The 288,358-nt window shown below is 42.3% G+C and overlaps 13 protein-coding genes and 1 long non-coding RNA gene across 18 annotated transcripts; 4 read left to right on the top strand and 10 right to left on the bottom strand.

The window, feature by feature from the left end:
* Positions 1 to 260: 260 nt before the first annotated feature.
* Positions 261 to 7,818, top strand: LOC124999012. Its single transcript, XR_007111123.1, has 4 exons — positions 261 to 373; positions 2,396 to 2,563; positions 5,800 to 5,873; positions 7,258 to 7,818. It is a non-coding gene; the product is annotated as an uncharacterized LOC124999012 (long non-coding RNA).
* On the bottom strand, positions 7,634 to 12,301 carry slc30a1a (solute carrier family 30 member 1a). The gene is made up of 2 exons (XM_047573746.1): positions 11,354 to 12,301; positions 7,634 to 10,272 (listed from the first exon to the last, which is right to left on the bottom strand). The coding sequence occupies exons 1-2, from the start codon at positions 11,925 to 11,927 to the stop codon at positions 9,380 to 9,382; spliced, it is 1,467 nt and encodes a 488-aa protein (XP_047429702.1). The 5' UTR covers positions 11,928 to 12,301; the 3' UTR covers positions 7,634 to 9,379.
* Positions 12,302 to 13,026: 725 nt separating this feature from the next.
* nek2 (NIMA-related kinase 2) lies at positions 13,027 to 17,271 on the bottom strand. Its single transcript, XM_047573747.1, has 9 exons — positions 16,912 to 17,271; positions 15,811 to 16,028; positions 15,462 to 15,702; positions 15,288 to 15,370; positions 15,068 to 15,194; positions 14,756 to 14,990; positions 14,446 to 14,500; positions 14,281 to 14,354; positions 13,027 to 13,983 (listed from the first exon to the last, which is right to left on the bottom strand). The coding sequence occupies exons 1-9, from the start codon at positions 17,005 to 17,007 to the stop codon at positions 13,778 to 13,780; spliced, it is 1,335 nt and encodes a 444-aa protein (XP_047429703.1). The 5' UTR covers positions 17,008 to 17,271; the 3' UTR covers positions 13,027 to 13,777.
* Positions 17,272 to 23,141: 5,870 nt separating this feature from the next.
* On the bottom strand, positions 23,142 to 74,091 carry lpgat1 (lysophosphatidylglycerol acyltransferase 1). The gene is made up of 8 exons (XM_047573807.1): positions 73,194 to 74,091; positions 72,244 to 72,496; positions 53,957 to 54,075; positions 52,514 to 52,609; positions 46,675 to 46,954; positions 41,830 to 41,956; positions 28,792 to 28,898; positions 23,142 to 26,219 (listed from the first exon to the last, which is right to left on the bottom strand). Exons 2-8 carry the CDS (start codon positions 72,479 to 72,481, stop codon positions 26,068 to 26,070), a joined length of 1,119 nt encoding a protein of 372 aa, XP_047429763.1. The 5' UTR covers positions 72,482 to 72,496; positions 73,194 to 74,091; the 3' UTR covers positions 23,142 to 26,067.
* A 1,336-nt stretch (positions 74,092 to 75,427) lies between these two features.
* On the bottom strand, positions 75,428 to 83,445 carry ints7 (integrator complex subunit 7). The gene is made up of 20 exons (XM_047574556.1): positions 83,222 to 83,445; positions 82,929 to 83,058; positions 82,328 to 82,474; positions 82,051 to 82,188; positions 81,906 to 81,952; positions 81,453 to 81,652; positions 81,157 to 81,279; positions 80,953 to 81,070; positions 80,728 to 80,862; positions 80,528 to 80,625; positions 79,909 to 80,148; positions 79,476 to 79,613; positions 79,185 to 79,391; positions 78,769 to 78,963; positions 78,582 to 78,685; positions 78,414 to 78,482; positions 77,842 to 77,974; positions 76,516 to 76,614; positions 75,909 to 76,094; positions 75,428 to 75,825 (listed from the first exon to the last, which is right to left on the bottom strand). The coding sequence occupies exons 1-20, from the start codon at positions 83,313 to 83,315 to the stop codon at positions 75,544 to 75,546; spliced, it is 2,883 nt and encodes a 960-aa protein (XP_047430512.1). The 5' UTR covers positions 83,316 to 83,445; the 3' UTR covers positions 75,428 to 75,543.
* Positions 83,446 to 84,730: 1,285 nt separating this feature from the next.
* LOC124999024 (protein yippee-like 5) lies at positions 84,731 to 87,302 on the top strand. The gene is made up of 3 exons (XM_047573761.1): positions 84,731 to 84,934; positions 85,905 to 86,050; positions 86,276 to 87,302. Exons 2-3 carry the CDS (start codon positions 85,910 to 85,912, stop codon positions 86,495 to 86,497), a joined length of 363 nt encoding a protein of 120 aa, XP_047429717.1. The 5' UTR covers positions 84,731 to 84,934; positions 85,905 to 85,909; the 3' UTR covers positions 86,498 to 87,302.
* A 383-nt stretch (positions 87,303 to 87,685) lies between these two features.
* slc35a1 (solute carrier family 35 member A1) lies at positions 87,686 to 91,494 on the top strand. Its single transcript, XM_047574202.1, has 8 exons — positions 87,686 to 87,870; positions 88,139 to 88,319; positions 88,897 to 89,056; positions 89,325 to 89,477; positions 89,614 to 89,680; positions 89,827 to 90,003; positions 90,085 to 90,219; positions 90,731 to 91,494. The coding sequence occupies exons 1-8, from the start codon at positions 87,864 to 87,866 to the stop codon at positions 90,862 to 90,864; spliced, it is 1,014 nt and encodes a 337-aa protein (XP_047430158.1). The 5' UTR covers positions 87,686 to 87,863; the 3' UTR covers positions 90,865 to 91,494.
* A 16-nt stretch (positions 91,495 to 91,510) lies between these two features.
* On the bottom strand, positions 91,511 to 99,837 carry rars2 (arginyl-tRNA synthetase 2, mitochondrial). Its single transcript, XM_047574201.1, has 20 exons — positions 99,704 to 99,837; positions 99,485 to 99,558; positions 99,280 to 99,382; positions 99,048 to 99,131; positions 98,783 to 98,883; positions 98,633 to 98,688; positions 98,347 to 98,430; positions 98,203 to 98,279; positions 97,910 to 98,068; positions 97,691 to 97,797; positions 96,184 to 96,279; positions 95,998 to 96,058; positions 95,486 to 95,562; positions 95,130 to 95,254; positions 93,421 to 93,488; positions 93,226 to 93,335; positions 92,980 to 93,075; positions 92,822 to 92,896; positions 92,648 to 92,711; positions 91,511 to 91,770 (listed from the first exon to the last, which is right to left on the bottom strand). Exons 1-20 carry the CDS (start codon positions 99,794 to 99,796, stop codon positions 91,684 to 91,686), a joined length of 1,797 nt encoding a protein of 598 aa, XP_047430157.1. The 5' UTR covers positions 99,797 to 99,837; the 3' UTR covers positions 91,511 to 91,683.
* A 978-nt stretch (positions 99,838 to 100,815) lies between these two features.
* akirin2 (akirin 2) lies at positions 100,816 to 103,934 on the bottom strand. The gene is made up of 5 exons (XM_047574352.1): positions 103,399 to 103,934; positions 102,840 to 102,974; positions 102,143 to 102,292; positions 101,955 to 102,026; positions 100,816 to 101,504 (listed from the first exon to the last, which is right to left on the bottom strand). The coding sequence occupies exons 1-5, from the start codon at positions 103,568 to 103,570 to the stop codon at positions 101,494 to 101,496; spliced, it is 540 nt and encodes a 179-aa protein (XP_047430308.1). The 5' UTR covers positions 103,571 to 103,934; the 3' UTR covers positions 100,816 to 101,493.
* Positions 103,935 to 105,482: 1,548 nt separating this feature from the next.
* On the bottom strand, positions 105,483 to 109,596 carry cnr1 (cannabinoid receptor 1). 2 transcript variants are annotated; one of them, XM_047574057.1, is made up of 2 exons: positions 109,247 to 109,596; positions 105,483 to 108,623 (listed from the first exon to the last, which is right to left on the bottom strand). In XM_047574057.1, the coding sequence occupies exon 2, from the start codon at positions 108,576 to 108,578 to the stop codon at positions 107,169 to 107,171; it is 1,410 nt and encodes a 469-aa protein (XP_047430013.1). In that variant the 5' UTR covers positions 108,579 to 108,623; positions 109,247 to 109,596; the 3' UTR covers positions 105,483 to 107,168. The 2 variants fall into 2 exon arrangements, with proteins under 2 accessions (XP_047430013.1, XP_047430012.1); XM_047574056.1 differs by having other exon boundaries at positions 109,242 to 109,594.
* Positions 109,597 to 142,526: 32,930 nt separating this feature from the next.
* On the bottom strand, positions 142,527 to 232,222 carry rngtt (RNA guanylyltransferase and 5'-phosphatase). The gene is made up of 16 exons (XM_047573691.1): positions 231,808 to 232,222; positions 230,455 to 230,564; positions 230,262 to 230,365; positions 230,088 to 230,176; positions 225,371 to 225,446; positions 222,513 to 222,762; positions 219,925 to 220,034; positions 218,612 to 218,713; positions 205,710 to 205,845; positions 201,477 to 201,548; positions 191,930 to 192,094; positions 175,361 to 175,429; positions 163,096 to 163,196; positions 157,747 to 157,813; positions 147,635 to 147,758; positions 142,527 to 143,574 (listed from the first exon to the last, which is right to left on the bottom strand). Exons 1-16 carry the CDS (start codon positions 231,869 to 231,871, stop codon positions 143,408 to 143,410), a joined length of 1,806 nt encoding a protein of 601 aa, XP_047429647.1. The 5' UTR covers positions 231,872 to 232,222; the 3' UTR covers positions 142,527 to 143,407.
* Positions 232,223 to 233,582: 1,360 nt separating this feature from the next.
* Positions 233,583 to 245,055, bottom strand: LOC124998636 (interleukin-6 receptor subunit beta-like). Its single transcript, XM_047573067.1, has 16 exons — positions 244,675 to 245,055; positions 242,035 to 242,304; positions 241,812 to 241,950; positions 241,547 to 241,734; positions 241,343 to 241,455; positions 240,367 to 240,387; positions 239,799 to 239,955; positions 239,352 to 239,434; positions 239,022 to 239,226; positions 238,721 to 238,888; positions 236,923 to 237,024; positions 236,691 to 236,834; positions 236,460 to 236,600; positions 235,225 to 235,309; positions 234,986 to 235,067; positions 233,583 to 234,506 (listed from the first exon to the last, which is right to left on the bottom strand). The coding sequence occupies exons 1-16, from the start codon at positions 244,766 to 244,768 to the stop codon at positions 234,147 to 234,149; spliced, it is 2,352 nt and encodes a 783-aa protein (XP_047429023.1). The 5' UTR covers positions 244,769 to 245,055; the 3' UTR covers positions 233,583 to 234,146.
* Positions 245,056 to 246,349: 1,294 nt separating this feature from the next.
* Positions 246,350 to 249,817, top strand: rdh14b (retinol dehydrogenase 14b). The gene is made up of 2 exons (XM_047574231.1): positions 246,350 to 246,902; positions 248,148 to 249,817. The coding sequence occupies exons 1-2, from the start codon at positions 246,549 to 246,551 to the stop codon at positions 248,763 to 248,765; spliced, it is 972 nt and encodes a 323-aa protein (XP_047430187.1). The 5' UTR covers positions 246,350 to 246,548; the 3' UTR covers positions 248,766 to 249,817.
* Positions 249,818 to 250,744: 927 nt separating this feature from the next.
* Positions 250,745 to 276,465, bottom strand: si:dkey-174m14.3 (uncharacterized protein LOC563117 homolog). Of its 4 annotated transcripts, XM_047574519.1 has the most exons (8): positions 276,342 to 276,374; positions 276,196 to 276,233; positions 265,986 to 266,188; positions 262,782 to 262,943; positions 259,455 to 259,521; positions 257,143 to 257,250; positions 255,679 to 255,759; positions 250,745 to 253,003 (listed from the first exon to the last, which is right to left on the bottom strand). In XM_047574519.1, exons 3-8 carry the CDS (start codon positions 266,081 to 266,083, stop codon positions 251,591 to 251,593), a joined length of 1,929 nt encoding a protein of 642 aa, XP_047430475.1. In that variant the 5' UTR covers positions 266,084 to 266,188; positions 276,196 to 276,233; positions 276,342 to 276,374; the 3' UTR covers positions 250,745 to 251,590. The 4 variants fall into 4 exon arrangements, with proteins under 4 accessions (XP_047430475.1, XP_047430474.1, XP_047430477.1 ...); XM_047574518.1 differs by lacking the exons at positions 276,196 to 276,233; positions 276,342 to 276,374 and adding an exon at positions 275,679 to 275,818; XM_047574521.1 differs by lacking the exon at positions 255,679 to 255,759 and having other exon boundaries at positions 276,196 to 276,465.
* Between the last annotated feature and the right edge of the window lie 11,893 nt (positions 276,466 to 288,358).

Genomic DNA, 288,358 nt, shown 5'->3' with positions numbered 1-288,358 from the left:
CACGACCACATCACGGCAGCCCCGAGGTATTTCATGAGAGAACTGGATGAACTAGCTCTCGAACTTGTTGTTTATCTTGTTTCAGTGGAGCAGCCTGTGTCAAAGCAGAGTTCAGATGTTTTTTTTTTTGGTTAATAGGAGGAAATGTTACAGTGGGAGAATGCAAAGTGTTTTACATCATTGAGTACAGCAGAGGCGAATGTCATGTTTCATATTTACTCTTAAGCCAAAGTATTAAATCACATGTATTTGTTTCCAGGTGATGGCACAATAAAAAAAAAAAAAAAAAAGCATGACTGAAGATGTTACAAGTCGTTCTGATGAGAGCGTGATAGCAGATGTCCTCCTGCCCGTGGCGCCAGATTAAATAAAGGTAGATGAGTCACTATTCATCCTCCTGGGACAATGAATGTCTGTAAAAAAAAAATAAAATAATAAAAATTAAAAGGCAGCTCAGTTAATGCATTACAGGCCGCACTAATGTGGTGGAGATTTGTGAACATAAATCAACCCTGCTGGGATTTCCCAGAGAAACAGAAAATAAGAGTGAGGGTGATTTTTTTTTTAATTCTATGTTATCAGGCAGATGTATCTGGGTGTGTGTAGGAGTAGATCGCATCGAAACCAAATTAGTCATTTATGCGCTGCCTTGTGCTGTTACTGTTGTCAGTTACTGCGCACATCCTCGTGATAACATGTGTGTTTTACTGTGTGTGTGGGTGGGTGGGGTGATGGGGTTGGTGGTGGTGGTGGGGGGGGGTGACATGTACTGTACTCTTCAACAGCAGCGCTCGACTGTATGTTTGTTTCCAAAGATAATTCTGAGCTGGAGGAGGAGGAGGACATCAGGAGGAAGGGAAAGCAGCAAACGTTGTGTAACGGCAAAAAAAAAAAAAATAAAAAAATGGAAAAAATGCAGCTTCATCGTGACGTGTGCAGAAGGAAGAAATCACTAAACAGTTACACGATGTATATATCAGGATGTATAGCTCAGGAAACCAGTTATAAGGGCTGATGTAGTTAAAGTACAGGGAAAAAATGTAATTACATGGTATAATATTATTATAGTTGGCTTGACTTTTATTGTATTTTATTGTTTTTATTTAATTGTAGGTGCTGTTTTTGTATTTTTCTGCTTCATTTGTGTCACTTACTAATGTGAATACTTGAATAATAATATTCTGAGACACTTTTTTGTGTGTTTTTCTAGCCAACTTATAATTAACATAAGTCAAAATTATAGGTAACCTTGTGAATTCCATACAACATGAGATGAGCACAGTTAAAAAAAAAAAAGTTCTAAAAAAAGAAATTTAACAATCGAATGAGCCTTATGATGCAGAACACCTCGTGCTAATGTTTAACCGTCCTCCGCCTTTAGATCATTCGTGGCGTGCTGAGCTTTCTTCCAAAAACACTGTTGTGTGTTTCCACCTGCACTGGAAACCATTTATCTCACCTGTGCGCAGATTACATAATTGTAGGAGGCGAGACAGAGAGAGTGAATGTTTGGTGTTGATCTCCTCTTGTCTCTTCCCACAGTTGTTAGCGCTCTGTTTATCAGTGTGGAATTTATTATTGCGGGTTGAACCCAGTCAACCCTGTGATCAAAGTCTGCGAGATGGGCGAGGGAAGTCTGACCAGTACAGTACAGGCAGCCGGTGAAATATTAACTCAGTCATCCTTCACAGCACTGAGAAGCCACAAACACCTGTTTTAGTGTTTTTTTTTTTTGTGTGTGTTGAAACTGTTCTACCTGTCCTCCTCCACACCTGGACATTTTTTTCCCCCCAGACTGACGTCCATAAATACACAAAACGAAATAATATAAAACATAAAAAAATCTGTTTTTATATGAACATTTCAGCCACTTCACCCTCAGACTGGACACAAGTACCATCATGATAACATTCCCAGATTCCTCCAGTCGTTGCATAAATTTAAACATTAAATTTCTTAACCATTATTTCTGATCAGTATCGATCACTGATTCATTAAATTAGGTTGTTCTAGTACCTCCGTAGGGCCTCAAATGAAATCTAACCACAATAATAACAGCCTTTAAATATTTTTGCTTTAATAAATCAATGTGTCTTTATTTTGTTCAATAGTTTATTGTCCTTATCACTGTAACATTAGCTTTGTAACATCAGCGATGTACATCTACTTATCAGCGCTATACGTTGCAGATAACGTTCAGTGATAAAGAGGTTCTTGACTTCTTGAAATGGCACAAAAGAAAAAAATTAACTCCTATAAACACAGCTTTTAGTTTAGTTTAGACCAAGTATCTCCAAATCTTATTTTACTGTTGTATTTTCAACATTTTCTACCATGTATGGTGTCCTGATGATTGAGGAGGTCTTGATGGCAGCGTTTATTTTTTGTATTGCAGGTTCCCGTCTTGAATTGCTCCGTTGTGGTTGTTCGGTTTTACTTACGGAGAGCATCTGAAGGCTCCTTCCCCTGCTGATCGTCGTCATCGTCATCCTCACCTCCGCCGCCAGTGAGCTGGTTAACATTCCAGTCCTCCTAATCTCTCTTTAAGACTGACAGGGCTTTTGTGAGTACAAACCTGCCATGTGGTCAGATTAACGTGATGAGTGTGGGAGAGGACAGTCCTTGGAGATTCTTAAGTGATTCCCTTTGTTTTCGCTCTCAGAGCCAAAAGTTTGGATCTCCCAGGTAAACGCATCATGCTAATCTACTGCAATCTTTCTCATGTGGACGGAGCATCACTGGTGGTCGTGAAAACCCAATTATTATACAATTTGATTTTGACCTAGTCGCTTTGGACCTACACTCCTGCCCAACTGTGCTTAGGGTTAAATGCTAATATTAGCATGCTAACATGCACAGTTAGTGGTATGGAAATAGCTTACTAGCTTATATTGGTTCAAACTTCATTTCAAGTTTGGGAAATTGTTAAACTTCGCCAGAAGGATTATTATTCTTGATTTAAAGAAAGTTAAATGCTAATATTAGCATGCTAACATGCACAGTTAGTGGTATGGAAATAGCTTACTAGCTTATAGTGGTTCAAACTTCATTTTACCAAGTTTGGTAGATTGTTAAACTTCGCCAGAAGGATTATTATTCTTCATTTAAAGAAAGTTAAGTGCTAATATTAGCATGCTAACATGCTTCCATAACCAGAATCAGAATCACATTCAGTTTTATTGTATGTGTGCACATACAAGGAATCTGACTCTGGTCACTTTGCTCATTGGCACAAAAACAAAGCACTTAAATAAGCGTAAAAATATAAGCGTAAAAAGTAGAAAACTGCACAACGTAAATTAAACTAGTCGGGAGCAGATATATACAACGGACTATATGCAGTTAATATTATTGTTAGTGAGGATGGTCACTTACGTTTAAATTTGCAGTATAGAAAATTGTCTGAATTTGCTATGTTGGTTTAGCATGTTAGCATGCTAATGTTTTATAATTTTAGACTCGTGCTGCCTTCGAATTGAACTAGTAAGCTTGTGGCTGCGACACAGAAAGTCGTGAAGCGTTCGACCTACCAGGTAGCAGGCTTATTGAAAAAATGAAGGAATATCATCATATTCCTTCTTTTCCTTGCATCTTAGTCATTTCTAACACCGACAGCAAAACACGACACAACTTGTCCACTCTGAGCTTACTCTGTGAATAACTCAAAAGGGTGTGGTTTCACATGGAGTTTACTTGTGAAATGGAAGTTAGAGAAAGTACAGTTAAATAAGGTGAGATCAAGTGGGTGAAGAATGAGCAGGGAAGGGGGAATAATTGGCTGGGACAAGGTGGGAAAATAGTTTATTTATATGTAGTAATTGAGGATGGACTCATTTTGACAGCATGGGAAAGTGGAAGAAATAGAGTGAGAGCTCACATTCACAACAGACCATTAGGCGACAGATCTTCCTCATTAAAACTGTTTTGGTTTGGTCTTAAAAACCAAACTGTGTCAAATGTCAGGGGATCACCAGAGTAATTACATTTTGTCCTGAGTGGAGCGTGAATATCTGAGCAAAATGTCACGACAGCCCGTCGTCGAGCTGCGAAGATATGAACCGCCTGTCGTGGGAAGATAAGCGATATGGTTGGAGCAAAATAAAAGTGTCCTCGAGAAATTACAGAACAGAGGAAAATAAACTTCCCTTAAATCTATCCCAGTCTGAGTCATCGTCTTGTCTTTATAGCCTACGCACACTGACTGGCTGACGTATGCAAAATCCATGCTGATCAGTAGCACTTATTGCATTTTAACTGGGTCAAAGTTCTGCTTTTTCACATGTCAGAATTTCACTTCAGGATTCTTTACAACCTGAAACTGAAGACAAGCAGTGAAATCATTTTTGAAGCATCATTCAGTCCAGACTACCAAAGCAAATTTGTAAGCGATACTGAGGCAATATATGTCAACATTCGCGTTTAAGTGAGCAAATCTAACGGAGAATCTATCCTGACAGGAGTCTGGACAACAGTCCTCAGCTGAGAGTGACTCGATCCTGGCGGCAGAAAAATCCCACTGTCTGTAAATGTGTCACAGTGATTTCTGTGCCACTGGTCACAACAGTAACTTTCACTGTCAGTTTCATTCCCCCTCACCCCCTTTTGTCTTTTAACAAGACAGAGGACAAACTGTGGCTGCGTCCAAAATAGTTTTTGCTTTGTTTTGTTTCCTGTTACTGGCAAGGTGTCAGTCCATGCTCATCCTGTGGGTTTCACAGAAATAATTTATTTTAAGAGTTAAATGTTTTATAGTTTTCATTTACAGTTTGTAGCAGCCAGTTCTTTGAGGAAGAGATGGACATAAGAAAATAAGCAACTACTCTTATGTTTAATTAAAATGCAATTAGATAACTTAGCATGCACCCTGTAAACAGAGTGAAACAGCTAGCCTAGCGCTGTCAAAAGGTGACAACAACCGTCTCTAAAACTCAATAACTATATTCTTATAATCATTATGGCTTTTCAACGTTATTTCATATTACTACTAACATTTATTTTGATTCATGGCATCTGACCTGTATTTATGGACCTGTATTTCTGCTAAGCTCCAGTCTGAGTTAAATGATAATATCAGCATGCTAACACGCTAATGTGTCATATATGTAGCCCAAAGTTTTACAATTTCACCATCTCAGTTCAGCACGTTAGCACGCTAATATCATATAACTGAAAGTAAGATTCAATTGATGACATTGTTTGTTTGTTTGTTTGTAAAATGAACACCCCTCTCATATCTGTCCACTCAATAAAAAGCCAGTTAGCTTAGTTTAGCATAAGCTAGTGGAAGCCAGGTGAGCCACTGAGTCTGTCTCATCTACCGGTGATGACAGGCCTCTTTAAAGCTCACTAATTAAAATGTGATACGTATTAATAGAACCCTAGAGGCCTTCAAAGGTTATTTTAAATAACTTTGCTCTGATATGACGGTGATAAATCAGAGGACATCAGGGTGACTTTATGGGGTCACTGTGTCCCGCTGCATCCTCTGATGAATGACTCCAGAGTTTTAGCTTACGCTGCTGCCCCCACAAATGCTCGGTGGACAAAGGTGAATCCTTTTTACCCTCAGAGTGACCTCGTGCCCTCAGATCAATCCAGTGTTAACCTCCCGTCCCTCCTGTCTGGACACTGCTTCAGGTCCACCTCACACATTTCAAAAAATACACACACAATTAACCGTAGGAATTAATTTATTGGTTTGTTACAGGACCTAAAACATGGTCAGCTGTGTGATGTTTTACCATTCTGAATGTTTTTGCCTGTTCAGATATCAAAAAATGTTTTTTTCTTTTCTTTCAGCGCACAAATGAAAGAGCAAGCTAAGCATAAAGAAAATTAGCGAGCCGTAGTGATGATGTTCTGAAAAAAACTGGGTAAGCATCAAGTTCATAAGCAGACGTCAAAGCTAGCTGACATAACACGGTATTGGTTGAAGATCGTCCAATATATAAAATATAAAACATATAACAGCATAAAAACATTGTTGACTACTTTTGTAGGAGTTTAGCGGCTCTGGTTGTGTTGGTAATTGTTTTTTGTTGTTGTTGTTGTTGTTGTTGTTGGGAAGTGCTAGCTGCTACTTACCTTGCTACAGTAGTTATGCTAAGCTACGCTAACCAACAGTTGTCGATTTAAATGTGACGTACAACCATGAGAATGGCGTCAATCTTCTCCTTTTCTCAGCAGAAATCTAATAAGTCTATTTCCCAACATGTGTAACTGCTCCTTTAAGCGTCTTTGACAACTCAACAGTTTAATCCGAGTGTATTCAAAAAACTCAGGCAGTAAATGGAAAAACTCTTTAACCACACGTTTAATTCAGGTTTGTCCAAGGTGCGTCTATGTTTCCCACAGATTGCTGAGTAATCACGTCTCAGGCCCCCCGCCCTCCCTCTGCTGATTTTTGGACCTTTGTGCCCTAAAGTGGAAGCATGCAGGCCCCACTTTACTGCTGGGTACAACGGTTCTGCAGAAAAGAGAAAAAAAAAAAAAAAAAAAAGAGTGCAAAGAACACCTGACTTGAACAAAAAGCACAAAAAGAGAACGGTTCTGTGCGTGAACCTTTCTGTCCATGTGAAAAGGGGGACGGGGAGTGAGGAGCGAGGGCCAGCAGCCCCGGCTGAGGAATGCTGGGTAGAGCCACATGCTTGTTGCCTTTGGAATGCCCCGGGGCCTCTTATGTAAGGCCCCTCCGGTCAGCAGCCACTAAACCTCGGCCGCGGCACCGTGGCCAGCGCTGACTCCTTCACACCGCCGAGGCGGAGTTGTGAAACGCTGCAATTACGGACTTATGCAATTTCAGCGAGGCTCACCACAACACACCAGCCCGTGACCATTATTACTGTTTTAGGTTTACGGAGGTTTTGACGCTGGAAGACGACATAAGCCACAAAAAGCCTTTCAGACCAGAACCAACGTGAAATTAGCTTTATTTGCGACATGCTTCCTGACCCACCTGTTACACAAGATTAAATTTCAATTGCAAGTTTAGAGGTATTCAAATCTTTAAGCTGTTTGACGGCTTAGCTATGTTTCCCTGTCAGTGATGTCATTTTTCGTTTCTAAAGCTCAGCAAGACACACACACATGTGCTGTTTGTGGTCATTATGTGCCTTTTAGTGAATGTTTTGCCCACCTTGGCATTTTGCGTCTCTTTGTGGCCTTTGTGTCTCTGGTTGGATGCTTTTGTTTCGTTCCTTTCTGAAGATCATGCAGCTCTCAGCACTTTTTTCTTCTAACGTTTTGTGGTCATTTCAGACTCTCTGTGGCTCCACTTCCTGGTTGTTTTATTGACAAGAGAAAGCTCTGCACACCGTTGGCCCCTCCAGTAACCGTGATACCAGTAAGCCAACTACTCTGCGACTGGTGAAAGAGGACAATCCCAGACTGGCATGCCGTCCCTCTGCACCAAGGTCAGGCTCAAAGTGAAAGGCGATCGCGGTTTCACTCTCATTGTTCAGGCTCCAGCAAAGCTAAATCGTATAAAGAACACCCTGAAACTACTTTCTTTCTTTGGCTTCTACTTATTTTCAGATAATTCTAGCCTCAGTCGACCTCCTCTTCATCCTTTAGCCCCTGGTAAAAATGTAATCTGACTAAAAGCGTAAGAGAAAAATACAACAAAAGACAGATCTGTGTTCTCCAGCTGAACCAACCAGCCATTTTTTTTTGTTTTTATTTCACAACGACACATTGGACAGGTCCTGTAGATATATATATGAATATATCAAAAACACATCAGCTGACGTGTCATATCTAAAATAATAATAAAAAAAAAACACTTGTTTTCAATTTGCACATAGAGCTCAAGTCATAAAAGACAGAATAAAAGTGACCAAACATTACAAACAAACAAAAAATACATTTCCCAGAACATATTTCTATTTTGCATACACATGTAATCGAGAGTGGGAATCTGGAAAAAAAAGCGTCGATAGATCAGCTTTAGGCAATATTTGTTCTGATGAGGGAAAAAGTCACACAATTTCAAAGGCCACCATAAGGACTTAAATTCAGCAAACAGCCTGCTGAGCCGTCCAAAGCAGAGGACAAATGAGCTATACGATGAGTCATTCCCTACACAGTTATGAGTAATATTGGAGGATACCAGCAGGCGCTGGTAAGCAGCAACTGGAGCTCTTGGAGGAGCAGTTTGAAAAAGTCGAACACCGGGTCTCAGTTTGGTCATGCAAACATAGTAGAGCATCTTGGAAATATAAAAAAACTCCCTCAGCATGGATTGTGACGAGGTGCCGAACATATTCACGAGGGCATTTAAAGACAAAAGTCAACCAACAACCATCAAAAGAAAGCTCCCCAGTACAGGTTCATACGAGAAAATAGTGTTTCACTAATGCAGACAGTTGTCGTGTCCTCGCCACAGGCCCCACGTCCTGACTTGCGAGGCAGCAAATTCATGAACCTTCATTGTGGGGTGAGTGTGTTGTCGTGAGAAGTTCTGTCGCACTGTGTCTACTGTACTGAGTGCTATACCACAGCAGTTTAAAAGGCAAGGTGAGAGAGGTGTCGACGCGGCGTTTTGTACCCAAATGATGACTGCAATTAAAACTGAGTCAAGGCCCAAGAGAAATCTGTCTGAAAAAACAATTTCTTTATAAAAACGTCACATTTGAAAAAACTTGACTACAGCATAGATGGTCCATCAAAAAATCCCACAACAGGAAAATTGCAAAAAAAAAAGAAAAAAAGAAGAAGAAGAATCTATGGTCCAAACTAAATATTCTAAACAGCATCTAGAAAGAGTAAAAGATAATTTCTAATAACTTAAATACTTAAATTATTATGCAGTATAATACTATTCCACTTGGTGCCAGAAGGTAAGAAAATAGATCAGCTCAAAGCCTACACACAAAAAAAAGGTAGACTCTTTGCCGACAAGGTCCTTAGGCGACTAATTAACCAAGTGATGTGTGCTCTGCATGTGTTGTGTGTGTCCGTTTCGAGGAAAGGACGTCTCTCGGATCCCTTCAGTCCTGCAGTGAGAAGCTTTGGCACAGAAACACCATGGGACGAGATGACACATCACAACACGGCGCTAATGAGGGACACTCATGCGGGCCTCGCTCCAGTCCTGGAGGAGACGGGGTCGGTGAACCCCAACATGCATTGCGACCAGACGAGAGAGGTTTCTGAGTGGCAGAGAAGAGGCTGGAACCAAGGTATGTGGAGAGAGATGAAAGGAGCCAAGGCTGAAATACATGGACATTTGAAGGGCAAAAACAGAGAATAAAAGGCTAAGGAAAATGATTTCCTTATCAGGGGAAAGTCAGGTCGGAAAAAACTTCCTTTCTGCGAACGACGTGGATGTTTTCGCTGTACTTTTCCTGCTTCTCCTCTGCTTCTCTCCGTCCCCTCCATCTCACAGAGACGACTCCACCTCTCTGGTGATGATGACCTCGGCCTCAGACCGAGGACGCACCTGAATATCCGCGGCCTGCTCCGGGGTCTCGCTGATCACCTCCAGGGCTTCGGCGTCGGCGGCCTTGCAGTCGGCGCCGGCCTTCTTGTCGGAACCCGGTTTGTCCGCGGAGCCGCAGCACAGCTTGGGAGCGCACTGAGTCCGACAGGAGAGCTCGCACAGGGAGTCTCGGGACTCCGAGTTGAACGTGACGAACTCGGGCTGGATGGTGGTGGCGTGGATGCCCTCGTCGTGGAAGAAGTCCTTGATGCGCTTGGCCACGTCCATGTACGACGTGGGGTCGTGGCACTTGATGTGCGCCGTGGCGATGATGCGGCTGCCGGCCAGCTGCCAGATGTGCAGCTCGTGGATGGCCAGGACGCCGTCGAGGCCCAGCAGCCGTTCGTTGAGCACCGGTATGTTGATCTGCTTGGGCACAGTCTGCAGCAGGATGAGCGCCGACTCCTTTAACAGCGGGTAGGTGGTGTACAGCAGGATGCACACCATGATGATGCAGAGCGTGGGGTCCAGGTAGAGGACCCAGCAGGGGCCGGCGGTCGCCACGGGCGGACCATCCCGCAGGTCGACGAGGGTGTGGTTGTCGTGGTGGTGGTCCGTGGCGTGGCTGTTGATGCACGGGTTCACACACTTTTCGCCGTCTATGCACGGCTGCCACACGAAGGTGAATATGATGGCGTTGACCACCACGATGACGGAGCCCAGGGCGTCGCCCAGCACGTGCAGGAAGACCCCGCGCATGTTGAGCTGCGACGACGAGTCGTGGTCGTGGTCCATCTCGTCGAAGTGGGTGTTGCCGTTCATCTGCACCTCTGTGTTGTCTTTACAGCTGACGTCTGAAGATAAAAATATCATGAGGTAAGTTTAGATTGCCGCAGCCGACGGACTTTGACACGGCGACGCTAACGGAGCGTTCAGGAGAGACTGAACATGGCACGTAACAAAAATAGAGATGTTATTAAGATCCAATCAGTGGCAACCAATGGTTAAATTGTTGGGTTACATCACTTAGGGCTGAAGCACAAGTCCACTTCAAATTTGAGACAAAGGCGCTTGTGTTGTTCTCAGTCATGCTACCCTACTCAGAGACAAGAGGTCATTTTACATCCAGTCATATTTGACATACTTTTGTTTCTCTTATCGCCGTGGAAGACATTTTACAGCTTTGCAAACAGCCTGGGTGGATTAAATGAGAAAACAAAACAAACACCCGGCATGTGGGATCCTAAATGCAGCCTAGTAATTCACGTTGATTTAGCCAGTGTGGCAAACGCTGAGGGGAACAGCAGTGGCAGCTTGCCTCCAACCCAGGACACGGCTCTGGCCATTCATCACCGGTTAATGGTGTGTCTGGGGCTGTCGGCTCCACGGTTACACTGATGTACGACTCAGTAACAGCAATCAGTGGACATAGGAGGGAGGATATAGACCCATTTATTGAAACTGGCAGGGCCAAACATTGTAGGGGAGAAATGTCCTTCTATACGGATTTAACCCTTCGCTGGGCGGATGGGAGGGGATAGGGGGGGATGGGAGGTGGGAACTTTGGCAGTAAGAGTGGAAATTCAAACATCTCGCCAAAAACCATCCCATTCACTGACAGGAACACTATCGCTTTGTTTACCAGCCAGCGGATAGTGGTGATTCTTTTCAAAGAATGAAACCTGAGGACCCCGTCGTCTCGCACAGTGGCCACGTTTCCAAGGATAGAATGACCCAACAAATATTAAATACCAAACACACTTCTCAACACAGGAGGCAATGGGGACAATGGTCTCTTTAGCAGACCTCAGATATATATGATGCTGTGCAATCTGGACTGCCAACAGTGAAGATAAAGGCAGATTTTAATGGTGGTGTCAACAAAGGGGACATAAATAAGCTGAGAATAAGAACAGCGAGAAGCTCCATACTAACCATTTCTTAGCCTCACATCTCCAGGGCTGTTGTGATTCGCCACCAAGTTGTTGGTCTCCTCTCCCGAAGATCCGTTCTCGGTTTTCTGCGACTTGCCGATCTTACCCCTCTTGCCTTTGCCGCCGTGAGAGTGGCCGCCGTGGGAGTGCCCGTGGCCGCCGCCGGCGTGTCCGTGGAACAGGCAGAGCCCGAGCAGGTTGATCAGGAGCCCCGCGGCCCCGACCCCGGCGACCACGATCGGACTCTCGATCTCGTGGGGCTCCGTGAAGCGCTCCACCGCCTCCAGGACGATGGTGAAGCACAGCGCCGTGAGGAAGACGGCGTTGACCAGAGCCCCCATCACCTCAGCCCGGATCCAGCCGAAGGTGTTTTTGTTGGTCGCGTGCGTTTTCTCGGCGAACCGCACCGCGACGAGAGCGACCACCAGCGCGATGACATCCGACAGCATATGGAAGGAGTCCGACAGCATGGATAGGGATGAGGTCATCCGGCTGACCACCACTTCCACAATGAAAAACCCAAAAGTCAATGACAGCATACATAGTAGCCGGACACGGTTGGGCTCACACGCCATTTTTTTTTCTTTCTTCTCAGACGATTTAAATCAGGAGTAAACGTTAAGTGAGATACGTCCAGGACATCAGCGAGCTAGCGACCTGGTTTAACTTCAAGCTAACGACTCGCGACAAGCTAGCTGGCTCCCTGAGACAATACGATCAATGCTAACACCCTAACACCGACCTCATTCACAACTCTTATCCGGCCGCGGCAGCATCCCTCCACTGGCTCTGACCTGGTTAATTTAATCTAAGATACTTGAGTCTAGTAACCGTACGCCCGTTGTTGTCTCCAGCATATTCCAGATTCATTTGCCGACGAGCTCCTCTTTGCAGACGGCTGAAACTTTGCACCCGAGCCGGTAAACTTTCCACACGGAACACGGCAGCGGGGAAACACGCCCACGACGGCTCCTATTGGTGGATGGGACCCGAGGGGCAAGCTGATTGGTTGGAAAATCCAGGTCTCGCAAGTAGGCGGAGCAAATGAACCAGACAACATTGGTTGCTACGCACGCTAAAGGGCAATCGTAATCTCGCGATAACATCGTAAATTGATCTGTAAATCCAGGGGTTTCGGTGCTTCACATATTCAACCAAAAAACACCCTAAAATAGAGAAATACGAGCCCATTAATCAGCTTTTATTTTTCTTTAATCACTATGGATGAGGCAACCAAAAAGGAATCCGACTCTACATTGCCTCTAATTTAAATATTTTTTTTTGTTTGTTTTATTGTTCAAAAGTTCACACATTTTCTTCACTTGTTTTCAGTTAAATGTAACTAAACGTAGTTTCATTCTCAAAGGTGCAAATAATCAGGACTAGAACTAATAAACTATAAAAAAACACTAATAAAAACACACAATTCAAATGTCTCTCTTAATTATAACCACTAATGTGCTATTATTCAAACCATATCACTAGAGGCTTGTTTCTGCTGCCTGTAATCAGGGCAACAGTGGAAACCTCTTCAAGTGATGGCTGATTTTTCCCGGTAAACTGATGACCCCTTGTGGGAACTATCAGCCTTGATTAATTGGGGTCTGTAGTTTAATTGTAATGTAAATTAAATCTTATTTCCAGTTAAAGTTTTGATTGAAACAGTCTCAGATATATTTTTTTGTAATTAACACATTTATTTTGAATCCTTTAAAATATAATAAATTCACTTGAAATAATTTACATGTTCATTGTCGTCACAAGTTGAGGACTGACTCCTCATACACTCACTTGTCAATTCATTGTACACTAGAGAAAACATGTGCATTATAACATAACAGGTGTGGACTGAGCCCGTTCATGTTGAAACTGGGCAAGAAATGTGGCTATTCAACTGTGCATCTGTTATTCAGCCTAGCCCCCTGCCTACAATGGAGCAATCACAGTAATATAAAGATGTAAATATAGCTCTACAAAATCCAATTGAATCAGCCCTCACAGTTATAATAAACTAGGGTTAAGTATCATAAACTTCATGGAGCTAAGATTTAGTGGAGGACTTCTATTAAAATACATTTGTTTTCCCTGCATTTGTACCTAATGACCTGGCAAGTGAGTGTTTATGCTATAAACTCTTATAGATCATCAGGATCTATGTCTGCTGCCATTTGTTACAGGGACTCACATAAATATAACACAAATACACACATTAACTGAGCTGCCTGCAATATCAACCCATCCACACGTCACACTGTGCAACTAAAGAAACCTACCACACTACACAGCTTGTAGTAACATACACATGACAGCAAGTGGTCATTTGGCTTGTCACAGCTACTGGGTTATTATAAATAAATCTTAATTTACATCCAGTTCTTTGACTCTTAGCTTCACATTCAGTCATAAATCAGTGGTGTGTGTGTGTTCAGCGGATGCCAAGGATCTGCCTGCTTCTGAACTGACATATCTTCTCCACTTCGTTCAGTGTTTGAGTTCGCAGATTGGCTTCCTGCAGCCTCCTCAACACCAGCTCCTGGGACGTCGCACTCCGACGACCGTCGGGCCGCTTGTTCTCTTTGCTCTCGGCGGCAAAGTGGACCTTCTTCTTGCCAGGGGACATGTTCTCCACATCTACAACCAGATGGCAAGGAGATTAACAGGGATCAGACTAAACTTGATATCATGAGGCGGGCTTAACTACCATCTTAAAGGATAGAATTCACATTGTGTAGTGTGTGTGTTGCACCATTTAAATGCAATTTACTACTTTATTTGTGTATAAAAAACTTTATTTACATGATATAAAAAGTAATAAATAAGCATGATTTAATTCATTCATTCATTAACATAAATATATAAAAAAAAAAAACACTTCTCATCTCTCATTTCGGTTCAGTAAACCCAGATGTCTTCGCTGGATTCCCATACCTATGTCTTTGCCATAAAACAGCGGGTCTCTGTGCTGCTGTAGACGACTGTAATTCCTCAGTAAGCTCTCGGCTCTGAAACGGTAGAATATAAAGTGAAGCAATCAGCTGGATACGCGGCGAGAAAACTACAATATATGAATTGGTTCTTTAAGAAAAGTCTTACTGTGCAAGCTTCTCATTTGACAGTCGCTCACGAACACAGAGCTCCTGCTCCCTTTCTGTGATTTAACATCAAAATAAGACCATTTTAGTGCTGGACATCACACACAAAAATGTATTTACACTGTTTTCGTCATTGTCAGCCAGGAGGTGTGTGAGATGTGTCAAAGTAGGTCAATATTTGAACAGGTTAGACAGGTTTCAAACAATGAGCAAATTTTTGAAGAGGTTTGTCCGAGGTTTATCTGTACAATGCAACATACATAAAACTAAAGTCAGAGGTGCACGAAGAGAGCTAAGAATAAAAGCCTTACTCTCAAGTCTCTCCTCACGTTCCTTCAGTGCGTGTTCTCTGTCCCGCAGTGCCTGTTCCCTGAGTCGGAGCTCTGCAGCAGGAGCAGGCGCCGGCTCATTCGGCTTCTGGACAGGACAGACAGAGTCTGCCGACTTCCGCCTGGGCCTCACCTGTGCCCTCCTCTGCTCCTCTGCAACCGCATCGCTCAGTAGGCTGCTCTGGAGAATGGACTCCACAGAGGGCCTCAGGTAGTCCTACAAACCAAAATCAATAAATATACAAAGAATACACAAGTAGTGTGACTGGCGAAATTAATTGCCAGTATACACACCTTTAAGTTGAGCATTTTGCTGAGTAAGGTGTTCAGTTCTTCCGAGTAGCGATACGGGATTCTTCTGAACTTCCCCTCTCTGATCTTCTCTGCCAGCTGTTTTTGGTTGTAAGCAGTAAACGGAGGCCTGGACAGGACAAATGTAGGAAAACCTTCAGATCTGCAGTCAAACGGTTTGTTGGGGAAATCAGTTGAGAGCAGTACATTCGGGAAAACTTACGATAATGCACAAAGTTCATACAGCAAACATCCCAGTGACCAAATATCTGACTTCTCATTGTAAGACATCCTGTTGATTTGTTCCTGAAAGAAAAAAAAAAAAGGTTCACTAAAGAATCCAGGCTAAGTAAAAAGTGAAGAAAACCATCAGACACAGCAGTATCAGACGACTCACCGGAGACATGTAGTATGGCGTCCCGACAAACGTCTTTGCAAAGCTGGTGTCATGGTTCAGGATCCTCGCTAGGCCGAAGTCGCCGAGCTTGACGTTCTGTTTGATGTCGAGGAAGATGTTGGCTGGTTTCAAGTCTCGGTGAAGAACTGTGGCCCGGCCATCACTCCTCCTGTGACACTCCAACAGGGCTAACGTGAGCTGCGCCATGACGCGCAGGACAAACTGTTCCTCCAAATAACGCCTGTTGAGGTGAGAGTACACTCACGATTAACTCTGCAGACGTAGCCCGGGTGGAGACACGATGATACCACCAGCAGTATGCTGTCATTTATTTATTTTTTTTATTTACCTTTCCTTGATGCACCGACTGATGAGGCTGGACAGATCTCCCCCTTCGCAGTACTCCATGACGATGTACAGCGTGGTGTTAGTCCGGTCTATGATGCGGTCGTAGTACCTCACTATGTTCGGGTGCTTGAGCTCCCTCAGGAGGTTCACCTCCGACACCAGCATCTGCTTCTCGCTCTCTGCCATGGTACCGTAGTCCAGCTCCTTCCACACAAGTATCTACAGAACATAAATAATGATAATAACCAACATAAGTTAAACAGTTAAAAGCATACGTGTGAAATTAAAATTATCTGTGCCAGGAATAGACATTTTAAGCACTAATAAATCTAAATTAAGCTTCCCCCACTAACCTAGAGGGAATCTGTAATGTGCCTTCACTTAGTCCAAGGACCTTGTTGTGAATGTCTCTGGCCTGGAGATGTATGTTTCTGATCTGTGGTCCTGATCCCACCAAACTATCTTGTTAACCTCATGCCTAAATCTTTTTTTTTTCTGTCCAGCCTCAATGGATCATGCTCAAGTCTTTTCCCCTTTTCCCATAACCTCAGTGCTTGCTCTGGGGATCTCAGGCTCCATTTTCTGCAAAAGCATCTTGAACAATTTCGATAAACTTTGATGCCACAAATAAAACTTCTGCTTTCTCCTACCCTTACACGTGCATTCTCCAATAAGAGGCGTCCACACATAAACCCAAAACCATCAAAAATATCACTAGACAAACATATTTGAAAGGACAGAGACATGTTAAACTTCATTTTATTAACTTAAATAAAGTAAATGTGCAAAACTACATATAAAAAGTGGCAGAATTTAAAAATATGCAACAGCTGCAGCAAACATGAGACTTTTTCTAATGGCGACCACTTTAAACTTATATTTACTCCTGCAATAACCCTTCCACATTTTATATTAGTTACACATGCAGGAAATAAAATAAATGAGGAATAACACGCTTTAGGCTGCTTTGTCTCTTCTGCTGAGGCCTGAAACCCAATGTGTTTGTAATAATGACAAACATCGTCATGGTGGTTGCAGCAACAAAACTTCGTCTGCAGATGTCTGCGTGTTCCGGGGTTAACAAATGTGTCGTGTTACTCACTTTCCCGTCAGTTTTTCGTCTTATTTTCTGGCATTTTCCGTACGAGCCGGAGCCTATGGTGTACAACACCTCGTAGTCCTCGACACGGGACGGCATCTTGTTTTATGTCAACGGCTTCTAACGTAAAAAGTTACCAAACTTAACGTTAGCGTCGACGTCAGATGAGGCTCGGTTAAAAATAACCGACTTAAAAAGAAATCGCTTCACTTCAGTACTGGCAATGATTTAAAGGACCAAATATATATTTTTTGCTTCCTTTCTTCAACAATTAACTCGTGTTCGTTGCTGTTAACAAAACAGGAAGCGAACCGCTTCGGTTTTAAATTGGTGCCGAAATCCTTGATCGTGATTGGTCCGTTCTCCCAGCATGCTGTTTCCTGATTGGTCAATGTGAGGATACAAGTTGTAAGGTTGCTAAGCGCCTGAATACCGCGAGAGTAGGGCGGGTAAATGTTATGAACGGGAGCTTCCACAGGGTGGCGCCAAAAACACACGAACAGCGTGTGGTCACAGGGGTAAACAAAAGGTGAGGATGTTAGATTAAATAGCACTTCGCACATTCATTGCAGATAATTCCAAATTTGTTTAGTGAGAAAAGTTGTGTCATGTTTTAGATAACTGGGTTATGATATTGTGAATTGTTTTTACTGACAATAATGCAAAATTTTAATATTAATACATAACTGACGTAATGCATAGTTTCATTTATACAGCAAAAAGAGCTGCTGGTGTGCAAATAAATTCCTAATAAAATAAATAAATACATAAAAGAAATGACTCAAATCCCACCTCCTCACAATTATCAGATGATTTGTATTTAAATCAAAAAAATCAAAACGGTTGAATATAATGCACACATGTGAATATATTTAGGCTTGGTTGTCTATTGCTGTTGTGGGTAATGTACTGTGTTGGGACTTTATGTGTGTGTTTCAGGATCAGTGCAAGTAGCCATCCAAAAAACAAGTCACACAAGGTAAGAATAGTTTACTAAAAAATATCTGTGCAGCATAAAAATATCAGTGCTTGATGGACCAAATTTCCAAAAGTAGCAGCAAATTCTCTGAAAAGAAGGGAAGCACAAACAAAAACACGGCGTGCATCTGAAATCTTAAACAGATTTATTTATTTATTTATTTTTTTCAAACAAATATTCTCAATCTGACAGTGACTGACAGGATGCTCCGGGCTCTCATCAAGACGTCCCAGTTATTCCTGAATGCACAAAAAGGTCGATGGCTGTCATCGGAGCAGTTTCCATGGCTGCATATGTGTGTGTGTGTGTGTGTGTGTGTGTGAGAGAGGGAGGGAGGGAGGAGGTGGGGGAGGCTGATCGACGTCTTATTGTCACTGGACATTTGATGTGGCCATCGGGACCACCTGAAGAGTCGCCATCTGAGAGGAGCAGACATGCAGCGACCTCTCACTCTGCTCCTATATCTGGGACTCGCATATGGCTTCTACATATGTCCTAGTGTAAACAGTCTGCTCTGGATGAACCGGCGTAAACACTGCAGATTACAATAGAAATATATCACATTCAATTCAAGCTCAGGATTAAGGAGGAAACATTTTTTCTTAAAGGAGTTATTTATGGCGCAATTTGAAATATAAAAAGGTGCAGAGACACCTGTAGTACAGGGATAATTAGATGAACATGATTTTGGTTTGTGGCCTTCATTGGGGTCAAAGACTGAGAAATAATTGCCAAATTTGTTCATTAAAAATAATTGGTTGTGGCGACCCAATTCCAGCCATTATACATGTGTGTGTGTGTCTCTTTTCTAGACGCACAAAGCCTCTTCAGCTCAGATTAAAGTTTTATAAATACCTATATATCAGTCTATATCCTGTTTTCTTAAGTACAAAGCCGATCCCCGCGCACACCACACACAACCTTAACGCCGGTTTCACATTTAATCCTTCATCCATCTGCGTCGCTTCAGATTTCTACATAAGGATCTTATCATCGACACACGCCAAGATTAACCGATTAGATCTGGTTATTTACTTCCACATTACGCGTCGCCTCATCTCACTTTTGGGGGCCAAATAAAGGCAAACAAAAAAAAACTGCTAAAGCGTGCGTGCGTGGTGACCCATGGGTAAATCCTCCAGGTGATAGTTTCTGGGATTTCCAGTCGTCTCAGCCGCAGCAGCAGCAGCAGCAGCAGCAGCAACAGTTCAAATCCTCCTTTCCAGCAACCACACACTGACACACACCACCAGCAGCGTGAGCGCACGATCCGGTCTGTCAGTCAGTCTGCCTCTGCAAAGGTCACTCCTACAAAGAGCTGGAGGAGTTTGGACATCAGCCAGGAACAGTGTGTGTGTGTGTGTGTGTGTGTGTGTGTGTGTGTGAGTGCGGTGGGGGTGAGTGGAAAACTGACGGCTAAAAACAACAGAGACAGTCGGGTGCCCGAGGCCGCTCAGACGTCAGCTGCCCCTGTTAAAGGCCAGGAGCAGAGAGGACAGGCAGCTCCATCCCATCATAACCTCCTCACCTCTGACGGGGGGGTCACGACGGGTCAGTAAAGCCGGATTACGGCTCACCTCTCGATCTATTCATCTGGACGTCGTTACAATCGAAGATTTTCTTCAAGACACAAATGTGACAAATATCCTGCAGTCCCCTGGGATCTCGTCTCTGCAGAATGACATGCTATAATAGGAATAAAAGATGAATTAAAATACATTATATACAGAGTTCCTACACATTTGAAATTTCCAAATTCCACTTAACAAACGAAATAAAATCAATAAAATCATGGCATTTGAGTAAATAGTTGTGTATCATGAAAATTATGGAATGAATTGTTTGTTTGCATTATTCTGAATATATATGCAGATATGTCACCAAATACTTTCTGGAAGATTATTGTTAGCTCATATAGATAAGTTAAAGATAAATTAAGTGCACGCTTTCTTTCTTTCTTTTTTTAAATTGTAAGTTGCACATGAACAACTAAACTACCTGATGTTACAAAAGACTTGGCCTCACTGACATTCGTAAACATCAAATAAGTCCTCAAATACTTTGAACAAGTAACTAAATTAAGTAAAATGCAAAAATAAATAGATCATAAATTAAACCAATAAAAGACATTTAGAATCGCTCGTTCATTAGGTTTGAAGGCGTCTACAAAAAAAAACAGATCAATCCATTTATTTTTTTATATATATTCAAAATTTTATGTTTTAGAAAATTGAACAGTGGTAACAGTCTTTGAAACATCAACATTTTTCCACACACTTGTTTTCATTTTCCGTACTTAGGTACCCTGTCTATTAAAAAGGAACACGTTTCACATTATGGACTTCTTGTTGGACGTACAATAAAAAAACAACTTTGTTTATACTGGTTTCATATCTTAAGCTAGTTTAGCTTAGCATAAAGAAACAAGGGGACACAGCTAATCTGACACAAAGTTTTATCTTTTCCTTTTTTGAATTGCTTTCAGTAGGTGGAACAGTAAATCTCTTATTTAAAGGTGTATTTAACACTGAAATGTTAAACCTGTGGCCTTTTAGTGTCATGTAACAGCAGCAAGTAGAGAACATTAGCTAACATTAACCGCTACAGGGTACTGCTCAAACCAGTCCAAACTAAAATGATTTGCTCATTTCAAATGCACTCACCTGGTCTTGGTGACAAGACACCAGTTCCCTTTTATGCTAATAACAACCTCAAGTTAAAATATGCAGAAAATTGCATCTTTATATGTTTTCCTTAGAAAGTAAAGGATATGTTCACAAGTAACTTAGAGCAGGTGGAATGGGACTAGAAACAGAAAAATAATATATATATCTATTCTTTTAAGGTGTATTGAGCGTTGAAATGTTATTTTTTTGCATGACACAGCATCAGGTAGAGAATAAATCTAAATATTTTCATGTACACACAGACATCTTGAGTTAGCATAGCTGCTAACATTAGCTGCCGCAGACCAGTCCACACTAAGGTGTTTTTCAAATGCAGTTCAAGTCCAAGTTCACAAGTCGTGAACTTCTGCTAGGAAGCGACTATTTGTTTCTCAAGGGATTTAAGGGTTGGATTTTGTTAACCAAGAATTACAAGCAGGACAAAAACACGAATCAAACCAGCGTGCACGTATTAAACCTAAAACACATTTATCAGGCAGCCATCACGGTGCCTTATCACGCAGTTTCTTTCCCATGCGCAGCCGTTTATTTTCGAGCAGCACAAACGAAACGGGTTCACCTTTAGAGATTGATATCGTAAACACACTGTCACACTGATCTGACACCGTGTACGTGACCTCCCCAGAAACTGACAATGCATTACTTGGGATTAAGTGACGGCATTACTCTCATGTCACCCTTCCTCTTTGTTGTACTAGTGAGACACATAATCTCCAGTAGGATGTGTTGACAGGTATTTGTGCGAGACACCCGATCCTGACAAACAAGAGGGCTGGATCAGCGTGACTGCGGGAGGAGGGGGAGGAGTGGGGTGGGTGGGTGGGTGCAGGGAGTCTCTGTGATGCCCACGGCTGCTGCAGTGACATTCAACCCAACCCTCCCCTCCACAGCTGGATGTTTTAGTGCCTGCTGACTCAAGGGGACGCTGCCATCGCCGGAGCAATCACGGAGGAGCGGGCATCAAAGCGTGACATTGAGGACCTTGGGGAGCGGCGCCCGTGAAATAGTTCGTTGCAGGTGTCCGAGAGGGAAACGCCGGTGCCTCTGCAGAGGACACAAAAGTTCCTCTGGAGACGATCTATAAGTATAATGTGGGTGACCTTGTGAGGAGCTCTGGTGAGGAGCAGGGCTCTCAAAGCAGGGTGATGAAGCTCCTCCTCCTCTTCCACTCGGGCCCCATCCTCTTTAGGCCTTTGGTGCGTTGGTGAGGCTTGGTGCATATTTAATCCCATTTTCCAGATCACTTCCCGCTGTTTCCAACCCTCCAGACCTCCACCCATCGCTCCAGCCGCCGTGGGAATGCGCTCGACTGCACGGCCAGCTGACCTCGGGTTCACGTTTACTGCGAATATTAAAAGGTGGCACATCGATTTCTATAAAAGCAGCTGATTCTGGGACAGGCGAGATGATTTGTCCTTCAAATTAGCTAATGTGCTGCTGGATGTCAGTTTGTGAGACGTGTACAAAGCCAGCTTACACTTTCAAAACAACATTTCCTTACAATACAGATTCATACAAAGTACTGTAAGATGAGGAATCAGTCAAGCAGGGCATGATATATTTATATATATATGAAAAACACATTCAACTGCCTTCATTTTAGATTTGTTTTTGAGGATAAATACTGAAAAACGCCTCCAATCAGCACAAATATCATCCTTAAAGTCCAAGTGCAATGCTACTTTTATCCCCATGGTTCTCTTAAAGGGCCCCGCTGCCTCTGCATTCGGCTCAAAACGCACCCAAATAAAAGCAGTACAGCAGATTACAGCACATTTTATACCAAAATCAGCAGACATTTCAGAGCCACAATCAGGTGCAGCTGCAGCCCTCCAGCCAAGATAAGGAGATCCCCCGTCCCGAGCGCGCCGCCCTCAGCTCGCCGTACGCGGGCGGCTTGAAATCAGAGCGGTGTAACACAAACCAGTTACTTTCAACAGCCAGCGACCGACTCCACGGTTAAACAACGGGCGCAGCACTGAGCAAACACGAGCTTCGGTTACCCAGAGACCGTCCTCTGAGGAGGAGGCCGAGGAGAGGACGGCGGCGTTACCAGGAAAAATACAGCAACAGACAACAGAGAGATGGTTTTTATATCTGGTGACATCCTGAATAATAAACTACAACTTAAAAGAAAGCGAAAGAAGAAGCTTACTGTGTTGCATTGGTCAAATTCCTAAAAAAAAAAAAGTTCATCTTTACAATTTTTACAATTATTATTTTTACAAAAAAAACAAACATAACATTATGACCACCTCCCTAATGTTGGGACATGGTCCTTCTGAGGGTGTCCTGAGGTGCTCATTTAGTTTTTCTTGTTCCTAAACCTTTTTTTTCTGTGTGTGTGTGTCACATGCAGGCTGCATCTTGCAGAGGGGGTGTCGTTGCTATAGGGTGGGGGTGTCTGGCCTGGTCTGCAATCCACATGAACGCTAAAAGATTCTCAGTAATACACTTAAGTGTCAAGCTGGTCACCGTTATTCACTTCTCCTGTGAGTGGTCTTAATGTTGTGGCTCGATCAGTGCACACCACCAGGAATTTTAATGTAGTGAAGAGAAACACACCGTTAGGATCTTTATGATGTTTTATTCCAGCACAAGTATTTTTGTGTTGTAAAATGGCTGTGTAGCTAGGAATTAAAGGAGAAGTACAAAATGGAAAAATTACAGACAGTTCTAGTATAATTTGTTTAAATCCCTATTGTGTTTATTTCCTAAAACCACATCTAGGAAAACATTATTTCCCTGCCTTCTTTGGAAACATGGTCAAAAAAAAAAAAAAAAAGAAAATATTAATAATATAAAAAAAAAATAAATGGTGAAAAAAAAAAGAAAAACGATGAAGCTTCATTTCAAGTCACTCTCACGATGAGGGAGGGGTCGGGGGTCTGAAAGGGCTGCGGGATGAAACACATTTACAGCCTGATTCGAAACGTTTTCGACCTACCTAGTCAGGTAGCCCTTTTTTTTCCTTCTGTTTTCTTTTTTTTTTGCATTTTTTTTTTGCATTTCACACAGTTTATTTCAGCCGACAGTGGCACAGAGAGAGAGAGAGAGAGAGAGGGCAGCGACTACTACAATGCACCTTTTTTATGCATTGGTTCATGACAATGATAATTACTGCTGCTCTATAACTGTCATAATTAAAGCAGGCTAAGCAAATTACATATAACCGACCTCAAAACCACGACACGAGTACATTCGAGATTGAACGTTGAAGTGATTTCTTCCTCCTCCTCCTCCTCCTCCTCCTCCTGCTCCTCGCTGGCCCAGTTTTAGCTCGACACCCTGAAACTTTCCTCAGAAACAGCATTGTATTTGAGATTGTAGTCAACCAGGACGTCCAGTAAGGCTTGATAGATTTTTTTTTTACTAAATCCCGTTGATTTAAAAAGGTTTGAAACTGGGCCCGTGTGTCTCTGTGCATGCGGACGTACAGTAGCTATGTTAAATAATAATAATAAAAAAAAAACGACAACAACAACACAAAAAAAAAAAAAAAACTGGGTAACACTGAGAAGTGAAAGGAAAATCCTTGCTTTCTAATTCCTTTTTTTTTTGTTTTTCATTAAAACATTCATATTTTAAAATAAAGTTCTTTGAAATTATCACGGACCAAAAAAGAGAAAGACAGACAGAGAGAGACGCTTCAGTCATTTCCAGCAGCTCTTCCTCAGCTTCGTTATGTACAAGGTTTAAACATACCATGACATGAGGACGAGAACAGCTGATCTAAAATGAAATAAAAATCCGACCACTGGAGGTGAAGTTGCCGCCGTCGCGCTCTGACGTCACGGAGCGACATGAATTGTAAATATCAAAAATGGGGAGGAAGGGAAGGGGACGGGGACGGGGGACAAAGGACAAACCACACACACTCACTTAGGCAGGTTATGCTGTAAATTTACAGTAATGACACCTATACTTCTGTAAAGCCAAAATCTCTATTTGTAGAATGCTGAAGGGTAGCTTTCTATAAAACCTTTTTTTTTTTTTTTTTTCTGCCCCACCCCGACGACACTAAGCGTTATGGCTTAAATATTTGTAAAACTATGTAGTCCAATGGGGGCGGCGAGGGGGGGCGGGTTAAGAGTCTCTGCCTTCCTCAGTCTGCCTCCCCCCCCCACGAAATGATCCTGGAGTCAGACTCATGTGTGTCGTGGAGAGCGCGGGGTGAAAAAGGGGGAAAGTTACTTTTAAAGGTGATCAGACTTCAGATCCTGCCCTGTGTTACCACCTTTAATTATTATTATTATTTCTTTTTTTTTTTTTTTTAAACAAGTTTTTCCTCCCTTCACGGATCCTTCATCAAAGCATCAAAACCACCATCCCTTTAGGCTTTCAGCAGGGCCACCAGTGTAAACATGATCCCCCCCCCTCCCCTTATTTTTCCTCTCACAATACTGCCTCGACAAAAAAAAAACAACAAAAAAACCAAAAAAAAACAGGAGGGGAAAAAAGTCCAGACGACGTCGACAAAAAGAAAAAACAAAAAAACGCATCGACAACAAATACAATGGCCATTGTTGTGAAGATATGCGGGAAGAAAAAATAAAAAAGGAGAAATGAAAACAGCTACCGTTGAGGAGTATTTCCAGGGAGCAGTTAGGGCAGTATGGATCCTTAGTGCAATGAAGGCCAGAGGAGCGGCCGCGCCGCAACGTCCATACGGCCGCTCGCTCTGAAAGGTGTAGCCGGCTGACTCGGGCCAGCGGGCTGAAAAAAGAGAGGTCCAGTGGGCTTCATCGACTCTCGCCAGGAAGAAGAAGAAGAAGAAGAAGAAGAAGAAGAAGAAGAACCAGGGCAGACATTATGCTTCTAGTCACAAATATTCGCTCACACGCACGTCCAGACATACTTTTATATTCTGTAAAACTACTACGGCTAAAGCCTAGGATAGGAGGGAGGGAGGGAGGGAGGGAGGGGGGGGGGGGGGGGGGGGGGGGGGGGAAGAGGGGGGGTGGGCAGAGACAGAAAGACAGAGAGAGAGAGAGAGAGTCCGGTCCAGAGCATCATCATCATCTGGAGGAGTCCTGAGCCTCGTTAGCTTCGAATAAAAAGTCATGTACGTGTGAGTGTCTACGAGTATGAGGACGTGTAAACATCAAAATGTGAGTCGTGATGAGTGACAGATTATTCTCGCTAGGCCGCTGGAGCGCGTGTTGTGTGGCGTTTGGGGGTTGTGTGCGATTTAACTATACCTGTGACCAAGTTTAATAACGGATGGTTGGTTGGTTGGTTGGTTTTTGGAATCTGTTTGTTTGTGTACTTGTCTTCATATGTTATTTTTATTTATTTATCTTTTTTTTTTTTTTGTTTAGTTTCCTGTTGAGTCTCTCCACTGTTGCAAATGTACATTCATCCATCGTAAAGGGGGGAGGGGGGGGAGGGCGGAGGGCGGGGGGGGGGGCTAGTATGACGCTGGGCCACACACCAACTGATCCTGAGGCTTTTCCAGTGGTCCGATAAAGACTCTCGGCCTCATCAGCGCGCTCAAAATAAACAGCAGTAGAGGTACTGGAGGACGTTGTACCACATGTAGCCGGAGGCGAACGCGAACGACTGGATGATGCACAGCCACACGGGGTCGAGGGTCATCTGCCGGGAAGCCGCCTCCTTCTGCCCGTCTAGAGGAGGGAATGATCCTGTCGAAGGACAAAAAAGAGACGGACTCAGTATGTTACAGGATGCGGGAGCTCGGGGGGGAAATCAGAATCAGAATGTGATGTCACAGGAAGCGGAAGTCTCCATGGTTACGGCCACTGAGCCGCATTAGTTTGAATCATAGGCTTGAATAGCGTCTAAACTGTAAAACCAATTAAAAAAAAAAAAAAAAAAATGGGGAAGAGCTGATGTGCGATTTGAAAAGCAGATATATATTTTTTTTTTAGGCTGCTGAAAGTCAAAGAAAAGAGAAGTAAATGGATCATTAGCATTTTGACGACCGAGCTGGAATTCAGACACAGAAACCTGGTGTCGTGGTTCATATTTAGTGTCAGGTAATATTAATTTATATAAATTAATAAACAACAACAACAAAAGGGAATATTTGTGATCACTCCTCATCTTAACATCCGGTCGGATGCTACAGTATTATATGGCCAAACTTACTTCTCAGTAAAGCTCTTAGCGTTAGCATCTTTTATTTAGCTACATTTACCATAACTAAGATGACCTAAAACTAACTGAAACTGCACGCGCTGAAATCAGGTCCATATTAATATCAGGAGAACTGATTTCTGGCCACATGTCATGGTGTTCATGGGCCATTTGTTATTTGGTCGTTCATATGGATCATTGTCGAGTCCAGTTGTCCTTAATTTGATCCACATTTTTCCTGGTCTCGCTGTATTTACTGATACATTTCACCATGTTTTTGCCACTCAGGGGGCGTGGCCTCAGGCGGCAGTGAAGCTGATGCACACACTCTCTATTGATCCCAAGGGGAAATCAGTTTTCATTACAACAGCTCCTACTCAAAGTGTATCAGTGTGCAGAACAAAGAGCAATGCAGGCAATAAGAATATGTAAGAAATATAGAGAAATATGTACAAGTGAACATGCTTTCTGAGTTGTTGCTCTATAGTAACACTATAATGGCACAGCGGGAAATTATTGCATAAGTTGAGTCCAGAGTCCATTAAATATATAAAAGGTGGAAAATATTCCAGTGAGTGTCACAGAGTTTATAAGTAATAAATAATCAGACCATTTCTGGAGCAAAGAACACGACTCTTGATCGTCTGTTGGAACTTCTGGAGTCAAAGTGCAGCTACGCCCTCCGTGTTAAATTAGCACTGATAACTCTATTTATCGAACTTAATACAGTCACACGTGATCCAGGATAATACAAGAAAGTAAGATAAGAAAAGAATTTATGAATCTCCGTTTATTTATTTATTCTCTCTGTTTATTTACGGAGACATCACTTGTGAGCTTGTGGTCACGTACACAAAATGTTTGTAGTTTCAGCCGTAAGTCATGACAACACCGGTGCTAGGCAACCGTTGCCATAGAAGCTACAGACTCGGTTCTTAATGGAAAATTAATCTGATATGGATTTTTCTATGTGGGTTTCAACTGTTTCGCCATCATAAAGGAGGGCTAAACAATCTGACTGGTCCGACACACGTTTGTTCACAAGTTGACGACTCCAGACCAACAATCCACTGAAAAACGTTTGTGATTTAGTAAATTAAAGACGAGGTAACTTAATGAAGGACAACTTTAGATATTAACAAGAGTCCTGAGTGATCAGATCACAAGCAGCCGGCTCTAAGTAGTTTATGTGGGTTCAAGACAAACACTGAAATGCATCTTGAACCATCGTTAAAGAACTGATCACAGTTTCATTCTCTTTACTGCTGTTTCAGAACCAAGAACACAACCGTTTGTTGTGTGTACGTGGTGACATGATACAAATCGTGGAACAAAATGAGCTGTCTTTTACTTTTTTGCTCATGCAGAGTGTTTATTTATTCATTTAAGACGCCCACACTAAGCTACGAAGGTTTCCACATGGCATCTACTCTCATTAAATGATATTATTTGTTAATTTAATTTATAATTACTTATTATGCAGATAGTTAACGGCTACACAGACACAATATTTAAAAAATCTAATCTAATAAACTTGTTTTTGTTTTTCTGGAGTCGACTCATTATAGCAGCTGTTTTTATCTATTTTTTTATTTTTTTATGTGTTACATGGCTACAACACATATGTATTCACATACACACAGGTCTTAATACAAGGACAGTGGATGCATGAAGCCTTGGTTGCTGAAATTGTCCACTGATTACCACAATAAGAGGGGACTTTTCTCATGAACACAGTTAACAGTCCCGTTCCAAAGAATTTTCCTGTTTATTTCGTCTTCCTCTGAATTTTAAACAGGACCATCGGGATGTTTTTTCTGACGCGATGCACTTTAAAAGTCAATGTTATCACCTAAACGTTTATGTACACAAGCTTGTACCATTCTCATTTCACAAAATAAACACAACGCTGTAATAAATCACCGGGACTGACAGCTGAACCGGGAGAGTTTCACGCTCATCCAAACCATAAAGGAGGTCGAAATTGTGATTCATGGAGCAGTTTTTTACGAGAAAGCCCGAAGCTTCCCCCCCTGCTTTGCATCTCAATGCGTTCTCAATCAAACACCTTTGGAAAACTGAAAAATGTTACTTCAGTGCGACTGTGATGAGACGGACCTGTGTCGTAGAAGTGGGCCAGCAACCTTTCTTTCTCCACGAACCTCTGGTACAGCCAGTCAGTCAGGGGCTCTGCCTCCACAGGAACCTCTTTTATTGGGTACATCCTGAAGAAGAAGAAGAAGAAGAAGAAGAAGAAGGAGAAAACAGAGAGAGAAGAGATGAAACACACACACACACACACAAAAAAAAAAGGATTACTGAAGTCTCACTCGGCAAAAACTGTCTGCATTGATCTGTCGTCGAAGCTGCAGCCCAAACCCAGGGAGCCGGCCGTGGTCTCTGAGCAGAGCAGTCTATTTCCAGCCGGGAGTCGATTACAGGAGTGTGTGTGTCTGTGTGTGTGTGTGTGTGTGTGTGTGTGTGTGTGTGTGTGTGTGTGTGTGTGTGTGTTTGCTGTAGCTTCAGCTTGTTTTGGGGGATTCATTAGCTGGCGGGCTCATCAGAGTGTCACAGGGAGACAGAAGTGCTGAGGGGAGCCCTGACACCAGACAGACGAGTCATGAAGCTTCACAAAACGGTTCGGTTAGAAGTCAGAGGGACTTAAATCAGCTCGGCTGTCACAATTTTTCAGAGACGAGCAGCACCATTAAAACCTGGAAACTCAGCTTCGAGCCGGCGAACTCTTCACTTTATCTACGGAAAGTCAGCAAGCTGTAAAAAAATTATCAGTTTGCAAATATGTTTTGCACACAGGTTTTTAAAATTAGGACGAGAGGAAAGACGAATGTTCGACTTGTTAAATTACTGATGGAAACTATTCTGAAATTAAACAACCGAATACTGTCATTAGAAATGAGGTTAATATGACAATGATTAACTCAAAATCTGCTCCAGCTTTATGATGATATGATATTATGGTTTCCTATCATCCTGCAATATATTCAGCTTCATTCATTTATATGGCCCCTTTAAAACAGTATTCATTAAGAATAATTATATTTGTGTATTCTCTGTATCTGTTGGAAAAAAATCAACCACTGAATAATAGATTATTTGTCATACTGACAGAAAAGAACATCCCTACCAGAAAAAAAACTAACAAATATTCTATATTTCTAGCTTCCCCAGTCTGATTAGTAGCTGTTGTATATTCATTTATATTCACCCTTCTGGACCATCGGTTGGACAAAACGGGTCTTTTAATAATTTGTAGGAAAAATATATTTTTTAAACCTATGACGATGATGATGATTAGGGGTGGGTAAAAAATACCCATATGGCAATATATTGTGATATAATATTGAATTTCTTAATATCAGTTTTAAAAGATAAAAGAAAAAGTTGTGTTTTGGACCAATCGTGAATGACTTCCACACCTCCTCCACCATCACTTCTTCTGCACAAATGCAATAAAATGGAAATGCATCACTTGGATTAACAGAACAGAGTTCACGTGACCGCAGCTTCTCTGTCCCCACCTGTAGTAAAAGGTGGGATGTGGACAGAGTTTGACACTCAGATCTTAGCATCGCACAGTTGAAACTGATGCCGTTATTGAAATTCGTCAGTACTCAGAAGAGAAGACAATTACACAGGATGCAGACCCATGTCTGAGCAATTTTTATATTTACTATTACTTTCTTGCCTTTGTTTACATTGTTATATCTATATTTTATGACGTTGTTACATTATTTTTTCCCCCAAACAATTGTGTGTAGTAAAAGGGGAATTATTTAATTTTTATACTGTTAAAATCATTTTATATTGTAATTAGTTAAAAGGTTTATTTACCTAAAATATGTGCCCTGTGTTCATAATCATAATCAACTAAAAGCAAAATTACTAATAAAGTAAAAGTAAAAAGTCGGTATCGGCGATACTTGCCCTCTATTTAGTTGGTATCGGGTCGATACCAAAATCCCCCCCCCCCCCCAAAAAAAAAACAACCCAATATTTTCACTACCACAGAAAAAAAACAAAACAAAAAGTCTAAAAAATATGTTGATTTCTTTATTAATACTTAACGCTAATTAATAGTTCTACAGATTAACTACCCGCACCTCCTTCCAAATGTCTAAAATAAGCACGAATGAGGACGTACATCTTAAAACAAACCACTGACTCAGCGGCTGATGCTGCAGAAACAGTAGGTGGCTGATGGGAAAGGGTCACTTTTACGAGCCGTAATGAGAGTCGCTGATGAAATCTTGTCTCTAGCCAGAAGGGGTCTCTGGTAGGCCGCACTCCCACACAGCCGGCTCCTGGTCACCTTCAAATAGAGGTTACAGTCTCCTCCCTCAGACAACAAGCGTTTTCCTCTGCACTCAACGTTTGTTCAACTCCCCCCCCCCCCCCATACCGGATAATATCCTCAGTCAAAGTACATCTGTGCCAATGAGAGAAGCTACTGTATGAGGGGAGTAATAAGTAGTGGAATATTGATTGTTAAAGTGATCAATAGATATTAAAAAGCAATCCGAGGAGAGGCTCTGCTGTCAGGATGGAGTTGAGTCTTATAGATCAAGCCTGAGAAAACGGGAGTCAGAATCAGAATGATGACATGTAAATATAAACACTATAAAAGCAGGAAGTAACTATTTATCTGTTCTGATCAAACTGAGCTAAAAGGACTAGTTTGGACCGAATATTAATCAGTAACTAATGTGATAACTCGTTAGCCGTCAGTTCTCAAGAAGAACAGAAAACAAGTCTCCTGAGTGGAAGGATTTACTTTTACTTTACTTTTACTTTACGTCTACGTCAAATGAGACTCGAACAGAAGCTCTGACGTCCAAGAGTCGACTTCATTTTATTGACAAAAGAACCAAGTGATGAACTGATGTGTTATCATATTATTATATGTGTTATATATTAAACTCTGCCTAAATATAAATATATTATTATTATAATTTTGCATTCAATATTAAGCTATTCAGATAATACACAGGTTCAAATATTCATGTTTTAATTTCAAAAACAGTAGAGTTTTTGAGGGGGGAAATTAAAACTATATATATATATATATATATATATAAAAAAAGTCCAATCAACCAAAGGTTTTGCGACCCTCCTGCAGTATCTCTGCACCCCTAGGGGTCACGGACCCACTGTTGAAGCCCTATGCACGTTTTTTTTTTTAACATGTTGATTATTATTATTATTATTATTTCTTATTCTGGAGTACGAGTCTAAAAGCCTCTGTGGAAAAGACCAAAGCAGGAAAAGAAAGACAGAAGCTGGTGATTCAACACACGACTTCCGTTGGGTTCAAACATTTTAAGTGTGTATCTGTGGACACTTGTGCTCATTATCCAGCAGTTCACAGTGCGAGCGTTCCTCTGTAGAAAGTCTGAGCGAGGCCATGTCCAAGAACTTCTATGTGCCAGCACCTCAAGATGAATCAGCCTAAAATCAACCCGTTAAAGGTTCTTAAATAAATAAAAATAAATAAGTTTTGAAGATGAAGCCGCTTTTGACCGGGACCAACACCGGTCCTCAGCGTGCCCAAAAACCCGGAGTTAAGCCGCCCTGCCACCTGATAGGGTGACGAGAGGCCGAAGTAAGACGCCCCACAAAGCTTCTCCTCCTGTGTCCGAGGAGATCAGGTGTCTTTCTTGTTACGAAGCACTGATGCGTTGAAGAAGCTCCAAGAAAGAAGAAATCAAGTCCGGAAAGAGGTTTGGAATAACAGACACATCCGTGCCTCTTAATAATAAGACTGATGCAATAATGTGGACAGAGAGTAGCAATTAAAGAGAAGGGAAAATCAACCACTATAACAATGAAAGCAGTGTTTTCCCAGTCTAGGTGGTAATCTTTTGTTAAGAGTCTATTTCTGTGCAGATGTTTTGATCAGTGAGTGTGGTGTGACTAAAAATCGATTAAAAACCTACGATCTAATGAAACGCACGTGAGAAGAGAGAGGGTTTGACACCTGCTCCTCTAAAGGATGTCTTCCAACAACCCTCCCTGCCACCAAAATGTAAACCGATAGTGCTGTAGCTCCGCCAGAGGAAAACAGACGCCGTCTCTGGCCACTTATCGGAGAGTTTGAGCATTTATGGCGTCGGGTAGCAGGTGGCCGCCACAGTGCTTTCCTGCAGCTGAAATATTCATGCAGAAATCAGGATCTTTTTGGGTTTTCCAGGGCAGCTGCACAGGCTGCTGAGGACAGCTGAGGTTTTAGAGGAGGTGCTGCTGCTGACTCGGACGCAGGGAGTCGGTATCAGCTGGTTTGTTTGGGAGGGTTCGTTTGGAGAACAATGTCTGCATTCACATCTGCAAATGTGGTTTTCTCTTTCAGTCACTAACTGGACAGAAAATCAAACCAGCGAAAGTTCACCGGGCTTGTTTCCTGAAAACACCAGACTCACATTTCAGGAAACTCCCAATCACGTTATCCCAATCCATGTTCACAGGCAATTTTCTGACTGTGGCTGCAACTAACAGGGATGTTCTTGTTTCATTTTCATCAAATGAAAGCGATTTATTTTCCATCTGCATGTCTGGCTTTTACCTTTTGAACTCTGAAGGACGAAGGAAGGAAGGAAGGAAGGATGCTTGCCCGAAACTGAAATTATCTATTAAAGTTTACCTACAACTGTGTGTAAAACATTGTGAAGAGGATTTTTAACAAGGACACACGAGAAAAACTCTAAACTGAAGCAAGAACCTACAGGTTTGCAGCCTTTTTCTGACCTCAGTTGTCTATGAAAAACATACCAGTGAATGAACAGCACAATCTCAGATCATTGTTGCGAGCTTGATAAAAATATTAGAAGGAACATTTGCGTCCTTTGTGTTGCGTTTCTTGACCGAATCCACTGCGCTGATAGTGGGCTCGGAGCAACAGGTGACCCCCTCCCCCCCGACGATGGTATTTTCTTCTACAAATAGAAAGCAGTGGTGGGTAGAACAGCTAGCACCATCCACACGCTAGCAATGTTTTGATTCATGTCCTCGTTTCACTTGGGAACATTTCTACGAGAGGGTTGCCTAGGCAACCAGAGGCAGCAACGCCTTCTATCGACCTACTACGTTTTTAAATCTAAACTTAAAACTCATCTATTTTTTCTTATTTTATTTCACTCTTTTATCTTCTCTTTGTTTAGTTTTATTGCTTTTATATTTTTAAACATACTTTTACTCATTTACTTGTTTTCTGGTGTTTTTTAATTGTTCGTTTCACCCTCAGGTTGTAAGTATTTACATTTACATCTAAGTAAATGAACGTGTAGTGAGTTGCTTTATATGTTGACAAAGCTTTTAATTTTTATTTTACTTTTTGTCCGAATGTGCATAAAATTGGCATAAAGCTACAGACTCTATAAGCTATGAGCGGTTTAGGCCTAAAAGTGTAGGTGAGAAGAACGTGTAGATCCCCTGGAGAGGAGCCAGTGATCTATTACTGTACTACTGTTGGCTGCTGATGTGCAGCAGGTTGGACTAAAGTTCAAGCTGTGGCCGACATCAGTGGTCTCGTTTTGGCTCGCAGGAAGAAAAAAAAGAAAAAACGAAAAAGAAAAATACATCTCGCCTCGTAACGCTACAGTGGCTGAGAGGCGAGGATGAGCCGAGCTGTCTGCAACAATGCTGCTGGCTGTAGTGTGAAAAATGGAAACAATGCTGCGCTGTGTCAATCCCGCGCCTTGCGAAAAGAAACAAGAGGATGGTGGTTATTGCTCGTTCCGGTGTCACGGTGTACAGTAGCGGCGTGGTGGTGGTGGCGAGGAACTGGCGGTGATGTGCTGGCGCGGGGCCACGGCTGCGCTCTCATTTCCACCCTAACCCACTTGGCACCGCCGCGCTTGTTAACCTGACACCCCGGAGAACAGACAGCTGGGGGAAGAGCAGCAGTTTCTCCTGTCAATAACCTTCAGCGTCAGGCTTCTGCCATGTGCTGACCGGTGCCGCACGCAACAGATGACATGCATCTTTACTTACAAGCGACGCCCAAATCTCTGTGGCTAGAAGACACAGAAATCAGGCTTCGGTGGTTATTTCTCCATCTCCAGAGCTGGTGTTTATTCATTAAACGGATAATAAATGGTGTAAATAAGCTTTGTGTATTCATGATTCATATTTACCGCCTTGCTTGGACCACTTAGCTTCTGTTCAGCTCTTATTCTTGACATATTGTTTCCACTCTGAACCGGACTAGGAAGCTAATTAAATTTGTAAAAGTCTGTCTGCCGAACAAGACTCTTTGGAGGGAGGCCAGTCATTGTTTGGGGACTCTATTAGGCCGTAAATCTCTGCCTGCGAAATCTTGAGAAACAAAGACGCGTCCTGAGAGGCCTGCTCTCAGCCGCAAAGTTGCACAGGTGAATATTGAGATTAGTGACCAGTGTGGCTCCGGGACCAGACGACGTCTACTGTCCTGCCTCCTCCTCAGCCACAGTCTCTTCCTAGTCAAGATAACGAGGAACTGGTGAATCCCAATCTCCCAATCCTCCTGTGGAGAGCAATCAGCTGTACAAAATGAAGCTACAACTAAAAGAATAAGCGTGTTCAAATTACGCATACACCGTATATTTTAATTTTTGCTATTGTGCGTGAAGTGATTGGACTGTCCTGAGTTTGATGGAGGGCCTCAAACAAACCGCACCCTCGACAGGACTCTTAAGGGCGTTTGCTTTTGCAGAAGGCAAAAAGGTCTTTATCTACGATCCAGGAATAGTTGAGAGTCCGCTCGTTAATTGGTGCATTTAGTCCTTAATCTGCTTCCTCTCAGCTTCACGGCGGTCAACGTTCCAGGAAATAGTCTGGTGCAGGAACTAAGACGTGGCACATGGAAAAAGGACGGGGATCGGCCAGAGGAAGGGAAGTTAAGAAAACTCCCAACATGCTGATAAAGAAGAATGTTGTTTTTTAGACCACAAATACTTTTAATACTTACTCCTACCTTCCTGCTTTAATACTAGTACTATATTCCTGTACCAGACATTTTGAACAGCTTTGGTGAGTTTATAAAGCTGCAAAAATTGGATTCAAAAAATTTAATTTTAAGAGAAACATTCTTACATTTTTTATTATTTTTATTTTTTTTTTTTACCTTAGACTGGATCAAATATACTAAAAAAAATAATAATTTCACTGTGACTTGTACTGGATTGGGCAGAAAACACGTAATGTTTGTGTGTACAAGCAGCAAACATTCATGTGTCGAACAGAGTGTACAGGTTAACAACTCACTAGCCAAGGAGCATCGACCTGTTATCGGTACAGAGGTTAGAAGTGAGGGGCAATAAAACCACTGTCACAGGAAGAGACGAACTACGTGACCTGAACAGACCCGGTGGTCACACAGAAGTCAGAACAACCCGCCTTTTTCTGAGGCTTCGTGTTTCAACATGAGGTCAGTTTAGCTGGAAACAAATATGACGCATGTTTTAGGACTAGTCTATGTTGTTGTGCTACTTTTTGGATCAACTCCATTACATTACAAAGGCAAATGTTGAACATTTTAATCAAAAATCTTGTTTGTTAGTCATAAAAGCAAACAAAGAGACTCATTCAATGAAAGAAATCTGTGTGATTACGCAACAAATCCACCTTTCTGATTCAGACATCTTATCTCATGCTATCAGCTGATGCAGTTTACTAGACAGATGGAAGTCTACTCCTTTTCCTGAGTTTACAGTGTTGATTAGATTCACAAGAAACTCACTGGAATAGAGTTAATCTGGAGACACATGTGTGTATATATGAAATGACTGATGGTAATAAATAAAGGACATCGTCAATTATCACACCGACATTCAAAAAAGTCGCAGTTTGTAATATGTCCGTGTCTTGACAGGTTATTAGGATGACGCCTGATTCGCTTCACGCCTTTTGCTATTTGGGTCCAATACGCTGACCTGAACAGACTGGACGGTCGATGTCAGTACAACCTGCCATTTGTGAAGGTTCATGTTAGAGGTTGTTTCAACAAAAAAAAAAACAACAAACAAACAAACAAAGTTTTAGCTTGGAAGTGAGCGACAACAGCCTCCATAAATATGTATGCACCCGTCCACCTCTCTTGAGTTATCTCAATTCATTCTCAACAGATTAGATAAATGTGCGCTCCTTCGCCTAGATTTACAACTTGCACTACACTCAGTAGAAACTCTTTTGAAATATTATCTTTTGAGGGACTGTGGTGACATCAAAAAAAAAAAAAAAAAAAAGAAGCTGGAGTGGTTTGAATTTTTATGCCGATATTAACAAAGCCCTGTATTTAATAAGGACAGGCTTTGGCAGATTATCAAGTGAACACTTGAGTTATTTAATAACGTTGCTACCGGGCCCAACACTGGTTCAGCGCATCGGATCAGTGCTTTTCTACGGAGCAGGAGAAGTTTACATCGTAAATAACCCAAAACGCAACAACTTCTACAATTAAAAACCTGTCTCGTCTGTGAATGCGTAATAAAATTCTAATGTTTTTTCTCCTCAGTCCATTTAAATTTTTTTGCCTATTTTAAACTTAAATGTATGTATTTCTATGTCTTTTATGCCTATTATTATTATTATTGTTATTATTAAACCCTGTGCACATTGACCTCCAGGTTGTTGTTGAACGTTGTTAACAGGTGAATTGACTTTAAACACATTTGGCTGATTCTGCTGATGAGCTTTGAACTCTGATGAAGGGTTCTCCATCAGACGATGTGAACATGGCAGAGGGTGGGGGTGAGTCCTATAATGTGTTTCTATGACAACATCTGTCCTCTGAAACAAACAAACAAAACAAAAGCCTTCATGCAATTCCTCTCTAATCACCACGACGCTCATTACAACCGCAGGTAGACGACGAGGAGAGATATTGATCCTGGGTGAAACGTTGGGGGCATCAATTAGCACCAAGGTAGAAAATGTATAGTTACATTTCTTCTTGTGCTCACAGGAACAATAAATAAATAAATAAATAAATAAAATAAACCACCAGGTATGGCTGCAAGCTCAACATTTTGTTTGTGTGCTTGAGAGAAAGCCAGGTGTGCAGCTAAAAGGCGTGATGTGATGACCAGGCAGACTCCATAAAGCCGCTTTCAGATATTTTCAAGCAGCATATTTTTTGAAATGCACACAGCACTAAAAAAAATAAATAAAAAAAAAAAGTAGAGAAGGAAGGTGCATTTAGGAGGAAAAGATTTCAATGTATTTAACTCCCACTACTGCCCTCACTCGGCCTCTTTACACCCACCCAGCTCTCCCCGTGTGCCATTCATAGAGGGACTTATGATGCCGTGATCTAAGTGGCTGAGATTATATGAAGAGAGGGCAGGAGACACAGCGAGGGAGGGAGGAGCTGAGGAGGGAAGGATTTAAAAAAAAAAAAAGTAGTAGTAGAAGAAGAACAGAGCGAGTGCAGAGCGCTTCATCTAGAATATTACTCAAGCTCACTGCCGCCTGTTGTGAAGCTGGGGCTCGGACACAGTCATAATCTATACAGCCCTGTAAAATGATAACGCGGGAGTAGGACGCCAGTTTACTATCGAGGTCGGTTTACACAGAAACCGTCGATGCAGATCCCCCTCACACAACACAACAGCCTTCTGTTACGGCCGGTCCTGGACGCGGCCGTCATCGAGCATGACAAGCGAGGGGTGGAAGCAGCTAGTCAGCAGACTGTGGTAATCATCAAACAGGACAAACAGAAGGACCAGAGGAGAATACTTTAATGGTGCTGTAAATCTGGTTAATGGATCTTATTGTGTAGGATGAGAAAAGACAATATTGAAACACAAGTATTAATGACTAATCCTGGGGAGCCGGTGATCTCTCAATAACTAACAGGCTGCCTCCGTCTATAGATCACAGATACGGTCTCTGGGTAATGTCTGGGGACTGTCCTTTTCTGATGGATTTTAAACACACTGAAATAAAAACTGAAACGGAGGACAAGCATTTAGTGTTTCAGCTTAAAGACACAGTAGAGAGACATCTCTGCTCACATATACAAGGTTTCTCTCTCATTAACTTTTTATGCTGTACAGGGTTAATAGTGTAAAGATTTACAAAAGAAGGTAGAGATCAAAGTTTTTTGTGTAACTTATTGTTATTTATGTGACGCCCACTGGGATGGTCGTTAGTGGAGGGTCCATTTCTACCACCCCGAGTGTTTCAAAGGGAGAAAACATAAAAAATATTACTAGTTAATGAACAGAGCTAGCTCTTCCTGCTGCCAGTCCATCCGGGTTCACACGTTGCTCTCACCACGGTGAATTTATTTAGAAACCAAAGTTGTGAAATGTGTTTTCCTGTAACAAATGTTCTGGGTTTCAATCAACTGTATCCCCCACTCCCATTGATCGCCATCTTTAAAGGGTTACGCTACCTCTATGTGAAATTTAATCACTCACTGTTTTTCCCCAGAGTTGGACAGGTGAGAAAAAGTATCTTTAAAATCAGTCCTAATCCGGTAGCGCAGCTGTTAGCTTTAGCTTAGCATAGGCGCCGTAATGTAGTGTTGCCAATCGTTCGCAAAAGTGATAAATAAACTCAAGAATTTTCCCTAATTACTTCTTGTGAGCTGTACATTCACATCCGAGTACAAATGTCAATGCAATTAACGCGGAGGGATTGCCTAGAAAACCCCCAACTTCCGTCCACACACCGGCGCGACTGGTTTTCAGGTTCCCCTTTAAGCTGAGACAAGTTAAATGTCTGACTGTTCCTCACCAAATAACAGTTAAAAAATACAAACTATGACATAAAGGAAGTACCGTCATCTAATATTTAAACTAAACAGTCAATCACAAAGAATTTCTTCTGTGTTATCAATGTTTTGTCGTCACTGTTGACGTCTGAATGACTCTTTGGTCTGAATAACTTAATTCTCACTCAAACAAGGATTACTGATTTGTAATGCCCTTTTATTTATTTATTTATTTATTTTAGAAATACAGTCTACTATCACGGTTAAAAATTGAACGCTAAGCCTTAAAGTTTTATTAATCCTGAGGACGCTGCACTCACTGTAAGAACTGTCCTCGGCTGACAGAAAAGAAACGGAGGGTAGAGCGGCGCACTACTCTCGCCACCTTTGTCTGCGTCACCAAAGTGCAACGCATCGCTCACTCCCCCACAGTTGTTCCCTGATCAGCAGGCATATTAATCCTCTTGTTGACTCTGCACCTGTACCAGCATGATGCCTAACTTCTCCATGTTCAGCACTGTTACGCCCCTGGAACTGAGTGTGCGCGCTCGTAACAGCTGTGGGTCGGGTGTCTCCACCTCCCTCCCTCCCTCCCCAGGCCACGGAGCTGCTGACCAAGCGAGGGAAGCTGATTGTATCGATGGCTGATTAGAGAGTCCCGGAGGTGGGGTGGGACAAGAGCATCCTCTGTTCGTCTAATTACAGACTTAATGAGTCCTCAGCTTTAGTCCAAGTGGGCGGAGAGGCCTCCAGAGGGAGAGGACGGTGGTTCGCGAATCACCTTTTACTTTGCCGTATCCCACCCTGAACACAGAGGTGTGAACGCACACAGGAGCTGTGTCAGGAGGTTATGGGGGGGGAGTTAAGGGTCATGATGACGTCTTCTACCTGAGGACTACAGCTTGAGCCCTGGACACAACCTTTCCGATCCAGAAGACAATGCACAGAGGATTACATTCATCACGGTCTACAGAAAACCTCATTCCGGCACACCTCCACTATTATCCTCGAGTGGACAGATAAGCAAGAGGAGGAGGAGGAGAATGTTCGAGGGCAAACGAAGGAGGACAAAACGGAGAAACAACAATATGGTGTTGTGCACAGACTGCAGGGTGGGAACGTGTGCTGTAGCTTAGTGAGATATCAGCGATTAAAACTTCTTGACCTGCGCAAATACGACAACCTGTCCCATTAACAGGAGCCAGAGCCTGATTGTTAAATACACAATAACAGTGGCTTAAAATGAAACAAATAAAACACTGTATGGCCGCAACTAACAATTATTTTCATCACAGATTAATCTGTTTGTTTACCATTAATCACACTGTGTTGTCACAGTCAGATTGACTGGGGTTTTTTTCCCTGATTAACAGTCTAGTAATATTTAGTTTGCCATAGAGGTGGGTCTGACGATACTTGACGATACTATACATTACTGTGATATTTTGATGTTGTGATATAGTGCAACATTATACAAAGTTCACTGAGAAATGTCACATGGAGCTTAAAATACGTGTATATATGTAGATCAGATGACAGTGATAATTCATAGGACAAATTGAGTCAAAAAACAATATTAATCCCAATGATCACAGAAAAAGTGGTGGAGGTGAGGAATTCATTCACTATCGGCCCAAAACACGATTTCTTTTAAAATCGATGTTAAGACATTCAAACTCGATACTGTATCGGAAGAAAAAATATTGCGATATATTGCCATATCGATATTCTTTCTCACCCCTAATTTGCCGTTATTCAAACAGTATGATCTACTTTGTGATGACCATGTCACTTCCACTATAAACGCCACGACAAACCATTTTTCAACAAGTCTGTAGTTGGCAGTTCAGATTAGCAAACAAAGCATAAGAAGAAAGGTTACTTAATGCATTTTGAGGGGAGGGACCTCCGTGTATCATCTCACAGATACTTGATCAGTTTGGGATCTAGTGAATTTGGAGGCCAGGTCAACACCTTGTGCTGTTTTTCATCTTTTTTTTGAGTTGTTCCTAAAGCATCACTATGGTGTGGGGGTGCCTGGTTTAGTCTAGGTGTGTGCTACATGTCTAAGTAACATCCACACGAATGAATGCCAGGTCCAAGAGTTTCCCAACAGAAGACTGAACTGTCACGAGATGATCAATGTTACTCACTTCAGTGGTGAACACATATAGTCACTTGTATCCGTCAGTGTGAGGTGTGGTCTATTGACTCACTACAAAGCTGTGTGGGGAGAGACTGTGTTTTCAAAGGGTGGACAAAAAATTTCTCAAGACACCTAGTCTAAATATATATAAACAGGCTGAGCCGACCGACAGTGTTTGAACGCGTTTCATCAAGTGTTGCGGCTCCTTGTTTGCATGTTTGCTGCATGGGACATTTGCATAGTAAACCCGCTCATGTGGACAAAGGTGAGGAGGAGAAAAGAGGATGATCGACACTCTTACCTGTAATGTACATGTGTGATTGTAGGAGGCCTGTAGCCAAAGATCCAAGTCTGGATGTCCATGGGTCTCGCTTTGGGGTACGCTATGGTCACGTCTATTACCCACTGCAGGCCTTTACGTTTATTAGCTGTCGGGGACAAATCAGAGTGAGTTGGTGTCAAAGATGAAATAATAAACGGCTAAAAAAAAATACACAAACTTTGTAGTGAGTATATTCTCCTTTATGTTTGATGACTATCAGAGATTGAGTGACACCTCAGTAGATCAAAGCGTTCAGGTTTAGGACGGCGCCTGTGTCCCTGGAGGACTTTATATAACAGCAAAGCAGGCAAATGAAGGCTGGTCAGCAGCTGAAGTCCCAACCTGACACAAGTCGGCCAGTAGCTACATTTTTGAGTCACCTAAAACCAACAATTAACCGCACTGGAACATGGCCTTTAATTTGACAGAAGAAGAGGAGGCAATAAATAGAGTTTAAAAAAAAAAAAAAAAGTGGAGACACGAAGGCGAGCGGTGGCAGATGGGAGAGGGACTGCCAGACGTGTGATTAAATTTGGGAGTCAGCTGCACGGTGCATGTGTGTCGAGTATTTAGTTGCATTAAACGGGGGCAGCTCTGGAATCACCTGCACATAATCACAGTGAAATAAGTGAAGAGAGCCGTGTGATGCGGATGATTTAACACACGTCCACATTCAACGTTTTGCTTGGACTGAATTCCCCTCTTACCCAAGAATGTCTTTTGTGACTTCTGGGAACGGTGGGCCGGCCTCAACACGTCCTCAACCTGTCTCCTTCCTGCATACCCAGAGGTGATAACAACCTTAACCATCCAACTGTGGGCTTTACCTAAAAAAGCTGGACTCTCCCTTTAAGCTCTCGTCTCACAAACCTAAAAGGAAGCACCGACAGCCTCCGTCAGCAGAGACACTAACTCTAAAAATGAGTCCTGGTGTGAAGCAGAGCAGCATATTTGACTGCCCGGCTAATGTCACAGCCCGGTCTGACATTACGGCGACGCAAGCACTTCCCTTTTTGAGCACAGTGGCTCCTTTATCTGAAGGAAACACGCCACACCGTGTGACAAACTGGAGCTAAACTTCACAAGAGGTGTGGCAACGTTACATCACATCACTGTCAGGAGGCTGCAGGCGGTAAAACGGGGGAATGTTGTTAACAAGTTACAATAGCATCCCCGTCACAGAAACGGGCGCAGGGTGTCAGCAACATGAACTTCATAGTAGAGGTGAATAGAAAGTTATGGTTCACAAACCAAGTTCCTCTGGTTTAGGTGCCACGTGTCGGTTCGTGCAGGTCGATAAGGTCACGTTGTCGGCCTCGGTTCCTCTCAAAACAAACCATGTCACACAACATAGCCGACACAATTCAGGTCATTTTGATCCTTTCTGTTTACTTTGAACAGGGCTCACTCATGCTGCAAATGTTTTCTGACACTATCCGCTCATACGACAGGCGGTTCTGCCGTGCTCTAAATTCACTTTTTTTTTGTTTTCAAGACAAGTCTGCTGGACATAATAAATGTGAAACTGATGGACATCTAACGAGTAGAGAGGATTTGATGATGTAATCTAATAATCAGCTAATAATCTGAATAAAAATGTCTTGTGTATCCACCTCAGTCGGAACAAACCGAGAGGCATTTTCAATTAGACTGAAAGAGGATGTGTAAACCATTTGTTAATGTGCTGTAACCATTTCTCTGGTTGGAATAAAAACATTCTTTCAACATATGTTTATCCCACGAGGGGTAAGCGTCAGGTGATGGGATGAGTTTCCAGAAAAAATGGAAACCAGTCGCTGTATATGCTATGGACGTCACCCATTGGATTCTGAACATCGAAAATGAAGCCCCCAAGTGGGCGGAGCCTGTGGTTGCTATGTTGGATGAGCTTTACTCCGCCCACACTCGCACACACTGGATATTCCAAATATGGACTTAGGGTCGGATGCTGAGACACGAACCCCCCAACTCTCTTTTACCTGGTAGCTCAGAATTATGCGCTCAGGCTACTGCCGGTCATTTCAAACGGGAACGGCCTTAATTATGCAGAATTTTAAACCTTCATAAAAAATAAACGAATGAGTTAGAAAAAAACTGACCCCCCGTACAGTTGTCGTGAATAGTGAAATAAAGTGTTGAGATCAAAATGTTAAATACTGCTGTAAAGTTTGGATTTTTAACATGGGGGTCTATGAAGATTTGTTCCCTTTTGGAGCCTCAAGTGGCCACTTGATGAACTGCAGTTTTTTTGCACTTCCGCATGAGCTTCATTGCTCAGACTCGGAGGTTACCGCTTGATGAAAACATGGCAGTTTTGTTTGAAAAGATGAATAAAGCAAGTTGCCAATAAAGTTGAGGAAAAAAAATTCTGTCAGAATTAACGCTGCAGAATCGCTTTCCACATAACAAAATTATATCGTGACCGATGCTGTATCTAAATTGCATATAATCTCAATCAAGTTGACAAAATATTATCCACGCAAACGCATGCATGTGACAAATCAAAGGTCAACTTGACCTCATCCTTCATTGGAAAAATGTTTAGCCAGCGCACAGTGAACCTGTCCAACAAACTGGCTAATTTATGCCAATGTTACAGTGGCTTCATAGACATCCTTGGTATTCAAACGCTACAGTGGTCCTAGTGTGGGTAACTGGATCCAGCTCTCTTCCTAAGCGTGCTGAAAGGCAGCCACCTGTGAGTCAGCGGCCAAAGATCGAGGCGCTGAGCCAAGGCGTTGCGAGTGCCCTATATGTCACGACAAACAATACTGTAATCGAAGCAGCCGGCGTAATTTAAAAACACATCAGATAGGCTGTGTCATTCTGCAAACATTTAAGAGGAAGGAAATAAACTGGCAGTCAGGCGACTCCGAGGGGCCAATTATAACACTTGAAACCCACACCTGTCCCCTCTTACCGACTTAAATGCGGTTAAAACGTGGCTGCTGATTGGTCGGCGTTATCAAACGTGCTTTCCGGTGGTTTCACCGGAGCTCCATTCCCACCTTCAATGACTAACAGCAGTGCCCTTTGCCTTCCCGCCGGCTGTAAATATGGTTTTACAACACATGAGCCTTATCAGTCTTGAGCTGAGTCTTTCTGCGGGCTGTTGGCTACACTACACCGACTAGTGACCCGTGCGCTTTGTGTTTGCACCGAGCGGTGTGTTTAACCCAGGTGACATTGCATGGCTGATACACAGAGCGACACACACATTTACATCAAATCCTATCTTCTCCAAGTGGCCCATTTGTCTCTGAGTGAGTCAGCAGGCTCTGGGCACCGCTGCAGAGCATCAGGGAGGGTCACAGGGAGACAGAGTTGTGTCTTTGATCACCCACACATGCACGCACACACACACACACACAGCACAGGATAGTGAGGGACATAGTGCTCTTCTGGGTATGTGTGCTTTCTTGCCCTAGGTTTTAATGCCATTAGCTAGATTCAAATGGAAGGACAAGCCCTACTGCAGCAACCCGCTTCCCCTCCTCCTGAGCTGCTGCACAGGAAGAAAGGACATGAAGCAAGGCCGGGATATGAACTAGCAGCACAGTACAAAGGCAAGGACAAACATGATGTGCAATTAGACATGAATAAGAATGACCTGTCTAACTTAAGAGGTTTTTTTAAAAAATCCACTACTTGCCAGGAGCTACAGGAAAAGACACAGCACTGTACGTATGTATATAAAAGTGTCTGGTTAAGTACTTTGCTAAATTAGTACAAAACCTTAAAAAAAACCTGCACATAAAGCACCTTATTTAATACATAAACAGAGTTCATCTAATTTTACTACAGCCAATTAAGAGACACGTTTCCTTTTGGTTTGACAGTCTGTCCTGCAGAATGACAAACAGATGGCATCTCGCCGTTAGTGCTGAGGCCGTAGGACTCGGAGCTGTGTTAGCAAACGGGAGGAGGGCTAAAGACTCTCAATAATGCTGGACCCAGAGTCTCTCCACTCTACTATTAACACAGCACACCCTTAAAATGGATTTTGAACGAAAGCCAGGAGAGTCCGCTGGGTAAACGGGGAGAGCGGAGTGCGTCCGGGCGTAGGGGAGCCACCGAATCTCTGTGGCTGTTTTTAACTTCGCACGTTTTGCCGAGGATTGTTTTAAAGGTTTACTGAGTTAATAAAAACATAAACATATATTTGAACCTTGGCCCATAACTTGATGTTTACGGCGTTACTAATACTCATCTTGTAATAAAGCTGTTAAGTAATAATTTTATGCTCCACAAACAACAACAACAACACAGTCCATTTTTAAAATAAATCAACGCAAATTTCTCCACATTTTGTATTATTTTCACAACAAAACGAATTCATTGTGCTCACAGGATGTATTTAGGGCTCGTCTCAAGACAGAAAAAAAAAAAAAATGACTTTCCTGCAAATCACCGCTGGGGTTTTCAGGAACACTGATGCAATTTCTAGCACCTCTGCGCATGTCACCCCTTTCCTCTCCCAGCAATCTTTCACCACCAGTCGCTTTTCATTTAAAACACAACTCCCAAAGGACAATGGGACACGGAGGCGATGATTTAATGTTTGATGTTTGAGGCACGCTTCGTCTCTGGACTTCTACCCGACATAAAACCGGAGGAGAGATCTTGCAGAGATAAATAAAGGGGAACTTGTCCTCTACCAAAAAAAGATTCTTTCCGAGAACCGGAAACATCAATAAGAAAAAAAAAAACGCTACATCCTCAAAGAACACTATAAAATTCAGTGACAACTTCATTTATGTTTAATGGTCCAAACACAAAGCTTAAAACCCGTTTTAACACGAAGGACTGGAGTCGTGCGGTTACCTGTCTGGTTCAGGGTCACGGTGTCGCTGCCCACGCTGCCGTTCTCCTGCTGGGCCGCCAGGGTTTTCAGGATAATGTGTGTGGCCCCGAGACGAGGCAACGTGACGTGGGTCAGGTGGGGGAGAGAGTTCTTCTTGGCAAACAACTGACTGGTTTCTCGCCTCTTGCGAAGGAAGCCGCCCTCGGGGAACAGCACTATCCACTTCCTGTCACGGCTGTGGTAGTATTTGTCTAGGTGATCTTTCAGGTAGACCAGCTGCTTGTCTCGGTGGGCTTTACCCTGAAGAAAAACGGAAAGGACGCAAGTTAAAGCAAACAACCGACAAGAGCCAACAGTATTTAAAACAAGAAATTTGGTCTCAGACGACAAAATGGCTCGGGCTGAATTAATTAACATCATAAAACAGAATTTTTGAGAGCGTCGGACCAACCCAAACAAATGAAAACCATCAATCAAACCCAAATCATAAGTTGCATTCACAGTGTGCAGCACTCGTGGCGCATTAATGTCATTAATGGCGCCACTGAAATGGACGCAAAAACACGATGGGCTTGGCATCACAGCGCATTAGCAGGATGAAGAGCAGCCGGATTGATTTTTAGTTAGGCCTGGTCAGAAGTCATTTTAAATGTATTAGCCTGACTCGTCTGCGTGCGTGTGAAACTGCTTGCTACACCACCAAGTTAAAATGTCAAATATCAGTGAAGAATTATTCACAGCTGGAGCTACGAAGCCAATGAATTCGCCGGCTTTAGGAGGATCAGAACCTATACATGACCTTGACACCGTTACCGTGGTTTTTTTACTGCGGATTCACATGAAGCAAAGAAAGTGCACTCCAATGTCCTGGTTTATCGTCACACTGTGTGTGCGGTGGGAAGAAAGAGAGCATTCAGAGGACAACTCTCTGTGAAAAATTAATAGAATAAAGAAGCATTTAAACTTGGATCATTGAATTTGACTGAATCATCCAGAGCTGAAGGTCTAAAATAGTGTAGTAAGAAACCAGGGGCTTCAACTTTTTTCAGGTCAAGGACCCCAAACTGATGCCGAGATTAAGTAGGGACCCCCTACCTACCTACTATATGTGTTCTATATTAAATGCAGCCTAGTGCTATTTATAAATATTTTGTTATCATCACTTTGCATTCAATATTAAGATATTAAAATATATATATATTTTGAAAAAATTGAAAACGTGCAACAGTAAGTTGGCCGTGCAACTGCCATAAATATACCTGACACACACACATATATATTAAAACATAAACTGTCAAACATAAACATACCTGACACATAAAGAAATTTAAAAATTAAATATATACATATATATATATATAAAAAAGGTTGAATCAATCAAAGATTTCTGCAGTACCACCTGTTGAACACTTGTAGTAGACGACATGTCTCTTAATGTGAACAACCTCCTCTCACATACTTTAACACAAACATTCCTGCAGCAATCCTACAATCATGAAGGCTGTAATGTTCAGTTTCCGAACTTAAAGGTTGATAATGTGGTGTTGGAGGTATGTTTCAGTGAACACGTAAAGCCCTGTCCACGTATAGGACACAACTCTTAAGCTCCCTCCACACAGATGTTGCCCATTGCTTTGTAGCTTGCCTCATTGAGTCATTGCCTACCTACATTTTTAGGTTCAAAGCTTGTAGCACACATTGTTTATGAAGGAAGGTAGAGTTCAAAGTTTATGTATAACTTATTGTTTATTAGAATACATAAGAGTAAAGGCATTCATTGGTTGCCCATCACTTTGCAGCTGGTCGCCAATGGACGCTCTAGGCTCTGGTTGCCCAGGTAACCCTATCAACTCAAAAAGTATTTCTATTGTATTCACAGCTCTTCTTGCCATCACCTCTCTTAACTTGAAAGAAAACCTGCTAACCAACATCTGGGTTCACCTGACGTTCTGAGCTTGGTGACTTGACGGTTAAAACAAAGTTGACCGTGTGTCCGTGCGGTAAACATTCATTTGACGTCACACCAACACAAGGCTTTTCATTGCTAAAGCTACAAATTGCTGAATTTCATCTAAGATTGTGTTCTTGTCACCACATGGCTGCTAATTTTGTCCTTTGTGTCGTTCAACATGTATTATCTCCAACACCAACATGAGCAGCTCTGCTCCGATCGTCGACGCTTGAATCACACAGAGAAACTCAACACAGCTGACTAACGTTTTAGTCATTACAGAACGGAGGATGACACACCGGCTCACAATTATAAACGCTCACGACGACGTAGACCACTCAAGTAGGTTACAACACAGGCTCCGAATAGATCCACTGCAGAACTATGCACCAAGCTTAAGAAATGTCAGAAAGCGAAAGGAAAACTACTCAACCATCTCGTAAAAGATCATAAAGTTCACTTTTAGCAAAAAGGTGCTTCAGCAGTATGAAGGTCTGCTGTACTAGACTGCATTAGCTTCAGCACCTGTGAAATTGTGAATAGTTTGCTCAGTGTACCTCAGTAATATTCAAAGGAAGGTGCCCAATTTGACAAGCAAATGACACGACTTTGCTCGACTGTAAAAGTTCCCAACATATACATTTGTAGAGGTATGTCTATGATAAACCATCTGGATGTAACTTCATTTAAATGAAGAACAAGCATAGTCAACACTTTCTTTATGTGGTTTAGCCAGATGCTACGCTAGGTTCCTATAGACAGTCATTTCTGAGACCTTTTTTCCAGAATCACTTGATTAACACACACATTAAGAGCTGTTTATGTGCATTATATGTGTATTCAGTGTAAAAACCTTTCAGACGTGGTGAAGTGAAGGCGAGACAATAAAACGAAGGTAACTGTGGTAACTCCAGCCATAAAACAGGCCGTGTGTGTGGTGCATAATGATGTTTTGGAGACATGTCCGTCAGCCTGAGTGGACAGCACATGCCGGGGCGGCCGGGGCGTCTGCACGCTGCGCCGTGTGGATGTGAGAAGTATTCTGAGGAAGGATGTCGAGAATGCACACACAAGGGTGCCAGAGGGTATCGCGGGGAGGCGAAGGGGATGGCAGAAATCACCGGGCCCGCTCAGACTTTCCACTACAGCCCCGTCTGGCTGTTAGCAGGCTCGGGGTGCTTCACCCTCGGCACAGTGCCTGATGAGAAATTCCACGGCAAAGCATTTCCGTGACCTAAAAAATTTAATTCCCTCTCGCCGTTGCTGTTTCTGCAGCTCTAAAAAAAAGTGAGAGATGAGTGTGTAGGCTTTTTTTTTTTTTTTTTCATTATTCATTTTCCAGACAAAACAAATGTAGACAAACAGGGTTTGGCATCAACAGAGACGAGCCACTGTTGTTCTCGTTTCAATTGAAAACTCTGTTTAGCGTCATGGGGAAAATGCGACCAATGGGGGGAAAAACAATGAAGCAAACAAATATATGTAAACAATTTATACAAGAGTATGACGGATGGGTCGTAGAATAAATAATGCTTTTCTATTTTTATTCCCGGTTAAAAATAATTCTGATGACACGTCGCTGCGTTCGCTGCCTGGAGTCACGACAGACTCCTAAACTGAGACGTGAATAGATATGCTACGCGTGCACCTGCCGCTGCTTTGACTCCAGGTGTTTCCTGGCTCCAGATGGCGCGGTGCACGCCGTCCTTACGCCTCTCCCTCCTTTGTGTTCACCAACTTCCCTCCGGACATGTGTGCGCTGCGTGTTTTAAGGTTGTGTGTCTCGTGTGATACGTCTTTCAAAAACCTTAAAGCTGTTGAGGCTTCTCAACATCATATTCTTTATATTTATTATTGTGTTGTCTTCTATGTCTACATATAACATCTCATTTTTTGTTTTCATATGTTTTCTTGTGCTACCTACAAACTTTAGCTTTTCCCACCTTCATTTATGAGGCTGCAGTTTCAACATAGGATGTCCCGCACACACAACATTTTAGCATTTAGCTTTGACCGTTGGCGTCTAGAAGTCAAGACACTAACAATTTAAAGGAAATTTCAAATAGGAAACGCAAAAGGAGGCTGTTGGGAATATCAACACTTCCTTCTCACATATGGGCTTTCCTCATAGACCAAATAAACTCAGTTTGAAGGCAGCATTTATTTGAATCGAGGACAGAAAGACTTGTGTGCATTAAATATTAAAAAGTCCATAGAGACATATTTGTAATAATAGGCTATATAAGTAAAACTGACTTGACTCACAGTCCATAATACCACAATACAAAAAGAGATAACCCATCAGAGTCTTCCGAGTGAATCCTCCCAATCTTAGGACAGTCTGTAATGAATCTGTGCTCCTGGCCTCAAATTAACCTCTAGGACTGACATTCCAGGAATTCCCTGACCAGGAGGCCGTTGACTCCAAGCCTGCTTCAACTCCTCCTTCCCGCCCCACACACACACACACACACACACACACACACACACACACACACACACACACACACACACACACACACACACACACACACACACACACACACAACAAAGGGTCTCATAGTTTGACCCAGCTGGAATCAGTAGCTCTCCCACACCGTTGTTCACTGACACTCTCCTTCTAGGGACACCACGGCCGTAAGACGCTGTGGCTTCATTTTACACTTGACATACTGAAGTCTTTGTTTTGTGTTTTCTTTTTTTTCTTTTTTTTTTTTACATGACGATCCCTGTAATCAGCTCACGGGTCCATTTGACTTTGGTTTGCAAAAGACGATAAGCACACAAATCCGACCTTGTAAAAGAACATTGGCTTCTTTGGTAGACAAAGGTGAGCAACCATCCGGCGTAGCTCTTTGTCTATGTCACTTTCTGTCTTTTTAGAGTCCTCTATGCACACAAAAGTATTACTGCTGTAAATATCTCTGAAAGACTAATGCTCTTTTTAATTTTACTTTTTTATTAAAGGTGTTGATGCACACCACATGGACTGATGTTGAGATTAGAGATCGGCTGATACATTGGCAGTGCAGCCCATACATCGCCGATCCCCCACTAACAGAGTGCGTGCAGCTGGAAGCTGGAAAATGCTTAGCACTATTAAAAATAAGAGTTTTTGGTTATTAATTTATCTGACTTTAGAATGGCCCCTACTTGTGACCTACATCCTTTTACCTGTTTATTTTTTTATTTTGTAAGCAAAAGAATGTTCTTTGAGTTCAATAAATGTTCATGTTTTTGGTTAAACTGAGACTTTATCATGTAAATGGGGGGATAAAAAGCAGCATTAGCTCCAAATTAGCTCATCTGCCAATGCAATGCTGGAAAAAAATAAAAAATAAAAGGTGGCATCAGCCCTAGAAATCCATATCTAGTGGAGATGAAGACAAAAACGACAAATAAAGACGCTGATAATCTGCACGAGTATCAACAGTACAGGACATACTAGAATACGGGGAGGAGCTGTGTACTAGTGATTAGAGAAGCAGCTTTGGTCCCGGTGACATAACTGGTTTGAATACAAACATATAAACAAGGCAAACAGAGCTGATACGATGGAAACTACCAGGACTTTAAACACTCCAACGTCCACGCAACAACAAACAGCCGACTGCCGTCTTGCTGCGTGGGCCACTAGTAGCCGAGGTTGAATGAGTTGGGTTCAGACCTAAAGTTTTGTGCTTTTTGTCTTCAGACCCTCGGGGGAAAAATAACAAAAGTGTTGACGAGTGGGAGAAAACAGTCCTCTATTTCTCAGCGATGAGTGTAGCTGCAGCCCTTGAGGCTGTAATGTAATGACATGTTTAAAAACGCGATGCAGAAACTCTTAATGCGATGATTATGTGTCATTAAACGTTGGGCGTGACGATAAAACAAGAGTAAACATGCTAAATGCTTTGGTCTCTTACCTGTCTAATGAAGAAGTCCCCATGGATGAGGGACACTAGGCCGAAGTTGGTGTATTTGAACACATGGTCCATCAACCACATCATTTTTTGTACCACCTAAAAAAAAAAAGGAAACTTCAATTAACATTCGACTTGGAGGAGCCAGTACTACACTGATACGGCCCCATCTGAGCACTTCCGCCCTCGTGACGTGCAGCGCTGCAGATTTGGCTTACTGTCCTTTCAGTGCTAAGAGGATAAACTGGGCCAGGGAAGCAGTTGTTGAGGCAGATCATGTCATCATGTTTGAGCACTGCGGCGTCAGCCTCAGCCCAAAAACAAAACAACAACAACAACAAAAATAAACACAATAAACACAAAACAACACAGCAGCACCTTATCTGTATTTATTTATACTACGTGAGATGTGCCGGGGTTTAACCGACTGTTGATCTCTAGTGATCAACGTGAAAAATAAAATGCAAATCACCTCTTGACTCTTGGCACGTTTGTTATTAGTTACCTGAGAACTCAGCTGCTGAACAGTCAAACTCACACTTTTAATTTGAATGCAGCAAACCACAGCACTGTTTTCTGCTGCCGTCATTCTCCACTACTACGTGGGTTGTTTTGAAGAGCGCAGTGTCATCTGATGGCAACAACACTTTCCTGAACTGCACAAAATCCATCCATTCAAGGCCGTCAACAAGCCAGTATGTGAAACAGTCAAAATCCATCAATCAAGTACAAAATAAATTAATTAGAACGCATTCAACTCTGGTATTTTCTAGTTTTCAAATAGGACTTTTCCTTTAACTCAACTGTCAAACACGCTTTTCTTTGCACGGCCGTCATTTGGCTAAACAAACTGACGGCTGAAATGCTGACCAACCTTTCACAATGAGTTTTAAAGGACAATTCCATGACACATGTTTCCCTCTGACGAAGCTACCGTGGCTCCACGGCTCATGCTAACATTGGACTCAGCACGTTCGTTGTCGAGATGAGAATGATGAGTCGCACAAAACGGCTTACAGCGTAGTGACTAGTGTGCGATCTCTGCAGCAGCGATTCTCCGAATAAATTCTCAAATAAATTAATGAGTTAACTTCGGGTCAGATGCAACAAATGTTTAAAATCATTTAATAAAGTTTGGGAAGCTGCACTTTATCCAACTTTACCCTAATCTCTGAAAAGTAAAGGTCGCAAAGTTAGCATGACCCACACAAGCTAATACACAAGGTTTAAATAAACTTGAATCAAAGCTTTAAACTAGTTTTTAACCCTATTTTTTGGGTTTGCAGTAACAAAGGAACTCCTTATTCGCATAAAGCAGAATACAGAATATGCAGAGCAGCCTGCACGTTCAGACTTCCACATTTCTTTTCATTTACGCTGACATCACGTGTGGCAGATTTCCTAACGGAGGCCCACATAAAGTCGCACGTGTCTGTCTTTTCTTACCGTGCCCTTGTCTTGTAGGCACATCATGAGAGTGCACACGTCTCCTGTGGACTGGTGGTTGACGATGACCATGGCTTCTTCCTCGGAGATCGGCCGCACGTCATCACCCCACTCCGTTACTGCCGGGCGAAACGAAAACAGACACAATCTGATCAAACGTGTAGTGCGAAGACTAACCAACTAGTGTGTTGCCGCGAGGGTTTTTCGTGGAAAAACTTCTGTTTACGTTCAATATTTCTCCTTAATATTTGAAATGCTTATGTTCCGGGTCTAACAAACAAAAGGACGAGGTTTCACAATAGCTCTTTATACTTTATTTTATGTGCTATTTCAAACTCAGAAGGGCATTGATTCCACTCTGATCACAATCTCTCAGTGATAATAGTCTAAAATCAACAGGAATCTTTTTTTTTTTTGGGCCAAAACTATTACAACCAAAAAAAAAAAAAAACATCTCATGTGTATATCTGTCAAGAATACACACATTTCTGTCTAGATGTGTTTAAAAGTACATATTTCCCACGCTTTTTCCAAAACTAAGTGAAGATATTATGCTAAGAACTGGGTTAAGGCAACATCTTTGCTTTTAACATTAAACATAATTCAGTCAACACAATTATGGAGAGAGCTCAGGCTAGTGTACACAAAGAAATCCACTTCATCCCCGTCAGCCGTTATTGTTTAAAACTGACAGCGTGTCCCTTACTGCTCCCAATTCCACGAGTGTCCTGACGACAAACTCCTGGACGTCCTGAATGGGTCCTGCAAATATTTACACTTTGCTGTAAAATGTGGTCGAGCGAGACCGAAACTTCAGGGGTAGTTTAGATGATAACCACAAGTCCGGTGGGATTTTGTGCTTTTTGCTGTCCTGGATCACTCATTACAGAACATTTATATTGATTCATGCAGTGACTGAATTACAAAATGTAAGTTTTTGGTTTAAAATAAGAAAGGAGAAGTGAGTAGGAAATTATCTCGCAATCACTTTCTCCATTAGCCACTTGGACCCGAGCACAGGAAACCACCCGAGACTTTCAAAACCTGTGGCACACTCAGCAGTCAACACGTGTTTCATGGCGACGCTATGAGATTCACTCACACTGGCAAAGAAACGAAAACCATTCATGGTTTGAAAAGGATTCAAAATCAACTTATTTATAGACATTTTACAGGTTTCTGCCAAATTAAACACACCGTCGTTTCATTACCTGCTCCTATAGAGTCACACATGTCACGTGGAGACAGGAGACACTTGAATGTAAATTAAATTCAGCAAACTATAGCGAGGATATGTGAAAAAAAAAAAGAACTCCGGCCACGTGAACTGGGCCGGTTCCAAGATGAAGTAATCTCAACTATGAGGTGACAACCAATGAGAGAAACTGATACAGTTGATATATGATGCAATCACTAGAGTTACACAAACATTTACCGCAAGGAAACACTTGTCCCAGGCTTCCTCGGAGGGTTCGGTGAACCCAGATGGACAATTAGTGTTTCTGATAGTATTTTCTTTTCCCGTCTAGAGTGGAGACGGCGAGAGGAGCCAAAACGCTCGGCCCATACACAAGCAATATATTTATGTTCTGCATTTGAAACATTAGCGGTGGGAAACTAACGAGAGAGTTACCCAGGCAACCAGATGCTGGAGCACTGTCAGATCCAAAGTGATCGGAGATGAGTAAATCAATTTATACTTGGTATAATACACCAATCAGCCACAACATTACGACCCCTGACAGGAGACGTAAATAACAGTGACCATCTTGTGATAATTAAATGTTCTGCTGGGAAACTTGTGGACCTGGCATGTGGATGTTACTTATGGTGCATTTCCACTAGCACGTTACGGCACTGCACGGCATGGCAAGGCACGTACTATATACCATATAGTACCTCCTCGACACAGGCGGAGTCGTCATAACACGGCTGCGCGAAACTGCTGTGACGTCACGACCAGAACAACAACAGACGACAAAACACGAGATGCAAAAAGACGACATTTGAGGGTAAGCTAATGGTTGCTAACGCTAGCTTGGTAGTCTTTACATTGGGGTAAGAGTCTTGTGTTTATTTACAGTCTGGTCGGTCGTTAGCGCTTATGACGCTTCCAGTGACGACACCCGTTTGCCAATCAGTGGAAGGCAGACGGCTGACGTTATGTTTTAGTGTCGCTTTGGCTCGTTTCGAACCAGGGCTGAGACGATACCAAAATAGTACCCGATGCAGGTACTACATGCTAGTGGAAACACGCAAATGCCGTGCCGTGCCGGTGGAAATGCACCATTAGACATGTACCACCCACCTAGACCAGACCAGACACCCCCACCACATATCAATGAAGCTCCTTGATGACGGCAGCCATAGCCAGCAGGATGCACCCAGACACAGACACACACAAAACAACACAGGGTGTTGACCTGGCCTCCAAATTCACTAAATCCCAAACTGATCCAAGTATCTGTGGGATGATCCACACAAGACCCAAAGGCCCCCCTTCACTAACACCACCACAGGACATCCTCAGGAGCAGCCGTCAGTGTATACAAGGCTGCATAGCTTCAAAGTATTAGCATATTGATGTCTACTTGGCATTAGTCGAACTTGTGGATCTTTTCTTAATGTGAGATTACTTTAATTTTCAGTGTATAATTCAGCGGGCCCTCAAACACCACAGTCTGAGTATTCTCAGTTTAGAGACGTAATCATGAGGCTCTGTGTCAACACACAGCGTTATTAGTAGACGTGTGAGTGAGGGAGCTCCCTGACTGAAATAACATTTCTCATTTGCATGAGCACCATGTTCAGTCTACGTCGCGCTACAACGCGAGTTGATGCCCAATCGCAAGCCAGTACATACATTACACATTAATACAACGCAAAATGTAGCATTGTATGATCTGACAAAATGATGTCGAGATGTGACTCATTTTCTGGTTTATAACTCTGTAGCCGGCTTCATGTGAATGTCACAGGCAGAGAGTTTGGATTAATAAAACTAAGGTGAAATGGCGATGACACCAAATCAACGATGAACCAGCTATTGTTCAGTCACGTCAATCAAAACTTAAGATATAATGCACATAGCTTAAAGCTGGAATCATGGACCTTTTAAAGAGTGAACTGACGATGCAACCACAGCGTAATGATAAGTGTTGTACTCTTGTAACTGAGGCAGAATCTGTCTCAATATCAGTAACGACAGACATTTTAACACACCTCATGTAAATAATACAGATCAAATCGACACCTAACCTTTTCCCAAACAACAAATTCAAGTTTTATGTACAGTGTACAAGGCTGAGTGAAAATCAGCATCAATCAATCAGCCGTGACAGAAAATAATTTTCCAGGAAATGTTTTGTGTGTCTGCTCCTGTCACCAATCACACATATCGGATTTCATCAGGCTGCTTTGTTCTCACACCAAGGACAGTTCTGGTTTTATCATTGGGCGCGTTTCAACCGATATATAGAGGAAAAGTAACGCTGCATACAACTGAACAGTCCTGGTATTTTGTTAGGAACAGATAAAACATTTACTGGCGCTCAGTTTGCATACACAACAACGTCACTGTTGCTCTTCTGTCCGTGACTCGATGAAGCGAACCCAAGCGTTGTGAAAGGTCGAGCAGATCTTTCCTGGAGCATAATCAGCTCCCAACAGAGAAACTGAAACCTTTTCTTGCCACAGCGGGTGCCGCTGTCAGGAATGCCAAACTCTAATGTCAAAAGTGTGGGAATTTCTTAAACACAGTCCAATTTAAGTTGCACACTCACTAAAAATGAAACAGCCCACAATCAAGAGAGAGAGAGGACCCGTCAGCTTTTTGACTCAGTCAGTATTTTAACTATTGGTTAAACTATTGGTGTTGGTAGGGATGAGCATCAAGAACCGGTTCCTTTAAAATAACTGGTTACCAGCGGTTCAGTTCATCAGTCTTCATGCTTATCGATTCTTTTCACACCAAATCTTTAAGTTGAAGCTTGTCATTCACACCACGTGACGACAAAGAAGACGCTGGAGAGACTGAAAGAGTCGAAAGTGTGGCTTCGCTTCACTAAATGGGACAGTAACACAGTAACAACACCACCAACATGCTGAAGCATTTGTCGATGACGCAAGGCATTAAATACATGTCCTCAATCTCAATCTCTGCTCTCTTAACAATTTCCTGTTTGTTCACTTACACAAGCTCTTATCTCTAGTTTAGAAACTCAATAAAATTTCTTTTGTTTACATGAAACCATGAACGCCTACTTTTTTCTAAACCAAAAGTTCACAGTAGAAATTGATGAGGCAATGGATGAAGAGTTGGATCGAAGAGAATCGATGATGGCATCGGTGTCGCTATAATCATATCAGTGCCCGTCCCTAGTTGTTGGTTGAGCGTTTGGGAGTTGTAGTTGTGAGTTAAATCAAACACTAAATCTACACTAAACCTGTTCATAGCCATCATGTTAAAACATGTCATGACTATGCTTCAATAAAAGTTTAATAGGTTTAATCCTCTTTATTATTTCGTGTTTATGCAAATGACTAATACTACTCAGAAAATAATTGATTGTTTAAATAAACAGTTTGCATTTACGATAAGACACTGAATCGTTTCCAAGAAGGAGTTACACAGTCTCCTTTACTACGTGGGAAGTTAACAGACCCTCACTTCCTTTTCTTCTCGACAAATGGTCCCAACCCAACAATGACCAGTGTGTATCGGTTCCAACACGAGTGGATCCCCCCATGCTTTCTTTCCCTTGATTTACACCATCAGGACTCCATTCAGAAAACACACGCCACTTCACTCCCCATTCACCGGTATCCAATTGTTGACAGGATACACATGGGAGCTGCAACAAAGGAGGAAATACAGCTCATGTGAGATGAGGGGTGACAACAAAAGCCCTCAAGGAGAGCATGTTGTGAGCTTCCTTTGCAAATTAAACGCACTTCAGTAGCTTTGCATATTAACAGAGAACCAAGGAACCGAAAAGGTTCAGCTGGGCTGCAGTTTTCTGTTCTCTGTGTTATTTTTTTTTGTTTTTTTTAAACTGGTGATCTCCACAGTTTAGGGTGTGTCTGACCAGTTCCAGTTCTGTGTAATGCAAATGTTGCATCAGATGGGCCTCAGGGTGCAGAGCGAGTGTGTGCTTTCCCTCTCGAGGGGAGTTAGCATTAGCTTTGCTGGCAGATAAGCGTTCACTTTTTTTTGGGCAGCCACAAAATAGTATTTTCATGAAGCAAGAACATGACAGAAATGGAATTCAACACAGCTGCAAGATACAGAGCAGACATATTTGGTGCATGACAGAATAGTTTCCCATTACACAAGTGGTCTTGCAGATTTTCTTCCAGGAAGAAAGAAACTTGCAAAACCAAATGTGACTTTTGGTTGTATATCTTTCACATCGAGGCTGTTTTTGTTATTTGACGGATGTTTTTATATGAAATGGCATTGTATTGTAATAACAGCGCATAAATGTCAGGATTTGATGTAGAGATAACGGTCAGAAGAAGAAAAATGAAACATAGCAGAGACTGAAAACCATCTTGCTCTTACTGTACGACAGCACTGTCTTTACACACAGATGCACCAAGGTCACACACTCCTCGGGGTTAGTAAAAAAGCCACGGTAGAAAGTGAAGAAAGCATAACGTCAAACTGTTACACTCATCTAAGATGTGATTTATTTCCCCTAAGAACAGCGCCTCTGGTAGAGTTGTTGACACCAACGTTAAGTGAAGTGCATGTTTAGTTTTGAAGTCGTCCAAAGAGCCAAACGCTCTCAATCATGAGGCTAAACACAACACGTTTGGCTTCAAAATGAATTAAAGGACACGGCATCAAAATAAAGTGAACAACAGAAAAATGGGTCAACAATATTCTATGTAAATACACCTGATGTAATAATGTAAATACAGCCATAGCGCAATATTAATGCAGTAGAAATCACAATGAAGCAGACAACTTCGCTTTCACACAAAAACCTCAAACATAGGAAGATAGAACATGATCACATGTTGTCGTGCAACAACCGAAAGGTTGGTGGTTCGAATCCGCCCTATCCCTAGACCAAGACTGTTCGTTGTGTCCTTGTGTGCAAGACGGTTAACTCATTGTGCTCCCAGCGTGTACCCTACTGGTGTATGATTGCGAGTGAGTGATATTTGGTGGTGGTGGGATAGGTCGTTTGTGCGTCCGCCCCAGGGCAGCTGTGACCACTGAGGTAGTCTAACACCACCATGGTGTGACTGTATGATGTTATCCATTATAGTCAGTAATGGCCCTAGAGCACAGGTCTTCAACAGGGGGAGTCACAAAATCCTTGATTGATTACACATTTTTATATATTTTTATTTTTTTTCCCCCCTTAGATTTACTTAAATACACATTAACATGAATCCAACACATTTTAATAAAGGGATAAATGGAGGCAGAAGATGTTATCTTTCAGTTTGATATAGATCACGTATAGTAGGTAGGGGGGATCCATATTTAATCTCTCCATCAGTTTGGGGGTCCTTGGCCTGAAAAATGCTGAAGACTCCTGCCCTAGAGTAACACAACTTTTATCTGAATATCATTGACTGAGCAGATTCGCTCCAATTTCCCAATAATACTAAGAGGTAATTATAAGAGATACAATAACGAAAGAGTAAAGTGTAGTGAGATTATATTAGCTACATTTCAGCTCTTTAAAATTTTCCTGCCAATTGTTGAGTTAAGCTGGACACTTGTATTGTGCTCGTAATGTAAATGACAAAGCCATTAAAGACGGACTGACCCGATGTGGACCGGTATCATCGAACCAGTTAGAGACGGTTGATTTAAACCTCTTCTTAATCCGCTCAAAGGTGAAATATTCGTGCTTAATAATACCATGTAAAGGCACGCGCCGATTGTTTCTCTGCGGTTGGAATAAATACATTCCTTCTGCGCATGTTTTGCAGCGCGTAGTGTAAACATTATGTAATGCGTCGAGTTTCTAAAGGAAACATAAACATGGAGGCAGCAAAACAACGAGTTGTGCAAACACCAGATGGAACAGATGGAACGAAGCCAGAATCAATTTCGACAGCAACGTTAAGAAAAAAAAAAAAAAAAAAAAGGTAGCCCCACCTTGGTCATCTTTATCTTCTGAATGAATTCAAACTATGCTGGGGAAAAAATGTTTTGTTTGTTTTAATCTTGGCAGTTTTGATGCTCCACAGCTGCAGAACCACTTTGCATGATGTTAAATTCTGATTGATGTCTTGGTGCATGTCAGCGCATACACCTCATCAGATCATTTTGTTTGAACTCTCTAATCAGAAGGATTTAATTCGGGTTAAAGAAACACTGTGGCGGTAGTCGGTACCTAATGGGTTTTTGGAGAGAGTTCAGTTTCACCAGCTGTGATGTGCACCTTCAAATAAGCCGACGCCGATTGTTCCACTCAAACAAAAATATCAACAGGAATTCAAAAAATAACTTGTGTTCATAATTAGTTTCATTCAGAGAAGTGAACAAAAAACAACAAGGGGACCAGGACTAGGACTAGAACCTGGACTAAACAGACCAGGACTAGAACCTGGGGCAGGCCCAGAACCAGGACCAGGACTAGAACCAGGACTAGGACTAGAACCAGGAGCAGGACTAAACAGACCAGGACTAGATCCAGGAGCAGGACTAGAACCTGGACTAGAACCTGGACTAGACCCAGGACCAGGACTAGATCCAGGACCAGGAATAGAACCAGGACCAGGACCAACCAGCAACCAACGGTTACTGAAATAAACTTACATACGTTCACTGTGTCAATTATACACCAGTCAAGTATAAAGAAAAGCTCTTTTAGGTGAAGTCATTGTCAGCGCACACTGCACTGAATGAGGTGTAAGATCGTCTGTCATGACCCAGAGGAGAAAGGCGTTCAAGCAACCCATCATTGAACGACTCCTGCGTGAGTCACGGTAAAAGGCTAAATGGAATCGTTTATGATACAGGTTGTAAGATGGTGTCATTCCACCTTGAAATTCAACCCCTCTGTGCTCTACGCTGGCTATTCAGCATGTTCACAATGAGATTTAGTCACGTAATGGTAATGCACAACTTACTCATGCAGCAGATCATTAGCAGATATCGGAGGCCACACACACACAGCGGCCACAAGCAGAAGCGGCAGCTGCAGCTGCTCAGTGCAGGGCGCTGTTATTATATTTTATTGCATTATATTATGGTGACATTTCAGACGGGCCACTTAGACTTTTGTACTTGGTAATCTATGGTGTATATATAAAGCAACAACAGGTCTGTCATTGCTCATTATCCGTTCTTTAGTAGTATCGTCCAATATCGTGGATATCAAGTGTTATTGGCGTGTTCAATTCAGGCCTTTGTTTCACCTCCCGTCCTCTGAAGAATAAGACCAATCCTCACGAGAGCGGGAATTGAGAGCATACTTCGAGAAAAATGACACATCTGTGACACTCGGGACAGGGGTGGGCCGGGTGTGCGCCCCCCCCCCCCCCCCCCCCCCGAAGGCAATGTCATTTCATAAGGAGCGTGCCTTCGACGCCCCGATGAAGTCCCCCATTGTTGCGGGAGAAGAGCATAAATGATATCACAGAGATGGGTCATCTGTCAGATAGAATACATTAGGGAAATTGTCTTTGAGAGATGACACAGTTAGCGCGGCAGGATGACAGCCACGCTGCAGGCGCAGTGTCTAATCCGGTATCTGTGGTCAGCTAAACGGTGTAGCGCTGACCTTGCCGCCCGTCCCCGTCCCCGTCCCCCTCTTCTCTCTAAAGGAGAATTGGCAAGGCATCACAACATCTCCGTCACAAAGGGCGGCTGCCCACCTGAGTGTGGCCAAAGAGGACGGAGGCTCACAGAAGAGGGGGTAAATGTTTCATTCATGTTCAGGCTTTTTGTTGACAGTATCAACTCGGTGAAGAGCGACCATTCGCAGGAAAGTAAACCACGTTTGGCCGGCAGCTAAATCTGTCAACTGACACATTTATGAACTTTAGAAATATTAGGAGTTATAATGTGGAGCGCTGAAGCAGCTGTGGCTGCTACAAGCAATATTTTTTCAATCCATTAATGTATGGATTTCTTTAGAGTAGACAACTAATCCTTTAACAATAATAATAATGTACACCGATAAGCCACAACATTAAAACCACTGACAGGGGAAGTTAATAACATTCACCATCTGACGATTCAATGTTCTACTGGGAAACTTTTGGACCTGGTATTCATGTAGATGTTACTTAGTGTATGTAGGACCCATCTAGACCAGACCTGTCAACCCCGTCCCAGAGCAATGATGACACGTCTTTATGGCATCCCCGGCAGGATGCAGCCTGACTCAGACCCACACACACAAAAAACAAACGGTTGAGGAACAACTGAAACTGAAAACATGAAAAACAGCACAAGGTTTTGACGTGGCCTCCAAATTAACTAGATCCCGGAGCGATACACATATATTGTCAGCTGCAGAAGACAACTGTGACCTACACGATATTAGGAAGGTGGTCATAATGTTATGCTTGATCGGGCACCGTGAGAACAGCGAAATGTCAGGACTCAACATTAATCGATCTAACGGTTTTTCAGAAAATTCATCAAAAATCAACCTGCTTTACTTGAGGTAAAGTCGTAAAAACACAGAATGCAGGTGTCATGTGACCAACCAATTTATGTCACAGAAACAGAATTTATAAATGAAATGAAATAACCGACACGCTGCTGGTGCTGGTGGTGGTTTATGAAAAAGCGCGGGGTCACTAGAGTCAGTGGGATTCATTCTCTGGAAACCACACGTTTGCCTAAAGTAAAAACAGCGCTGACGTCATCTTAATATCAAACAATCTGTAAACATCTGAAGGTCGAGTGATAAAATAAGATTAAACGGGCTCAAAGGGACAAGATGTTCTGTTAAATGTTTACCAGGTATGTAAAGCACTTATCTCCCTGACTTGATAGGCCAGTTTCATGACGGTGACATAAGGTCCAATCTTTGTCGTCCACGTCTCCTCGTGGCCTGATTTGCCTTTAATTTCTTACCCCCATCGAAAGCTAAAAGCCAATTTGACCCCGTCCATTTGTTCCGCCACTTTTCGTTGTATCAATTACATCACAACGCATCAACATTAAAATATGGATTTACCACATAATGTGCTGTTCATCCACATCAATACCACACAGTCCCTTTGCTCACACGGGAATTAAACATCAGCCTCCGCTTATGCAAACATGTTTCAGGACCTCAGAACAAAAGGGATGTTAATTCCTCCCTCTTAACTGAACCTGAGCTGCAGGGCTATTATTCCTCCCCGTTTCACCGCTTCACTTTGTGGTATAAGACATGACTGCGAGTCTGTCTCAACCAACAGTGTGTTTTGATGCAGTACGCACATTAAACTTTTACCAAAGTCTGTTGGCAAGACACTAAAACTGTCCTTACCCTCAGTAAAAGTGCAAGTAAAAGTGCACACAGCTGTTGCTTTTAGGCGATACATGTTTCCATCTTCTTGAATTGCTTTGGGTAGGTGTCGTCATTTCTTTTTCTTTGATTACACCATCACAAATGGGACAGAAATCTGGACGAGGACGGCGCTAAGAAGCCACGGCCGCCGACGAAAAAGAATCAGAGCTGTAAATAAATGGTCTCACCCCCAACAGGTGCAACGAAGATAATTCAGGACAGTCAAGGGAAACGTCAATCAAAGATGATCTGCGAACGCCCACACAGTCCAGAGAACAAGTGTAATCAGCCAAGTAACTGCTAACACTTCTGTGGGTGTGCGGCGGGAGGCCTTATCAAATGACACGCAGTTTCTGTTACAGCTCCTCTGCAGCCCTTCATTAACTACTGTTCTCCGTCCAGTGTGAAATCTGATCATTCTCGTGCCACAACATTTTCAGGAAGATTGAAATCGAGGGTATGACACGGCTCAAAAAGGAGGCACCTCGTGCAGGTTTCTTTAAAATACTCTGATTTATGCAGTAGTTATTGAGAAAACTAATATGACACTAGAGTATCACGTTTCTCTTAAAAACTTCGCCAGAGGTCAGGTTGAATTTTAAACAACCACAACACCTAAATATTCTTTACTATCAAGGAAAACTCAATATATTCACATTTCAAAAGCTAAAAACTTAATTTTAACGTACATACATATAATTTATTCACTTACATATTTATTCCAATTTCTATTTCATTTATCTTTTTATATTTTTAACGTTGAATAATTGATGTCTGCACTGGTTATTGTTGTTGCGTATTGTTTGTCTTTTATGTAATGGCGCTTTAAGGTTTTAGCTTTAAATTCGTTGTACTGCTGCACAACGACAAATAAATTCTGATTCTTATTCTTTAGCCTTGAAATCTCTGTTAATGATTAAGTTTCTGTTGATAAACTGATCAGTATATAAAAGTAAATAACCACTGAATATACAGCGCTTCTGAGGAAACCATTAATCATTATAGTCTAAGTCTAATAATAACGATATAAGAGTAATAATGGTAATAATAATAATAATAATAATAATAACACACACTGACAGCGAGATAGAGCTGCAAGAAAAAAAAACATTGGTCAAGAAACGCAAGGGAATAAAACTTAGCGTAGCATAACTGAGTTGGTTAACTGGTAATGTGACTGTAATCTGAGCAACAGTGATAAACGTCTCTAAACACAAAATAGTTTGATGCATTGTACATTAGCACCAAAACAAAACACTAAATTGTCTCATATAGAGACGTTTAAATTTTGGGTATTTTTGTTTCGGTATTCAATATTAACCTATTCAAATAACACATAGGTTCAAATATTCTTTTTTTTATTTCAAACAGTAGAGCCGTACAGCCGTGCACCTGACGTAAACATAAACATACCTGACTGGTATGTGTGTGTCTGTATAACTGACAGATTCAAATTTTAACTTTAAACATAACTAAACGGAGAAGGGACGGTGAATCACCGAGCCATGTGATGACACACGTACTTAGTGAGATGTATTGACCCTGAGGAGCAGCACACGACTTATCTAACCGTGAATGAATGGATGTTGATGGGAGCGAGCTGCACCGTTAGCTTCTCTTTTACTAACGCTGCAGCGTGTCTGGGATTTCACCCGGGGACTGAACGGGCTCTCGGACAATTGCGGGGAACCTGACAGAGTCAGCGCGTAATATGCGGCCTTGTGATTGGATCAGCAGCCTTGGGGGGCGGGGCCTACTGGGTACAGGAGGCTTAGATTGACAGGTCTAGTGTGAAACTGTGCACTGTTGAGACAGCTCCTGTATCGCTGAATGAGTGAAGTGTTGACTGATAGATGACGTCTTCAGCCTCCATTTATCCCTTTACTAAAACATGTTGGATTCGTGTTAATGTGTCCTTAAAGAAAGTAGTACCTCTAACAGCTGATTATCAAGCAGCTTATAAATCAGTTTAATAGCATAAAGCAGAAAGTAAACTTGGGGGGGAAACAAAGGCGTTCCAGCGCAGACTGCAGACAGATCAGACGACTGGATGAAATTACATTCATCCATAACCGAGTTACCGAGTGTTTCACGTAAACAAAACATTCCCAATACCACCAGAGGCTGGGAAATGACACTCATCACCAGGAAACCGGCGTACAGCGTCTGCATGTTCGGTGACCACCCTCTTTGATCTCCTCACAGCACTGACAGACCACCCACTCACGCAACATGCAATGAAAACTTAATCCCGCCGGCTTCAGAGCACCTGTTAGTGTCCACTGTTGTGAGTGTGACAGTCTCATCAGACCAAATAGAGTTGCAGCGCTTTAGACGAGGGGGGGGGGGGGGTAAAAACGGGTCAGGCTCGGGAAGACAATACAAATAACAGTAACTCCACGAAATACTGCCTCCTGTAAAACGCTCCCGCTCGGGTGGATTTCTGGTGTAATATATCAGCGGTATGGATTTCACATAATCGAGATAAATCCCGCAGAGTGGATTAATGAATTATAATTACCATTTTTATGTTGCGCCAACGACACAGTGAATCTGTGTTGCGCTTCTGCTGACACAAGCTGAATCCACACGCAAATAAAAAAAAAAAAGAAGTGCTTGAGCGCTGCATTTGAGTCAAAGTGTTGTTAAAGAAAAAAAATAAAAAATGAAAGGAGGATAGGGCAGATAGACCCAAATGAGCCATCTTGATAAACACGGCTTCTCTCCTGCTGATGGAATGAAGCTTCGATAAACACGCGTGAGTATCAGTTAGCTGACATTACAACACCGTTAGCTTGTGTAATGAAATAAAACATGAGGGCTTGGAACCGGGTTAATGCTGCACCGCTAAGTGAAGCCATTAATCTAACGCGCTAGCTTGGCCAGGATCTTCAAGTGTAGAAGGTCTATTGTCAAACAGAAGACATCTCCAAACCCTAATAGTAGATATTTTTTTGTAGAAATCAAGAATTCTGTCTGTTATATGAATACTGTTAATTATTTCCCACATGCTTGGACACCTTCGCGTTAATTAAATATTATAGTCTGTCTTCCATGATAATCAGCGGCAAAAGAAGACGGCTCATCTCTTTGGTGCAATGAAAACTATGTGACAAAATACAGGATGTTTAAGTTTCGAGTTCAAGAAACATTTACTGATAAACACCAGGCACCGAGAGCGTGTGTTCACCTCACACTAACACAGCGACTCTAACCTCGGACCTTCACTTAATGACTGAAACTAAGCCGCTGCGCGAAGCTCGAGAAGATCTCCAGAATTCATGTGACATTTTGCAGAAGCTGTCCCAACGACAAAGAATATTATGGCAGTGTTTGGTACGGATAACATGATCTACGGTGTCTACAAAGCACCGCTGTTCTGCCTCTCCGGTGGGGGCGATCCGATATCATTCATGTCTGACAGTTAAAGCTCAGCTTCCAGACTGCAGCGCATCAAGCTGTGAGTGAGTGTTTCCTGACACACATCGGGAAGCCTGAGCAGAACGGCACAATAAAACAACGGCCAAGCAGTAACGCTTAACGCATTAAAAGACAAGGAGGAGGAGCTGGAAGCTGCACTTCCTGAAATGACCACTTGAGGCTGGTTTCAAACACGAATCAAACCCATAGCTTTACGGTATAAATAAACGTTCATAGCCTGATACAGAACACTGGTTTGGTCTCTATGGTCAATTTCCCCATTCTTGACAACTGTACTGTAGCAATTTTTTTTAAACTTTTAATTAATTCATTTGGAGTTTGCATGTTCTCCCCGTCTCTGCGTGGTTTTTCTCCCGGTACTCCGACTTCCTCACACCATCCAAAGACATGCTCGTTAGGTTAATTGGTGATTCTAAATTGGTCGTAGGTGTGAGTGTGAATGTTTGTGAATGGTTGTCCCTCTCTCTGTGTGTTAGCCCTGAGACAGACTGGCGACCTGTCCAGGGTGTATGTACCCTGCCTCTTGGATAGGGTCCAGCCCCCCGCCCCCCCCGCGACCCTCCAGAGGACGAGATGTTATAGAAAATGAGAATGTGAATTCATCCATTTAAATTGCATTTAGGTGTCCAGTGTGATAAATAACGCCAAGGCCGCTTTGAGTTATAGGTGGGAGTCATTCTAACTTCCTGGCTGTCCATCATCTATCTTCGCTCTTTAGCATAGCTTTGGGTGTATTCTTCTTCTTCTTCATGTATTTTATAGATGAAACGTTCAAGAACAGTGGTGTAGTCGGTTAATATTAAAAGAATTTTGAGCTGAAAAACAGTTTGTTTTTGAGTAGCCAAAAAGCTTAAAATATTTAGTTTAACATTACAGACCTCAATAAAGGAGAAAACACAAACCTAATCAATATTTGCTAGTTAATTTCAAGGGGAACTAATCGAAGAGCAAACTCAGGGAAGTTTTTCCAAACTTGAAAAGTCCACCAACATTGCTGATTATTACGAGACTTGGCTTTATAGGATACGATCAACAAAGAGTCTCAGTGCAAGAAAGGGAAAGCGGAAATCTATGCATGATGGGGATCTGATTTACAACAAATGTTCGGATGAGATTAAAAAAAAAAAATGCTGCTGCTACTTGAAAACTCCAGAGAAATATGTTTTTTAAGAATCCCAATGAAAGCTGTGACCTTGGACGAAAACTGGATAATTTAGATTCTATGTGTTGTCCACGCTGAAAGGTCCTTCAAACAAAGCAAACAAGCAACTAATGCATGGGTGGGTCTGCATTGTGATAGAGGTAGCAGGTTTAAATTGACCCATTCTTTTACCAGCACCTCTGAGCACAGGTCACAGCGCTAACGCTCACACTGCCCTGTCCATTAAACCAGGTTTTTCCTAGTGGAATACTAAGACATTCAGTATTTACTGCTAATGAAAATATATGTCAATCAATTTACCTGTCTGAGCTGTCAAACTATACAAGACTTAAGATCCTGCACACTTTTGTGGAACAAGTACACTGCATCATTGCTGGGCTCAACACGTACACTCGTGTGCATTATTATAAAATGACACGTTTTCAACCAGCCAAACGACAACATCCCAACTGTGAAGCACGGGGGTGGCAGCATCATGTTGCTGGTGATGCTTCGCTGCAAGACGGACGGGGGAACTCCAGTAAATAGGTGGAAACATGAGCAGCAACATCACAAGACATTGGACCGGGATGTTAAAGCAAATAATAATCCCAAGAATACTTCTAAAGTTGTGGCAATATGCAGTTGAGATAGAAAGCTACAAGTAAATGTCTGAAAAGAAGATTTAATAAATATGTCTCTCTACATTAGTTCAGACATTTGAAATTTTTAAAAAGAAAAGAAATGATCCTAGTTGACAGGGAATACTTACTAGAATTAAATTTCCCCACTGGACGGACTGTGGTCTATTACTGTACGGCTCCTTAACAGCCGGATAAGCTTATGACATAACTATCCATGCTCCTACCAGACGAACTCAAATCTGATTTGTTTTTAAGTGAGGAGCACCTATGGGACATCTCAATTTTATTTTTTAATTCACACAGAAAAGAGAGAAAAAAGATTTGAACCACTAGCCAAATTCGATTGAACCTATATTTGTGCACCTTTAGAAACCGAATATAAGAAGTACTACAAACTTTTTTAAAAGACTGTTTATGTTGAATTTGACTGTCTCAATTTACCTGATGCAGCTGCATGGAATCTCACTTCTGAACACTGTCAATCAAAGTCCACAACGCATAATGCTCAAGGCATGACCAGGTGTTCTATAGGCTGAAAGCTTTGCATTATTAATCAGCGCGTCTTGTTGCTCCCCATGTTCACCACTTAGCAATTTGTAAGCATTTTGCTCTGTGCAACCAAACACCACTGTAGCCTGAGTCACTTAAAGATATGCAACCAGCCAGCTGAGAGGAACCACCTAACACTATAGGATATCCTACTGTTCTTCCACCGTGTGTCGGGCAGCGAGGTTTGTTATGCAGTCACTGTCCCGTTGTAACATTAGAGCATATCCTGTGGCGTAAATGACTTAATTAGGGATGCCACTAACAATTAACTTCATTATTGATTCACCTGTCCATTATATTCTGAGTTAACCAATTTATCACTTGATGCGGGAAATTTCAAAATGATTGAAAAATGTCCATCACAATCTTTAACAGGCTCATGGTGACGTTTCCAAAGTTTCTAATTAAAAATCCAAACCGAATTCATTTTGTGTCACATGTCAAAGAGAAAAGCAGCAGAAAGCAGCAAATGTCTGGTGTTTCTTTTTCAAGAGAAATGGCTCAAACGATAACTCGCTCATCAAATAATCAACTTGGCGTTTTAGCCCTGCAAATAAAGTCTCTAGTCCAGACACCAATATCTATCCATCCATCCATTCATCCATCACCAAGAATTTGTGGTCATTTGGAAGTTTTTAACAGAAAGTGGAACAAAGAGCAGCTGTGCAACTTAAAATTCAAAACCAATATTTGCTTTTTATTAATTTCTCCCTAAACTATCTCATTCTTATTCAACCATCTGTCCAGCCGCTGTCAGAGACTAATTTCCAATTCAATAGGGAACTACACGCTGGTTAGTGGTCATCATCGGGGGTTACACTAACCACAGTTTGCGCCTCCGGTCTATTTACATTTGAGTGTCACATGTAAGCATTAGCTTCTCTGGAGAATGTAGGGATGTCAGAGTTAACACAAAAATAAGTTACTGCTGTTATATGCATGAATAGTAAGCATAAGCAAACCTCCTTTAGAAGAAACTGATAAAGAAAATGGTCTTTTGAACAGCAAGTTAAGGCAAGAACAAAAGTTATCTGCATTCACTGTGAATGTGAAATGAGTTACCACCGGATACGTTGACTCTCAAATACCGCTGTGTGGCCACGCACACAGTCAACCAACTAAAGATACACCACGCCAAACAGTTTGCAATGTACACACGGCATATTTTTTTGAGCATGTAGTATCTTTGAGGTTATTCTCGAGAATATTCTGGCCAGAAGTTGCCATTGTTGTCATAACAACAACAGCCATTTGCAAGTTAGTACGAGTCTTAAATACTTATGGAAGCCCTGAGCAGCCATGCATTCATACAAATTACTTCCTTTCGTTTTCCCAATGATAACAAGTTAATCTCTTGTTTTCTCGAGATTTCAAATTATTTATCTTGTGGGAAAACAAAGTTTTGTTTTCTCCAGAAACTTTATTGTTATGTAGCAAACGTTAAAGCACAAAACAAACGGCTCACCTTAGAGTGGCTTTATTACATTAGGGTTTTATTATTATTGTTATTACTACGTTATTAGTCTTAAGTCAGTATGGCAGGTCATGTGTGACGAAACGCTCTCGAATTAAAGAAAACAAAGAGGAAATTAGCTCATTATCAAGGGAAAACGGAGGAAATAATGTAATAATACATGACAACGTAGGGATTGGGTAAGAAATACAACTTTATGCTACGTTGAGAAGAAAGAAGAAATGTGTAACTAATGATCAGACACTTTAAATGACTGACAGTGTAAGATGTATAGATTAAACAAAAGGCTGTCATCTTTGTTCAGATTTGGAAACCGAGTCAGAACCAAAATCTTTCATATCGTGCAGCAAATTATTGTACGTTTAGATTCTGAGAAGAGGGGTTTTAGGATTTGGGAGCAATACTTTCAAAGATCCGGCCCATGTCTTATTCATTCATTCATTCATTCATTCCATTGATGGAGCACAAACTCGCCCGCCTGAGAAAGCAATGCCATTCGTCCACACGCAAGGCAGCACAAGAAGCATTGGCAAAACGTGGATGAGGAACTATCTTACCTGTGTAACCTGCAACCCAGCCCCACGAAGACACCATGGACAGCAACCATTTAAACATGACCCCTTCAATGTGCCAGAAAGTGGAGCTGTCCCATATTCTCAGGGGCTGAAGGAGCAGCAGGTACAAGCAGTAGGATGGGATGGCTACACAGTTGTTGAGGAACATAAACACGAAACGGACCACAGCCTTGAGGAGAACCCAGCCCAGTTTGCCGGCCCCGTCCAAGAGCTGTGCCATCCTGATACGCACCGTCTGCAAGGGACACAACAGCAGCAGTTAGCACCTTCGCGAAACATGTGTGCAACTTACGTAACCCGGCACGGTACGAATCCGCAAAATTACTCCGGGTTACAACAAACATAAACACACACACATACACAGAGAGGAAACCAGGAGGAGGAGGAGGAGGAGTGCCGCTAACCGGCTCGGGGTGAGGCTATTCCACGGAGCGTCTGCGTACCACGGGCGCAGCGGAGGCTTTTTTATGTCTCAATATTTCTGCTCAAGATTTATCCAGGAATGTGTCTGCTTATTATTATGCAAGGTAGCCGACGGGCCGTGACAGTAATACACGCAAAAAAAAAAGAGAGAAGGAGAGCACCATAAAAGGACCACTCGACCGGGTCCTGGTCGAGGACTTCTAAGCTAGCTAGCGGTGGAGTGAGTTAGCATTAACCATAGGGGGGGAAAAAATAAATAAATAAGCGACGTGACAACCCGTGGACTGTGACTTTGCTGCGAAAAACACGCAGACGTGGATGGACCCAACACAGCAGCAGAGGCTAAAACAGCTTAAGCAGCCTGGGTGAATTTTATGAGACGACACCAAATGGTTGAGTCGGACGCTTGTGTGTGTTAGTGTCTGCAGCGAAGCCTCCTCCAGAGCATAGTCGGACCCTCCGAACAACACGACTTTAAACTCTTGTTTAAAGGCTCGTGTTTTACTCACCCAATTAATGTCACTGAAGCATCCACGGACGGACAGGGGGAGAGGGGGGGGGGGGGGTGGTAGTGGTGGGAGCGAGATAAACTGTGTCACGTGTAGCCGCTAAGTTAGCAGTGTCTGCTAGTAGGCATGGTGAAGGTCTCAAATCTGAGGAGGACAGAGGTGCAAGCGTCCGATAATAATGGTGCAAAACAAACTGGGGGAGATAAAAGTGCCGCTGCACCCATTTAGATATCCCAAGTCCACGTCTGCTCGGCTGCAGTGAATCCCGCTAGCTAGCTAGCAAGCTACTCCACTTGAGAGTCGCTGGCTCCATCTCAGACGAAGACACCGGGATAATAATTCCTCTGATGCATCATCATCATCATCACCACCACCACCACCGCCACTACCACCACCAACGAGCTCCCATTAGTAGCGAGTAACGGGCTCGGGGCTCAACGAGGCTCGGTCCAGACGAACGCTGCTCGAAATATACTCGACATGTGAGAGTGAAATGCGACGCGCAGCGCAAAAAAAATTCGTTTCTCCTCGGCCAGGACCCGTTATCTTTCTCCAGAAACGCGATTCACTGGGCGTCAATGTACACAAGAGATCACGCGAGAAGACCGGAAACGGGTCCGCCGTCCCCTACAAAATAAAACCACCACGAGACGCGGTCAAGATCATTTATTTTATTTTATTTATTTTTTTTTTTACCTGAGTTATTTATTAACAAACACGTATTAGGATTTAAACAAACTATACGATTATTTATTTAAATATGTTATTTATATTTATTTTGAAAATAAGATACGTTTTAATAATATAATTAATGCCGTAATTTTCTTTAAGTAGATTTATTTACTAATGTGTTTGTTTATTATTCTGCTGGCTAAGATACTGGAAGTGACAGTAATATTTTTTAATAAATTAACTAACAGAATAAAATATTAAAACTTATTTAAATAAACTTTATATGTAAATAATAGGAATTACTTAATGTGTTTAAAATATGTTATTCATATTTATTTTTTAAGATTCAAGTCATTTTCAACAGTTTTTTTCCTCTACACTTTTGTATGTTGTAAATGTTGGACTCGGCTGATAATAAAAATTTAATTGTTTAGCGAAACTGTAAATAATTACCAAAAACACAATGCAACACTGCAAACCTGCTATTTATGAGGGGCCTGATCAATTTCGCCCAGCTAGCAATTCGATTTAAATCACTTTATTTGTCCCTACGGGGCAATTTAAACGGACCAAACAAGATTTAAACGGATTAAACTTTATAAACATTACATTATAACTAATATAATGGTAGACAGTACGAGTTTTCATTCTTGTCAGAGTTAGGAAAGTAAGTTTATGGGCCGGATTCCTAAATAGGATTTAAATTGGATTTCCTGGTGATAATGTGGTTATTGCATCTTTTTTAATTGATTTTGAAAGTCAAAGGCGGAACTTTATTTAGTAAATTCCTCACTTTACGCACTTGTGTTCAGCTTCCAGCCTCTGAGTGCGCAGACTCTGATGTCAAGAGACGATCGTTTCATTTCACTTGTCTATCAGCGAGAAACGTCTCTTTATTTATATTTGTATATATCCAAATACATTTTCTGGCCCGATCTGATGTCTTCATCCTAAACGCTCTGGACTTATTTCCGTGTGCAAGTTATTTTCAGATTACATCATCAGCACCGTTAAAATAAATGCATTCATGACGGAAACAGTGTAGTCTTATTTGTTCAAAGCTGCAGTCTATGTAAAAGTTAAATAAAATAGCTCACATTACACGGTATTTTCATATTTAAGGCGTCTTAAGTGCTGCGTAATGATCTATTTCGAGTGGAAACGTAATGGGGGAAAAATGCAGATAATTAAACAATTAAAAGATAAAAATCACGGTTCCAGTCTGGAGTTGACACCAGTGAGATATATGAGCTGCTCAGTGATGTCCAGTTAATGACTACGGTCCGCCCCCTGATGGCTCTTTGTGTTATTGCATTTGTGTAGACAAAACAACGTGGTAAATCCAAGGACATTCAGTACTTCCCTGTCGTAGACATTACTGCATCCATGGATGATGAGTAAAAGCAGATAATTAAAAACTATTTTTTATTTTTTTGGTTCCTGACCTTCAAGCTGAAAAAAAAAAAAAAAAGATTACACAAACAGCGTGGCCTTTCTTTGATGTGATGCTCATTATGATGCCTACGTTAATGTGAGAATTGATTACACCAAGGGAATCGTGATAAAATGAAATATTGTCTTTTAATTGTTGAAAAAATATTTACATATTCAGTGTCTACAGGGCAAAAAAACACACAAAAAAAACAAAAACAGATCAAGTACACAAGCTGTAAAGCGCTTAGAAGCGAGCGTATGCACCCCTCTGTGGGGCAGGCTGAGCTCCGCTCTGCTGCAGCTGATGGCGGAGCTGCTGGGAGTAAGGGTCCTCCAGAGACTTGACCGAGACGGTCGTCTTGGGTCCCGTCTTCCACTCGGTGCCGCTCTCGTCCACCACGGAGGCCTCCACAGTGACGGTGTGGGTGCCCAGGATGGAGAAATTCAGCACGAACTGGGTGCTGAAGTAGTCGTTGTGAGGTTCCACGCGCTGCTCGATCTCATTCGTTTTGGTATCAAGAGGAATCTGTAAGATAAAGGATGTGCTCAGAAAGGGTGATCTTTAAATAAAAACAAACCAAAAAAAAAACTAAGATGGCTGCAAAATACCTTGTAGTCAGGTCCCGTCTTGCTCTGGAGAACTGAGGTGACGTTGAGACACACAGACTGGATCTTCCTGAACAGACCTGGGGTTGAGCCGTGTTGTACCACACCCTCCACCTTCAGGGTCAGCTGCTGACTGTTCTGCACTGGGATCGGCTCAGTCGGCGTTCGTGGGGATGGAGAGAGGGCGAGCTGTGAAAATAAAAAAAAAAATACACAAACCAGGATAAACCCCACTTAAAGTTTTACCTTTAAATCTGAAAACTGCACAGCCAAGTGAAACAGATATTAAAAGGTATATTTGCCAAGCTTTATCTGATCTCTGTTTGCCCACGTTGAGACTGATGTGCCTGAAATAACACATATTGTGCTAAAACACCTCGCTGAGAGTCACCAGTCTGATTGCATTTATTTTACAGCTGACTACTTCTTGGCCAGGCACGCCGACTCCCTGGAAACTCAGCCAAGATACAGTCCAGAACGAAATCCCCATAAAACCACGCTCAGTTTTACATAACCGGTTGCTTGCTCTCCGCCACCGATTCAACATGCTGAATTGGCAGAAGAGCTGGTGACTGAATGCCAACACTGGGAACATTTTCTTGAGAATTACCTTAATGCTGGTCGACTGGAGCTTTTGGAAGAAGTACCTCTGTAGAGACAGAGGCACCTTCAGCAAAGCTATGACGGCATCACAGAGACAACTCGTATGCTGAAAAACAAACAGCAAAAAAAAAATTGCTTTACTGACATTTTTATTTTTTTTTTTTGGGGTCATTTGAACTTCTTTAACCAGCGTCTTTTGTTGGAGTTTAAATCTATTCTCAGAGGGACCTGGCCCAGAGGGTAACAGTGTTACACAAATAAGTGTAACGATTCAAAAGAGTACAGATAATATTCAGTTAAAGCAAACATGTGAGAGAACAATCTATCTGAATGCAATTCTTGTCACTGCAAGAAAGATATGCAACAGAATTTGTATGTATGTATGTATCTATGTATGTATGTATCTATCTATCTATGTATCTCTCTATGTATCTATGTATGTATCTGTCTATGTATCTATCTATCTATGTATGGATCTATCTATGTATGTATCTGTCTATGTATCTATGTATGTATGTATCTATGTATCTATCTATCTATGTATGTATGTATCTATCTATGTATGTATGTATGTATCTATCTATGTATGTATCTGTCTATGTATCTACGTATGTATCTATCTATCTATGTATCTATCTATGTATGTATCTGTCTATCTGTCTATGTATCTCTGTATCTATCTATCTATGTATGTATGTATCTATGTATCTATCTATGCATGTATGTATGTATCTATGTATGTATCTATCTATGTATGTATGTATGTATCTATGTATGTATCTATCTATGTATGTATCTGTCTATGTATCTACGTATGTATCTGTCTATCTATCTATCTATCTATCTATGGCGTTGCCAGCTACACTGTGGGCAAAGCGTCACTCAAGTGTTGCTCAAGAGCCTGCAGATGAGTGAACCAGTGACTGGTTGACGAGTCACTGGAGCGAAGTTGAAGCCAGCTCAGCTTTGTTATTTAGCATGTCCTTGTCCATCATAGTGCAACAAGTGTCAGGTGTCAGTTTGGCGCTTTCATAACGCTGGCCTCTAATCAAAGTAAACTGTGGCCTGTTATTCTTTTGCTAATATTGTTGCAAGGATGGGCCCTGACACAGACACACACAAAAAAGAGTTTAGGAACAACCAGGAATACAACAGAGGCCTCTCCCCTCAACCAGCTAACAACATTCAGGACAACCTCAGAAGACCCATGTCCATTCTCTCATGAGTCACAATTGTTTCAGATGCACAATATTAGAAAGGTGGTCATAATGTTATGGCTGATCACTGTATTTGATGCCTTTACAACACTACTCGGCAGTATCTTTAGTCTCACCAGGTGTGAAACAGGAGGGTGTTTCTTGGTGAGGCCTTCCACTTCCTCCAGCACGTGGTTGAAGACTGACATCATCCGTCGCTCATACCCGCTCTCCGTCTGGACCGAGCCCAGAGTGCCGTACTCCTGAAAACTAGATTAGAGAAACGCGGAGAGACGGCACGTTATAGACGTCTGCCAGGAGATCGTCTCCGGGGGGATGTGCGTTATAGCAAAGGACTTTGAATACAAAACAATCACGGGCACGGCACAGTGGAGAGCCCCTTTTATCAAATCAAATAAGGCACATTTGTTTTCATTACACTGTCATATATCTCAAGTGTGCAGCTTACAAAAAGCGATAGCCATGCCTCACGTCGTAGCTGGACAAAGCATTACTGCATCGCGAACTTAATACGATGCAAACACACTTGACTGATATCCTGCCACAGCCTCTTCTTATGAAAAAAAGAAATGGCCTCATCGCTGTTTGCAGTTTTCCACGATGTTTAGAAATGAAGCACAAATAAATCTAACATGAATTTATTTATTTACCCGACGGAAGATAGACTGGAAGAAAGAGGAGCTGTTACCTGGCTGCCTGGGGGTCCAGGATCAAAGCTTCAATTACATGGGAGACGAGCAAACAGCTCTGTTGTTGTCTGGACAAGACAGTTCAAGAAAAACCGAACCCCAGCAGAGAACACGAGACTGTCAAGAAGACCGAAACTGAGACGTGACGGAGGCGTTTTTAAGGATACAACTCCACGTTGCGTAGGGTGGCGTAATCGGCGTCGAACGAGGACTGGTGTAAATCAGCGTAGCGAGCGGCGAGACTTCGGAACTCGTCCATGCACACCTTCATCTGGATAAAGACAGACGTCCGTGAGCGTGGTGCGACTAGACGCAATAACAGAAAGCCGCTCCTGGACTCGTGAATGCGTTTACCTGCATTGCGATGCGGCCGCAGCGTTGCAGGTCGTTTCCTGAGGTGAGGGCGATGGAGGTGGCGATGGCCGGTGGAGGGCTGGTTTTCAGGCTGTTGCAGGTACAAATGAGCTGCGACAGGGCTTGCAGGGTGTCGATCCGCAGCTTAATGAACTCGCACTGGAAAGTAAGTGGGCTCAGAGGAGTGCTGGCCGCCTGCAGGAAGGGATTAATTAGATAAATGTACATAGACGGTGCGGCTAAATAGCTACACAGGCCTTGTTGAGTCAAGTCATTAGTAGCATGAGATGCTGTGGATGCAGCTCCGATAGCGGCGCTCTCCAGACTGAGTGTGAGCAGCTCTGAGCGCCCTGTCAATGTCAAAGAGGAGCTGTATTAATGTTTTTTGACAGGCAGATGCCCGGAAGTTAACTCACTGTGAGGGAGGCGATGCCCTTTTGGTAGGAGCGCAGGGCCTCGGCGATGGCGCTCATAGCTCCGCTGTAGTCTTTGTCCTCCACGTGACTCAGGCACTGCTCGGCCTGGGAGAACTCCTTCAGGCTGTTCAGCCAGAAGTAGAAGTGCTCCGACGCCACGCGAGTCCGCAGACACTGGTACAGCTCGCTGGAGAACTCGTGGCAACCCTGCAGATCGGTGATGAAAGATTTTAATTATCTTGGCTTCCGTAGCTGCTCCTCGCAACCCTTTTAATTCAAAAATCTACTCACCATGCGAGAGGCTTGCCGCGCGATGCGGTACACCGTCCAGCCGTTAGCAACGTTCTCCAGCTGCTGTTTGATGACCGTCTTCACTTCGGCTGACAGAGACGACTGGCTGGCAACGAAAATGACCGTCGCCAGGGAAACCTGAGGCAACGACAGCGGGAGTGATGAGTGAGAAACTCACAAAACCCAGGGATATACGAGGGCAATGAAACGTATAAAAACCACAAATCATTTGAACGGAACAAAGTTTCTACTCGAAAAGAGTTTTGCAGGTCGGTTTCTCAGGAGAAACTAGACACAATTACTATTCGACATAATCTAAATGCTTTTTTTCTCACATTTAAATCATAAAAAGCTCCATTTAACCACAGCACGCCTCAGTTACTACCTGAACACCAACTGATGTGCGTCTCTCAAATACACTCTAAACTCTCACCAGGAGCTCTTGCTGCTTGTCAGTGGAAGAGTGACTGGCCACCCTGTAGAGATCCACCAGGTCTCCGAGCATACCGTCCCCCAGCACGGGCAGGTGGGTGGCAATGGCCGCCAGAGCGTGGCACATGAGGACTCGGGAGGAGTCGCAGGATAAGTGGAGCTGCCCCAGCAGGAACTCCACGGCTGACTGACTGAGATGGGGCCGACTCTTCAGCAGCTTAACCAACGAGGTGAGGGCCGTCTGCAGTCAAAATAAAAGAAGAGCTGTGTGATTCAAATATGCAACTTTTTGATGAGCAACGCCACCTCAGTAATTTTGAGGTTTGATTTTAAAGAACACAACATGGTTATTTCTTTTAAAGTCAAAACCAGACATTTTGGATGGAACTCTTTCTTGTCTTTGCAGATGAAGTCTTAGACAATGGGCTTTTTTATTGACTTATATCAGGAACTGAACAAAAAATAAGTAAACAGGAGTAAAATCTCTAAGGCCGACTACATGAAGCTAAGATAAATCATTGCCACCAAATAATACTTAAGGTTGCATACTCCACTCTCCCTATTTTTGATATATTCCTCTAACCTATGCAATCTGTCTAGTGATTATTCTGTTGTCTTACTTTGAGTGTGGCCTGTGAACCGGAGCTGCTGTCTTGACTGCAGAGCATCAGAAGAGACTCCACTCCCAAAACTGTGTCCTGCTCCAACTGAACTATATCTGAGTAGAGGGGAAATACAAAGAGTGGCACTAAGCAACAACAGACAAGAGCGAACGGCACCGAGATGAACCTTAAACAGGATATTTCCTGACGTAACAAACCTTTCTCTGGACAGGAAATGGCAATGTTCGAGAGCACTACGACCCCGTGTGCAGCCACTGCCAGGTTGCTGTGGTAACAGCATTCTTGTGCCAGTTTAACCAGGTCAGTGAGGCGAGGGGGAACCGAAGAGCCAGCTGAGGAGAACGTTTACACAATCCACATCAATTTAGGCTGAAGCCTGGCTGGAATAATTAAATGCTAAAAGAAACAGATTTTAACTTTACCTGCCACGTTACTGAAATACTGTTTTATTGCTATTGTTCCAGAGAGGGTGGACAGGACGGACAACATCCCCAGCTTTAAACTGTCGTAAGGGATGGTCAAAGCACACTCGCACAGAGTCTGCAGAGATGAAGCGAACAAAAAGACAACTTTAGATTACATCCAGGTTTTTAACAATCCTGCATTGCATCTATCAGCACCACTACCTGAGTGTTTTCTCTGATCCACAGGTGAGGAGCCTTTTTAGCCAGGAGCTTCAAATCATTAATTGCAAGTCTCTTCACAGCTTTTCTTGGATCATCTCTGAGATACTGAAGAAGGAGCTGCAACTGTGTGGAAAAAAGAAACGTGTGTCAAACATTTTTCTGTGAAGGTCCTCAGTCATTCACTTCGTAGCATATCCAAAAAAACTGAAAACACAGGCAACTGGACGTCAGGATGCAATGCTACAGCAAGTGTTTATCACAATGAGGCACCGTGCTTTCAGTGACGTGGGTAATACCTGCTTGGGGATATCGATGAGGGAAGAGGCAGCCAGCTGGGTGAAGGTGTGCAGTGAGACGATGACCATGGGGGTGGAGGGGTAAGAGTTGACCAGGTGCTGTAGAAGTTCTCTGCTGCTGGATGCCAAGCTGGCATCGTGATGCATGTGCTGCAGCATGGGGATCAACTTCAGCTTCAGCTCCACTGGAGTGTCTAAACCTGGGATGGAAGTAGAGATGATAGATGATGATAGGTGAAATAAGGTGAAATATGTGCATACAGATTATTCTTTTCTTCATCTTGATTTTGAACAGGAACAATGTAGAGATTGATTCACTGAACTACAGGATTGGGCAACTACTGCATAGTTGTGTTTGGTTAATTGTAAATATTGTACAGATAATGAAAATTGACCAGTTATAACATGCTGTTAATTACAGTTGATTTTAAACCAAGCATAAAGATTTTTTACCTTGAATCATTTCACTGACTTTATTGCAAATTCCAGCAGCAAAGTCTCTGAAAAAAACAACAACATATTTACATCATATAAAACATTCTCTCACATTTGTATACACTGTCACAGACATCACAGTTTTAATAATGAGTTTCCGTACTTTGACTGTGCAGAGAAGCTCGCAGCAGCAAAAATGGCAGCCTCCACCTCCACATTGTCATGAGAGTCCAGGCTCTGGCGAATACTGTGGTGGGCGTTCTTCCTCTCTGGGATGATGGAGGCCAAACTGCCAAGCATCCTGAACACAACACGGAAAAAACACAACAGCTTCTTTTAAATCTTAAAAATTTTATAGGTTGAAAAATTTATTTAATCATTACGTCTGTTCAAGCCGACCTAGAATAAAACTCATTTCCACTTTCACTGCCCGTCATTACCTCAGGGTGATGGCTCTGGCCACTGGATCGTTGCTGTGGATGACTGAAAACACCCTTTTAACAAATTCATCCACGTTGAGAATCTTTTCCAGATGTTTCTCGCTCTGTTGTGTTACTTTCAGCACACAGAGGCGCAGAAAGTTGTTGCTGAAAAAAAAAGAAAGTTTTCTATAAATATAGATGTTTGCTGCACAGTAAAACTGTTTCATCCTAAAAACTATGCATGAACAATTACATAAAACGCACAAAAGCAAACAGCTTTGACTAATCAGTGTCTGTTTATTAATTTCTCTTGTGTATTAGTATCAGATTTAATTACATATGTATAATTAACAACTTGCCAAGAACCTACAAAGCACTTTGCAAGACAATATCTTGTACTGACGTTGTTATACAGATAAATATTCAGGGAGATTTTGAAGACTGAAGTTAGTGATGCTGTTGAATTGGATTGTGAGGTTTATGAGCGTATTGCATGGATGTTGTTGCCTAGTAACAGGCCACATTAGTTTCAGCTGTATACGTCCCTACTGGATGTGAAACTACTGTAACTAAAGCAATTATTAAACATCAAAACTGACTAATTTATCAGACCCCATACCCGAGTCTGAAGATGTCCGCTAGTTTCAGAAACGCCGAGTTGATGAGGATGGGGAATGGGTATTTCTGGAAGAGTTTGGGGAACAACACCACAGCCTCACACTGCTCCCCGAGCTTCCCCGACCGCAGCCCTGAAATTAAAACGCATTTCACAGGTCACCACGATGCGGGGGAAACTTTTCACGTGGTTAGCCAAATTTATCAAAAACCGACACACGTAGAACAAGACAAACACAGGAACAGAAAGCAACCAATGAGACGTGTGCTAGCTGGTTAGCATGCGAGCTAACGCACCTTTATCCAGCTCCATGAGAGCGGAGTTAGCGTCGAGCTCCTGTTCTCCATAGCAGGCCTCAGATAGGAATGAACGTGCGGTTGAAAGCGACATTATTGTTTAGTTTTTAATTAGCAAAAAGGGCCTGACAGCGCACAGGAGCTGCTAGCACACCATCACCTGCCGCTTCCTTCTTCTTCTTCTTTGGTTCCAGCAGTCGAGACTCATCGGAGGCGTGTTGCTGCCCTCTACTGTTTCTGTTGATGGGGTGCAGATACTGCAGCAGCAGTTCTTTATTTTGTTCCAGTCTTCCAGGATTCAGCAGTGTGTACATGTTAAATACTGTCTCTCCAGCTACTCTCGGATCTCTTAAAAATTTTCTCCTTTGAGATGAGTATCCTTTGCATTATAAAATTACACGTGTAACACTCTCTCTGACTTTCCACACTCATATTGTCCATCAGGATGATTCCCAATTAAAGCAAACCCACTTCAACAGCTTCATTCTTATTCTGGTGATAACTACAGCACCACTCCTGCTGCAACCAAAACAGTTTTTCCCTATTCTTTTTTTTTTCTATATTATAAAATATCCTGGTTTTGTTTCCCTTATCCCATGCATTCTGCCACATTTCCTTTGATGCCTGGTTTATTACAGGCCAGTATTCTGGTGGTGCAAAATCCAATTTCAATTTCATCTTTTCCTGCTTTACTGCATTTTTAGCCACAATGTCTGCTTCCTCATTTGGCTATATTTGGCTCACTTTTATCACTAGAGGGCGAAATTGTGCTGTTCAACATGATCACAATGGTGATAATGACTAATTTAAAGAGATGCATTAGACCTTGTTTATGTGATGTTACCAGGTTGTCGCTGTCAAGGGGAACCAGTCCTCCACCAGAATGTGTTTTAGTCCTTCAGTGATAAGCTGACACTGATTCACATTCAGCCTCTAACCCTCATTGTCAAATTGTCTACATGTCTGTAATGTAATAAAGTGAAGTCACACACATTAAGGGTCTTCCAGTTATTTATTGCAACAATCCTGACAGATTTATCCATGACTCAGCAAGACAGAGAGGTGGAGAAAAAGAGTTACACTCAACAGTTATCAGTCTTTTATTTTACCCTAGTAAAGAGAGACAACCAAGAAATCAATGATTGATGTGATGCAAAGTAATATCTTTATCGTTATATATTTATTAACATAAAGTACTTAGAGCAAAATCTATTAATAAGCTAGATTTGTAATGTGGTGTATGCTACTGCTCCTCAGTGGTCATGACCTCCCCATTGTTTTCCATGATCACATGGAAAACAATGGGGAATGCTGGATTTCAAAATAAAAGCGCAGACTCTGTAAGACGGGTTGTTAACAAGGAATATGTATAGACAGTGATAATTCAGATAACCGTTTTATTGTATATAACTCAAAATTCAGTAATCTCGGACAAAAGTATCCGACTATTTCAGGTATATTCGTAAGTGTTATATTTGTTTTGAAAGTCTAAAACGGAAGTTGCGGTTCCCAGTCTGACTGGCTTGATTAACATTAAAACGCCACAATTACATCAATCGTTCCCCTCTCTGCTCTGCCGAGTTTGACGACTAAAACTATAGAGAGAACGCAAAATTATACCTTAATTGGACATTTAAGGTGACTTAAAACATCTCGACGAGGAATACGACGGTCTTTATATCTTTATAAAGGTCTTTGTCCTTCTGCTACGAGGTGAGACTCAACGGTTGTTTGGCCTGTAAACGTTACTTCGCTAATGTTTGGGTCGAAATGATCGTCTCAGACAGCTTTAGGTTCTTTTTTATTTTATTCATCCTATTTTATTAAACCTGCAGCTCGCTTGTTTATAACGAGGAAGCTGAGCGACTGTTTGTTTTCCTCAAACGCGTTGTTGACATACCAGGCCCGGTGATGCTTTCAGGTGACTTTCAAAAAATTCAGAAATCCGAATATCGACTACGTAAATAGTATTTTTTTGTTTTTTCTTTACACGGTGGGTCTTGCTGCTTATACACCCAACATATTTTAGTTGGAATTAAGCTGGCAGTTATTTTCTTTCTTGATTTGTCAGAAAATGATGAAATACGCATCAATTTCTCAGAAACTAGCTCTTAGTGAGTGAATCTTCTGCCTGAATAACAAACCAAAACATGATCAGATCAGAGTATATAGATAATACAATACAAATCCTGTTGTCATTTTGTTTGTTTATTAAAAAAAAAAAAAAAGACCAAACTGGAATGTTTTTGGCAAATCCATCCAAAATCAGTCCATGGCTGATTTGCAGCATTACCCAGAATACATCAGTGCAACTAGACATATTGTGGATTTTCTCCACATTATAGAGAGTGTAATAAAATCTCCGAACCCGGGAGATGTTTATTCTGTCACTATCACAAAGCATCTGTGGTGTATTTACTTGTTTGAGTCTTTCATTTGCTCTTTTTCCAACATTTGTCCAGTTTAAAGGAAGTTCTTGCACATTATAAAGAGTTAGTCAGAGACATCTGGGACTAGAAGAACACCAACACAATATCCATCATTTGGAGTGCATTCAGTAACTCTCTGAGCCCAAATATTTTTTGCAGCAATGAAAGGCATCATTTGTGTTTGTGAGAGACATAGATGGGGCCATATAACACGGCTGCTTTCTTTACTATATGCTGTGTTTACATAATGGCAGACAAAATGGGGCGTATCTTCCTGGATCACATCGGAGGGACTCGCCTCTTCTCTTGCGCCAACTGTGACACCATCCTGACCAACCGAGCTGAACTCATCTCCACACGCTTCACCGGAGCCACCGGCCGAGCTTTCCTGTTCAACAAGGTCAGACGAGGTTCACTAACCTCACATGAGTAGCCATAGGATAAAAGCCATATTGTAATTTGACTGAAAAATGGTAAAAAATACTTTGTGTGTTGAAAATCCTCATAACACAGTGCAAACCACCACCAAATATGCCTGAAGATAATGATGTTAATTGTGCTTTTAACCTATAAATATAAATCAAGCATGATTGCTACTGACTGACATGCGATCGCTTGCCTCCAGGTTGTGAATCTGCAACACAGCGAGGTGCAGGACAGAGTCATGCTGACGGGGAGACACATGGTGCGGGACGTCAGCTGCAAGAACTGCAACAGCAAGCTCGGCTGGATGTACGAGTTCGCCACGGAGGAAAGCCAGCGCTACAAGGAGGGCCGAGTCATCCTGGAGAGGGCGCTGGTGAGGGAGAGCGAAGGCTTCGAGCACGTTCCCTCCGACGCCTCCTGATTTCGCTTCCGTTGTCGCCACGATGCTCAATCAGTGCATAGTACAGCTTTCCCTCCAGCAGCAGCAGTGCATGGACTTGCATGGGCAGTGTTCCATTTGTGAGTAGAGCTACACCAAAATAATATCACTAGCAGGGTGTTTTGTGGGAAAAGTTGCAGGACAAGTGATGGATATTTCTCCAAATTGCAAACATCTGGGGATTTCTCCTGAGAAGGGAAATACCATTGATTCACTGCTCATTTAAAATCACCTACAGTTTCAGTGTGTGCCCAACAGGCTGTGGTGTTTTTGATGGGATGTTGGCTGCTGTCAGATGAAGAGGATTTGCTCCTGTAGCCGTACAAGAGGCTTCGACAGATAGGGCTTGAAATGTGGAAACTTAACTGGACCAGTTGAGACTATTGATGCTGTCTGATTTAGTGAAATGTTTTTGCTTTAAGAGTTAGTTACTAAGCTACAAGATATTCCTTTCCTCGCAAGTGGTACGAGCAGTTATTTATGTATCCATCCAGCATTATCTGTAATACAATAAATATAGACAAAAAAAAAGCCAAAACTGTAATAATTTATTATATTGTTGATGTTACTTTCTTTGAAACTTTTTTTCTTTTCAACATATGCATTTCAGTAATATGTGTCCATTCTGTTCTAGCCATGTGTGTTCCTCATTTGTACAGCATTTGAATTATATTTCATTTAAAAACAAAAAAGCAAAAAAAAAAAAGAAAAAGTTTTAAAATGTTTGTATTCACTTGTGGCATTTCTTCTTCCTTTGTGAAAAATAAAACATCGTTCATGGTTTAAATCTGTGTCTTATTGTGTGTTGTCATTAGTAGACACATCTTTAGAGCCCTGACTGGACTAGAATTTTATTTGTGTTCATTAATGATGAATTTATTGTGTTGACAAGATTCTCACCTTCTGCTGTATGGCACATGTTAGCACACTGTTAGCCTACATATTTGCTACTACTAGCATTATTTTTTCATTAATTATTGCAGGCAGACTATGTTTATCTTTGGAATAACGTAAAAATAGTAAAATATTTTACATATAGATACGAACTAAAACAATTGTTTGAATTTACTTCTTAAGGCGCCAATCTAACGTGAAGGAACAGCGGGTTACAAAAGTACATAAATCAAACGCACACATCTAACGTCTCTCCGGCCAACGAGTTGCATTCTGGGAGATTGAGTTAAAGTATGAGTCCGGCCAGGAGGCTCCACCACAGGCTCATTATTTGAAGTGTTACTGGTCGGGCAGCATTCCTGCCTCTTGTCGCGGGTTGTCGATTTTATGCCATGTAACGTGTTCGGGATCATTTTAATACCTTCGAGTCAAACGGACACAAAGAAGATCAACGATGGCCGGTGAGTTTTCGCGTTTGAGCGCAGGCTAGCACCACAGGCTAATGTTAGCCGTGTGAGGCAGAAGCAGCCACTATTTACCACTGTAAAATGAGGATAACTGGTTATGTGTCAACGAAATAATGTTGTACGAATGTGTATGAATGAATACGACTGTTAAACGAGTAATATAGTTTCACATGTATGCTATCATATCGCTGTACATGACATGTAGCTGAGACAGTAAGTGCTAGCTACAGTTGAAATTAATTAATTTTCCTTCTGTCCTCAGAAAAGGTGAGCGTGGTCTTCAAGGTGTACTGCCTGACGGTGATGACACTGGTGGCGGCTACGTACACAGTGGCACTACGGTACACAAGGACCATATCTACAGGGGATATGTACTTCTCCACGACAGCAGTGTGCATCACCGAGGTCATTAAATTAATACTCAGTCTGGGGATGCTCACCAAGTAAGTGTTTGCCACCATCATGCGCTCAGTTTATTGGTGACTGTGGACACGACGAAACAGTATTTAATTTCACAAGTAGATGTAAAAGTGTGTGGATGTGTTGGAGGTGATACCTTTTGAGGTGAATGGATATAGAGCAGATAAAGGACTGATTTCTCCGGCTGGACACACCTTTATGTAAATCTTGTTCATGCAGAACAAGATTTACATAAACGTAAATACATTTATAAAAACATTTACATAACCTTATTTACTGTCAGACATTTTCTTAAATCAGTGATAAACAGTTGAATAAAATATCCAAAACCAATGCACATTACAGTTTGTAAATCTTCCTATTGCTCATTTTGCCTGGATTTGTATTAAACTTAATAGCTCATAATTAACCAGCATTGAGACTAAGTTTGTGTAAAATAACTGAGAGAGCCTTTGATTTTTTTGATGTAGTACTATTGAATAGTATTGTCGTAACCCTATTTTGGTCAGTGGTCGTGGCTAAATAACAGAAATATATATATATATAAAAATGAAAATACTCTAAAGAGTAATCGGTTTATTTTTGCCTTTACTCCCTCAGAGAAAGCGGAAGCCTCCTCAGACTGAAGAACACCATAGCGGAGAACATCATCTTCAGCCCCAAAGAGCTGCTGAAGCTGAGCGTGCCCTCCATCGTGTACGCCATTCAGAACAACATGGCCTTTGTGGCCCTGAGTAACCTCGACGCAGCTGTTTATCAGGTACGGCTACACCCTCATTTTACTGAGGTTAGAGATAAAGGGCGCTGGAATAATGTAATATAACAGAATAAACCCATTTTATTGGGCCTGCGCTGCCGCTGACTTGCGACCAATAAATGCGACTGCCATTTCTAATTTAATTCAGCGTTACAAGACGCGCTTCAGAAAGTATTTAGATCCCTTCCAGGCTGCTGTGTTGCCAACCCTTTTCATGTGTGACCACAAATCCAGTAGTTGTTAGACCTGACTTGTGTTTTTTCCCGTGTAGGTGACGTACCAGCTGAAGATCCCCTGCACCGCCTTGTGCACAGTCCTCATGCTGAACCGCTCTCTCAGCCGGCTGCAGTGGTTCTCCGTCTTCATGCTCTGTGCAGGCGTTACTCTTGTCCAGTGGAAGCCTGCAGAGGCCACCAAAGTTCAGGTACAGGTGGAACTAGTTAAAACACAGATGTTGCACCCGCTCTGGTTACTCGTATAGTCCCAATCTCCTCTTTTTCTCCTCAAGGTACAGACTGTTTTTACAATCTGCAATTACTACATTTTTTGTTTTTTCTTAGGTTGAACAGGATCCCATTGTTGGATTTATTGCCATTGCTATTGCTGTTCTTTGCTCTGGATTTGCAGGTAAAATAGGCACTGGATTTTGTGCTAAAACTGATAAATACTTGATTAACGCAACAAGATGTTTTAAGGAGATTTATCGTTGTACTTACATTAAATATCCCGAGGAAAATGTACCCAACAGTTTCGTATCTTCCTCTCTGATTTAGGCGTGTACTTTGAGAAAGTGTTGAAGAGCTCAGACACGTCCCTTTGGGTGAGAAACATCCAGATGTACCTGTCTGGCATCGTCATCACCCTCATCGGCGTTTACATCACCGACGGAGAGGCCGTCCTAGTGAAGGGGTTCTTCTTCGGTTACACGCCCTGGGTGTGCTTCGTGATATGTAAGTACGACAAAAACTTCGAGTGGGTCCCCTATCATGTCTCACGTTTTGGCTGACGCTGGTTTCTCTGCCTGCTTCCAGTCCTGGCCAGCGTGGGAGGTCTGTACACGTCGGTGGTGGTGAAGTACACGGACAATATTATGAAGGGCTTCTCTGCTGCGGCAGCCATCGTTCTGTCAACGGTGGCGTCCGTCTTCTTGTTTGGACTTAAGATAAGTACGTTCGATTTTTATATTACCGCTGTGTTTTACACTAAGAACTGAAAAGTACACATGATTAGCCACAACATTATGACCACACTGATTACTTAGACATGTAGCACCCACCTAAACCAGACTAGGCTGTTTTGGAGGCACAAGGGAGACCTACAGCTGGTCATAATTTTATGCCTGATCAGTTTAGATTTTTGAGAATATTGCACCTGTGGTGTTTGTCACTACACTCAGGATCAGGAAACCTGATACGTGATTGGTATCAGGGTTCAATCCAGGCATGTGGTCGTTATTTGTTTTAGGTTTGCCATAAACCAAAACCACATCAAACATCATCTAGTTTAGTGGCGTCAAAGCTGCCAAAAATAGAACAACCAGAATCACGTGACTAAACACTGTGTGAACTTTACTCTGGAACATTAGTCAGAGAACAACTGGTAGAACTAGAATGAAATCTTTGCTGCAGGGGCTACACCGCGTAATACTGACTAACAGACATTTTCCCTCTGGCGCAGCGATCACGTTCGCCTCTGGAGCCCTCCTCGTGTGCGTCTCCATCTACCTGTACGGGCTTCCCAAGCAGGACACGACCAAGCTGGACCCGAAGGACAAAGACCGGGAACTGAAGCAGAAACTGATCGCCGTGTGAGTTACTGGACTCGGCGGCGTCTTACGTCGGCGTCCGCTTTGGGGTTCGCGTTTCCTGAGGAGGTCGAAGCGGTGCCAACGCCGAGCCGTCTGGCTCTGCCTTCCGTTCATCGCAGAGGTGACTGCTTCACCACTTTAATGTAGGTCCTACCTTCACCGCTATGGGACCGCCGACGGCACTATGACCTTCCCAATAATCTGAATGAATCTTAATGTTTTGATGCCAAGCAATCTTTTAGAGCTAGAAAAAGTCTGTAAATAATCTGGAGTCGGTCAGTGAAATCTTGGGATTAACTTCAGTGATGCTGGAGTGCTAATTAGGAGGACTCTCTGAAGCCTCTCTCTCTCTCTATATATATATATATATATATATATATCTCTGTTAGAAGGGCCGTGTAAAGATCACAACTCCTCCTCATGGAGATGTGGTTCAACTGTCGTCTGTTTTTAAAATGCAGTGTGAGTGTCTTCAATCAGAATCACAGGAGAAGGTGATCGAGTGGGCGACGACTGCATGTGGGATTATATGGTGATTTAATCCTCTCTTTATTGTCTTGTATCTTTTTTTGTACCACTTCTGTGTTAAATGTTATTTTAAAAGGAGCTTTTATTAAAACCGAACGAGAAAGGAGCAGTTTGCATTTCTGAATCGTGCCTCAGAATAAACCTCCTTCAGTGGACTTTCAAATAAAATCTTTTTTTTTTTTTTTTTATTCTGAAAACGTAAGGCTCTGTATTTACAGTACAAATTTACAACAACAGTATTGTCACCTTCTGCTGCAGTGAAATAGCATTGACAAAGAAGTCAGAGACTTCAGTTTCACATCTTATCGACCGGCGTGATGCCCAGGATCTTCATCCCGTTGGCGAGGACTGAGCAGGCGCCACTGAACAGACGTAACCTTGCCTGTTAGAATAAAATGAAGGAGAGAGCACTTTAAAACATCTTACAAACAAACATCAGTAACACATTAAAGCAAAGCTCTTCAACAGGGGCTCCTGGTCCTCCAACGCTGAGAGACTTTTTAAGTATAACTGGTCCTGGTTTTAAACCAACAGGTTCAACCTGATTATTGTATCACTGCAGAGCTGCTACTGCTGCGTGCTATCGTTCAATAAATGCAAACAAAAGGCTGAATTGTGCTCATCACACACTTCCACAGATGCAGACTATCGATACAAAAGTACAATAGTATCGTTTAATTTGCTGCATTTCCACGTTATAATCGGCAAATAACTGTATATTACAATATAGTAAACAACATTTTTGCTCATTAGGTCAAATAGCATCATCAGGTAAAAGTTCCTCATTCATACAGTTCATGAAAACTAAAAGTTAAATGGTGGAAGTTGTGTGTTTTTTTAGTGGTAATTTAACAGAATGATAATACTGAGAGTATTAATACTGATGGTATAATTCATAGAAAGAATAATGGCTCATAGCGGCCTTTGTGTGTCCAGTATAATAGTACAATAGGACGTTTAATATGAAAGAAGTTGGTTTTGTTTATGGAAAAAAAAAAACTGACAAAAATAAGTGCTGCTTTTTTTGGATAAATGAAAAAACATAACTAAACATAAAACAAGACTAATTGTTACTAACTAAGAAAAAGGTGACACTCTTGAGGTCCAAAATTTAAAAAGCCTTTATTAAAAGAGGGTAATTTCTTGGTCATCTTTTTCTTAGTTTGCTACAGTTTATGTTTTATTCTACGTTTTCTGGGAGACACGAAGTCATTGATTCACTGTGATATTTGTGTATTTAATTGAATTTTTCTTTGTACCTGTGCAACATCCTGGGGGCTTCCTTTCACCGGCAGCTCTCTGTGCGCCGAGGCGATCAGGTGGCTGGGAAAGCATCAAGACGGAGAGAGTTAACACCCACCCACCGAGAGTAACGTCACCGTTCCCGCTAGCAGATAAACATTCAGCGACAGGGATCACATCCTGGTCCGTACCACAGCTTCAGTAAAAAGTTGACAAGGTGTTTGGGTTGCAGATCCTGGGCCGACTGGTAGAGCACCTCGTCATAACTGCGAGCAAACATAAAAGATTTGGTGAAGGTGGAGCAACGCTGGGAAACTTTTTTAAGGATTGCAGGTTTCATTTTGTTTACCGAAGGAGGTGCTGCAGGATGGTGACACTCGTCCGCTCGGGGAGAAGCGACGGGTCGAACGTGGCTGCCTCCAAGCCTTCATTCCTCCGCTTTAAACTGCAGCGACAACATGTCTGAGTTAGGTCCTTAACTCTTTGTGATACGTGTAATGAAGTTATAGATGTGCACTGATTTTTGGCTTAATAATGGAGGTAAACGGAATTGGTTGCACGGACAAATATTTTCATAAAGCCGACGGTTGCAGACCTGCAGAGTCGAGCGTGCGTGTACTGCAGGAAGACGCCCGTGTCGCCCTGAGCCTGCAGCATCCGATCCCAGTCGAACTTGTAGTCGGACTGCAGGGGACCTTTAAAGTCCTGAACCAAAGACAAGAAGACAGGAGAAAACGGGTCAGTCCTGATCAATACACAGACAAACTCAATATCGGACCTAAAAACCCACCTGGACGATGAGTGCACTGATTCCCACTTTCTCTGCCGTGTCCTCTGGGTCGTCCATTTCCTTCGTTGCTGTGGAAAAAGCCAATCAGCAGTTAGTTTTAGCCTCGAAACCGGACTGCTGTGACAACCTCATTTCCCTTCGGGGATGAATAAAGAAAGTAAGAAAGTAAGTAAGAAAGAAAGTGAGAAAGTAAGAAAGAAAGTAAGTAAGAAAGTAAGTTATCTATCTATCTGTCTATCTATCTATATGCATGTTTTCCCACTTTAAAGAGAAACAGATGGGTGATGCTGGTGACACAACAGCTTGTGCGTTCCCCACATTCGTTCCTTCTGACATCGTGACCACAGCGGTTTAAATGAGGGGCCGTGCTTCTCCCAAAAACTTCTTTTAAATCACAGCCTGGTTACTCGTCATTAGTAAAGGATGGGAAATTAATGGACTTTCAGTCTGTGTCTGGAAAATACGGTCGAGTAAGACGAGATTTGTATAGACACACACAAATACAACACTATTATCAAAAGGAGGTGAAAGGTCAGGGTACAGAAGAACAATCTGGGGTTATACAAATGTTCATAAGAGCTTATAACTCAAAGTCCTCCCGACGAATTATTGGGAATCTGTACTCAAGTATATTATCAACAGATTGTATGAAACAAAAATGGGAAAGAGAAATTGCAGTCTTCCCACACTCAGATGTCGACCACAAACCCACAGTGTTGGAGAAGCTTTTGTTGGAAGAACTTGGTGAGGTTTTTCATAACCACCCAAAATAAAATCAAAATAAACAGGCCATCAAACCCAATGTTGGAGACAATGTGGCCGACTAATGGCAGACCATGCTCATATTTTTTGGACCTTGCAACTTTTCTGGACCCAAATAAAAGCTACAACAAAGAGGATTCTGGGATTTGATATTGACTTCGCACTTGTGTCTCATTTTATTTGGGGAACATAACAAAGGATCTACATAACAGGGACAGATATTTATTAAAGATCCTCAGCAAGTAAAAAAGCAATAACCAGATGCTGTTCTTCTTAGAGAACCCCACCCTGAACTAAATGGGTCACATACATACCTAGTGTGACATGTAGACATGTAGATTGTGAAGTTTATCACCCTTATGTGTATTACTCAATGTGACTGAATGTTTATACATGACCTCCTGTTTGTGTTATGAAAAGAATAAAAAATAAAGGTTAATCTGAACAGCATCCTCCGATTCTGTCGAGTATTGTGTCATTTACAGGCCACAGTTTCATGAGGGCACCACCCACAGATGTTCCATATGAAAACCTCAACTCCCCACCAGTTATTTTGAACCGAACAATTTTTTAAATATATTGCAACCTAGACAACATGTCACTTTCATTTCCCGCTAAGTGCCCGCTAGGGGGGCAACGGGCAACGCCTGAGGCTCCAGTGATTTAACAGTACTTTATTTTGGCACACAAGTAGCAGTTTTGTATTTGCGTCAGAGTTAACACCTGGAAAATCGCCAACATCTTGTCATGAGAAGTGAAGACTTCACATCAATTAAAACTGAATGCGGCACAAACAAATGCAACGTAGAGACTTACTGTGACCGTGCAGCAGCTTTAAACTGTCACATACTCACACTGAAAGTGTCAGTTTCTTGAGCACAGCTGGACTGTACATTTTACCTTATTTATCCTTTATATCTACGCCTCGTTCATATTCGTTTACTTACTGTTGGACTGGCTCATGTTGTGGAGCATCCTGGTCCGAGCTTCGTCCAGCACGTCCTCCAGAAACACCACGTCACCGGTCCTGGTCTTCATGCCCTGCACCAGCCCGAAGGACACGTGCCGACACCTGGCAACCAGCAAAGATGAAAATACTGAGTTACAACTAAAACCGCTAAATGTGCCACAATGACAAGAGGAGGTGGTAGTTTTAATTTATTCTATTTTGTTTTGTTTAATAAGGAATCTGTTATCTATAACCACCAACAAAGCCCATTTTTCTCCTCTGTGAAAGGTGACTCAACCAATTACTAGATACCATTGACACAGCGGTGGGTGGTGTAGGTGTGTTACATGTTACCTGTCAGCCCAGGAATGTCCCATGGCAAGTAGGATCTGGAAAAGCTGGTAGAAGTGATTCTGTTGACTTTTGTCTGTCTGCGCAAACGAAGAGAGAAAACAAACAGAAAAATTTTGACTGAACAAAGGCAAAAATGTAAAAAAAGGCGGTGAAACAGGAAAGTGGGCCAACGACTCTCAAGCTGTTAGTTACAAGGTTTATCTTCGCAGTTTCACAGATTTGTAATTACCATACTTGTTTTAAAAAAATATGATTTTGTTCAATTTTATTTGCAACTAACAAACACACCGATCAGCCACAACATTATAACCGCAGAAGTTAATGACATTGACCACCTTGTGACAATTCAACGCTACGCTGGGAAACTTGATCAAGTATCGTAGACCCCTCCCCCCAACCCACATGACCCAGAGCTGATTAATTCAGCTTAATTAACCTGATAATTGTACAGCAGATGAGTGCATAAAAACCAGACTACAGGAGGTAAAGAGAGCATCACCCTAACCACTTACCACGTAAATCATCTCATCAAAGCTGTACTTCTCCTTGCGGTCAACAGCTGCAGCGATATCTCTGTGAAACACAAGGCAGGCAAAACAAGCCACAGTCAGTCCAATATTTTCGTACTTCATTTCACGTAAACTTCCCCACCACAGGCGTAAACATCGTGTGATGGTTTAACCGTAGCTAGCACAGACCGGGTGATGTAGAGAGTGGTGCCGTCGCTGCGGAGCAACGTAGAGACGCTGCTCATGTCTCCGTCCGCGGAAAGATCCACCACACCGGTCCCGTTCCTGTCACACAAAGACACACAAACAAAAATAAATCCCCATCAAGTCCAGTCCTTGTTGCCTCAAGCTGGGATGGAAATGAATTTAAGCACATTAATAAAACTAATCCAAAAGGCGTTGAATAAAGGCAACTGGACTTGCAGAGTTTTCCTGAAGATGTCACTCATCCGAGCAGCTTCTTCAATTCTGAGGTTTAAATAGTAAAAAACTCTGTGGGTAAACTTGCTTGACCAGAAAATGGTGCCACTTTTAAATAGATGGCAGATTAAATCTTGAGATTTAATCAAGCAAGTACTGGTGGGTGTTACCCACAGAGTTTTCCTATTTAAACCTCAACTTCCCACTAGTCTTCCCACTAGAAGTTGCTCGGATGAGTCGTGAAACATCTCAACAAGTCCACTTCCCTTTATTCAAAGCCCTTTGGATCATCATGACCTGGACGACTGAGAACCTTCACAGATATTTAATAAAACGAGTTCATCTCTTTCTGCATCAAGACTTTTAAAAACTGAGCTTTGGATAAACTAAGTTCTGCCCCAACTGAGAAGATTTATAGTCCGCCAACACACAGTAATATTTATGTTACACCATGAAAGGGGTAAAGCTTACAAAGCTTCAGCTCAAGTGTCAGCTCTTTGTTTTGGTTTCCCTTTTGTTGCTTTTATAGTGACAAACAACCTGTTTGGCACCAAACAACAGGCACGGACCAGCTGCTGAGCCCAGTGGAGCATTGAGCAACAAAATAGACAGAAATGTCCCTCAAGCGGTGGTAGAGAGGACATTAACCCCAACTGGACTGAGAGACGCCATGTTTGTGTGGCTCCCGGTCCAGTCTGCTGACCCCTCGTATTATATGGCTGCAATTTGTCATTTGTCTTTCCAGTTTTTATTGTTATTATTATTATTATTATTATTATAATAATAAGACAATTAGCTTGGGACCAAGACATTCCTGTTATACACAATTAAAGAAGGAACATCTAATTTCACTTGGATATGAGTCATGTGATATTATAATAAGAGGTTTAGTTTAATACTGTGTTGTGTCATTGTAAATGTTTTAATTCACTGCTCAGGATCAACCCCAGTGCCACCGCTCTTTATTCTGGTTCACACCTAAAACGAAAGGTGAGGTTTGCGAATCAGCTAATTTTAGGAGGAATCATTATTATTTTATTAATAAACTAAAAAAAAAAGTTGCTGTTAAGCTGATCAGTGACTAGTGTCACCTAGTGGTCACTGGTGGTACTGTTTCCGTATGGGCACTAATGCTAATGTTGCTGTGCTAGTCTCACATATCGTTCATGCCTTGTTATTAAAACTAAACTGTGCTCCTCTGGCTGATTTGTCGGCCTCTGAACACACGTCCTTGATATCCTTTCCCACCATTTATTCATCAAAGGCCGTCACATACTCTGCGATTTTCAGCAGGCCTCGGCTCCGGAGCTGCTGCACCACCTCCTGAGCCCCGTCCTGGTGAAAGGACTCCCCGCTGTAAACATCAAACTGGACCCCTAACCGCTGGAAGGATTGGACATGAATTTCACGATGATTCGTATTATTACGCTCGTACTCAATTTCACACAATTTTATTTGAGATAATTAAGTTGCCGAGGTGTCTGGTGGGTTGTACCTTATAAACATGCTGATACTCTTCCACTGTGATGTCTCTGAACTGTTGCCATAACGACACAGCGTGGCTCTCGTGCTGCTCCAGCTGTCTAAAGAAGTCTCTGGCAGCCTGCTTGATATCCTCGTTGTGCTCGGCTTCTTTGTTGACTTGTACGTAAACCTACAAATGAGAAAAACACCGTCAAACCACCACGGTGCTGTTAGAGAAAAGCCTTTTTTTTTTAGCAGCAGTTAAGACTCAAAAGATAAACAACAGACAGCTACAATTAGAGATCCGTCTTCCTCCAAACTCACCTCAAACAAATGCTGTAAAGGATTCTGTTTTAATTTTTCCACGCATCCGAATTGGCCAAAGCCAGCTCCCAGCAAACCTGAAATCCAACATTTATTACAGATTTTCACTTAAATACACTCACACTTTGAATATTTAGTACTCACCAAACTGCATGCCCCAGTCTCCGAGATAGTTCATTCGAATGACATCGTTTCCAAGTGTTTGTTTCAGGTTAGCGATAAAGTTACCTGGAGAGGGAGCGTATATTGTTGAGTTAATTTTAATTATGGCCACAGATTATTTGTTGTGCAACCACGAAATGCACCAATATTTGACAAATGAAAAATAAACTCTTCTTTAAAGTCTGTAGTTGTCAGTGCTGCTTACACGGATGTTAATCAACATTATTATTGTGCCATTAGCTCTAAACACACTTTATCTCATACTCACCAATAATTGTAGAACGCAAGTGTCCAGCATGAAACTTTTTGGCGATATTTGGAGAGCTGCAACACACAAACCATGTTATTGACTAGAAAATATCTGAGGTGGAGACACATCTGGTTGCTAAGAGGTGGAAAACGTAAAAAACAAACCTACCTGTACTCCACTAATGTTGTTCCTTTTTTGAGACTATTAAAAAGTTCACTGTTTAACCCGAATTTGTCATCCTCACCCTTTCCAAATGGCTCCAACAATTTCTAGAAAAGATAAATCGGAAAGGTTATGATCACTGAATTAGTATGTCAGCTGAGTCTCGCAACTACGTTGCCTGCAATGAAGTTTAAGTTTGGGTTATGATCAAGATTCAGGATTATTTTATTGTCATTTTTCACTGTAAAAAAAAACAAAAAAACACACAAACCTGGGCAAGGAGCTTAGGATTCACTTTAAACATAACCAGTCCACGTCCAGTAAAGATGTCCTCCACCATGCTGTCCCGCTTTAACTAAATAATACAGTGTGAATTATACTTTAGAAACACCTAACACCGAATCCAAAAACACTACATATGTTCAATCAAGTAATAAATAAATGCATCAGTTTGCAAACGTACTAGTTCTGTTTCTGGAGCCTTTGTATGTGAGGAATCTTACCTGAGAGGCCAAGTCTTCTGCTTGCAGCTGAATGTCTCCACTGGATGGTAAAATCCCATTGTCTCGTAAAGTGTTAATTGACAGTTTGAAGTCAGCAGCCTGCCTGAGGGGAACAAGTCCAAGATGGAAGCTTTAAAAACTGATGAGAAGACAGACACACCTGGAGCATCATACAGCTTTAATGATAGCAACACAAACACTTAACTGTTTCTTCATAACCGGAACTGCTGCCAGAGCTGGTATCAGGGCATCCTCGGACTGCTGCAGAGTCCTGCTCAGCTAGACAATAAAAACAACACATGATATTTCAGTAGATCTCAAAATGTTAACTCTCTTCTGTTGTTGTGACTTGCTCCAGGGTCAAGGCATGTTAGCATTAGCACACAGTGTTATTTCTCATTTTCAGGACTTTCAGCCTCGTTACCTTCTCTGCAATTCTTCTTCTAAAGAAGGAGGCCATGTTTCCTGAACGTACAAGGAAAATAAACTGTGATAAAAAGGTCAATAATCCATTCATTGGACCGTTCACACTGACATGATCTCTGTACTTCCTGGTTAACCACGCCGCTTCCGGTCAGCTGGTCCAATCACACGCTTCGCTCTTAAACCGCGTCACCTAAACGTAATGGTTCGTTCGTTTTCACTCTCAGCTGCTCCCGGAGAGTGACTCTGATTTGTGCAACTACGTACCCACGTTTTTTTACGTTGTTGATGTTATTGTGGGCTTTACAACCCAGTAACAACGCTTTTTAAACTAAGTTGACTGAACGTTGTCCTTGGCAACATAAAGATAACGTAAAGCTGTCGTCGTGATTTCCAGTTGCTGGTTACACAAAATAAATTATAATAATGTAATGTGAGCATTTTCGCCCCTAATATAACTGTAAAACAAAAGTAATGAAAAAAAAAATTATATAATCAAAAGTTTTTAATCCAAAACAAACGATATGTAAAACAATATAGATTGTCCAATGTCAAAAAGTGAAATTTTTACATATTTAAGTTTTTGTTGTTGTTTGGTATTCTGTGTGTTCTATTTGGAGATTCATTTCCAAATACCAAGTTATTTTAGACACAAGTTGGTCAACTTCTCTGCACATTCACGGGTCTATAACTCCAGCCAAAAAGCCCCATTGCATCAAAACAACGTAATAACCTGAATGCCAAGACATTGGAAAAACTTTTGAATCAAAATTTACAAAATTTCCCTTAAGCAACAAGACATTCACAACATTTTCACATGTTGTGGCACATTATTTATTGACTGTATATTTAAAAAAAATATTTTAAACTTAGATTAAGACATAAAATAATAATATATACAATATAAAACTTAACTTAATATTACTAGGTCACTGAATTAGTGTGTCAGCTGTGTCTCTCAACTTGGTTGCCTGCAATGATGTTTAAGATCCAACTGGTGTCAGTATTGAGCAACATGGTGACACAGTATCAACACAGTCATCACTGATGTTTGGCATTCCTTCAAAGAAAATGGTGGCAACAGGTTATTAAAACACACTCTAAAGCAATAAGAACATTTTTTTTGTAAAGACTTTATTCATTTGCTTTTCTTGAAACAGAGCCCCTATATATCTACAGCGAATAAAACCATTAAAATTTGATACAATGAACAGAAGTCAAGCAAAAGAAATGTTTTTAAAAAATACAGTGTATACAAATGTAATAGCAGTAATCACCAGCACAGTTTAAACAATTCTGAAACAATAAGGAGAAAAAAAAAAAAAGCCAAGACAACTGTTCCTGGAGTCCAGTCTGAAAGCTGCCTTTGTCCACTCGTCGTCGTCCAATCCCTTTTTTTTCAAGAACAACACATAGAAAAGCTGCGCCGCTAACATCCTCTCTGTGAAACAACTCGGTATAACAAAATAGAGTAAAATCAAAAGGCCGGGTGATGTGGAGGCAGTCAGCCTTTTATGAAGGCATCAGAACAAAGCCAAATAAATATGAACACGGCAGTTTAAGAGGCCACAGGTAGAGCCACAGAAAGTCCTCCGACGTGTCGGCAGCGGGGAAGCCCTCTCCGAACTCTGGGAGCAACAGCAAAACGTTGATGCCACTAACTGATGCCTGAGGCACACAGTCCACATAGAGGCGATATGGCACAGCTAGGAGAAAAAGTCCAACTAGGCCCACCGAGTCCCTGGAGAAGCTTGCAGCAAATGGTAATCCTCAAAAAGCAGACGCCGACACTCATGAAACATCTGTGGATGGAAACGACAATGAATATCATGAACACAAAATATCAAACCAGAGCAAATTAACTAATACTTACACATAAAAGATTTAATTAATAGATGTAGCGGCCCATTCTTCTCTACTAAAGCTTATAGTTCGTCTTAAATTGCTCTTCTTTAAAACATTAGGAACATATTTACTAATCACACCAGCTCATGTGGTTTTTGTGTTATGTTTTCATTAACTATGAGCACACTAGGCAGATCTATTAGTATAAGATGTGGTTGCATTGTCCCTAGTCAGCCTCCACCCTCACATAACATCTGAATGCATCACTATTTGTGAAGCTGAACCACAGTTGGGCAAGAGCTAGCATGTGCAAAATATATATATATATATATATAAAACAATGTCAACATTTAAAAGCTAAAGCCAGATTCCAGCTTGGCACTTGTTGAAGAATAATAAACACTCACAGCTTGCAGGTTGCTCCCCGAACCTTCGCATCAGTTGGTCATGTGTGAACTTGACGAACGCATCGTATTGCTCTATGGAAGAAGAAGAAGAAGAAGAAAAAAAAAACTTTCATTAGCATTTTGAAGGGTTTCAGCACAACGAAACGTTTCCGTTGGAAACTAAATCACATTTGGAAACTAAATCACACCTGCGAGCTTTGTCGTCAGTATCTCATCGTACTCCTCGCGGATTTTGTCCTCTCGCTCCTTCAGTAGTCGTTCACAGATCATGCCCACCTGCCTGATGGAAAACAAAGGCTGTTCTTTCCTGACGGGAGACGAGGCACCTGAGGATGTACCTGTTCGTAAAGGCAGGGAACGCACAGTCAATGCAAGACAGATGACCTAGAACAAAGCAGTAACGAGTGTCTGTCTTGTGTTTCATTATTGTGCTGATTCTGCTGCACAGATTTTATTACAGTTGAACCTGAGTTTAATGGGTTTTTTTAGTGTTTTTACTGAACATTGTGCGAACTTAACATCAGTTATAAAAACCTGAAGGCTTTACAAATGGCGCACTATACCACACCTCTGGGTAACACTGGTAATTCACCACAATAAACCCTTCCCATGAATCGACTTTGTTGCAGAAGTGCACATTGAAAAAAAAATAAATAAATAAAGCATAATAAAAGAAAGTGAAAGAATAAGAAGGGTGTTGCGTCTGTTCCTCTTTAGGAGTTGGCACGCGTTGTGGGATTTTCCAGGGTTGCGACCAATTTAAAAAATGAACGTGGATGAAACGTGGATGCAATTACGCTTTAAATTCTGAGCTCGAGTAGGACACTGGTGTATTTTGGGGGACTACTAGTCCCGATTAAAGGAAGTCACATGTAGCTTAGCTACCTGGTAGAGCGGATCCACCAGAGATGTTCTGAAGGTCCAGAGGACAGCAGCCCTCCGCCTGCTGGAAAGCACTGTCCAGGTGCCGGCGTTTCTGCAGCCGCTTGTACTCCTGTTTGATGTTGTGTAGAATTTGCTCTGAAGTAGAAAGAAAAACATTTGTTGTTGCGCGTTAGCTGGCAACGATCTTCACGTACACAACCCTGTGTTTGCACAGAGACAAAGACATCACAGTATTCGCATATCTGACCATTTCACTTGGTGATGTCACAACATCATAACAATCAAATCTTTATATTCATAAAGCTTGTATGCCGAAAGAAAAATAGACAAAAGACACTCATGATCACTAGATCATATACAAGATTGACTACTTAACTATAAATAGTAGCAATAAGACTCATTAAACTTGCGTGTGGAGTTTTATCTAATGTACACCCCCATACTGGGGTCATGCTAATTTGACCGATTCTAACACTGCTCAGTTCACACTTAGAGATGACACGAACATACCCTAAAAGACAAAGATACTAAATTATCAAACGTGGAGAGCATTTCCTACCAGGGGTGAGCCGGGACGACACTTCCCCGAAAGGCGAGGGCTCCATACGCAGATACTTCTGTGGTGAAGAGACCGGAGACATGATCGGGGCGCACCTCCGTCTTTTAGGGGATGCCGTGTTCATTATCGGATCAAAGTCCAGAGTCCTTTTCAGAGTAGCTCCACAAGCCATCTCTCTCCAAAAAAAGGCCAAAAAATATGAGACTGGGAACTTCAAATGTCTTGTTATCGGAGAAAGCCGCCGGCCTGGGCCCGAGGTTATTCTGCTAATGCTAGCTAGCGGTAGCAAGTTCGAAAGGTAGCAGCGATTCCGGAGTTGAGAGAAATACGCACTTTTTTCGTCTGCCGTTGTCCTCTACTGACAAATCTAAAACAAGTTATGATGCTCAACGTATCTCGAAGTGATCTAGAAAAAATAAATTCACGTAAACAAAGTGTAAAATCAGATGATTTCAGATTTAATCGCAGTGGTCCAGTTGAGTATCTTCTTCCAACCAAACCACTAGCTTACCTTCTATTCCTCCTTCTGTTTGGTAGCTATTGAGCATGCGCAGAAACACTCTCATTCTGGTACTTGTAGTTTTTGTCGCTCATCGTGATCATTAATCTCATTAGCCTGAATACTACATTTCCCGAAAGCTCTGAAAACGTCCTATTTTCAAATTTGTTTTGTTTGTTAACAAACGCCCCTAAACATACGTAGAAGTTTTAGTTTCACTTAAAAGTTTTGAATAAAAACACACACAAAAAATGTATACATACATTTAAGCAAATATATTTACAGCTTGATTTATTTATTTATACTTATAATTCGAGGTACGACGATTTATTCGAATTCATTTATTATATATCACAAACGTTTATTTCTATTATTACAGATTAATTCGGGTCTTTCTGATTAAAATAATCACCATATGCATTTATTGAAAGCCAGTTCTTAGTAGTTTGGTGTTTTTCTCAGCATTAGTGTTGTTTATGATTTAACAAATGAAGAGTCGATTTCTGATTCAAAAGATTATGCTGCTATTTACGCTGTTGTTAGTTCTATAAGGTTAAAAAAAACGATATAATCTGGTGATGTGCAATGATTAAACATGAAATAAAAACAAATTACTTTAAAAAAGCCTGAGTTGATCAAGTTTTTAAAGCTTACAGCAGGTTGCAGTGTTGAAACGAAACCACCACAGACATTTCCCATCCATCACTTCCTCAGCCACAGCTGTGAACGGTACAAGAGGATGTGTTAGCCACGTTGTATTTCATCACTTATTCTTGAGCCCAAAAGTACAAAATGAAAACTAGACTAAACTGTTCTTTTGTTTTATCATCTTCCAGAATAAACCTGAGAAGCTGATCAAGTCCATCATTGATTGCCATGAACAATTTAAAATTCATAATAACAAAAATTGTAATAAGGCATATACAATCTAATTATATTTATTCTATTGATTCATTCATGTATTATTTTTCATCTGATTGGCGGGTATATGAAACGTCTGTGACTTGTCGTCCTTGACCAATGATTTAACACTACAAAAGACAGAGAAATGTATCAGACAAGTGATGCTTTTCTCGTCCCTAAAATGTGTTAAACAGCTGCTGATCAATGGATGGACTTAGATATCGTATCGTTTAGATATCTTCCTTGCACACATGGTAGAGTGAAGCCTCCTCATGGATGAGTGTTTCATAGATAAGTGAACAAAGTTGTGTTGACATAGAAATGTGCATGAACAGATGTTGCAATTTTTCCGCCCTTTGTAAGCCAAGAGATGGAGAAAGGAGAGCAGATGCTGCTGTCGGAGGATGCTGTGAAAGACATTTACCGGCAATTTGTCATTTCGGGGGTTGTGGGAACTTTAACAAAGCTAAAATCCATGTGGTGAAAGGTCGTCTCTGCTCAGAAAGTCTGCCAGTAATGTCAGATCCTCCACTAGGGGGCACTAAAACACCACTGATCGCTGAGGGTTTGACTTTTTGTGTGTTCCTCTTGAATCAGTGCTTGTATAGATTAAGCAAAAGAAGATGTGTCAGAGCCTCCTTCTCACCACCAATTAATCAATCAAACAACAGCACGCAAAAAATGACCACCAGCTGCAACTTTATTCAAAAGTTTGAAAACAGCAATACTAAAAACACTTGACTGGTTGTGATTTTTAAGTCCTCATTTATGCCACCAATGTACAGAAGCCACTTGACAGTCGACATTTTGATCTTCAATACTCAATAATACAAGAGGCAGCAAAGCATATTGATAAACAGCTGTCTGGATAACTTTACACCAAGATAAATGTCTACAGAACAATTGTGCCGTGAGATTTCTAGATTAAAAGTACTACATTGTCTATTAGAAAAAGTCACATCTTCTCTTTTGTAAGGTCAGTTATCAACGCTCCACATAATGCATACACACAAACTCCCATTCAAGTTACCAGCTAATGAAAAGACCTTTTTTGTTTCTTTGCTTCGATAAGTAAAATTAACAGCAGACTTTTTTTTTTTTTTAATTATTATTATTATTATTGTTATTCAGAGTTACGCCAGAAGTACTTCACTAGCCCTGCGCATGGGTTGCTGTTGTTTTTCCGAAATGACGCCCCGCTGCGACAGTAGCATGAAAACAACTTACTGCAATGATCAAAAAGGCTTAGGGGATTGGAAATACTGTATATCACCAGGTCACAAGGTACCACACACACGCACGCAAACACACACGCACACACACACACACACAAGGCTGAATCCAGTAAAATCACACATTGAATGAAAGCAGCTAATGTCAGAAACCACGTCAGTGTCACACAGTAGTGACCAGCACACTGCGTCCTAATTCAGCTCTGACCTGTTCAAGCTTCGAGTTTTTACGCTTGGTGTTATTGTTGTCTAGGCTGCGCGGCTGAACGAGTCAACTCGAGCATTTTATTTTGCAAGAAAACACTGTACATTTGTTTAAGTATACATCCGAACAAAAGACACGTTACTCTGAAGAAAAGGACATCAGGGACTAATGATCACTTTGCCACAGAAAAATGCCACTTCAGATTTCACAAGCTCTGAGTCCATTTACCTCTTTCTGATTAGAGTTTATTTATGTATTTTTTTTTCTTCTTGAATCACCTCCCGCTTCTCCAGAATCTCTTCACACATTTGCCACTCATTGAGTCTTGTCAGAAAATAGTCTAATACAAAAGTCACTTATGTAATAGCAATATGGGAAAAAGAAAAACAATCAATTTAACACCTTTTTTTCCGTTTGCTGATAGAAATGACTATGTGCAACATGTACATGAAGCCTGTAGAAAGTCAAGGCGCAAAGGATTTTGTTATAGTTATGGCGCAAGACACATGTTAAAGTCTAAATGACACAGTACAACATGTCTAATTAAAAATGTCAGTAGCCCCTTATCCCGTAAATGAAGATATATTGTTTTCAAAACCTGAATTCACGGTACAAAAATATAATATGCCTTCGCTAATCATGAAGTCTATGGTTAACGGCAGACTTATGATAGTCTTTGATAATCCTTCCCAGTTGTAGGTCCTTTCTACGCGCTTGCAATACCATTTGGCACTTTGGCACACCGTGTGTACTCGTACGTGAACGTAAAATGACGTAACCACTAAAGCGTCTATGTGAGGATGTAAGTCAACACTTTGAGGAGAGGATTTGAACCTATCTTCTGCTTTATTGTGTGGAATGGAGGATGACATTTACACAGTTTTTCATTCTTTCTTTCTTTTCTTTTTGTTTTTTACTCTGCGACGGCCGATTACACAGCTTCTGCAGAAGTTTCGGTCGACACAGACATTGTTACTTTGGCTATTTTCACAGTGGTCTTCACGCAGCTCTCTGCGGCCCTGTTGGCAGAAATGTTGGCATTTCTGTTCTGGCAGTCTGACTCGAGGCTATTGTCCAACTGCTGGGCACTGCCCCTGCAGGCGTGGCAGGAGCTGAGGAAGGCGTGCCGTAGATCCTTGCTCCTCAAGGCGTAGATGATTGGGTTGACGGTGGAGTTGAGCAGGCAGAGCATGCTGCAGAAAGCGAATACTGTCTTGATGTCATCGTCCATCCTCCAGAAAAGGTCGTAGACCATGATGGCGAGCACTGGGCCCCAGCAGATGACCAACACCACCAGGATGAGCACCAGGGTCTTGGCCAGACGGATATCCATGCGTGTCTGCTCGGGGCGAGTGGTCTGCACTTTAGTCCCGTCTGCTGAATAGATAACGAGGCTCTTCTGGGAGGTGCGGCTCAGCATGCGCACAGCGTGGTGGTGTGCCTTCCACAGGATATATATGTAGGCGTAGATGATGAAAAGAACCAGCACGCTGGTTACACCAATCCAGAACATCAGGTAGTTCTCATCGATGAGAGGGAATATGTCTGAGCAAATAGAGTTGAGACGTTTACAGTTCCAGCCCAGCAGAGGTAGCACCGCGATGACGATGGAGATCGTCCACATCATACAAAAGGCTATGACGGCCTTGGTCCGTGTCACGATGCGCCTGTAGGCGAGCGGCCGGTGGATGGAGATGTAGCGGTCGATGGCGGTGAGGAAGAGACTCCCGACTGACGCTGTGAACGACGCTGTGACTCCACCCAGCTTGAAGAGGAAAACATTGGGGCTGTCCTTCCTGTGGAAAACGTGGAAGTCCAAAAAGCTGTAGACGAAGATGACGCTGCCCAGCAGGTCAGCCACGGCCAGACTGCCGATGAAGTGGTAGGACGGACGGCAGCGCAGCGTACGGGACTGCAGGATGACACAGAGCACCACCAGGTTCTCCAGCACCGTGAAGGTGCCCAGAGTCAAAGACATCACGGCCACTGCCAGCTGCTGGCTGGGAGTCAGGATCATGAAACACTCCATGTCCATAAAGTTCTCTCCACACTGGATGGTGTTGGTCTCATCTTTGAAGGAGCTCCTGTTGCCAAACAAGTCTGTGGCATTAGTTGGGAAGAAGGGGATGCCCTTGAAGATGAGCTCCTCATCTGAGGGTACTTTATTCGGGAAAGAGTTGCTGCGGAAAGCAGATAAGGGCTTCTGCAGAGAGAAGCTGCCCTTGAAGTCTGCATCACTGATGCCGTCCTCGTAGTTGGCGTCGTTGGAGCCCAGATACTGTAAACCAGATGTAATAGTCCGGAAGGTGGTGTCCGCAACACCATCCAGCACAGATTTCATGGCTGTGTCTGAGGGTGATACTGCAGTCTAAGACGCCTGGATAACCTACAAATGGATGACAAACATTTCAGATGTGTTTTTGAAAGCAGACTCATGTGCACATTATATATGTATTTTTTGGAACATTTGAGTCTACAACCCAGATACAGAAATTTTATTAAATATATTAATTACATTTTTCACATGCAGACATTTAAAATCAAGAATTAATTGACAGTTTTATAAATTAGAGCGTTTTAACAGATTTTATTAGTCCCCCACAGAACATAATCCACTACAGTGTTCACAATGTCCCGTAATGTGCACTCCTCAACACAACGAAGATATGATTCATCCCAGCAAACCTTCACAAAAACGCAAGAAAGAACGGAAAACAAACGCCTCTGTTTGACTAAACAAGATTTACATCTGCTCAGATGTGGAAACTCTAATGTTCTCCAACACTAACGAGATAAATAGACAATAAAAAGATAGATTATTAGATATTCACCAAACTTCATTTATTTTAACGTTTTAAAACTCTATAAATCTACAATAAAATGTGTTTTATCTTATTTTTACGCACAAATAGTTACATTAAAATAATGAATACTTTCATGCATCAGGCAAACAACACGTTAAAAGTTCTTACATGAGACATAAAATGAAAAGGTGTCTCTTTACCTTACATAATTTTCCCAAGTGCGCAGAACCGCCCTTTATCACCGTGCGTTAATCCAAGTCAGAAGCGCATCATCCAACACAAGTCAGTTATATAAAAGGAGAGTCAACCAGCGTGCACGTGTTAGAATGAAATCTTCATTATAATTAGTTTGTTTTGTTAGATTCTCTTAGTAGCGTAAGTTTTTCAGATGTCCGCAGAAGTCTCTCGCCGCTCCTGTTGGAGTGCGCTCCTGCTCTGTGGATACAGGTTACTACTGGTGCTGCTGCTGCTGCTGCTGCTACTGCCGCCTCCAGCGCCTCTCCAATCCCTTTCTCTGTGTCTTCACACTTATGAAGCGTCGCTCCTACAAGCCCCGTCACGTGTTTCCATACAGCTTTATCTGCCCAACCCATGACGCTGTCAAGTGCATAAGGAACGAGAGAGACGACAGCCGAGGCTTATAAAAAAAACAGGATTTTATTTGAATTCCCAAAGCTCCTCTTTGCAGACGATGTTCTCGGACAAAGAACGGAATCAACACGGCGTGAAAAATTAGATCAAGAACAGCTTAGGGGGGGAAAAGAATTGATAATTTCATCCTCCTAATTCATACATGAATTGTAAACACAGGTGTCAACATTTTGCAGGACCGAAAAGCTCTAACGTCTTATACAAAACGTGCTCTTGAAGGTTGCTTTTCAGTGGCGCTGAGTTCTTCCACGTGAACGCGCTCAGAGGCAGATAGAGGCTGCAGACTTCATTGGTAGTCAGAGCATGTCCTTTTATTGTGTGAATAATTAACCAAAATTGACAATCTCAAAAAAACAGAAAGCAGACTTCATCGTTTTGGTGAGCTGCGAATGCTGATCCCGGACACCCTCACATTTTTTATGATGCAGAACCAACATTTTCAAAGCCTGAGAAATTAGCATGCATTTGAACTGAAAATGCAAAAGAAAAGTGGAAATGATGCACTTAACAGCGAGACTCTGAAGGGTCGAGCAGTGCTGATTCACGCACATTTTGTTCTCTGTCTGCACCTCACATTTGCACCAATGTCCCTTCTCCTCTGGACGGCCCAGTTATTAACACATTCAATGAGATTAACATGGCAACAAATTAAGAGTCAGATCCTGTTATGGATCGCGATAACAAAGACGTGGCCTCTTCTCGTCCTTCATAAAAACCAGGCTCAACTCACTGATTGTGAACAATGAAATTTCCGTCCATTCAAACGTCTCGTGGATGTTTGCCTTTCTTTGCACTGTTGCACACAGTAGCAGAGCCGACGGCGCGGGCCAGAGGAGTTGAGTGGCTGCATTGTTGCGGATAAAATCAGAATGGATGCATTAACATTTCACAGCCTCAGACTGCCTGAGGCAGACAGAGAAAGAAAACCCTCCAGGACTGAGGCTACAGCTCTATCATAACCATCACAGGTGTAAAATATTAATATCACTGATATCTGATATGAACAACATGTACTTTTCCCAAAAATGCACATTTAAAGTCAGCAAATGATACAAACGTTGGGCTCAGACAGACCTTATTCGTCATTTAGATTTATATGGTGCAACAGCTCAGAGCACCGCGGGAATACTGATCAGAAACAGTATATATACAGTATGCAGGATATACATTTAATCACAGTATAACAAAGATGGGAAAATGTGAAAGGACCTTTAGATTTTTCTTCATTTGTTGTCCTTTTTTGGTAAAAAACTGTATTTTGGCGGGTTGGCAGTGCTAGTGTGTGAGTCACTTTTAAACCCTCTCCTGGCTATTTCCCATTAATATGAAGACAAACTGAGGACAGACACATTGTTCACAGATGCGATCCGCTGGATTAAATACAGATAAAGTCTGAGCTCCACAAACCTGAGAGCAGACCAAAGTAAAAAAAAAAAAAAAAAACCTTCCTCGACTGTTGATAACCGATTAGCTCGAGCAGAGCAGATAAATTCCTTGTTCGGGGGAAACATCAATGCTTCGGGTTTTCTCTGATGGTACACAGGCTTGAGGTAATGATCTCCCAGTCTCCGGTTTCTCCTCTTCAACCCTGGAGGAGGTGACCGTCTTTTTCAGATTCACTTTCACTGTTAAGTAGCTCCCATCTGTGATGCCGCAGTTCTCTTTTAATCATGCTCTTGCTCCTTTTCATTATTGGCACCTTTGCGTTGACTTCTGGCTTCTGTTTTGTACAGTGCTGCAGATGAGCCATCAAATAAAAGTCAAATAGCTGTGTATCTAATATTGCCCCTACATTTGTTTAAGTTATTTCATCACTAAGCAATACACTTTTCTGCAGTCACCATGATGGATCCATCTTTGTTTCTATATAATAAAAGAAGTAAAACAATAAGTAAAGAAAAACTATAGCAGCTATATATAATAAAATACAACATTAACAAACAAATTCATATCAGAAACTGCTGGTCTAAAGGTTTTTTTACAGTCTGGGGCAGTGAAATGATGATTCGTGTCTTCACGAATGTTTTTCACTGATGTTTTAGCCAGTCTATAGTCACATGGTTAACAACAAAAAACCTAAACACAGATGTGCTTTAAGCTAAATGCTACATGTTGATGTTTAGGAGATACACCAATCAGGCATAACATAATGACCACTGACAGGAGAAGTGAATAACATTGACCATCTTGTGATAATTCAATGTTCTGCTGGGAAACGTTTGGACCTGACATTCATTTGGATGTTACTTAGACATGTAGCACCCACCTAGACCAGACCAGACACCCCACACCCCATAGCAATGACACTCCAATGATTCACAGAGGCCCCTCCCCTCAACCCATAGGACCCACTAACAGCATTCAGGACACCCTCAGAAGGTCCATGTCCATTCTTCGATGAGTCGTAACTGTTCTGCAGGCACAAGGGAGACCTACACAATATTAGGAAGGTGCACTGGTGTATACTCGTTCATTAGCACAGTAGCATGTGAACAACCGCCAAGTAGAACTTAACACCAAACTGTGACCAGTGAAAACAAAACTAGTTTGGAGGCCGTTTAGCTGGAAACCTGACGACGGTGCCAGATGTGCAACGCTATGGAAAAGCACACTACTGTTTGAATATCACTGGTGCACATTTGAAACAGTTTGCATGTCGTTTAATTGCGATGCCTGACACAGAAATGAGTTAGCGTTAAGGACAGAGGTAAGACAACTTGGTTTCTGATACACTGTTGGATGACACTGAGCTGAAAAGAAAGAAGAAAGGTCAGGGGAAGATTTACAGTCTGGTTTACAGAGGGTGATGGAGTGGACGAGTGATCATTTTGACCTGCTAGCTCCCTGGATGACAAGCCGTGCTATCAACGACGTAACAAGGGATCATCTTTTATGGAGGAAACAGGAATTCCTGGAGAAAATATTTCACTGATGTTCCCCAACGGCTGTTGAGACATCTGAACAATAAATAACAAGTTCCACAAATGGAAAGCATAAGGGAGGCGGCTACAGTATTCTCATCAAAGCTATGATGTTTCTAATGACAGATGTAATTTAAGCTCGAGTCAGCGCGTTGGAACTCGTTCTATTATTTACACGTAATTTCTGCAGAACGCAACATTATGTATCCACATCTGTTTGACTGACAGCAGGCAGCAGCTAAAAATGTTTCTGTATGAGCGACACATCCCCGTCACCCCGTGTGCAATGTAATTGCAATGCTTTTATGTAAGCTTAGATATGCCTCGCATATAAATATAACATACAGCCACTATAAAACATGTTCCAGCAAATATTCGTGTCTAACATTTGAATTTCGTCTGCTTATTATTGTCTTCCCTGTAACCGGGACTTGGTAATATCCACCACATGGAGCACTTAGACTTTATGCAGCAGGGTGGCTTGCCAAAGTGACTGGTGTACTGTGACAGTTTTCTCTGACTTGGTTGGCAACGCTAACCTGTGAGTGAGCAATGAGTGACGGCTGAGGCAAAGCTCACAGCCATCTGTGTTTCAGTTGTGGTACATAACGTTTTGTCCTCCGGTGACTCACGTCGAGTCCGCGGATCAGAGAAAGGAGCTCCAGGGGCGGAAGGGGTTGTAAACTGCAGCCGGAGTCTTGTGTGATGTCTATACCGGTTTTAATTTGACCAGCTGACTGCTACTCAGTGCTAAATGTCAGCCTCCTGCAGTTCACGACTGTTTACTGGAGCGTCGGCATATTAACGCGCATAAATAGGAAACCCCCTTCATGGGCAGACTAATTAATTTCTGAACGTGGCATCAATGTGGTGGTGTAACATAGAGCTTGTCAACGTTAATGTGCGCCGACAGATGTTTGTAAGTTCAAATTTAGCATATTATAATGTTAACAACAAAACCACAGATGACATGTTTTCGAGTGTAATGTCCAAGCTAAGCAGCTAAATAACTTTATATATCTACTAAAACAGAATACAGCTGATAATATCTGTAGTCTATTTAAATTAGATTCCACACAGAAAAATAATTAGAAATAGAAAACAGACCAAATAATTTCCCTGAGCCAACTTTTTCAAACATAGCTCAACTGTAATATATCAGATACTTGGTTTTAATAAAGACAGACTCAAGAAACATTTGCGCACGGCGTGTGGGAGAGTATCAAATTAAATTAAACAAATCTGAAGAGAGGCGATCAATAAAACCATGGTCATCCCCGTCTGTGTAATATATGAGCTGATATTGCAGCTTCTGTATCCTACGGGTCTCAGTCTCAAACCCGAGAACATAAATGTATAAATGTATGAATACTGTATTTTGGGCGAACATAAAGAAATGATTTCATCAGTTCATTAAAGAGGCATCGAGGGGAAGCAAAAGGCCTCACCTAAAACTGTAAGGAGTCAAAGAAAAGGAAGTTGAAATGGGAAAGTAAGGTTTTAGGGGATTATTTTTTAGTCATGTATCTTTTGGTTAGGGCATAGGTCTTCAACAGGGGGTCCGCGACCCCTAGGGGGTCCGCAGAGGTACTGCAGCGCGGTTGCAAAATCTTTGGTTGATGAGACATTTTTATACATTTTTTTCCCCATTATTTTCCCTCACAATCTCCCCCCACAAATTCAAATTTATTTAAAAACACATTAACACATAACATACTTAAAGTAAAGGGATACATGGAGGCAGAAGACATTAGGTATGTGTATGCCACCCTGTGTTGCACATGTTTGAAAAATATAAAAATAAAAAAAAAACAAAATATTTGAACCTCTATATTATCTGAATAGTTGAACATTGAATGTAAAATGATAATAATGCCGAGTGGATTTTATCTCTTAGAGTAAGTAATATGTTCCCAGTTGCATATATTTCACTGTATTTATATACATTTATCAGCGTCCTGATGTTATATTGTTTTATCTCCTTATATTTGGGAATTATGTTCAACCCGTACATTGTTTCTAACAATGAATTAACCCTCTATGACGTCTCTTATTGGATTTCTGTAAAGCAGTTTTGAACCTCAGTGTATGTAGTTCTTGCCGTAACCATCTTTGCAGCTCCTGACTACAACTTTCCCAGATAACAGCTAAGGAGGTGGAGCGTTGGAGGCCAGATGCAGGTGACAGCTAGTCCTCTGTGAATACACAAATATGCAACTCAAAGCAGCCTGTGCAAAAAATACCAGGCTGTAAACATGTTTTGCAGCTGGTTTTCAGCTCCCAGTCTCAAGTGGTCATTTGAGGAACTGTGGTTTTTCACACATCAGCATTAGCTTTGTTCAAACGACTAGCTAGTTCAAAGCCATAGAAAGGGTTTTGTAATATTTGCAGGGACCAAATCGATGCAACAGACTCGCTTCCTCTTAATGCGTAGTTCAAGCAGATCAAGGACTCATCATGAATTTTGCACCATTCTTAACACTTTTCTGCATTTTTTTCCACACCCAGGGCTTTTTCAAAAGACAATACTCTCTGGTCAACAGAACCCGAGCGCTAACGCATCTCTAACAACCTCATCAATATTAGAGGCCGGCTAATGCAGAATAAACTAAACCTGTCTTGGGATCGTGCATTCATCTGAGCCTGCTTTCCCACCGGTATTCCCCTGATCTGAATCTTGAGATCCTGACTCTGTTTGAGAAACTCGAGAGTTCGGTTGCTCATGCTTTTTTTACAAAACAGGCTAACCCGCTGATTAAGGTTATCACATGGCAAATGCATGAGTCAACTCCTTCTGAAAATAGGCCACATGTGTAGTAAAGCCGGTACTTATTGTATTTTTGCCAGTAAGCAGTTCAGCTTACTTAGAGCTCATTTTTCTCGTGTGGCACTTGCTCTTAATTCCATGTGAAATGCTGAGACAACTATAGAGATGAATAAATCTTTCTCTGGAGCATCCACAAATAGACGCAGACCACATGTTGATGCCACGGCGCTGAAGCTGCACCATTGCATCATGACAAATTGCTCTACACCAAACCTCTGCTTATTTATGCTAAACAATCAGCAGATTGAGGGTTTTTTGATGCCCATCCTTTCACAAATGTCTGTTTTCACTGGAGACCACCAGGCCAGGTCGTGTTCAAATTATTGGTGGATGGATGTTTCCATTGTTTGCTCTCCCTCCCTTAAGGGCCTCTGTAATTTCAGAAGGGCGGCCCAGACTGAAAAACCTACGAGGCAAATATTGGGTTTGTTTATACCCTTATTGGTTTGATAGTTTGCATTTGAAAAATCTTTTTCCCTGTACAAATAAAATTACCTTGTATCAGAAAGAGCAAAGAAAATAAAAGGTTGTGGGCAGAGGAAAGAAAGGTTTGTGGAAAACAGTTAGATGTGACTGCTTTTAAAAGAATCTCACGTACTATAATATCACTGCTGTATGCATATACTATAACCTGTATACAGTGTACATTAAAATTATTCTATTTCTTAAAAGAGCTATGAATATTACATGATATTTTGTTATTATACATGTGTTATATCTGTGATGTTTATTAGCAACAACTATCATAAGGATTAGTCTAAATTACAATATGTCAGCACAGCTAAGTAGCTACAACCTGGAGATGGTCACATGCTAACGTGAACCTATAGCTATATTTTCCCCTTTTTAAGAGGGTTTTCACAATTAACAGCAAGTAACACTATACCAGATACCTGTATACAGTACATAATAACGATATGTATACGTACGGTGCCCTCTTGTAGTATTTCTAACTTTGTGAATGTAAGTTTGTAATAAGAGTGAGGTGTTCGCTAACATTTTCAGAAATTGCTGAAAGTGAATTATAAGGTAATACGCTCTAATTTGGTAAGTATTTATCATTCTTTACTGAAAATCCCCAACCTCCTCTTCTTTTCATCATGGCTTTGCATTCCCCACATCACCTGGTTGTGAGCATGCTAATCCGTTAGCTCCCATGGGCTTCTAGACACCGGCAGTTGCCTGGCAACAGTGTTCTTACGACTTATTGATGATGTTACCGCTTGAGCGTCAAACACGTTGTGTTCATGACTTCCCGTGTTATGACAACAACAAGCTCAGAAGTTGCGTTTGAATGCAGCATTTGCCATGTTAGCATGTTAGCATTAGGATTTGAGTGAATTATTGCCGCGCAGCTACGCGTATAGCCTCACGGAGCTGCTAGCGTGACTTTAGCTTTAAGTGTATTGTTCACTTCTTAGCAGGTTATTTGCAACACTTAGAGACGTAATAACATGGAATTCATTCTAAACTGAATCACTTAAACTCGTCACAATAACACACAGTGGAAATTATTACTGCCTTTTCAATCTTGAAAGTCAGTTGAATGCACGGAAAAATGTATCTTCAAATGCAAAACATCAAACAAATAGACTGACAGTGTTATGTTATGGTCGGATGCAGTGTCAGTCCACTACAGTGTTTTCATTCGTCACAAAGTTAAGTTAGAGAAGCGGTGCTTGCTAGTGAAATAGGAAACATAATGCACTGCAAGCAAGAAGAGAAAAAAAAAAGAAAATCAGCATTTGTTTATCTCCCTGTTCTCACTAAACGTATATGAAAGCCAATAAAGTCGTCTCACATGGATGATCAGCGCAGCGCTCTGCTGCTGCATGTGGACTGATGATACTGCCTCTTTTTTTTTTTTTTTTTAAGCATCCTCATACACATTTAATGAACCATAAGTCAAAACACAGCTAATGCGGCTGAAGAGGCTGCACTCTGAGCAGAAAATGGGAAATCACAAAGAAAGGGTTTGTCTATCTATCAGCTGCGTACTTCCTGGATTTATAAGGAAGGCTTCATCAGTCTGGAGGAAAAAAAACAAAAACAAAACACAGAGACGTAGTACTGCATGTTACATCTTTTATTTAGGATAATAAATTGTCTTCTAAGCTCTGTTTTTTTCAGATTATATCAATTCTTAGCTGCTGTTGGGTTGGGTAAGACTGAATTCAGGAAGTCAGCATGCTTGACTCAGCCCAAAGGTAATGAAATCTCCACAGCTTCCTTAGCATCTCATTTGTTTAATTTGCTGAAAGTGTACATGTTATGGGGGACCTTACATGGGCCTCGCTAAGCCATAACTACAGCTACTGTACATGTTTAATAGATAAAAAGCTGGAAATCCCCCTTTTTTTTTTAATGTAACCCTTGCCATATTCCAGGAAATTCATTTAAAAGAACCCCTAAATGAACCCCTAGAATATAATGAGAGTGAATGTAAAACCTTGAACCAGATATAAAGCATTATGTGTAAGCTAGCTAACCTCCAGAACCTGAGCATATATAGCCAAAATCTGGAGAGCTCACGTCAACTCAACACTTCTCTGCTTCACTTTAGTAGTCACAGCTTTGGTGCGGGTAATGTTCCTTATTGTGAAGCTGTCAGAAGATGGGTACACGATGCCCAGTTTGTACTAAGGGCGCCAAAGTGTGCCAAGAAAATATCCCCCACACCATTACACCACCACCACCACCACCAGCCTGAACCGTTGATGCAAGGCAGGATGGATCCATGCTTTCATGTTGTTTACGCCAACCTGCCATGTGACGTATGTGACCCTGCCACCCGAATGTTGCAGCCGAAAATCGAGACTCGTCAGACCAGGCAACAGCTATTTGTGTTAACGAGCAATTGAACAGGTGTACCTAATAAATTGGCCAGTGAGCGTGAAGCGCAGGTATGCACACAAGCTGTTTTTCTCAGCTTCTGGATGCATGTGTTTTGTTTTCCACAAATCCTGTTTCATGCGTTGGTCTAAACACTGCAGAGTACCAGGGGCTGCCGAGTCCTCTCCAGCTTGAAGGATACATTTTGCATTTTTGACTGTGAAATCAACCGGAGCCGTTTGCATTTGAGCGTGACGCAGTTAGGACTTGGATCGTGAGCAGCAGCCCTCGCCGGAACAAAGAGGCCCGCCTCACCCAGGTGAGAGAAGACAGGAGACACGTTGCGCTCTTATTCTTATGAGAGTTTAAGGAACACAGCGAGACTGACGGCCCGTCGAGCAGGTTTTGTGTCAGGCTGTTATGGTGAGCAGAGCAGAGCAGCTGGCGAGGATGCCCACTGGGCGCCTCCTGTTTGGAGGACGCCTCAGGACGACCCGGGAGACACTAAAGGACTATGTAACCAATTTGGGACTGGGAATTTCATTATATTTTACTAATTCCGATGATCAGTGGGTACAGGACTGGAATTAATTAGTAATCAGCGACACAAATGCAATACCAGGTGGTTTCAAGAATAAAATCATCCATATTTACAAAACCCCTGTGAAGCATCTTGGGATCTTTATCGAGCCGAGAAACAATAATATTCATGATATCTGGACGCCAATTACTTTCACAGCCTTTCTAATCGCTGAGATGTCATCCGCAGGTGATGATAAATTACCCCAGAGACTCATCTCAACAAACTTTTAATGGAAAAGAAAACAAATAAATAAAAAAAAAATCATTTGAATGAAATAAAGGCCAAATATCTGCAGCTCGACCTCTCTCGGCAACCATCAGACACTGAAAATGGAAATATTACATCGAGCAACTGTGACTCTCTGTTGATAAAGTAAATAAAGCCAAATCGCCACACGTGCAGAAAACCAAGATAACAGAAGGGGAACACGCAGCCTGCTGTAAATGCCATATAATTAAAGTGAAATGGTGGGAGAGGCTCATGTACAGTGGACGTATTAAATCATAACCGGTGACAGGTTTCTGGATCTCTGCGCAGGATTTTGAGCAATATTTGAGTCAAGCTCCGACGACAGTTGGCGGCTTGTTTGATCACCGCCGATCAAATCTGTTCAAAACCGCTCCCACCAGACGAAGCACGTGTGTTTGACTGTTAAACTCTTAACAAGTGAAGATTGTTTGTTTTTTTTTTCCTTCAGGTTTGCAGGAGCGTTAAAGGTTCTTATGGGGAAATACAGGCTGAGTTTAAAGCCTGAAAAAGGGCACGAGTAATCTGCTGCACTGGTTAAAGCTCTGGGCCCATTTGGAAATAGAGATAATAGTAGGAAAAGGGCAACACCTCGATTTACTGCTTACAAATGTGAAAAATGTTCAATTACTATGGAGAGAACAAATGGAAGCTGAATGTTTTTTTGAGCGATTAGGACGTACAATCAACTGTAATTTAATCCAGACCTTGAATAAGTTGAACCTTTTTATTATTTTTTTTTTTTTTTTTAAAAACACATTAAGTGAATCAGCCAAAACAAAGCCTCTACCCTGACCTCCCGCATGCACCTACCTACTTGTTTTCGAGGTACAAGCATCTCACATCTCCTCTGAACTCGCACTTAGATATACTGTTGGCATGACAACCGGTGAGGATTGAAACGTCTAGTCACATGACTCAGCCAAGGTTGAACACAGACAAAACATGGGAACATAATAATATTTCCGCTGGGGCGGGAGGGAGGAAAGACTCCGCAACAGAAAAAAAAAAAAAAAGGATGGGGGCCAATAACAAGATGTTCTGTGCCAATTATCCAGGGGACATCCGGTTAGGAGCGAGGATGCCTCCTCTGCCGCGGAGGCAAAAAAGCCAGAGTGGGTGTGTATATTCCAGCCCCTGCACATCGTGATCCGACAAGTGTCACCGAGCCTTCGCACAAACGGTGCATTACGGCTCCTTGAGGAAGGGTGAGGACACAAAGAACAAAAGGGAAAAAACGAGCAGAAACCAGGTAACATCTGCTGCCTGAACCGAGGCAGAGCTCGGGCGTCATGGCAACTGAGTCCCTCTGAATGAGATGTTGGTGCTGCCGCATCAGTGTCGCTGAATAACAGGCCTCTGGGCCGACGGAGGGGAGGCGGATCCCGGCTGAAGTGTGAGCACCGAGGGGCTGCAGTCATTCACACCACTGACCGGCATCGCCCTTCCACCCTCCTGAGAGTTTAACAACAGTTCAACATCACGGCTTGTGCACTCCCTTGCCAGTTCATTAGGTACACTTGTGACAGCCAATATAACAACCCCGCACTAAATCAGAGCTTCACGACTGTTGGAGGACATGTTTTTCTCCCCCCCTTCGTCATAGATAAAGCCCTATCAAGCTTGAAAATACAAGGTTCAGGCGACAATATTATTTTCATCATGTTTAACATTCATGGACAAAACACAGATGGTCGGTCCATGAAAGAAATCCCAACCAAACACATCATCAAAATCTGCATAATAACAAATTAAAGTCAAACGACACTCGCCACACAATAATAGTAAGAAACGCTGCTTATGTTCACACGTTGGATTAGAAGCCGAGAATTGTTTTTGCAATTCTCTTCAACGTATTAATTCATCTCGGATTAAAGGGAAGCATCGTTCCAGCTCTGATTTATTTATAGGTTGGTAATGATCAGAATGAGGCTTTTTTTAAAAAACAAAACAAAACAACGAACACTGAAATTATGTGTAATGAAGAGACCTTTTTATTTTTGATCAACCGTGCCTTTATTTTGTAGATCTGATCTTCATTTAAAGTTTACTGTTTACAACCGAAGACAATAACATGAATATTCAGCGTGTACGTGATGCAGTGTACAGTATGATAATAACACAGTGTGATAATAAGGTGTGTGCACAGTGGAGCCACTTTGGTTTTATGAACATCCTCCTCGCTTTCTAATTTAGCTAACTAAATTAGCTGCCTGGCACATACTCTGCTACCTGTTTCATCATACGAGTGAGCACAGAGATCATCAGGCCTCCTCTAAACATTCTGGCGTCACGTCTGAACAAGATAATTATTTTTGTCTTTATTCACGTCCATGTCGGTACAGAGGCTAATTTAGAGAGTTTTTCACCCACAACTGCTGGTGCTCATTAAGTTTATGCGCATATAGAAACTGTTTTATGTGTCTCCCTAAAGTTTCAGGCTGCCAGACGTTCTCCAGAATCACAATTGAGAGAGAGTGAGTTTTTAATGTGGCTCCAGTTTGGACGAGGACCGAGACAAGGATGTGACAGTTTATTCAAAAACACGTTTGTTTGACGTTTTGGTAAAATGTGGTGATTCATTTTCCTAAGTGCACTTTCACATCTGTGCGTCAAATGTTGAGGTAAGACTGGATGTGTCTAACAAAAGAGGAAGAAATTAAATGACTACACTGATCAGCCACAACATTAGAACCGGGAGAAGTGAATATCATTGACCATCTTGTGACAATTCAGTGTTCTGCTGGGAAACGTTTGGACCTGGTATCAGTGTGGATGTTACTTAGACATGTATCGATGCATATTGTGAAAAGGCTGTTTTAAACACAAAAACAAAAAAAAAAGTAAAATAAAATAAAAAAAAATGTTTAATTATTAATAACTGCTATAAAATGAAAACTTGCGTCTCAATTCTGACTATGTTCTCTCCTCTTCTGTCCTCCTCCATCATAAACGCCTCGTATTCTGTGTTGTGGTTTAACCTGAAGTGTTTCACAAGGTTTGTTGTGTTGCCACAACTCAATAGTTCAGTAACTTTCCACTGTGAATGATTGAAGTATCGATATTTTTATTTTTGAATCAATTTTGGAGCATAAAAAGACCTGGTATCGGAAGTGTTGCTATTTCAGCATCGATCACTACAAACAACAATCCGTTACCAGACAATAATAATAGTTTTTACCCAAAGTGGAAAAGAAAGACAAGAGGAGGGAGAGAATCAATTAACTTGAATTTCATGAACGTGATTTGTTTCAGATCGGGGTTCCTTTGAAGTCCTTGCATTATGAAATAAAGTAACACAGTAGCAAAACGGTGCAGGGTTTAAGCCCAGCTAGCTATTTCCACTTGCTTCCAGTCTTCATGCTAGGCTAAGCTAACCTGCCTGTAGCCTTATATGCATCCTGCAGATATAAAAGTACATCAGTGTTCTTATCTAACTCTCTGGAAGAAAGTTGACTTTTGCTTTAAGGTTTCTGAGCAAAAAATAAATCCATCCGTGTGATAGCGCAGATGGAAACTTTAAAGCTTAAAGGTGACACCTCCCCTAAGGTCCATTTTCACAGCTGCCGTTAGCATTCACTTTGCATCCACACTACGTCCTGATTTGATTTATGGTGTATGGTGTATTGCATTTGTCATCTACATACATAATATATTTAAATCTGATTGTTTTTTTGTTTTTTTCTCTCTCTCTCTGCTGAAATGAAGATAAAGATAAGACAGAACTTTAATTACTGTCTGGGTGGAAAGCAGGACACTGCAGCAGCAACTTTCACAACAACAACAACAACAACAAGACGACACAATAAAGAGGAATCTAAATAAGATTAGAGCAAAATGGGTTTCTGAGCTTGGGCTGTTGGAGCAAAACTTCGGCTTTGGATCAGTAAATGCACACAAAGTCACGGATGAACAGTCGAGAGCACTTTAAATGGTGGTGAGGGATTTGGAAAGAGAAAAATAATTAATTTAATCACTCTGGGGGATTAGTTGGAAAACAGGGAAATTAGTTTTTTAGTTTTGCTATGGTAACAACACTGAAAACAAAGGATTTTGTCTAAGTTCAAGCAAATCAGATTTTTAGCTTTTAATGAAAGACCAGGACTAATGAGCAATAAAAGAAAATATTGAACTTCATCTTAAGCGCCACTAATCCACCCAAAGTATTCAGTCTTGAAGGTGAACCATCATGTGGAGGTTATCCTTGATAATTATAATCATGTTACACATTCAGAATGTGCAGATGCATGTTTGACCAGCATTTTAAAACATCTGTGACAAATTGTCAAAAAAAAAAAAAAATGATGAGAAAAACAACTCTCTGCATGCACCGATTAGCCAAAACATTAAAACCACTGACAGGAGACGTGAATAACATTGAACATCTTGTGACGATTCAGCGTTATTCTGTTGGGAAACTTTTGGACCTGGTGTTAGTGAGGATGTTATTTACACATGTACCACCCACCTAGACCAGACCAGGCGCCCCCACTCCATAGCGATAAGGACACACACACACACAAAAATGGTTGAGTAACAACTCAAAAAACATGAAGAACATCCAACCAATCAGGAGAAGGTGCATCCTTGCAAAGAAAACTGTTTTTAAAGGAGCTAAATGGTATAAAAAGAAAAGATAAGCACATGTATATTTGCTCTGTTAAACCGAACACGGTAATGTCACTATACTTTTAGGAGAAGCGACGGGTTTTTCCACGCAAATACTTTAATACGTTTAAGTTTAAAAACTGGCCACTCATCTGGATTAAAGATGAACCAACAACAGTTAAATGAGAGTTTGCAGATGGTGCAGCAGTAAACATTACGCCGACCCAGATGGTGGGAGGTGTTGTCTAAGATGGAGCTGAGGTTGACTGATGCAGGCAGGCTGGTGTGGGATGAAGGCTGAGGAAGTGACTGATGGACAAGCTGGAGGAGGAGGAGGACGATGATGATGATGATGATGGTGGTGATGATGGTGATGATGAGGAGGGGAGAAAGGACTGTCATCCCCTCCCCACCGCTCCGGTGCTATTTACATCTTTTACTGAATTTGTGCGCGCACACACACAGACACACACACTCCTGTCTCTGTATAGACAACAGAGGAGGAAGAGGAGGAGGTTTAACGGAGCTTTCCAGAGCTCTGGAGGAGCTGACAAGGAGTGAAAAGTTGAAGGTGCTCATTTGTCAGAACAACAACGAAAAAAGAAAAAAAAAAAATCAAGAAACTGAAATGTCAGGGCGTTATTGATGAACACAGCTTTTCAAGATCAGAGGTTGTCATCTGAGAATCGGATGGTTAAAGTTTTTATCCCAAGTTTTACTTCTAGTGTGACAGATGTGAATTCTTGCATCTAGAACGATGTGAGTGTCTTTGAACGTCGCTCGCGATGCAGGATCGATTCCACTCCTGCAGCAGGTTGATAAAAAAAATATTTCGTCGTGCACCAGCGTCGGTGCAGAGAGACTTCTGCGGGGAGTTTCTGGGCAATTACGTGATTTGCTAAACATAATAAGGCCTCCGAAGTGGAAGAGAAAGACGGGAGGAGGAAGGGGAACGATTAATTTGAATTTCATGAATGTGATTTGTTTCAGACTGGGGTTCCTTTTAATTTATTAAAACGCATTACTGTAGTAATACAGTGCAGGAAATGGCATACAGGGCATAACCCTAACCCTAGGGAGTCTGCGGAGGTACTTAATCTTTGGTTGATTAGATATTTTATAGTTTTTTATAGTTTTTTTTAAATTTTCCCTCACAAATATAAATTTCTTTAAATACACATTAACATGAAACTTACATATTTCAGTAAAGGGATGAATGGAGGCGGAAGACGTTATCTATCACTCAACAATTCACTCATTCATTGATACAGGAGCTACTTCAACAGTGCACTGTTTCACACAGAGCGCCACACTAGACCTGTCAATCTAAGCTTCCTGTGCACAGTAGGCCCCGCCCCTAACGCTGCTGAGCCAATCACGAGGCTGCGTATTACACGATGACCCTGTCAGGTTCCCCGCAATTGGCCGAGAGCCTATTCAATCCTCCATTAGCATAAGAGAAGCTAACAGTGCAGGATATATATTAGTATGTTTATGTTTACGACACACAAAAATTGATATTTCAAAAGCTTAAAATTGAATGCAAAATGATGATAATAATGTATTTTTATAAATAGATGAGTTTAATATTGTAGGTAAGGAAGACTTTAAAAAGGACTGAAGCCAATGTGGGGAAAACACTTCAGTGAAATGCTATAAAACCTCAGAGATTTATGAGATTCCTGTTCCTGCCTGTGTTACAAACACTCCAATACTTGGAAACGTTCAAACCTCGAGTGGATCAGAGCTTTTAGAGAAGATCTTCAGCGAGATAAACTGAAGCCCAGTCAAAGCTGGGAATGCGGTGGCTACGTCCTGACAGGTGGCGTCACGCTTCAATCACAGATTTTGGGCTTTAAGTTGGAGCTAGACGGCAGCTCTGAGGAGTTTGTTATCTAAAACGCTGTCTAACCGAGATAAGGCGCCGGAACCGTCAATAACTTAATATTATAGAGACAGGATTTTAGTTTTAATCCGAGTCTTAGCAGCTGAAACCGTGAGAAAACTATTTACTATACTGTAACTGACTTTAAAAACAGACAGCGCACATCATGTTTGAGTCCCCTTCCCAACCTGCAGCATGAAGGTAATCCCCATTTTGTCATCCTTTCCTTCTCATATCTCTCCCTTTTCAAACCGGTTTCCCTTCCCTTTGATTTTTTTACTCTCTCCCTCTCGCTTCAGAACCTCGAGGGAGGAAAGATGCAGCTACGATATGCCTCATCAACAAAATGACGCAGCCACCCCGAGCCCCAACTCTTCGGCTCCCTCCACTTTCATCTGTCCTTGATCCCCGATCGTCCAAATCATCCCTTCATGTCCGATCCGTTTTTAATCTCTGTCCAGACTTTCTTTGAAGTGCCCGTACGTCCATTTCTACCAAGTAATCAATGCATTTGCATTTATATACATTATAAAGGCACGGCTGTAGACAGAGATTGTTATTTTTTTAATTATTATTATATACCTCCCATATTATTTTAATATTAAATAATTAAATTAATGATTGACAAAATTGGTACTGATCTTAGCCACTCCGTTTTTCCATAATTTGCTGACGTGCATGGACGTAACAGCTCCAGGCTGGATCCCATTTAATTTTCTTTACTTGCATTGGTTTGCACTTAATTTCTTATCAGCTACTGGTCACTCTCACAATATTAGGAAGCTGCACAAATTACAGCTTACAAATAAAGTTTACAAAGAAATAAAGGAAGCAAAGGAGGATGCACCTTCCCCCCATAAAGCCAGTGACACCGCCCATATAGGTTCAAACCTCCTAAATTATCATACGCCCACTAGTGCAGGATGAGTCGTTACTATTTTCAAATCGTCTCACAGAAAATTATGAAATCACAATTAAAAATACAAAATTATTTATATTTTTCAATCCCAGGTTAGATGCTGGAGACATATAGAGAATGGACATGGGTCTTCTGAGAGTGTCCTGTGGTGTCTGGTAACAGAATGATGTTATTGGGGGGTCTTTAGGTCCAATGGGTTGAGGGGAGGGGCCTCTGTGGATCACCACACAAATACTTGATCAGTTTGGGATCTAGTGACCACCTTCTCCTAATTGTTGGGTGCCCTTCATGTTTTTTGAGTTGTTCCTCAACCGTTTCTGTGTGTGTGTGTCCCTATTGCTATGGGGTGGGGGCGCCTAGTCTGGTCTAGGTGGGTGGGACATGTCTAAATACAATCCACATGAGTGCCAGGTCCAAAGGTTTCCCTGCAGAACATAACTGTCACAAGATGGTCATGGTTACTTACTTCTCCTGTTAGTGGTCATAATGTTGTGGCCTATGGGTGTATATTAGAGTTTAGTGTGTTTGACATTTCCACAAATTGAAAACAATTCACAACAAAAACAATTGCCTTTAGATTCATTTACTCTTCTGAGGTGGCTCATAAGGAGTATATGTAGGAGCATTTGTGTGCAAACTTTTCCCACATTCAGAAATTACAATCAAAAATTAAATTCACAGACAACAGTGACCTTTTATCTGACTGAAATATAAAAGCAGGGTCCCTCCGTAGATGACACCGGCCTCCTGCACATTTTCTGACACTGGTAAAAGTTGATTAGAGAGAAATTCCTCGACCCTTGCCGTCAAGGAGAGTTAATGAAACAATGTAAAAACATAACTGTCTCATAATCAGTAATGAAACGTGGCAGACCTCCGTACTTTTTGCTCATATCAATAAGTGAATGACGGAAGGCAGACACATTACTGTGGAGAGTATAATTAAAGCTTGTGGGGCTGCTGTCAGTGGGAGAAATCTGATGCCGAATTAAAGCGAGGCTGCTGTTAAACCTCCCGCATCAAGCATAAATCCATCTTAAGCGCCGCGGAAGTCGAGTGGTTTGGGGATAAAATACGTCTGCTGGAAGTTTACACAGGCGTCCACAATCGATCTGTAACTTTTCCAAACTCACTGACCCTTCCTTTCTAGTTTTTATACCTCTTACTGTATGTACTACTGAATGTTTAATTTTTTTTGTGTATTTATTTACCTGCACCATAATTCAGAGACACTAACCTAGACTACGGGTGGGTATTTACAAGGATACACATGATATGATACGTATCACGATACTTGAGTCACGATACGATACATTATTGCGATATTATGATATTGTGATATATTGCAGTATTCTACATAGTTCTCTGGGAAATTTTAAATGCAGCTTAAAATACCAGTTGCAAATATGTACATCAGATGACAGTGATAATTCAATGGACAAACTGAGTGAACAAACCATATTAATCCAAATGATCCATTTCTGATTTATTGCACTTATTGTACTGAAAAAGTGGTGGTGGAGGTGTGGAAGTTGTTCACGATCGGGCCAAAACACGAGTTTTTCTTTTTCTTTTAAAATCGATATAAAGACATTCAAACTCGCCAGTGTATTGGAAGAAAGAATATCGCGATATATTGCCATATCGATATTTTTTTATATATACATATAGTGCTCGAGAGGTAAAAAATAAAACAAACTGGGTTTATTCAAGTTACCTCACAAACAACAACACCAACAACAAAAGTAAATGCCACAGTATAGCTCAAATAATTAGTGTAAAGTTGGGACTAAGAGTGTGGGTAAAATGAATATGTGAAAAAGGAGGCTACTATGAGTCTTGGTGTATTAGAAAGGACGTCAGTGTGGACTTCAGATTAAAATATGAATTCCAAAGTAATAAACCTCTGTAAGTAAAAGACTTGACGATATCGTAAGAATTTACCCGAGAGTTAATCGTAAAGAATTCATTGAAAGATTTACAAAGTAGATGTGGAAAGTGATTGTATTTACAAATAAATAAACAGGATTGAAATGTATTATTGTCATAAATTGACAATATGCTAAGTTTTTTAAAAGTTTCTTCATCTGAAGGATTTAGCTGTAATCCTTAGAGCTCCTGTGACAAGGAGACATTTATTAATTCTGTCCACCACCGAACAACAGAGGGCCTGTTTATAACGAGTGAGAGGGCATTCTTTGATTGTTTGATGTGCCGGGGGCCGGTATTGTTGTCGGGGGCCTCTTAAATCCTTACAAAATAATGCCGTAACTCAGATCAGCCACAGCCTATAGACAAAGAGCCGGGCGCTGCCGTTGAACAGAGGCTTTTCTCTCTGCTCTCCTCGCTAAAGCTCCCGTTTCAAAGCTTTTTCCCCTCGTTCCATTATATCAATTACAAACGCCCCCTCACACTAAAATCCTGACTCAATTTTCTGCTCTTGGATTTCAAAAATGCATAATTACAAATAGCAGCTGGGGTGCAATTTCTAACATCTATTTGTGTTTGCTGCTTCAAGGCCAAACAGACTGATGTAACACATCTTTGAGACGCCCAAAAGGAAATTGTAATGTATTGTTAATATTGCGTGGGCTTTCTTAACAACGGCTTGAAGCGGGACTCTTAATTTCTGCATCTGCATTTGGAGAAATTACTGATAACTAGTTGTTGTGTGTTTTCATACACATGCCAATCACTCTGTCTGACGCCTTTTAAAAAGTCTCCATATGCAGAGTGTCACTGCACACTGTTGACAAACGAAGCTCGGAGTTTCCCCACTCTGAGCGCCTCTTCGGTGGCTATCAAGTACCTCGCCAGTGACACCGAGTCATGTCATTAGTGTAGCTGGAGGCAGAGGGGGGAGGCGGACCACACGGAAATCAAATGGATCCCTGCAGTGACAGCTGCGGAGGCTGCGTGAATCTGCACCACTTCAGCTGCTACACCGAGAGGCGTCTCCATTAGAGTAACTGGGAAGGAGTGCAGCTGGATTTTGCCAAAATTGCCTCTTGCCTTGAGTCATGCGGGCCAGTAATTGACACCGGAAAAAGTCATATTTTCGAGTCCGGAGCTGAGCGAGCAACATAATTAGAGGAGAATCTCAACAGAAACAGAGGAGAGGAGATATGTAACCGAGCTTGGCTTTTTTATCCTGTGTTCTTTTTATTATTATTGTAAAATAGCACAATTGCCCCGACTAATAAGTGCTGCCCGTGTATTTGAGACCTTGTATCACTCTTACCTCTGAGCTCGATTAAAAAAAAAAAAAGAAAGAAAAAGATAAGTGAAAAGCATATCTAGTATCTTTTTGAGTTCAGGGTGGAAAGCTTGCTGTCGCTGCTTTCACACTGCAAGAGACAAAAGGTACAAAAGTGCTGAGCGTTGCCAGCTGCACTGTCAGCCAGTCGGCTGTTGCTGGATGTCATCATTAAAATAAAAAAGAAAAAAGAAAAAAAAATCTGCCGACCAACTCGAAAAACAAAATTTATCTGAATGCACTCTAACAGCTGAACATCCACACGATGAATGGTACAAATTTGTATCCCTTTCGTTATAATGCGTCCACACTACAAGCGATAATTTTATCAAATTGCCAAGCACGCGAGACCACACTGTTGTGAAGAGCTGCTCAAACACCTGTTGAGTTTACGCCAGTGACGAACACACATATTATTAGTTAATGTGTGAGTGTTAAAAGAAGCTGAAGCTCATCATCAGCTCATCATCAGCTCATCATGCTCGTCAAGCAGCGAGAAGTGTTGAACTGGTAATGACTTGTGGCCCTTTCACATTTCTGTCACTAGACCGAACACAGCATTTGACTTTTCTTCTAATGCCACTGTAATTTGAGCATATATGTCAAATGGAACGAATTTTAATAACTCTGACGTCTTAACCTTTAACAAATCCCATTTGTCTCAACCTGAGATACAGCCATTCATCTTCTGCCGTGCCTTGTGTTCAGTGCTAGTGAGTAAACTGATGGAAACACGCTAAAGTAAGATGGTGAGCGTCATGAAAGACAATGTGATTTCTTCCGACTGCAGGGCTTGTGTCTGCAGAAACAATATGCTAGAGTATAGGTCTTCAACAGGGGGTCCGTGACCCCTAGGGGCACCGCAGAGGTAATGCAGAGGGGTCGCGAAATCTTTGGTTGCTTGGACATTTTTTTATATATATATTTTATTTAATTGTCCCCCACAATTTTAAATTTATTTAAAAACACATTAACATGAATCCAACATATTTTAGTAACAGGATAAATGGAGGCAGGAAATCTATGTTGCACATGTTTGAAATAAAAAAAACTAAATATTTGAACCTGTGTATCATTTGAATAGCTTAATATTGAATGCAAAATGATGATAATAGTGTATATTTATAAATAGCACTAGGTTGAGTTTAATATAGAACACATATAGTAGGTAGGTAGGGGGTCGCTACTTAATCTCTCCATCAGCAGTAAACATCTCTATGCTTCTTTTTCTGCAGACATTAGTAGTGTAGTGTCACAGGACCATTTTTTATATCTTGAACACCAGATCCCTCTGACGACAAATAACAGTCTCCTAGTTTTGAGTATGAGCTGGTTTGTCATGTGAAAACAATAATATGGTCGTTTTGAAGCCTGTGGCGGCATAAATTTTTCCGGTTATTAATCTTGGAGACGGATGCAATTCAAACACAGAAGATAAAACTCGAAATGATGCAAAGGCAGCTTCGACATCTCCATCTTGCCGAGAGTGTTTCGGCTGCACACGGTTAAAAACCTCCATAAAACCACCTATGTTCTCTCACCTTGACCAGTCACAGAGAACAAACTCAACGCCGCAGAGAATGAGCGATGTTCAGTGGTTAGGGCTCTCAACCTGATCTGCCAGCTGTCTGATTAGTGATCTGATATCACATGACTCACATGCATATTATTGTCATGCACCCAGATGGGATTTATTAGTTTTATCCTTTCACATCTCAATACATTTAGTTGGGTGCTCTGGCTGGAGGCACATGTGGGCAACAACGTGCCTGATAGAAAGTTTCACAGCATAAAAGAAGTATTTTAAATGGACAAAAAAAAAAAAAAAAAAAAAAAAAAAAAAAAAAAAAGCAATTTGAAGCTTCACCACATTGTGATGACTACAAACTTTTTTTTTTCATAAATAAAATGTCAGACTTCTAGCTAATGGTTTTCCACTCGATAAAACTTAACCCGAAGCCATTCCAGGAAAGATTAGTTGTAGTTGAGCCTCTATGTTGCGAGGTCTAAGTATTACAACAGAATAAAGTTTACAATGAAAACCCAGACAGTACATTGTGCAGCGTGTAACTTTTGTAGTGTTATTGGTAGACTTACACTGCAAGGAATTAATAAAGGAATGCATGTTTTTAAGTGGGTTCTTAAAGAGACATTTGAACGAAGATATATTGACTGATCTCCTCAAGTTATTAAAAAGCAAAGGAGTCCTGTCACACGTCTGGTTTTCAGTATACAGCAGATCTTATACTCGCTACAAGGAACCTACAAGAAATCTAAGACTCAATGGTACATTGGAGTATTGGGAATTTGAGTATCTTTAAAATACTCAAAATTCTAAAATACACAGGTAGCCAGTATTGCAAAGCTATTATTTATTATTTGTACTTGGCATGTTGAACTGACTGAAGTACTGAAGTCTGTACAACTGGTAAAACCGAATGAATGAATGTCTGAACTGGAAGCATAGCAGTGTTCAGTCTCCTACCTTAAATATTTACCACCCGAGGAAAGCTGGAGGCCCACGGATCGACCCCTGAGGGACCCCACAAAGACGCATGCGGATTCTCTTAGATCCTCTCGTGTTTCCAGACCTCTGTAGGATAGGTTGATGCTCTTCTTAGCTTCTTAGCCTCCCAGCTAACAGTAGCTCTCCTCTTTCCCCCTGTTTGAATGACGAATACAGAATACTGCCACCTGCTGTTGTGGAGAGTTATTCACATTCAATTCCCCGGCTATAGTCTTTGTGGTGCGTTCAAGTGCAACATGATGCAAAACTGGCTTTCGTCGCCAGTAGTCGCTAATGTCGGTTTGGTGCAACCTCGCCCTTAATGTTAGACATCGAAAATTGAATATGAATACAACTAAAATTACCAGCGTCTTCCATCCTGCCTTTTATCGTTAAAAATTAATTCACTTTGGAAATTAACAATATAATGAATTGTGGAAAAGGGGGAATAAAAAAATAAACATCTGGTTCTCTGTGCTATTTGAAAATTTGCTGTATGTCTGTAGTTTTTCTGAGAATAAGAATGAATGCATGAATAGAAAAAAGGCCGATTAGCCCTTTAATGTTGCGATTTATAGACATTATCTTCAATAAGACTGAGGTACACCTTAAATCATGCATAAACTTTGTAGTTACACAGTGGAAACATTGCAGCGACTGTGCACATATAGATAAATCAATGCATTCAGACACACTACAAACAACAGCTTTATTGAAAATGGACTATTTATCGGTCATTAGGTGATATGACTAAAATGATTGATTGTGGCTCTTCATTTTTTTTTTGTTTTTTTGTCTTTCACTAATTGTGCATTAGTGTAATGATTTACACAGATCTGCCTCAGTCAGTTCTTGGATTGATTGTGGTTTCAGATGAGGCTGTACGCAGCATCTACGGTTAATAGAAGGAATCATTAAGGGAACTTCGGGGAGCCAGACACTGAAAGATGAAATGAGTGTTGAGGGCAGGAGAACCATATCAATAATGTAAAGGTATTTCATCAGTGTTTTTTCTCGATTCTCCCATGACAACAAAGTCTTCCTCTCTCGTGTCACGTCCGTCTTTGCAATTGCCGTCGTGTTCCGTGAGACTTTGTCGAGTCCATTTCATTTTACGGCTCCTCATTGGACGCCCACCAGCACTCCCCCACGCCGCACTGTTGCCGTTTCCCCAGACATAATGAGGTGTGGCAAGATGAGTCTGTACCTTGTGGCATTTAGACGAGGAAACTTTGCAGGAGAAAGTAAAGTCTATGAATATACTCACTGAGCAGACCTGTACTTTCACCCTCCATCACATTTGTACACAGCAGCAGCAGCAGCAGCAGCGGCGGTGGCGGCGGCGGCAGCTGTCACACACAATCCTGCAGCTATATCACATGAAAAATGACTTTGGCTGTGACAAAAAGCTGCCCCCACCTTCCTCACTTCCACCAAATCCAATTTACTCATCTCCAAAGCACTGCGTCGCCTCTTTGAGTATGATAATCTGTATATCTGAGGGAACGGGGTCGCTGGGAGAGTCTAGTCTTTTAGTATAATTATACTGCAAATGTGGGTTGATTACAGATGGAAATGACACCAGAAAGAAAAGAAAACAAAAAGTTCTACAGAGGATAAACGTACAAAAATATTTGGGCAGCAGCCAATCTGCTTGGAGCTGTAGTGTTTCAACAACCTGTAAATATAGGTGCACATTACTGAGAAAATGAGGAAGATTTGGGTCAACAACAAAGGCTCTTTATAGAGGCGAGACTTATGAGATTACTGGCAGCGAAAGGGCAAGAAGAGGTAAAAGAAAACAACAGAACTAATCTTAATTCCACAAATCGAAGGGATTGGATTCAAATCTGCTGCAGTTCATACTTGAATTTAGGATATTATACTCCAGGTTTATTTCAGGAAACACCACAACGTGTTTCTTTCTAAAGACATATAGTTAAATGTTTTGATGTGCAATAGTGTAGTGAGGCTTAGATACATGTAAGTTCCTGTTAAGAATATTCAGTTGCTTATGTTTTACTTTTTATTTTTCATAAATTCTGAAGCCTGTTATGATTCTCAGTCATCCAGGTCATTATATATCTGAACAAAGGCAGCTGGACTAGTTTTTTCCTGAAGAACCTTTTACCACACAGCTAAGTTGCTCTTTCATTCCACCTCCTCCTCCTCCTTCTCCTGGTATACCTTGGATTGAAGATGAACCAGAAGTCCAGACTCTACTTCTAAATCACGATCCTTGTAACAGCCTCCGTTTGCCTTAATGGCAGTTTTGCACACAGCTAACCAATGTCTCCAGATCTTGAAGAGTTTCTTCAAGGGCACTCAGAAAATGCTATCAAACTGCTGCAATGGAAGTGGAAGGAACATTGGTAGATTGCTCTGCTGGAGAGGAAAAGTTCAGAAGAAACCAGTTCACAGAGTTCAAACAGCAGATGCATTTCACCGAGGGAGGAGGCCATGTGAATCCGTTGTTTGTGGTCAAACTGCTGCTGCTGCTGCTGCAAAACAACACTACTGAAGGACACCAATAAGAAGGAGAAAAGATTTAGCCAAGAAACACAAATAGCTGATATTTTCATTTCATCCGTTGTGTCCGTGAGACGTAGAGCAGAAGGTGAATGGGTGGCATCTACAAGCGTGTCTCTATTTGTTAAGCGCAGAAGAGGAGCTAAACCAACATGTCCACCACAACATTCTGCAGCAACATGCCGTCCTTCTCTGTGCACCGTTGGTTTCAGGAGCCAAAACAAACTTCCACGACCAATGCACCAGATGACCTGACCTCCATAAACCCAAATGAGAAGGTTGAGGATGACTCTGACCACAGACTATAAAAGAAAAGCAGCCGACAAGTGCTCACCAGATGCGGCAACTCCTTCAGGAGGGTTCACAGCCTTTTTTTTTGCCTCCGGCATGAATTCAAATGTGTAGTTCGATTCCTTCGGTAATAAAAGACACAAAAACATCACCATCAAGCAGCTTCCTCCAAACAGATCATAACCTTGATGCTATTAAACCTAAAGAGTTTTACACAAGTTCACATAATTTCCTTCCAGTGAGTGGATTTGTTTTCTACATTTAGTTGTAGCTGTTGCTCTTCTCTGTCGTGGGTTATGGTGATGAGACGGAAAAACCAGCCAAATGCACAACTGAAGTGTAGTTTTTTGTTAAGCTTTCATGCAGCAGACCAATTTGAAGCTGAGCTACAAGCTACAAAACAAAGGTAATTCTAGAGTAACATACAAGTACATCCTGACAATAAATGTAATTGTTTGCTGCAGGGCTCTGGTTCTGATCTGGCTACCGATGTTGTCTATACAACACCAAGGTCACCATGGCAATGGCGCATGGGAGCTGCATCAGTGTCATGTCGAAGCTGGATCAAGCATCGCCAGTCAGAGCTGCACGGGCCTGAATCCCTTGAATCCCTCTTTGAATTATTGAACTCGAGCTCAGGAAGTGAGATCGTGACAGAAAAGGCATTATTTTATTTATTTATTTGGAGACAGAGCAGACCATTAATGCACTGAGGGCGAAGCGTGTCCAGCTTGCTACCATTAAGTACTCTCACAGCCCAAATGGAACCATCTTATGTCCCGGAAACTACAGTAATATTCTGTGAAGTGCACATGCAAAACATAAAATCTATCTTTTTTTCTCTTCCTTTTTTTTTTTTTTTAAAGTTCATGGAAAAAACGCCTAATTCCAATGTTAAAAGAGCACTAGTAGGGTAGCACTGACACAAGATCTACAAAGTAAAACAGTCTACGAGGTAGCTTCATTAAAACGAATGAGTTTACCATGTCGAGTTGTGATATGCAACTAGTTTTTGTTTTAAGCAGTCTCAAAGCTGTCTGCTCATTCCAATTAAAAAAAAAATAATAATGAACTAATCCCGGAAGGTTGATGTGGCGTGTATCTGCGATTATTGACTTCCTTCTCGATGACGTCTGCGACCAGCGCTACCGTCTGTCACTCTGTCAAGTCACGGCAAGAATTTATCCGCTGGTGATCTAATCTGACACACAAATCCTCTTATCGGGGACAAATCAGAGACAGAGCCACTGGAATAGTGGGGCCAGCTGGGATGTGACTACATGATGGTGGATGGCGCTGCTGCATCTGCTCGCAACTGGGAATTCAATATATATATCCAATTAAAACATGACAACAGATTCATTGGTTAAGTATAAAAGAATGTTGATGAAGGATTGTAGTCTGGAGAAAGCATAGACTGTATATAAAGATGGACGCCATGACAGCTCCTCAAAAGCGAAGCCAGAGCGAGTAGAGCTCCCCCTGGTGTGTGACTGTAGTATAGGTCATAAGCTCCACCTCCTCCATCTTAGTGGATGGGACTTAAACACTAAAGTACACGTCAAATAATTTTTTCATAATGGTTTCTGCCATTTTAGGGAGTTAATATGATATATGTTGATGCATGTTCAAGTGTAATTTTTTGGATAAGTTTATAGAAACAGAATGCGACATAATGGCAACCGCCATTTGCTATGCCAACTGCTCCGTGAAGCGTCCCGTGGGAGTAACACAATAAATTAAAAACTACAAGCAACCAAATAAACATGGAGGCGCGCATGATTTTTTTTCCCATCACTGTGCATCAAGTTTGCATAAGTTTATGATCCTAATCATTATTTTATAGAATAAGCCATCCATCCATCCAGTCTGACTGCATATGCTAGAGTGATATTGTAACTATACAAAATTATGGCCTAAAGGACAAAAATAAAAGTAAAATGCATTTTAAGAAAATCCACTTATTTAATAATTTTCTAATAATGCAACGTGTTGAAAGGTGATTTTCAGAAAACTGTCCCCCCCCCCCCCAATGATGAAACGCAGTTCAAACACAGCCCGCTTCACATTTAAAGCATAAACTTTAAAAGCTCCGAGGCCAGCCCTCTGATCCTCTTAATGACCCTGAAAGATTTAGTAAATGTCAGTCACGAAAACCAAACAGGAAATTAAACCTAGTCTGCGAGAGTGTCCCTCCACCTCTTTTTTTTTTTTTTTTCCCCTCCAGTGCTGACATTCTCACATGCGCCCCGGAGTCAACGGAGTGAAGCGAAAACATGAAACGCATCTCATTCTCTAATTTTCTGGGTTTTTACTCCTCAGGGGGCAGGAGAAAACAAAACAAACAAAACAAAACAAAAAAAAAACTTCCTGGAAGCTGGAAGTGAGTGTTTTCATGTCGACGGTCGCCTGGGACGTTCTTGGACGAACTCGATATTAAATGACCTGACCTTTTCAGTGTAAACGCGTCCATGCAGGTGATCGTTGCTGCTTATTTCCTTCACCGCTCTGCATCCAGTCACTGGGGCTTTAACGGAGCAGGTACGTGGTAAATGATGCAGAGATCAGCCTCCTGAATAAAAGAACACACTGTTTGTTACCGTTTGCACAGACGGTGAAAACAACTTGAACAAAAGCTGATCTGTGTGTGAAATCAAAGTGGCATTAAAGTGCAGCTTTCCTTTAAAGGTGTTTCGAATGCTCTGGGGTCTTTAGGAAGTCAGCGGCGCTGATAAATGCAGCCCCTTTCTTCCTCATCGATTGTTCATTGAAAGCTCGACCGCAGAGCCTCGCCGTGACGATGCTTCCAACCACGCCAGCGGAGCAAGTCGTCACGAATAACGACCTCCTGATTGCCGCCTCTGACGGAGACTGAGCAGCGGCGCCGCGGCTTCATCGCCCCCCAAATGGGAGTCATTTCGTTGCCCAAGTGGCACCGAGCCGCAGACGAGCTCACGAGGAGGGGAAGAATCTGCCGGTAATAGATTTGTGCCGCCATGCCCGCTCGACTCTGGCAGCTGAAAAATTTATGCAATTAAATTTCTAATTTCGGCGGGGTAATCAGGTCAGGACTGTCTGACTTCATTATTAAGAGAAGGGCCCGTTATTAAAATCAGTCAGATGGAGTCTCGGTGACTTTCGGGGTTGGCCGCGGGTCGTGGGTTAGAGCAGAAACGATCACCGGTAATTAACTTCTGCAGAAATTTGGAGACCGGGCGCCTCTGAAAAGCAAAAATAGTTTTAGATGTAGTCAGTAAAAGAGGCTGTTTAGTTTAGATTCGGACAAAGTCGGCGCTAATAATTGTTGGGAATCAAAGCGTGGCGGCAAGGTGAAGGCGTACAAGCTAAGATCCAGGCCTGAGCTTCAATAACAGTGGGTACAAAGAGGCTGTGCTATTTTTATCACACCAAGTTAAAAATAAATTTTAAACAGATTAAAATCACGGAGAAAAAGAAGAAAAAGAAGAAGAAGAAGAGGAAGAAGAGGAAGATGTCCCCGGGAATTGAGATAGGCCATGTAAGCAGGTGGTCACGTTGGCGCTGGAAGGAGCGGGTGGAGAATAAATATGCAGGAGAACCGCAGATGGGGGGTGGGGGGGTAGCGCAGTAGCAGCTTTGCAGGGAAATGTGCCGTGTAAACATTGCAGGATCCCGGGCTCCAATGAAAAAAACCCGTCGGCGGAGAAAACATCAAGGGGGACAAATCAGAGGGACTGACGCCTCGGGACTAAAGCCTGGAACTGCTCACTCCTGCTTGGGTTGCCTGGGAGACCGTGTATGTCTGAGGGATGTGCCATCAAGTTCATCAATGGACCGAATACACACCGATCAGGCATAACATTATGACCACCTTACTGATAGTGACGTCCCCTTGCGCCTCCACAGCAGTTGTGACGGACATGGGTCTCCCGAGGGTGTCCTGTTTAGATTTCTTTATAAATAAAGAAATCTAAAGGTTTAGTTTCACTGGACGTGAACACATTCGAGCACACTGAGCTGCCCTGAGCTCCACCTGAAGTACATTCCTGCTCTCCCCCTCTCGATCGAAAAGACAGCGAGAGCCACATTAAATACGTTATTCGTAATAATACCGAGACGATAATGGCCTGCGAGTCGTCTGCGTTGATTCCACATTTCCGTGAAGCTTCCAGCCCCCCCACCCCTCCGGCACCTGAGCCGAGAGCGAGCCTCTAATCTTTGCCGCGCCACCTGTGTGTGTGTTTACACTTTCAGATCCCTCCTCCACTCCGGGCCACAAACATACCCAGGTGGAAAAACACATTGTTGATGCTTTTCATGTATCCGTGTGTGTGTGTGTGTGTGTTTTCTCCAGCTTCCACCCTGTGCACGTTTTTTTACGAAGACAAAGGTGCAGAAACCGACTGCAGAAAAAAAGTGGGAGGGCCGCTTTGGAATAAATGCATCCGTTTCAATTTAAGTGGATGGAATCGGAGTTCACAGGAAGAACAGGAAAACCGCGCATGAACAACGCACCTGCTGCATGAGAGGCGGTGACGTCTCAGTCTCAGCAGCAGCAGCAGCAGCAGCAGCCTCACCCTCCACCCCAAAAAAAAGAAGAGGGGTGAGAGGCTTTGATGAGACTCAGCCAGCTTTCATGTGCAGCCAGACGGGGGAGAGAGCCGTGGGAACAGAGCTCATCTATCTGAGCTACAAGGAGAACAGTCGCCTCGGGCAGCAACAGGCAGGAACTCAAAACACTCGCACTCACAGAGGCGTGATTCTCCACGCCCGTGTGCTACACTCCACTGACTTACATTCGTTTCCTGGTCTCCTCCTGATCTAAATTCTCCTCGCCGCATGACTAACCGCTCGACGTCATCACTTCTGACTCCGCAAGCATGAAAATAAACCTGCGCCGAGGAGAAGGAGGCGAAGGAGAAGGAGGAGAAGGAGCACACATCTCAGATAAACGTCCACCACTCAGCTGCTGTGAGAGTGGAGTAATTTCTGGCTACGAGACACACGCAGATAATCCTTCGCTCTGGCCTTTGAGAAACATTACAGTGGAGGATAAATGCTACAGGTTTGTTAAAATAAAATAAAGAAGGGATGACGAACAGGTTTAATCATCAGGGGGGGTTTATTTTAGTTCGTCTCCTCCTCCTTCTACAGCGAGGCCAGGGCTGGTGAAAACTGCAAAGGGTTAATAATGTTCTATTCCTGTCAGACATCTCGAGTGAGCACACGTCTTTGTACTTGAGGTACAATGGACTCTCTGCTCATATTCCTGCGAGGAGCTGCGTATACACTAAATAGTTTATGTCTCTCCCTGTGGTTAGCTTAAACTTTCCAGACTTAACTTTTATTCACATGTTTTTATTAATGTTGAAATCCACACAGCCGAAAACCGTGACTGGTACGTTCAGTCACGGCAATTAACCCTAAACGCCTTCACTTCGTTAAAAATAAACAAATTAAACGACATATTCGGTCATTTTATGGTTGAGGCTGCAGCACTTTCTTAAAAAGAGGAAGCGACACCTGTCCGTGAAGATCCACCGTGAATGAAAAGCTCATCACGGTGAACAAAGGCGTTTTTTTTTGTTTTTTTTCTCCTCAAACTGCAAGACAATCACCAAAATTGCGCAGCTGCCAGAAATCAAACCAATTCTTCAAGGCTGGATCGTTGCAGTAATTAATCAGGCAATTTTTTTTTTTTTTTTTTTTTTTTTGAAAGCGACTAATCCAGGCTTTATTCACACAGCCACTTACTTGGATTTAGAGACCTAAGCGATGTAAGGACGTAGTTTTTATGCAAACTTGTTACCTCCTTATTTGCACATACCGCTGGTCTTTCTACCAGCAGCAGACGTATAAACACTAATGCTTAATAGAGCAGAAGGCTACGAATAAAAGTCTGCAACCATCTACAAACTACTACTACTAACTTGGATGAGTTTATGCGTTGATGGAGATTAGAGTGACACCAACACGTCATCTAAACGCTGGAGAGCTGAATAAGAAGCACGAAAGTGTCTCTGACTGGTTGTTGGTCTGTAAGATTGCTTGCAGATGTATTTTTCCCCCCTCTACATCTGTTAAAATACACCATTTTATGAAAGAAACATGCTGTGTTACCACGCTCCAATTCTGATGAGAATAGAGTCCGGCTGCACCAGACGAGAGCAGTTTTGTTATTTCTTGTTTGGTTTCTTACATCACAAAAAGCTGCAGAGCCATCGAGACCTCTTATCTCCACTTTATGTAGACGTTTTCATTTTGACTTTGACAGTTAAGCCCGGTTTATCCTCCTCTAAGGAGTCTGAGCCGTAGACCGTTGGAAGCTCTTATATCAGTGTGCTGGTGTATTGGCACCGTAACGACACCAGTAAAACACCGGCCTGCGGCTCATAAGCCGTCTTGTCTCTTCATGTTGAGGTTGGAGCTACTGAGATCACTGCACCGTAGAAGAGACTGGAGATGTCTGATAGTAGATGGTTTGTAGAAGGTGGATTTCTATTTGATGGACGAGACACGCGGACGAGGAAATCGATTTCAGACCGAGCTGGTGGTTTGCATTGGCAGACTAAGGGGAGGTTCACGTCATGCCACGGTGTTGATCTGATGCAGGATCTATACACAGGTCTGGGTGTTTCAGTTGTACCTATAGTATAGTTTGCATTTAATGTTTGTGCTGTACAGACAGATCAGGTTTCTGATTGGTCTGCAGACCACCAACCAGAGGGGTCAAGTCTAGTTACTGTTGCTAGGTTAGCAACCACGCTAATAATGGCAGAACCAACACTTGTTGACATTTCTGAGGGAACTCTTTTCTTTGTATTCTATGAGATTCTAATCCCTAGACTGTGTATATATAGAGATCGACATGGAACAGCTCCTCAAAAGTGAAGCCAAAGCAGATAGAGCTCCCCCTGGTGACTGGAGGCTGAACTATAGCTCATTAGCTCCACCTCCTCCATGTTAGTGGATGGGATTTGGTGCAAACCCAAACACTAAAATACATGTGAAATGATTTTCCTTCAAAGATGGTTTCTCTCACTTTAGGTGGTTAATACAATGTTGATGCTTGTTTAGGTTTCAATACTCTGGAAAGGAATGGTTTTAGTTCGTTATTTGACGCTATAGAAAAGCAGTAAATGAAAACTCGATCACAACTCCACTCTCGGACCGTTACTGATCAGACTCTGGCTACAAAGCTGCAAGATGGCGCCACCATATCACTGGGAAAATAGCCTCAGTTTGGCCAATGCAAGGAAGTGTAGACATGTAGTCCATATTTATATACAGTCTATGGTTTAACCTAGCAACAGTAACACTGGGAGCCCTCTGGTCGGTGGTCATAGCAAGTCTTTATAGAAATAAAGAAAAGTTGGGAGACATTTGGCAGCAACACTCACTGTTTCTGTTCTTAGTTTTCCAACGTTGAATGTCTAAACTTTTTAACTCGACTCTGATAAAACCGTCTTTATTGCCACACAGCGTGATCAACACTTTAGAAACACAAGTACATGACAAATTAAAACACAAAGTCAGATATTCTGCCGGTTGAAGAGGGATTTGAGTGCAGCCCTATTCATTTTTTTTCTTCCCCCTTCATACATCACCCATCTGTAGCTGTAGACTTCTCTGCTTTTACTTCTTCTGCGGTTAGTTTGTAGTGACTGTGCAATCATGTTGTCACACCCACTCTCACCCACGTTGCCTTAAAAACAAAAGTCCACACAGATGGACTGGAGCTGAGGGCTGAGATCTGATCCAGATCTGCTTCTAGAAATAATAAAAACACTGGGAAACCCCCCCTAAACTGAGCATCACGGGTTATTCTGTGAACTGAACCTCAAAACTCAAATCCATGCAGCCTTGTGTTAATCTAAGGAGATCTCTGATGATGGGGGCTGTTCCCGAAGTGTTGTTAAACGCATGAAGACAGCAGGTTGAGCTTTCATGATGTTTACTCCTCTTTCAAATCAAATTAAGGAAGCAGTCGCCAAAAGAGAAACAAGGTCTGTCTGGTGTCGTTTGTTAAGAACGTCCCGACTGATAAATACCAGTTAGCGCAGACTTTAAAAAAGATAAATAGGAAAAAACAAAACCGTTCATTTTTTTTTTTTTTTTATAAGAACACGAGCGATTAAAGCTACAAAGAAGTCTACAAGGTGGTTTAATGACATCGAGGCAGTCACTTTTCTGAAATCCTTAATTTACAGACTGGTAAAGGACATGTGCTGCGGGGGAGGAAAGCCTTGAAATGTTTTGTTTTCTGAAGGGTGGCTGGTGATGTGAATGTACACCGAGACCGTGGAGCAGTCCAGAGGAGGCCCAGATGTGCGCTACGGGATGGCTCGGTTGGGTCTCTTTGGAGGGGGAGGGGGCATTAGCTGAGAGTCTGGGTCTGGTGGGTGTTTCCGGTTCTGGGCTTGGACCGCCTGAGCACAACGGTCCACGTACTCCAACAGGATTTCCTTTGTGACGGGCTCCTGGATGCTTTTACACACAGCTGAGGAGAGAAAAACACACAAGACACAAACAAGGAGACAGGAAGTTATTATTATTATAAAGGAGCTGACAGGCTTTCCCTGTATTCATGTTTTTTTTTAAATTAGATGTAATTAGAACATTGGTTTTTGAACAGGATCATGTGTTAAAAATGCTTGTGTTGACACAAAAACACCAACAACTTCTCTGTAGTGATGCAATCTGTCATGGTTCTGTCAAATTACAACAAGCCGAAGTATTCATGTTTCAGTAGCGGAACCAACTTTTCTATTGGTGTCCAAACTTTAAATGGTTGATTTCCCAAACCTTAGTTCAGGAAGTATTTTAGCCTTCAAACAACATTTTAAACCTTTAATCAAGTACTGTTACTGCAGCCCTAAAACTTTTAAATGTGTTCGAGGCACTGGATTGCAAAACGTTTTGTTCTCTTCTGTTCATTGATCTGTCCAAGGCACTGTGGACCACAGTCTCCTGTTAAAAACTCTTCATAAGTCTGGAATCTTCAAACAAGCCGCCACTTGGTTTTCTACACGCCGATTACTTGGCGTATGTGTTGCAATGTGTTGAAATGGGTGGAGTTAGCACCAGCTTTCTCGAGATCACAAAAGGTGTACCTCAAGGCTCAGTCTTAGGCCCCATTCTGTTCACAATCTCACGTCATTTTTATGCAGACGATTGTGTAATTTATTGTTGTTCACACTCGATTCATCAATACTTCCAAACATTTCCCCTTAATTAAAACTGTATATGGTAACTCTGAACTTATCTCATTTGAGGCCTTTCGCTCTATTCTAAAAGGTTTTGATCGCAATGGGTCTTTTATCTGGTTAAGTAAATAAAATTAAAATAACTTTAACCTGCTGAGGACAGTAATTTGTCTTGGAATTTCAAAACTTTTCAAAAATGCAGAAAAACACGGAAATTTAATGAACAAAACTGGATGAAGGAAGGAACAGTTTCATCTTGAAGTTCTGCCAGATGCTTTTCTCAACAAGAACAAAGTTTCCTGCATTTACTGTCGATGTCGGTTTAGTTATGAAGTAACCACGAGCTGATTAAAAAATTTAAAAATATCTCTTCAAGTTTATTTCACAGATTTAATTTGAGTTAACTCTACTATGCTACATATAACTGAACTCATGATAGCTGTATATAAGCCACAGTCATTTTCTCTATTCCAAAATTAAGATTTATATTTAGATTCCATTTCTAATTTTATTCTCTACTGTTTTTACAGTTTATACTGACAATCTTATGAAACTGAAGGAAAATAGGAGATATTGTGAAAGAGAAGTAACACCTCGAATCTGATTAAATATTAAATATCTGACAGCTTTTTTTTTTTAAAGTCGAGAAATGTAGCATCTTTGATAACCTGCAAGACCCCACGCCACTGTTTTTATTATGAAGGTTGTGAATTTTGTATTATTTAAATTAATATTCTGTTCAACATGCACATCACAAAATGCCTGAAAAAATAAAAAGGCACCACTTTTGGATAAAGTTTGCATGTTTTACATTCTTTAAGCACCGTTTCAAAAGTACGGTACCCATCCCTACAATTTAGCTGTCTGAGCTATTGATGTTGTGCTATATCTCAAACAAAAGGATATGAAGAATCCACTTGGATGATATGGAAATGCCTTCGGGAAAAAAAAAAAAAACACTCAACAAGCCCAGTTTGCTTTTTTGTTTTTCGATACAGTCATTGACACAGTAACAAAGGTTTGCAGAGATGCGTTGGAAACAATCCCAAGTACGAACCACAGAGCTTCTTCTGTTTGTACAATGAGGCAAGAAGAGGAGACTGAAGCGGAGCCGGAGAAGGCGTTATTTACTCAACAACAATTGAACTCAGCGACATGACACGAGGCTGGTTGTTCATTTTTCCTGGCGGTGGCCATTAAGTGCCGTTATTCTTCTGCACAGCGGTGTCACTTCATTATAGAGGAAGAATGTTCACTTTAAGTGGTGCGCGTCTACACATCCACGCACCGTGGTGAATGTGTGCGTAGAAGAAACCTCTTTGCTGAACAATAACTCGTTTGTGGTAATATTTTCATAGCGAATGTTTTTCATGCCTCATATTTTTATTCTTCAAACAAATAAGGCACATTAACACCGTTGTGTCTTCATATTGAATGTTACATGTTTTATAGCTTTAATGATTTTTGTATCCTGTTTTGTTGAGTTTGCTGCAGCCAGAAAACAAATTAGATGATAATTCACACATTTTGTAACTTAAAAGTTAATACACTGATGATTAATTTGACTTCCATCCAAGCTGTAGAAGTACATCTAATGAAAATATATCTTAGAAGAGCTCCAGCTTTGAGTCACCTCACAGAGTCTTAGTGAAGATGAGTTAGACTTTACTTCTGGGACCAGAGGTGCTGGAAATAGCTGCTCCTACTTCACAGCTCCTTTGGCACATTCATGCCCGTGCAATGAAACCAACACCCCAGCTTCCAAATGGATGGAGCTTGGGGAGAAATGCAGCGTTATCTGTCTAGATTGCAGATAAAAGGTGCTCCTGCCATCTGGGCTCTGAGGCCGTGCAACAGCCTGCCTCGGGATGTAAAGCTCAATAATTCAGAACTATCTTTTTTTCCATCTCCGTCAGCCGATTCAGGTCATTCTTTAAATGTATTTTTCCTTCTCGCTTGGCGCTTCTTGTTTTTATTGCTTCAATTTGGACTTTTATGCTCCATCTTGTGTGACACTGCGGAGTCAGTGTTTAGATTAAGTGCTACACAAACAAGGTTTATTACTGGACTCGGCTATTATTTTCGCATTCTTTCTCCTCTTTTCGTTTTTGCCCATTAGTTTCTTTGAGGAGCTGATGTGGACGCCTTTATGAGCTGGCAGACAAAGTTTTCGTTTTAAAAGTTCCCAACAAAGTTAATGACATTATTATCGCTGTGAGAATATTTGTGTATTTGAATGCTCGGCTTAGATGAAAACGTAGAACAAAAGAAGTGTCTTGTGTGTCCCTTGAAATTCTGTTTGCTTTCATTTCTCTTCTCGTCCGCTGGTTCCCTAAGATGATCGACCAAGTCAGGGAAAGAGAGTGGTCTCTCTTTCACCAATTCACTTGGTGCTGATTCAACAGACTGAATGTAAATGAAGCCAGCAACGGAGCCACAACACCCAAGGTTAATCTGAACAACAGCCTTTAATTTAGATGAGTATCTGGTTGTTGACAGACTCTTGTCATCCACAGATTACTGAGAAAATGTGATACGGAAAATGTCTTAGATTTAAAGCGTTCTCCATCCCAAGCATTAAAAATGTATTGCTTTATTATGACATTGTTTGTAGTCATGTTCTAGTGTTTTAATACACAGACTAAATAATTAATAGGTCCTTCCATCAAACTGACAAACACATGAACTAATAGAATAAACTGGACCAACGCTGCGTTTATGGTCCGTCTGGATTCCGACGATTCCAGGAACCTGCTGTCGAGTAGGAGTCGGGTCACCAGTTTACCCTTGAGTGTCCAAACCAGACGATCTGACGTTCACACCCTCTTCATGCGTGTTTGTGTGGAGATGAAAAAGGATTGGTATTCACGTGTACAACCCCAACGCGACACTATCAGCGACTAACCGGAGAGCTCGTCTGAAGATATGCGCCTCCCCCACTTCCCTCTGCCTCTCCGCCACGACTATCGCACTAACCGTGATTAAATTTCCTTCCCTTATCAGCCAATAATATATCCTGCACGCCTATTTACAAACGACAGAGGAGCCTCTTAAAAGGTGGAAAAATGTTCTTCAGAAAAACGTCTGCCGCTCTATTCAAAGTGAGAGGATGAAGGAGACAATTTGTCCCGGGCAACAAACACGAGGACAGGCTGTCCGTGCGCAATCTTAATGGGGAGTACACGACACAACATCTGCCCCTCCGCGCACGCACGGATGCACAGTTTCATAACACAGAAATCAAACTGAGGCGGAGGCTCATAAAGATACGCAGAAAATCATTGATTAGGAACAGAGCGAGCGGCTGGTCGTCGGTGGGAGACAAACACAGACAGAGGGACAAAGAAATCTCACCCATGGCTGTCTCGTAGGAGTTGGGGAAGCTCTTGTCCACCCTCTGCCTCATGAACACCCAGCTGTTGTTGGCGAAGGTGCACTCGATGATCTTGTTGTCGTACTGTTTCAGCTCCTTAGTGGCCTGTGCGGACAGAGATGAAGGATGGTTTGTACTTTTAATGAGAGCGAAGGAAATTTCTGGGATGAACGGTGGAACTACAGTCTTTGTTTGCAAAGGATATAAATTATTATCTTCACTTTTGCAACTTACTTTTACTAAAGGAAAATTTAAGTCTTTACATTTTAGTCCTGTAAAAGAATTATGCACTGACTACGTATGAAAATGAGGGAAAAATACATTAATGAAAAGCTCAATATGACAAATTATCACCTTTTTATATACAAGTTCTATTAAAACAGCAACGAGAAGAAGTAACAAGTAACAAATGATAATAATAAAAACATTAAACTTTGAAGTGTTGCAAGTCATGTTACAGCTACAGCTTGAATGCATCAGGCTAGAGGCTCCGACAAACCAATATTTATTTGCGCTCCATTTATTCACTTTTAACAACCCTTCACATGCACAATTGTCCATAAACAATTGGAGTTTTGTCAATCACTTCACGTTATGTGACCAAAGCCTGGAACCTCACACTGTCACATATTTGCAGAAGAAGATGAAAGTGTGGTCTAGTTGTTCCTTGAACTGAAAAGATTTGGTTTCAGTGATTTAGTTCACATGAAATAAATTAAGGTTCAATAACCTAGAACACAAACAGCAACAAGTGGAATGTGACTTCAGGAAATATTCCTCTCTACAAATATGATCAATTCAGACAGAATCAAGAGGCCACTGAAGTTAAAATGCCCAACGTCACATCCCAAATAAACATTTTCACACACTAATACAAATATACTTTTAGTCTCTTTAACCAATTTATTTATTTATTTTCCAATTCATCCAGTTAAATTAAGCCAAGGCTTAAATTTATGCAATAAACAGGCCGTGGCTGCCCTCACAGGTTTCTAAGCATGTGCCTCGGTGTCTCCAGACCATCTCGGCTCCACCTCTTTAATCATTTTTAAATTTGCCAGGATTTCTGGCCAAGATGGTGACGGGCAGAACAACCACTCGGAGCTTCGAAACAGCTCATCGGGACTTCTGTTGGTACTGTGCACCAGAGACGGTGTCAGAGCATGAACAAACCAAGGTTAAATGCAACATGGGAGAAATAACGTATGAATAACACACTGAATCTGAACTAAATCTAACCTCAAAAACACCTTTTTATAACATTAATGTGCACAACTACCAATGTATAAGACATAATACAGTAATATGTTGTAACTGAAAAGAACCTTCCTCTGTTGCAACGTTTCCCAATCCACGATTTTGCCTCAAACACAAGCGCATACAAATACTAACAAACAGTGTGTCTGAATCTCTGTGATGCATCTCTCAACAAAGCAGTGCAACAGTTCCTGCTGCACCCACTGAGCTACACGGGATCACTGACTTATTACATCACGCTCTGCTTTGAAAACAAAATCAGCTCTGCACGCTGAGCACACTGTAACACTGCTCAAGTGCACGAAAATGGCACACGATACTGAAGATCAAGTATGAGTCAAAGAAGACATTTGAGCATCTGTTGTTTATTTGTTGAGGGACCGTGTCTCACTGAGAGGATTCTCGAGACTTGGAAAAATGCAAATCCGAGAGCTGCTGGGAACAAGGGAGGCAAGAAGGGCAGCAGCAGTGGTCATGTGCGACCACGGGCTTTTAAAATAAATAACAATAGAACGTGAAGCTCTTTGCTGTGATCTGCCAGCTTGACTCCGCAGAGAAACAAAGACCTCAAGGCCTGAATGTGACCATGTGACATCCAGACAAGGTCAGGCAGTGACCGCTGTTGCCAGGAAAGCACCACGACACAAAAAATACAAACTAAGAGCTTATGTGATCCTGGAGTGTGGGGCATCTGGGCTCCCAGCGGGGTTCCTATTCTCACAGGAAGCGAGAAAGAAACGGTGAGAAAAGAATCCCAGCCAAAAAAAGAAGATGACCGGAAAGGTGTTTCAAATAACCTTGAGAAATAATTGTGTAATATTTCCTCAAATTTCACAAACTATAATCTTTTATCTCGCCATTCAGGTGCAGACTGATAAAATAAACGTTTCTTTAAGTGAGGGCGGCACATGATGTAAAGCAGCAACAAAAATCTCAGCGCTTTCCTAAAGCTCGACACAGCACGCTGCCAGCTAACTGTGAAGGGCAGTACAGGCAGGACTCGCTGCTACAGGCTGGATCTCTTCCTGCTGGTGAGGGGTGACACGTTGGCTGCCATTTTTCAACGCCACTTGGTGCTTAATCCTTCCAAATCTGTCTCATTATGGCAGCACACGTGTGCCACCAGCCATTGAAGTCTTGATCAGCCAGAAGAAATGTTCAGACATACAGTTACTATAGAGAAACTTAACAGTTTTGATTTATAAAATGTACCCTCTTCAGTAAGGAATTAAATTAAATAAATACTGTAGATCTAAGACATACAAAACACTACAGTATATATATATGTGTGTATATATATATAAAAAACAAGACTAAATGAAAAGACACTGGAGTATTACAGTCTTCAGAACGAGGCTCATGTTGATAAAAACATTAATTAATCCTGACATGAGCAGCTCTCAACAGAAGTAGTTCCCCTTCATCAGTGCCAGAGTGACGTATGTCTGTGCCGTCCTCAAGCTCAGGTCCTCTACCAGATGTTCGGCAGTTTGAGGGTTCTACATAGTATCATAGCTCTTCTTAGGACTGTGCTCTTCTGGACTGGGGCTTCAGGTGTTGTTCCTAACCTTAACCTTAACCTTAACCCTAACCTTAACCCTAACCCTAGCCCTAACCCTAGCCCTAGCCCTAACCCTAGCCCTGCCTTAACCTTCCACATTCATTCCAGATGCTCTTTCAACCCTTGGTACTTCTCAACCTTTTTGTTTTCTTTCTTACTGATGTTGGTGTCAGCTGGTATCGCTGCATCTATCACCACCACCACCACCTTCTTCTGCTCTTTGTCCACCACCACTATGTCCGGTTGGTCAGCCAGGACTTGTTTGTCAGCCTGGAAGCTCAAGTCCCAACAAACCTTGGCCCTGTTGTTCTCAACCACCTTCTGTGGTGTGGCCCATTTGGACTTGGGTACTTTTTATGCATGCTGGCCACTTGGTCATGCCGCTTCATGTACGTTGGCTTGGTGAGCATCTTATACCCGGCTACTATTTGCTGGACTGTCTCAGGGGCATCTTTGCATCTTGGCCTCTATTCAATGCAATTGTATTTATATAGCGCCAATAAAAATACAAATTGCCTCAATACGCTTCACAAAAACCAGCCTTCAACCTCCAGAGCAAGCCTGAGGGCGACGGCGGCAAGGAACAACTCCCTTTTAACAGGAAGAAACCTTGAGCAGAACCCAGCTCATATGGAGGGACCCATCTGCCGAAGGCCAGCCGGGTAGAAACAGAGAAGATAGAGAGAAAAGAAGAACAGGAGGAACAAGATAAACAAACTTCTGTCGTAGATACATACATCAAGCTGAAGGAAACATGTAGGATCTAGTAATATAGCACATAGCTCATGATCTTATGTGAGACAGTTTGTGAGTATAACAGGAATCATGGGCAGGTTGGTGAATTGTTCATCTAGGTAGGAGTGGACAACTGGAGGAGGCAATGAAGACTGGGACAGGTGTAGTTCATGGAGCTCTATGGCTCTATGGCCTGTTCTTGTGCTGCCCTGATTAGTGCCTCTGTGCTGTCTGTCAGTCCAGCATTTGTTCCAGCCACTGGTAGGTTTGATGTCAGCCACTTCCTCAATTTGATGATAGTACATGCTGTGTGAGGGGCAGCTACATAATATCTTGAGAAGAGAACGTATGAGCATGTCATTTCTGACACCTGACATCAGGTTGTTTAAGCCGAAGAAAAATAATCTGCATCTATTGCTGCCTTCTTGCCAAACCCATCATTTATCACACGGGAAGTTGTATGCACAAGGAATGACTTGACGTTTAAGCAATGACATCAGTACTAGTCTCTAGACGCCACCGTTGCTAACGGTTTAGAAAGCTAACTTGGCGTAAGACAACATTTCTGTTTGGAATATTATAAAAACATAAAGAAATCAAAGATGCCACAACTCATGAACTCAGACCTTACAAAAATGTCCACATGTCAAACAAGGGACTTATCGTATGAACAAGGGAAACACACAGATCAGCCAAAACATTAAAACCACTGGCAGGAGAAGTAGGTAACATTGACCATCTTATGACAATACAAAGTTTTGCTGAGAAACTTTTAGACCTAGCATTGGAGGAAGGTGGTCATAATGTTATGCCTGATAATGTATATGATGGTGTACAGTGCATGAATGCTGAAGAACACAGACAAAAACAGCAGAATATTCGTAAAAAATGCACTGCAGGTGTTTTCTAACACAATACAAAGGATTTTCTTTTTTCAGGAATTCCCAAGAAATGTATATTTTTGTATTATTCATAAGCTGCAGGCTCACTGAAAGCCGCCAGAGCAGACGGCACCAAGACATACAGCATTATGTCTTTTACTCTCATGCCGGTTAAGCCGGAAAAACAGGAGAAAACTAACTCTACACTACTAAAGTTTAGGCATCTGACCTTTCACCAGCCTCTGCACAACAACAGCAAGTCAACCCGCTTCTTTATCAAATCCTGGAACCCGCAGGGACCCCGTGCTACATTTTATTACGCGGCGTCTGCGGCGTTGGTGGAGAAAATGAATAAACATTCAAAGTTTGTCATTTCCTTGAATAGCCGTTTCGCTTTCCCCGTCAACTCTCTCTCAGACGGACCTCTGTCTGCCTTCGATTCGTTCGAGACTTAATCAGAACCGGCCCGGAGGTCTGAGACACAGCAGCAGCAGCAGCAGGGCCCATTTTAATAAAGAGAAACTAGATGAAAGAATATATAAGGTGGGGCGGGATATAAGATGCATGTGTAAGTATGGGCATGAACTAGGGCAAACTCAGAGGGAAAAAAAAATTGTTCAATTATTAATATATGCTCTCAAATAATACAGCAGATGTTTTCTGGTTGTGAATATCAGCTCCTACTCAGCAGACGCCGTGGGTTATAATGTTGAAATCTCTGCCTCACGGTGCAATTACTAGGGCCAATTACGCTGCAGCTATACACGGCCTTTAATAACTGTGTCTGAGAACCAACAAAAGCTTGGCGACTCCTCAAGAACACATCGTGTGACGTATTACGATTCACGTCTCTGGGGAATATGTATAATAATGATCATTATCCCACTCGTTCAGACTGGCTGTGACAATCAGAACCAAGAGGACAAAAACAAGGTAATAATGTGTAACTGAGGCAAATGAGGGGCGAGTGGATGGATATTGTCAAGTCTGGCAGTTAAAACGAAGGCGCGAAGCTTCCCAAACGGTTTTATTAGTTTGTTTTCTGCATGCTGAAGGATTGGGTGTTTTTGTTGAGTTTTCTGTGGGCAGCACTTTCAATTAGTCCGACAGCGTTCGTGCTTTATAATCCCACATATCATGTGATGAATGAAAAAAAAAAAAAATCCTCTTCAAAACGCTTTGATGCCACTTGAATAACAAGGCCTTATTATACATTAAATATTTGCACTCATTAAACGTATTCACCTCCTTAGTGATGCATACTGACTCCAACAAATTGGGAAAACTTGTAGATGAAAACAGTCAAAGGCATTACGGTGCTCAGCAGGTGAAGTGCACGCTGCCAAACTCTCACAGCTTCATCAAAGCCTCTGGTCTGTGACAGGGAGCTGCTCTTATCATCGTCTATGGCGCCATTCAAATTACTTATGCATAATGAGCTGTACGCACAGGCCACATATAGTTCTGCACGGGGAGCCGACCCGGAGCGGAGGAGAAACTGAACCTAATTGGGGAACCGTCATGTCTGCAAAACTTTCGCAAGCACCACCCTGCGTCTTGCAGCAACAAAATCATGATAAAGAGGACGACTAAACGAGCAACAAGTGAGACCGTTATTGAGGGTGGGCAACTGGTGCAAAATGGGTTTAAACCAACATCGAGCAAATATTTTACCTAAAAACACCAGCCTTGAAATCGTTTTAATTGTACGCCGACTTAATTCATTCCCACTCCAAGCTTTGAACGCTTCCTCTACCTATATATAACCTGAGTTGATTGTGCACAATTGCCCCCAAGAAGTGTCTAATGTTGCAGTGCACCACACGACGTGTTGCACTGGCCAAACTGATTTATTTTATATTTTAGTTTGGTGAAAGTCTCGTCCATTAACATGAAGTAAGCGGAGCTTATGACCTATACTGCAGCCAGTCACCAGGGGGAGCTCTACTTGCTTTGGCTTCACTTTTGAGGAGCCATCCGTCCATCTTTATACAGTGTATGCGCCGCTCACAACATTAACTACAAGTTTCCAGCTAGGTCTAAGATGTTAGTTCAGTATCCTCCGTATAAAAACAACAAAAGAAATTAAAGACGACATTTACTTATTGGAGATAAGAGAACGAGCAAAAGTGACTGAACCGACTTAAAGGGCATTCACACAAGAAGAGACGAGCGGTGATGTGGCAACAAAGAAATTCAGGGAATGATGGGAGAAAGAACCTCTGGCGACAGAAAGTTGACGCAACAACCAATGGGAAGGCCAACAATACAGTTCAAAATGTTAACACCATCCAAAAAATTGACCGAAGTGACATCGGGCTTGGAGCGTCGGGTAAATCCAGCAAAGGCTGCATTGGCTCCGACTGAGTCGTCTCCTCAAACAGAGCGTGACACCAAGGAGTGATTCGCTCTCTCCACGCACTATCAATGTTTTCACGTTTTGCACGTTTCACTCAGAAACATTTGGTGTGGGAAATGTACAAAAGAGTTACCTAGGCAACCGGAGCCTGGAACGTCCACTGGAGACAAAACTGTCAGCTACACAGCAACAAGAAACCAAACGCTTTGTTGTGGACGGGGCGTCAGACTGAGCCAACAAGCGGGCCTTTGTTGTCGGCTATCTAGCTTTCACTCATGAGCCGAGTCATTTCATCTGGATGGAAGGTTTCACAGTAGGCTGCGAATCTGATTTCATGACAGGCGTGTAAAGTTTATTCAGCTACAACACCGGGACACCTGGTTGCAAGAACTACAAATTCTTGCACAACCAAGATGGGTTTTATTTTTTTTGTTTTTTTTGTAGCTCCTCCAGTCACTGGGTCCATCAATAATGATAGCACCGACATAATTGCACTGCCCTCCCTCTTGCAACAACACATCTAAAGCGGCATGAATGCCGACGCTGACATGTTGTTTAACTTACACTAATCAAACAGGAGACGGGCAAGTTTTTGTTTGAAGGATGTTTTGAAAAATTGCATTCTTTAAATATACTTTATTAGCGGAGCTTGATACGGCAGAAAAAAAGGTCTGACAGCCACTAATTACGGAGTTTCTTTTTTTTTAATAAGTAAATAAGCAGCCATGGAAATAAATGACAGACTGTCACTTTTTATAAACACTATAAATAAGCGGTTCAGTGCATGAACGTCTGTCAAGAAGCGATCTGTAGTTGCAGCGTCATATAGCAATTTAAACAGTTTTCTTAAGCGAGGCAGGTCAGATTTTACACTTTTGAAAAAAAAAGTGTAGCCTTAGTTTGGGTTTGGGTGAAAAAGCTAAATAAAAGCTAAGCTAACTTTCAGTCCTCTGCACATGAAAGCTGAATACGGATGTGACACAATTTGAATAATAATTTCAGCACCATCTTTCCTTTTTTTCTTTTTCAAATAGTTCAAAAGGTTGTCTACAGGATGGCCCTCCACCTCTGCAATAACAATATTAACATAATAAGTAGTTGCTTTCATTGAATATAACATATAAGGGATTTTTAGTTTATTAAGGAACAAGGCGTGCAGATGTACTCTCCCTGATAAGATTAAGAACACCATGAAATATGAAACAGATGTCTGCGTGAAGTGATAAATGGGTCCAGAGATGCATATCCTGATTAGACCTTTGTCAGTAAAATCTCCTTCAGTCCATTTAGACTTTAAAGATGTAAATACAGCGAGACAAAGGGTTTTCTGTGGTCTGCTCTTTTCTAGGCTGAGCTGATGAATCACCAAGAAAGCTGCAGTCCAAAATTCACTTTAGCTATTCCCCGTAGGCACCAACAGTGTAAGAGATTGAGCCAATAAAGCAGGTTTTCGTGAAGATTATGACATTTTTCTAATTACAGACGAGGTTGATTTGATTTCTTTTACCAGGAGCCAAATGCATTTCCATGAACCGGCTACTGGCCGCACTTCAAATTTCGTCTAATCTGCGCTCTAAAATGACTAGTATGCCCATGAGCAAGGCAATGTACGTCAGAACGACTGAGCGGTGGCGCAAAACGCATACGGGACAGGCTGCGCAGAGATTCATCAGGAACAAGGTTGTGGCCCAAACTACAAGTCATTGTGTTCAGTGCTGGCATGTAATTACCATTTTTAGTGTTTTCTCGCTTGGACTGACTGTATAACACATTTCAGCACGAAAATAGCAACATGAAAGCTGACAGGAGATGACCCGGGGGCTGCAGCTTTTACTCTGTCTTCCTGAGAGGAGCAGCAAACAGACAATCTACCATGTTCAGTTACAGAGCCCAGGGCTGATACACGGGAATCGGGCACAACAGTGACAATACCGCAGGGATCAGAGACGCTCGTTTATTGTGTTTCTAAAGCATGACTGTGACTGTCGGAGGGCCCACACTTACTAAAAGTCATTTAGTCGAAGTGGGAAATTTCCATATGTTGCACTATAGAAACCCACATCAAAGCTGAAATTGCAGAACAATTGTAAAATGAAATCGCCCTCCAACCGGCTCTCATGCGAGTGAACTCTCATTAAACCCTAAAGCAGGGAAGACGCCAGCGGCGGTGGAGGTTAAAGGTCCCATGACGTGGGCTGATGCAACACTGCGCTTTGCATTCACACTGACAATAGGGAACAATAGAAACCTGGTGCTTCATCTCACCGTGAAGTGCAGCAGACAAATTCCTGTCTGCCCCATTCACAGCCACAATGAACTAAAACTGAACCGCACCAGCTAACGTGAGAGTAATAATAATGAAGCACAGATTATTACTCAGACACATGGAGCAGCTCACGTAAGGAAATTAAGATAATGTTTAAGATCCAGACTTCTAGTCTGTGCACTTCTAGCTGATGAGCAACACTTATCTAGAGGACATTAGGATATAATGATGATTTTTTTTTTTTTTTTTTGGTTGAAACCACTCATTACTTTCATAATTAAACCCCAAAAACTCACCAGCTGAAAGAAATGTTCTCCTTTTTAATGGCCTCTCACTCATTGGAAAACAGAAATCCTCACAATTTGAACGGTGTAATCATCAGCTGCTGTGATGTAATAAGAACCTTATTTTGGTTTAGCCCTACTTTTAATCAGAGAGCTTGAACTTTGGCCACCGAATTTGAATCAATTCCCCTTCACCGTTCATTAGATATCCTCTTGACAATAAGGGGAGGCAACACAGAAAACATAATGCCTCTGGTGTGGAGGCATTAATAGTTAGTCCTATCTCCTGGAGGATATCTTTAAATATATAGTTTAGGACGTAGGTCTCCAACTAGAGGTACTGCAGATATTTTTCAAATTTTGTTGTTTAAACATGAACAAATGGGTACGACAATTTAGTGTTGGCCAATGACAGCAGCTCTGTGTAAACCAGAAAGAAATTGGGCACGATAAAGAAATCAGCTCTAGCACTGATGCAAATTATTCTGAATGCATTTGTATTTATTAGTGTAAACACATATATGGAAACAGAAAATTAAGAGCACGCCTGTAATATTGACCTTTTAATTAATGCAGTGTTAACATTTGCCAAGAGCAGATAAAAGCTAAATTCTTGTGCCATGCTAAAAGGAGGCTGCACGATCAAAGGGCGGGGGATGAGGGGATGGAGGGATGTGGGGATGGAGGGGAGGGGGTTTGGCTTGTTGGCATGAGGATGAACTGAGCTAAACAACACATCTACTTTCTCACCTTCATCTTTGCAAAGGGCCTGTCATAGCTGCCGACGTAGAGCAAGCCGACAGTCTGTGGCAGCAGCCTGCGAAGACAAAAAAGATCGCGGTTAACGCCCCGCAACACCCTCAGCGCGGGATCTCAACACGAGGAGATCTGAGTGGTGGCGACGGTGCAAAAGAAGCCACTACTCCGCTTCCATTTTCAAGCTAGTAACAGAACGGCAGAAATGTGAGATTACACCTCCCGGAGCCCTTCTGTCTTGCTGCACAGCTTGCGGTTGCTAAACTTACAGAGAAAACGGCAGTATGGGCACGTCGGGAGTCCGAGGCAATAATCATTCTGTGAAATATATCTAGACCCAACACATATTATACTATACTATCACTGTGTGAAAGCTGGCTCTCGACCATGCACTAAGGTTGATATTAACAGCGCCGAAGTGTGTGCGTGTGTGCGCATCTCTCAATCCCCCCCGTCCCTCCGCCAAAAAACACCCCCATGCGCCTGTTGTTATTTATTTGTAGACACTACGCACGCCACAGACTAAGTATATATGCGTGAGAACCGGTTTCGTATCAGTTAACCATTTTTAGAAAGAGCTAAGTGGCGGCTAAACAGCAGCGCGGCTACGCTGGTGTGATGCAGCTCATTCAGGGATTTCAGTTGGTGCTGAAATTGGAGACCATCTTCCCATCTACTCCCACCTCCTCCTGGGTAATGATAGCCAGCAGGGGCAGGAAGGAAGCGGCAGTAGGCATTAAGGGAACCAAATAACCCAGCAGCGACGGACGCTGTCCGGTGCCAAGACCCCACAGCACCAAGTCGGATCGCAGTCAGCGCTGCTGCTGTTGATGATACCTCTGACATGTGACAACATCCCTCAAGGACACATAAATGATACTCTGAGAGTATGAGAGCCTCTCTTCTGTGACTGTTTACAAGCCGTTTCATGACACTAAAGTCGATGTTCCACTCAGTGTCAACGCTGGAGGGTCCCGCTGTCTGAAATTGCAGTAAAACATCAATTTCCCTGAGTTACAGTCGCATCAATTATGCAGAAACAAGAGAACTTAACAAAAACAGTAGAAAAATATTCGAGATGAAGTACTAGGAGGGTGTTCTTTCTATTATTATTATTATTTTTTTTTGAAAAACAATCAAGACTTCAATGAAAATGTCTGTGAACGGCATGTAACTGCAACTATTATTACCTGTCAGCTGAACAATCGTTCAAGCCATTTATGAATCTGCCGGTGCAAAACTTAATGAAAAAAAATGAGGGAAATTAAATACAAGATGACAAAAGGCAAAGGCACTCTGTCAAATTAAAAAGTACAGATAAAAACCCTCATACGTAACCCGTGTGTGACAGGCAATGTCAACTCGCCTGCTATCAATGTCTGAAGGCACGTCTACATAAAGATATTCACGCTCTGGTTGCCAAGTTAACTTTATGGATAGGAATCCTCTTGGATGGACGGACTCCTCTCGCTCTCTATTTCATAAGAAAATCCCGTCAACGCTGCTGCTTCTTCTGGGTTCACCCAAGGCTCCTACCTAATTGGTGAAATGTCCAGGTAGGAACAATCATGGACACCATTTATTTGCCTTTGACGTTGGGGTAACTGTGGGCTTGTGTCATATATCAGTTGTATCAGTTGCTCCCATTGGTCTTTGGCTCAGTTGCGCCACATCAAAGTTGAGATAAGTTTAACTTGGTGCCCACCCACGGTCTGTCATCCCAACTCTGAGAAATGACTGTTAAAGACACAATGTATGCATGAAAATTATGTGGACACGCTAAATATGAAGGTTCAAGAGAGGCCAGAAAGGGTTGAAGATCATTCAAGCCTCCCAGCTAATGGTGGCTCTTCTGGTTTTTACTTTTGATTGACCAGACCACCTGCTGGTAGGAAGACTTATTTCCTCTCACGCAGATGCAGAGCGTTATGTCGACGATCAACTTTGTTTCAAGTCAGTTTGGGTGTCGGGGACCTTTAGAAATTGAAAGTCTTGAGATGACCAAGTATTCTCGCTAACTCTCCCCCTCAGAGCAGGAGAAGATTTAACAACCTTAAAGTCAAACCTCAAATAGTGATGGAGACATAATGGTTCTATTTTTAACAGGATGAATGTGAATTATTTAAATGATAAAACCAGAGCCCTGTCTTTTTCATGTCTTTTTCAGTTTGAAGAAACCTTGTCATGAAGTCACTAAGTATTGCATTACATCTGAGAACCTCTGGCTCGGTGCTTTGGGTTTATTGAGATTACGATCAATATGTAGAAATCTGAGCCATAAACGGGTCATGACTGGGATCGGCAAAATGAAATCCAACCTGAAACTTGTCATTTAGTTTAATTATACCATAGTTTGCATTGTTGGATTTTGACGACACAAATACAGGCACGACCAAAAAGTGTAGTATTGTGGTAAGAATATTAATGAATTAATAATATATTATAAATGTTATTATATTAACAAATAGCTATCCTGGTCAATCCTGCAGAAATGTATTTTCCTGTGACAACGTGCCAGATGGAGACAGCCGGATCATGTGGGCGGCAAAAGTCTTCAAACTGAAAAAAAAAAAAAAAAAAAAAAATCCTTTCACTGGGGTTCGGAGTCCAAAGACAGGTTGAGCATTTGTTCTGCAGAATGCTTTATGCCTGAGTTGACGGCTAAAATGCTGCAAGCAATGGCTCTCTTGACATCTAAGAACGACTCGCTGAGAGTCGCAGAGAATATCTTTCTCAAATGCTTCCCTGCTGCTTCTAAATGTGGTCTGAACTGAGGGTTTGCACCTTCTATTTGAACCATCAGAACATTTTGCATAGAAGTCAAACTCCCTAACAGCGCGCGGGGGTCTCTGTGATGGCTTGAATCCCGCCATTCTCTTAGCATGTGGAAAGAAATTCTCGGCGGTTTAGTCACAAAGAGAACAAAAACTCTTTGTTGCTCTTCACTCCGATGCATTTTTAGGGTGCGCGCTTCATTGGGAAGCCTGACTGTAGACCCTTCACACATCAGTGTGCGTTGCGATGCTGTAATGACACTCGAGTCTCTACGAGTAGGAGAGTAGTAACGAGAAGCCCGGTTACCGGCCTCTAGAAAGTCAATCCAATCCATCAGACCGGACCATTCTCCCTTTCAGAGTCTTCACAATCTCCACACGCCTAATGAACGATGATGTAACCATTACTCATCCCGTCTTCAGAGAGAATACTGGCTCAAATTATCCATAATTCAAGCAATCTGTACAATACTTGAGACTGTTCGATGCCACACTTGGGACGGGAACTGGCAACGTCTCTGCAATTGCTACATCTTTCCATTTTCTCCTTCTACCTCTCCCCTCTTCCTGGCGCACAATAATCACCGTCTGCCTCTGTGCTTGCTTTGAGAGAAGGTAATAAAACTTGCTATGCTGTACGCCTCAGCGGTACACAAGGATGTGCTCAAGGATTGATTGTGTGGGCTGATGAATAAACAGTTGTTACCTTCTAACATGTCCATCCCTCCCTCCATCTCCTTTTCTTACACACACACACACACACACAGTGGCTTTGAAAACCTACACCGAGGCTGAGTCAGATCTGTTGAGTGGTCCTCTGCGTGGTCCCTCTTTTAGGGGGGGGGGGGAATATCAGAACTTTCTCAAATGACAACAATCATCGTCTGTGTTCTCCCACACACGGGGAGGAGTCAAGGGGCTGACTAGCTGGTAGCGCCGGCTGGCTTTGGAGTAGAATAAGTGACTGTGCCTTTGCTGTCATCTTCTCAGTCTGTTGCCGGTGAATAGTGGCAGGCTCGTGGCTACAAAGCCGGGACAGTCACTAAGGTCACCTGGCTCTCGGGGGGGAAAGAGCAGCATGAGCAGAAAGCTGACAGCAACTCAGACAATACTCACAGATTGGACAGCAGAAAGAAAAAAAAATGAGCAAAATTGTGTGTGTAGCTTGGACAAAAACAAGACAGGAGTCATGCTGGTGTCTCTGTGAGACTGTACTCTGGACACAAACACATTATGTTGGTCCACTCACCTAATGTATGACAACTACCATCGCTGTCATTGTTGTCCCTAACCCTAGCCCTAGCCCTAGCCCTAACCCTAATCCTCTTCTCCTCTTTTTCTACTCAGTTGGCCCCTCATATAATCTCCGACCGTTTTTCAGTATAAATGAAATTCAAATTGGAACATGCCCAATAATCATAATGCTCAAATGTTTTTGTCAGGTGCAATGTTTGTTAAGTGACACAAAAGAAGGACTAATGTTGGAAATGCAATTTGTCTTGGAGGGATTGCTAAAGTGATTTTATATGAAGGAACCTCTATGATCCATTCATTATTAAAGCCTTAGATCCACTGAAAGCGTCTACACGTTTTGACGCGAGGATTCAAACATCGTGCGATTATAACGACAAAATCATGATAATCAATAGTCAAATAAAACGTGTACGATGCTTTCAGTGGATCCAAGACTTTACTTACAACTACTGTTACTATCAGCAATGCAAACTCAAGGAAAACTCAAAAGGAAAAACTGACAGACCTGGGAGCCAAACAAACCGGAACCGAACCATTGGGAACCGATTATACTCCTAATTATCTGCCAGGCCAATCAAATGGCTTGGGCGAATGTTCCTTGTGGTGATGGATGGTGAATAGTCATACACATCGTCTGAGCACGACGAAGACGATGACTCGAAGACTCAAATTTCTTTACAAGAAATGGGCTCTCACTGGTTGTTGGGACCATCCCACTGCGGGCAGATGTGTTTTTTTCCCCTCTAGAGCTTGAAACACACCCCATAATAAAATCCAAATGACCTGTTACCAGAACGTCTACAACAAGCTCGTAGCTTCCCATTTCATTTCAGAAACACATTCTTAGGCCGTAATTACCCAGAAGCAGACGATTGTCTCTTCTAGTGTAGAATTGGTTTTTGCGCAGCGTCGTACTGTTTACCAGGACCAGGGCTGGATTGAGCATTGGAAGATGAATAATTTATGATGCATGGAATAATAAACATAAAATGAGACGGAGAGAAAAAGAGAGGGGGGCAAAGCTCGTCTCGTGCAGCAAATGTCTCGCATTGCAAACAAAAGTGAAAGTAGGCAATATAAGCAGTGTTGCTGTGAAAGAAATCGCTCCCAGGGGCAAAAACGAAACGCAAGGAAAATAAAAATAAAAAATGCGATAAAACATAAAAAAAAAAAATCAGTGCCCATTTCTATTCAAAGCTTGTTTTTAGACACACAGAGACTACAATGTACACATGTGAGTACTCTAGTGTATCGCAAAATGATAAGTGCTATTGGATTCATCAGCCTGAGCGTTACCCTGGCAACAGTGACTTACCCTTCTCCTCCGACTTTGGTGATCTTGAGGCGGAAGTCCACGGAGTTGAGGTTGGGGGGCTTCCACTTGAGGATGTCGTCACACCTCCCGGCCTTGTATCTCTGCAGAGGACACCCAAACCCATTAAATACGTTACAACATGCAGCATTTGCTGAGGTAAACATACATTAAATGTGTTTTTATGCGACAGGGGAGTAGCTGCGGGTCCACGGGTACTTTTTATCCCCCTCGTTTCTGTCAAACCACAGCACGGGGGAATTAATGGAGGAATAATTTGAGCGATGAGCTGAATTTTTAAACGCGTTAATTAGCTCAAAACTCGTAAGAATTAGGCGGCATTGTGATGCACTGTTGGTAGCCAACTAATTGATCTTAGGTTGAAAATCAGTCTCCGTGTACCAAGAACGTCATGAAATGCAAACTAGCTTCTAAGAAGAAAAAATGAGAACTAATTGCAACATTTGTAAGTACGGTACTCCAAATTTGAAATGAAATGATTATAAGTGGAAAATTTCATGGGGCAAACACAAGAACAGATATGTAAATATAATTATGACTAATTATGCGCAAAGATAGCATTTTTTCACACCCGTTGCTTCTGACTTGTCCTCCCCGTGCAAGCCACACATGACACACATGCTTCCCCTCCGGTGGCTCGGCTTATCTGTCCGTGCCTGACATTTAGAAGGACGTGAATCAAGTGCAACTGCAACATGGTAAATGTAAAGGCATGACGGGTGGAGGCGGCGGGAACAGATGACCAGATTCTGTCACTGTCAGGTTGCCCGGTAACAGGAGTCCACTCCAAGGAAATGTGTGGAAAAACAGACAGGATTCCTCGGGAGAGTCGGCGCTGGCACGGCACATGACTAAATAAGGAGTTCCTGGCTCCGCCCGCGCGCGTGCCCCCATGGCAGGGCTTCAGAAAAGAAATTCAACTCGCGCCGTGGTCAAACAGAAACACAACTCCTTCAAAAAGAAAAACTAATAAATAAACAACCATTAATAAATAAATAAATATATATATATATATATATATATATATATATATAACGCCTCCAGAAACTCAGCGCCTGGTGTCTGAGTTTACCAAGCTGTCGGGCTTTGTGAAGACCATGAAAATATTACAGTCCGGCACATATTTTTTTCATATCTTTTTTAATCAATACAGTGCTAGTACTCCTAGAAATTATTTGATGTCATTCTGCAACACCTTTATTTCTGTCTTGCTTCAAACTTGAGATGTTGCAGAATCTTGCATCCTGCAACACCTTTATTTCTGTCTTGAGAATACAATGTGCTATGAGCTGGTCAAAACAATTGTCCAGAAACCAGAATTACCAGCTCGTGGTTTACATACGTGTCTGTCCAGACTCATGTGATATGCACCAACCAGGACCTCATAGCTTGAAGGGAGAGGCGGGTGCCCAGTCTGGTCTAGGTGGGTGCTACACGTCTAAGTAACATCCACACGAATGCCAGATCCAGAAGCAGAACACTGAATTGTCAAAAGATGGTCAATGTGGTTTTAATGTTGTGGCTCGTCTAGTCCCGTCTAGTAACCGTGAGATGTGCTGGACAAACAAGTCCGATCCATAAAGGTCCCACCTTGCAACCAGCAGGGCTCAAAGGATCTGCTACCAGACATAACTGAACGTAGCACAGTGTGCAGGAATCATCATGATATAAGTCCAGTACCGGATGGTGAATTTCAAAAAATCTGAACCTTTCAAACTGGGTCAACCAACAACATATTAACTTTTGTCACTTTTGGCGTAAAAGCACAAGGCGCCGATGTTCGGGCGTCCTTCAGCTTTTGTCTGCCACGGAGTTCTCTGCGTGGGAGGTGGCCTTCATGTGCCTTTGAAACCAGCACACATCACAAAGCCTATTCACTGCACTTATCCAGACAGCGGGGAAAAAAAAAAAAAAAAAAAAAAAGAGGGCAAGTCGCTTTTGAAGAACCTCGACTGAGTACATCTTTTCTTCTGAAGCACGTGGGTGTGGAAGGGAACATTCTTCGGTGCGGTTAGTTATGCTTTGCTGCACAGGCATCAAAATATCGCGATGATGATGATGAAATGATGACATTATTTATACACCTTATGGAATATATACTGTACGTGGATCTAATAACCGAGTCGTTCATCAGATGACTTCACAACTGGGCTGAACAATAAGGAAAAATTACAGTAATAACTTCGGAAGAACTACAATGTGTGAGGAAAATAAAGTTCGCAGGTGATTGTATTCAATCCTGAACAAACAAACAATACATCTCCACTAGTTAATCTGAAGTCGCCCCTAGAAATTCCTCCGCTATGAGAATCCACTGAGGCTCGCTCCCAACTCTGAATGCTAAAAAGTGTATATCCATTTTCAACCAAATTGTTATTTGCTTTTAAATGAATCCTTCGAGCAGAGCCATAGCAACAACCCCCACGAAAAGCCCAATCAGGGCTGCAGATAAATAAACAGGCAGCCTTCAAATTCATTTCCAAATGAAAAAGTGCTGCATGTCGCTCGCAGGCTTTCATTACTATTGTTAGGCTCGTCAGTAAAGTGACTGCACACATTAAACAAGAGCTTTATTATTGAAGTGCAAAAACAGACCTTCAGACCCGACCTTGCATTCAGGAACACATCTCTCATCTATCAAATTCATTTTGATGTAATGATGTTCCATTGCATATAAATTGCCTGCTGTTTGAAGTTAGAGATTCGGAGGCTGGGGCTGAGAGGAGGGGAAAAAAATAAAAAGAGGCAGCAACGTGGAAGCAGAGTGGATGTCTTTGGTTTTTAAAGGTAGAAAGAAAACCACATGACTCCACTGACTCTGTGACATATGTATCACTTAGCCTGCCTTTAATACTGACTCCAAAAATACCCGACAGAATCAAAAAGGGAGCGTATACATGGAAGCTCCTTCCACTGGTGTACTGTCTTGTCATGTTAGGCTGAAACCGGAAAGCGAGGCAGTTAAAGTTGACCGACCGAAGGCAGCATCTGAATCTCCAAGACCCAAACACTCCCACGATTGGCTCGACACATGGTGACAGGAGAACATTCAACATCTTTTTTGACAATTCAGTGTTCTGCTGGGAAACTTTTGGACCTGGCACTCACATGGATGTTACTTAGACATGTACCACCCACCTACACCACACCAGACCAGACACTCAAACCACAGAGCAGTGACACCTCTTGATGGCAGCAGGACTCAAAAAATAGTTTAGGAACAACTAATAAATAAAAAAAAAAAAGCATGAAAAACAGCACAAGGTGTTGACCTGGCCTCCAAAAACTGATCAAGTATCTGTGGGATGCTCCACAGAGGCCCCTCCCCTCAACACATAAGACCCAAAGCCCCCCCCAGGAGACCCATGTCCATTCTCTGCTGAGTCACAGCCGTTTTGGAGACCTACACAATATTATAATAGAAGGTGGTCATAATGTTGCGCCTGATGCGAGTCTATACAAACTGAGCCCCGTGGGAAATTATCTACAAAAGCCAAAAGCAGTTTTTGTGCCTGTGACTGTAGAGTATGTTTATTTCTTCTCTGTAAAGTTGAGCCTCTTAATGTGGAGATTAACTCGGCCTGTGGGACCGGCCTCAAGTGGCCGTTTGAGGAACTGCGGCGTAGTTTAAACAGAGAACGTCGGCCTATTCCATGTCAGACTTCGACAACTAAACCGTTTTCTGTGATTAAAAAGCCCCTTTTTGGACTATTGTTGCGATCATTAGCTCTGTGTGTGATGTGTGCTGACTGACTCTCTAATGACAGTCATGACCCTGAAGGATTTTTATTCACTGCTGTGGTTTGGCAGAGAGCAGAGGAAGCACATTTTCTCTATTCTGCAAAAACTTAAAAATATGTGGGTTTTTTTTTTTCCCCCTCAAACCTCAAATGGACATCACGTCCTGGACTCTGTCTCCTTATCTCTTGTTTAAACGTCCTGAATAAAGACACTACATATTATATTTGTGGCAGGTTTCCAAAACCCCTGCGTGAAGTGACTGCGGGCAGCAGCAGAACTGCCGCTGAGCGAGCTTAGCTAACTACCTTCAACTGTTTTGGAGAAAAGAGATAAAAAAAAAAAAACGAAATTTAGTCCAAAAAACTGCAAAAGAAAAAAAGAAGAAACCCAAATTGGCAAGGAAACAACGACACAGACGATGTACCTGCTGCGTTTGCCAAAGCACGAATGATACATTACAACTCATGAAGAAAACTGGAGCTGAAGACGGAGAAGACAAGCAGTGGGTCATCAAACCAACCAGGGTTAAACGTGTCTATTTACGATCACGACGGGTTATTAGAAAGAAAGAAAAAAAAAAAAGGCTCACTGATTCCAATAGGATGAAGCTCCACCATTGTGTTACTGGTTGAACTGAACCGTAGACATTCACTGACGTCAATACTTTGTAATAAATAACGCGGAATGTGCAGAGGGATGGGAAGATGAGAATCTAGGGCGAGAACAGCAAACAGTGTGACATGTTATTGAACCGTGGCCGATGACTGATTTGTTACCCTTTTTAAAGTCTCATAAAATAGAGGGTTGTGTTCAATCTAGTGCAATCCATAATTCCACGAGAAGAAATGTGGCCCCATCAGCGTCCGAGCAGCGGGAGAGAGAGAGTCAACAGAAAACGTTGAAAGATCATGTTTTGAGCCATTGCTTTTTTTTTCTTTTTTTTTTTTTTTTTACACCTCAGGAAAAAATCTCAGTACAGAATAAACAGTAAGTTTTATTTTTAAACACATACTCTTAAAGGATCAGTTTTGTTCAATTCTTCCCCGGAGTTTAAATCTGCTTGGAGCTGCAGATCCAATGAGATGGCGTGCATACACTGACCAGGCATAACATTATGACCACCTTCCTAACATTGCGTAGCTCTCCTTTGTGCCTCCAAAACTGTTGTTACTAATCAGAGAATGGACCCTTCTCAGGGTGTCCTGTGGGGTGTCCAGTTGGGTGGCACGTGTCTAAGTAACATCCAGTTTCACAGCATTTACTTCTCCCGTCAGTGGTTTTAATGTTGTGGCTGATCCTATGTCTACAGACATGAACCAAAAGAGAAAGATTTTTTGACTTGGTTAGGAATGCTGGAAGGTTACATTATCCCTAGAAGTAATACAAGTAATTTATAGTGAGGGCAACATTAAGGCACGTACTATAAATACACGAGAGGCCAACAAATACAAATGTTGACAGAGGCACCAGAAGAAAAGTCACGCATGACCAAATTTTGGTGGTTTTATAAGCCGGTCTGCATCAAATGTCACGAAACCCAACTGAGTAAATGTTGAAATATTTGATCTGCTAGATGACACTACAGGTGGAGGTTTGTTCACACTCACCTGTGCACCCTGAATGTTGTACATAATTTACTAATGTACCAAATAGTGGACCGCAGTCAGGGCACACTGGAAATAATCTCTATGGTCTGAAATGTTTTGACTTTTGCTCGAAATTTGTAGGAAATTCAACGTTATTACAATTAAAGGCATCGAGAAATCACAGTTATCCATTCAGTGCACACTTTGTCTGTGCACCCCCTCATTAAAATGAACCGTATTGGAAACCAACAATTTAACTTAATAGAAAACGCGGCTCTCCGGAGGCTTTGCTTCAAGTTTTTTTTTCCTTTTAAAGTCTTATTTCAAAAAGAGCTTTTCGCTCCAAGGAAGACTTAATGTTTAAGTGTGCAACGGATTACAGACAAAAAGCTGGACAAGTCCAATAAATCTGCTCCCCAGAGAAAAGCAGCCTCTGTTACAGCTCAGACACAGTGGCCTTTTATTTCAGGACCACATTGACACTGTGTGTGTGTGTGTGTGTGTTTCCGAAGAATTTTGACATTAACGTGTAAAATGGTGCAGAGCCGCAGAAATCGTTCTCGGGATAAACAAGGTTGAGGAATACAGGAATGGAGAAGACCGTTGCAAACCTTTGGGTAAACCGCCTGCACATAGGACACATAGGTAGACCCATGGAAAATATTTATACTGATTTACGAGCCACTTAAAATGCACTGTAACCATTGACGTGACTAGCCCCCCCCCCCCCCAAACGTGGAAGTCCGTCTCAGATGGGTCTAAAACGTGCTGGTACTTGAGTATTGTTTAAAGGGTCTGACAAAAAGGGGAAAACATTTCCTTTTGTAGTCGTAGCACTGAGATCACCATCTGGAGAGCTCCCATAAGCAACTCAACCAGCTGCAGCGATACCCGCACGTTGTAAATTCTGAATGTTTCCTCCGACGTTGCCTAAACAAAGAAGCCGTATTCCGAGGACGCCGCGTGTAGAGGGGAGATAACACACCCGTCGATCCGCAGGCTGTCGCGGTGGCGATCTGTGCGTTAATATTAATGGACACCCACAGCAGCAGGACCCTGTCGAGATTAACCTCGAGACCACCCTAATCCCGTTTGCACGAGAGGAGATTAACACCGCGGTGGCTGGAGCAGAGGGTGACAGAAATCAATGACCTCAGGAACAAATCTCTGCATAAACCTACTGGGTTCTTTGCTGGGGGTGTCGACAGTGAAATAATTTAAATGCATCTTACCGCTCTGTTTGTTTTCAAGAGATGTGGCCAAGCCTTTAATGCACGAATAATGCACTTAAGATGAAAACAAATGTCTGAGGATGTAACTGACCAAAGACTAGTAGGCTGGTACAAAAAGAAGACTGCGCGTCTTCTGTTAAGGATTAGAGGGAATTTCAATCTATTTTTTGCTCTGCCAACACTGATCTTAGTATCTAACTGAACAGAGTATCTGAGGGCGAAAAGTGCAGATCTGAAAACTGGACTCTCTTTGTTGTGGTGTGAACTGAAATATCTTTAGTTTTACAGAACAGTAGTTCTCTTTTTGTAGCCCACTCTTGCAACTTCTTAAAACATGTAATAACAAAGCTAAGACTTGACGATCATGCTAGCAGCTCCATGGGGCTAACTAGCTAAAATGCTAATGGCAGCATGACAACGATCACAATGCTAAAATGTTGCTAATGTTTAGCCTTAGCATCCCAACATTGATCAAATACGCTCAAAAACGAGTTCAACCGAGCTGATTTGAATGATAATCAGTAAGAACTGGGACATGCACCGATCAGCCGCAACATTAAAACCACAGGCAGGAGAAGTAAATAACATTGATCATCTTGTGACAACACAGTGTTCTGCTGGGAAACTTTCGGACCTGGCATTAGACATGTATCACACACCTAGTCCACATGCATGCACCAAACGTACCAAGTCTCACAGCGAATCCTTCAACTGCAGAGACATTTCACTACAAATCACAAATGTCAACCTCGTGGAGGCAAAGTCACAACGATCTGCGCTCTATAGAGACCAGTATGTGCATCAGACTTTGACCTTTCAGTTTACACCAAAGTGACCACCTACTATCCTACACTGCCTTCCGAGAGACACGCTGCTAAAATGGCTAAAAGCTAAATAATGTTTACAAAGATTTAAAAGGACTTATGTCAGTAGCATTTGAGTAGAAACTATACCTACTGTAAACTGGTCACATCTGGGAGGCGTTGTAAAATCAGTATCAGGGCAGAAACGTGCATTTGCGCCACGAATGTGAGCAATGGGCAGCTGGTCGCTGAAAATGAGAAAGCCTATCAAAGCATCATAGCCTCTGCTCCTAATTATTTTAGAGCCCACACAGTGAAGGTCTATGATGCCCTAAAGGAGAGTTCGCTTTCAAACAGCGAACACCAATTCTTCACAACAGAGGATGGCATTAACGGCGTCCCTCCGAAAAAAATCCAATTTGTTATCTCCCACTGCTCAGCGTCCTTCACAAATACAAGCTTATTTACATACGGTGGCATATGTCGGCAAATTCAAACAAGAGCCGCCGTGTCAGTCAATAATCCGATGACACGGGCGAAAGGTCAAAAAAGAAAACGCATTTTTTAAAAGCTTGATGGTTCAATAAACATCGCGATGCCAGGCTTGTCTTGATAATCAGGACTAAATATTCTGTGTCAACTGAGGGTAAAACTGATAAAGAAGGGAACAGAAAACATAATCGCAAAATCCCTTTACTTCCAAAAAAAAAAACCTGTGATTAAACTGAAAAAGTGCCAAGTTAGATCATAGCTCTTATCCCATAGAGACATTAATTCTTCCCTGTAAATATTTAATAACCTGGGAAAATACTTCTCTAGCATTCTGCGGTGTAAGTTTCATTTGCTGAGGGCTATCACGTAGCATTATCTTCTTCCACCCCGGGTTAAGTTTCCTTTCAGAAAGAATTTCCCTGTAATCTAAAATCAAAGCAACACCAAACGATCCCTCGATTTTTCAAGTATCTATAAAAGAGAGAGACGTACAGTCGGTAGAGGGGTTCGCTTTAGTCTTTAGCTTCAATTTTCCCCGTCTTACGAGGTCAGGAGAATGAGTCCTTCTACGACACGGACCGTTTTCGAGCTACAGCACATTACTTCTATTTGCATCGTCTGCAATGTGCCGTCACTGATGTGTCTCGCGCGCTGCCATCACTGGGCCGCTGCTTGTTAATAGTCGTTATTACCACTAAAATTTCTCCGCCTCTGCTTCTTTAATGCAAGAGCGTCACGTTGCGCGGTTATTCTCGTCAGCTGACTGGTTAGATGGATGTGAATAAATCCAAGAAAGTTTATTTACCTTCGGGTTCATTACAAACAAAATTGATTTTTACCAAAAACCCTTACACACAGGATTAGGCATAACACTGTGGCCACCTTCCTAATATTGTGTAGGTCTCCCATCCTGTGATGTTGTACTTTTGGTCCTACAGGTTGAGGGGAGGGGCCTCTGTGGAGCCTCCCACAGGTACTTTGTGATCTAGTGAATCTGGAGGCCAGGTCAACACCTTGTGCTGTTTTTGTTGAGTTGTTCCTAAACCATTTTTGTGTTTGTGCACATGTCAGGCTGCATCTGCAGGGGATGGCTGCTGCTGCCAAAGATTGGGTGGGGGCGCCTGGTCTGCGAAAAAGTATGTGCAAGTAGCATCAACTAGAATACCAGGTATAAAGGTTTTTTAGCACTTCTCCTGTCAGTGGTTTTAATGTTGTGGCTGATATTAATCTATTTAACAGCTTCACATCGAGCCTGTACCGGAAAAGTAAAAACAATGTTTTCTATTGTAATTTCACATCAGACTGGGAGACTACCTGGGTTATACTGTTTCTTTTTCCACATTCGATTTACCTCTTGAGACTTGTCCCATTTTTTTGACTGACTGCGCAGAAAGGAACCAGCTGCTGACCTTCAAAGTTTGGGAAACCTTATTTCTAGATACCCCAAAACATCACTTAATCATCCGCTTCGACGACAAATCACGGCGGGCGCAGACAACTTAATGGGCACATTTGAAATCTCTCTAAGGTGATCATTTCGGAAATTAAATGTATATCATATCAAGCTTCGCGCCGTTGTGAAATGACTACGATCCAGGGAGCGAAAAAAAAGGCACCTGACAACTTAATTGACTCGTCAGAACGACGACCTGTCAACACATTCGGGAATCTCGTTGACAGGATATTTCCAGCTGATTCTATTCCCCGCTCTTTGAACAGAAATCATTTCAATTCTGTAAAAAAACTGCAGCTGCCAAAACAAATCACACGGCCTTGGTGGACGGTGTATTTCTAATCCATGACTAAGACTCAGATGATGCATCGGCCCTCGTCTTCAGCGGGTTCGATAAATGACGCAACCCGACATCCAGCGGGTTCCAGAGAGATTTCCACGCCTCCCCCCTCGACCCAGTTAATCGCAATCCGTCAAAATTCACAGACGACAATAAGATCAGGGATCAATGACCGGCCGCGTCAAAAGACAGAGCAACTGTCGTGTTCTAAATCCAAAACCATTTTCTGGTCGAGGCTGTGTATAATTTATAAATTCTATGCGGCCTCCTAAAATATTCCCCTAAGGCATCTCCTGCGAAACGAGCGGCTAAAAAAAGAAACCAATGATCCCCCCCCCCCCCAAGAAACATATTTTCCGCTAGACTTTAATAAACTACAAATCAACTGTGGAAATAACAAACCTAAATCTAATTACTTGCTTCCAAGTGAGAGGAACAGTGGAAGTCGGGCGCAGGCAAACAAACTCCAAATATATACATAAAAACAGAACGAAAGCAGAGCAGCAGGAAAAGTGAGCACGTTAAAAAAAACAAAAAAAAAAAACAAAAAACAAAAGCAGCATCGGAGGGACGTCTGCGCTGCCGTGGAGGGAAAAGTTGCAGCTGTGTAAACCTGCCTCTGCCAAATTTCATCGCCAGCTCTCTTGAGAAGTGTCGCTACCTGATGGCTAAAACCCCCCAGTTACACTCCATGATAATTACTTACTGAAATTACAGAAAACCCACATGGGGTAGAAAACGCACTGGCTATTTTAACGCAATTATAATCAGTTTTTCTTCTTCTTTTTTTTTTTTTTTGTTTTGTTTATGCACAGATATCTGCAACCACATCTGTTCCACCACAGTAAACAATCCCTGTGTTTTCCAAAATCATACAATTAGAAATAATAATAATTTAATTCAAGAGTCAAAGTTTTATATCATATAAAGTATTGTACTGTGCGCTGGTCGTAACACACAACTAGGTTTTAACTGCTGACTTAAACTGATCTGGCATTACATTATGACCTCCCTTGTGCATTCTGAGAGTGTCCTGTCATGTCTGGTAACACAGTGTTGTTAGTGGGGGCCTCTGGGTCCTATGGGTGGAGGGGAGGGGCCTCGATCCCACAGATACTTGATCAGTTTGGAATCTAACTTGTGAGCTGTTCCCAACCCATTTTTTTTTGTGTGTGTGTCTGTGTCAGGCTGCATCCTGCCGCCACCGAGGAGTGTCATCGCTATGGGGTGGGGGTGCCTGGTCTGGTCTGGTCTGGTCTAGGTGGGTGCTACATGTCCAAGTAACATCCACATGAATGCCAGGTCCAAAAGTTTCCCAGCAGAACTTTGAAATGTCTCAAGACGGGTGATGTTATTTACCTGTCAGGTCATAATGTTGTGGCTGATCGACATAATAAACATTCAATGACACACCAACAACATTCATGTCGTGCTAATTACAGGAAAGCCTCCGTAAACAGACTTTCAGAAGCATATTTCCTCCCCTGGAAATTAGCCACATACATTAGGTAAAAGGGCAACAGTTGTGTTGTTAATCATCACTGACACTGATGGGGAAACCATCGAGGAAGCAAACATAACCACTAATTTATGTTTCTCACAAATATCACAACACATTTCCTGAGTCCGCCTCACACGTCAACGTTCAACATCTCTGACTAGTGACCTCGCGCCACTAGAGGTGTTCAGCATCTCCGGGGTCAAAACAAAACAGGAGCAAAAGATGAGTCCAGGCACAAAATATGCATTAACTCCCATTATCCTCATGAGCCACGGCTGCCCGGCCCTTTGTCATGCAAATCTGCTGGATTTAGTCCTGCTGCTCTTGTGGTGATTATGAAATACTCCCTCTCTGCTGGAAGGTGCAATTATACATCAGAGGTTTTAATGTGCGAAAGACTGATACATTAACCAGCCCCGCAACGCCGTTAAACTTGTTGATGTGAATTTAATAATGCGACGACTGGATGCTGTAAACTTTTCAGGGCTTTGCTTTTCGCACCTTGTTCTAACCATTATCATTATTCGCATTACGGACGCACTACTACTAGGTGATTTAAGGTGACCTCATAAGAGCCTCAGCTGTTTTGTGCATCTATTACAATTAACACCCACTTACATACATGAGAATATCACACCAAAGAAGAGGATATATATGCACGGACCTTACTGACTGCTTGTTGCACAGTGAAATGCGGGTCCTTGAGTCCACCACAGGTGCACACAAGAAGAAACTCATTACCATTGAAGATATAAGTCATTTTCTGCTCTTCTGACGCCGAGTGAATCAGTGTTTCGACCAAGGCCGTTTCCATCGTAACACGGACCGCCCTGCGTGTCTGGTTCTACTGCACGGTGTCTTACAGAGAAGCCCGTGTTTATGTGAATTCATGTAGGAGTGTCGTTTCCTTTACAATAACAGAGGGCAAGACCGGCACAAGCGGCGGGTGGTGGTGACAAGCTGTCCAATTCTGCTGTCTGAGCTCGGAGGAAGAAGAAGAAGCAGCGTCTGACGACGAGCGTGTGACAACGGGAGGAGGGGGGGGGCTACAGGTTTGGAAAAAAAATACACATATATATATATAAAGATGAAGGCTTACCCCACATGGCTGGAAGATAAGCCCGTCAACTTCATGGCTGACCTGGGATGTGAAGCTGCCTTCCAGGAGCTGGAAAAATAAGAAAAAAAAAACACACTTTCAATCGAGCAAAACTGATAAATGACAAGACATGTAGCTGAAAGCTTTTTGCTTAAAACACACAAAGTGACATTGATTTATAAAGTCAGCCGCGGAGCCCGCTAGCACTCTAAAAGGAAAGTATTGAGTTTCAACATAATTTCAAGACTTGGCACTCGGCAAATCCCGCTGAGTTATAAGCACAAGTCTGATACCTTGTTTTCACCAGTCGAGCCTTGAAACCGAACACTAATCTCTTTAATTGATAACGCGCGGCTGAGAGATCGATATCAGTAACGCGACGAACCGGGACGAGGACGAGAATAGCAGCGAATCATTCGGCCCCTGATAACTGGAAAGAGCCAGGTTTCATCTCCTCTATTAACACCAGCCGCAGCAGCTGCTGCTGCTGCTGCAGAGAGGAGAGAGGAACCCACAGCACCGTGCTCGCCGCGGGATGCCCAGGGGGATGCAGCAGAGCTACTATATGACAAAAGCACATTTGCCACATCATGGAGCGCATCAACCGCCATGGCAACTGCAGTCTGGATGCAAACGCTTCGAAAATGACGTTAAACATTCCAGCTGCTGCAAGAGAGGGCTCCAGATTAACGAGTGATTTTCTTTTTGACCTGTCGCTCGTCCACAATGGGTCCTCAATGAACGCACACCGATCAGGCATAAGATTATGACCACCTTCCTGATATTGTGTAGGTCTCTCTCAGTCGTGCCCCTTCAGAGAATGGACATGGGCTTTTCTTTTAGCGCTTGTGGCTGATCGGTGTTTTTTCTACATGCCACTAGCAATTATGGGAAAAAAAAAAAAATAAATAAATAAATACAATCAATCAAAAGGTACTTTATCGTCCAATGTTACCGCTGCAAAAGTCGGATAAATTAGGTGCACACCGGTAGGGCCAATCCTTTGAGATAAGCTAATTAATTTTCGCTGCATGAAGGTTAATAAGCGAAAATACAATCTATCCAAATGTCCAACTTTGTTACATCAAAACAGGCTAAATTAGATGTCAGCTCAGTCCTATAGGGTGTACGCTCCATTCAGGCTCATAACAAATGAGCGGGGTGGAAAAAGGACCTGAGTTACCTAAAGGGTAGTGCAGTGTAGCACAAACCCAACAATGGCGCTTCCTGCTGAATCAGAGAGTCTTAACTAATTATGGCTCGTGGCCTCACACAGAAAGGAAAATGTAACCGTTGCAAAAGCAGAAAACGGCCTCAGTACGTCATCTACCTAATGACTTACCCTGCACGCCGAAAGAATGAAGTTCGTTTTGGACTTCAGACTTGAGCAAACGTGCCGCAAAGTCAGTTTTTAAGACGTTTTTACATCTGTTTCTACATTGTTCTTTCATTTCATCTAATTAGCACAAGATCACATTATCCTTCAAGTAACTTCAATACCCTTATTATAGTTGTTATTATTACACACAACTGATTATGACCATATGGTGTTTTTGTTACTTTATTTCCTTGTTCATATATTCTGCAGCACGATCAGTTTTCACTTCTTTAATCTCTTACACTGGTGTTTTTTTATTTATTTATTTTTTTTTGTAATGCGCGGTGGAAAGATACAACTTCATATCTGTGTGGCCACAAACAGACTGTTCAAGTGTTAACATTTCAAACGCGGCGAAAGGCTGAGAAGGAAAATCTTTCCGCGCAGTTAAGTATGAACACCAGCGCGGCGAGGCTTTCGAGAGCTTGATGGTTGAGAGACGACGTGAGGATGACAGACGGGGTTAGCAGAGTGCTCAATCTTCAGTTATATATATATATATATATATATAAATATATTTATAAGAAATGTATGTACGCAACTGGAAATAATAACATCAAACTGCAGTTCAAGGAAGCTCACTGTTGTTTACTGCACAGGAGCGAAGAGAGACCCGCCGCCACCAACGCTGCTCGGCATGTAAGAAATCGATATAGAAAAAAAAAACGTATCGTATGCCTCGGACAGCGTCTGCTGTAACGCAATGCCAACTGCCAAACGTAATACATGAGTGCACATAACTACAGAGCTTCAGTCCGAGACTTTAGGATCATTGAAATCAGCCAAATAAGTGCAAAAAAACAAAAAGGATTGTGGGAAAGATGAGCTGGGTGAATTATCTCCTGGTAATACTACGTGTCAGCACTGTCTTCGCATCTTGTCCCAACAATAGAAAAAAAAAATGTTTAGGCTCCAAATACTTTTCCGGAAATTTCTTCATTTATCAAAAGAAGCGTACATTCGTCATTGGCTTGAGGGGGGGGGGATGAGTCACAGGAGCAGCATTATGTCAGAGGGGGCGTTTTTTTTTTGCTTCATGTGAATATTTGAGAACTCATCTTTCCTATTGTGTACGTTCGTGCACAGGGTGAATATATTTAGTCGTGCAGGAAAGGGCGCTGGTCAATAAAAGAGAAAGCAAACGCATTAGTGCACCGAAGTGGATATCAGGTAACGTATATCTGAGCCATCAAGACGAACCGAAGCATAAAGCAGCGCAGGGAGGTACTGGAAAGTGGAAAGCGCAGAGTGCCCTTTTATAACAACTGCTGTTGGAATGAGAGAGACAATAAAAATGAAATGATGAAATTTTAATTAACAATGGCTGCACGGCCCCGCGCCCATCGCGCGGCTTGGGCGCGCTTCAGGCTGCCTGTTGTCGAGGAGATGGCGAAGGGCTCGGCAGATATGAAGACTGTCAACAGTCATTGGAGCCGAGATGAGCCGAGATGAGCCGGGACACATTCATTGCGCGGGAGATGACAGATCATCGGCAGCTGCTCGGAGACAAACCAAATTACAAGCCATCATGAAAACGAGGGCGTGCGGAATGTAACGTAACTCGATTTGCGTTTAATGCGAGGCAGCGGGAATATTTCCATACGCAGTGGCGCTATATGACGCTCCAGACAGGAGGATTTTCAGAAAGGTCTGCCGGTCGTCAGGGCGCTCTGTGGTCTATGACGGCAGCGCTAGTGTAGAAAAAGTGTTTAATAAAGGCGACTGTAGGGAAGAAGTGAAGAAGCCATTCGGATGGGTGACAAAACGTCTTCTTAAAACTCCACGAGTCTTTCCAAAAAGCTTTTTGGTCAAACCTTGACCTGGATGACTGAGAACCTTCACAGATACAGTTAATCTTCTGCAGAAATTCTCTTTGAAGTGAGCAGATTTTACTCTATAATCCGTCAGGTAAAATTGGCTGCAGCTAAGGATATTTATGCGTGATTACAACAAAGCAGGTAATGACGCATAAATGTAGGAATTATCAGGTAAAGTAGAGCCGGACTAGCCTTTGTAAGTGTACGTTATCTCTCATTTAGAATTTCTTTCATCAGTTTTACAAAGAAATTAAATGTGTTGGTGGTTTTCGACCACTGTGAATTTTGATGTAGATAAACTGAACTTATATATTTACATCCATCCCTTCTCATCCATAAATCAAACATTTGATGAATGCATTTCCTTTCCCGTAAAATCATCTGCCACGTTTGTCTTCGTGTCTTCGTTTTATTGACGGCACGAAGCCACGCTGCTTTGCACATCACCAAAGCCGGCAGTCAATTAGCGGAGCGCTTGCCCACATGCTTGTGCACATGGCTGCACTGTGCAAACAATTAAGACTTCACAGTTGAATAATTCATTTGTCAGCAAATAAATAAAAATTACTGCTTCCAAGAAATGTTACCGACGTGGCAGCGGCGATATCTGTATCTGTCGATAAAACGCCAATTATGGAATTACTGTATTCCACCCAACGTCCAACTCATTCAAAAAATTTAATTATTTTCTTTCATTGTTTCTTATTGTGTGCGTATATGCATCCATCAGACACAACATTAAAACCCCTGAAAAAAGAAGTAAACAGCATCGACCATCTTGTTACAATTCCGTGTTCTGCTGAGAAACTTCGGGCCCCTGGTCTGATGTAAGGAAGGTGGTCATAATGTTATGCCTGTTCCGTGTGTACTTCCTTCCAGACTTAATAGGCACCCGCATGACACAAGCCACGACCTCCTATGTTTTGTTGTTGCTCTGTAAGCAATTGTTTTGTCCCTGTCCTCTAAGTGTTTGGGTTGTCTGGCTTGCACTGAAGGGTCAGTGAGGTGGAGAATGAGTGGTGAGAATAAGAGGGGTGTCCAGGTAGACGCAAGTGTCTTGTGAGTCTGCAGATTTGTCGGGAAGTCGGGCGTTTTAACATGAAAATCTATACGTGTCTGCCTGCAAGTGGCCAGCAATTATTGAATTACTGTCTTCAACATGACGTCAGGAAAAATCTTTGGTTGATTAAACTTTTTTTTGTACTTTTTTTATTATTATTTTCCCCCCACAAATTTAAAATTCTTTAAATGCACATTGACATGAATCCAACATATTTTAGTTAAGGGACAGTATAATAGTGAATGCAAAATGATTATAATAATGTATATTTATAAACAGCATTAGGCCGAGTTTAGTACAGAACACATATAGCATGGTAGGGTAGGGAGTCCTTGGCTTTAAAAACTTTAAAGACCCCTGGTCGAGGTCTTGAAAAAATCGATTGTTAGTCATTTGCACTACTTCAGGTCTAAGAGTGATTTTGAACGAGTGGCATAAGAGAAGAACCCCCCAAAGTTCTGCTCTTACTTTAGTTCTCTACAACAAATAGACTACGCTGTTTTTTTTTTTTTTCCAACGCCCTGGAGTACGGCGGCTTTGAGCTTTGCAACGAAAGCCCTACCGTGCCAGTTACAGCCCTGGATGATCTCACATTTTCACAAAACGCTTTGGTGCTAAACATCAGTACTTCTTTAGATGATGTGCTCCAGGAAAGTAAGCGAAGTCATTAGCCCTTAGAGGAGGGGGCCGCGTGCATTCGACTAAAGCTACAGAAAAACCGTTCTCTCCCAGCTGCGTCTGCAGAGAAAGCGGAGCAACATCAGCGCTCCTCGGGATGATGAATGAGTCACAGCAGATCACACAATGCTTGACAACCGTGCTGACACGGAGAAGGCAGATAGCCAGACTAAAAAGAACCGGTGCCGCTATGAGGGAACGGCGCGTAGGTGTCGAGATCTGGGAGTTCCATTTCAGTTCTCCTGCCATCTTAGCGCACCCACCCACCACCTTCGGCGAGCGCAGTGAACCTCGGACGAGATAAGCGGGGAGAAGTCTCCCAACACACGCGCGTCGTCCTACGACGACGAGGTTCCTCCGAGCGATAACGCAGAGACGGGGCAGTGACCCTGCTTTTAACGGTAAACATCTTCGGGAAAAGGAAACACAAAGCCATTAAGAGATCAAGCTTTCGTTGGCGACTCCCGGACAGCGACGGGACAAAGGAAGCGCCCGGGGAGACAAATCAGCCGCTCGCAGGCTAAGCAGCGTCGTCGTCTCCCCGGAGAGTGAGTGACAGGGTGATGGAAGCCGGAACATTTCCCTCTTCGGTATTTCGTCTTCAGGTTCATTTCACACGACACGGACACAGAGATGAATTATATCTGGTTCGCTGCAGGCCCCGACAGCGCTGAGAGGACATGAAGCGCCGCCATTCACCGTCACTCTTTGTTCTCGCTGCCATTTGTCTTACGCAGAGCAAAGGCGCACAGAGCAGATTAAACTGCTGCAGGTAAATTTTGTTTTGATCAGTGACCCGTTGTTCATTCAAACCCTTGTCCGATTTGCGACAGGAACCATGTAATGATCCAAAAGACCGAGGAAAATAAACACATCCATCAAGCACACTGGAAATCTGTGTTGCGGTGACTTTTGTGTCGCTGTTGTTGGAACGCACGCGTCCACTCCACCTGCGGCGAAGCCGACAAAACCGCAAAGACTAATTTTAGGAGACCGACTTTGAAGATTCTAATCTAAACAAACGTCTCCGTGTCATCACCTGTCGCAAGGTGGCCGCTGAGATTATCGCACACTGATAAATGCGCGCCCCTTTATGCTCTTACAGTATCCACGACTGGGCCTCTGTGGAAATATTCCCACACGACATAACAAGCGCGGCTAATGATGCGCGATCCGTCTTCGAGCCGTAATGCTGCATCCAGACACATTAGGAAGAGCAAACGTTCCGCTCACTGACGGTGTCACCCAGGTAACAGTGTTAGAAATGAGAAACGAGGCTCGAAAAAACACCTGGCAGTAACCTCCCTTTGTCGCAGGCGTCGGAAAGTGGAAAAGATTAAGTCCTACAAGATGTAACTTGGAAGGATTTTTTTTTTGTGGAAGGATTTTTTGATCATATATGTGCCCCTCTTTGTCTCTGGGCTGTTTTGTGTTTTGCTATAGGGGGAAAAAAAAAAAACACACTTTAGATCCAGACTTGACCTTGAATGTCCATTTCCTGGTGTAGTTAAGTATAATGGATTGTATGGGCTGGCACCACAATGGCTCGGCTGGAATACAAAACAAGCAGAAATGAGGAGAATGCACAACACGACTTTTCTACTCATTTTTAGTCAAAGTGCCGTCTACCCGGATAAGGAGAGAGCAAACCGAGACGTGTATTGTAGAACTTCAATAGTCTCCGATTCAACAATGTGCATATCAATCAAAAAAAGAAAAAAAATATGTAAGTGACAAAAATAGAACAATGTGTAAAAATATGCGTAACCTGAGGAGGATGTGATTGTGCACGCTAACTGCTGAGAGATTGAGTGGCTTTTCAAGTCGCGGAGTAAACAACTGGCATCACGTACGTGCGCTCTATTAATACGCACACAAGGGGGATAATGAAGCACACTCCTTCCTGACGAAGAAAGGCTACGGCTCATTTGCACACCTGGAATGAAATGATCCACTTTCCCTTTCCTTAAAGTCTCCGTGTTTGCCTGCCGTGTGCTCGCCCGTCGCTGCTGCGCGGACGGTGCAGGCGCGGGGGCTGAGTCGAAGGTGGGGAGGATGGATTGATATTCCGGTCAGGGCCGCGGGGCTGCTGCTGCTGCTGCTGCTGCTGCTGCGGGCTCCTTTCAGCCCTAATGTGAATGGCTCTCTGAAGCGACGCAGTTCCCTCTATTAAATGAAAAACCCACATTCGCCGAGTGTGAAGGCAGGGCCGCTTCACCACCGGCTTGGCCCCGGAGTCAAATAAGGTTAGGCAGTCTGGCGGATTTTAGACGCCTTCCATAAATTGTCTTCGGGTGGATATGGGACTTTCAATGGAAAGGAAAAAAAGCATGATCATGATAACCTTGCACAAACTCAAAAAATGCACCGAGACATTAACGCTCAGAGGATTAAACCAGTGTAAGGTTGTCACAAGACTAAGGTAGAGCATGAAATTGAATTCGGTTACAGAGTGACATAGGTGGTGAACTGCACACGTGTCTTGATGAGTGACTATAATATTACTCGAGAGTTCCTACTGTGAAACGGGGAAAAGGTATCTAAAGAGTATTTTTTTAAAAAAAAGCAAAATAAATGAATAAAATCATGACCAGTTCAACAACAAACTAACCTGAAACCTTAATAACTGGCATATTTTAATACCTTTGTTGAGGCAGCGACGCACTAAACCTGCGTCAAGCCATTCGTGACCATCAGTGTAGTTTGGAAGTTTAAAAAATTAAATCAAAGAAGAGAAAAGACCGTGTTAAAATAACCATGGAATACGTGTAAAAAGCAAGCTGCAGGTAACTATTATTCTCACTTGACTCATTGCACAATTACATTCATCAGTAACTAAAGGAACACACAGAAAACTTCAGACGAGTCGGAGGCGTCGGCAACATTCTGGACAACGTGGAAGAGAGCAACTAAACAAGATTAAATTATCCCGGCGCAGAGATCGAACTTCGACCAGCGCCGGGTCTGTGCTGCAGCTTCACAACTGCCAGTTAGACGCATCGACCTCTCCGGGAGAGGAAAGACAAACCGGCTACGACAAACACACAGCAGCGCTGAACACAGCCCACTCGCTCAGACACATTCATGCGGACAGCAGACAGAGGCCGAGGAGGCAACGACCAGGAGGCAGAGCTATGCGCTGGGTCCGGCAGCGTGCACCGTGCTCGGTATGAGAGGAGACGGCCTGTCCTGAGCGAGTGACGACTGACGAACTGAATCAGGACGGATCGAGATTCATTTATGTGGCCGGGTGCTCATATTATCTGGTAAAATATTAACAGTGCAAGTTGCAGAAAAGCTCGGAGATGTCATTTAATGTCCGGCTGCTCTGATAATTATCAGATATACCTTAACCTACTAGAGATCGAAAGATATGGACTTTTTTGCTGCCGATATTTGGAGCCGATACTGCTTTTTCTCCCTCCATTTACATGATAAAATTGTCACAATGGTAGCAAATGTTACAAGTCTCCATTTAACCACAGACATAAACATTTATTGAACTTAAAGAATCTAAACTGCAGCAAATTTCAACACCTTCCATAAATTGTCTGTGGCCAAAACCATCAAATCAGAACAGTTCAGTGAACAGTTCACTGTTTTGGAAGGAGACCGACACACTGTCAGGAGTGTGGTCATAATGTTAAGCCTGATTGGTGTAATTACAGCAGGTCTTTAAAAAAGGTTAAGATGTTTTTGTTGTTGCTAAAAAAGAAATTAGTAATTAAAAAGCGATGGTGCACTGGCGGAAACTGATCTTCCGTTTACCAAAGCTCTTAAGGACAGTGATGATTTAATATATTCCCTTTTCCTTTTAATTATTTTGGCTGTAAAGAACGTGGATTTCCTTGCATTTTCCCCGCCACCGGAGAAAACATACACCTGACACGTCCTTCCAAAAGCTTACATTTGTCAAGGGACTGTTGAGAGGGACTGTTGGAGCTCATAAAAACCCCCACGGATCAACAGCGTGATATTTTCCAGTCCGCAGGGCATCACAGAAGCTGATAGCTTGACACCAATAATTTCACCTTTTGGGTTATAGCCAGCCAAGAGCTGCTGTGGGGAAACTCTAATCCACTTAAAGTTTGGGACTCAGATATTGTCAACATAGCAGTACGCAGCACTGGAGTTTTTATGAAGTGGTAAGAAAAGAAAGGGTGAGGAGATGAATAAATAAAACGGTTAAAAATTAAATATCTGTTGGGGGATGATGGACAACTGCGCAGGTTGTCTCAGAAAAACTTATTTTCGTCGTGGTTGGAGGCAAGGACATCACGAACTAAAGGAGAGACAGCGGACCCCGGGCTTAGTCACGAAGGGCAGAATAAACAAAACAAAAAAAACTCTTAAGAACATCTAAAGAAAGACACCTGTTGACCCGACCCAGAGGACGCATGTTCCTTTCCTCCAGCGCATCAGCTCCGAATCTTGAAAACACGCAATCGGAGCAAATAAAAGCGGAGACATCGCCAAAAACTCTTGCGTGTCCAGCGAATCCGACCTTTACGGTATAGATATGCCGTGCATCATCGGTTGTTGCATAATGTCTTGGAGGCTTTGAAGAAAGCTAAAAAATCTCAAAGCAACTGAGGTAAACAAACGTTAGTCATCGAGTCCATGTCGTGTGTTCTCCCGAGCAGCATAAGCCCTTATACAATCATCGACATGTTTCCCTCTGTGAGTGGGTGCAGCTGCAGCAGCAGCAGCAGCAGCAGGAGAGAGGATGAAGGTTATGAAGTGCAGCTTGTTCTTGAACTTAACAGTGGAGGATGTGTGTATTCATTAAAGCCAGAGGGGCAGGATGGTGAATGCCTTTTTCTTTCACTGTATTTTATAAAGTAGCTGACATCGATATCACACATTTCGGTTTGTAGTTTGAATTAATAAAACACTACAGGCTGATGCACACTTTACACTTGTGCGTCAATTTGACGCCATAGCTACGCAACAGCCCAGACCCTACACAGACTCTGGAGCTGCAGCCTGACATGCAAAAAAAATGTCACGTAGTCCACAAGAGTTGTGATTGGTCTACTTGGTAGTGAACCTGGTATTTCCGGTGCTTCTCCATCTCCGCAATTTTTGAATCGATCGTTTTGGGTCAATAAAGATGGGACATACTGAGGAAAGGTTAACTAAGGAGGTCTGGATGACTTGTCTATGCATTTACACTCTATTTTGTTAGTAATGATGTTCCAACACATCTAGAGGGGGTGTAAAACTTTGATGGTCAGTTCAATAGAAAATCTTATTATGAACAGGCAGTGTTGTTGAAGATTTCGGTCCATCTTGCCCTAGCCTTGCCCTACTTCAGAATTAATTCATCGTTGTCAATGGTTTGGGGGAAAAATCCAACTTCTGTGATGATTCTCAGTCATCCAGGTCTTGGTATATCCCAATAATAATAAAAAAATAAATAAAAAAATCAAAGGTGATGGGACTTGTTGGAGTGTTCTTGAAGAACATTCATCATCAAGGTGAAGTTCACTTGGATGAAAGGTGAAACATCTTGATTTGATGTCAATAATGATTTGATGGTGGCTTAAAGAACTTTAGTCAACCTGGAATACAATTTTTTCTTCACTAGTTCAGCCATTATAAAGCAGAAGACTTATAGCAACATTGTGGCATGACGGAGATACAAACCCAAAGAACCATCTACATCTTAATGAATTTGGATTCATATAGTGCTTCTTGATTCATCCTAGTGGCTCAGGTATGAAGCTCCAATTCAACTAAATATCAAACTGTAATTCTTACAGTGTTTTTTTAAAAAAAAAACAACAAAAAACAACAACATATAAAGATCAAGACCTGTGTCGTGCTGTTCCATCTCCAACAGCTAGAGACACAACTGACAGAGGTGTGAGGTCAGCGAGCTCCAAAGAGCTGAACTGACAGCTCTCAACTAATGAGACAAGCTGTTCAGGAGGAGTTACTTTCTTGGGACTGAAGAAGCAGGAATCTGACTCACGAGTCCAAGTATAACAACAGGAGGACCCCAAGAGTAGAACACTCTCACGGATTTCAGGACTGTTAATGACGCCTAAAGCCGCCGGAGAGGACGGTGAGTCAGGAAAGGTAAAAGAGTCTTCTCGTTCTGGCCTTCGACTGTCTTGGACCAAGAATTTGGCCCGAGATAAACAAGCAATTCCTCACAATTACCGCCGTAATGATGATGTACCTGCCTGCAGTCGAGCGCAGCTGGTAAATCCTCCCCCCCCCTCCAAAAATGACTTTATTAGAAACGCTACCTTTCTAAGGCTCTGCAAAGATAAGTTATAGGTTTAATAAAAAATAAATAAAATAAAATAAATAGTTTATTGCTTTTTCTTCGGAAAGATAATGTAACGTCTCTTGTTTACAGCAAACAAATCTAATTGTAGGACAAAGTCTCAGCACAGATTTTGCAAATGTTTATCAGATGTGGGCAGCCACACGACGGCTGACAATTAACCCACTACTAACATGGTATATTAACATGATTTAAACCTTGATGCAGGTAATTAGCTTCAATCCCCAACCAAGTATTCATCGAAAACACATAGACAAAGAAGTGAAACTAGAAAAGGGATGTTGCTTAGTGAGATTAGAGAACTGCATTAGGTTAATACTCAGTTTGGGAGCTATTGAATTTGCAGGAGTGTCACTGCTACGGGGCGGGGGCGTCTGGTCTAGGTGGGTGCTACATGTCTAAGTAAGTATACACATGAACGCCAGCTCCAAAAACTTTCCCAGCCGAACGTTGAACTGTCACAAGACGGTCAGTGTTGTTCACTTCTCTTGTCAGTGGTTTTAATGTTGTGGCTGGTCAGCGTATACAGCTGGGAAATGTACGAGAGGATTATATCCAGGCAACCGGAACCTGGAACATCCACTTGCAACCAAACCACTTTATGCGTGTAAAAGGCTCGAGAGCACATCTGTTTACCACAGAGCAACTGAACTATACAACAACAGCCCTACTTAATATTTTTCATTATACTGCAGTTCATAAATAAATGAAGGCATCTGAAAACAGGCGAGACATATAAAATAAAAGAGCTAAATAGTAAACTTTTACACGACTAAATACACCAAATAAGGACAATGCAACTGTCTAAAACTAATCTAAAGTCAAGACAAATACACATACAGTACCTCATCACTAGAAGCCACAAATGGAGGAGTCTAAGATAGAGGCTACTGTATGCTGGGTACTCCGCGGTTCCACTTCTAAACTTAAATTCTCGTGGGGGAGCTGCAGCCGGCGAGATAAACAACAGCCCACCAGACGAAACAATATATCTACAACTGTGATTTCACAGTGCACTGAAAGGCAATTCCATCAGCTGTTTTATATTCAGCAGCATACACACCGAACCCTAATGTCACCTACTGCAGAACGATAAGCTGCACGAAAAGACCGCAATCTTACAACAGTATCTAGATAACTATTTTTTCAGCTCCATCCGAATTAAATCTCAGTTTTTAAAGGGTGTTTCAAGACGAGACCCGCTCTCCAGTAAGACTCTCCCACCTAAAGCAACTGTCTCATCAATTCACCGCTATCTGGACCCCTGGGGTGAGCAGCGCGGTGTCCCGTCAGCTGGAGATATCAATCTGACTGCGGGGGGAACTAAATTCATCTTCGGCCCTAATTTCTTTAGACGTGTGACAGATGAGCAAGGGATATTAGATGCTCTGAATGGCAAAGACAAATGTACACCATTTAATTTCTTCTCGGAATTTTAACCGAACTGGGACTTTATTAAAAAATGCGCAATGAGCCTCGTTTAATTGTCGGGCGCTCTGCAAATGTTTGGCTTATTCAAATATTCAAACGGGGCACATGCAAAGTTTATTCATTTATTCAGGGCCGTCTGACAGGTGCTAACACAGGCAGACAGTCATTCTTATTCATTTAAACAAAAACCAAATGACATGCAAAACATTATATTATATATTATATTTCTATGATCGGTTAAATATTCAGTTATACTATTGATAAAAATTATGCTTTGTCATGTATAACAATCTTTGATCCAATTACATTCAGTTTGCAAGTATCATTTCAGAAGCAGGAAGCAGAGATTTTTGGCCTTTTACTAAAAGCAATTAGCGATCGTCAGAATTACTGCAGATTGTTCGTCTAATTATTGCAGCTGGACATATAAGGTGCAGTGGGACTTTCACTGAGAAGATGCATTCATTCATCATCAAGGTTTTAGGAGAAGGAGTCACAGGAAAAGACGTTCTAATGTTTGAAAAAGTTGGGCCCAAAGACAGAAAAGTTTTTTTTGACTTGAAATCCCACTCTCAGTGGAAATTGCAAATATCACCATCACTTTTTGTTAGCCCAAAAACTCTGCCGCCGTTCCTGTAATCCGAGAAGGAATATGAATTAACTGATCCTCTGCCAATTTCATCGAATTCAGTGAGCAAGAAAATGACCAGAAATCACAGTCTTGACTCCATTTCCAATTCAGCTGAGGGAATAGAAATTTCCGCCAAATGGACTCTTCAGTCGTTTTACCTGTGTCCATTACCGGAGGAGAGAAACTCCATCTCCATATTCTTTTACCAAATCCTATTAAAAGTCTTGTTAAAGTTCACAAGACTGAACCAAACATTGATAAGCTGTTATAAGAGCTTCTGAGACAGTCTGTATCTGAGGATGGTACCACCAAAGGCTGAGATTGAAGTTTGATATTGTGAACACTTGGGGCATTTCTATGAAAGATTTAAAATACCTACTAAAAGAGTTTTTTTTTGTGTGCGTGTGCTTTTGGAGCTGGCTTGTGTAGCTTCCATCATGATCTTGCAAAGACACACAAGTTTTTATTTTGTTGAGCTGCTACATTTTGCGTTAATAAACCCTTTTCCAAGACGGACATAAAAGATTTCCATCTCGGTGATGTAAAACAGTGGCCTTTATTTGGTACTCACTTCACTTAAAAGTGAAGCCAAAGCAAGTAGAGCTCCCCCTGGTGACTGGCTGCAGAATAGGTCATAAGCTCCACCTCCTTCATGTTAGTGTATGTGACTTGGATGAAATTAAAACACTAAAATACAAATCTAACATATTTTTTGACACTATGGAAACAGGGTGTGACAAAATTGCGACAACCAGTTGCCATGCCAACCACTGCGTAAAGTGGTCCCGTATTAATTACACGAAAACCCACGTGAGTCTGGTGGAAGTGTGGTCGGGTCAAAAATACTGTGGCTCCGCATGGCTCCACTCTTGGATCGTAATGCACAGACTTTGGCTCCAAACTCACAAGATGGCGTCGCCCGGGAGGAAAAAATCAAATCAGTTTGACCAATGCAAGAAACTTTGTCCATATTCATATACAGTCTATGATCTGACCAAATATGGTTCAAATACTCAGATGTGCTCTTCCTTGACGATTTTACCAAGAATGTATGGGGTGGTAACTTGTGTGGACCAGGTGAAGCATGCTTTTAATGGGCGTCGATGCAAACATGGACGACGATAATAAAATGATGGTGTACTAATTTTTTTGAGTTAAATATTTTTCACATCGTTTAAAAACAGAAAAGGTCTTATTGAATCGACATTTCACCCAGCCCCAACTGCCAGATCTACAAAGCCCCCTGTTGTGCAATAATGAAATGAAATAAACCTTAAGTGTTTCATACTGTTTTTAAGCTAGAACGCTTAATAGATGCCTTGACAACAAATGTAAAAACTGATAATATATTTCTTTCCATATTGGACATAATAGTGGACAAATATGTGTCTCTCATGTGTTTTACTATGTGTCCAGTGCACTGTGGTGGTTTAATAAGTCTAAAGAAATAATCTTCTGAAGAAGATGAACGCCAACAAATTTACCAATGAAAGGATATAAAAAACTTTTTAAGCATGTACTTTATCAAACTAAGTCTAAAACTAACATGCTAAATGCAATTAGCTGAAGAGCAAGTACCACAGATCGAGTTATGAATTAAATCTCTTATTTTTTACTCAAATGCATTCAACCCACACAAGAGGGAAATTCCCAAAAATATATTATCTAGTTTGTCCTGATGGATAAATTCTGCAATACAATAAGAGGTCTTTGTATAATAATTGGACAAGTGGAGGAAGCACAAGGAAAAAAGAAAAGGCTCCAATTGGTGGGGAAATGGCGGCATGAATGTGCAAGTGTCTGAGATAAAAAACAGCAGCCTAGCAACAGACAAAAGCCATCATACAACTAGTACTGTGAGAGAAATATCCCTAAAAGGAATTTCTGCCATAAGTGGAGGGTTGTGCTGCCATGAATTAATGAGCCAGATTCCAATTTCTCCCTTTTAATGTTCCACACAACAGAGATATGACTGTATGGAGAACAGATGGCTGCTGAAAAACACAATAGCGCAGTCAGAAACCAGATACAGCTCCGATGACTTCATTTCTAGAGTATCTTCATCAACGTGAACCCCAAAGCTCGCGGGGGTTGCCCCTTCAATAAAGGTCTTTAGACGAGTGGGCAGCGCAGGGTTTGACCGGAGGTAACACAACGACACATTCATGCTAAGAAAGTACAAAAAAACACCAAGATATCAATGCTGGCAGAGGAAGACATGTGACAGAATCACATGAAACGTTTAAAACTTCTCCTCCAACACACTTTGATCTGCAGCGCCAGAGATTTCTGAGTGATCTCGGTCTGAGGAAAACATCAGAATAAATGTGGTCTGACCTCCCACAGCGCTGATAGTAGGGCACAAGTGCAGGCCTTTGAGGAAGGCTGAACAGCTATTCAGAGCCGAAAGACGCTGCTGTTCTTAGTCTTAGCGGCACAGCGTTGCTGATAATGATAATTACTGGATATTATTTGAATTTATTGGAACGATTTGACATGTACAAGGGAAATACAACTAAAAATGTACTGGTTTAAGGTCAAAAATACCTTATACAATGATTGTTGGCATTACTGAGGAAATTAAAGCAATGCCAAGAGGGAGGAATTCAAGAAAATCTGCAAAAAATAAGCAAATAAATAAATTTAAAAAATAAAAGAAATAATTGCTTATTTTATCCATTTTATTATTATTATTATTTTTAATTTTAATTTCATTTATTTGCTATTTTTAATTTATTTGAATTTATTTTATTTTCTATTTTTTTATTTTTTTATTTATTTGAATTTTTTTTTACACCTGTTTTTCTTTTTTACTATTGATTTCCAGGAGTTTCCAAGAGTTCCCCTGCATTTATTTATCTAACATCATTGTAATAATGACAGACAATAGTGACAACACTCTCCATCAAGTCTGATTGGCCCAGGGCCCTCATCTGTGAGGGCGCCCGCCCTCCCCCATGGCTTCCCGCCAGGAGAACTTCTGTTTCTCTATTTCGAGGTATTCATAAGATACCGGTGGCTGGACGTGTTCCAGCTGCTCATTCTCTGGCCTCTCACCTGCGACCAATTTGTCCATGACGAACTGCTGCCCTGGAAAACTTCCAGAGATATAACTGGGACGCCACTGACTCACAGTTCGCATTCGGAGATGCAATACGTATGAAATGTGGGTTGCTCGTGTTTGCGGAAAGCAGAAAAGAGTCTCAACCAGACCACATCTGCCAGAGAAATGCGGAGGACAATTGGGCGAGAAGCGAAAACCTTTGACAGCGTTACCTTGCGTGATGCGTGGATGTCAAAGAAGGGCTTATTTCGGACGCTGAAGGGCTCCTTGGTTTTGTCGATCTGGCCAGTCTTCATCTTCTCCATCCGGGGAGAAATGATTTCCTTTTCTATGCACAACAGCCGGATGTTGAAGTCACACTGGCCGACAGGCTGTCCCTGGAAGACAAAACACAACCATTCGTCTCCAGATGCACCCTGGGGATGTAACTCTTTCAGGACATGCGTGCGCAATATTTCATCCACCGTCTGTAGACGTACAATCATCCACAAACTATTTGGATTAAACTGCAGTTTCTCCTGCACGTCCGATCTAAAAACAGATATGAGGTCATTAATGAGCTGCCAAATCACCACCACGAGGACAGTGCAAACCCAAACTTGTTGTGAGTTTGAGCACTGACTCTTTAGCGCAGCAGATAGAGGCATTTTTGGAAGGTGCCAGACTCCAACACCACTGTCACAGCAATTTGAGTTTTTGGAAGCAGAAAAGGGTTTTATGGAAATAGGGCTAGCAAAGGAGCTGAGCTACTCGATGGAAGGAAATTGAATTGGCAGCTGCATTCAGCGGCGACCCTATTAGGTACCGCCGCACGATCCGATGCAATGCAACACAACACTTGGGTAATAACTTCTACCTTGACAAAAGAAATGTGCAAATTCAATTAAATGGACATTTCTGTAGTCACGGCTAAAATGTGCTGTTGTATCGGACTACATTATATGGATATAAATATATTCTGAAATTCGATTTAGACAGCTCTAATTATTTTATTTTTTTATACAAAGAGAAGGGGGCAGAATATAATGAATCAATACAACGATTCATGAACTATGACCTGAATAAATGTTTTGACAGAAAGCTGGGCATTACAGACACCAGAAAACGATGACACTACTACATATAAACACCCACGGTCTCTCTCTACCTCTTCTTAAGTGAGCCAAGCATTCTTTGAGACTTTTATTGATCTTCTAAATCTGCACTATTCATCTCTTCCAGCCAGTTAATCCGTGTTCTTCCCTCCCTCATATTTTATTTTATCCTTTGCCCTGCGACTCAGCATATGCCCTCATGCTCTACACCACTATTGATTGGCCGTTTAATCATGGGATGCGACGTTCAGTAGGGTCCTAATGAACCGCTCTCAGAGCTGCGAGCCAAATTCATTAAAGCATCCCAACTATTTTGGGCTCCCAGGATAACAAGTGTGTCATTTGTGTGAGTTTCCATGTCAGCCACTGTGATCTCAGCCGCTGCTTTTTGCTAAAGTCATTTCCATTTGAAAGACTTGGGAAAGAACATAGAGGCCCGTGTACTTTAAGTATTCAAATACAATTTTTCTTGGTTCAGAAACAGTCTTAATTTTGATGCGTGGTGTATACCTTGCGCATCAATTTGAAGCTGTAGCCATGGCGACAGTGCAGACCTTGCGCAGAACCTAGCACCAGAGCTAACATACAGACTGACTAGGTAGTAACATCCATCTGAAACGCCCAGTAGCATCAAAACTCCCAAAACCCAATCTAATGACTGCTCTGAAAAGACAATCAGCCCATAAGAAGGGATCATATATTTTGAATGTCAATAACATTTCAGAGCCATCTTTCCTCCTGTTCCCAGGAAAAAAGAAAGTTTGACGAATTTTTTTTGTCATCATCTCCGTTGATGAAATTAACACTGTAATTAAAAATAATCTGGTTCTAGGCTTTAAAATGTGAATATTTGTCGTCAAAAACAAAGGCAAAACACATGCAACCGGCTTCTGCAATGTCCAGTTTAAACATGGTTTTATGTCTGGATGAGAACGTCTGTAGTTTTCCAAAGCCCAAGTTTAGACATTTTATAGACTAAACCATAAACGTAGGATTTTTGGTTGCAGCCCTGAACGGTGCTATAAACCCATTACATATACACACAGTGACTCTCTGCATGCAGCTCTTATTTATGGCTCCCCTGTAGGTGAGCAGTATGCAGCTGCATGCAATGAGCCTTGGCCAACGAGACCTTGACATCCGTAGTTGTCATGGGAATATCAATGCCAAAAGTACATACTAGAGTGGAATTGTTTCTCCCTTTGTCACTATGACAACCGAGTCTGCCCATCACTGGCCAGACACACTCATGCTCGACTCAGATAAGCACATCAACCTGAAGCTTCAGCACCTTTCAGACAGACAGGGCCACTACAGCGGAGTAAAAGGGGCAACAAAACCCATCTGGCAGAACAACTGCGACAGGAAGAAGTAGAACAAAGCTTGAGGTCCCGCGCCCCAGTTATTAATATTACAGCTTGGGTGGAAAAATTATTACAGCCAGGGAACAAGTGCACCAAACGTGACTGTAAGACAGTGTTAAACGGTGCAGAGGAGTTATGATGAAACCAGGTTGGTGCAGACTGGTCAATTGACAGTTACCACCACATACAGTATCTCTGCTGCTAAATTGACGAAATGACCGAAAACAATGACTCACGCGTTTCAGTTTTTATCAGCACAAAAAAAAAAAAAAAAGGAAAGTAGTTGAAGTGAGTTGTGAAAATCTGCCAGTTGGACGAATGTGTGACAATTTGACATTTAATATTTCACACATAAGGAATAATAATAAAAAAAAAACAGCTCAAACTCCAACTTAACTGCCAAAATTAATTATAAAACCACCTAACTGTGACAAGAAGAAATAATTCAAAAGTCCTTTCAAAGTCTTCAAATATTTTCACGGTTTATATAAATTGGCAAGATTTACATTTCCAAGAATCACATACCTTTGCAAGTGTAAATAGTTTTTATGATCTTTACTGTGGTCACTGGTTCTGATAAAACTACTTAAAAGGGGGGGGGGGCTGTATTGAAAAAAGAAAGATATCTGAAACAGTTAATGATCCTACTACAAAAAGTATTCTAGTTACTGATAAACACACCATAAATGTCTGTCTGGAGATCCTCAGGGGACCATCCCGGGCCCACACTTTTAAAAAAAAAGTCTTTACATGTCTGGTTTTGTTTGATCAACAGTCCAAAGCTCAAAGAAGAGCAAAGAATTTACTCCCACAGAAGAGACACTGATCAAATCAAAGCCCAAACTAGCAGATGTTTTGCATTTTGATTAAAGATAAAAACAAGCAAACTTTTTGAATTACAAAAGGCACAAAGTAACTTTCTGTAGAGAAACCAATCATCACATTTGTTAAGTCTAACACAGATTCAGACTTCTCCTGCAAATTCCAATACTTCTTATTTTCTCTCGCATCTAATGCAACATTTTGTGATGTTTTTAACTTTTTCGAGAATCAAGAAGAGCTGGTGAAACTTTAGCGCTGCTATTGCTCCTACTGCAGTGGGCTATGGATCCATATTCTCTGATCTGTATTGAGAGGCTCTGAGGAGGAAGGTGTTACCCGAGTTCATTTGCAGTCTACTCTGACTGTTTGCTAAAGGCCACTTCTTTTCCTAGGAGTGTTCCATGACATTACTGGTGACGACGGAGGGAGGGAAGATTTCGACGAGCAAATGGATGACCAATAACAAGCTATGATTGAATTAATCGGCAAAGTAGAAAAGATTTTCTCGTGTACTGCACAGCGCCTTATAGGAGTGGGTATAATGTAGTCTAATGCGTATCATTCAACTAATTATTTTATTTGTGAGTTGTCAGAATAAAAAAAACATTATACCGCATTATTGCTCCCCAAGATGATTTTAATCTAATAGTCATTACACGAACAATGTGTGTAATACACAGGGAAAATTCTAGCCACAGCATGTACTGTATAATTGTACAGTATTGGTGCCTACCATAATAATAATAACAATATATTTAAACACATTAGCTACATCTACTATACTAGTTAAAAAAAAATCTTGAAAGGTGAATTGGACCAAAATGTGGTTTGTACTTGGATACAAACATTTAATCACAATGTATTTTGATAATCAGTTGAGCATTAAGGTCAAATTTTGAATTAAATACGCAGATAATAATTGCATTTCTTTTTCTTTTTTGTTTGCCAGCCAAACCAAACAATTTGAAGATATCACCTCGGTCACTGAGAAAGAGCTAAGATTTATTTTCTCTATGTGGTGGTCCAATCAGGGAGCAGGTAGAGTAAATATTGACTTTCCTCGTGCTGTCTTTTACGACTTTGCATGTCCATGTTGTCAGCCAACTGTCTTCCAATACATTAACCATAACAACTTGATAATGGAGCAGCACGGCTTGAGGGTGACTCTGCCCTGCCCCTTAATGTGGCCACAGTTGCTTTATCGAGGCTATTTGGAAATTTCAAATAAGGTCATAGACAAAATGAACTTTGACAAGCTGCCATTTAGGTCTCTTCTAGGACTTCTTGTTCTTTTACAGTGATGGCCGTGGCCAAGCTACATTCTCCTGGAGCAACAGCTGGTATCATGTCCCACACATTCGGCACCATCTGTCAGCAGCCATGTCATCAGGACAGAACAAGATGTAAGTGTGGATGATTCAAGGCATGTGCTGTTCACGACTGTTCAACAGGAAAACACAGCAAAGGATCTTGTTAACCAAACGTCACTGGGAATAAAGACTGGTTTTATTAGAGATACAGAGATTTTCTTTCTTAGCTCTGATTGTACGGGGCGATACGTCACAGCTTCATCTGCCCTGATATTGATCTCATAAATGACCTGAGGATGTTTGGCTCTTACAGACTTCATATACAATACAACAACATGTGAATCTCGAATTTCAAATCTCAATCTGGGAGCCCATCTGCTATTTCTGAAGTCTTAGCCTCTGGTGGCAATGTACACATTGTAACGTCTGGACAACTGATAACAAATATCTTGGCAGACTTTTTTCTGCTCGCCGCTCATTGTTTGCCAACCGACAGGAAACCTCAGACAGCTGAATGGAACTGGAGTTCACTTAACAAACAAGCTTCGCTATGTTTGTGAAACGTGATGTGTTGGCTCAGTTTCCGACGGGGTGTGACGGAGCAGTGCGTCTCTGTCGCACACAAACTCTTTACCTGCGTGCAGCCAAAGCCTGCTCAAACACGATAGGCCAATCCTCCTCAAACTAAACTAAATGACAAACAAGCAGAAAACAAAAAGCTTCCCAGCACCAAAATCACATCCCTTTGCAGCGAATTCTGCACTTTCGCACGCAGATATGAACTGATCAGAAGTGAATAACACTGATCATCTTGTAAAAAGACGGTGTTCAGCTGTTAAACATTTGGACTGGGCATTCGTGTGAATGTAACTTAGGCATGTACCACCCACCTAGAGCAGACCAGATAGCTATGCCACTCCCCGGCATGATGCAGCCTGACACAGCCACACACACAAAAATGGTTTAGGAACAACTAAAATGAAATAAAACATGAAAAACAGCACAAGGTGTTGACCTGGCCTCCAAATTCACTAGATCGCAAACTGATCAAGTATCTGTGGGATGATCCACAGAGGCCCGTCCCCCCCCAACCCATAGGACCCAAAAGTCATCACTGATAGCACAACAGGACGCCCTCAGAGGGGCCATGTCCATTTTCTGATGAATAACAACTGTTTCAGAGGCACAAGGGAGACCTACACAATTTCAGGTCATAATGTTATGCCTGATCGGTATCTTTTATAGATACACAAAAGCTGACAGCAGACTGATAATGGGCAATGCTCGTCTCTTACATCAGATCACATGGGCATTAGTAAGCCATGGGTGCCTTCTCAATACTGTTCCTTCATTGGAACACTTTTAATAGGTACTGACCACTATAGATAAGGAACACAAGAACTGCAATTTTAGAGATGCTCTGATGATATGGCACATGTCTAACTTGCTCAAACCCTTCCTCCTTTTCTTGCTTCAAACACATTAACTTCGAGGACAAAACATTCACTTGCTGCCTAATTAACCCGTCTACTGAGAAGTGCCATTATGACGAGATAATCTGTGTTATTCAGCCTACCTCTCATTGGTTATAATGTTATGGCCGATTGATGTATACACACACACACACTCGCATTTTAAATGTTAAACACTAGTGCACAGTCTGAACTGGAAATGAAGTCTTTGTGGGTTTGGGTAACTTAAAGGACTGAACTCACCTAAAGGACACGAAAAGTAACAGCGTTTACAAATCTGCTGAAAGCACCGTGACCGAGTCTGGAATAAATTACATTACGCACAAAATCAGTGTAGGGACCAGTCAACACAAGCTTAATGTGCAACATCCCCGGAGACATTTCCAACAAAAACATAGAAGCTTTTAGTCTGTTCCGGCCTAAAATTGTTTGCAGAGACATTATTTCCAGAGACTGCGTAAGAGCAATATTTTGAGCAATGTAAAAGCAAGTTGTTTAAAGAAATGTTATTATTACTTTCTTTTTTAATCATATTCAAATTATTCTCCATTTTTCAGTGGGTGTGAAGAACTCAGATCAATAATAGAACACAATCCTCCGAAGCCAGACGTAACATAAAAGGCAGCTGCAAAGCTGATTAATAAAAGTTTTTGTGAGACGGTTGGAACGAGACGCAGAAGAGCCTCCACTTCCCCCAACTCTGTTTTACCACCTGTGAACATTAAGAGCTGTGATCTCTCTCTTTGGCTTTGGGTGACAATTCATTGGTGTCTAAAAATGTAGACTGGCAGTTCATAGGCCGGGATTTTATGACGATAGTCGACCCAGTTATAGTACAACCCCAGAAGCGCACTGCTCCCGCTCCTTTATGAGTCATTTGACACGGAGCTGGGCTTACCTCTCAGACAGACTTCAGAAACCGCAGAGAATACGTCCCACGTACAGCCAAGAGCTGCTGGATTGCTATTTTCCACCACGGTTCAAGGGGGTTGCAAGACAATTTATGGAATAAGAAAATAAAAAAATTTGATTCGTGACTCACAATTCCAGAAATGTTTCAACAAAAGCCATACACAGCGATGTACAGGAATAGGTTATTATTTACAGAAAATCCAGAGCGCAGCATCAGCTCCTCCTGCATCTTGTTGGGGATGGCTGCTGCCATCGAGGAGTGTCATTGCTATGGGGTGGGGTCTGTGCCTGGTCTGGTCTAGGTGGGTGCTACACGTCTAAGTAACATCCACATCAGGAATGCCAGGTCCAAATGTGTCCCAGCAGAACATTGTGTTGTTACAAGAGAGTCAATGTTCTCCTGTCGTAATGTTGCGGCTGATCGGTGTAATATCCGGCTCATTTCCTCAATCAATGTCCACACATTGGACCACACGTCCTGCATAGAAACGAAGGTGGAGATTGGAGCCATAATTGGGAGCAAAATGGAGACGACAGCTGCGGCAGAATGGCTTAGAGGAGATTTATGAGCAAATTAAAGCTTCCGAGGTCAAATGTGAAAACACCAGCTAAAGGCCAATAATAGTCCACCAGTAGGACGCGTGTTTACCAGTTGATTTGTCACTCTTATCTACAGTAAGTGAAAGCCATTCTCACTACAGGTGTAGCAAGCACCACAGGGTATATGTTAAAGCAGTGCAGGATTACCAGTATATGACAGCACGCCACTGGTGAGCTGGAGCTGCAGAAAGATATCAGTGTGACCCTGAGCTGAAAGAGAGGATGCGGCGCAGGCAATAATCTCGGTCTCCACAGCCTTCCATGGCTCACATAGCCACTGCACCTCCAGACTTTTCGAGCATTAAGTAAACGGAACCGACGCGCATAAAGACGGCCAAACCCCATAACGTTTTTGCGGTGGATCTTATAAGCACTTCTTTGTGCTTTAATCAACTTGAGCCAATTATCTTGTCTTGTTCTGTCCCTGAAGCAAGATTAGTTTTACAAGATGACGAGGTCAATCAAAGTGTCAGCTCCTAGACGGCGATGTCAAGTGAACACCTCCTCAGTTTTTATTAATAATAATAATAATAATAATAAAAAAAAAAATTATAGCTTTCTACAAAAAAAAAAAAAGTACGTAAATGGTGTTGTCTTGTCAGTTCCCCCACAGTGGGGGAGCTGCTTGACAGTGACTGACAAGCAGCGACAACTTTCAAGGCACACAAAAGTTTTTTTTTCCGTTTTTTTTTTTTTTTTTTTTAAACTGTTTCCAGCGAGAGCAGCGGTGGAAAATTCACACTTCACTTCATAGTGATGTTCAGGGTCAATCAGTTACATGGTTGGAGAGAAGCTGTACATTTCAGCAAACTCAACACCACAGAAAGCCTGTCGCAGTAAACGCTGACACAAAGTATTTTTTAATCAAACTCCGGTAAAGCCGGTAAACTCAGAAGGGCACAGGCTTATGATTGAAATGTAATGGAAAGCGTCCCCCCCCATTGCGCTACATCCAACTTTTCCAAACAAGGACTGTGTCACATTGGGCCACCGGCAAATGAGGAGGCGTGAGCTGCACCTCCACCCTCAGTCTCAGGATGGAGCCTCGGCGGCAAGGAGCGGTTCGCCGCACATAATGGGGGGGAAGGCTAATAATGGTCAGCGAGGATCGATGCGGCGGTGCTTTGCCGACGCCTCGGTGGGAGTCACGCGGAGCCGCTAACCTCTGCACCGCCTTCACGAAGATGTTCCCCTCACCGCTGGGGCTTTTATTGAGCCGGCTGCTTGTGTGATCCTCTGATCGATTGGAGAAAAGGAGGCGACAGGCAGACAAACACAATGGCCCTCCCTTCATCCCGTGGTATTTATCAAGCTCTTTTTAAGGAAGACAGCGGAGGTTCGCTGAGGGCAAACTCTGGCCTCGTTTGTCTCCGCGCCTGCCTGACTGGTTAAAGGAATTAATTCATTTACTTTTCGGAGAAGTGTTAGCAATTAACAACCGTGTAATGCTGTCCCTGGGCTGATCTCGGGGAAAATGGCTGGGTTAGAATAACGTAAAGCTGCAGCGGGCGCTTAATGGACTGAGCATCTATTAATTTCAATCAAACACAATGGGTAGGGCTCTAAAAATGGTTTGAATTAATAGCTAATCTTCATGAAACAAGGGGTTAGTATAGAACAGAATAGAACAGAAATAGAACAGAAAAATACTCAGCAAAAGCCAATTTGTGTGGTTAAAGAAAAAACGTATAAATATTCATGCAGAGGTCAGACACAATCCCGCCCCTGCGTTTTGGTGAAGGTCAAGCTTCAGCAATGCAACGTGCGTGACGGGTTACGAGGTCAAGCAGAGCCACGCTCTTCCCTGCAGCATGCACAATCAGAAAGCTCTGTCATCTCTATGCAAATAGAGCAGAGCCTGGGCGAACGCTGCTCTGCTGCCTGCTACGTGACAGCAGTGAAAGAACTAGAGAGGGAATTTGATTTTTTTTTTCCTCCTAAGGTTTGGGGAATACGCAAATCCCATTCCACATCAGTGCTTCTGATTATATATGCAACCGACTGCAGACTATGACCAAAAAAAAAAAAAAAACCCAGCTCCATGAAGCTCGTCAACGAGTATTTCAAAAGCAGAGTTAACGTCACTTTTCCGGTTTATTCCGTCTGACATCTTGGGCTGATGCATTTTCAGGGGTAAAAGGTCAAAGAACAGAAAAACACATTCTCACAAGCCGAGGCTACTCACGTTGAATTTGATGATGTCGTATATCAAATAGCGAGGGACGGGCTGACCGTTCACCTTGTCGATAATCATCTCCTGCAGGGACAAAGAGAAAGAGTCGGGTCAGGAAATGGATAAAGAAACATGGCTGAGTGCAGAAGGTGGACCCAAAAAAAAAAAAAAAAAAAATAGGGGCAAAAATAGACATGTGTTATGTGCAGTCTGAACATTGCAGCGGGATGAAAGCGGTGTCTGTTTGAAGGAAGTTACTGCATGCGGGACGGGACAAGAGAGCTCTCCAGAGAACCGTGTTCAGAGAGGGAGATGCCCGCGGCAATGTAAAAGATGGAGAGAAATTTGGGAGGTGGGTGGCGTGCATGTGTGTGTGTGTGTGCACATACGGGTGTGTCTGCGTGAAGAGGGGCGTGAGGCAGAAATAGCACTGCACATCTATTATGCAGGGCTCTCAAGTTGAGGTCAGGTGCAGCGGCGGTGCAGGACACCCGGCACAGGATCAGTTTTAAAAAGAAGTGTTACACAACTGTGTGACGGTGTGACAGCAGACATGAGGATGTAAACGTCACCACAGCTGACGCAGAGCAAGAGAAAAGCTGAACTGAGGTCTGAAATTTAACCCGGTTTAAAATATGACAATGAAGTATTACCTTTACAGGAATATATTTATTCCCTTTCCCTTTATAAAACATTCGGACGACTAACTGTGGTGCATGGCTGTACCTGACAGGTGAAGGGGCAGCAGGTAAGACGTGACACACACGTCTAAACACACGACTATTACATAATAGAATAGAATGTATGCACGTGACGTCACAGCCAGCGAAGTGTCCATGGTTACGGCCACTGAGTGACAAAAAGTGACAGTTGAACGTGAAGATTAGCAGCATTAGTTTGAACCGTGGACTTTAATAGCGTCTAAGTTGTAAAAATTAATTTAAAAAAAGAAGAAGAGCTGCTGTGCGGGTGACTGAACAAACGGATCCGAAAAGCAGTCGGAGATATATATCTTTACAGATATCGCTCTGCCAAAGAAAAGAGAAGTAAATGGATCGCTGCATTACGGAGAAACAACTGGAATCTAGGCACAGAAACCTGGTTTTGTGGTTCACATTTAGTGTCAGGTAATATTAATTTATGCTGCATTTTGTTGATGAAGTCATACGTTAAGTTACTTCTCAAGTTAAGTTCTGGAGGGCTGTCAGATAAGATTGTCGATGTTGTTGTTTTGGCGTAGTTACGGCCGACAGTAACCATTTCAGTTCCAACAATAATTAACAATAAACGGAATATTTGCGATCACTCCTCGACATCCTTTTAACGTTTGGTCTGACACTACAGTATCGTATGGCTAACGTCACTTCTCGGTTAAGCTCTTAGCGTTAGCATCTTTTATCAAGCTGCATTTACCGTAACTGAAATGACCTAAAACTAACTTAAACTACCTGAAACTGAGGCTAATCCACTTTTCCAAAGTCATAATAGTTCATATGGATCATTGTCGAGTCCAGTTGTCCTTAATTTGATCTGATAATCCAATTTTTTTCCCGGTCTCGTTGTATTTACTACTACGTTTCACTATTTTTGCCACTCAGGGGGGCGTGGCCCGAAGCGGCAGTGACGTCAAAGCATATCCTCTAGAATAGAATAGAATAGAATAGAATAGAATAGAATAGAACAGAATAGAACAGAATGACCCTTAATATCACAGGCTGATTCTAACTGACCTAAAGTGTGAACATGGTCATATAGGAGCAGAAGTACATATATTGCATTTACACTGTTTTTATTCATAAAGTCAATCAATAAATAAATTAATCAGTTTTAATCTCTTTCGTAGACGATCATAATGTTAGTTTTGGCTTCAGATAGAGCTGTTGTTATCGAGATTGGTTTTATCCGAGGAGGAAGCATGGGTGGAGCTGGGGTGAGATGAAAGAGGCAATGGCAATCATCTCAGACTCCGTGATACGAGCAACATCTGTGATAACATTGTTTAATTTTGCGATAATGAAATGACTTGCACACAGATAAACTAATGTTGCAGTGGGCCCACATTCTCCTTGCTAGTCTCTCCTTCCTCAGCCACTGTGAGAGCAAGCCTCTCGTCCAGACTGTCGACAGTTAATCTCGTGGTTGCCGAGTTGTTGATGATGGGAAAATGTTCGCATGCTGACTGGGAATGCATAATGGTTGTAAAATAGATAAATAAATAAAAAAATTTACACGTGGAATCAGATGAGGCTTCCTCCCTTCATTTGAATGGACGTAGTGAGTTCATGGTGTGAGAGTGGGGACCGTAAGGGGACGCAGAAAAAGAATTTAAATTAAAATATAAGTACAATGTATAAGCCAACGTTTCTGTGTAACTGGTGGAGGCAGAGCAGAGTTTAGCATTAATTAAACAAAAAGCAAGTGGCGGAACTTGAGGAAGTGTGGTCGGGTCTTGATCCAACTTCTCTGCGAGTCTTGAAGGAATACTTCAATACCGGCTTTTGTGAGCCAACTATTTACTGTACAGACATGAGACCGAGCGTGGAAACAACTAACCTCATTTTATTAAAATCCAACTGCAAACAAGGTGTGAAAAGAATAAATTGTGGTTTTACTGGAGGGGTTGGCAGGACTCTTTTTTCTTGGCAACAAACAATCACGTCCTGGAGTCTCTGCTGTTTGTGGTGCTGGTTGTAGTCTTTATGCTAGGCTAACTACATGCTAGCGGTACTGTATAGAAATGAGCGGACTGTCTTCTCATTTAACTGTTGGCGACAAACCCGGTGAGTGCATTTTCCAAAATGTCAAAACTATTTTTGTAATACTTCTTTGATTAACGAGACCCCAATGTCAAAATCTAACGCTGCTTTATTTGTCACCATGGAAGTGTAGTTTTTTTTTTGGACTCATCACCTAGCAGCCGTTTCCACGGTTATGTTTGCAACTCCTCCAGGATGAGAACCTGCAACCTGAGTACCTGCATCTTAATGAGTAATGGATTTGTGTTATAATAAGCAATCGTGGATAAAAGAAAAATAGTTCAACTGTGCTCGTCTGCCAGCTGGCGTAATTTGACTTCACATCACACTGAACAAAGGACCACACATCAAAACTAAGGGCAGACTGGTGGAAAGGAGAAAGGGAGTGAAGGGAAGGCATGCACAGCAGCGAAGGAGGGGTCGGAGAGAAGAAATGATGTAATTCCAGGAGGCTGCCATCATTATGCATCTGGTGCACTGAACCATTGCACAGACAGGCAGCAGCAGACGAACACATCAACGTGACCGCAGGAAAACGCCAGGAATTCAATCTGCGTTGTGCGCTCATCCAAAACTGGAACTCAAGTTGATGTAAAGCTTGTTAGAAACTGGACGAGAAAACAGCGTGTAAAGACAAAGACCCCTGGCTTTGGGCTAAACGCGAGACATATCAGGCAACGCAGCTGGGCTCACCGTGAACGCAGCCAGCAGCAACATCAGATGAATACGCACAAGTCAAAACAAACCTCGTGGCCACCTCGAAACACATCCGCAGTCCTCCTTTAAAGGAACGCTAATGGCCTGCAATCAGATGTCCGTGCCCGAGCGCGGAAACTACATTCACCGCATCTATCGTCGGCCGTTAAGCCGAGAGGAAGCACACAAACCCGTGCCGCATAAAACTGACAAAACAAGACCGGGAGCGAAAACAAAAGCAGTGACGGGCAACTTATCTGATATCTCCAGCGCTGGGATGCCCAACACAAACAGCCCCCGGCAGACATTTATAATCAAACCCATGTGAACATGCTGCAGCTTCCTTTCCTATGCTTTCTGTTTTCTGTGATAATGAGTCATGCATGTGCACCTGCTGCCGAGGACGCAGAGCTGAGACCTGCGAGACCTGTGAGACCTAGACTGCACAAACACGCCACTGAAAGTCTCCATCTGTGGTTACAGCGCGGTGATAAGTCACAGACCCCCCGCTGGCAGCCAGCGGAGCAAAACAACAGAGCAACACCACAATGAGGAGTCCGGGACACGCATGATCATTTTCCTGTCAGCCATCTGAAACGTGTTCCTGCTTGACCTAAGCTTTGGCAATTGACAGCACTTGTCTGTAGACTGAGCAGCAGCATATGTTTGTAAGTTTGGGGGAACAAAAAAAACAATATAGGGATGTGCAACTCCAGTCAGGAAACTAAAAGAACAGTATTTTCACAAACTCTCAACAATTCAAGAACAAATATTAGGGCGAACATCAACTCACCCCATCCAGGAGAGTGTTGGATAAGTGGACACGAGGATCCTTCCGGAAAGGAAACTCTAGGTTTGCTATGTGGAAGATAGTGTTGTCTCTGTCGATCATGTACACTTCATTTTTCCCATTAATCAGCATCATGTACCTGTGGAAGAAGAAGAAGAAGAAAAAAAAAGTGGCATGATTACATATCTGTGGGTAGAAGCTCTGTCCTTGCTGGTCATTATGTTGGCGAAACTGCAGGGGAGCTAACGCTAACTAGCGAGCTAATCTGTTAGCATGCACGACTAGTCACTGTGTGAGCTGACATTTCACTGTCATCCATGAGGTTTATGTTTATGCTAGCATAGGCTCCCTGGTGTGGATTCAGGGAATGTAACGTTAATTCTCGTTTGCAGCGGAGGCGTGACGTTGACTTCATTATGTGACATTTCTCCAGAAAGATAAGATCAGCGCCGCTTAAACCTTTCGTTAGTTGTCTGAAGATATTGTGAGCTCCTAAAAATGTAATACACAAACATTATAAGTTGTGGAGGGATCCTTAAAGCTCAGAGTCAGCATGCAATATGCAGCCTTGTGATTGGCTCAGCAGTGATAGGGGTGGGGCCTACTGTGATTGACAGGTCTCAACTAGTGTGGCAACAAAACAATATCAAACTGTCTAATCAACCACATATTTTGCGACCCCACTGCGGTACCTCCGCAGACCTATGCCTTTAACAGAAAACAGACAGCTTGATATTTCTTTGCACTATCTGTACGATCTGATACATTTAAAAGTAGCTGAGTGCTGATTGGTGCACACAAGTATTTATTTAATTAATAAAGATAAAATAGAAGACACAGAAATCTCAATAAATAAAACCGTTTAAAATGAAAACCATCACTCATAGTAAATAGCTTATTGGGAAACATGTTTCCCGGGTCCTTTAAATATTTATAATCCGATTAACCAGAAGCACATTCTCGAGAGAGAGGACGGTCACTAAAAGGATTTAGTTTGCTGGAACTTCTTGTGCTGATTATATGAAAAAATAAGCTCCATTGTGTCCTTCTGCCGTGTCGACTTACGTTGACAGCTTTGTCACTGATAATTATTCCCTTCTTCGGTACAAGTGGATGCGACCTGGCAAAACTGCCATGTGACCCAGTCTGTCAAGAGTGTTCCCGCCGCACTACGAGCTGAACATCCTGTTCCACACACATTACATTAGATGAGCTTTATTAATACATTAAGCAGTGCTCCACTCCAATTTATTTCCTCCACACAAACAACGATGCCTATAATTTTCTTTAATTAATTTATTTGGAGGACTTAATATGGTAATCATTCCTCAAAGTGGAATTGCTTTGAGGGGAGAAAAAGTAGCACTTGAGCATTTGGGTTTCACCCGGCGCTAGCGAACAAAGCGCGTGTGCCTCTAATGTGCAAATGAAACAAAAGGTGAAGGTGCAGGAGTTTTTTTTTTTTTTCATCAGCTATGAGAAAAGAAGAAAGATCGCCCGACAGATACCCGCTAATCACGGGGTATTACCAAAGCAGCCACTTTTCCTTTTATCTAGCTTTTACGGGAGGTATCGTTGCAAACAGAGGGGGAGCGTGGATCAGTGTGACCGCAAAATATGCACACGGCAAACCTTTTACCAGGAGCTTCTCTTAAAAACAGGAGGTGGATGGTGCTGAAAGTTTTACAAATGCCAAGCAACGTATTTACGGTTATAAAATGTTTACTGAATTGTAAACAAAATCGCCTCCCTGTTGCTAACTCTTTCTTAGTTCATAGAAGACCGACGGGAGGTTTGTAGATCTCAAGAGCCTCCATGATCAATGCAGTTTAATGCCAACTAGACCAGACCAGACCCCCCCCCCCCCCCCCCCCACCCCCCACCCCATAGCAATGACATTCTCTGATGTTTTGGAGGCACAAGGGAGCTCTAAACGATATTAGGAAGGTGGTCATAATGTTATGTCTGATCGGTGTGACATTGGCTGACACAGTCAGTAGCTCTTTAAAATGTCAGTTTGATGTGTCCATGATTTAAGGGACTAGCTTGTATTTTATCCATCACATCCTGCATTTTAGTCAGTTTTGAATTAAAGACAAAGGAGGCAGGATATTGGTGGAAAATTACTTTTTCATCCTCGAGTACGCTCAGGTGACAGATTTAACAGCTTGACAGGAGCGACGGTTAGACAGTTTAAATGGGCCGGCTTTCCTCGCATGGGTCAAGATATGAGCGTTTATTTGACTGGTATTAATTTGACTGCACTCTTCCCTTGTGCTCACAGGCTGCCGGCGCACAAAGCACCGAGACCCCCTGCGCACTTTAGACTTTCATCCGTCTCAGTCTGCGCCGTAAGATCAGCGGAGGGGGGATATCTTTAAATAACCTGAGCGCACACTTGAGGTGTGAACCCAGATTATCTTACTTCGGAGGTCTCATCTTCTCCAGGGTCGTACGCTATAAAAGCTCAGGTTAAGAGCTATCGCTGCATGCGAGCTGATCTCTTATTATGGCAACAACCCCGCCTGGACAATATTCATCCAAATGATTTGAAACCAAATTAGAATTTCAATTAGCAATTATCCTTCTGCATGAGATGCTCAGTTTGGAAGGAATAATCAAATATACGGCGTGTAATGTGATGTCAGGGTGACTGGGGGTGAATCTACAATCGGGGATAAAATTAAAACCAATCTAAAATCACTGTCTACAAATCATTTGTTAAAAAAAAAAATGTGAATTTCAATTTCCAGGGGGAAAAAAACAGAAGAAGAAATGCAGGCTCGGTGAAAAAACTGTCTTGAAGAATATCCAGAGAAGCTCGAGTGTAATCAAAGCATTCATCCAAGTGTTCACTGCTTGATCAACAGAGTCGGCTGATCAACGAGTTGGCAAACAGAACAGGCAATTTCAAACGAGGAGACATTAAACCGACTCAAACCCTTGATCCTCCCTTCTGTTTGCTCCCTGGGATGAGCCGGAGAGATGGGCCACACCCAGAAACACAAGCACCATTGTTGCCTTTGTGTTTCCCTCAGAACTGAGTGCGACTGCAGCAGCAGCAGCAGAAGGAAACGAAAAATCTTGGTTTGGTGTCATTTAATTTATTGCGTCCTACACATTTTGACACCTCGTTTTTTTTTTTTATCCATTTAAATGCATTTGGATGCAATTGATCTCGCTGTAAAGGCCCAGCTTTGTAGATACCCTATATAATCGTAATGATTTTAGGATTTAACAGCCGACCACAACACTCACAAAAAGGCCAAAACTAGTGAGGTTTGTTAATACAAATGACAAGAGACAATTCAGTTTGTATCATTTGTCAAAGAAAGTGTCTGAAATCAAACACGGCTGGTTTACTAGTAGTAGAATAAAACATAGTTAGGTCGTGTTATTTGACAACTGGAAGCAGCTATTTGGCGTTTTTTAAGTCAGTCAAACAATTTGGTCCAGAACGAGAGAAGATGGACGCTGATTGAACGCTCCCATGGCGCCGCAATGACACTGACATTTAGCTGCTTTCTTTTCTGTTGATCGCCTCAAAGTTCAACTACACTGCATTCAATGGTTGGTTAGTTAAGACCAGACTGTGTGCTGGCCTGTAATAATAAAATCCATATATTGATAAATGCACATATTTAGAAATCCGGTGGCTTCATGAAAACACCTCTCATCAAGCCAATTACACCTTGCAGGCGGCCTGCTGCTCTTTAAAAGAAAATACCAGGCGCTGAACGAAGCAGGTTGAACTTACGTCCTAATGAGCGACTGAGGTCCTGCTGCATCTCAAAAGGTTAAGTATCGTAATCAACGCGGATGCTGAAACCGAAGCTAATTATCTGCTAACTTTCCCGTATCACGGTAATCATGCGGTGGCTAAAAGGAAAGCTCCGATGGTGTAGAAACTCACAACTAACTTGCAATGAGAGAATCTACGTCTTTCAGGAAAACGACCGAAAGGAATTTGAGATTAATGGCGTCCCCCCCACAGACAAAGCAATCCATTTCTCATACCTGCTGTGACTCCCTGCCATTGTAACAAAGGGATTAGACGTAATAAATATGTGATCAATACCAGCTGCTTCAAAGAGGGAAACTTGATAAGAAGCCAAGGATTACAGTGTGTAGAATTTAACACCAGCTGACAAAAGTTTGCGTGTAGAGTGAAATTGGCTTCCACCAGGATTGTACCAAGAACTAAACGTCGTTCTCTCATCGTACAGAATGTGGTCACGATAAATCACTTTTGAGGGTCATAAATAGAACATCGCTACATCACACTGGCTGAAAAAGAAGCTTTTTTTTCTTGTCAATGGGAGCCTTTGGGTTCTATGGGTTGAGAGGAGGGGTCTTGATCAGTTTGTGATCTAGTACATTTGAAGGCCACATCAACAACACGTGCTTTCATGTTTTTTTTTAGTTTTTCCTAAACCATTTTTGTGTGCATGTGTGTTTCATGCTGCTGCCATCAAGAAGTGTTATTGCCTGGTCTGGTCTAGGTGTGTGGTACATGTATAATCCCAAAAAAGTAAGACAAAAAAAAAAAATCCAAAGGTTTCCCGGCAGAACACTTAATTGTCATGAGATGGTCAATGTTATTTACTTCTGCCGTCAGTGGTTTTAATGTTGTGGGTGATCGGAGTAAGTACAGAACAGAACTTCTCCCTGAAGTTTTTGTACAGATACACATTCATGTATAACCTGACATACCAGATGGTTTGTTTCCCAGAACCATCTGGAAAAGTCATTCTTGGGAGCCGTTTGGAAAGGATGTGCACTTTCAAAAATACTTGGCAGGTGACTGGATGAACCATCTGTCCATCACTGGAGAACAGCAAAGAGGAAAGTAGCCCAAAATTCCAATACCGTAGCTGCCATTTTCGTAAGGGATGATCATCAGCACAACGAAAAAACACAACTACAGCAGGTAGTTCTTTAAATACTGACTGGTCTAAAAGCTGAAACCTAGAGAGACAGACTATTGTGTGATCTTGTGACCTCGAAAAATCCCATAAGGATCCAGGTGCCTTGCATGGTAAAATTATGAGTGGTTTTAAAAGGATGAGACGGCAGTTCTTCTATTTCTGAGACGCATTATGATGCCGGAGTAAGTAACACTTTAAGAAGCCTGAAAGCACAATTTTACAACATTCATATGAAAGCCATACTATGTAGTCACTGTCCCGACTGAAAGCGAAGCCTGTGAGAGATTTCCTTTCCTCTAAGTACTGGAGCAAATGTGTAGGTAGGTGGCCCTCCCCTTCCAGATATCTTAATGTTTTTATCAAGCTGTTACACCGAAGGAGGTGAACGAGACTCTAGACGTGTAATCAAATTATTTCCATTACAGGCAAATGCCTCTCTTGCACACTGGCCTAAGGAAAGTACCCATCATGATGCAGTGTTGAGTTGAAAGGCCGGTGGACCGCTGAGAGCGATGAGTATGACCACCCCCTACGCCTCCAGTCATGACAGGGTGAAACAAAAACAACACCAGCCATGAGATGCACACCAGGGTCGTCCAAAAACCCTCATGGAAAAAAAAAAAAATGATGTGTGGGAGGAGAGGGAAAGAAGAATTGTGAGTGGGACAGATTTCGCTTCAGTTACATTTTCTCCGTGGGAGTGGACGCACAATGAAAGCATTAAAGACAGACAGCGAGGTTCGAGCCGGATAAGAACTTGAACAGGAAATATCCGGATGGGCCAAATTATGACTCCCACAGACGGCAAGATCGTCTAGTGCAGAAGGACGGTATCTTTTTTGCTCAGAGGAGGAACAGAAGAATATCAAACAGTGTCACAACGGAGAAGATCTGTCAACCAGTCAGGACACAACAGGTCTGCACTGAGCAGAACGGTTCCCCTGCTGTCTAATTGGCCAGTTAGCCATGACTAACACTGTCAAGTACGCTCAGAAGAAAGTGGAGGCACACCATTAGTTCGGTGTAACTCCCAGTGGTCCTCTTTTTCCATCGCAGTTTCACCTTAATCCTCCACCCCCACCTTATCTCTGAAGCCGTGGCAGCAGTGGACACCCTACTCTATTCCAATCTGAAATTATTCAACATAATGTGTTCCTTTATACACATGAGTGTGCGTCCCTCCCGTCTCCTCCGGTGCTCCCTCCTGGCCTTTGATTTTATTCTTATCCCGAGCTGTCCCCCGAGCTCTTCGGCCCTAATGAGGCTCAGACGACCATTGTGTCGGCTCTGCCGGTCTAGTCCCCGCTGTCTGACTGACAGCAGTGGAGTTACAGGGGAGGGCTTAGATAACATCCAACAGCTTTGCACATCATTAGTGATGCGTCAAGGGACAGCACTGCTCTTTTTCACTCAAAGAGGACAGGGTGAGTGCTCATTTTATGCAGCAGATATAAAGTCAAATCAAAAACCGAGCTGTCGTGTTCGAACGCAGTGCTAATTTCTTTAACAATTTCAACGCAGCCAAAATGTGCTGTGATTAAAACAAAACAACACAAATAAATAAATTTGACCTAAAACCGAGTGCAGCATTAATCCTGTGCCCGGTCATCTCATCCACTACATAAGGACACAACCTCGCAACGCTTTCCAGAAAAGTTTAGGAGGCGGATGTGACAAACGAAACACACTAGAACTGAAGTCAACATTAAAACCACTAGCTGAACATTGACCCCTTTTTTCCTCTTCTTCCATGATCCTCGGTCCATGACCCTGTCTCTAGTTCTTCCCGTTCCTCTGACCACTGCTGAAGATCCCACATGATCCACAGTAGTGGAGATATTCTGACCCAGTCGTCTACCAATCACGCTCTGGTCTTTTTCTAAGTCTCTCAAACCTGTCAATTTGAGCATTTTATCCCGCTATCGAACATCAGCTTTGAGGATAAAACGTTCAACTTGCTGCCTGATATATCCACCCACCGACAGGAGCCATGAGAACCAGATGATGAGGACCATTTCTGGCTGATTGGTGCAGATCTCACCACTCAACTGTGGTCACAGTGAGTGTTTTTTTCCCCTGAATGTTATTCAGGAGAAGGGAGAACGTGTACAAGCAGTTGATTCGGCATTAGGGCTGCTTCCCTAACGGCAGTGAAAAGCCAAGACGACATTCGGCCCTTGGGTTCAGGCCAGTGTCGGTCAGTCAGTCAGCATCTTTGGCCCTAGTTTTTGTGGTGCAAACATGTTTTTGTGGTCCAGTCATGACCACTCAGCCTCCTGTTGCCAATGTTTTGCCCGACTAAGTGCGTGAATTGACGGCTTTGCCTGTCGGTGGGACAGATTACTGATTGGCTGAACCAGTGTACGAGATGGGAGACTGAAAAAAGGCGAACAACAAAGTCAAGACAGAATTTCTTCATCTCATCCGAACGTTCACATACATGAATATTTTCACAACAACGGTCGTAGCACTTCCTAACCAATCTTTGTAAATAAAAAAAATTGCAACTAGCTGGTACGGGTAGTTTATCTTTCCTCTCATGGAGACACCTACTGTATGTTCTAGCTGGCTAGTAAGCGAGTAGAGCTCCCCCTGGTGACTGACTGCAGTATAGAACATAAGCTCCACCTCCTCCATGTTAGCGGAAGGGATTTCCGCCAAACTAAAACATAAAGTGCTGTTTTAGTTAGTGATTTAACGCTATATAAACGCTATAAAGTGTTACAGTTGCATAAAAATCTTTTTAAAAATAAGTACAGTGTATAATCCAACCCCTGATTACCCTGGAAAACAGTTTGACCGATGCGAGAAAGTGGTGAGACATTTTCCATATTTATACAGTCTATGAACTACACTAAATGTTTAAATGTTAAAGTCCTTCAATCTGAGCTGATCTGGTTTCAATCACAGGAACTTGACGAGATGGAATGAAATTGCAAGCATCATGTACTGTCCTAAGGAAAAAAAAATACACAATGGGAAACTAGACGTAAGCCAACCCCGAATCTAGTCTACACAAAGGTAGTCTCATACAGGAGAGATTGCTATAATTTAAAACATTGCAGAGCGGCACATATGAGCACTAAATCTGAGATGGATCCTAAGATTTCCTTGTTACATAAGGAAAGGCAGTGCACATACAGCACAGTCCATAAAGCTGCGGCACTGACTTCATAAACAATTTAAAACACTGAGCTGAAGCCTCTTCCCCCAGAAAAACACCTAAACCGGTATGCAAAAGAAAGCAACAAATGATCGATTCAATTGTTGACTTAAGTGGTCGTTAATGATGGGAGAGAACTCTGAAGAGGGAAATTAAGTAAGACTTTCTCGAGTCCAATTTCTCAAATAAGGTCCAAGTTGAGCAGCATTGTTTGTTTGAATTCCCAGGAACATAATTGGCCCCTCTCCCTCCTCCTCCTCGCGTTCCTCTCTGGGGCACAAACCAATCAAGCCCTGACAGAAGGCTCTACAACAAGATGATTAAAACCCCAACTCAGCCTACGTCTCCCCTCTTGGCAAATCCACTGATTTCGCTGTCCTTTCCAAAGCCCATTAGAAGCCACCTACTTGGCAGATAGCACTGACAGGCTTTTTTTTTTTCCCCCACTGTATGACTGGTTTGCACATCTTGGAGCGCTGCATAATATTTTTTAGGTAAATGGGGTTACTTCGTTAGTTTGACACCATTGTGCCCGTGATTATGCTACTGAGGGAGGCAGTTTAGCTGTCAGAATTGTCGATGCGTGGCCCGTAGTCATGAAAGGAGACAGCCAGAATCATTCATGTGGGGCTAAGAGCAGCTCTGTCACAGCATTACAGGTTGGTGGAAATTAACATTTTAGTTCACTTAACCTTTTCCAGTAAAAAAATAAATAAAAAATAATAATACATTTGTATGTAATTAAAAAGAAAATTACTCAATTTAAAAGTAAAAATGACTTTCATTAGAATGAGAAACTTTCTTATCCTCACCAGAGCAACAAGCGAAAGCTGGAGGGATTGAGAATACGTAATACTTAAGTGAAGACCTCTGGCAATATGCATAAGAGAAAAATCTTCCCCGACCACCTTGAAGAGACAAATTTCCTATTAAAACTCCATTTCGGGTCTTAAGATGCCACCGGCTTGAAAAGTAGCGCGTTGAATAATAAATTCTCTGCATGGTCCACGTTATGCATGACGTGAATGATGAATTCAGATCGGACTGCGCCTTTGCAATCGGTAAACCTGACTAAAAAACAACTCCATTCCTGTCAACATTCCTCCATCTTGACACCGACACCAATTCGTGTTGTCCGGTGGAAAAAAAAAGGATTGTCTGGGTTTTATGAAGACTTGTTTTTGTGCAATTTCACACAGAAGAACAAAAATCTTTAAAAGATGTGTGTTTTTCCAAGGTTAAAATAAAAAGCAGAGGGGCTCAAGGAAGGCGCTACTAATCTAACGCGCCGCTGTGATACATCTCCTTGCTTTGTTAAATAGAGTAATATCGGAAAAGCCGAATCAGAACAAGATGTTCCGTGCATAGAGAGTAAAAGCCTTTTCCTCGCACGCTTCTCCTCAACGAGGGCCTGAACGAGGGCCGTGTTACTCGTATGCAAACCGTATCCTCCTTCCTGAGCGCTCCGACTGTCAGTGTCGTAAATGATGACACGGAAAGAATCCAGCCGTCGAGTCAAAAGAGAAGGACGGGGCACGATGAAAACAAACGGGGGGCCAACACCGCGGAGGCGAAACAGAAACAAAAGGGGAATCCGCCGAGCACACCGTCTACCAAATAAAACCCTTTTCTATGTAAATGTTCCCGAAGGTTGAGGTTCGGGATGTTGTTTACCCGAAAACAGCGGGAAATGAATGGGAACTTTCGCTTCATGTAGTGAAGTGTCGCCAGACTTTCAGAACTCGCTGATAGGGCGCAGTGTTTACCGCGGCTCCAGGAAAACACATTAATTTTAAGACGGAGTGGAGATACTGGTTGTTTATTTGTTTTGGTGGGTTTTTCTAAGAGCACGTACGCGTGTAAGTTTCCCCTTTTACGCGAGAAGCCTCGTTCGTTTTGGGAAGCTGTTTCAGTCACTGTCAGGCCTGGTTGCATGTATTAAGACGGCACTGATGCTGTGTATGAAAGTTTTACAACACTACTTCAAGTGTGCAAGGAGAAGTAAACCAAGTAGGGAGTATATATGAAAAAAGACACTGAGAGAATCAATATTATCCTGTTTTTAGAGAAAGAAACACACACATTTGACCGGCACCGATCGCACAAAAGGAGGATGAATTAATTAGTGGGTCTCAACAAGAAACAAGCATAAACTTAAATTGATGAAATGACTTCAGTGAGTGGGACGGCTGTGTTGCAGAGGGATGCGTGTTTGATTCAGTCAGAAGCATCTGTCCTTCACTTTAACTGTAACTGCATAAAACAAATCTCGGCTCAGAAAAATAGCTTAGAGCAAAATCAAGGTAAAAGCTTGCTGTAAAAAATAAAAAAAAAAAGAAGAAAACACCAAGTTCAACTCTTAAAGCTTTCACAATAAACACATGACGCCTTCCTTTATCTCTGTGTATCATCTACATGATTAAAAAAGGAATTATGCTCACAACACTGGAGAAAGTTCTGCATTTATTGTGTTTTTGTATTTATGTTTTATAAATTTATGTGGAACGGCATCGAAATTGAAAGTCAGATTACGTTACATTTCTGCGTCTGATCCACGTCAGAGGTTAGCGTAGCTCTGTAGCCTAGGCCCTAGCCTGGGATGCACCACACCGGACATGTAACTACACTCAGTGGCCAGAAAGACACAGAAAATTCACCCTCCTCCTCCCTCCTACACACCATCCACTCAAAATGCCATTTCTCTCTTTTCTGCATTGCAGTTATTTCAGTAAAAGTTGCCGTTGTTCAACATCCATCCACTCCCAGAGCAGTTACAGCGCGATAGTAGCCCCACGGAGCACAAGCAGAGGGGATGGCATGCAGCAAATGGCTTCAGGAGGAAAAGGGGATTCTTCTTATGTAGCAGAAATCAATTAATTTAAAAGGACCGCCAAGGACAAAGGCAGCCTGCGGCGCATTATTTACTCTGCTGAGAGGGCAATTGGGTGCAACCTGCCTTCTCTTTAGGACCTGAGGTGGGCAGGAAAAATTGCAGCCGACCCCTCTCACCCTGGACACAAACTTTTAAAAAGCTTGTGCGAGTTTTTAAGCCTGGTGCGAATATTTTTACCTTTACGCTTCCTGTTGCAATCCTTTAGGCTGTTAATGCACATTATATACAGCACACTTTATCCTCTACTTATATTTTTTTTTGTATATTTCTATTTTTCATTTCAAACATGTGCCACAGTAGGGGAGTCGTTACATAAGCATAAACATACCTAACTGGCGTATGTATAAATAATTGACAGTTAAAGAAAATAAGAGATTTAAGTTTTAACTGTGAACATAGATAAATGTAGTAGGGACAGTGAATCACTTATTATCAGTAATGGGAGCGAGCTGCACTGTTAGCTTCTCTTCTGCTAATGTAGCAGCCTGGGCGGGGGCGGGGCCAAATGTGTAGAGGAGGCTTAGATTGACAGGTCTAGTGTCCAGCTCCTGTATCACTGAATGAAGGAAGCGCTGACTGATAGATGACGTCTTCCACCTTCATTTATCCCTTTACTAAAATATGTTGGATTTGTGTTAATGTGTAGAAATTTAAAGTTGTAGCGAAAATGAAAAACAAATGATATATATATAAAAAATGTCTAACCAACCAAAGATTTTGCAACCCCCCTGCAGTATCTCCTCGTGTTGAAGACCTATGGTCTAAGGTCTAATTTAATTCTCCACGGTCTCATAACGAATATTGATTAAAGACGAGTGGTCAAACTATTCTGCTGTTCTGCAGAAGATGCATCACACTAAGCTCAAACTATTTAAACAAATGTTTTTTGTTTTTTTTCATGATATTGAGTCTTTTTTCCCCCACTGGCAGATCACTTAAATCTAGCCGAGTTTCTTTCAGGCATTTTTGATGAGTTTCTTTGACACACACACTTTTTCCACCTGGATCGGCCGATGTTGTCTTCATAATTAAAAAAACTAATTTCATGAAGTATGTCGCACTGATTCGCAGATGAGTGTTTTCGATTAAAAAGAAAGTTATTTGTCCTGAATGTTGCATGCCTATGCCGCATCTCTGCTCCTCAAAACTTGAAAAAAAATAAATAAATCTGAATTTAAAACAGAGCGAAGGACAAGAGCTTGAAGCAGCTGCGGCGCTTTCTATCCGGAGTTAAAGGCAAAAGTTTTAACGGCATTTTCAAGCCTTTTGCAGTTGATGGAGGTTGATTACGCACATTAGCAGAATTTTGGTCAGGGGCCAAATCTGTACTCAGCTCATCCCCTGCTTACAGGAAATTAAAGCACGATATGTAAAAATCTGAAATTGACTGCAGTCATTAAATATTCACCAGCACATTTGGCCCAGCAAGGGAGAGACAGTGCTTCTCAGCAGACAGCTAGAATACTAAACTACTTTCGTCCTCAGCATTAGCTGTAGACAATGGAGAAAATAAATAAATAAATATGAGCAAACATCAAATTCTCCTTAAAAACACGACAGGAGAGGAGAAGGGCTCTATTGCACGTCTTATTCTCCAGATTGGACAGCGATCGCACTCGGTCTCCATCACTAAGGCTAATTTACAATGAACTCCCAGGTTCATTAGCTACACAAAGATAGTGTAATTAAAATCTAATGAGAAGCAGAAGTCCTCTTAGCATTCCTTTCAGGGCTCAACAATTAGCCAGGGAGGTAAATCAGCGTCTCCCGTGAATCTAAACCACCTGTATTGATGCAAAAAAAAGGAGCCTGAGAAGTGGAAGGAAAAGACGACCGGTCCAGTAAGAGAAACAAAGCGCACCACCCGTATTGACCCAAGCGGACCGGGAGTCGTTTGCGAACTCATGAACAATAGACTCACCGTGTGCCATCGGCTTTCCAGCTGACTTTGTATGGATTCTGCTCCAGGAAGCGAAGGTTTTGTCTGTCCATGGACACGGGCTGAGCTCCAGGGAAACCAGACCTGCAACAACAATAAAAACCATCGTGAACGGAGTATCGCGTTCGGGTTTAATGACCATTACACAGATGATTTCATTATTGATAAAACTATCTCCTTTTAAAAACGGAGATAAACGAAAGCGAATATCGGCGTTCACCAGGTGGCCAGAAACTCATCTTAAAATCAATGATTATTATGATCCATTACCGCTGCGTATGTAGCGGTGAGCAAGTGCTGAGACGTGCGCCACATCTATTTAAAAAGGTACACCGATCAGGCATAACATTACGACCAGGTACATTCATATAAATGAATGTCAGGTCCAAAGGTTTCCCAGCAGAACATCACTTCTCCTGGCAGTGGTCATAATGTTGTGGCTATTCAAGGTACGTTCACGCTGTTGTAAACTGTTGCCAAGTGTCCAAAACGCTACAGCTTCTGGTTCTGGTATTTTAATACTGTATATTGTTGTAGAGGTTACACATAAGGTTATGGCAACAAAGGCCCAGACGGAAGAACTTTACAATCTTTTCTCTCCGGTTCCAATGAATTCTTCCTGCACGTGTTTGGCCCACGTGGTGTTTCCGAGGAAGGCAGAAAACACAGAGGCGTCAAAAAAATGAGGTGTTTAAGGAAGTGTTTGAAAAGCTGAACAAAGCTGGAGTCAACGTGGGAAAGGGGGTCTGTCTACGTTATCGTCTTCTGTTGAATGAAATCAGTTGGAAGAAGTTCCTCGTCTTCTTCTTTGGTTAATTTTCCAGCAGATTTGTCTTTGGCAGAGTCACTTTGTGCGTGTCCAAAAGGATTTCTATTCAAATTTTTAGATCCAAACACTTTAACGACCTCCAGATTTTTTTTTATTTATTTTTTTTTTAAATACCATGTATATTTGGATGTAATTATAAAAGTAGAAAGACTTACAGAAAGGCATGAGAAAAAATATGAATTTTAACAGCAGGTAGTGAAAACCTCAGCGTGCACCGTTCCCTCTGCTTTGACAAGACGCTGCGGTGGAGTCGACTCTGCATTTTCATTAAAAAAAAAAAAGAAAGAAAGCTGCAGCAGCACATTTCTCCAGAAAAGAAAAATTCTATTCCTGACTCTGCTGCCTGTCTGTCTGTCTAAAAGATCTCAGCTTTAGGACAAATGAGTCACTGCACACCTGAATCCAAGCACACATCCACACACAGTTTCCCAGAGGGGTAATGAGGAGGGCAGGAGGAGCCTCTTACTTGTCCCACTCGGCAAACTCCTGACACATCCTCTGGATCTCGCCCAGCTTGGGTTGCGTGGTGACCTGTGTGACGCCTTTGACCGAGGTTCCTTCGAGAAATACGGCACCCTGGAGGAATTAAAACAACAAAAAAATAAGAAAAACAGAAGATTGAACTCAGATTGAAAGATCCTTACACTCCTACACAAAGATGATTTCGACTTTCCCATACAGCTGCTGGTTTGCTTCGAGTGAATCCCTGTGCGTGGAGACTGATGGATACATTAAAGATCCCACTTTTTTTATCTGTAATCTCACTTTTTGAAACACTTCTCACCGAAAGAATACACCTCATAAAACCTGTTCCCCTAGCGTCAACTCCCAGGAGACTCGATTCCACCGCCTCCTTACTTCCTTTCTACCGTCGCGTCTGTGTTTTTTCCAATCTCACTTATTTCTCTTTTAACGTGACCTTTTCACCACCGTTCCTCGCAGATCAGTCACGGCAAGTGGTACGACGCGGTAATATATGCTTTAACCAGACCCTGAAACAGATGATGCCATGTCACACCATTAGTGAATATGTTTTGAGTGCGAGAGGCCACGGAGAAAGAAGAGAAAGCCCAGCCATGATGAAATAAATGTCATTCAGCTCTCATCTAGAAAGAAGAAGAAGAAGCATCAGACAGCAGGGTTTCCGCTTAACCAGATTACACACTTGTAATAAGGTCAGTCGAATCTTTGCAGGCGCCGATTTAAAAACGGACGACTGTACGGTATGGAAAATTATTTTTAATTCATACCCAAATATTAAACCACGGTGGAATATCGTGTTTCCCCCAGGAGATTAAAGCAATTAATAAAAGAATCGCACAATCCATATAAAAAATACTGAGTTATAACATAATACGATAAGCGCACACAGAACATATAGATATCCAAACAGATTTTAATTTTGGATGTGTCGTCTAAATAGTAAAAATAATAATAATAGCTAATATTAAATGTTTGGATGTAAATTTTGCACTTTAGGGTTAGAATATGATTTGTTTTTGTAAAACAGGTTAAGAAGCGTGTGCTTTTCGCCCAACCAATCAGAGAACATCCAGGAAACATTCTCAGGTCAAACGTCCCTGTTGAAGACCTGTGTCCTACAACATGTGCTGCACTCTAGGATTGAAATTCCCAGGTATTTCAAAGAGTGCCCCATGAAGGGTTAACAGACCCCCAGTCATGTGAGTTTCAGCCAGGCACCACCCACAAACGTTCCTTATAAAAGCCTAAACTCCCCACTAGTCGTTTAGAAACGAAGAAGCCACTTAGATGCTGGTGAAACTCCTCAAACAAGTCCTCAGAAGCAAATCATCCATTAATCCTGCGGTACTAAAAGGGCTCATAGAGCCTCGGAAAAATAAATAAGCGATAGAGTTCTGATGGCATCTTTCCATCTTCAATCATTTGCTGTGTTGCAATTGAATAAAATGGTTTCACGGTAAAAAAAAAAAACAACCACCTGATTAATCACCCGATTAATCTATGTATTAAATCCAAAATCAAAGAGAAACATTTCTACTTTCATACCAAAAGCTTCATTCAGGCTAATGATTTTCTCTTTAATACAGCCAACTGGCCGCCAACCAGTCTGACTGCGAGGCAGGATACTCCACAGCAGACAGTATTCCTTAATGACAGACAAGTGAACCGTCTCTTCTGGACCTCTCCGTCTAGATCTGTCTCCTGTATCATATTCTCAGCTATTAGCTGGATTCTGGTTCTCAGCAAGGTCCGTCCGCAATAACGGCTATAAATGGATGCCCTGTCGTAATCTGAACAAACGGCGCAAAGAACATATTTCCATTTACTTTCTAATATCAGAATACTTCAATTACGCTGGTAATGCTTGTAATGCCGTTGATTCCATTTTGAGCTTCAGCTTCATGTAACTGCCGCGAATTATTCTGAAGCATGGGCTCAATGTACACAGAAGAAAACCTAATTACGAGCAATTGGAGATGATTCACTGCTTCTAATTTCGCCAAACTGCACTGAAGACAGTGCGGCAGCTTTCCTCTAACAAAGATTACACCTCCGTCTGCAGCCGAGGAGATGGGGAGTGATCAGGTTTACAGGATATATGGTTAAAACTGAAAACGTGGCTTATCAACACCTATAGCTGCCAACACTAAAATATGTTGTGATGCTCTGATGTTTTGATGTTATGATAAAATGTTGTGTTGTATTTTGATTGTTTTTTTTTTTTTTTTTTTTTTTTAATTATACAGTAAGTGTTGTTTATGTATCTGTATTATATTGTACATGTATTGTATGCTTATTGCCTTTTTTACATCAAGGCCAGGGGACTACAGATGAAAACTAGCCTTCTGGCTAATTCTGGCTTTTTTAACCATGGGTAATCATGTGTTCTATGAAATTGCACTGTCCCTTTCTTAAATAAACAGTAATGGTTGAGCACGTGTCTCATGATTTGGAGTGGACGCCTCCCCGTAGACCGCACATGACGCTACATGACATGTGCATCATGTGGAGACGAAACAAACGCTCTCTCCACTTAACAGTCCATTTCCCGGAGCTCCCTGGAAGCCTCACCAGTTTTAGCTTCTCCTTCTTCCGTTTGCCGGGCGCTGACCCGGAGGAGCTGGGGCCCGACTCCTGGTTCACCGCGTTGCCGTCGTCGTCCGCCTCCCCGTCGTCGTCGTCGAAGCACCACTCGGGCAGCGCCGGGGCAGGGGGCGCGTCCTCCTCGTCGCCGTAGCGACGGAAAAGCTCTTTGAGGTAGTCTCCCTTGTAGATCCCCGGGGCCCGGGCCTGGGAAAAAGCGGCCACAGCTGCCTCGATGCTGATAAGAAGCAGAAAACACAGTGAGGGGGTATCTTTAACAAAAGCTTTACTTTTTGATTTGTTGGAGTTTAAGACTAGTTCTATGTTCACTTTATAAAACGGGGTTAAATATTCACGGACGGTGCTGGAATATTGATGATTTACCATTACCAGTAGGGGTACGTATTGGCATCGCATCGCTTCACGATACGATACGTATCACGATACTCGTGTCACGATACGATACATTGTTGCGATATTATGATATTGCGATATATTGCAACATTCTACATAGTTCACTGAGAAATTTAAAATAGACATTGTATATATGTACATCAGATGACAGTGATAACTCATTGGACAAACTCACTCAAAAAACAACATTAATCCAAATGATCCATTTCCAGTTTACTGCACTTGTACAGAAAAATTCATCGTGGAAGTGTGGCAGTTGTTCAAGATAAGCCCAAAACATGAATTTTTCTTTTAACATCGACATTAAGACTATCAAAATTGATATTGTGTGGGCAGAAAAAATATCGCAATATATTTTTCCCAGCCCTAATTACCAGAGCTAGGTATTAGTAAACTGATCCATTAGCGGATTTTATTCTAACCAACATGTGATGTTCTCAAACAGATGTTGCCTCTTGTCTTTATCTTTACATCCCAGTAAACTCGGCCGCCACTGGACGAGAGGCAGTGTGCACCCTGAACAGGTCTCCAGCCCATCACAGGGCTAACTCCTGTCCATCTCATACAAAATGAAGCAGGTTATGCAATGCTTGGTTTTGACACTGCAGAGGGGGGAAAAAAGGAAACTGAGCAACAAAATCCAGCAGAACATCTGGTCCTCAAGAGGAGGCTGAGGGAGTGCAAGCTGCCTGTCCTGGCTGGAAGTGTGGGATTGGAACGTTTTGTTTTGTCCCTTTTTGGGCTTTCCTCACCTTTAGTAGGAGCAAGGATGAATAAACTACAATTTAGAATGGATGAAATAGCCCTTAGAAATCACTCTTAAAAGAAAATGCCGTTGTTTTGTTTTTTTAAATATGGGGATTGAATTGCATTTGATTTATCTATTTATCTAAACACAGTTGGCACTCCTAACAAATCACCTACTTAATTTAGGCCTTTTGGACTCGTAACGTCCCATTTAAATTTCATTACGGGGCGGGTTTCTCAATGGCGCTCAGATGATGTGTGCGACTACGTCGCAGCCAAAACAATTTCACTGTTCTGTCAGATGTTTGCAGGGGCACAATCAGAGCAATTCAGAGTTCAGGCAGGCTTCCAGGTTCACACAGAGAAATATGTAGAGCACTTTATTGATGCCAGCCTTTTTGCAAAAAACAACAACAAAAAAAACTATTTAGGATTTACCCAAAGTAAACCGAATGCCAAGCTCATGCATTGTTCTTAAGTAATCAAAGTTGGCACACAGTTAAAAAAAATAAGAAGTTGCTAGGTTTTCCTGTTTTTTTTTTTTGAAAGAGAGGGTTGACAGGGTACAGGGCTCTGTCTGATTCAAAAAGCTACTGCTCTCCCATATATGACCCAGCGGAAAGTTAAAGGGTTAATAGTGGATAAATTGGGACAATTAACTATTGAGTGTAAGCTTCAGTACGTGCTTGTCGCCTAGAACATATTGCTCCATCTGGGTCCACCTGATGCTCAAGTTGCTGGCAGGAAAATTGGTGGAGAATCCCGTGTTTGCATCATGTGTCAATCAACTACACTTTCTTCACCACTGGTCATCAGCTCAGTGTTGAAACCGGTTCAGCTCGGTACCTACCACCTTTGTACGTGTTTCCATTGAAAGGCGAAGGAGCTGCAACTCTAAAATTCTCGTCACGTGAGACTTCATTTCGAGGAAAAAGGCTGGTCACATGACCCCCCATGTCATCTCAAGAGACGCCGACGATTCGGGAAACGTGTTTTCATTGCACTTTTGCGATCCACTTTTACGTCGATACATCTGAAAAACCACCTCATGAGAGCATAAAGATGTTTCAGCGATATCTGAGAGGCTTTTTCCCCCAAATATAGGCGTTTCCATTACCAGTATTTTATTGTGATATTTGGGTTTTTACGCATTTCTAGGCATAATGGAAACGCAGCAAGTGCCCCTTTAACTGCAGCCTTAGTCATAATCCACTTTACCAAGGCCATTCGCTGTCTGGCAACATCCATACAAAACTAAGCCAGCACTAATAATTTCATACTTAAATTATCTTGCAACACAACATACTGGGTGGCGCCAGTAAGTGCTCTCAGAATATTAATTACATAGGAAGTAGTGGGCGGTCAGAGGGGTTTCATCCACCCTTCGTGCTCACAGCTTCTTCTGGGGATTCTTCTTTCTCAGACTGCTGCCCTACCTCTGACTAAAGTTGCATCCTTGTCCCTCCCGCTCAGCCCTTTTCAATTATTTAGCCCATTTGTCCGTAGACTGAGGGAGTAACTTCTCGTGCCATCATGCAGCAACAAGCAGGAAGAAGACGGGGTTGGGTCGGAACACTCCAGGGGAGTGAAAGTGTAGAGTACTGACGCAATCCAAGGGACAGTGGGCGGGACCCAGTGGGCGTTGTATGGTTTGTGTTATCAAGTATTTAGAGGTCAGGCCTTACCTCCAGTCCATCTTCTCCACCAGGTATGCACATATCAGAAAGCCTGTTCGGTTGAAGCCATGCGTGCAGTGAACGCCTTTGGGAGAAACGGGAAAAAAACAATGATTTAATTTTCACATTCTTATTTGAGATGTGCAGAGGCTGCATCCATGTTTTTTTTTTTTTATTTATTTTTTATCCAGGGCATAAAGTCACACAACTCAAAGGGACTCTCAGACAGATCCCTCTTTCTCCTCAGAGGGGGGTCCCGCCTTTATACCCACATCTAAAACCTGTCTGACACCTGCCGTCGCGCACAAAGAACGGACCCAGAGATTGATGAAACGTTCAGGGAGGTAAAGAGTGAGTGAAAAGGGCACGGGCAAAACAAAAACACTGAAAATTCTGCTGTTTATTTTAAGGCAAAGAGGACTTTAAAGTGGAACCTGAAATGAAAACGCCTGAATGAAATGAACCTCCCGAAGATTTTTAGTCGTATTTCACAAAGACTGATTAAAAAAAAAAAGACTTTCACAGGCCAGCAAATGAACAGCAGTGTTCAAACTACACCAAATCAAACCATCCGACTCAGCCTATAGGAAATTGGCCCGCCAACGCCAACGCTAATGAATGTGAAATTAACCAACGAATCACATTTACCGGCCCAACTGTCTAATTTGGACATGTGCGCTGCAGAGACAACAAAGCCTAATGACCAGCTGGCTAAAGACAGGACACGGCCGAGTTGACATTCACACATTGTGCTCTGATGTCGGAGCAGTTTGGTTCACGAGCCCGGCAGCAGCTAGTGGTTTTCCAACGGGGCCCGGGCAGGACGAGGTGTAAGAGAGCACCCTGCTGCCAACAGCGTGAAACTGCAACATTAACATCCCTGTGCACCTGATAAGAACCCCCTGGGCTTCGTTTAGGCGGCAGAATGTTATGACAAACTATCTTCGTACGTAAGCTGCTTCAAAATATGATAATACCGTGTAAACAAACAGTAGATAGTCACGAGGGTCGGGCCGTGCTATTGTTAGTCCAACCATTGTGGATTAATTCGCAGAGGTTTGTTTGATACCCCTTAGGCGCTTTTCAGGCACAGCAAAAACAGCATTATTATTATTATAATTCTTTGTTGAATGTTATTCAATTACGGACTGACCCACTTAACAGTCGGCTGTAGCCTTGAGCTTGATTGTCAGATTCTTGTGGATCAAATATTTCTTGTTTCAAAAAAAAAATAAATAAAAATCTGCATTTACCTTTGAGATCTTAATTAACATGAAAATCTAATTTTACTGAATCACTGCAGACTAAAGGCGGCCTTTCTTCGAACAAACACGATAATAAAAAAAAAATAAAAAAAACACCTTCAGATCGTTCTTTATAAGCAATAAACTGTGAAGGCTGAGCAGCTGTCAGACACCATTTTAGAGTCTGAGGGCGTCAGATGAAGGACACTCGCAGCGTCTGCTCTCACGAATAGGTGGGGAGAACATATGCAAATGGCCAATATCGGTATAGTTCTCAAGCAGGGCTTCTGAATTGCTGTTGTTTTTCAGCACCAAGTGATTTAGTTAAAGCCCCGTTTGTGAAATACACAGGTTAATTATTCGCCTGATTAAATTTCCAAGGAGGCATATTATTAAATTGGAAAATAAAATGACAAAACTAAAAAAATCACGTGTTTCCCAGAAGTAACAACGGACCGATCAGCCACAACATTATAACCACTGACAGGAGTAAGCAAATAACATTGATCATCTTGTGACAATTCAATGTTCTGCTGGGAAACTTTTAGACCTGGCATTCATTCATGTGAATGTTACTTAGGCTGGTCTCTAAATGGGATGATCCACAGAGGCCCCTCCCCTCAACCTATAGGACCCAAAGGCCCCCCACTAACAACATCCTGTTGCCAGACGTCACAGTCCACCACAGAAGACCCCATGTCCATTCTCTGATGAGCCACAGCTGTTTTGGAGGCACGAGGGAGACCTACACAATATTGGGAATGTGGTCATAATGTTATGCTTGATCTGTGTATAGGCACACTGTACATGCAATAAGCTTCTGTCATCCAATGCATCAGCCTTGCTCTAATTTAATACACATACGCTCTTCCCAGATGAGTAGAAAAACAATTTCCATATCCAATAAACACGTCAGCACTCACCAACCGTCATATCATTCATGACGCAACTTTATTAACTTCATTTGTAATAGGGGTAAGGAGAGGTAGCAGAGCACAATAGGGTACAAAACAACACAAAAAGCTGCCCACATCTAATTTATTTAGCCTTTTGACGCCCTTTCATCTATAAATTGAGATCAGTGTTGTTTCTGATGTGAAACACAGAATAATTAAAAAACAAAGCTTCGACAAAGGCAGCAGCTCAGACGTTTAGTCAGACTCCAGCTGCTCCGTGGAGCCACTGGGTGACAGTTCACAACACAACTGGTTATAGTGCGAAGGGTGTAGAATATAAAACAAGCGTACTGAAGTGTGGATGTTTCTAAAGAAAGCATGTGACCCAACTCCAGCTTTCCCTCGTCTGCTTGTGGCGTAAGGCTGCCCTCTGCAGGACACGCAATGTAACTGAAATCTTTCACAGCGGGGAGCAGCGGTTCAGCCAGTGACACAAACACACTTAATGAACTGACCAGAACAGGCTGGCCGTGCCACTGGCCGCAGACTTTTGACTCGGTAATGGAGAGGAGGACACCGAACAAGCTGTTATCAATCATGGATAACCGGGACCACCCTCTCCATCCCCCATGTACTGGATAGACAACAGCACTTTCGTTGAAAGCCTCAGATAACTTCATTATCTAGTGGAACACTGTGGGACATCTTTCTTGCATCAAGCCATCAGTCTGTACAACTCCTCATTTGTGTGTGACAGATGACACTGGACTGAGTGTAACTGGCACATTTTGCACATGGTAGATGCAGATAATGTATGGCATGCTGAGTGCAGCGTTGACGTGTCCCAGTTAGGAATTAATAAAACATCCATCCCCACTAATGGGTCAGTTTACCGTCGCACTCAACGCGCAAATGTTACTTATCATTCAGCTTTGTCCCTTGTTTCTGAGATCTGCCTTTCAGCTTCAGTCTAATAGTTACCAGCGTATGTTTGTCAACGCTAGGCACAAACTGCGGCCTGCTGTGGATGTTGATATTCTACATAAATAATCACAATAGATGAGCATTCATCAAGGCAAGAACAAGCTTTTTAAAAAGAAATATAACGACGAGAAACGGCAGGATTCTACACAAGTACAAACAACACTGTTATGTGGACACAAGGTCAAATTTTTATCAAACATGATGTAGTTGTGCACACGGAGAGGGTATATATATAATTAAAAAAAAAAACATCAAAATGTTAACATCTAGACAGAACCACTGAAAATTAGTGAAATCGCTGCAGTAGCTATGCCAGGCCTTATGTGGCGCTGTAAGGTTACTCCCTGAAACTACAGAAGAAGACCTGGAGTATGCACGTAAATTCGCATGGCGAGTCTATGACAACATCATCTCCCAAATAGAGAAGAAAAAAAAAAAAAGCGGACAATTGAACGAAAACGCGGAAGCCGGTTTCGGGCTTTGAAAACTCCGGTTTCCGTTAAGACGGAAGGCCTAAAACGGTAAAATATTTTATCGTTTACAGTGAAACCCGGCTTCGTGTAAACCTAAGTTACATTAGACATTTAAAAACATGCAATTAAAAGGACGGAGTGTCACTCTGCTGAAATCGGATTGCCACAGTGTTGTTTACAGAAGCAGGTACTTAAAATTCTGCGTTTCTGAAGCGATGTTATGGCACTAAGCTTCACACTGAGAGGAATAAATGGGAAGCACAGTGAAAACGGCGGCGCGGCAAATCATAAAAATAAAAAAAGTAGATGCGTTACAGTCGAAGCTAAGCTGTTACGACAGACTGAGTAGATTATACACGGTGCAAACACATTCACAGCACCAGCTGCTTTTACACGCAAAGTCTGCTTTTAATCCATTCTCATAATCAGCTGTGAGCGGAGGTGATAATCACGGCATTTCGTGGGTTTCCGTCACACTGATACCATCTGACAAGGATAGCTTGTCTTGTTCCAAATGCTTAACTTTTCACTTGCAGATGAGCGGGAAAACACTTTCAATCTGCTGATCGCTACAAGTTCATATGAATACTTTAATGCTAAGCTCAGAAACGCTCTTTACTGAATTCTCACATCTCTGTCACGGTGTTTAAAGTAAATTCTCTGGAAGAGTCCGTTTAGTCCAGGGTATGTTTCCATCGCGGGGATAAGGAAGTAATCATTTCCAAATATTTCATCTAAGGTGCCTATGAAAAGCATTTAATCAACATCCAGGAATGACTGGGTTCTGCAATTATGACCAAGGCTGCATCAACTAAATATTGACTTGAAGGGGAAAACGTGTGCAGTCACTTATTTGACATTGTATATTTTAATTAATTAAAATTCCCTTGTACATGTCTGCCTTCAGTTTGCCAGTAAATAACTTTTTGGGGTAATGCTATTGATCATGATTCAATTTATGGAAGTGATAAAGGGGGAAAACATCCAAAGGGGTGAATCCTATTTATAGACAACATACTGGTCTTACTAGCAAAAGACAAACAAAAAACAAATTTTGTTAAAATGGTACAGGCAGGTAAATGAAAAACCCAAATGACCACCAGCGAATAAATAATCATGCAGCATTTACCGATCAGTTCTGTAGGATTCTTGTCTATGAAGTGATCACAGAGCCTGATGAACATCGCTGTCATATCTTTTGAAGGGCACTCCCCGTGACTGAAACGAACAGAATGACATTAGCTTTCAATGCGCACGGCACCCATTCCAGCGGCTTAGTTTGTGAGTCCAAATTTACGCCTACCCTTTACACTGAAGCTTCACATATTTGATCCCTTCTTTTTCAATGTCCCCGTGCTCGTAAAAGCGAGTGGTGTTCGTCAAATCCACAAGCAGACCCATTTTCACCTGAAGCAAAAGAGAAAAACACATTGAGATGCTGTTTGTTTTTTTTAAACGTCAGTTCACTTCCTGGTCAGTGTTCAGGGGTTACTCACTTTTAGGCTTTTTAAGAAGTTGGACAGCATGCTGGGGTGAAACCTGTTCTCCTCCGCGACTTGGTCGTCGTATCTGGGACCCAACATCGTTTTCATCGGCAGGAATTTTGCTGCGAGAAAAAAAAAAAACATAAGAAACCTCGTAGTAAAGCGACGCAGTCTGAGTGGATTCACCCATCCTCCAGTCGAGGACAATAAAATGTAAACACGAACAGTTAACGCAATTACAACATCTGCAATTTTATAACAAATCAAATACAAATATCTTATTCATCAATGATGTTGTAGTCAAATAAATAAAATAAGTTTTATCAGTACTACAAACCAAGAGATGAGTACACGCTGTGTTTATGATAAATTAAGCATAACACAGGACACTGTGTGTTTGTTGGCACTTTTATGTTGGTTAATGGCCAATAAAACTCTGCACTAAAAATAATAATTATCTACTTCCTCTCATTTTTTTTTCTCACGGCTGGCCCTAAAATACTGAAGATAATACAGCTATTTTCTACTAAGTGGCAAAAATGGATTTCAAAGGGCTAAAAAATTGAGCACCCGTCTAGACTCTGGAAAAAACTGGCATTATGGGATCCCAGTAAACAGATTTCTAGAGCACACAGCTCCGTGGTCTCCATCGCTCCATGCTGCAGCCCCGGTTTGTTTTGACACGTGATGCTTCGACTGCACAGCCAGACAACTCATTAGTTCTCTCTCAACGCCACGCTTTATAACTAATGTGAATCTCAGGCCACAAAATAAGCTTTACATCGCTTTCAATCAGTATTTAATAAACCTAAATGCCAAAAAAAAAAAGGCAAGCATGACTTGCCAAAGACCTGGCAGCTTTGACAGGCTGTTAGCCACAGGTGCAACGTCAGCTGCACAAGGCGCGCAGGAAAAACGCAACAAACTTCAGTTTAAAAAATAAAGCAGATGAAGTTGGCCTTCACACAAATTGTTGACGTACATGCGAAGTACAGACGTTTCAGTTTAATAAAGTCGCTGCCGACTTCATTCATTCTTTCATTCATTCATTCATTGTTTCATTTAAACAAACTCTCGGGATTAACATGTATGCTAAGCTAGCCATTTTTGGTTGACTAAAAACGAGCCAGTGTGCTCAATTCTTCTCTATTTTATAAGAATTTCTATATCCTAATATATTAATGTATAGGGTACATAAACATGTTTAGGAGAGACAGTAGATAGAATTACACACTGGTCGTGCTACAAACATAGGAGTTTCAGCAACACACGCAGCAAGCTAATAGCAATAGCACAGTGTAACTTAAACTGGTAAATCCAACCAAAAGTGAAAATGCTATGTTGATGTTGTTCGTTTCCACACACCTGCCACAGGTTGCCCTCTTCTGGGACAATTGCGCCATCGAGGAGGGGGTCCCGTGTGTGACATGTTGAGGAGAGGTTGGCAATAACAGAGATCGTGTGTCACAAGCTAGCCTGCGGATCCTAGATACGACCCCCTCTCACACGCCACGTTTCCCGGGTGGTCGTTCACCCAAGCACCGCGGACTCGAGGCCCTTTAGCTCCTAGTTCAGGAGAATCATCCAACCTGTTTACGCCCGATCAACCTTCTGATGGGCCGGCGGGCGCTTCCATGAAGCATATGTTGTAATAACACAGGGAAGATCAATAATTGAAGAAGTGATGCCGTTTGTCTTCCTTAAATCCAGATTGTGTAGCATAAGCTCAGTAGTCACCAAGCGAGCTAGCATGGGCTAGCCTTCTTCTCGTTGTTAATAGCTGTAGATTAGTCAACATCCCGGGTCATGCTGCCCCTGCAGGCATGTAGGAGAAAGGGCATAACACCTCAACACATCATGCAGAGTCTTTTCAGTCTTGTAGTATTTGTACAAAAATGCCAGAATATTACTGAGGTGTGTCCCTTTTGTGAATCTGAAGATGAATCTTACGTATACAATTTGTAAACTACTCCATGGTGACTGCATTTGGACGAGTTTTCTGACTATATTATACTGTGTATAATCTGCACTGTGACGGTGATTTGCAGCCTAGTTGTACTGTACGTATCTTATGTTATAGATTTTCCTTATTAACATATATTACTTTTGAAATGAGTGGGAAAATGTTTTCAATCTGCTGATTGCTACAAGTAGATAGGACGCATAGATATACAGTATCCACTAGATGCCGCATTCAGGCTTGTCAGACACATCAACGCGTGAACAGGGGTGGTGGATCTGACCGACTGAATTGCCAGACTTTTGTGCCACTTATGGATGTTCCCGTGTAAGAAACACCAAGCAACGGGGAATACCATTTCACAAATGAGAAGATGTTTTATGTTATTTAACTGTTATGAACGTGTTGAATTTGATGTACCTCTGAAGCTAACATCAGTTAAACTACTGTATCTTATTATTAAGGATAAGAAAACAAAATATGTTTTTGTCAGTAAGACATCAGAAAGATGATGAAAGTGACAAAGTGACACTTAGAAATTAACCACTGTATGTAATTTTACAAAGTAGGCCAGGTTGTTCCTAAATCATCTCTCAGTTTCATATATACATATAATATTAAAGTTAACTGCTAACGTAAATTATGCATCTGGATTGTAGCTACAGCCAAGTGTAGGTCAGATGGAGTTGTTTTGTCCTTCAAATGTAAAGTGCGTTATAAATAAAATCTATTATTATCTCTTATTAAGTATTATTATTATTATTATTATTATTATATAGTGTTATTTCACACATACTTTTCCTGTAACTGTATCTTGTTTTATTTTGATTATTATATCATAAATTATATTGTGTTATTATTATTAAATATAAAATATTTTTTATTGTAATATGTCAGTCCGTTTGGATGTCCGATTTTTCAATGGTGTTGCACATTGTCTGCTTTTTTAATTTATATTATATGGTGTTTTGTGGTAGATATTTGCTGTCAGCATACCCTCTGTTAATTCATAAAGTTTGAACCAAATAACTTATGTAAAAAATCTTTTTAGAATCATGCATCATGAGGCCCCTCTTGTACAGACAATACTATCAGATCTACAGACAATGGATTCCACTTTGTTGCCTGAGAGTGTATGTCACTGATGCATGTGTTGTAGTAAAAGAAAAACTGCAATGTGTAAAACAGTACGTGCAACTTTATTTACTGTAAAAACAAGAAACAACATGACATTTCATTATAATATATAATACTGTTTTATAGGCTGCACATGGATGTTTTCATTAATACAGGGTGTGTGACATCAACACCGCATGACATGTCAGAAGAAAACACGTTTAGTTTTTTTTAGTTTAGTTTCAAGTGCTTAATGCTGGGTACGAACATGCTTTCCTTATTGTTTTAATATAGTCCCTATAGACAAAATAAGGAGCACAGAGCTTGTGTTATGAAGTGAATAATGTCAGTTCTGAACAAATGCTAAATTCTTCTCACTCATACAATGAAACAAAAACAAGAAACATACTGTACAGATTAAAAAAAACCACATGGTGCTATTGTGTTACTACAAGTAATACATCTGTATTACTTGTAGTAACACAGCCACTTTTTTTTTTCTTTCATTCCACGCTGCCAAGTAGGATAATATTTCACACAGCCATGGAAAAGCTTCAGAATTAATAAACCACATCTGCCTTATCAAGAACTCAGTGACCTATCCTGACTTGAGGAACGGTTTTGTTTTTCATTTCCCTCGCCTGCTCTGGCCATGTTCAAACATGTCCAAAGTGACGTATATCGTCTTCAGTGTCCTTTGCTTGTTGTTCTTTGGTAGAGGAGACTCCACAGAGCTCTGACTTCGATACGGGCTGACCGGGCTGACCGGGCTGCTCTTCGAGGAAAGAAAGGCCGTGGCTTCTCCGTCGTGTACATCTGGAGCGAGAACGATGGCCGTGTCAGTGTATTCCTCCGGCTGGTCGCTGGTCTGGCAACCATTAAAGTCTGTAGCTACTGAAGGGCTGGACACGCTCTGAGCGTGCTCTGTGTAAACTTTATCACAGAGTTCTCCAGACGGATTAATGAACGGCTGGAAGAGGCACGCCCCCTATGGATGCATAAGAAAACACACAAAGGACAAAAAAAGAAAAAAAAAAGACTCATCAGTTGGTTATTCAACAGATAAATAAGATGTAACACTATGGCAAAGTTTTTTAGTCTAAAAACTCTCATCAACTTGAAATACGCTCGTACAAATACTGTTTGGTTGGAATGAATATTGTCACAAGATACTTATATCTTACAATTAACAACACTTAGGAGACATTTACAATCTGAGCAGTCAGAATAAATAAAGATATTCACTTTGCTATTGTATACACAGTATATAGAGAACTTATTTATATAGTATATAAATATAGTTAAAAAGCATCTGAAATCAATCAGACACTCTTATTTTGAGATACTTTGGTACTACGTTGATGAGAATCAGCATAATCTTCTCTATATATCCATTTTCTAGACATCACCTATAGAAACCAACGGCTGTATAAAGTGTACTTCTGATTCTCTCCTCACTGAGTTCACCTTTTTAGCAGTGGGTGATGGCCACAATGCCACAGAACTGAGGCCTGGATTTGGCACTGGCTTTTCCCAGAACCTCTTCCACCTAAAAAGGAATGGTCATTACTCACGAGGAACATTATGAAGTCGTTAAATCCAAACAAAATGTGACCACATCAACTAAACATCCCAGTGGAGATGTGCTCAGTTCAGTGGTTTCATTTTAAATCCATCATCTCGGAAAACAAAAGGTTGAAACTTACTTAACAGCGCAGCACAATCCAAGAGATAGCGCTAGGACTATAAGGACGCTTCCGCAGACACTAAGTACCATAACGAGCCTTGGATCTGTCGGAGAAAACATAAAAGATGTTGCTGTAGTTTATTGAGCTCAAAAGAAGATATACTTCCTAGAAGAGGCATTCATTTACTGCATAAATTAATAACAGGATGTTTTGATTCATTTGAAAATGACTTGAAGCTCAATTTGACACAGGCTTCGTCTTTGCTTTCTACCATTCAGTGATGCCCTTTAGTTCCTCGTTGATTTCAAAACCGTGAAACTGAGCTTGTGGCTGCTGACTTCCAGGAATGTTTTGCTTGTCAGACATTTCGCTCAGTTTGCCAGCAAAAGCAAAAAGGGATTGTTTTGTCATGGCCTTAGCTAGGAACAACAAGGAACTTGGATCAGGGCCACAAACTGCTTGAAATGACTCTCGAGAGCCATCACAAGGTGTCAACATTTGGTGTTAATGTCATGAGTCACTGCAGCTGTTAGCGTTTGATCCAAGTAAGACATGTGACTGAAGAGCAGCTGCTGCAGCCCAAGGCAATAATGGTAAATGCAAACCTTAATGTAACAATAGGCAGAGTGAATCAGTGAGTGTTATTGAGATGACAAACATATGAACACATTAACACATGCCTCCAGGACACAATTGTTTTGCTTTTGTTTGCCCTGTTTCAAAGAAAAGTGTAGCTTCACTCAGCTTTCTTGTTTGGGGTGGCAATCTTTAAAACTTGTGCATGAAGAAAAGCTGACACTTTTCATTTGGTGCCGCAGCCCTAAGCTTACAGAACCAACAGAGGACGAAATTGGATGGTCACATATTGTAACCCTAGTTCTGTGAGCACACACAGTTTGACCCTCTCTCGCTACTTGGCTTTTCAAATTCTGAAAAGTTCTACCAAATGTTGCTTGGCCCAGTGAATAAAATGAAATGAAAACGAAGAAGCAGAATGGAGAAAGTTGGTGTGTTTTCCTGATAGCTCCAAAAAACTCAGATGTTAACGATTAATGTCAGTTTGAGAGTTTGCTAAATTTCAGCAGAAGCTTAAAAGCTCTACTCAGGAAAGCAAACTGCAGCTGCTGAGGAGTTATTTTCGGTTATAGTTTAGCCTCGGTTTGATCCCGTGGGTCCTGAACAAAACTGGTATGAAATCAAGAAAACCCCACATAGAAAGAAGCTAATGTGACTTCTTATGCAAGACTACTCACCAAATCTTTTGGTTTTAAAGAGCCTTTCTTGGCTTATAGAATTTCCAGTAGCCGCTGTGGCCTCCACAGAGACGGTGTATTGGGAGTCTTTTGTCAGGTCTTTCAGAAAGACTTCCCGCTGGTTGCTCCCTACAGTAACATCTAAAGAAACACACAAAAATATCATGAATGTAGCGTTAAAGGAAGTATGCAAATTTATTACATCTGTAATGAAGTCTTTGGTGGACGTACTGAGCAGTGGTCCTTCCGGTGGCCCATAGTAGACTGTGAAGTTGGTAACAACACCACTGCATGGATCCTGCGACTTTGTGTCCCAGCGAACGTACGCATTCCTGTCGTTAGCTTGAACACTGGTAATATCAACATTTCCTGGTTCTGCAGGGAAACACATTTTCAAGATCACACCGGCGGAAGTGAAATAAAAATACCTGATTAAGAATCACTTAATATTTGAGTGATGTACCTCCTACTCTGGAGCAGAGCTGACGGATTTGTGTGCCGTGACCTGTCTTGTTATCAAAGAGGGGAGTAATTGTGACATCATATGGCTTCTTATCCAGGAGGTCTGTAAGAAAGGAAAGATTTGTCAGAATATCTAAGACAGTGATTGTTGGTTTGTATGTAGGCAACAATGGTTTGATATAATTTATTGTCTTTGGCGATCATCTGTTGGCATACAATATTTGGGTTTAAAATTCTCTTTGAAAGCAATTTACGTGTTCATTCGACATAATAGAGAGATAACAGGAAGTCACATGAGATAGATGTGTACTAAAATATTACAGCTAGCGGCTAGGTAGCATCTCAGCCACTAAGCTATATCCAGTGCTGCCCAACTCTGGGTTTTAGCGCCATCATCATGTCAACATTTTAATTTGTCCCATATTTTCCCATCAACTTCAGGTTTGTTTGTGTTTAGCGCTCATGCTAATTTATGCTAAAAATACACCAAAGCACGCTAGCATTGTTAACCTCCTGAGTCCCCACATCCTCGTAAGTCATTAGTTTTTTTGCAGCTTATTCCCCTTCATTTAAATCCATTATCCTCGTTAGTGGACGCTTTAGTCTGCTAGCTAGTGGTAGCAAAGGGTCAATACACTAGTTGGTGAAAAAACACGATAGCAGATTTATTGTACAGAACGATCCTGTTCAAAGATGATGCTTAGTTTTTATGCATCTTAGGTCCCACTAATCCCAAATACCGTTGAGAAATTAAAAACACAGGCGAAATAAAAGTTCGGGTCTCAGGAGGTTAATGTGAGCATGTTAGCATGTTGATCTTAGCATTCAGCGCTAAAACAGACCAAAACCACGATGTACATGACCGCTACTATAATTAGGAGTCTTTCCAAAAATAAATGATATAGAAGTCCCATAGAAGTACTGCCAAGCTATCATATCAAAGTATCAACACACATATTTTACCTTTTTACAGTGAGTTAATAATATAATAACAATGCATTCTATTTGTATAGCACTTTTCAAACCTCAAAAACACTACAGACATAAAACAGAACACATCAAATCAACGATGAATGAAATAAGGGGCTTTGTGGGTGAGTAGGAGGATCTTGAGTGCAAATGTGCAAATGTTTCTTTGATGGAAATGTGAGTAACGTCCGGGCAACGGGTGAACGACACAGTCATTTATAAAGGATTATGATTAAAAATCCTTAAATTTTTAGCAGCATCTGCAAAATTGTGAGGTCAAAGTGAACAACTCTGGGCTCTTTGGACAAGAGACAGCTGGGAAACTTTTAAAATACAGTAAGCCCTCTACTTGTCTACTCAAGCAGAAGCATTCCAAACAGTCAAATACAGTTAATAGTGTAAATAATAATCAATGAGTGACACAGAGACACTGGTGTTATTGAACCTGTTCTAAAAAAAAAAAAAAAAAATGATGCAACTCCAGATGGCAGAAGCAGGAGAACTTCTCCTTTTTTTAAAAAAAAAAAAAAAAGGACTGATTGCATGTTAATACAGATTTATCCTCATACTGGATCTTACTTTCGCTCCTTTGTTAAGAGAATCAAGCATGAGAGCATCAGAGCAATAAGCTACAGGGTACCATGACTCACTCTCCAGTTTAAAATGATAAGATCTTTCTGGAGAATACATTACAGGCATGCTTTTACAAACAAGTCCTGTAAGCATTTGCTCATCCAGATGACAAAAGATACTTAAAGATGCAAAGTGATCTGATGTTCAAGTCAGTTAAGTCCTGGCCCATAAGTCTGATTCCATCCACCATAACCTACCAAACAGCGTTGCATTAGTGTATTTGCTCTCATTCCAGTGATATTGATTTCCATCGTGGGTCCAGTCGATCATGTAACCGCTAACGGGCTGAGCGGGAGCCTTCCAGCTGATCAGAATATTACCATCAGAGGTGGAAGTCTGGATGTCGGTAACTCGAGGGAGGCCTGCTGATGAGATCAAGCGCCAAAACAATCACCAACATGCATTAGAGCGAAGCACTGTTTGAGTAAAATCAAGCAATATGAGACATAAATTGCAGATAGCCATTAAAAATGTGGAATCAATAACATTAGAGCTCACTGTCTCCAACGGCTGGAACGTAAACTGAGTCCTCTGCAATCGGACGCCCATTATGGGAGACTGTGAGAGTTATTCTGTGTGCATCTTGGTTCACATCGACATCACAAGGCGAGCTGCCGCATGAAGCGTAGGTGTAATTCGCCCCAGTCGTGCGTTTGATAGTGTAGTTAACCTCTCTCGACTCTTCACATGTTGAAGGAATATCCTGTGCAGATAGGTGGAAGAAAATAAGATCAACCTTTTAAAATGTTGACGTAAGAGTTAAAAAAAAAAAAAGTCAAACTTTACAATCTGTGTTGTGTCAAGGCAGTGAATGTGATGCATCCTTACCATCCACATGGCACGAACTTTTCTAACTTGGTTGTTTTCCTTCTCAGTTATCTTTCTCCACAGGTGCAGCCTGACATGTTTCGCTGTAAAAGATCAACACTGACTGTAAACAGTGATACTGGTAAGTGTGACAATACTATGACGTTTTCATGACGGTTAAGACTGATAATCATAATCAAGAAACAGGTTTACACCTGGAAATCAAGGCAAAATAGCCTTGAGCTCAACCGCAAATGACTGTGTTTATGGTTCCATTAACCATTGTTTGTCATCCAGGAATCTGTCACAAACTCTCACTCCAAGAAAATGATGTTGCTTGTCATCACCTGTCCTGAGCCATGCATCAGGATTTTAGCTGTGCAAATTCTTCCTTGCAGTTTCAGTGTGATTCCACAGAGCTGTTCTAACATGCAGGATAGTCCAGATTTCAGTAAATATTGTTCTTACGGTTTAGTTTGGTCAGAGCCGTTTTATGTCTCCAGTCACTCCAGGGGCCCTCGAGTAAAGCACAGCGGACTGAAACCCTGTAGTTGACGCAGGATTCGACATCTTCAATGGAGGTGTTGCAACTCTCGTGAGGGCGTAGAGGCTCTAGGTATAGGCTCTAGGGAAAAGGAGGATTTGTGTCCAGTGAATTCCCAGATCGCACATACAGTTGTACAGAATCATAAGTTTGGTTGACGTCCTTAATGTTTCTTGTATTTTAAAAAAAATAAAATAAAAAAATGTCCTGTATTTCATGTTTATAAGAAACAGCTGAAAATTATTTGAGACATATTATGTTATTATTTCATACTATATTATCATCTTCTATCTATTCTGTGAATGTTTGCAGTTTAAGACATATTCATCTTAATTTAATTTAGCTCTAAACAAGCTATTTGAGGCTATCGTGTAGGTAGTGCACTCATAATGTCATAAGTCCCCATAACTTAATCTGCCATTTATCAACTTGCAAATAACATTTATCTGTAATGTTCACTCTTTGATAATACAAAAAAAGGTGTTTCTTTACCTCTGGAGTTCCTCCATCAGCCTGTAACAGAAAACGAAAATGTTACTGGAGAAACAGAAGAAAATATTGAAATCCACCTATTAAATCTTCAATTGTCTTGTGTTTATATGGAGTTTTCTACCTGTTGATGCTCAAAGCCACAGTTTGACCACTACCCATTCGTTCACACGTCAGTGCCAATCACTGGGAGGAGCTCTGGGTTAAGTGTTACCGAACCACTAACCTTCTGGTTTGTAGACAAACTGCTTTACCTACTAAGCCACAGCCTGTTTTTTATGGAGCAGCCCGCAACTCCAGATTTTATTTATTTATTTATTTCATCATTTGCTTTAGTGCAAAGAAGAGCAAGTAAATTAGGAGAATGTTTACATTTAACAAACCATCCTTTAAAAAAAAAAAAAAATTTACACTGGTGATTTTGACTTTGATGCTTTGCCCTGGCGAGGTTAGTGTAAAACGGTGGATTACAAATTAGAAGTAACATTTTTATTATTATTATTATTATTATTATTATTATTATTATTTTTTTTTTTAATTAAAGTTATTGCAGTCTTCTATGTAACTTTCACGCTATGCAAGTTCATTCTGCGGGCCAGATTTGACCCTCTGGTGGGCCTCTTTTGGCCCACGGGCACCTGTGACACCTGTGCTCAAGATCATAAGTCTTCAACAGGGGGTCAGCGACCCCTAGGGGGTCCTCGGAGGTACTGCAAAATCTTTGGTTGAGTGGACATTTTTTTCAAATATATCTTTTTAACTTTCCCCAACAAATTTAAATTTCTTTAAATACACATTAACATGAATCCAACATATTTTAGTAAAGGGATCTCTATTGTTAGTGTATAGTTGTTTTGGTTTTTTTTTACAGTAGATATTAATACATTTTCTCATTTGTGGTCAAAGCCCCCCCCAAAAATCTTGTTTCACAGCTACTTCCAGATAATACCTATTTCTAGATATTCAAACAGATACTTACCAGTGTGTAATTGACTTGGCAGCGTCCGTCCGAATCGACCAATGATCGGTTACACTCAACCGACATGTGATCGGTGAAGGAAGTTACCGTTACCTTCGGGCGGCGGATTTTCACTGAGGGAACATAATTACGGCATCATCGTCAACACACACACAAAAAAATCACCGGGGAATACAAATGCCTTGACAAAAATGTGGTACTTGCATATCTTTTCCGGATAGAGGACGTAAGGGTCGGAGGACACCTCCCACTTAGGAGTCGTAGCTCTCACAGTAATGGTGCTGAATCCGTCCCTCATAGACAGCTTACCAGAATGAAAAAGACCTCTGGTTTCACATTTGGTTTCTCTTGTTTTGCAGCACTCCTGGGGGGTACGATTTGGACTAGCGGTACTGAAACAAATGCACATTTTCTAATTTAACATATTGACAGCGACAAGAGGAAGAAGTGTCTCAAAAATAAAACCTACCACAGCATAGTGTAGTCTACTTCTAATAGAGGATTAATCTGATGCTCCCAGGTGCATGTGGAGATCTCCGGCATACCCTCTATCCCTGTGCTCTCGTCAGCTTCATAATGCAATACACAAGATATGTTTCTGGGTTTTTCTGTGAAAAAAGAATTCAACCAGTATTATACTGTGCATTTGATGTAATTGCTGGCACGAACAGCCACACCGACTGTCTACTTACGGTACGTTTTGATTATAGTGCCTCCAATGACTTGGTCAGGCTTCCTACTTTCACACTGTACTGTCGCACTGGAGTGAGTGAAGTTTCTCAGTGACAGGACCGTATGTGTGGAGTTGATAGTTTTTGACAGGCTTTTGTCGACAGATCTGTTGTTCAACCTCCAGAAGACTTCTTTTGTATTCGTGCAAGTCTGGCACACTATGTCGATACTGGATCCCTCTTCAATGTACTGATCTTTCGGGAAAACGCTGCAGGCTTTATCAAGCTGGCCTGGATTAAAACAAAGTATTAATCACTTTAAATTCTGATACTTTGAATGAGGTAACAGGTCATGGTAGTAAAGGTTCCACCTTGCAGCTGGAGAGGGAAGGAAGGTTGAAATGTTGAGACGGCATGTACTGTGATGTAGCAGGAGACAGCGTCTGGTTAGTTTAGTTAAGCACAGCATGGAAATGGTAATCCAGCGACTTAACGGGGCTAATGTTTTGAAGTTTTTGCAGTAGCCAGAAGATACTTTTAAACAGATATAGGAGGTAACAGATAAGAACACAAAGACAAGGACACGAGAATGCAAATGGAGTTCAGAGAAGATGCCATATTAATAAGGTGTTTGCCCTCTTTCAAGGGGCCTACGTGCTGGTGTCAAACACACTCTTGCTCCCTTTCCATCTTATCTAGCACCCTGTTCTCATATGATTTTCTCCTTTGTCTGGTGGACATTTCAGGATCTCCTTAACATTACATGGCCTTGAAGATTAAATGAGTCCTCCGAGTCACATTCTAAATTAAGCCAGTAAAAAAGACCCAGCGTATACTGGGCATCTTAAAACGCACCATTCAACTACAGCTGCAAAGGAAATTGTTATGATTTCCTTTGTTAAGTTACCCATCATTTAGCACGACAACTAAATAAGAAGTGAATAAGTCTGCCAGTCTTTACCCTACTGGCAAAAAAAACTTGGATTTAACTGAGCAATAGATCTAAGCCTCCTATTGGATAATTACTGGATGGGCAATTATCTTTCAGCTGGAAACAAGTTATTTACCCTGAACTGATGCAATGAGTAGCTTCTCATTTCATGAACCACCATGTGGAAAGACATATCCTGTGGTCACAGAAAACATGTTAGTCCTTTTGAGAAGGTTCATATCATTGGCACACAGAGAAAACATAAAGAAGCTTGAAGCAGAAACTGCTAAAATTAGGTTAAGAGCTGTCCAGCACATTATTAAAAACTGGAAGGATAGTTGGGAACCATCGTCTTTGGAAAAAAATCCTGATTGATCGTGATAGGCGATCATTTAAACGTATGGTGAAGTCACATCAAAGAATAACAACAGTAGGACTCAGGGCTATGTTTAATAGTGAAAGTAAAAGCATTTCCACACATACAATGTGAAAGGAATTCATGGTACTGCACAGCTGCGTAGCCTCAAGAAAACCACTAATCACTGAGACTAACCATTATGCCCAAAAAAGAATATACTGAATGACCAGGTTATCCCATCGATGGATTTTTTTTTCTTCCCAGATGGCATGGGAATATTCCAAGATGACAATACCAGGATCCATCTGTCTCAAATTATTAAAGAGCGGCTCAAGGAGCATGAGGCATCATTTTCACACATGGATTGGCCACCACAGGGCTCAGAGCAGTCCAATGAAATATCTGTGTGGTACCTGGAACCTGGTACATGCAGTATATTCATAAGAAACAGAAAGCTTTCTCCAAGAACAAGCATGCCGCATCACATCTCTCACATTTAGTGGTAAGACCGTACATATCAGGCTAATTATCACTCCCTAAAACTGTAACTATAGTCATTTTTACTATGGACACAATCTAAATGTGAACTCGTTTTCGTGGAAGAGGGAGTTAAAGTTTTTCACTAATCACCATGACTCAAGTCTTCCTGTTGCTACTGCACAAACGGTTGCAGGTGGAAATCAGGGGCAGCTCCAGGAAGACCTCAGTCCGCATTTAAGTACATTAGCACCACAGGATTACAACACCGGAACGACGTGTCTCCTATATGAACAGGAACAGGTGCTCCATACAGCACAAGAACAAGTAGTTTATTTCTATGGGGAAAATAAATAAATAAATAAGTAAATAAATAAATAATAGGCTGCAGTACGACCACAAACTATTGATCAAATTACGCACTGGCAAATAAAGAAATACTACAAGCATTTGAAGTAGCTGTTGAATTTCATTGCTCAGAAAGGTATAGTTACTTATTTCACTAAACTCTTCTCACGATGTTTTAGAAAACTATCTAAACTGAAGTAATTCGAATAAGTATATTACTTATATTACTTAAGTGGATACCGTTTTTGGACCCTTAAACTATCGTCTTTTACTCGTATTAGAAGTACTATATTCTCGGATTCTCGGAACTATTTTTAGTTCCGACTTGTTTTGCTGAATTTTTGGTGAACTTTGTCATTGTAAAGCATCATATAATGAAACCAAAACATAACGAGTGTTTCCTATAAATCCTATGACTGCCATAACTGCATGAGTCTGCATGAGCTTTTTTTTTTTTTTAATTTATTTACTATTATTTTTTTAGTGTCTTCATTTCCAAATACACAATACACACATTATAAATAAATTATATAAAAGACTGACTTACCTTTACACATGGAGAGTTGTGTCAAAATGATAATTAGAACGAATAAGGGGGACATCCTTGTCCCAGACCTCAACAAAACCCCTTTAAAGTACATTTAGACCTGTTATATATCTATCTGCACCAGAGTATTTAAGTATAAAGAATATTAATCGCATTTAATTGGTGCGTTAGAGCACACTGTGCCACGCATTTCTCCCACTAACTCTGCAGTTTTGCTGTCAACTAACAGGAACTGAAGCAACCCCTTAAATAAACGGGTGGGATTACCCAACTGGAAACGCAACGAGACAAAAGGGGAAGTGAAGTAACTCGCCGACAGCCTTCAAATCTCAGAGTGGTTAGTCTCTGTTCAAATCAACAAGCAACTAAGGTCCCAGGTTTAAAAGCACCGCTGCTACGGAGATATGAATCATAGCGTCAGTCGCTGAGTGTAATAAATCAAATCCTGACTCATATCGGGATGCAAGGAAAGAGAAAATGAAAAAGAGTTACGAGCACAATATCAGATGAAATGGCTTTTAGCGTGCATCAGATACGCCTCGGGAATATTTCCAAAGCGTCATAGACCTCTAATCATACTGTAAATGCAGGCAAGTTCATTCAGATGGGAAGAGAGAGTGCAGACATGAAGAAAAATGAAAACCTGTCATATGTGCAGGAATAAACCGCAGACACAGTATGGAGCGTGTATATAAAACAATAGCCCTCACAGATAGCCCCCTGAAGATTTCATTGTGGGTTAGCGCCCACTTTCCATTCATTAAAAACAGTCATCTTCAGATTAAATTAATTTACTGAGGTCATTATTGCCAAACGATTACACAATAAAAACATGGGACTCCTCTCTTTAACCCCCTTTATAGATATATTGAGTAGAATTGAGAATTTTTTTTTTTTTGAGTGTGTATACGGTTTTTTTTCTTTGTAATGTGCAATATTGTTACTTTATAATAAGAAATATTAAATAATTTCATATGAAGGCCCCCTGAAGCCTTCAGTAATCCATCCATCGTTTGACAGGTTTGAGAAATGTCTGTTATGTAAGTCACGTTATATCCAAGAATTGAATAAATAGAAAGAAAAATCTTATTTAGTGCTAATATAGCTCCACCTGGTGGTTAAGGCATATCATGAACAAAGGGGTGAACCAGACTACAAACAAGGTTAAACATTAATATAATTAATTTGATTTGATAGCTTTTATGTTAGTGAAAACAAATACAATGAAACTAAATAAAACTCAAAGATAGGCAATAAATAAAAAATGGTTCCACATGTTTTTTTTTTTTTTTGTTTGTTTTTTGCAAGTTCACCTCCATGTTCAAAAAGGAGTAAGAAGAACTAATATATGATCCTAGCTCTTTTCTAACCATGTCAATAGACATACATCTGTAATAATTATAGTAATGGTGACAATGAAGATAAGACTAATGACAGCTACAAAGACAACAGTAACAGAATAACAATATCATTAAAAGTGAATTACTAAGACGAATTACTCATTGAGTCTATACATTTTGAAATACAAACGTTTATTTTGGCTACGTTTAAGAGAAAGTGATTTAGCTTTAGTGTAACTCTAAAATTGACATCTAGTAATGTAGTTCCGTTACGAAAATAACCCGGAAGTTGTTTTCTGACGGCGCTAACTTAGTTAGCTTTGCTAACACTCACGTCGGCCCTTAGTTGAGCTAATTGTCGCCTGTTTAAAATATAACATGTATAGTACGTTAAGTAAGTTAAGTGTTTTATTATCCATTACGATAATAAATCGGTGTCACTAATTACTTCCGGGGTAAATTCGCAACTTGGGCACTGTGCTGTTGCGTCACAGTCCGTGTTTAGACTGACCTGTCCCCCCCTCCCCAGCTTTTATGTACACTGCTGTGCTCGTTGCCGCTGTTGTCGGCGGGGGAGTCCTGCTCCTCGTTCGCCGTTTGTTCCCGCAAAAGAAAGCCGTGAAGTTGCTCCGGTATCCGTCCCGCACCATGAATGGAAAGACGGTCATCGTGACCGGAGCTAACAGCGGGATAGGGAAGGCCGTGGCCGGGGAGCTGCTGAAGCTGCACGCCCGGGTCATCATGGCCTGTCGGGACCTGCACAGCGCAGAGGAGGCAGCCCAGGACATCAAGAAGCAAGCGGGACAAGAGCAGGGAGAGGTGGTCATCAAGCACCTGGACCTGGCTTCTCTTACGTCCGTCAGAAAGTTTTGTAAGGAAATTAACGAGGTAAGTGGGGCGATATGACAGAGAAAGCATGCATGGAGATGTAAGCTGGGTTGTGTATACGAGCTGCTGTGCTGCTCATCTTTGGATGTCTAGTTCATTCCACCTGTTTCCAATACACAATAGGACACGAGTGGTCCTTTAGCTGCCTGGAGTGGGACTGTCCATGGTGCTGAAATTCAGTGCACCCCCCCTCAACCTTTAATTATCAAATATCACTATAATAACCTGAGACATGAGGACCAAGATACATCAGCTACTACCCAACAGCAGTGTGTGTTTCTACACATCCAATAGATATCACATGTGCAGAAAGACAGTGTAGCATATTGACATTTAAACAGTCAAAAAAAAAATGACAAGTGCATTAGTGCTTTTGAATATTCGTGGGTTAATGTGTTTTAAAGCATATGATTTCATAATGAAGTATCTTTATAAAATGTCTGTGAAGATTCTTACTTGTCCAGGTCACGGTACAGCTAAAACAAAGGTAACTGGACTTTTCACCTCTCATCCAAGTGGATTCTTCAATTCTGGTTACATTTTTTTATTTTTTTATTAGGAACATCTATGCTTGGTGCCCACTTTAAAACTCACATACCTGAGTTCTGTTAATGACCCAGTAAAATTATCTATGTTTTGATTAACCTGGTGATGTCTCTCTATTTCTATGACTTGTGGGTCCCTGTACGACCCACTCAGAGCCAGAAACTCCCCAGACTCAAAGCGTGACACGCGACCATGAAAACATGGAACTTGAAACTTGCTGGACACCACCCTCAGTCATTTAGACCTGAATAACTTGGCTGGAGACATTTGACACTTTAACTTATTCAATTTATTACAGGGGTGATGGTTAAATGTGTTGTATCATTCTATTGCTTTATCTTGAGCTTCTTATCATAATTCCTTCAAAAAGCCATTCAAAGGAGCAAATATTAGCATTAGCATAGTTTTGACAATATTCTGTCTCTTGCTAACAGTTACCTCCCATAACCACTGGGAGTCTCCATACTGTTACCAATAAGACCAAATGTGTTGTATTTCAGAGAACGCTAATTAGTTGTTTGGTTAAATGTTGTGTTTTGTCATGTATGTTCTTGTGATAAAGTGAAGTCTAAATGGAGATTATTAATAATCAGTAGCACCTATGTCCTACAGGTGGCTAATTAGAATGGCAAATGAAACCATTATTTATTAGTCTGGTATCGTGAAGTCCTGAATATTTAACTGTCCATCGTCTTTTAGGAGGAACCCAAGATCGACGTGCTCATCAACAACGCGGGCATCTACCAGTGTCCCTACACGAAGACGGAGGATGGCTTTGAGATGCAGTTCGGTGTGAATCACCTGGGCCACTTCCTCCTCACTCACCTGCTGCTGGACCTCCTGAAGATTTCGGCTCCCAGTCGCATCGTCGTGGTTTCCTCCAAACTTTACAAGTACGGCCAGATCAACTTCGACGACCTGAACAGCGAGAGTAACTACGACAAGGCCTCCTGCTACAGTCAGAGCAAGCTGGCCAACCTGCTCTTCACGTTGGAGCTGGCTCGTCGGCTCGAGGGGACGGGGGTCACGGTCAACGCTCTCACTCCAGGCATTGTGAGGACCAGACTGGGCAGGCACGTTCAAATCCCTCTCCTGGCAAAGCCTCTCTTCTCCCTCGCCTCGATGGTCTTTTTCAAGAGTCCGCTGGAGGGGGCCCAGACTCCTCTCTATCTGGCCTGCTCCCCGGAGGTGGAGGGGGTGTCGGGGAAATGTTTCGCTGACTGCAAAGAAGAGGAGCTGCTGCCTAAAGCTACGGATGGACAGGCGGCCAAGAAGCTGTGGGACATCAGCAGGAGGATGGTTGGACTCGATAAGTGAGCAGAGTCCAGATCTGAGGGGACTTAAGTGTTCTTGGACCACATGGTTAATCTCTTGCAGCACCGTTCCCCAAGAAATGGGATGTGAAAAGACCCATTGCCACCTTGGGAATACAAATATTAATTGCATGTTACATTGTGCCACCGAAGAGTGATAATTAAGTGTCTGTGAGCAGGAGTGCTTTGTTGCAGTGGGCTTTTATTGAAAGATCGAAATTTAGTAGTATTGCAACATAAAATGATGTATTTTCGTCTCAGTAACTCTTCAGGGTTTCCCTGAATTCAAATGTATACTTCACTTAAGAAATCTGCTTTCTGGAGAAATACAATGCTAAGAACATGTGACTTCCTACAAAGACGCTGCGAGATGAGGAACTACTTTTAGTTTGCCCGAAAAAGGAAATTAAGAAACGTTGAAATAAAAACATGAAAAAATTCTGACTGAAGCTAAATTTCTGTGGGCTGTCAATCTAAGATAGCATTGTTTCTGGACCTGAACGAGATTCAAACAAACGCTGACGTCAAAGGGAGTGAAATCTTGAGCAAATGGCCTCGTAGTGTCCATCAAAGCAGAGCTGAGTTGTCACATTTTCCTGCGTTGTGAGGTCTCATTATTGCTTCTGCGAATCCTGACGGTGGACTGAAACTCAGCTCTGTTATTGCTAAATCTGTGCATACTTTAGCATCTATTTTGCTAAGGAGCGGTGGGGGAGTTTAGTCTAGTTTTGCCCTCTTGTTGTGTTTGAAGTGTTAATGCTCTCTGCCGAGGCTGGAAGAGCTGCAACAAGAAAAAGGTCGACGATGCAGATCGGTGAGCTGTCGTTGTGTTACGTGGCTCCCCCTTTTGGATGTTTTTAGACACGCAACTAAATCCCTTCTCACCTCTGCAGGAGTCAGGAGATACAAGGCAGGATTTACTGCCTGTTATCAGTGTGTTTTTAAGTGCCTGTCATTTTCCAAACTGTTTGTAAAAACAAGAGATACTACAACAAAATATGTCTGAATGTGAAATTAAAATGCATACGAATAAACCTAAGAACATTTCTGAGATGACTTATCAATATCCACTCATGTGTACTAGTGCAAAGAAATATCACAGCCCTGAATTAAATCTATGATTTCATGATTATTATTATATCCAGATTCAATTGAAACTGGTTGCAATTCAGCTGGGTGATCATTTTGGAGAATGTAGCTTGTGGCACTATTAAACCGAATTGATTTAAACATTAAAGTGTTCCTGTTATTTAACAGTACTGCAAACCACAGCCTCCAGAATGCAAACGCAGTTAAAACGACAGCTCTCTCAGTTACTGTAAACTAATGCGAGCCTTCACGAAGGTAAGACTTAGTGCAGGGCTGTTTTTATTAGAACGCATTTATTTCCACCGGTGCACCTAATGAACTGGTGCGTGTGAGTATATGTTTACACTAGGGCTTCCACTAGGGAATTGTTTGTTGTTCGAACTGTAAATTGAAATTCGAGAGGCACTTTTTTGTCGTTAAAAATTAACTATTTGTTTGCCGTACAGCATTCAGAATTTAGAGCGCGACAGTTAGTTTAAGAAATGATCAGTTGTTTGGAGACCAATAACTTAGAAAAAAAGCAGCAAATCTGCAAATTTGACTGGACGTGGCATCTAGAAACAAATTACGTGACCAATCTTTTAAGTCCTGCTCCTCATTACAACACACTGGCATAAAAAGAGTAGGCTATCGACATTTTCACGTTTCAACAAATAAGCGTCACAAGTGTCACAAGTATTTTGTCCAACCCCTGTATATTTAGTGTATACTAGGGTATAATAAAGAGCAGCACTTATTTATTGTCTTAGACATCAGTAGAAACTCACCGCTCATGATACGCTGGCTGATGCTGCAGTGTCTCCGTGACGACGACTCCACTGAAAACAAAACAAATTTCCTGACTGTACCCCTACACATCCCCCAGCGTGCAAGCATTAAAGGAAGGCTTGGAACTTCCGTGTGTAATTTGTGCTTTATTAGGCGAACGAAACAACCAAAATATATAAACATGCATCGTCGTCAAAGAAACGGGGGTTACAGTGGCCTGGTGGGGTGTGGGCATCCAAATTTGAGGTAGAAAGGGGAGGGGGGGTGGGGGGTGGGGTCAGGGAAAACCTCTCTGTAGGGATATAGAAGAGCAGAAATAAAGTAATACCGACTGCTAAGACAGACGTTTACATCTCAAAACGTTCCATCAAGAACAATAAAAACACACCCATCGATACTGTCAGTTAAAAACAAAAAGTAGGTTTCTCCGCGTTCGTTTTCAGGGATTCGTTTGTTTCTCTTTCTGTAAAACTCCACAAGGCCAGCTCCGTTTTAGCCGGGTCGAAATAAAAACGAATCAGTGCGCAGTTAACATCACGGGGGGGCGAGCCTCAATTGAAATATCTCAAATATAGCGCTGGCAGTTTTTAAATTTATATACAAGCTCTGCGATTGGATTGGTTTGATTGTGTTGGATGTATATCTTGCTAACAGCTACATACAAAATATATCAACTTAGTATATATTTGTACATTCGTTATTTAAATACATAAACGTTCCTACAGATTTGAAGAGCCGCTTGAGCTCCTCCCTGTCTGTCCCTAAGCTTCTAGCTCTTACTATGACTTACTTCCTCTGGTAAACAGTTGCCGCCCACCGCCTTCAACTCATCAGTAGTTACATGTTTGTGATTTATTTGGCTCCTGGCTCGTGTTTTAACCATCTTCTATTAAAAAAAAACGGCGTAGCTGAACGCGCCAGGGCCTTCACGTCTACGACCTTATCAAAGTTTGAACCTGATTGTAGAGTCATTCAGTTCAGAAGCGTCCCATAAAGCTGGGCCTTAGTCAGACTGTCCTTCCTGGAAAGACCCAGGGTGCCGAACGTTTGGTTGTACGGAGGAGGAGGCGGCGGAGCCGGCGGCGGCGACGGGCTCACTTGTGGAGGCAGGTTGTGCATCTCCACTTGATAGTGCTGCAGCTCTGCCGCCATCTCCAGGGACCTCTGGTTGAGAGACTCGGTGGAGCTGTTGGGGCTGGGGTCCACGTAATCCGCGCTCTGGCCCCCCGCCGCCACGTTGCCTTCTCTCTCTTTGGAGCTCCCTGAGTGGTAGAGGCTGTGCTCCGACCCCTGGCTGTCCTCGGCTCGGTACAGGTGGGCTTGGCTGTGCGCCGACCGCAGCCCTGGGCTGCATTCGGGGCTGGGGCTGGCACCGACCCACACCGGGTCCATGGCGCTCACTCCGTGATGGTAGTAGTCGGCCCCTTCCTGGAAACTGCTGTAAAGCGGTCCGAGCCGGATCTTGGCGGGGCGGACAGAGAAGTGCTGCTCCGAGAAGCTGTAAGGTGAGGCCCGGCCGGGGCTGCGGTAGGTTTGAGCGCTCAGGTCCTCCACGCTAAGCTGTCTCCACCGGCCGATCAGCTCCTCCTCCTCGGGGGCTAACGTGCTGCCTCGGCGGCTGTCTCCGTAGGCGACGCTCGGGGAGGAGGATGGAGGGAGCGGCTCATAGGGCTCACTGAAACAGGAGGACATGGTGCGGCTGTAGACGGGCGAGCTGCCGTTCTGGTGGTGGCTCAGCTCCGTCTGCTGGAAGGGGTGAGCGTTGGCGAAGCCCCTCGGACTGTCCCTCTCCCAGGAGGAGTCGCTCTTTCTCTCATAGTCCCCCGCATCTCTCCACTCCATGTAGAGGGAGTGATGGCGTGGGGAGGAAGCCGCGCTGCTGGGCGGGCCGTTGCCTTTGTCCTCTGACCCCCCTCCGCTGAAGCTGGAGTAGGAGCTGGACCCTCCGGCCAGAGTGGCTGGAAATTTGGCAAAGTGCTCCTGGGAGAAGCCGGCCCGCAACCCCATCGAACCCTCCTCCGGGTTACTGTCGGTGGAGTTCTGGGGCCCGTACAGCAGCTTCCTCTGACCGTGGAGGTCCATGCTCGGCCTGCGCTCCCGGTGGCGGTCGTCGGGGCAGTACAGAGCCGTGTCACTGCTGTACAAGTCGGATTTGTAGGCCGCGCGGAGCCCCAGGCGCTCGCCGGGGCCCAAGCTCTCCAAAATGAAAGCGTGCTCCTGCGCCTGCGGGCTCGGGGAGCGAGAGGCCTGGCTGCTGCTGCACGCTTCGTCCGGCTTCTCCAGCACTTTGCCAATGAGAGAGGCCGGTACCGAGTCGGAGTAGGTGTGACAGAGCGGAGGATCCTCCAGGTGCATGGTGAGTCGCTCCTGAAAGTCCGCAGGCAGCTAGACGTGTGAGAGACAAAGAGAAAAACACGTGTTATTCTGTTCAGTGGAAACTGCTTCTTTAACTGTAAAACTACAAAACTATAGTCGCTGGAATCATAACATCAATTAGACTGTCTACATTTAGCCTCTTTTGAACAACAACTAAGGAGATTCAGGCTTCGTGAATGTCACACTGAGCAAATAAGGTCCCGCAAATTAGCTCAATAACAAACATAACATTTCAGTTAAGAAATTTCATCAAAGGAGGTTGTATAATTGTAAAGCTTTCCTAGCGTCTATAAAAGCTATTTTACTAGTGTGGCAGTAGACCCACAAACAAAAAACTATGATAGTTATTTCTTGATGTAACATATATATATGGTATGCATGGCCCCTGTGCACTGCAGTATGCGTGGTTGTCACTTATTATGTAAAGTGACTGTAACACCACAACATGCTCGTTTGCATTTACCTGCCCTGACTGCAAAAATTAACTTTCAGAGCCTCGACATGACAGAAGAATGTGTGCGATGATGAAGGCAAACTCAGTTCGCCTTCCCTGGAAATGAAAGACGTTCTTCTATTTCAAGCGTTTCTCGGTAAAGAAGCCTCCATCCACTATCGGTACCTTCTCCATAGCAACAAGCGGCGAGCTAACTGCAGCACACCATCAGCAGGAATCTAGTCAGTTGTTCCTAATTGGCAATGAAAGGCGCGCTAATTATAACTTTGTAGATAGAGAACAGTCAAACACCGCAGAGAACACGAAAAGACGTTTTCATCACAACAGTTTCATTACAACCCAGTCCAAACTAAGCGCCACTTAATTACTGTCCACATATTTTCTTCTTCTTCTTCTTCCTTTTTTAATTTTTTTTTATTTCGGGCTTGTTTTGATCACAATTAGCTATTATGTGGCGCTCATAAATCCGAGCCCGGTCGTTGCACACCCTCCCTCTGCTTGTTTTGCAGCAAAAACAAACGAGCGAAGCAGTTGCGCCCAAGAGCCACTGCACTTCTCCGAATGCTGCAGCCACTGTTTATCGATACGCTTTCGATTAGCTCCCATCCACAGGAAGTGGCAGAGCGGCGGACGTGCAGGGGAGCGCATGTATGGCCTCTGACCCCCATTGCGTTCAGCAGCGAGCCTGCAGACTTTGCACTTTGCGACAGATCCCACACTGTGTCTGTGGCTCTGTACATGTTGGAGGGGAGGGGACATTTCATTAGTCTCACTTAATGCAGTTTGCATTGACATTTCTGTTCAGCATATGGGTGAAACGCACAGAGGCGTGCTTTAAGCTTGCCACTTGGACACTGGCCAGCCGTAAAACTGTCACATGGGTTAGGCACAAGGCCCACGGCTGATGCAGCAGAAAGTGGCGCAAGCTGACCTGGCACGGAAACGCTCGTCAATAAGTACAGAGGAGTCATATAGATGAACTGTGTGTGCCACCGCAGGAGTCTTCAACATTTTTAAGGCCAAGGAACCCAAACTGATGGAGAGTTTAAGTAGGGACCCCCTACCTGCTGCATTAAATTCAGCCTAGTGCTATTTATATAATATAATATACGTTATTATTATCATGCTTATTAGCACAGTTGCAGAACTTCACTTATTTTCTTGTTTGATGTACATTAAATGCATTTTTAAAACTAATCTTGGCTGACCGCTGAAATGCTGTGGATGTCACTTTCTCTTGTCGTAACAGTGACACTTTAACGACACAATATCTATGGCCTCAATCGTTACTAGTTACAATGTGTTCTAGGTATTTTGAGATGTGTTTACTGCATGATCAGACTTTTCTTTTAGTGGTATGCACCATTTTCCTCAGCTTACCTTTAGGTGCGCATTAATGTTACCAGACCATTGCTCAATAAATGTCAGCGAAAGAAAAGAAGGGCTTAGTTTTAGAAGAGCTGCAAGAGTCACAACTTCAGTGCAAAAGTCAAACCCAGGAAGAAGAAAACATGATCCATCAGAATCTGAAACGGCACCATGTCTTGTAACCGATTACTCACGTGACCGGTGAATTTGACCAGTCATAATGTTCTGGCTGATCGGCGTACATGTAGACTGTAACCTTTTCAATAAGCCTATTAATCTTATATTTGAACCCGTGCCTCTTTCATCTCTCTCAGGTTGAAGGTTATTTAGCTAAAATAAAATGAAAAAAAAAAAAAACTCCATCCTGCTTTAATTCCTCACTCTCTGTCCTTCCTGCACCGATCCTCAGAGTCTTGTCTCTTATCTTTTTTTCCCGCTCACAAAGCCAAGACGTCCTTCCCGTTACAGCCAAGACAGCAAATTTTTTTTTTCGCTCATCTCGTGTCTTGAGCTGAAACTTTAGCTCAGCGCTACTCAAGAAACACCTCCCTCGCACCTCTCCATTTCAGCACGGCGATCTGCACCAGAGCCTTCCCTCCCCTATACGTGACCACTGCTAAATTGAACAATTATTGTTTTTTTTTTCTCTTTTCTGGTTCACAAATGTCAGCGCAAAAAGCCCGGAGCGCTCACGCTTCCCGCTCTTGGTTTGCGGGGCGACCTTGATGGATCTCGGCGCATTCTGTTTAAATTGACTGGAACCCGGATTAAACGAGCAAAAAAAAAAGCGCTTTAGAAAGGGCAAGAAGCGGAGGATGTAAGTGGAGAATGAGAACCCTGTGAAAGTGAGTGTGGGCCTCACCTCGGAGAGCTGGGCCCTGTAAAGAGACTTGTTGCACTGGAGAAGCTGAGCTGCCAGGTTACAGTCCTTTCTGTACAGATCCTGTGGAGAAACAGCGGGGCCACAATCAAAGATGGAAGAAATGTGATATTTCTTTCCTTCTACCTGAAACTTACTTTTCTTGCTTTTGACAACATGATTAAACTTTTTATATCTGCAAATAAAATCAGTCCATTAACTCCGTCTGTCATGGTGATATATCATGCTCTTTGTTTGTGCTGCGTTGACATTAAAATGCAATTTGCCCATCAGTTTTGCTGCCATCATTTCTACCTTCTCTTTCCGTAAACTCGTCGTAGTAAATCGCAGTATATGTTACATTGTTATGTTGTTTTAATAACTCGAGTTCACTGAACTGTGATAAGCTTTTCAGAATATTGACCGAAGGAGCTTTTGCAGAAAAATCCCTTCAGTCTGAGCTACTGTTCTTATCCATTTATTAACATGTGTAACATTTAAGAAGGGTATTCACGCCTCATTGGCTAATGCTGCGTTCACAATAATACTGCGTTCAACATCATGAGCTGCAAAAGCTACGACACGAGCAGAGAGGCCCGGGACACTGTCGGCAAAACCGTTAAATTTGATAGATTAACGCGTCACCACGTCATTGGACGGTTGAAAAAAGCCATCGCAAAATAAAAATGAAACGTAGCCAGCGGCGCTAACGCTTCCAGTATGAAAGTAGCAACAGGCTATGGGTCATATCAAGGCAAGCCAGCGCTATGAATCGATGCCAATCACGTGTGTTTGTTACACCGGTTATCTTTTAAGCAGATGAGGAAATCGAAGAGCAGCTGCACTGACTCAGCGACAGCACATTTGGCCTCGCTTTTGTAACTTTTGTCGCTCATAGTGTGAACACAGAATAAGAAATCGAATTTCTTGAGCGTTTCCACACTGCAGGAGCTGAGGAACTGCAGCAGTGACTGTAGTTCTGAGAGCCCTGACTTTAGGTCTGACTTCACGCTAGGTACGTTCCTGGAACAACAGAAATCTGGAACGATTGCAAACTGATTGGTTGAATGCAGCACCTGCTGTTAAGAAGACAAAAAAAAAAAAAAGTAATTTTATTTTTCAGGACACGAGAGCTGCCGGTTTACTTTTGCGTGACTTTGATGTTTTGAAACATTCACTCTGATCCAACCTGACATGTTGACACCCCAAAGTCACACAATAAAAACTGAGGCAAGGGTAGACAAGCAGCTCCCGTGTTCGATGCGGTAAAATTACTGTTTTTGTCACGGAGTCGGTTGACTTTGAAGAGATGGATATGATGGCTACGGCTGCAGTTCCTTGTCGGGAAAAGAGCCCGTCCACAGCGGCTCATTACTCTCTGAGTGATTCTCAAACATCATCCACTGACTATATACCTCACGCAAACCCTCTCCTAATAAACCGAACTATGTTGAGACTCTTCCTTACGTTGTCCTCTTGTAGCTTCTCGATGGTGAGCTTCGCCTCCATCAGGTGGTTGTTGAGGACAATGATCTCTCTGCTAAGGGCTCGCTTTTCGTCGTCATGGTGCTGCGACTGATGACAAGAAAACAGGAGTTTCAGAGAAAGCATGGAAAAAAGACTGCAATTACAAGTTTACAATTATATATATATAATTTTTTAAGACAGAATACGAAGAGTAGAAGAAAAGAAGAACAGATTTTACGGGGAAGATGTGAAATCCTTAAAGAATGTTTTTAGATACGGATCTAAATACAGAAAACTAAATGTAGATGCACAATGGATTTGAAGATGCACTGTGCGGTTTAAGTGGTAGCAATAGTCTGTTCTTATCAGAGTTACCCTATCCCATACTTGCAACACGCTGTGGAGTACTACTAAATCTTCTATGGTGCTGAGTTGCTGCCTGTTTTTATACAGGCTATGCATATCAGCAGCACACAGAACGTAGCGCATGAGCCGTCTGTTCTCGGCATATGTGTTCGAGTCAAGAATATAGATTTAATTGTTGCAAAGCATCACTTTCACTTTCTGTGTTTTTAGTAGTGATCAGGGAGTAGTAACTCGTTCAGCCCCTACTGCACGCAGGCAGAGTGAGGTGACCTCACAGTCGTCCCTCGTTGTCAGGGAATCAAATCAATGTTTGGTTGACCTCCCTTTGCCTTCAAGACAGCATCAATTCTTCTGGGAACACAAAAACTGTGCACAGTTTTTTGAAGGAACTTGACTGGTAGCTTGTTCCAAACAATATGGAGAACTAACCACAAAACTAACCACAGCTTCCTCAAATCAGGGCGACGCGGGGGCCGTGCCATCACTTCCAGGACGTCTTGCTCTTCTTTACTCTGAAGATAGCTGTTATTGACATTGGCTGTCCTGCTGAAGAATTACTTTGGTATTGCATGGTGGACAAGCATCTGCCTGTATTTCTCAGCATTGAGGACACCATTAATCCTGAACAAATCCCAAATTACATTTGCAGAACTGCAGCCCCAAACTTGCAAGGAACCTCCACCATGCTTCACTGTTGCCTGCAGACACTCATTATTGTGCCGCATCTGCTGCCACTTTTTTGCACCTGAGTTCCTATGTTTACGTGCATAGTTGAGTCTCTTCACGTTGTTTCCATGTCAAAGGGATGGATTTTTGGCTGCAACTCTTCCATGAAGAACAGACAGTAGAGTCTTCAGATTTCAAAGGTAAACTTGATGTGTTCTCCACTTTGTCTACGATCCTACAAAATCCCTGACTTTGTGCGCCTATAAGCACCGATGCTGGTTTGAAGACAAAGGGTAGTAACACCAAATATCGATGTGACTTCGATTTTTTTCTTTTGTTCGCCCACTTTGCATTTTGTACAATGATAAAAAATAAACAATCATCATATTTTTGAAAGCATTCTAAGCTTAGCATTTGTTTCCCCCTGCCTAAAACCTTTGCACAGTACCGTACATTAAACACATATCTACATGTTTTCTTGTAGTTTGGGTGTGACAAAGATTTGTGGAAAACTCTGCAGGCAGAAGCTGAGATGCGCACGGTGCATCACTGTGTTTATCTGTCTTGTAATTACATTCCCGGCAGTCGTGCGGGGCCGAGGGGTCAGATGGGTTTGTGGCACCTCGGGAGTAAACAAGCTTTACGATTACAGAGAGACTCAGTACCTCTCTCACCCTTGAGGAGTCTATACATGAGATGCATCAATAACAGCTGATGAGAATGCTTCGGGGGGGGGGCACTTGGCCTTTACTTTTTAAATGATCAATTTTCTTTACACACACGCACTAAAAAAAAAAAAAAAAAGGGATGACCTTGAGCTCCGTATTATCCGTACCTGGTATCTCACATTGTAATCACAGCAGCCGTGATGATTATCATGTTGTGCTGTCGATGAGATGCCTCAGCTGTCTATTCAGCAGCAGTGACATCTGATGGTCATTCAGCGTTCTCAGGAAGACTGGTTAATTGTATCTTTCCACCGGCAAAAGCAATGTCTGACAAATGAAGTGAGGTGCGGGTGCACTGCGGAACAATGGGTGTGCGATCACTGCCACTGGAAGGAGGACAGCCAATTGTAATAGGCCCTAATTAACGTCAGTGGTACCAACAGTGGTGGCATTCATATTCAAAGTGGCTCTCAAAGAGTGTTCAGTGCCATCTCCAAACCCCCATGACTGGCTTACACGCATATCTCTTTCCTCTGTCTTCGGGCGCTTGACCGCAATCAGGAGAGTTTTGCATGCGTGGGAGCAGAAAAACACGCAAACACGGACTCTTACATTTCTGTGGATCTTCTCCTCCAGATCCTGGTTGATCCTCTGCAGCGCGGAGTATCCGCTTTGTATTCTAAAAATGACACAACAACAGACATTGCTCAGTTGCAGGAAATAGCTTTTACATACGGCATGTTTACAGTAGCAGCTGGAGACCTCTCCGAACCGCAAATGCATAAATATGCAGACTCAGCAGCAGCGTACAAGTCAGAGCTTAATCACACTCATCCATCCAGGAGTCATTTTAAATATCTCGCTGAAGTGATATGATAATAGAGGGACTTATTTACTCCATCAATTGTAATCCAGAAGGCAGACAGATGCAGCGAGAGGCAACACTTTCACATAATATCACCCGCTCCCCATGATTTCAGTCGTGTTTTTTTTTTTTTACTCTTTGGTTGATCTGGCAACTTTAATCACACGTGGCTCCGTTTTATTTGCTGTGACACACCAGGCCGGCAATGAGCGATTCGCCAGCGTCGGGCCGGTTATAAGAGCCTGTGACCTTAGTTTTTTTGGCTTGAGGCAGAACGCTGTCAGCAGCTTTCCAGCCGATTCAGCACGTTGACTCGCCAGTAGAGTGAGTCGGTGATAGGGATCACTCTGATTGGCTGATGAGCTTAGAGAACAAGGAAGCGAGGAAAGCGAAAAAGTCAACAAAAGTTTGAAGGAAGCTCGTACTGTGTAGGTGTCTCTCGTGTATCCTCTGTGGATCATCCCACGGATACTTGATCAGTTTGGGATCTAATGAATTTGGAGGCCAGGTCGACACCTTGTGCAGTCTTTCATATTTTTTAATTGTTCCTCCATCAAGGAGTCTCATTGCTGTGGGATGGGGGTGCCTGTTCTTGTGTAGATACTGTAGATGCTACATGTCACTAAGCAGAACATTGACTTTTCACAAGATGGTCAATGTCATTGTAGTTCTCCTGTCAGTGGTCATAATGTTGTGGCTGATTGGTATGGAAAATATCTTGATATGTGATACCAGTTAAGTTTGACCTAATAAATAATACTGTCAAATTAGTTACATGTCACTGCTTCCCCGTGAATAACCATTCATGTCCTACAAAACAAAAGCTATTCAAATATACTGTCAGACATTGTGCATATTTTTCAAAATCACACAATTATTCTGCTTTACTGGAAATTACACTCTCGTGTACGTGCAGAGGAGGTTCCAACTTTGTACAGCGCATTTGTATAATCGGAGCCTGATTTGTCTCACAAAATCACTTCACATGCCCACCCACTTAAACTAAGCTTTAAGTGGAGAACGAGAAACTTTTTTTTCCCTCCTTCAGCAGATGAATGTAGCTGTGCATATACAGCAGTTAATTCACGTCACTAAAATGGTTTCAAATCATGTCCTTGTTTAATGCAAATTGCAAAGCTCAATTTGTTTTGAAAAATAAAAACAAATTAAACTATAATGCATCCCTCTGTAATAAATTAGGCACACCATTTATTAATGATAATTCTTTCCTCGATTTTTTGGAAAATTTTGTAGGTCTTTCTTGTCCAAATTACAGTTTTTCAGTATAACAGCGTCTTTTGGATCATGGTCATGCTGAAAAATAATCCTCCCATAAACCTTCTTCATCTCCACTATACAGGTTTTTCACTCAAGCAGCCTCATATCTGCAAACATCCGCCTCCATGTTTTCTTTTTAAAAAAACTGCACTCTGCAGTCACTGGTCATCTTGGTCAGCTCCAAGCCAAACATGCCGGACCTCATCTGATCCAGACAAAATTTATTTTGCTTTCATCTGACTGTAAAGTGTGCTGCCAATATTCCTCTGGTGTGTTGTCGTATTCTTTGGCAAATCTCGGCTCTTTGAGCTGTTTTGTGAGCAATAGTTTCTTCTTGAACCCTGTCCGTAGAGGCTGACGTCAAGCAATTGTCCTTTACACAGACCGAGTAGTCAGTAAAGGTCAATTTACAAATAATATGATCCAAATAGCAAATTGTATTATGTAGCATTTTGTGATGATGGCCACTACGCCTTCAGATATATGTAGTGTTGTGCATCACAATACTACTCAAAACTGCTTCCTGATTTTATCTGATTCATTAAAAACAACTGTCATCTGGTTTCCGCGTTATGTCGTTTCCCTTGAGCCAGGTGGGCGCATACCCTCAACCTAAATTAGGTTCTATGTTCATATCATCAAACGCTCTCAATACACGGTATTACACACCCAGTTCTGTGGTATAACAAGCAAAAAACACATTCTTTAGTTATGTTATTTTTATGGCGTACCACAAGGTGCTGTTCTCGGGCCATACGTTTTTGTGTCTTTTTAAACATGTTTTTGCAAATTACATTGTCATCAATTATTTTGTCTCAGTCAAAGTGTTTTTGACTCCTAAATTCACACTAACTGCTGTCTTTAATCCACAAGAGCCCCTGTTCTCCTGAATCCACTTCCCTTTTCTTGGTATTTGTGTACTGATACACACTTCCTTAGGATTTTAGGGAAGTCTTCTTTCCTAATCTGATGCTAAATAAGAAGAGGAAACACAATGTGTGTAGTATTTGATTTGTCCATTTTTTTCCCCCTATACTGTATTTCTTTTCCCATCCTGCTTGTATTTAATCCTTTCATGTGGTGCTATAAGGGTCTCTTTCTAAAAACTCGCTATATTTCATTTAATTTCCTAGGTTTCAAAGTTTCTGTTCGGTGGACCAGAACTCCAGGCTTGCTAACTGTTGGATGCCCATGGGTACATCTTGAATTTGAAAAGTTCAGTGCAGCACTTTGCAGAAATGAAAATAGAGTGAAAAAGACGGATTTAAAACTTGAACGTCTAATCCCTCTGGATTACTTTAAACTCCATTTGGACCTTCTTTTTTTTTTTAAATGTCTATTTATTTTTGTGACTGAACTATATTTATCATCATTTCATCTGTGAATTAACATTTCATGGCTATGGGGTTAGATTTAGGTTTGAAATATTACCTCTGTTGCAAAGTAAATTCACAGTTTTACTTACTTAAAGAACAATAACAAACTAATTTATATATATACATACAGCTATCATCAAATTTGAGTTGAACTTTTTACTAAACTATATTTAATTGACAGCTATAGTTATATTTCGTTCCTACTAATGCCTGTGTATTAATTAAGTATCATTTTGTATATAAGACTGTATTTTACACTGAGTCATTTCCTCTCTCTGCTTGTGTTTCCCCTTGCTACATGCAGGTAAGCAGAGAAGAGAAAAGCAAATAATCTCAATCTTAAACCTTCTGTGCCACAGAGCAATTGACTTTTCCCCCTTTTGCATCCTGAGCGTTGTGCAGTAAGTACTCTGGGCATACCTGCGCAGTTTATCAGTAAACTTGTCCAGCTCCTCCTGTGCTCGGCGCAGCTCCGTCTCCAGGTACTGCCGCGTGGAATCAAATTCACTCTGCAGCAGCTCCAGCTTGTGTGTTGTGTACGAAAGCCTCTTCCGCAAGTCCTCCTTCTGCTCCAACAACGAGCTACACATAATAGACACACACACACACACACACAGACATCATGATGATTGCATTCAGGGCATATGATGGAGGAAGACAACTTGGGTTTCCGCTCATCTAAATGGACTTGTAAGGCTCTGCACATCTTTTTAATGCACCCCTGAATGGCCATGCAGCTGTGATGAGAACATCAAAACAGGATGATAGAGGCAGAAAAGTTGTTTTGCAAAAGTGCTTTGTATGAAGAAAACGTGGAACCAAACCACAGATCTCTAATTAAGATTCTCAGGCAGCGCTAAGCAAGAGAACAGAGCTTTCTAAGACATTACACCTTTGAGCATTAGATGTGTTTTTTTTTTTTATGGTATTAAAGCTCTGCAGCACATCACAGAAACCCAATCACCAGCGAGATTGGTCCCATCGACGAGAAAAAAAAAAAAGGGAGGGTGTAATCTGTGATGAAATATGAGCCAATGAACTCCAATACATCACATGAATAGACCCTGAAGGCTCAGATTTACGAAACAGCGATATCCCCCACATGCAATTCAGTGAGACAGCACAATGATGACTATTTTTAGAGTATGTGCATTACCTGTGCTTCAATCTAATAAAAGGGCAAGTGTGAGTAGGGAAAGAGGAAATGTCTGTTGCCGTGATGGATCTGAGTGTGCACGGCTGGGCTTAATGGACCTTGTATTGACGGACAGATGGAGGAAGGAGGGTAATGACTCTATCTGCAGCCAGATAACAGATAGCACAGAGTGGATGGAGATGTGGCCGCTCTTTTCACTTCCTCTCTTTGTCTATTTTTCTGTCTTTTAACAAGATCATACAGGGAGACGCGAGGGAGGGGTGACTGGGTGTATTAGGTTCCTTTCAACGATCTTTTCAGGTCCCTATGTAGACGCATCACCCACTTTCCATCTAATTAGCAAGCGTGATAATATTCCTGCAATCATTTGGATGAAAAGTAGACCGGGTCGATCCAGAGTTCACACTGAACCTGAAGTTCAGGTTGGGAGGACTAAATGCTTTCTTTTCCGTCAACTTCTTGCCAGTTTTAACACAGGTAACAAAAGTGGTGTGTGTGCTGTAGATTCACAGAGACAGAGCTTCTCCGGAGGCAAAAAAAAAAAAAGAAGAAAAAAAAAAAAGGTATTCCACATGACTTCACTTGTCTTGCGAGACCATTTCCTGATCTGCCAGAAGTGTTTCTGCTCATGTGCACACTAGTCAGTGAATATAATTCTTAGAAATGAACTGAACTTTGTGATTCAAAGTGATTCATGTGAATGATACTGGATTAAAGTTATGTTTTGGATTAAAGAAAGAGACGAGGTGTTTTGTACGCCAGTGTCAAAGGTAGCTGCTACCTTCCACCGTAAGAGGTTTCCATATGGATCTGTTCAGTCGAAAGCAACCAGTCTCACAACCCAATGCCACAGGTGAAGATAACTGTGTTGGTTAAAGCCCCCATGAAATCAAACTGGATCTTTAAGTGTTTTAATTGGAGATGTCGGTTACTGTGACTCACCAATATTTCAGGTATTCTTGAATGGGATTGTTGATGACTCATCCTGCACTTGGGGGCATGTGATAATTATGGATCTCAAGCCATTGGAGTTGATAAATTAAAGTAGACAGGGCTTTTTTGGAAGTTTTTTTTTGTCACAGTTAAAACAATCACAGACAACTGGTTTCAAATGAGTCAAATAAGTCAAAATTTCTAGCTGGAACGCCCCCCAAAGTCGGATTTTCTACTCAGAAAGTCGTAGAATCATCACTACCCCGGGCTGAGTTACCAAGATGGCCGCTCCACGTGTTAACAGTAGTTAGAAGCTCCTGTAATATTCTGTTTATTGGCACTTCTGATTAGTTTTTGTTGAATTAAATCGGTCGTACAGACAGTATTTTACCACATACATGCGTTGAAATGCTGTTACAGAGTAGTTTAAGTTTTTCATGTGTTATGTGGGAACTACAAGCCCACGTCACGCTAACAACGGCTAAAAACAATAGCCAAAACAGTGCAAAACACCATTGTGGCAAATTTTGAATAATAGTGTATTTTTTCTACATTTACATTAAACAATTAATGCATTTTTTTTATATATAAATTTCTGCCTCGTGTGGTCTTGTAAATTTCATTACTGTAAATAATTCTAGTAAAAAAACTCATGAGTTGGTTCAAGTTTTCTGTTTGATTTACAATTTGTGTAACTCAAATAGCCTAAATTTAGTTATAGCAATAAAATCTAGTTATTAACTTACTTGAAGTTGCATTTTCAAACAGGTCATACTAGCTAGCAGCTAATCATAAAAATTTTAAAACAGATTTTGACAACCTTTGCTAGTAGCTAAAACTTTTAAGCCACTGTGTTTTAAGCATCTTTGCCTCCAGAACAGCTCCGCCCAGTCTCCACTTCATGAACAGAAATCAGTGATTTAAAGACACTAAATGCTACATAAGGAGACACCGCTTGGTAATTATAAACTTCAGCCTGGATCTGAATTATTTTTCAATGTGAAAGCTGCTGCGTCTACAACCTTGTCAACGAGTGAAGAATACCTGCCTACAGAGCGATTCAATGAATGTCTCAACTGACTGGTTGGCATTTGAGTGGCGCATTACCCAGCAGCCCCCACCTCCTCACCTCCGCCTGCGTCTTTTTGATTGGCAGGCATTAGCAGGGGAATACAGGTGTTTGTTGTTTGGTGGAGGGTGAGTTTACGAAGTGGCTCCTGGGATGGGGGACATATATATATACATACATATAGACATATATATAGAGATATAGATACATATGTATATATATTTATAAATCCCCCATTAGTGACCTTCTCTGTGAGCAGGAGCTGAGTCAGACATAATGAGTGTTTTCATTCCAGTGAGATGAGATGACGAGGCAGCATGACTTCTGGGCTTGGAGAGGCGGGATGAGGCTGCTTTAGCACCACTGGACGGCGAGAGGAGACACCCCGTGTGGGCGGATGAACGGACAAACAGATAAAGGAAACGAGGACGGATGGTAGGATGGCGTCTGAGAGATTCGCTCTTACCTCTTTTTTGGATGTTTGCCTCCATTTCGGGGGACTTTTAAGGCTGTTTTACCAATGTATATCTTTTTCATGGTTTGTCTGTGTTCCTTCCTTCTCATGTGTTTATAGGGCTTGACCACAGGGAGCCGGCATATGTTAGTTTCCCAAAGGAGACCGGCTAAGTGTGGCCTGCTGAGTAACTGAGTGCTCTATCTGTGTTGACCCTGCCAAACAAAGCAAAGAGACAGGTCGGCAACTATTAGCGACCACGGTTCAAGCAAGGAATCCTGTTGGAAGGACAAAGTCGATATTAAAAATACTGAGCTGATGCTGCCGATATTTTTGCATTAATAGTCATTTCAAAGGCAAAAAAAACCCCACAGCTTTCTCCTTGGTGGGAAAAGAAAGACTTCAACGGAATTAATCTCCACACTAAACACTTCTGAAGGTCAATATATTTCAAAAGATTATAATCCATCCTCTGTAATGGAGTTTGGGAGATTTTCTTTTTTTTTTACCATTTCTTACTTCTTCCACTGATGTTGTTTCCACCAGTGGCACAGCGGAAGGGGAAATGAAAGTGCAGCTATCTCAGACATCAGTGGTAAATGTCAAGCTATAGACTCCGTCCTTCAGAAATAAAGAGCAAGGGCTTCTATCGGTTATCCTGCAAAGTTCAGGCGAGGGAATCCAGTGAAGGAGAGCCAATATGAGCTCCACAGGAACTGTGGGATTTATATTGTTCATGAAATGAAAAGAAAAAAAAGCCTGTTTCCTTCTTAAAACTAGGTTTCCCACTCAATGTTCCTTAAAAAAAAAAAAAAGGTTTCAGATTAAAAGCATCTCCCTGGAATGATAAATATAACACTTCGCAAAAAAAAAGGAAAGAAAAAGGACCACGTGGGTGCAGCTTGACCAACGCAAACCATCTCCGCCGTCGCAACTTCATTTAAATTTCGATTAGTGCAAATTTGTCACGCCCTTTTAAAACCATGAGGGGAAAAAGCACAAAAATATCACATTTGAAATAGCCAAACAGATGCAAATTCAGTTGAAAATATTGGAGAAAATATGTTATCAGGACCTTCAGAGGGAAATAACATCGTATTTGCAGGTTTAATTAACTACGTTTGGGTTCCTCTGATGAGCCGCAAATCGACCTCACGCCACGTGCGTCGGATGAAAGTCAAGTCGATATCAGACTAAAACAAACGCGCCCCAGCGTCTTCATCTCCTGTGTGTCCAAACACAAAGGACACGAGCTGGCACTTCCACCCAGTCTGAGTGAAGAGAGTGTGACAAGGCCAAGAGAGTGTGAAACTTCCTGTTTAAACATTCCCTCCGTCCGTCCAATCCGCCGCGTCGCGATGGCGTCCGTGCGCACAGGTGCAGCCTTCAGCGTGGATAAACGGTGCCGGTTATTAGACGAGACAGCCAGAGACGAAGCTTGATCAAAGCTCCTCTGATCCAAGCGCTGGACTGACCATGCGGGGAGGAAACAACGACAGACCGTGGCTGCGGTTGGCTCGGCTCGGGCGAGAATCGGCTCCTGCGTCCTGTTTCGGGGCGTAGGAACTGCAGGCAAAAAAAAAAAACTGCAAAGACACGTGTTGATCCGCGGACGCCCCGGTTGTTGGGAGGTGATTTGTGCTGCTGCTGGATGAGGAGGCAGGGAGACATGCACTCCTCCAGATGGTGACAGCTCACCGCCGCCACTGGAGCCTTCACTCCAGCTGCTCCCTTCTGAGTCATAGCTCACCGGCGGAATATGTGCGCGAGATCTGGCAGGTGTGTGCCTTTGCGTGAGGTTCGGGAAACGTGTGAGATTACCCATGTGGGTGCGCACTTGGTTTTGCAATATGTTTGTCTGCGCGTGCACTTACGTGTCTACCTGCATGTGTGCCTGTGTGTGTTTGTGCTGCGGCATCAGCTGTGCTTATTCAACCTCCTTCTTTCTCCCAGGAGCGAAATAAACCAATATTCATGTGCCATTAAAGTCGAGAACAACACCGCTGTTAGCGACACGTCTCAGGCCAGGTATCTCCCTGTCAAATGGAAAAGATACAACGCGCGCACACACACACACACCACCTCGCTCATTCACTCTCCCGCTTCCTCGTCTCCCTTTAGCCGATCCTCACACTGCAGCAAAACCTAAGAAGGGGCTCGTTCAGATGGCGCTGCCTGCCACCCACTCGTGGCACGCTGACATTTGAGAGGAACTCAGAGCACTGAAAAGGAGAGGAAGAGGGAGGAGGTAAAGGAGGAGGAGGACATTAAAGTTGCGGAATGGGAGAAAAGGGAAAGCGGGAAGTTTCCGGGGGTGATGTTAGCCAGGGTATTTAGCCAAATGCAGTAAAGAGGATGCGAGCGTAGCCAGCTTGGGAAGCACAAAGCAAAGCAAGTGGGTGTCAAATCTCCACTGAATATCATAATTTCTCTTTCGTTTCCCTTGCCTCTTGTGTCTCTCTGCTTCCTCCGTCTTGATCGCATCTACCTTGCAAATAGATTGGCTCTCAGGAGGAGCCCCTTATCACAGGCCCAGACCTCGGCATCAGAGGGAACCCGAGTGGCTGACTCATCCAGCAGCAGAGAAACGCGGCAAAGATGAGACTCCCTCTGCCCCGGTGTGCCTTCAGATTAACCCGCAGCCGTCTCCCGGTCCACTCACATGTACGGCATGACTCAGCCCGACCCGGGGAAGGAAAAGTCAGCTTTCAAATTAGGGTGCTGTTCTGCCAGTGTGTGTCTGTGTGTGTGGGAGGAGGGAGGAAGGAGGAAGGGGGAGGGGGGCTTATGTCTTTTGCTGTACCTTCGCCCAAGCATTGATTAGCTAGGGAGCGGGAAGACAACTAAGTAGTTACACCCCAACTACCAACATCATTAGCGGCAGCAGGGGGATAATGACCCGCTGAACGGATTTCACGTGCCGCTGCTGGCACTCGGCACAGGGGAGTGTAATAATCACGACAGCATCCCCGGAGGGTTTGAGGACGAGCGCAAGAGGTGAAGGAGTCTCAAATACCAGCAGATAAAATATACAACGAGGTGCGCTGTAAAAAAAAAAAAAAAAAAAAGAATGTCAATGGGTTCAACATCAAAACAAGATGTAACGTGGAATTTAGTCACAGACATAAGAAAGAAAACACCTCTTAAGCTAGATATATTCAGTCTTCTTTCATTTGTGCACAACAGAACATCATGGGTCCTTTAAAACTTATCGGTTGTTAGTGGTTTAAAATTTGGGAACTCGCACGAAAAGCTACCGGTGTCCAAACTAGAAGTATGTTTTTTATGTTTCATATAAGACGTAAATGGCGTAAAGACAGGAAGAGTGACTTGTGATGTTGGTAGACAAAAAAAAAAAAAGACTTTGGCTTGTTGAACTGATCTCAACTTCGGAAACATTTGGGTATGGCCAAATATGCAAGAGGGTTACCTAGGTAACCAGAGCCTGGATCGCCACTAGCAACCAAAGCAACGGACGACTTGATTTAATTGCTTTACGCCACCCATATGTCGATGGAGCCTAAGAATGAATAATGTTGTTGGAAACATCAATAACATTTAAAAATTATTGAAGTTACCTCAAACCTCACAGTCCTCAGAAATAAGACGGAAAATGTAAGCAAACCTTAGGTCCCTCTAACTAATTAAAAAAAGAAAATTAACCTATTTTTCCCCCCGTTTCTGACCTCTTAAAATCAATACTGTTTCTCAATGTGAGAAATCATATAATAAACATACACAAGAAACGTGGAAACAACTGAACATATTGAGAACATGCACACGCTGAAAAATGCCTCGAGACGTTACAGCACAGACACACGCATGCAAACAAACACACACACACACAGACTGAGCACATTAAACGCACAACGAGCACATGCTGTTCTAGAGAGAGGGTAAAAAAAAAAAACTAAAAAAAAAACAACACCAACAGCCTAGAGACATGAAATTCGTGTCACGGTGCCAGTGAATCCTACTGAGAGCTGTCCTAGCAAAGCCTCCGAGACGTCGTCTTCCTACGACCCAGAACAATCACGCTCACTCCGAAACTTTCTGAGCGGCTCTACTCAACAAAAAAGTTTCCCCCGTGATGGCTCTGTTCCAAGCCAGTGATCCCGAATTGCTTTTGAATTACATAAATTGAAAGAAAACGCCACTTCTGTCCGCAGTCTTTTCCGCAGCAGCCCCTCCGTATTTGTAGGCTCTGAGTGAGCGACGGCTTCAACAATACGAGCGCGTCTCTAAACGAAAGAGGCTGCTAAGTGTTGCGGCATTTGACTCCATTGCGACACAAAAATAAGGCCATCTTTGCAGCCACGACCAAGAGGAGATGAGATGGAAAAGCACAGGCAGCTTTCAGAGGGGGGTTCGGCTCATTAAAAATAGAACAGACACAAACACGGAGGCGCGCACGTACACACACACACACACACAGCACGCCGCCCACCATCACAACATATTGTTTACAAGTGGAGCTCGAACGGACAGGTAGTGATTAGACGCAACAAAGGAACAACCTCTGCAAATCTGCGAGCCTGCAGTGTAGTGCTCGGTGTTTCAGTGTCTATAAGCTTTTCCCTCGTGCACTTTTACATATATAACAGGAGGCTCAGATGTACTTACTGGACCATCCACGACTCTCAAGAGGCTGCCTAAAAAGCCTCAACTTGGAGCTGCATGAATGGAGCTTTTACTGAAAAGTCTCTATTGAGATAGTATAGAAAGCAATATAGCACTAATAGCTTTCCAGGACGGTGCTATTAATGTAGTAGTGGCTGAGGGAAATGTGTAATCCACGACCTCCGTCTGAGGATCATCACAGGTAAACAACCTGCAGAGATTTGTTAGACAAGCATTAACTTATGGGTTTAATTTGCTTCTAAACTCCCTCACAGACCATTTCTTCTTGTGAGAGAGTGGCTGCGATTCTACGTCTAAAAGGTTTACGGTTAATGTGAAGGCTTAAAGCAATAGGTTGGATGGTTTTTGGAAATGTATTTGTTTGCTGATCTGCTCTGAGTTTCACAAGAAGACATTTTTTTAAGGTAAAATTTGGTTTTACATTGGACATATGCTGTGTATTCTAGCTTCAAAGGCACAAGAGTGGCATCTAACAAGAAAATCACATCTTTAACTATTACTGTAATACAGCGATTTTATCTGATTATGTTAATTTCATATTTTGTGAAGTGCATCAGCAGAAACCAAAAGAAAAGAATGAAGAAGCTGTGGTTTACACATGCCACTACCGTACCACACCATTTTACACAAACTTTTTGTTTGAATTAAATAAATAATACATCAAGTTTTTGTTGCTCACATTGTTTGTTTTGTTAAGTTACATACAAACACCAAATAAGTATTGTACATGCGCCAAAATGTTCACCTAATTTGGTCTCGTTTGACCATTTGACCTTTAGTTTTATGGCTGCTAACATTAGCTAACATTAGAAAATATTTCTGTATAATGCCGCCTTCAAATGAAACTCTTGATCTTGCTGTTACTACACTGAGGGCATATACACAAAGTATTTTGTGTTTAAGGTGATAACGTCGACCATGTGCGGTGAGAACACCAATGCCGGGCGACTGTTGGTGTCTAAAAGCCACCGAGGCTAACAGTTTAGCAAGCTTATTACCAGGTAACTTAGCGTAAATGCATAATGAAAGAAAGAGGCCTTTGAAAATATTAGACGTGAAAAAGAACTCTTTATAACTAAATTACAAATGATTAACCACAAGATGGGGAACTCAAGTACACAATATGCTAAGCAACCAAGCTACCGACCTGGTAACTTTATGTAGAGAATGAGGCAGTTGGTAACATTTCTCTCAAAAATATCATAAAACGCTATAAAACCACTTACCAATTACTTCAATTATTTCTGAAAATGTCAAGAAACATCACAACTGGTAAATAAATACCATAAATAACTGCTTGCTAAACTGTTAGCCTTGGTAGTAGCTGCTAGATGCTAATGGTGCATTCACACCAGCAGAGACAGTCAAAAGCTACGCTACATTCTGCGAGACGTCTTCAACTCTTCTACTGTCAAAGTGACACAACCACTCATGTCGTTCCACCTGTTGCCGTGCTATATTTACCGCCGCTGCCCCTTCCAACACGTCGACAGAGACTCTGCCGCAATAGCAACACTAATTGAGTTGTAGCTTTTGTCGCTCTAAGTGTGCGCGGACCATGACTGTTGCCTAGCAGCGGTGTTCACACAACTTACAGCTGATGCTAGCATCAAACATTTTGTGTAGACGTATTTCCGTGTCATTGGGTTCACAGCATTGCTTCACATTAATGTACTTTAGCTAAATAGTTAGTTTAGCCTAACTGTAAACAGCATTGTGTAGTATTATTCCATTACTGGGTAAAAAATAAAAGTGTCAGCAGTTCAAGTTTCAATTAATAATGGAGCAATTCAGATTAATATGTAAATGTTTGATTTAAATTACCAGCTGATGTATTAAATATGAAACAGTTTAGGCAGCTTCATCAGTGTGAGGCTAAATCTGAGCTGTGCGATCTGACCACTGGTGCAGAAGAGGGCAAAGGGGAGGAGGAATAATATGGTTGAGATGATAAGATGCACGTAATGACCCCCAGAGGAGCTGTCAGGGCTTCGGGAGGAATAAAGATACAGATAAAGTGGAAGAGAGAGGCTGGTGCTTCAGACCACACAGGACAGAGTCTGTTACGGTAAACAGGCCAGAGCTGTGTTTTAGCCTCTTCAGTCCAGCCTCTCTCCCACGCCACTTTTATACAAAAACATCCACTTCACCTAAACTGATGTATCAAATTATTATGACCACCTCTGGGGCATGTACTCTTGAGGAGCTCTGAGGAGAGATGCTGTGGTTGAGATTTGTTCCAGCACATCACTCAACGCCTACAAGGACCATCGCCTCACGAGCCCTGCTATTTCAGGGGTGATTCAACCGAGCATTTGGTCAAAGGTTCACTTATTTAACACCAGACTTTAAAATGAAGTAAATGTACAGGTTCAGGGACAGACAAACCAAGCATGTGATTGGGGCCAAATGAAAAAAAAAAAAAAAAAAAGGCACCCTCAGACGGTTTCATTAAACTGCATAAAGATTCAATTAGAAAAAGTCTATACAGGTTTCACTAGGACCTTTAAAGCTCAGTAATTGATTTGAATCCTGTTTGTTTGATTGTTAAAGCAGCAGCAACACAAAAGTAAAAAGGACGACGTTCACTTTTCTGCAAGCTAATTATCCGGCTTTAAATGAGTAGGATTTATTTATTTATTTACTTATTTTACTGTCAGGCGAACCGTTTCTCTATTTCCAGTCCCTCTGAGAAGCCAAACGTCTCCGAGTAAGATATTACACGGGCATTTCTCACAACACCAAACTGTCCTTTTAAAGGAAAACAGAACAATGTAGTTGAGAACGATTACAGGCGCTTTCATACGAGGCACAGAGGGGTCACCGAGCGGTTTAATGAGCATGAAAATGAGAGCGCACTACGGCCTTCCCCAGTCACCAGGTCTCAACCCCAGCGTCGTCATTAAATCTCCAAATGACGGAGTAACTATTTATAGCAGAGGCCTTCAATGTTTTTCAGGCTAAACCGATTAAGTACGGACCCCCTACCCCCTCACATCTGTTATATATTAAACTCGGCCTAGTGCTATTTATAAATATACATTATTATTATCATTTTGCATTCAATATTAAGCTATATTTTATGCCTTTACTAAAAAATGTTTGATTCATGTTAATGTGTATTTAAAGAAATTTATATATTTCAAAAATATATAAAAAATGTCCAATCAACCAAATAGTTTGCGACTGCCCCCCTGCAGTACCTCCACGGACCCCCTAGGGGTCGCAGACCCCCTGTTGAGGACCTATGATTTATAGTATTGATGATATTGAGAATTTAAGATGCTCTTTTGCCTTTTCTTTGAGACTAATGCGAACAACAGTGTAAAACACATTTTGGATGCCTCATATTTGGCACTTTAAAGCGAGGAAAACTTAATATATACTATTTGAAAGAGGACATTCAAGTTTGTTGCCATTATTGAGAGGGAAAATGATTCTCATCAATCATCGTCTTGAAACTTTAAAGCCTAACTTTTGTTTTCTTGCCACCCAAGGGCGTCATCTCACCATCACTCTTCCAGACAGCAGCATAATTGTTTTGCTCAAGTTTGGGCTGTCAATCATCGGGGGCAGCTGTCACTTCTTCTTCTTCTGCGTTTTTTTTAAAGTGTCGTCTGCCTCATTTCTAAAACTGAAACGCTCTGCCTTGTTGGACATTCGCTGGGCTATCCTGATAACGCTCCAAAAACAAACAAGACTTTTTTTGAAAGTTTTAAATCTGTTTATCCAAGTGAGGCCTGGCGCTCCCATGCTCCAACGAGCCACCATGTAATATTTACACCCCTATCTCTGCCACGGGGCCCCCAGGGTGCAGGAGCCTAGCCAAGGGAGGGTTAGAGAAAAGAGAAGGAGAGATTTCAGGACATTTCATCAGCTCGGCTAGAAGGCGTCTTGGAGATGAGGTGTGTGGGCGGAGGTGTGATGGAGAGGTAAGGTTCACGTTGGCCCGGCTTCCTGTTTAACCTCATCGCCGCTTATTCAGAGGCCACAGGTGACCTTGTTTCCTGGTATGCAAAAGCGCCGGGAGAAAAAAAAAAGACGCAGGACTCCCCTTCCATCTTCTTCTTATCTCGGGAAGAGCTGCTATAATTCAATTAAAGCTGCGACACAGAGGTGAGGACAATTGATGCCTCATATTAGAGAAATACCCCGTCAAGATTAATTACCCCTCATCTGCTGGTTAAACGGCTTTTCAGCTGTAATCTGCCTGAAATCGTAATAACACCATCAGCAATTCGAACACAAAGGGAGAGAAGAATCTATTTCCGTCTGTGCCGGATTAATAATGGTTCATTAGTGATAGTGTTAATTAAACCTACTGTAGGACAGTAAGGTAAAAAAAAAAAAAAAAGGAGAGGAAAGGAAGGAGAAGCTGCTCCTGCATCTCACCGTCAGCTTCCCATTGTTGCTTTTAATGGTAAAAGTGCACTTGTCATTTTGCAACGAGCTCGTTAAAATCTGTTCACGCGGGCTTCGGTTGAGTTATCAGCCAGGTTTGAGCTAACATCCGAGGCTGTCAGGCCCTTTGAAACGCAGAAGAACCAGAGCTTTCACTGCTTAGTTCCTCGTGGTGGTGGTGAAGTGGCGTCGTAATGCAGACTAACTAATCAGCGTGACGGGTGCATTCCGACAGGTGTTGTTCAAATTCAGCCACAAAACAGATATGGGTAGACCTTTTCACAAACCTAACACATTTTACACAATCCCTTTTCTTTAAAAAAAAAAAAAAACAACTAAAGAACGGGCTTTTCCACTAATGCCACGTTCACTGCAGTGAATTTTGACATTCCCTGCACACAAAACACCAACCTGCAACAAAAAAAAAACATGGAACACCTTAAAACGTTTGACAAACTACCAGAGGAGAGAGATCACTCCCAGCAGCTCCGCATCGGCACAACAAGACGGCACAAACTGACACCGCAATCGCACGCGCAAAAAAAAAAAAAAAAAAAAAAAAACAACACAGAGGAGCACGCATTCTCACAGAAGAGGTGCAGACAAACAAACCCGAGCCGGCTTCCTAATCCAAATCAGACATGAGAAACAGTGAAGCAGTACCTTCCGCTCACGCAGAGCTTCATCCTGGAGACTGGGAGATGGAAGAAGAAGAAGAAGAAGAAGAAGAAGAAAAAAAATCCTCCTGCTTCCTGAGCCTCGCCGGGGATGGAGAAACCCCCGCCCCCCTCCCCACGTTCCCCCCCACCACCACCACCGCCGCCGCCACCACCAACCTCCTGTATATGCTTTCGGGGTTGGCTTACCCAGCACTCCCTTAAAGCTGAGAGAAAACCCCAACACATGCACACCTCACCACCACCACCACCACCACCCGCCACCTGTGCTACCGCCGCCACCAACGCCACTCCAACACCAGCAGCAGCAGACAGCAGCAGCAGCAGCAGCAGCAGCAACTGAGCCAGGAGGAAAAGACAGAGAGGAAGAGTGGGAGGGAAGGAGCTTAAAGGAAGAAGACAGGGGGGACGCGGGGGCGTGATGATGGAGCGCTGAGAGATGTGTGCAGAGCAAGAGAGGGAGGGGGGGGGGAGAGGGAGACGGGGAGAGAGGGGGAGCCTACCTGATGGTGTCTGTGTGGTTCACCTCCTCGTCCGGCACCTAAAGGAAAACGACAGTGTGTTAGTGGAGGGGAAACCGTCAGACTGGTCCAGGAGCGGCCGGGCGGAGGACGGCTGCAGCACGCGTCCAAAAAGGAAAGAGACATACATATTCAGCAGGCACGCTCTCTCCGTGTGTTTCCCCTCTGTTTTTGTTTATGCCCCCTCCTCATCTTCCCCGTCCTCCTCCTCCTCCTCCTCCCCTCTCTCTCTTCCCTGCTCCTCGCTCATCCCCCCCCTCTTCTTTTTCCACTCCTCATCGTGAGAAAGCTCATCAGACTGCACCCGGATGTCTACATCTGCGCTCACTTGAGGTGAGAAGAGAACAATCATATCATACCAAGAGTGTGAGAGGAGAGAGTGAGAAAGAGAGGAGGGGGAGGAGGAGGGTAGTGAGGAGAAAGAGGGGGAGGGAGGTGAGGGAGGGAGAGTTGAAACCTCCATTGCAGCCAGACTGCAGATACATGATGGCAAGCCCCCCCCCAACGAGGAATACTGGCCGCGACGCTCCTCGCCGAGGTGCTGAATCTGAGAGACAAGAGGAGGGGAGGCAGAGATAGAAGGGAGGAGGAAGGTGGAGGGGGGGAACAGGTGGTTCAATCTGTTGAATCTTACATCAAGTCCCAGGCTGTTGGGGGGGGGGGGGGAGAATACGTCGTAGTCTGCTGCTGGCCCCTTTTTTCTCGGGGCGATGAATTATGCATCAACTTGAGAAAATTCCCCCAGAATTTCCGTCTCCATTCAGATTTAGGGGCCCGGTCGAGCGTGGCGCGTCCGCGCCGCTGTGATGTTATCACATCTGGAGCGCGACGCTCAACTCACGCGTGTCCGTGTGTGGTGTAATTAACGAAGCCGCGAAGAGATTATGTGATCTCCAGGGGGAAAAAACACGCGACCGAATCAGAATGGCCGCTTTCGAGAAGGGAGGCGACGCTTAATGAGTTTGGCGAGCGCTCGCGGCAGAAGGGTCGAGTGGCCGCGCACGACGCCTCGTTACTCTCCTCGCGCGAGTCCTTGTACTCACAAAGTTTGCGGCGCGCGGAGCGCAGACGCCAGCGCCGAGATGAACACCAACAGGCTCACATGCGAGCCTGCCTCTCAGCCCCCACACCGCCCACCTTTTTTTTTTTTTTTTTCCTCCCAAGCAGTTGCTAAGGTGACGGCAAAGGCTGAATTTTAATCAGGCAATAAATTAAAGCAACGTGATCCTCTGTTTTATTATTAAATGACAGCGGCGCTGACGGTTTTGACGAGCTGTGAAGTTTTTAGGGGGAAGCTGATGCCATTTGAGCTCTTTAAAATGCTTTCCAGCGAAGGGAAAGTAGCGCTTATCACCAAACAAGACAGAGCCAGATGGATTATCATCCACCAGTGAGATGAATGTCACGCTGAGACTGCAAACACATTCACTTGTGATGCAGTAATTGCTGATTGAGCCTTCAGGCCTGTCCTCGTGGGAGAGGCGCACTTCTGCCACTGCCCACTGAGTCAGTCTTGTGGAAACACCAGTTGCTATTCCTGAAGACAGCGGTTGCACGAACAGGTTCCACTTGCTTCCACGTTCACTCCAGCGCGGCTCTGCCTCAAGTCAGGGGTGAATGATGGATGCCACATTATAAATGCAGGCGAGTGGGTTGAGTCTGTAAATGGCCGCTTTGTTTAGTTTGAACTGTTTATGTGGAGGAGTTGCTGATGGGTAGAATGCTAATGAGCGCCATCAGAAAAAAAAACCCTGCTCACTGGTCAGCATGTAGCGGCGCTCCTGTGCAGGCATCAGCTACTTGAGCAAGTGGATTGGCTCAATGAGTGTTCATTTATTTTAAGACTTTTATTTAGCCTAGAAAAAAAAAAAACAAAACACATTTTAACCATTTGCGGGCAGCCATTTTTTTTAAATGTTCTTTCAACTCGTTAGCAAACACATTTAGGAGATTTGTAGTAATTAGAACATTCATTTCAATTTTGGTTTTTGATGCAAAGAACCGAATATGTGTTTGGTTTCACTTTTTTATTGTTTTTAACATACATAAGTGTCTCTAGAAACCACTCGCTGTATGTAAAGACCTTGGGATGCATCACATATTGACTTCCTGAGGATTTCTTTTGAGGCCTAGTGTGGGTGGCATCTTGGCTTTGGCTGACTCCACTTTACTCCCGGGGTATTTAAAAGTAGACAGAGCTTCGAAAGGGGTGGAGCTTGAGTGGAGTTGAGGTGTAAAGCAAGCGGCAACCTCCGGGTCTGAGTGATGAAGCCCATGCGGAAGTGCAAAAAGCTGCAGTTCATCGAGTGGCTGCTTGAGGCTCCAAAAGGGAGCAAATCCCCATTTTTAAACATGTTAATAGCCTGTTACAAAAAAAAAAAAAAAAAAAGATTTTGTTCTCAATTGTTTATTTCACTATTCATGACAACTGCACGGGGGCCGAATTTTTTTCTAACTCGTTCCCGCTTTGAGTGACAGGTGGTAGCCTGAGCAAACAGGTAGCGTAGAGTTGGGTGGACGGGTCTCAACGTCCAACACAACCTCCGTGTCCATATTTGGTGTATGGGCTGAGTAAAGCTCATCCAACATGGCGACCGTGGGCTCCGTCCACTTCGGGCTTCATTTTTGACGTCCGGAGTCCAATGGGTCACGTCACGATGGGTTTGTCCACAGTATAAACAATCAATGGTCACAACACCAACCTTTCGCTTAGAGTGACCACCCCTTATGTATGCAATACTTTAATCAGTCATACACTTAAAATGGGTTGAGTTATTTGTGCTATTAAGTTTAAACATTGAGGTCTACAGGGATCGAGTCACTTTTAGAGTCAGCCTGCAGTCTTTTTGGTAATTCTCTGTTGACTTCAGCTTCCAATCTTGAGTTTTTTTGCTTGCTAGAAACCTACAAATATAAGAAAACACTGTCACATTGCTGCTTTCCATTCCCCGTTTATCAAAATCGCCGTGTCTTTTTGTGAACCTTTGTTTCATCGGTTAACTTTGCTGGTGGACAGCTGAACTCTTCTTCTTTTCACTTGGGATGAAAGTTTGGTTGTGTATGTGTGTGTGTGTACAATCCTTTCTAAATTTTAAGCTGAACCTTGAAAAGACACGTTCTGGGAACACGTGAGATTTAAATTAAACTTGTTAAAAGTAATATTTAAATTTTAAAGCTGCTACAGTCCATATTTCAATATTCAGCAGTGAATCCGATAACTGTGTGTACGTAGCCTAGAGAGAATCATCATTCAAATATTGATGTCCTCTCAGCTCTTTGAGGCCATGCAGCTCATTGGTTTTCTAGTCTCTAACATTAATGTTGTGGCTTTTAGCAGCAGGAGGATACAGTGCCAAACAACAGACAAACTAAGTCAGCAATTAGCTAGTGAAAACAGTGGAGTATTTAGCAGCTAAAGACAGATACAGATTAAAGAAGATGCTAAAAGAAATTAAATGTTCAACAGTTGTGTATTAAATGTGCCCAGAAACACTTCAACATTGAAGGTGTCTGCGTGGAAAATTTATTTTCTTCAATTTCTTTTCTAGTTTGTGTATGCAAGTGTATGTTTTCATTCTTGGAAAAATAAATCCCCTTGTGGGACGGTAAAGATTTCATCTTACTATAAGAATTTCTAGTTTAATTTATTTTTCCTTGCATGGCGCTGCTTGGATTATTAAAACAAAACCCTGGAGGTTGCAGTAATAAGAAGAAAAAATTGTAACTTTATGATATTTTCTTGCAGAAAAGCTCTAGAAAAATCAAGAACAGCTCAAATCCTACAAAAAAAAAAAAAAAAAAAACATTCTTCATTCAAGACACTATAAGAAACAATTCCCCCTCCAATCACGACATATGTTCAGAGGCCTGGCTTTGATTAAAGACTGGGACGACTTTCATCACTCACCATGTTGATGCCCTTGGGCAGAGAGACAGATCTGTAGGGGGCTTTGGGGAAGTCGCAGTGAAGCACGGGAAAGAGGTTCTTCATCTCAAACCCTTGACAGAACTGCGGAGGAGGCGGGATCACGTTTTGCCCGTCTACTTCCAGCCGCGGCGGCGCCTCTGTTCTTATCTTCGGGTCGTGGGGCTCGTCCTTCCTCCTCGCGGAGTCGATGTCCGCCTCCAGGTACCTTTTCTGCGCCGGCTCAGGTTGAGGCTCGGGTGAAGTCTGCTCGCCTGGGGTCGTCTGATCGAGTGAGGCGGCCTGGTGCTGGTGGGCCATTGAGCGGGGGAGCTCGGGGCTCTCCGGCTCAGGCTGGTCCGGGTTCGTGGTGCCGAGGCTGGAGGGAGGGGACGGTTTCCCAAATGCCTGCAGGCTGCTTTGGTCGAACACGTTGGACGTCACCTCGTCCAGAAACTGAGAAAACTTCAGTTTGGCGTCGATCTTTTCCTCCAGCAGCCACTGCAGTTTTACGCTCTCGTAGCTGGTGTGGGTTGGCGTGGAGCCCCCCTCATACAGCCCACCCCTTTCCACCCATGCGGGGAGTTTGTCATAGTAGCCGCCTCCTCTCTGCTCCACCTCTGGTCGACCTGCGCCACGAGGCCTCGCAGAGGCTGCAGACTTCCCGAGCCCTTTCTCTCGCCTGAGTCGCGTTTTAAAAGCTTCCTGGCTCTGCCTCTTGATGGAGCTGTGCAGGTAGCAGGTCACCCCGGAGCTCCAGCTGTGCAGGCTGCCGGTTCCTGCGCTGCTGCTCCTGCTGCTCCCTGGGACGCTGGGGCTGGACACACGGCTCGTCGAGGACTGGTTGGAAGACTGGCCCAGCAGCTCCTCCAGCCAGACGTGATCGCCGTTGAACACCGAGCAGGTGGGACTGGAGGAGGCCGAGGCTCCCGGCGACGGCCTCCCCGGGCTCGGTGCTCCTCTCCGGGCGAGGAAGCAGGCCGCGCTGCTCGTCCAGTCCATCGGCTTGAGTCCAGTCTGCACAGATGCGTCCTCGCTCTCACAGCTTCAGCTGGCAGATGATCCGCGGCCCACCGGATAGCTCCGATTTTTAAAGAGTTTTACCCCAAATCCCGTCTCATTATTGTGCAAGGGCTGACCTAAAAGTGATCCAATACTTTTCACTCTAGGCAGAACAGATGGCCTCCTTCAGTGCCAGCATAACCCCCCGCTACGTTAGGCAAGGACGTCCATGTTCTGAGACCAAAGTCAAAGACAACAAGAGATCACAGCCCCTGTGCCGTATATCTGCAGAGGCTTCGCGTTTAATGAAAGGGAATTTTCATACAGTCCTATCGGGCGTCTTTTGCTAGTTGAGCAGCGTTTACTCCGAGGGTGCTGTTCTTAATTAGACTGTCTATTGAGAGCAGAGCAGGCAGAGCTTTTTCAGCTTTTTCCAGGTCAGTGGCCGTATAAGAGCATTGATCCGACAGAGCACATGGCAGCTGACACAAAGACACAGACTAATGGACACACTCGTTGAGTAATGGACTACGCTAATCTCATCAATATCTCTCATTAGCAAAGCAGCGCTGCTGATGAAGAAGAAAATATAAGGCACACTGTCATACGCCAATCTGTGGGTTTTTTTTTTCATTATTTACTTTAATCACTCCCAGGAGGCATGCATGTAGTCTTGTTGTTGTGACTTTTCTGGAAACAGGGGCTTCAGAATGAATGAAAAGATAGAAACTTTTTATTTAAGAGCTTTGGGGATATTTTTGTATTTGAATGTTCAGGCGGCACAAAGATGAAAAAACGATCATAATAACCTACACAATATTGGGAGGTGGTCATAATGTTATGCTGGGTGTGTCACACCCTTTTAATGTTGTTAAGGGAATTTAAAAGAGTAGCAAATGGGATCAATAAATAATAAAATGAGTGCAAAAGCAAACAACTATTTACATTTTCCAAAACATTTCTCAATAACCGAGCCGCTGCACACGTTAATGTACATTGGAAGTACTCTGGTAATACTCTGTAGTGCACGACTGGTTACAGGCTCGGTGATAGAGTCTGACAGCAGAGGAGAGGACCTGTGGTTGACACTGTGGGCGAAGCAGCCGGTCGCTGAAGGGACATGTTCTCCATTAAAGATGACAGCTCGGCCGTCCTCCCCCCGTATCCCACCACCTGCACCGGATCGAGAACCGACCTTTCCTGACCACTTTATTAGAGTCAAGATGCAGCTGCTCCACCAGACCAGACCACATCACGAGGAGATTGCTGACGCCACTTAATAGTCAAAGAATGTCCTCAGGAGTGCTCCCTTGACAGTAAAGGACCTGAGCATACGCAGCAGATAAGTCTACTCCACCCTGTGCATTTATGTAGAGTGAATTAATGTTATTATCATCCACAATCTAAGGGCTCTCAATAAATCATTTCTACACTGATGGGATTACTTTATCATCAACCGTCTTAATCTAATAAGAACGTGCATATTTTAGAAAAAGTTACAACAATTCCTTTAAATTAAAAGAAACAGCAAAGCTTGTCTGTAAATATTTTAGATTGTCCACACACAAACACACACACATACATTGAAGTATACACCACTCAGGCATAACATTATGACCATTTACCTAATATTGTGTAGGTCTCAGACACTTGATCAGTTGGGGTCTAGTGAATTTGGAGGCCAAGTCAACACCTTTTTTTGTGTATTTTCAGTAGTTCTTAAACTGTTTTTGTGTGTGTGGCTGCTGCAACAGGGCGGGGGTGCCTAGTAACATCCACATGAAAGGCAGGTCCAAAAGTTTCCCAGCAGAACATTGTGTTGCCACAAGACGCTCATAGTGTTATTTACTTCTCCTGTCGGTGGTTTTAATGTTGCGGCTGATCGGTGTATGTGATATATTTAAACGCGTGCTAACCCGCCGGCCTCGGCCGCCGTTAAATCCGGATTTTCTGGCTTTACTGTATCTGTGTGTGCATCTCCCGCTTTAATCGTTCTCCCGATGTGCATGCGATCTGTATCATGAGGACAGCTTTCCAGTGCTGAAGCGTGTACTCATATGGGCATACTGTAGCTGTACTGTTCATCAATATTCAGGCGGTTACGTAACTGCATCAATAACGCTTCTGTTAGTCTGCGCATGGGAGGAGTGTAAGCGATCGGAATTAGTGGCGGTTTGACAGAAATAAAATGGCACAGTCAAAGAGTGTGTGTGTGTGTGTGTGTGTGTGTGCGTGTGTGGGTCATTATTAAAAGTGTTAAATATGTATAAAACTTGACTGAAGGTTTAATCTTCTGCGGTACTCGCTTGGGGGAAACCGCTCGTCGCAGAATCTGAATTTAAACTTCTCACTCGCTGGCGTGCTGGAAAAGTTTCTTTGTGTTTTATTATTATTCTGAGCTGCTGCCATCTAATTTAATGTCTAAGAATAAGACCACGGCGCAGACCTACAGCTTGTCCTACCTGCGAAGACTTCACCCACCCCCTCCCCAAGAAATCAGCCTGGATCAGATGGGGATAATAAACTGCGCAGTGCATCTTGTCATGTATAGGAGCCAGACTGCCTGTGTCTCCGGGGACATCATTAGCGCTGCATCCGACATGTTTTAGCCATGACTGGGTGGCTCGCCGCGCGCATGTTCTCTCTCAGACTCGGGCCTCCACGCCACTGCTGCGGCCCGTCCGACTCACCCACGGGACCGCCGCGTCTGGCTGGAGGAGCCTTCGGGGCAGACGCGTCTCTATCATTTCCTCTCCACCCCATCCCTCCTTTTTTATTTTTTTTTTACCTTCTCTCCCCATTGTGCCACCATTTCTCACCACTTTTCAGACAGGCTCGCGTCTCCTCTATGATGAATGCCTTTAATAATCTCTTTTCAATCTCGGGAGGAGGAGAGGGGTGGGAGCCAATTTAGAACTATCGCCCTGACGGGAGAGACCGTCAGCCCGTGGCTGCCTGGAGGTGACGGCGCCGAAATGGATCCCCGCTACAAGCGCAGAGGTGGAGATAATTGGCGGCGCTTGCTCGCTCACTCGGCGGTTGCACACTCGCGCGCTTTCCCTCGTTGGCCGGCTGCGTCGCTGCCCGGCTGCTGGGCCGAGCCGAGCCTCTGCTAGAGGGCCGTAGCTCGTGTCCCTCGCCGGGGCCTGCAGAGCTGACTAAACGCCACAGCTGATCAGCCGCGGCCACGAAGCAGTACGACTGCTCAGCTGTTACTATGGCAGTGTGCTTTGCCTCTGCTCAGCCTGCCTTCCTGTCAGATCAAAGACTGCTCTCCCATCTGTCCACGCAGCTTTATACTAAACACTGGCTGGACAGGAAATCAGTGTGTTGCTTTCAGAATGGCAAAAGCAGATTTAGCCACATTAACCACATTAGAGATTGTGTAGGAAATAGCGGGAAGGCCCCCGACCTCAACCTTGAGGCAACATGCTACCAGCAAGTTCAGCGCCTCCAGAACAGGTGGTGATTGATTTCGGATTGTGAGAGGAAACACTTTCCGGGAATCACTTAACCTGTTCCTATCTTTAGGTGTGCATATTGGGTGTTAGAGCATCTTAGCTGACCCCGTCGATAACGGCTAACGGGTGCGCTCGCGAAAGGCCGGGAAGAGGAAACGCGTGCTTGCTCTCAGAGAAACCACGCGGTGCAGTCGGATGAGAACGGTGTGAATTGTACAAGGGGCGCAAAGACGGGTTCCCTGGGATCACCCGCAGAACAAAACAGTGAGGTCTGCAGTAACATCAGTCAGGCAGCAATTATAGAAAAGCACATAATGCATACCACAACAGAGACGAGCATCTGTTTGTGACAGGCGGGGCGACGCCGCAGTTTCATCTTCACGGAGCGTTCGGAAACAGCTCGATCAAAGACTTCGGGAGTGTGAACGCGCTCCTCCGAATACAGCGGAGTCCCAGTATGGAGCTCGCGGGGTTTGAACCGTAGCCGGATGCTGATTCTATAAGGAGGCGGACCAGCTGACCTCGATACATGTCATTATCATACAACAGTCTTCTGTCAACAGAGTCTGTCATGTCACCGCGCATGTGTGTGTGTGCGTGTGTGTGTGCGAGCTCAGTCACACAGCAGGCGGCGACCCTAGTTGTGATCACGAGTGTCTCCGCGGTCGAAGAGACGAGCGCCGCCTGCAGAAACTCCCCGGAAAAAAATCAACAGGGATTCATTTTAATTGTCTTCACGGGAACAATGGTGGAATGTCACGAAACAAATTAACAAATACTGCTTTTCACGCTGCACTCTCAGTTGACAGCACAGTCACAAAAAATGAAAAAAATATGAAAGATTCTGGTTTAGTATTGATTTAAGTACCTCCTAGTACATACAAGTAAAGATCAAACTATTAACTGACTCACTATTCACAAAAAATTAACAGTAAAGGCTGCTTAATGTATGTGTAATGTACTTATTTAACTATTGAAAGCCACAACTTTTTCAGATTGGAGTATCAGCGTCCTCTCTTTGTCGACCTCATCTTTAGTCAGAAGACAGAACACGCATACGTGTACAAGTGCACACGTGCCTGTACACACACACGCGCATAAGCATGTTCAGACATGCACATGTGTTTCTGTACACACGTGTGTGTAACATGCTACATGATTAACCATATAGTTTGACCTAAACATCCGCCCACTGAGAAAAAGGCTTGCTGTATTTGAATTCAATGGACAGAATTGTAAGTAACCTACTGGGAAGTTGCCTTTCTGGGGAAAAAAAAAAGCTGCCATTACAGTAATGATGACCAGTGATGTCGGTAATCTGACCAATTTTTCATGAGGGGGAAATTTGATGTGGTATTATTTCCAAACTATCCAAAAGGCGTTTGAATGAAGGAAACTGGACGTGTAGAGTTTTCTTGAAGACGTTTCGCCACTCGTCCGAGTAATTTCTTCAGTTCTGAGAGACTGGTGGGAAGTTGAGGTTTAAATCGGTTTAAATAAACCTCAACTTCCCACCAGTCTCTCAGAAGTTAATTCTTCAAGTCCAGTTGCCCTTATTCAACGCCTTAAGGAGAACCTTCACAGACATTTCCAAACTAGTAATAACATTAGAGTTACTTATCCAAGTCACTGTGCTTTACTATTTTTTAATCGTGGGAGTGATGTCACCACCCTGAGTTAACAACATTAACCCACTCTGTGCTGGAGCGAATGTCCCATCTAGTTTCAAAAGCACAACAACGAATTTAAAGAAACATTTGGAGTCGTGGGACTGTGCGGTGAGGCGAACAGAGCAAAGTCCCACCAGGTGGTGTGAAGCAGAGAGCTGCCCCTAATACAGGAGGTCCCCCACCGCCAACCAACAAAGCTGGACTTTGGTGCAAAATCAGGAATTTGTCTGTAAAAACGAAGTGAGTCATACGCATGAGATGTCACGAAGGTTTTCCAGACAGAAGCACAACTTCCCAGTGTTCAGCAACATTTTGTCAATAACTTAAACCGTTGTGATTTAAGGTAATTCAGAAACCGCCAGCTTTAACGGATCGCCGGACTTGACGCTCGTGATGTTTAAGGTCCAACATGTGTGAGCACTGAGCAACGCAGTGACACAGAACCGACACAGTATCAATACAGTTTGGGTAATGTGCCGTAACGAGGCCTCGTCTGCTCATCATCTTTAGCCTATATTAGAGCTTCTAGGGCCTCTGTGGTGTGGGACTGTCAGCATTGGGCACATTTCTTGAATTCATAAGTCTAAAATGAACCTTAAAAAGACCTCACCTGCTTTTCTTTTACACCTCTAACGACAGGCATCTAAAAACATAGGTGCAGGTCCTTGTTAGCAGGTGTAACTAAGGCTAAGGAGATGATTTATTTGATTATGTCTAAGGTGCAACATGTACAGTTTCTTGTAATACAGCTGCTGTTTGCCTGGATCCTGGATCTGGATTTTTGAGTTTTGTTTGGAAGTGCAATAAAAAAAACTGCAAATAAAATGACAAAAAAAATAAATGAATAAATAATAATATGGATTGTCAGTTTTCTGTTTGCCTGTAAACTTCTGGATCAGCGTCCAGAAGTAATTGAAGCACATCTATCCCGCACTAGGTGTGAACAACAAATAAAGCTTCCACGTCAAAGCTGCAGATAATTAAATCATTATATGTGTGTGTTGTTAACGTCCTCTACGATGTTCCTGTTAAGGCATCAAGGAGCCCACCAAGAGGACGCGCGGTCCAAATAAATTACTTTAAGAAAACATTTTGAAACACCGACCAAGAAAACATATTTAGTGCAAATTGCTTGTCAAGAAGATAAATGCAGCGGCAGAGAATGAGAGCACTGTTTCCACGGTTCTTGTCTTCTTTTTTCTTTTCCCCCAGCAACTTTTCTTGTGACGTCCACACTCACACACACACACACACACACACACACACACACGGACAGGGCGCCAATTATAGTAACTGTGTGATGAGGTTTCTCACACTGAGCCCCATGCTACCTTTCTCTCCAATCCTTTGTTATTAATTATATCTTCAACGAGCCTACACAGTTCTTGTGGTGTCAGCACCGGGTATCCATGGCAACAGCCGGTCGGTCCCGGCTCTCTCCGGGATGCGCGCACGCTCTGCTGCCTTGACGAAAGCAGACCGTGGCTGGCTGCAGAGATGCTCCGCCGACAAGACCAATAACTAAACTGGAGTGAACTATCATAACATTAAAATCAATTAAATCCCACCTCAAAGTGACGCAGTTCTCCAAAATGGAGCCGAGACGTGATCAAGAGGCTCTCACTAAAAAATCACTTGAAGTATTTCCATTTATGTCAATTTAACCTTCTACTTCACTACATTCCTGAGCGACACGTTTGAATTTGCTTGACAGCTTTAGGCACTTTGCAGATTATAAATTCACACTTAAACATGGTAGATTTAAGCTAACACATTAGCATTTTACACTTATAATGCAATTTAAGTTCATTTTTATAATCATAAAAATGAATAATAGTCTGAAAGAAACAAGTGCATATGTCAAAAAGAAAAGAAAAGCTTGTTTTTTGGATCCAGAGGGAGATGCGTAAAGTCTGATAAGTTGCTCCTGGGTCGGCGTAGGTTGGAGCAGAAGTCTACGAATCTAAAAATAAATAAATGCGGTTTGAAAGAAGTTCTCCTGACCTGTTTAACCTTTGCTTTAGCAGCTTGAGGCGATACCAGAATAATGCACGCAACTCTCTAAAACAACCTGTTGGGGTGGTGGTGGTGTTGCATTGTGGGCAATG

This window comes from Mugil cephalus, chromosome 21 (genome assembly GCF_022458985.1).
Source record: "Mugil cephalus isolate CIBA_MC_2020 chromosome 21, CIBA_Mcephalus_1.1, whole genome shotgun sequence".
Taxonomy (NCBI): Eukaryota; Metazoa; Chordata; class Actinopteri; order Mugiliformes; family Mugilidae; genus Mugil; species Mugil cephalus.
This window is presented reverse-complemented; position numbering and strand designations above follow the sequence as displayed.

What these genes read in the sequence shown, in the direction of transcription:
- slc35a1 (XM_047574202.1), top strand. An exon ending in AGTCTGGGGATGCTCACCAA is followed by an intron (nt 88,320 to 88,896) that starts GTAAGTGTTTGC and finishes TTACTCCCTCAG; the next exon opens with AGAAAGCGGAAGCCTCCTCA. An exon ending in CTGGGTGTGCTTCGTGATAT is followed by an intron (nt 90,004 to 90,084) that starts GTAAGTACGACA and finishes GCCTGCTTCCAG; the next exon opens with TCCTGGCCAGCGTGGGAGGT.
- rars2 (XM_047574201.1), bottom strand. Translation starts at nt 99,796, where the DNA reads ATGAATGGATTATTGACCTTTTTATCACAGTTTATTTTCCTTGTACGT. An exon ending in GGCCTGCTGAAAATCGCAGA is followed by an intron (nt 96,280 to 97,690) that starts GTATGTGACGGC and finishes TTTGTGTGACAG; the next exon opens with GAACGGGACCGGTGTGGTGG. An exon ending in ACGCACGCTCGACTCTGCAG is followed by an intron (nt 93,076 to 93,225) that starts GTCTGCAACCGT and finishes TTGTCGCTGCAG; the next exon opens with TTTAAAGCGGAGGAATGAAG.
- LOC124999024 (XM_047573761.1), top strand. Translation starts at nt 85,910, where the DNA reads ATGGGGCGTATCTTCCTGGATCACATCGGAGGGACTCGCCTCTTCTCT. An exon ending in GAGCTTTCCTGTTCAACAAG is followed by an intron (nt 86,051 to 86,275) that starts GTCAGACGAGGT and finishes GCTTGCCTCCAG; the next exon opens with GTTGTGAATCTGCAACACAG.
- cnr1 (XM_047574057.1), bottom strand. Translation starts at nt 108,578, where the DNA reads ATGAAATCTGTGCTGGATGGTGTTGCGGACACCACCTTCCGGACTATT.
- slc30a1a (XM_047573746.1), bottom strand. Translation starts at nt 11,927, where the DNA reads ATGGCGTGTGAGCCCAACCGTGTCCGGCTACTATGTATGCTGTCATTG. An exon ending in AGATGTGAGGCTAAGAAATG is followed by an intron (nt 10,273 to 11,353) that starts GTTAGTATGGAG and finishes TTTTATCTTCAG; the next exon opens with ACGTCAGCTGTAAAGACAAC.
- LOC124998636 (XM_047573067.1), bottom strand. Translation starts at nt 244,768, where the DNA reads ATGTACTTTAAAGGGGTTTTGTTGAGGTCTGGGACAAGGATGTCCCCC. An exon ending in CTGATGGAGGAACTCCAGAG is followed by an intron (nt 239,956 to 240,366) that starts GTAAAGAAACAC and finishes CCTTTTCCCTAG; the next exon opens with AGCCTATACCTAGAGCCTCT. An exon ending in AAGTTCGTGCCATGTGGATG is followed by an intron (nt 239,227 to 239,351) that starts GTAAGGATGCAT and finishes CTATCTGCACAG; the next exon opens with GATATTCCTTCAACATGTGA.
- ints7 (XM_047574556.1), bottom strand. Translation starts at nt 83,315, where the DNA reads ATGTCGCTTTCAACCGCACGTTCATTCCTATCTGAGGCCTGCTATGGA. An exon ending in GCCAGAGCCATCACCCTGAG is followed by an intron (nt 82,189 to 82,327) that starts GTAATGACGGGC and finishes TGTTGTGTTCAG; the next exon opens with GATGCTTGGCAGTTTGGCCT. An exon ending in ACCCTACGCAACGTGGAGTT is followed by an intron (nt 78,483 to 78,581) that starts GTATCCTTAAAA and finishes TGTCTTGTCCAG; the next exon opens with ACAACAACAGAGCTGTTTGC.
- lpgat1 (XM_047573807.1), bottom strand. Translation starts at nt 72,481, where the DNA reads ATGGCACAGCTCTTGGACGGGGCCGGCAAACTGGGCTGGGTTCTCCTC. An exon ending in CTGGGTTGCAGGTTACACAG is followed by an intron (nt 54,076 to 72,243) that starts GTAAGATAGTTC and finishes TTCGCCCGGCAG; the next exon opens with TAACGGAGTGGGGTGATGAC. An exon ending in GGCCCACTTCTACGACACAG is followed by an intron (nt 26,220 to 28,791) that starts GTCCGTCTCATC and finishes GTCCTTCGACAG; the next exon opens with GATCATTCCCTCCTCTAGAC.
- rngtt (XM_047573691.1), bottom strand. Translation starts at nt 231,871, where the DNA reads ATGTCACACACGGGACCCCCTCCTCGATGGCGCAATTGTCCCAGAAGA. An exon ending in GTGAAGCTTCAGTGTAAAGG is followed by an intron (nt 230,177 to 230,261) that starts GTAGGCGTAAAT and finishes TGTTCGTTTCAG; the next exon opens with TCACGGGGAGTGCCCTTCAA. An exon ending in GGCCCTTTGCAAAGATGAAG is followed by an intron (nt 147,759 to 157,746) that starts GTGAGAAAGTAG and finishes CTGTCCGCACAG; the next exon opens with GCCACTAAGGAGCTGAAACA.
- rdh14b (XM_047574231.1), top strand. Translation starts at nt 246,549, where the DNA reads ATGTACACTGCTGTGCTCGTTGCCGCTGTTGTCGGCGGGGGAGTCCTG. An exon ending in TTTGTAAGGAAATTAACGAG is followed by an intron (nt 246,903 to 248,147) that starts GTAAGTGGGGCG and finishes ATCGTCTTTTAG; the next exon opens with GAGGAACCCAAGATCGACGT.
- nek2 (XM_047573747.1), bottom strand. Translation starts at nt 17,007, where the DNA reads ATGCCGTCCCGTGTCGAGGACTACGAGGTGTTGTACACCATAGGCTCC. An exon ending in TATGAACTTTGTGCATTATC is followed by an intron (nt 15,195 to 15,287) that starts GTAAGTTTTCCC and finishes TGTCCTGTCCAG; the next exon opens with GCCTCCGTTTACTGCTTACA. An exon ending in GCAAAATGCTCAACTTAAAG is followed by an intron (nt 14,991 to 15,067) that starts GTGTGTATACTG and finishes TTTGGTTTGTAG; the next exon opens with GACTACCTGAGGCCCTCTGT.
- akirin2 (XM_047574352.1), bottom strand. Translation starts at nt 103,570, where the DNA reads ATGGCTTGTGGAGCTACTCTGAAAAGGACTCTGGACTTTGATCCGATA. An exon ending in GTCGTCCCGGCTCACCCCTG is followed by an intron (nt 102,975 to 103,398) that starts GTAGGAAATGCT and finishes TTTCTACTTCAG; the next exon opens with AGCAAATTCTACACAACATC. An exon ending in ACTGACGACAAAGCTCGCAG is followed by an intron (nt 102,027 to 102,142) that starts GTGTGATTTAGT and finishes CTTCTTCCATAG; the next exon opens with AGCAATACGATGCGTTCGTC.
- si:dkey-174m14.3 (XM_047574519.1), bottom strand. Translation starts at nt 266,083, where the DNA reads ATGAGAAGGAAGGAACACAGACAAACCATGAAAAAGATATACATTGGT. An exon ending in GGCAAACATCCAAAAAAGAG is followed by an intron (nt 262,944 to 265,985) that starts GTAAGAGCGAAT and finishes TATTATGTGTAG; the next exon opens with CTCGTTGTTGGAGCAGAAGG. An exon ending in ACAGGGCCCAGCTCTCCGAG is followed by an intron (nt 253,004 to 255,678) that starts GTGAGGCCCACA and finishes TCACACGTCTAG; the next exon opens with CTGCCTGCGGACTTTCAGGA.